Source organism: Chiloscyllium plagiosum, unplaced genomic scaffold (genome assembly GCF_037043375.1).
Source record: "Chiloscyllium plagiosum isolate Xiang-an unplaced genomic scaffold, Cpla_swu_hap1 HiC_scaffold_3, whole genome shotgun sequence".
In the NCBI taxonomy this organism is placed as follows: domain Eukaryota; kingdom Metazoa; phylum Chordata; class Chondrichthyes; order Orectolobiformes; family Hemiscylliidae; genus Chiloscyllium; species Chiloscyllium plagiosum.
Window position 1 is genome coordinate 11,183,792 of NW_028270141.1, and position 288,358 is coordinate 11,472,149.

The 288,358-nt window shown below is 39.9% G+C and overlaps 2 protein-coding genes across 10 annotated transcripts in view; one reads left to right on the forward strand and one right to left on the reverse strand.

The window, feature by feature from the left end:
- The window catches only part of klhl29 (kelch-like family member 29), a 399,100-nt gene extending 304,039 nt beyond the window's left edge, over nt 1-95,061 (forward strand). For all 8 annotated transcript variants that reach the window (XM_043676918.2, XM_087977403.1, XM_087977393.1 and 5 more), the window contains 8 exons: nt 77-273; nt 5,467-5,726; nt 18,533-18,731; nt 23,816-23,998; nt 28,205-28,385; nt 47,589-47,782; nt 51,351-51,495; nt 85,323-95,061. In XM_043676918.2, coding sequence (XP_043532853.1) covers nt 77-273; nt 5,467-5,726; nt 18,533-18,731; nt 23,816-23,998; nt 28,205-28,385; nt 47,589-47,782; nt 51,351-51,495; nt 85,323-85,506 — 1,543 coding nt within the window. In that variant the 3' untranslated portion in view covers nt 85,507-95,061. The remainder of the gene's footprint in view (nt 1-76; nt 274-5,466; nt 5,727-18,532; nt 18,732-23,815; nt 23,999-28,204; nt 28,386-47,588; nt 47,783-51,350; nt 51,496-85,322) is intronic.
- Nucleotides 95,062-110,095: 15,034 nt separating this feature from the next.
- atad2b (ATPase family AAA domain containing 2B) lies at nt 110,096-242,454 on the reverse strand. Of its 2 annotated transcripts, none has more exons than XM_087977413.1 (28): nt 242,270-242,454; nt 207,537-207,703; nt 206,037-206,086; nt 202,518-202,671; nt 200,856-200,964; nt 191,827-191,956; nt 190,181-190,294; nt 189,335-189,410; nt 188,965-189,066; nt 186,976-187,087; nt 184,226-184,341; nt 177,411-177,585; nt 177,220-177,308; nt 172,349-172,508; nt 168,940-169,030; nt 161,660-161,971; nt 160,128-160,269; nt 152,977-153,163; nt 152,661-152,846; nt 151,011-151,146; nt 141,869-142,065; nt 136,529-136,688; nt 132,059-132,181; nt 128,264-128,380; nt 123,403-124,173; nt 119,201-119,328; nt 114,118-114,246; nt 110,096-112,062 (listed from the first exon to the last, which is right to left on the reverse strand). In XM_087977413.1, the coding sequence occupies exons 1-28, from the start codon at nt 242,378-242,380 to the stop codon at nt 112,021-112,023; spliced, it is 4,386 nt and encodes a 1,461-aa protein (XP_087833539.1). In that variant the 5' UTR covers nt 242,381-242,454; the 3' UTR covers nt 110,096-112,020. The 2 variants fall into 2 exon arrangements, with proteins under 2 accessions (XP_087833539.1, XP_087833536.1); XM_087977410.1 differs by having other exon boundaries at nt 190,181-190,297.
- Nucleotides 242,455-288,358: the final 45,904 nt, after the last annotated feature.

Consider the following 288,358-nt stretch of genomic DNA (forward strand, 5'->3'; position numbering starts at 1 on the left):
GACCCACCTTTTACTTTGAAGTATGTAAATAACTGAATTTGGATCTAACTTCTCGTCTATTGCCTGCTGTTATTAGGGCTTCAAAGGACAACAAGAATGGAGAGAAGCTGGAGTTGACAATTTCAAACATAAATGCAGATGTTCTGGAAATGCTGCTGGAGTTTGTTTATACTGGCTCACTCATCATTAATTCTGGAAATGCAAAAACACTCCTGGAAGCTGCCAGTAAATTCCAGTTCCGAACTTTCTGCAAAGTTTGTGTTTCGTTTTTAGGTGAGTAAATTAAGCATACACACATAGATAACTGCATGCGGTAATAATTCATGTTAGTGCAATGCAGAAAATATTAATGTGGTTGCTGTGGCTCAACAAATTTGAGCAATCACTGAACCACACTGACCAAGAATGTTTTCATTTTCTGTCAGGTGTTGAAGTTAACTAATATTTATTTGCCTCTGGTGGGGTCACTCCACATATTACAAGCAGGGAAGGGGGTCTGATTGGCTCCCCTCTTTTTAAATCCTAATCAGTTGGTCACTTTTTAAAAAATATGTTTTAAGCATGCAGCTTAAAATAAAATGTAGTTAATTAGGTCAAAATGAAGCAGCTAATACCAAAATGTTTGATTGAAAGAATGAGAAATTTCATTACCTACCGACAGAGGAAGAATAGTAAAACATGACATCAAACAGTTACACAAAAATGGATAGTAACTTCATCATGAATTGGGTATCTAGTACAAACAGGAAAATAACAGCAGATATAATTTAGCATTCATAAAGTCATGGATGTTTACCCAATGTCTTGTTTCCTCAGTACCAGTATAATTTATAGAATCCCAAAGTTTTTGAGGAATAGTTGTTTTCCAAAACTTCTTTTCCATGTCTTTTGAGAAATGCTAAGGCATGAGAGAGACAGAGAGAGAGAGAGCACTTCTTCCAAGCTCTGTTATGACTTTCATTTATTCCCTCCCTCTTCTCTGACAAACAAGCTCCTGAAATATGGTTAGTTTGTTTTTCCCTTTTGCTAGTCTTTCCAAGCTGAGGACTCCGCAGGCAACATTTCAACTCCCAGTATTTGAACTTATCATGCAAGTGTGAATTAAAGAGATGCAGACTTCTTGACAAAGACTTTGTTGTCCAAGTTCACTCTGGCGAGATGAAATGGAAACTGATTCCCTGGACATACCATAGTATGTGGTGATGTGACCAGAGCAGCCAATTTTCATCATTATTTGTTCTAATTTTGAAAACCCTTTCAGTCTGTTGAAAGTCTCAGGTACTGAAATCAGATAATTGAAGTTGAAAATCAAAAGCCCGTGTTCATCATTAAGGTAACACATAGCATATTGATTTTGTTATGCTTCTGGGAGAAAGCGAGGACTGCAGATGCTGGAGATCAGAGCTGAAAATGTGTTGCTGGAAAAGTGCAGCAGGTCAGGCAGCATCCAAGGAACAGGAGAATCGACGTTTCGGGCATAAGCCCTTCCTCAGGAATCTTTTTCTGAGGAAGGGCTTATGCCCGAAACGTCGATTCTCCTGTTCCTTGGATGCTGCCTGACCTGCTGCGCTTTTCCAGCAACACATTTTCAGCTTTGTTATGCTTCTATCAAGCTTGTTCCAATATTCAGGTAGATAATAACTGCTTTGTATCTGGAATCTATCCACTTATCTTTATTCTGTAATTCCTCACATCCATGCCCAAGAAGAATCTATCATTGGGAATTTGGAAATTTCAATTGTTTGAGCTTCAATCCTTTAGTTTTTGGTGAGGAGAGTTTTCCAGTTTCCAAGTGCTATAATGAGCCTCTGCCCAGGGGGCAGGAATATTGCTCTAGGTTCCTATTTGCTGAAAGTACATGCATATCAGGCAAACAGAATCCTCCACTTGCACATTATGTCTTCAGTATTTAAATATTTGCTGAAACCATTGAAGGTTATTACGTGAGGAATGGTCAGTTGGGAGAAATACTTAGGAGTTCCCCCAAAGTGAGGTGCCAAAATCTTCAAGAAGGCTCCATCTTTACCTCACATCTAATCCTCTAGACCCAACCAGCTCACCTTCAGCACATATACCAACCTTTTCCTAGCCAATAGCAGTTCAGGAGAAGGGTCAATGGATCCAAAACATTAATTCTGCTTTCTTTTCACAAAATGCTGCCTGACCTGCTGCATTCTAACAGCAATTTCTCTCTTTGTTTCTGATTTCCAGCATTTGCAGTCCTTTGGGGTTTTTTTTGTTTCCAGAGACGTATAGGTCAGGCAGAGCCCCAGTTAAGCATTAGTGAGCAGCATATTAGTGAGAAACTGATGCTTAATAAACCTGTCATTGACACCTTCCATCACTTTAGTTGAAATTTGGTAGTAATTGAGCTAATTGAATTTTTCCACTGAGGTAGTTGTACTGCAACAACATGGCTGGAAGTATAGCTAATTGTACAGCACACGCTTTCAGCATTATATATTTTCAGTGTTACAGCTGGGATGCTGCCAGGGCGATACCCACTGCACTCCACCATTTCTTGACATCATTAAGTTGGTTAAAGATTGCCATCTGTGATGTTGGGGATATCAAGGAAGCTGAAATGGGTCAGCCAGCCTACTATTCTGCTTGAAGGTGACAGAGGTTAATTCATCACCTCCATTCGCAACTGGATGTTGCAGGGCTGCAGAGTTTGACTGAATCCATTGGTTCTAGAATTGTTTAATTTAGTATAATCCCTACAGTGTGGAAGCTGGCCACGAGGCCCATCGAGTCCATACTGACCTTCCGAAGATCATCCCACCCAGACACATGCCCCTATCCTATTCCTGTTTTCCTGCATTTCCCATAGCTAATCCATCTAACCTGCACGTCCCTGAACACTGTGGGCAATTTAGCATGCCCAATCCATCTAACCTGCACATCCCTGAACACTGTGGGCAATTTAGCTTGGCCAATCCAACTAACCTGCACATCCCTGAATACTATGGGGCAATTTAGCGTGGCCAATCCACCTAACCTTCACATCTTTGGACTGATGGAGGAAACTGAAGCACCTGGAGGAAGCCCACACAGACACGGGGAGAAGGTGCAAACTCTGCACAGATAGTCGCCCGAGAGTTTGATCTGTAGAAATCAGCTTGAAATGTTTTGTGTAATCCTAGCCCTAAGTTGTAGCTTAACCAGGTTTGCACTTCATTTTTAGATTTGCTTGGTTCTATTTCTGACACGAGATCTTCGTGTCTTTGGGCTCTTTGCTGTCTGTTTTGCATTGCTCATTTAAATAATGACTTCTATTCCAGTTATTTCTCAAGATTAACTATAGTTGTTCGAAAAGTTTGTAGAAAGCAAGCATTGAACCTAAATATGATTGATAAAGTATGTAACTAGTGCCGAGACACAGAGTAAACTGTTCCTGCTTATAATACTTTCGTTAATATAAAACAATAAGCAAGACTTGAGCTAACTTTGGAGACTCCACCTATTAAAAAGTCATGTTTTGCTGAGCATATCTGATGCAACAGCTTTTCTGAAACAGTGGAGTTGACACTGATCTTGTCCGCATCAGCTGCACGTCAACTGCAGTAATATTCTAATAGCCTGTCTTCGGCTGAAAATGTTATTTTCTCTACAAAGCAGCTGCACTGAATACCACAATGGATTTTGCCATTATGTTTCAAATTGTGTTCCCAAATAATGAGCTGCATTACTGTCATTTTTAAAATGGAGATGATCTAATCCTTTATCACTACCCAGTGCATGCTTATTAACATTGAGGAATAGTTAGCAAAGTGCAATTAATTTCCTATAAAATTGATGTCTAACGATTGATTCACCCTTATTAACAACTTGATTGAGTTGTTACATTAGTTTTCAGCTGTGTAATTGAGATTTGCTTCTGTTTCAAACAAAATGAATTCATATTTTTAAATCTTTACAAGTTATAAGTTACTACTATTAATTTATAAATAGTGACATGAAAATTCCATGAGGAACCCAGTGTTCTACCTTAGCTGCAGGAGAATTGAGAACTTAACATCCAGTTTAAGGATATCTTGATGATCCACATTAAATTGTCACAAAGGGCCACAACCCCAAACTGTCAATCAAGAGCAACTCTTGAGACCACAACAAAATACAGCACAAATTAAGTAATTATGTTACCTGAGAGATAGCCCTTTGATTTCAAGCATGTTCAGCTTGATAGTTTATTGAGCAAAAGCCTGCATTTCCCCACAGGAAGAGAAAAGCAACAAATTCATAACAGAATGAAAAAGTCCATCGAAAGCTTAGTTTGCGCGAGTTCTTTCGATTGACCTGTACATGTTCAGATAGCCGTGTGCTCCAATAACATTATTACAATATACTGCGGATGTTCCAAAGCTGAGGGATGCTGAAAATCCTCAGCAGGTCTGGCAGCATCTGTGGAGTGAGAAAGAGTTAACTTTCATGTCAGCAGCTTTTTGTTTGAAAAGGTTTTGAAGAAAGGCCAGCAATCTGTAATATCAACATCATTTTCCCCTCCCAGCTACCTGAACTGCTAAGCAATTCCAGTATTTTTAAATTTTTTTTGTAATAATATTTGCCTGCTTTCACTCAGCAGTGGGACAGTGAGGGAAGCGTAAGTCACCTTTGGCAGTATTCCTTTATCTGAGTAAACTATGTGAGAAGGGTCATTGATACTTCAGGCAGCAGTGAGACTACAGGGGAGATGTGTAAATATTAACCCACAGGCCAGGAAACATGTGTTATTGATATGTGTAAAACCAGATTTATTGTTTTCAGCTGGAAAAGCATTGCTCCTAAATATGTAATTTCAGAGTTGAATCCCATCTATTATATTACAGATTATAATCATTCAGCTTTGAGAGTGATGGCCTGTGAGATAAAATTGATAATACTTAATAATTAATCACAATAAAATGCAAGACTGACAGGAGTTATGGTTTACTAATAATATTCAATCACTTCTATATAACTTGAAATAGTAGTGAACACTGATAGCAATGTACAGGTGCAACAGTGTGCAATGCAACAGGAGCCAATGTCACCAGATTGCACATTTCTGCAGAAAGAGTTCAGCTTCAAAGAAAAGGACCTTCTATTTTCCTTCATATAATGAGATTCCAAAACAAAATTCATACAAAACTTTGGAGTTTGTTCTTGTAGATAATTACTCCATTAACAGTGACGAGAACTTTATTCAGAAAGTTTTTCTCATCAGCCACAGAAAGCAGCGCATCACTAAAGGTATACACACTGCCCTTATCATAATCTGATAAGCAGGAACTGGCAATGTATGTTTTATGGTACATGTATGCAGTATAGGGAATTCCTCAATCTGGAAGGTTTATAAGCCTTAGAACTGAAAGCTTTATGATTACTGTGAGTAAAATGTTTAATATGTGATGTGTAAGGCAAGTAAAGAAACCTTTTACAGCTGCTTCTAACATCCTTTCATGTGTGTTTTATTTTTTCTTTCAGAGAAACAGCTAACAGCTAACAACTGCTTAGGAATACTAGCCATGGCAGAAGCTATGCAGTGTAATGAATTACACAACATGGCAAAAGCCTATGCACTGCAGAACTTTCCAGAGGTAACAACCCAAGACGAAGTTCTGAACGTTTCAAAGGACGATCTCATTGCATTTCTCTCCAATGATAACTTGAACACAAAGGCTGAAGAACTTGTTTATGAGGCTGTAATTAAATGGATTAAGAAGGATCCAATAAACAGAACACAGGTATGTCTCTTGAATTAGAAAATTGAATCAGAACCACAAGCAGTATTGCCCAACACAGAGAGCTGTTTCAGGAGAAGCAGACCCTGAGGTCATGAGAATCCACTCCAAGGGGTTTGTCTGTCATTGGCATAGCTTTCTTCCCTCAGCCAGCCTGAATTTTAATTTGAGTTTACCTCTACACAGGTGTCTCCACATTGATTGCTGCTGAGTTCAGATTTTTTAAAATTCATTCATGAGATGTGGGCATCACTGGTTAGGCCAGCACTTATTGCACATCCATTATTGCCCAGAGGGCAGTTAAAAGTCAACCACATTTCTGTGGGTCTGGAGACACATGTAGGCCAGACCAGGTGAGGATGGCAGTTTCCTTCCCTAAGTGGACATGAGTGAACAAATAGGTTTTTCTGACAATCAACTCATGGTTATCAATTCCAGATATTTATTGAGTTCAAATTCCACCTTCTGCCATGGAGGGATTCGAACGCATGTCCCCAGAACATTATCTGGGTCTCTGAATTAACAGTTCAGCGATGATAACACTCAGCCATTGCCTCCCTTTACAACCACATGGTTGGCTCCTGTTTTCACAGGACCAATCTGCCATGCTTAGTTGGATAGTGGTCCCGTAGCTGACCAAGTTAAAGATCCTACAGTTGGCAAGCTTGGACTCAAAACCTATATTTCATCCCAATATCAGAGTTGCAGAGCTCATGATAACATCCAGACCAGCTTTTGAATTTAATTTAACTTATTGTCACGTGTACCGAGACATAGTGGAATGGATCTTTGAGAATGCTGGTAGCCTTTCCTTGACACTGGCCTGTCCTCTGAGGAGATGCAGTTTTATGTTGATTTGGAACTTTGCTTGCGATTACAAATCTCAGTCAAATTACCCCGGAAAAGCAAAAAAAAAGTCTCACACTGCTTAAGTCTTCATGACAATTAATCCCTCATATTGGAAATCTCCGAATACATTGGTTCTCTGCCATTTTTATTACTTTTTGTCCTTCCTATATTAGCATGCCATAAATTGTGCATCAGTTGTTGATGTTGATTTATTTATTGTCACATGTATCTTGTTACAAAATGCAGTGAAAAGTGTTGTATAGAGACACACAGCAGGGAACAGATCCTTTGGTCTAACCAGTCCATGCCGAACAAAATACCAAACTAAACTAGTTCCACCTGTCTGCACTTGTCCCATATCCCTCCAAATGTTTCCTATTCATGTATCTATTCAAATGTCTTTTAAACATTGTAATTGTACCCCCATCCATCACGTCCCCAGGAAGTTCATTCGACACACGAACCATCCTCAGCGTAAAAATTTGTCCCCCATGTCTTTTTTAAATCTTCTCCTCTCACCTTAAAAACATGCCCCCTAGTCCTGAAATCCCCCATCCTCAGAAAAAGACAACTACCATTAACCCTATCTATACCCCTCATGAGGTCGCCACTCTCTGATGAAATCTTGAAACTCAGAAAAATAAAGCAAAACGTAGAATATAAAGAGAGAAAAATGAAGAACTAATGAAAGTGTCCAACTTTACAGTCTTCCTTATTATGTGTTCCGTCATGGGTCATGGACCTGGTGACCAGGCACGAGTCCCCTTGCCAATGCTGGAATGAAAGTCACCATTATTTGGTGCCATCTCGCACTCATCAATGTAACCGCCACCATCTCGGTTACACATTTGATTACAAAACTGTAATACAAAAAAACATTATCTTCAATTATGCACCAGAGACAGAATTTTACAGCCCTCGTTGATTGGTTACCAGGCAGGAGGGACTTTTCAAATTATCAAGGTCCTTCACATGCCAGTGCTCTTACAGGGGTGGTGTGAACTTAATGCAAAGAAATTGGGGTATACAAGTAACCATTCCTTCAATGGTTTTGTTGAGACATGCCTGGAATACTGTGTGCAGTTCTGGTCTCCAAATTTGAGGAATGATATAGCAGCATTGGAGGCAGAACAGTGAAGGCCCACTAGACTGGCAGCATGTGGGTTGTCCTCTGATAGGTTGAGTACATTGGGCTTTTTTCTCTTGAGTTTCCAAAATGCGAGGTGATGATCTCAGTGAAACATGAGATTCTGAAACAACTTGACAGGATCAAGTTTGAGAAGCCATTTCCCCTGGCTAAAGAAATTAAAATACTGGGCACTGTCGCAGGATAGGGAGTTGATCATTTAGTGGCAGGGATAAGGAGAATTTCCATCACTCAAGGGATTGTAAATCTTTGGAATTCTATACCCCAGATGGTTGTGGTTGCTTTATCAGCGAATACATTTCAGTTTGAGAGAGATATATTTTTAGTCCCCTGCAGACAGAAACTGGACAGAAACTTTATTGTGATTAATTGGAGTTCATCAGAGTTATATCTGAGACCCAATCTTCTTCAACTGCTTCAACAATTACCTTCCCTTCATCATTTGTTCAGGCGTGAGAATGCTCACTCATGATTGTACAGTGTTGAGCAGCTTTAAGATCATAGAATCATAGAACTGTACAGTACAGAAGGAGGCCGTTTGACCCATCATACCTGTACTGACTCCTAAAAGAACTACCTACGAATCCTAGTATCTGCTCAGATACTGACACATTCCATATCCACAGACCCCGACCATACCTAGACTTAAACTGATAACTTTCAGATGACATAAGTGCTAGGCACCGACCATCTTCAAGTAACAAGACACTAACTGCCTCCCCATGATATTCAACAGCATTGCCATTGCTGAAGAACATACTACCAGCATCCTGGAGAGTTTCTGTTGGTCAGATCCTTAGTTGGATTAATAATAAGAATACTCTAGCAACAAGAGGCTTTGGTGGCAAGTCAGGAGTGTGATGAAATGCTCTCCACTTGTTTGGATACTACATCTCCAACAACACTCAGAAAGCTAAAACCATTCAGAAGGACCCAGCCCTATCAATCAGCACCTCATCCACTACCTTAAACGTTCAATCCCTTCACCAGTACCATCTAGAAGAGCAAGAATAATACATACCACTCACCATCCTAACTTGGAATTCTGTAATTGTTCCTTCACCGTTGCTGGGTTGAATTCCTAGAACTTCCTTCTGAACAGCACTGTGCATCTACCTACAACAGGTGGACTATTGCATTTTAAGAAAGAATCTTGTTCGTGATATTAATATCATTAATATTGAAAATGCTATATTTTTGCAGATTTTTCCTGTTTGAGTATGAAGTACCATTTTATTGATCCATGCAATGAGTTAGAAAGTGTTCATTAAAAATTCATCACATGGGTTAAATTATACATATAAAATGCTCTTCACAACTGAACTAGGGATTGACATTCATTGCACACAGTTACTCATTTTAAACTTGGATACCATTAGTAAAATGGAATGGCCTCTTAGCTGTCAATAAACCTGAAGATCTGTTTATTTTGTCAGTCTGTGGTGTATTTGCTTCCAGATGGCAATCTTATAGGGTTTTCCACATTGAGAGTATTCAGCCTTTAGTTTGAAGCTTGTAATGTGCCAATCAATCACATGATAAATTTCTTTACCCTGACAACAGATTTTGTTTCAAGTAACATGTATTTGGAAAGGCAAGGACTGATTCGGAATAGTCAACATGGCTTTGTGCATGGGGAATCATGTCTCGCAAACTTGATTGAGTTTATTGAAGAAGTAACAAAGAAGATTAATGAGGGCAGAGCAGTAGATGTGATCTATATGGACTTCAGTAAGGCGTTCGACAAGGTTCCCCATGGGAGACTGATTAGCAAGGTTAGATCTCATGGAATACAGGGAGAACTAGCCATTTGGATACAGAATTGGCTCAAAGGTAGGAGACAGAGGATGGTGGTGGAGGGTCGTTTTTCAGACTGGAGGCCTGTGACCAGTGGAGTGCCACAAGGATCGGCGCTGGGCCTTCTACTTTTTGTCATTTACATAAATGATTTGGATGCGAGCATAAAAGGTACAGTTAGTAAGTTTGCAGATGACGCCAAAATTGGAGGTGTAGTGGACAGCGAAGAGGGTTACCTCAGATTACAACAGGATCTTGACCAGATGTGCCAATGGGCTGAGAAGTGGCAAATGGAGTTTAATTCAGATAAATGCGAGGTGCTGCATTTTGGGAAAGCAAATCTTAGCAGGACTTATACACTTAATGGTAAGGTCCTAGGGAGTGTTGCTGAACAAAGAGACCTTGGAGTGCAGGTTCATAGCTCCTTGAAAGTGGAGACGCAGGTAGATAGGATAGTGAAGAAGGTGTTTGGTATGCTTTCCTTTATTGGTCAGAGTATTGAGTACAGGAGTTGGGAGGTCATGTTGCAGCTGTACAGGACATTGGTTAGGCCACTGTTGGAATATTGCATGCAATTCTGGTCACCTTCCTATCAGAAAGATGTTGTGAAACTTGAAAGGGTTCAGAAAAGATTTACAAGGATGTTGCCAGGGTTGGAGGATCTGAGCTACAGGGAGAGGCTGAACAGGCTGGGGCTGTTTGCCCTGGAATGTCGGAGGCTGAGGGGTGACCTTATAGAGGTTTACAAAATTATGAGGGGCATGGATAGGATAAATAGGCAAAGTCTTTTCCCTGGGGTCAGGGAGTCCAGAACTAGAGGGCATAGGTTTAGGGTGAGAGGGGAAAGATATAAAAGAGACCTAAGGGGCAACCTTTTCACGCAGAGGGTGGTATGTGTGTGGAATGAGCTGCCAGAGGATGTGGTGGAGGCTGGTACAATTGCAACATTTAAGAGGCATTTGGATGGGTATATGAATAGGAAGGGTTTGGAGGGATATGGGTTGGGTGCTGGCAGGTGGGACTAGATTGGGTTGGGATATCTGGTCGGCATGGACGAGTTGGACCGAAGGGTCTGTTTCCATGCTGTACATCTCTATGACTCTATGACTCTATAACAAAGATGAACAGCAGGTATGTTTTATTCTTCTGACAAAATTGACCTTTGCAAAGTTTCTTTCAATTATTATGATTTAACTTATACAACAGTATACATTCTCCCCAGTCACCACCAAAACCTAACTAATTTCCTCAGACCATAGAAATTGTTTGCGGTTCTTCCCCATTCCCTGTCCACAGTTTTCACTCACGGCAGGGAGCACTGCCTTCTCCACTCTACCTTCATCCTTCCTCTTTCCCTCCTTTTCCTTTTCAATTCCTTTTCCCCCTGCCTTCTGAAATAACTCCACAGAGGCCGGTATCTTACAGAGTCCCTGACACTGATCCATCTTCCTCAGAGGCAGAACCTCTGACACTTTTTATTTTAGTAACCAGTGCAAATTACTAATAAAGTTACCAATGAGCAGCAGTTTACAAGATGCAGCAATTTAGACTAGATTCCCTACAGTGTGGAAACAGGCCCTTCGGCCCAACTAGTCCACACCGACCCTCCGAAGAGTAATTCACCCAGACCCATTCCCGCTAACTAATGCACCTAACTCTTTGGGCAATTTTAGCATGACCAATGCACCTCTTTGGACTGTGGGAGGAAACCGGAGCACCCAGAAGGAACCCACGCAGACCCAGGGAGAATGTGCAAACTCCACACAGACTGTTGCCCGAGGCTGGAATCGAACCCAGGCCCCTGGCGCTGTGAGGCAGCAGTGCTAACCACTGAGCCACCGTGCCGCCCTACAGAAGAAAGGGGAAACAAAACCAAATCCCCAAACCCCCCCGCACTACCAGTTCACAGGGAAAAGAGGACAAACCTCAAATCCTGGCATTCTTTTATTTTTCTCTCAGTAGTAACATACAGACTGTGGCCTAGCCAGCTCAGAGCCAGTCCCCTAAACTGAGGAGACTCTGAATCTCCTGGTTATACTTGGTTTTTTCTTGGTTATATATTTTTTTCTGGTTATATTTTCTTCCTTACCCCACACTACTACCTAACTGCGGTAGTGCTTATATTTTCCCCAGCAGCCATGATGTGTGTGTGCAGGTGTAAGACACAGTGAAAAATGCAAGGTGTACAAATCTTTATTCAATTCCCACCACCAGGAAGAAAGAAAACACACGAGTTGCCAGTGGCAAGCAATACCCTTCACATCAAAGGGCAATGCTGTGTGATCAAACAGTGAAGGGGAGGGCAGGGATTAAATCAAAATAGATTTGGAGGAGGAAATAATGCACTCCACTCCCTGCGGCGCCCACCTCTCCCTGAACAACTCCAGGGTGTTGGTGGACACCGCGTGCTCCTTCTCCAAGGACACCCGGGCCCTAACGTAACCGCGGAAGAGGGGCAGGCAGTCGGCCCTAACGACCCCCTCCACAGACCGCTGCCTGGACCTGTTTATGACCAGTTTGGCCAGGCCCAGGAGCAGATCCAGGAGGCGATCCTCTGACCTATCCTTCCCCCTCCAAACCGGGTACCCAAAGATCAGGAGCGTGGGACTGAAGTGCAACCAAAAACAGAGGAGAAGGTTTTTGAGAAATCAAAAAGGGAAGGCATTCCATTTTTAAAAATTTTATTAAACAATTCAGTTTACTAGACAGTTAAGATTAACAGCTGTATACAGAGAAACAGCAATTTTAAAAGGGACAGGAGCAGTAAAGCTAGGCCCTGAACCTTACCATTCAACCAATTTTCAGGGAAGTGAGGACAAACCTCAAATCCCAAGTATTCCATTATTTTTTCTTGATTTTTTTTCCTGGTTATATATATTTTATTAAACAATTCACAATTTACAAAGCAATTAACATTTACAGCTGTATACAGAGAAACAGCAATTTTACAAGGGAGAGGAATGGCAAAGCCAAGCCCCAAACCCTAGGCATTCCATTATTCTTTTTTTTTCAGTGCTGTGTGATCAAAACAGTGAAGGGGACACTGCTATTTTTTTTTCTTTTTTCTTTTTTCTTTTTTTTTCTTTTTTTTTAATTTAAATTTAACCCCCACACTACCACCTAAGTGCAGTAGTGCTTATTATTTTTTTTCCCCAGCACCCATGGTGTGTGTGTGCAGGTGTGAGACACAGTGAAAGACACAATGTGCACGAATCTTTATTCAATTTCCATCACCAGGCAGATAGGAAAACACCCGGGTGGCCAGTGACAAGCACTGCCCTTCACATCAAAGGGCAGTGCTGTGTGATCAAAACAGTGAAGGGGAGGGTAGGGACTAAATCAAAGTAGATTTGGAGGAGGAAATAATGCACTCCACTCCCTGCGGCGCCCACCTCTCCCTGAACAACTCCAGGGTGTTGGTGGACACCGCGTGCTCCTTCTCCAAGGACACCCGGGCCCTAACGTAACCGCGGAAGAGGGGCAGGCAGTCGGCCCTAACGACCCCCTCCACAGACCGCTGCCTGGACCTGTTTATGACCAGTTTGGCCAGGCCCAGGAGCAGATCCAGGAGGCGATCCTCTGACCTATCCTTCCCCCTCCAAACCGGGTACCCAAAGACCAGGAGCGTGGGACTGAAGTGCAACCAAAAACAGAGGAGAAGGTTTTTGAGAAATCAAAAAGGAAAGGCATTCCATTTTTAAAAATTTTATTAAACAATTCAGTTTACTAGACAGTTAAGATTAACAGCTGTATACAGAGAAACAGCAATTTTAAAAGGGACAGGAGCAGTAAAGCTAAGCCCTGAACCCTGCCGTTCAACCAGTTTTCAGGGAAGTGAGGACAAACCTCAAATCCCAGGTATTCCATTATTTTTTCTTGATTTTTTTCCTGGTTATATATATTTTATTAAACAATTCACAATTTACAAAGCAATTAACATTTACAGCTGTATACAGAGAAACAGCAATTTTACAAGGGAGAGGAATGGCAAAGCCAAGCCCCTAACCCTAGGCATTCCATTATTTTTCTTTTTTTACTTTTTTTTCTTTTTTTTTCTTTTTTCTATTTTTTTTTCTCTCTTTTTTTTCTTCAGGTGTGAGACACAGTGAGAGACACAAGGTGCACGAATCTTTATTCAATTTCCACCACCAGGAAGAACCTTCTGTTTATTTTTTTTTATTTTCTTCTTTTTTTTTCTTAACCCCCACACTACCACCTAAGTGCGGCAGTGCTTATTTTTTCCCCAGCACCCATGGTGTGTGTGTGCGCAGGTGTGAGACACAGTGAAAGACACAAAGTGCATAAATCTTTATTCAATTTCCACCACCAGGAAGATAGGAAAACACCCAGGTGGCCAGTGACAAGCAGGCATTCCATTATTTTATTTTTTTTTCCAAGGACACCCGGGCTCTCCTGTTTATATTTTTTTTTCTTTTTTTTTTCTTTTTTTTTCCCCCTTTCTTTTTTAGCCCCCACACTACCACCTAAGTGTGGTAGTGCTTATTTTATCCCCAGCACCCATGGTGTGTGTGTGCAGGTGTGAGACACAGTGAAAGACACAAAGTGCACCAATCTTTATTCAATTTCCACCACCAGGAAGATAGGAAAACACCCGGGTGGCCAGTGACAAACACTGCCCTTCACATCAAAGGGCAGTGCTGTGTGATCAAAACAGTGAAGGGGAGGGTAGGGACGGCATTCCATTATTTTTTTTTCTTTTTTTTTTAATACTCTTTTTTTTTCCTTTTTTTTCCCCTTTAACCCCCACACTACCACCTAAGTGTGGTAGTGCTTATTTTTTTCCCCAGCACCCATGGTGTGTGTGTGCAGGTGTGAGACACAGTGAAAGACACAAAGTGCACGAATCTTTATTCAATTTCCACCACCAGGAAGATAGGAAAACACCCGGGTGGCCAGTGACAAGCACTGCCCTTCACATCAAAGGGCAGTGCTGTGTGATCAAAACAGTGAAGGGGAGGGTAGGGACGGCATTCCATTATTTTTTTTTTATTTTTTTTTTGTGTACATAATATTTAGCAGCAGTAAAGATTCCCTTTACGAAAAAATATGGATTCTGGATTTTCAAACAATGTTTTATGGATTAATGCATTACTTTTATTAGGAAGCTTTTTATCTTTTTTTTTGTAGTGTGATGCTGTGTGAATCTCCTGGTTATTATTTTTTTTTTTTATTTCTTCCCCCACACTACCACCTAAGTGTGGTAGTGCTTATTTTATCCCCAGCACCCATGGTGTGTGTGTGCAAGTGTGAGACACAGTGAAAGACACAAAGTGCACGAATCTTTATTCAATTTCCACCACCAGGAAGATAGGAAAACACCCGGGTGGCCAGTGACAAGCACTGCCCTTCACATCAAAGGGCAGTGCTGTGTGATCAAAACAGTGAAGGGGAGGGTAGGGACGGCATTCCATTATTATCTGTCAGTCAGCGCTCCCTGATTGGACAGATTAACAGCCCCAATCAAGGAACTCATATATTCGACAAGGTCCACCTGGGTAACTTCATTATAATCACTAACCTTCCTTTTCTCTGACCCTTTCTTTTCCCTGATTTTCCGTTCCCCCCTCCTTTTCCGTCTTCTTTTCTTCCCTCCTCTCTCTCATCTCCCCTCTTCTCACCTGCTCTCCATACCTGATACATTTCCCCTGTCCCTCTCCTCCTTCCTACCCTCCACCTCACCCCTCTCTGGCCTCCTCTCCACCCTGCTGTCCACTCCATCCCGTACCCTTGTCTATATCATCTCCCCTCTGACATTCTTTTTCATCCTTCCTCTCCATCCCTCCCATTCTTCCCCTCCCTTCCCATTCCTGCCTTCTCTTCTTCACCCCCTCCTTCTCCTCTTCACCCCCTCCTTCTCCTCTCCAACAACTTCTCACCTCCTTTGATCCATCTTCTCCTCATCTCCCTTTTATTCATATAAGTTTGTATTCATTGTACTTTCCCATTCCCCTCACTTCACCTTCCCTTTCACTCTTCTACGTTTTGCCCTGATCTCACTGCTCTCCACTTCCCCTTTCCCAGCTCCTTTCACATCCTCAAGCCCTTCTTGTTCTGTATTCTTTAAATCATTTGCACTTGACTCCAATTATTTTCTGCCTATTGACCCTGCTTGACCTGATTCACATTCAGCCTCCCATTTGGACTAGTCCAATTGCATTAAATTTTCTTACTGCTTATTTAACAACTGTTTATTTACCAAGTTATTCCAAGTGTATACCAAATACACTTTCAATTATTTTGTAGGTTAATGTCTAATTGAATATTCAGCCATAATCAGAGCAAATGCAGTTTTATATTACTTTTCAAAAGATACTTATTCATCCATGTGTAAGGATATGAAATGAAATATGTCCACAAATAAGGCTTGCCTGAGAATCAAGCTGTTGAGTCAACAGCAATAAGTAACTTCGACAGTTATGGCACTATTCTATTTTCTTGTCAAATAAACTATTATGTAATTGTGGGAGGGATATGAAAGTGTGACATCATTGCACCAACACATTCAGTAGTTCCTTATGCAATCATGATGAATGGAGTTCTACCCTGTCCATCTTGTGTAAACTCCAATTGATTTTTGTTTCTGATTAACATTCAAGTACAGATGGTCTTTCACACATTGCCAGAAGTATACTGCCCACTGAGGCTGACCTTTAATATCCAACTATTCCGGATTCAAGTCAATAACTGATTAACATTAGTGGGTGCCACACAGGAATTTACAAGTAAACAGAGTGAAGTGTTGTGATTTAAATTGTTTTCAAAGTGAAAATAAAGCTAAAGAAAATGACTCTTTAATTCCTTATTGGGTCAAAGAACTAAAGGTGTTATAAAGGCCATTCAGCCCATACTAATTCCATACCCCATTTTCACTTCATAACTTCTTACCTTTCTCCCTTTAAAATACTTAGGATATTTCTGTTTTTAAAAAGAATGTCATGTACTCTGCCTCAGCCCTCCACCATTGGCAAAGTGCTTCATGCTCCTGCAATAGTCTGAGTGTTGAAATGCATTTGACCTATCTTCGAAATTCATCTTAAAAGAAATCCGAAAGAACTGCAGTTGCTGTGGATCAGAAACAAAAACAGAAGTTGCTGGAAAAGCTCAGCAGGTCTGGCAGCACCTGTGAAGAGCAGTCAGAGTCAGTCGAACTGAGGAAAGGTCACCGGACCTGAAACGTTAACTTTGACCTGCTAAGCTTTTCGAAATTCATCTCTGTGTGTCATTGACCCTGCACCCTCCCCGTACCCCCCTACCGCCCCAGACAAATGAAACATTAGAACTGCTCATAATTTATAAACCTGTGTTAAATCTTTTCTGAAATAGTCCTGATATCTCAAATCTCCCTTTTTAAAGTGTATCTGTGCTGCATGAGTAATGTAGGATAACAAATCTAGAGTTGCACTCGAGATGGTGGTGAACTGCTTCAATGATTGCAGCCTTTGTTATGACACTCCGATGGTAGTGCCTGCTGAAGAATTAGGACCTGATTTTGTGCTGCTCTCCCCCTCTCTCCCATTGCAAAAGAGGAGGAGCACCATTTGAGACCTCCTGCTGCGTTCAGTCTGTATCAGTGGCGGTGGCAGTGCCAAGTGTCCAGGTTGAGTACCTGGCAAATATAAGTGCCTCATTCTAGGCTCCCTGATTGACAGTTTTCAAAGACAGGACTTCCTCACCAAGAAGAGGTTGTGCCTCAAGCAAGCTAAAAGCTAAATAAATTGATATTAACTGATGGTGGGATGAGCCAGCCTGAATGGGGGCTGGGTCATCCTTAGTCTTTATACTGTGAGGGAGGAAGGAACTCTGGCAAAAAGCCACAATCAATTAGATCCAGCTACCTGTCTCGACCTGCAACCCTTAGTACCCAGACCTAACCATCCACCAGTTTCAGTTTTGACATTTTCAATCAATCCTTCCTCCATGTCTTTTTGGGGAAGAGAGCCTGGATTTCCACTACCCTATGTGTGGAGAGTTGGATCCTGATTACTGAATTGTCATTTTAAGGTTGCGCCATCTTGTCTTGGACTCCTCCAACAGAGAAGATTGTTTCTCCCTATCATATTAAATCATTTAATCATATTAAATGCCTGAATAACATTATAACTTATTCTTCTATATATACTTCAATACAAGCCTAGACTGTGCAACAGTCCCTTATAATTTAACCCTTTGTATCCCGGTATGAGTCTGGTGAATCTGCACCAACTCCAATAGCAATGACAAATCTTTGACAATGTTTGAATGGATGTATGTATCATCACTGTAGTTGAACAGGCAGGCCAGGAAATCTGCTGGCTTTGATATACATCAGCATTCTCCTTACCACTGTAGTTTTCCCAGTTTGAAATTACATTGAAAAATCTATACGTTAAATGCGCTGCATTGACCTGCTGTCTTAATGTCCTTTGTAATCTGATTTATTATTGTCACATGTACCAAGATACAGTGAAAAGTATTGTTTTGCATGCTAACCAGACAAATCATACCTTAGGTAAGCAATAGAACAGAATGCAGAATATAGTGTTACAGCTACAGAGAAGGTGCAGAGGAACATCAGCTCTACTATATGAGAGGTGCATATATATAAGTCTGATAACAGCAGGAAAGAAGCTGTTCTTAATTCTGTTGATACGTGTTTTCAAATGTTTGTAACTTTTGCCTGATGGAAGAGGGTGGAAGAGCGTGTAACTGGGGTGGGAGGAGTCTTTGATTATGTTCCTAAAATGGGTCAGTTATTTAATATGAAGAGAGTCACAAATCAATTGAACACATACTTAATCATTTGTAAGCCCTTGTGTTTGCAGTGTTCAATTGAGTATAACACATTGTTTCCACACAACCAATATGATCGAAGCTGGGTGGTAATTTAAGTCTATACATAGTTGTGATTAATCTCCTTCCCAGTGTATATTTTCCCCACAATATCAAGACTTGTGGTTACATGCTTTTATTTCCTTCACTGGTTTCTTCTTGACAACAGAATGCATTTTCTTTTCAGCATCTGTCTGAGCTGCTGGCAGTGGTGCGTTTGCCTTTTATTCATCCCAGCTATCTGTTAAATGTCGTTGACAATGAGGAATTGATCAAGTCCTCAGAGGCTTGCCGAGACCTGGTAAATGAAGCAAAACGTTATCACATGCTGCCGCATGCTCGGCAGGAAATGCAGACTCCCCGGACACGGCCAAGGCTATCTGCAGGTAGGACTTTATCCAACAAGGATTTTTGCTGACCCTATAGAACGTGCAGAGGTTTTTTTTAATGTGGCCAAGTATTGCACAAGGCTCAAAGGATAACCTTTAGAATGACGGATAATTGAGAGCACATTAAAATGTCTCCTCTTGCACATCTGTGGAACTGTATACTTATGTTTTCAGTCTGACCCAGTTCTCAGTGTGCTACTGACTGGGCTTCACAGTGGTTGCCAATTGACAAGCAAGTCCATGTCGGGAAATTTCCACCCCCGATATACCTGAGGTAGGATAAAGTCAATGAATTCATTAGTGTGATTCTGAGGTTCCAGAGTCCGTTTTCACTTCAGTGAACAAACACAAAACTACATATGGCTTGAACTAAATATAATTTAGCGAGTGAACATTTTTTAAGGAAAAGCACTCACATCAGACCTTTTGCAATAGTTTGGGTGTATGATACAGGAGAGATTAATAGCATTGGAGGCTGACCTATAATTGGCATCTGATGTTTAAAAGATTTTTTTAAGACCACATTGTGACGTACAGCAGAGTACTGTGCAGCTATGAATAGTGTTATGGACCAGACCAGACCACCTCTAGACCTTAACTTTTTCTTAATTTCAAGGAAAATGTCCGGTGCTGTGTTTCAGATGCAATTCAATTGGTCAAACTACTTGACTTTAAGCAAAACACAATTTTAACGATAGTTAAAATACAACCAAAGAAAGAAGAACTTGGAATAACTTTATTGGAAAACTTAATGGAATAATAAATAAGAAATTTTAATTAATTGTTACAATATAGTAATATCCCATAAATGTACCCCTTGTCAAAAAGGCAAATTCAGAAAAACGTATTTTGTTTGACATGCAATCAACAGCCTAGGAAGAGAACCTCCAGTTTTTGGCTGTAATCATGAGAAGGAAACATAGCTTCCACCGCTTCTAGACCTCAACAGCAACTGCCAAAACTAGAAATCCTAGTCAGTGACAGTTGGCCACACCCATCCAGGCTGCTTCTATTGTTCCAACATTTTTTTAAAAACTCCCCAAGGCCTCACAAGCTTTTAACGTTACAAATTCAGCTCTTGTTCAATATCCCTCTAAAAGAAACCAGGACAAAATATACCTCTTACAGCCCCAGCATCATCACAACAGAAAGTTAGTTCAACCTGGTCTTGAGGAATTCTGCGAGATAGATGTCCATTCGTCAAAATAGGATGCACTCTTCAAAGTTGCTTACCTGGAGTTGTGTAGTATTTATGTATAAGTGTCTGGTAAGCAGCTAAAATGAGCAGTTACTTAGCCTCTTGGAGCTCAGTCCTTTCCCGGTGTCTCTGGTTTTTACCAGTAAGCAGATAAGATGTTAGTCTGAAGTAAAGACAAACCTCAAAAATGAATAGAAACTGGGTTGCTGTTAGATTAGTAGCATTTTGACCAGCACTGAAGCAGCAAGATGAAGGTGGTCAACAGTTGTGTGTGGAACAAAGGAATTCTCTAAGTGCATCAAAAGATGAGTTGCATCTTCTGCTCCTTCAGAAAGTTTTCCCCACTATTCTACCCCTTCCCTCCCCTCATGTCCCCACCCACCAAATCTCTTAGAGATCCTCCTGAAACACACTCTCTGCCCGGAAGCCACTGGCAATCCAAGGGCTACCTGATCCTCCCAGCCAGCAAGCTCTAAACCTTTTCTCAACTACTCCAATTGAAAGTGGTCCACTAGCATTTCAATGAGACCCAGCAGCTAAAGGCTCGATAGTTTCATGGTGCCACTACGCGAAGCGAAATTAACTTACTTAAACATTCTCTCACTGGAAAGCTGTTTTGAGTTACAATCAACAAAGTAGCCGATGCAGTAAAGCATGTAACTTCTTGGAAATCAAGCATGCCTTTAGTTTTTTTTTAACTACCATAATGCCATGTTGGCTTCCCCTCCTATTCTCTTTTTTGTAAAGCTTTTTCATCTGGGATGGAGTTAACCCTAACCCTTCCCCTGTTACAAATCATACCCAATCCACATTGAATTTACTCTCAGGTCTCTGCTGTTCTGATCTGGATCCATCAACCAGAAGTTTTTGGAAAAGACTTGATTTGATTTGCCTCCAGAGTTGTTGGTTTGAGTCCAAATCTTTTGTAAATCATTGTAACTCCAGTGAAAACTGTGGTAATTATGGCAGAGAAAATGCTAAGAATTCATCTGTGTGAACGATGTATAATGTAGTTGCCCCCACCTCAATCTCCTTAGATTGGGGATGGTTAAACCTAGTTATTGTGCCTTACAGTCAAAATAGCTTAGATTAACGAGTCGAGTGTCTAATGTGATTCTGCTGCCTACCCACTGGATATCCCTGCCAAGAAATTGAGGGAAATTCATCTTGTTTTTTTTCCTGTTCTGGTTCATGTCAGTATCTTTCAGAAGTGCTAAATCACAACCATCTTAGTACCAATTTAAGTAACAAATTACTGTGACTCTTCTTCAATTTCTATTTATATCCCTCTCAACGAAAAGGTCCATTTTCACTTAATGATCCTGCCTCAATCACCATAGCATTTGTTTTGCTGCAGACCACAATTGTTAAATGAACTGAGTGTACACTTTCATATCCCTGTAAAGGCTGCAGTTTCACTGTTTAAATGAGAACCATATAACAGAAGGGAATGAGATGTTTTTAAGCTCAATCAATAGCTCAAAGTTGATTTGAAAAGAAAAACGTGCAGAATAGTTCAGCCAACGGAACCAAATGGAAGATCCTAAGTCTAATTTCTAGTCGACACCAACCTGATTCTCACAAGGTAATACTATTGCAGTTGTATTCAGTGCCTCTGGGAAAGAGAAGAAGAATTGTACAAAATTCTCAGTTGAATGAAAATGTGTTGGAGTTCAGCTATGAGCTGTTGTATTTAAGAACAGCCATTGGAATATCACGATACCACATTCTGTTGATAACTGGTTCAGGAGAAGGGGAAGGGCAAAGATTGAACTGGTTTGTGGGAAGATTGGAAAATGAGAGTCTGTAGGGAGCACATTTAATTTCACAGTAACAAATTGAAAGGTAGGATAAATTACGCATAAAGTAAGATGCTGTGTTCAAAGGAAGAAGCAATAATGAGAAAATTGCATCTTTAATAGTGAAACAAGAAGTGTAATGACAGGTGTTAAGTCACCGTAGAGGTTTCATTCCTTTGTCTAAATTGCTGTCATTAGCAGTTTGTCATCAATTAAGTTACAAAGCTTTAAGGCCTAGCATCTCTAAAATCCTTTGATTTGGTAAGAGATCTAGAGGGCTTCTTTTCCCAGTTGTGACACTCACCTACAAGTACTTGTGTTCTTCTCCTGACTTTAAACAAAATATTAAACAGTTTAATTGAACTGGCTTAACACCTATTTAAATAATGTACATGGATGTAAATTTCTTGAGCATTCATTCTTGAGCATTGATCTTTGGTGATCTGAAAACAATTGTGATCCATATAGAAACCAATAACTTTTATAAAAAGATCGCATAAGATTTCGAGGCCTATGACTTTTACTCTAACAAATAAACAAAAGCAATGTTGTCTGATCCACAACTTATAGTCAAAGTTATAGTCAAGAAATTGTCCATTTAGTTTTTAACACAACTAAAATACGCCTTCAGCTTTGATGAGGAGTCATGTAGGCTCAATACGTTAGCTTGCTCTCCCTCCATGGATGCTGCCTGACCTGCTTTGATTTCCAGCATTTTTTGTTTTCAGTTCAGATTCCAGCATCTGTAATAATTTGCTCCTAAAAGCCCCTTCTACTGGTTATGCTTACATATCCACTAAGTCAATACGTCATTCTCCAGGACCCAGTCCAAAGTTACTATCAGCTCCTGAGGGCTTAAATACTTTCTTCCTTTCCCAGCCAGGTAACTTCTGATCCCAGAACGTACTTGTACTAAAAGGGTTACATTACTTGCTTACTAGCATTATAAGGAGATGTCTCTTCCTAACTCAAGTTGGCAAATGTTCTAGCATTCTTTAAATCTTCCAGAACTTTGGCTCAACAATCTGAGTATAAGTTCCTACTAGTACATTGTGTGGTGATCAACAGAGTCAGAATGTCCTCTATAAGACCATGAGACCATAAGAAATAGGAGTGGAAGTAAGGCCATTTGGCCCATCGAATCCACTCAGCCATTCAATCATGGCTGATGGGCATTTCAACACCACTTACCTGCACTCTCCCCGTAGCCCTTAATTCCTTGCTTTGGGATAGGCCTGGCTGCCTCTGTCTTTCTCCTCTCTCTCAGATTCTTATGAAGTTATTCAGTGTTACAGCTAGAGGAGTGTAACCCAATACCAGAATATGGACTTTTCCCTATCCAAAACCCTTTTCCATGGTAAAATGAATCACATAGGGATACATCCAGATAGGAATGCTACTTAGCCATTTTCTAGACCACCCAACCTTGGAATCAAACAGGCAGTTTAAAGTATACCCATTTATAAAGCGTGATATTCCCAACACCTCCCTGTGAAACTTGGAGATTATCCACCTGTCCAATCTATGCAATTCCTTTTGTAAATGTCTATAGGTGTCAATATTTAGCACTTTCTCTGACTAAGTTGAGAGTGTAGTGCTGGAAAAGCACAGCAGGTGAGACAGCATCCGAGAAGCACGAGAGTCAGCATTTCAGGCATCCCTGGTGAACCGAAACGTCAATTGTCCTGCTCCTCGGATACTGCCTGACTGGCTGTGCTTTTCCAGTGCCATGCTCTCGACTGTGATCCTGCAGTCCTCACTTTCTCCTTTCTCTAAGTCAGTTTGAAGCCCCTTGACCCTCTGACCAACAAGACTTACTGCCTGGCTGCATTTGGAACAGGTCACATGACCCAGATCACTCTACAACTTTGCCTTAAGTTCGGTAAACAATGCCAAAGCATAACTATCTCAGTCACATTGCTTTTGTAACAAAAAATACCCCATGATTTTTTTCTTAATCTGCCTGGAAATATCGAACAATTGATTCACAATGTGATCGTGAACTCAAGGAACTCTGAACCTTCATGCAAGAATGCTTTGTTTTGAATCCATCTTATTTTTGTGTTTGGAAACTTGTTTTTAAGGTGTGGCTGAAGTAATCGTCCTGGTTGGTGGTCGTCAAATGATTGGAATGAGCCAACGTGATCTCACTGCCGTCAGCTGCTTTAACCCCCAGAACAACAAATGGTACCCATTAGCCAGTCTACCATTCTATGACAGGGAATTTTTCAGTGTCATCAGTGCTGGTGACAACATCTATTTATCAGGTGAATTTTTGTTTAATATTTCATGGCCTATTTCTGTTCCTAGTTCTTGTATGAGTATCTTTGTCGTACATAGAATCAATTACCTCCAAGTTTGCAGACAAAATTATCGAGCAGGACAATAGAATTCAGCTCATGAGCCTCCAAGTGTAACTTCTAAGTAAGGAACAGCAGAAGAGTGATGCTTTGGAACTATTTGCAAGAGGAGTTCACATAAACCTAACATTAAATGGTCAAGTAATTTTTAAGTTGCTTCGAGAAAAAAACAAATCGATGCCAAAATGTCAGTGAAATAGAGCATAGACTGTGGTTGAACTGTGAATATGGCATCTTCTGAAGTTCATTCGACCTAAAGATTTTCCAGTTTTTTATTTAAAATGAAAGCCTGTGTGTAAAGAGCAGGGAAGTGGAAGTAATTGAATAGATCTTTAAACCGCTGGCACAAACATGATGGGTCAAATGGCTACCATTGTGCTACACGTTTCTACAAAAAAGCTTCTCAGCAGAAGTCGCTCTTTGTTGAAAGGTGAGCAACACACTGGATGAGTCAACTGCAGGTAGGTGAACCGCGCAACTTCTTTCTTAGATTCTAATTCCCAAGTCAAACATTAACCTATCCAGGCGCTGTTGTCTCGTTTGGTCCTTTGAGGATCAGTGATGTTTAGTGGTGCTCCATCTGGTGGACAGGTAACCGATAAGGTCTTTCTGTGCCCAGAAGGTTCCATTGCAAATAGGATGATTGCCTTTCGGACAAATTGTTGACTGAAGATTTTCTCTCCAGGTACCCTCCGTCTGCATCCGAAACGTGCCCATTTGTAGAATGCTTGACTATGTTTTACTTGGTTACAGTAGATGTAGTACTTTAGCATTGATATTAGATGATATTAGATTCATTTAAATGCTTGCCTTCATTACTCAGACTTTTCAGTACAGGAGTTGGTATGTTATATTGAGGTTGGCGAGGCCTTTTCAGGGCAATTTGTTTACACAGACAGTGGTTCATGTCTGGAATGAACTTTCAGAGGATGTGATGGATGTGGGTACAGTTACAGCTTTCAAAAGACATTTAGGTAAGTACATCTGTCAGAAATATTTGGAGGGATGTGGGCCATGCGCAGGCAGATGGGATTATGATTGGCATGGACTGTTTGAAAGAAAGGGTTTGTTTCTGTGCTGTATGACTCCATAAGTCTTCTGATTGCTGTTAACTTAATAGAAAATCAGTATTCTTTTAACTATTTATTGGAGCACAAACAATGTATCAACAATTCTCTTCTCTTTCATTTCAGTCAATACACACAGACAGTATTCCCTTTAATTCTCCTTGGTTTCGAACACAGCTTTACCAAACATTACTCTGAGGTGTATTCCCCCCCCCCCCCCCCCCCCCCCGCCATGTGGATGAACATATCTGCCCGCTGTTACCTTGCAGAAGCCAGAGTCTGCTTCGAAATGCCTCTTTCTTATATTACAAAGATCACACACTAGACAATGATTGACACACATCTCCCCTTTTGATGATTTTTTTCTGCAAGTCTGTAGAGTGCTTGATTTGAGTGGTACCACATCCTGAGTCAGTGAATAATTCATTATAAGACATACAAAACAGTAATTGCGTTTAGTGTTTTAACCAGTTATCACTGGTCTTTTGATGGGGACAATCTCTGGATTTATCAGTATTAAGTAGATAAAATTGTTACACTAAAGTGACAGTTTTGGTGTTTATCATTTGCCAAGGACAATGGTTTTGTACAACATAATGGTTCTGAAAGAGTTAATGTTGGAGATTGCATTAGGCTCCACCCAGTCTGATGAGGTCGTGCAGTCACTAGTGGTTCATCCTATGTCACTGTTCACAACACAGATTCTTTGACTCTGTATAAGGGGAGGAATAGAAGCAACCTGTGTCTCCATCTACTCCACCCCCCCAAACATGCCCCCTGACCAGTCAGTTCAGGAGCATATACAATGAGGGGCATTGTACTGCACTCTGGACCTATGGCTGTGACTTGCTTCATTGGTTTGTAAATCCTGTTATTGTCGTAACTACAGCGGTTTAATGATTAAGAGTCAGATAAATTTAAACAAACATATGCCATTATTTGTCTGATTATTTGAGCTATTTCTTGGTTAGTACATGGATGAAGTTAATCCATTATCTGTATTTCTATATGAATAATTTCCTTTCACCCCACAGCTTGCTTGAAAAGTATGAGAAGTCTATTAGATATCCATTCTTGGATACAAACATTGACCACATTCGTAGAATCGGTCAATTTATAAAATGTCCGTCCAGACCAGCCAGCTTTAGTGTTGGTTTACTTTTAAATATGTTCTTTGTACAGGAGTGTTACACATGTGAAATGTTATAATCATAGCTTGGCATCCGACTTTAAAGCAGCTTGAGCTGCTCTTTCAGCTTTTGGATCTAAATGAGATAATATAGTCTTCAAGGCACTGAAACCTGTCTTTCTATTTATAGGTGTTAACACAACTCACATAATCTCCGGTACCCTCTTGATGCTGTTTCACTCCAAACTATTTGGAAGATTTATAAATATACCATACTTGAGCAAAACTCAGATTCCAAACTGACTCACTAGATTTATTTTCAGAAATTAAACAAGAATGGTGCAAACTAAACATGAATTAATATGTGACAATAAAAATAACCTTTTAAAACTACACTTTACTGTTCATTGAACTGGACTGTGGTATCTACAAATTAGTTGTATTTGTGTGTTTATCATCAAGGAGACTTCAAAAGGTAATTGTTCACCTTGGACCATGCGGCAAAAGTGAAAAGGGCTAGATGAGTGTAAATTTATTATTTCTGAAAAGGGAAGCACATGGTTGAAACCTTTAGCTTTGCACTCATTATGACAAGTATAACAATACCAAATTTCAAACCGCCTCAGTTATTAATGCTAGTGTGCTGGATGTGGATCTGTCAGAGGGATTTGACAAAGTGCGAATGTAAAGGATGCCACATTGTGAACAATAGAGTAGATTGAAAGAAATACAAGTAAAATGCTGCTTCACCTGGAAGGTGTGTTTGGAGCCTTGGACAATGAGGAGGGGGGAGGTGATTAAGCAAGTGTGACACCTCGTGCGATTGCCGTGAGGGATTGAGGAAGTGATAGAGGAGCATGCTGATTAGTTGGCCAGTTGACTTTGATTTAATTAGCATCGGTTGACTCTGCTGTCTCTATGGCAATCAGCACCCTTTTCTCCTGCAGTAAAAATTATTAAGGTCACTTGAAATTTGGTATTTTTACTTTTATCCTGATGAATGCATGACAAAGCTTCAGCAACACACAGCAGAAATTCTATACCACCAAGTGACTGTTCGTAATTTATGATTTTATATTCAAGTTGTCAGCACGGAAATAGAATATTGTAAATGCATTTTCCAGGTTGAGATGTTTGCATTTTCCAGCGTAATCAATACAAAAATACTGTCCAGAAACTGAAGTCAGAAAACATCTAAAATCCAAGCATGACACTGCTGCACAGCTTTCTTCATTCATCTCTAGCCTTAGCATATATTTACTGTGCACATTACTACCAGATGACTCTTAAAAAACCCAATTTGTGCATTAATGTCCTTCAGAGAAGGAAACCTGCAATCCTTACACAGTCTGGCATAAACTTGATTTCAGTCGTATGTTAAATGATTGACTTGTAATGTTCTCAGGACAAGTGATACACACACACACACACACACACACACACACACACACACGGCGCACACACACACACACACACACACACACCCGGCACACACACCTTAGAATCTGTACCTATCTCAGGAAGTATCTATCATCTTCTTAAAACTTCCCTTTCACAATTCAGCTAAAATTGCAAAGTTGCTGAATAGATTAAAGTCAATTGTCAGTGTCTTAACGAGCTGTAATTCTGAGTACATCAATGCCTGTGACTGTTGAGATGCTGATATCTTTCTGAGAGTTTATGAAATAATCTGTTCTGAAATAAATGAGGTATTACGAAAGGTTCTATTCAAACAGATGTACAATGCCTTCTAAAGAACTGAAAGCTAATTTGTATCACATTTAGTTTTTAATGGAGCAGAACTGAAAATTATGGTAATAAAGTCTCTATCATTAGAATTTGCAATTTGTTTCCCAGGCAATCAAGTCACGTAGATTGCCATCATTCTGACACTGACTTCATCTCTCATTGTCCTAGGTGGCATGGAATCTGGTGTCACACTTGCTGATGTCTGGTGTTACATGTCCCTTTTGGACAATTGGAACCTGGTTTCACGGATGACTGTCCCTCGGTGTCGACACAATAGCCTCGTGTATGATGGGAAAATTTACACACTGGGTGGTATTGGTGTCTCTGGGAATCTCAATCATGTTGAAAGGTAAAATCAAGATTCACAGAATTGTTGAGTGAAATTTACTGGAATGTAATCGGACAATAATTAATGCTGGACAAAATAATTTCTTTTTGACAGTGTACTGTACTTTTAAAATATGTAGCTATTTTAGAATACCTTGCTTCCTTTATTATTTCAATACAATATTAAAATGTATCTGAAGTCAATTGTCAACGTTTTGAATTGTTTAATTCTTATCATTTGAGGCAGTGCTATTATGGGAAGTTATATAAGTACATTAAAAGTGCTTATTTATCAATTAAGAGTTCATGTTACAGAACAATAGAGTCGTACAGCATGGAAGCAGACCCTTCGATCCAACTAGTCCATGCTGACCGTATTCCCAACTAAACTAGACCCACTGCCTGTGCTTGGCCCATATCCCTCCAAACATTTCTTATTCGTGAACTTACCCAAATGTCTTTTAAATGTTGGAACTGTACCCGAACCCATCACTTCCTCTGGAAATTCATTCCACACACAAACCATACTCTATGTAATAGAAAACTTGCCCTTCATGTCTTTTTAAAATCTTTCTCCTCTCACTTTAAAAGTATGCCCCTTCATCTTGAAAAGCCCCAGCATAAATTGAAATTTAAATCCCCGGCGCAGCAGGCTCTCTGAGTCATAAGGGAGAAAGTGAGGACTGCAGATGCTGGCAATCAGAGTCAAACAGTGCAGCACTGGAAAAGCACAGCAGGTCAGGCAGCATCCGAGGAGCAGGAGAGTCGATGTTTCGAGCATTAGGTTTTCATCAGGAATAACAGCAAAATCAAATCAATGCAACGTTAAAATGTATCTGAAGTTAATTGTCAACATCTTTGAATTGTTTAATTCTAGCATTTGAAGTAATGCATGTCTAGGAGAGTGTTAATAGCAGAGGTCCTTTGCATGTACTGCCCAAAACGTCACTCTCCTGTTCTTCAGATATTGCCTGACCCCGTGTGCTTCTCCAACACCGCGCTTTCTGAGTCATATGGTCTACTTCTGTATTTATGTCTTGAGTTTCACAGACTAGGAAAATACAGGTTCAATTATTTATTCTGTATGGTTCCTAATGACTTGTAATGAATGATAGAAATTAATTAAGAGGTCAGAGTTAATTCACATTCGAATTGTACTCGCCATATCCATTGGTTCAACAACTATCATCACTCTGAATCAAATTTATTTTTTCATTCAGTAACTAAAGATTCACGTGGGATAGTGTGGTTAATGTTTATATAAACTTGCAGGAAACATTGGTTTTCGCAGGAAAATTGTTGTGATATGGATCACTGCTTGAAAGGGAGTTGTAAGTAAATTCAAAAGCAGCATTCAAAAGAGAATTGAGGGAGGGGTTATGTAAATTAGGGCCCTGATGTCCCATTTGAAGTTATGCACTGACACCTAGAAGGATAATTTAACATTGTCATTCATAGTCACTGTCACTGCAACAACTCTATTTATTTTATCAGGAGTCATTACAAAGTTATGCTGATAAATTATGTTATTGAATAGGGGTTACACCATTCATTTTGACTTGAAGCTGACCATTGAAGTGAAGCAAGGGAAACAGTCATCAGGTCTGTACAGGAAACAGACAAGTTGACATCTCTTGCTTAGGTAGGCCCTGTAAACATTTAACGCTGTGTGACGTACAGGGGTTTGGAATGCAGGACACCTTTGCAGTGGGTGCAGTGGACTGTGCCTGCCACTCAGCTTGCTTGCTTTCTACATCCTGGCTACTGAACCGATACTGATAACTGCACCCAATGCTGCAGATGCTGTAGTTGTTGTTGTTGTTGTGCTACAATGGCTTGATATTTTTTGCAATCTTTTAGCAGTGTTTCAATATCATGATTTTTCTTTCCTTTGGAAAGTTTTAGTTACTATTTGAAGCTATAGCCAGCTCCATTATCTGCTCTGATAGCTCAGCCTCTGAAAAGTCACAGCCACTGCCCTTGTCACAGTACATACTGATGAACTGATCAATTCACTCTTGTGGCTATTGCTTGGTGGACATCAGCTGTAAACAGTGAATTTACTTGTACAAAAAGTTGATTCTCCAGCATTTGCATAGGTTAACAGGACCTCTTAGGTCCTCTTAAGACAGGTTAAAGTGTTAACTCAGTATGTCTGTTTATTTCTGAAGATCACCTTTATTTTCAAACCCTTACATATCCTGTTCTGCAATGGCTAAACCTGAAAAGCATTGATCCGTCCTTTATTTACAAATCCAAAACTCAGATAGGACATTGTTTGCCTTTTAATTTGTGCAAAGAAATCTGGCTGTTCCCAGTCAATTGCAAATGTTATTGGGAGATATTTTAGGAGCAGGACTGGAACGCCACTCCATTTGGAGGTTCAGCAAGTAGTTGCCGAACGTCTTTTCCTTGTTTGAAAATTATTCCCTCTGATGATTTCAGCTGTGTTTCAAACTGTTTTTGGATCGAGTATTTGTTTGTTGTGTGGGAATGCTGTCCAAAGTTGCCTTGGGCAACACTACAGTTGTGACTCCATGCAGTGTTTTCTTCAGCACCATGGTGGGTCCAGCCCGGGATTCCAACAGGGCGTCGGGGTCAGGCCCTCGAGCCTAGAACCATGAAATGGACTACGTGGACTTTGTCTTAAATTCTCTTTATTTAAAAAAATTCTTTATGGTACAGGAGAGTTATTCTGAACTTTGATTTCTTTACTTTTCTAATTTCTTACTATGATTTTGTACTTTTTGAAGGTCTGTAATGCTGGACTTTTCATTTTTTTCATGTGACTTGTAAACCTTTCACTGTACTCATGTGAGTACATGCGACAACAAAGCTAATTCTAATTCAATAAAGCTTCTTCATCCCCATGTAACCAAGGGGCAGCTTGTAGATGAGAATGTCCCTGGGAGGATGAATAAGCATGTTTCTGGGGAAAGAACTGAGTTTGGGATTTATGACTGGCACAATGACTTCCTTCTGTCCTGTCAGATTCTATGGTGTTATGAGGTAGGCTGTCAACTTGGGGATGTATCTGGTGTGAAAAAGATCTACTAAGGCATTATATACTCAGGTCTATGGAAAGTAAAGACTCTATGAATGAAGCTACTCTTCCTGAGATTGGTAGCGACTGCTTTATATAATCCTCTCTATGCCCTCTGTTAACTTTTCCATTAACCCAGTTACTTAAATTTGTTTAATAAACACACTAAAATAGTGCATAGTGGAATTGTGTACAAATGTAGGAAATATAGTTTCTCCTAGTGGGAGAAGTTGTCTGGAAATCAAATCCCCACTATTCGATAAAGCTGTCACGAAAGTGTGAATGTCTCATTCAATCACCAACAGTCAGAAACAAAATCTGACATTGTCGGAAAAACACAGCAGGACTGGCACATCTGTGAAGAGAAAGCAGCGTTAACATTTAGAATCCAGTGACTCTTCTTCAGACCAATAATTGTCAACTATTTCTCTTTATTAAAAAAAACCCTTATTACAGGTGAACATGTTTTCCATATACATGATAAACTGGTTGTCAACTAAGATCCTATCTGAATTAGACTGTGTCCCATTTTGTCCCAAATATACACACATTCATGTGAGGATAGGACAGACATACGCAATGCTGCAGAGCTATTATGGACAGGGGAAAGGATAGATAAAAAGTACAGAAAATAAATAACCCCTCTGTAGGTCAAGGGGGGCATTCAGTCCAGCTGATTTCTCACAATGCCTCTGAATTCCTGTTAATGAAATTCTGATTGCTGACAGTCATGGGATAATAGAACGTTGTCAGACTAGATTTCAGATTCAGTTGAGAAACAATTGCGAGTCCTGACATTTGAAACTTGATCAGTTTTTTTTTAATGAACTTCTTCACTGAGAGAAATATAACGAGTGCTGCTTTCAGCTCTAAGCTTTGACTGTTACCGGCTGAGAGACCGGGAGCACTTGTTGGCTTTACAAATGTTGAACAGCAACAGCCAAGAGATTGTAGTTGTACAGTATGCTGAAAAAAAACACCCAACATTTCAGTCCAAAGACTGTTGCTAGGCGATAGCAGCATAGATTGCTTTGGGTATTCAGGTCGGTTTGCTCAACAGTTAAAACATTAAAAGTCCATCTTTGTCTGTCTCTATAATCTTTGTTGGACATAGCTTTCTAAAGTCACTTGTTTTTTTTAAACAGCATTTAATCTTTTGACTTTCCAGTTATAAACAATTACGCGATAAATCCTTTGCAACCCAATAATGTTCATATTCCAATTCATTCAAAAAGCTATACATTCTCAACAATATTACCCAAATTCATTGCATGCATTCATAGCTGTACAATAAGGATTGTTGCTAATTGGTATACCCTGCTTGCTTTCCAGCAGATATTCTTCGTTGAAATCTAATAAAACAGCAAAAGCTCTGATCATTAAAAATGTTGAATTTGTAATAATAGGGTGCTTTATTCAACCAGTATTGACTAAGACTAGTTCTGAATAAACAGCTAGACTCCGTATCCATGGAATTGTTTTCCGCGGTTTCAGTTACCAGCGGTTTACCATGACTCAAACATATTATAGGGAACCTTCCAGAACCAGGAACAAGGAGGCTGCCAGGGAGGTAAATTTCCCATCGAAATGAATGGGTTCACTCCTAAACTTGGTTTCGGGCTTCTGTGTTAGTTCTTGGTACTCATCCCCCGCGGGTACGTGGGGGACTACTGTAGTTTATTATTTCAGATGACCATGCTACATGATACATTAACACTTAAAATCATTGGGCGTACTCTTATCTTTGACTTAACTGCTCTTAAAAAGTACGCCAGCTTTTAAACCTGCATTGTAACATATATACCTGCATAAATATTGCTCATAATTGCTCTTAATCCCAGGACTTGAGTGGAATTTCCACCTTGGCATAGGCAAGAATCGGGATGCAAATTGTCTTGGAAATTGCACTCTTTGTTTAGTATGCATTGAGTTTCTGATACTTAATCAACTGCCCTTGGATTTGAGGATGACATCATGTGACTGAACAGGTTATTTCTCTGCTGATTGATTTTGTATTCATTCATGGGATGTGAGTGCGGTTGGCTAGGCCAGCATTCATTGCCCAGAGGGTAATTAAGAGTTAACCAGGAGTTACATGTAGGCCAGACCAGGAAAGGATAGCAGTTTCCTTCCCAAAAGGATATTAGTGAACCAGATGAGCTTTTCTGAAAATTGACATTTTTTATCCAAAAATGGTCATCATTAATCTTTTAAATCTGGATTTTTATTGAATCTGGTGTGATTTAAGCCTATTTCCTGAGAACATTACATTGGTCTCTGGATTTATCGTCTACTGATAATACCGCGAGGCCATTGTGCCCTCCTTTGGGTCGGTGGCCCATGAGATGCTTGCATTTGAATAGCAGGAATTGCTGGCATTCCTTTCCCTGCTGCTACACTCTGTCATTATTAAGATGTTGTGGTTCAAAGTCAAAAGTGTGGTGCTGGAAAAGCACAGCAGGGCAGGTAGCACCCGAGGAGCAGGAGAATCGACATTTCAGGCATATGCCCAAAACATCGATTCTCAAGCTCCTCGGATGCAGCCTGACCTGCTGTGGTTTCCCAGCACCACACTTGTGACTCTGATCTGCAGTCCTCACTTTCTACCTGTTGCGGTTCAAAGTATAATACGGTTTGGTGGACAAGTTGTCACCATTGTTGTTCAAATAGTGACAACCCGTGACCTGCTGAATCACAATCACAAACATAAAATCGTCCATGTACCAGCCCATACAGGCAGTGTAGTAGAACAATGTTCCTCTATTCACAGTATTAGAAGTAGAAACTTTTAGTTTTATTATTACAGTAAAAATATGTTTATTACAGAAAAATAATTTTTAATAAATGTCTGGACCACAACGTGTGGGTATTCTGATTTTAAGGCACTAAAATTAATTTTATGAAACTATGCAGAACTTTCATTAGTTCCTTTAGTTTCTTACCTAATTGAATCATTTTTAATATTTAAAAATTTCAAAACCAGGCTATATCAAAGCATTCATTTGAAGAGTTGCTGCAAAGAAATCATGAATGAGCTCAAATGACAGAAACATAGTGTGGTGATCAATTTCATCTGGGCTATTAGTCAGTTTGTGGATACTGGGAGGTGGATTCCTAGCATGGTAATTTTAAGTCAGTATTAAGGATTTCAGGGACTTGGCTTAGTTCATAGAATCCCTACAGCATGGAAATGGGCCATTTGGCCCATCGAGTCATCAGATTCCTGTTCTTGTGATTGTCATCAGGTTTCTGCGTTTGCACAAAGTCTACTAAACTCATCAGATGGAGTTAATTTTATTAATTGACAATCTAATTCCCCTTTGAACTATGTGATTTTGACAGAGAAACACATGTTAGAGAAATGTACTGGACCAAAATGTAACAAATCTCTATGACTTGATGGCCTGTAACCTTGCGTTTTAAAAGACCTAACTGCAGAGACAGTGATTATGAGTTTCTAAGATTTCCCAGTTTGTAGAAAATTACAGCCGATTGGAAGTTCATAGATTCCCTGCAGTGTGAAAGCAGGCCATTCAACCCACACCACCATTCTGAAAAGCACCCCGCACAGATCCATCCCCCTTCCCTCTTCCTGTAACCCTACATTCCCCATGGCCAATCCACCTAGCATGCACATTTTTGGACTGTGGGAGAAAACTGGAGCACCCGGAGGAAACCCACAACAACAGGGAGAACATGCAAACTCCGCGCAGTCACCCAAGATTGTAGCTAGTCAGCTAGATAAAGGGGAAGGTAATGGGGGGAGTGGGGAGGTGTAATGCAGTGGGTGTAATTTACTTGGATTTCCAAAAGGCTTTCAGTAAGATGCCACAGAAAAGGTTAACACACAAGATAAGGGTTCATGGATATGGCGGTAATGTACTAGCACAGAAAGCGGATTAGTTACGGGAAATGAAGCAGAGAATAAGGGTAAGTGGGGCAGTTTTATGTTGACGGGCTGTACCTAAGAGTGCTTCAAGAATTTGTGTTAGTGCTTCAGCTATTTACAGTCTATATCAAGATTAATATATCAAGTTTGTTCATGATACAAAACTGGATAAGAACACAAGCTGTGAGGAGGACACAAAGAACCTGCAGAGAACTCGAGACCAGTTAAATGAATGGGCAACAGAGTGACAAGTATTGTATAATGCGGGAAGCATGAGTTTATTTACTCATGCAAATTGAAAGGCAAAATTTTTGAAGGGTCTGCAGCTTGTAAATGTTGATGTTCAGAGTGACTTGGATATAAGAACAAATGTTTTGCAGATAAAGCAAACAATTAGAAAGGCAAATGAGCTGTTTGCCTTTGTTGCAATAAGACTTGGAGTAAAGAATAAGGAAATCATAGCTGAAGTTTACTGGGCTTTGGTGAGGAATGCTTTGTGCAGTTTTAGTCCCCTAATTTACAGAAGGACAGACTTGCATTGGAGGTAATTACAGCAAAGGTTCTATAGATTGGCACTGGGGTGACAGCATTGTCTTATGATCAGAGGTGAGTAAATTGATCTATATTCCCTGGAGTTTAGAAAAATGAGAGTTGATTTCATTGAAGCAGACACATTCTGAAAGGGTTTGATTTCATTGAAGCAGACACAGAATTCATTTCCCGAACTGGGGAATCTAGAATACGGCACAAGGGTATGTTCATTTAAGACTGAAATGGGGATTGAATGTCTTTCAAAATGTTTATCCCAGAAGACTGTGAATCTTCTATTGCTATCAGTATTTTAGGTGAGAGAAAACTCTTTGATGTCTGAGGGAATCAAAGGATATGGGGAGTGGTCAGGTGAGCAGCCATGACCATGTTGGATGGAGTAACAATTGCGAGTTGTATGATCTGCTTCTGCTATCTCACAAAATCCAACCTTTTCTTCCTTCCTTCTGTGGCTGGCTTGACATTGAATTCATTCCCTTTCATTCAGCTCCCTTGCCAGGCCTGCCACTGTTTATTTCTTAATCCTTTCATATCTTTGGTGAGAGAGTCTGCTTGTGTGCGATTGGTTATTAAGGTGATAGTTACCCTCCCTGTACCACGATCACCTCTATATTCCAACAACTTTAGGGGCACGTAATGTTTCCTATTCTAAATGTATACTGTATGATGAATTTTCAGATGACTTTTTTAGATTGATTAGATTAGAATAGATTCCCTACAGTGTGGAAACAGGCTCTTTGGCCCAACAAGTCCACACCGACCCTCTGAAGAGCAACCCACCCAGACCCATTCCCCTACATTTACCCCTAACACTACGGGCAATTTAGCATCCACCTAACCTGCACATCTTTGGACGGTGGGAGGAAACCGGAGCACCTGAAGGAAATCCACGCAGACACTGGGAGAATGTACAAACTCCACACAGACAGTTGCCCAAGGCAGGAATTGAACCCAGGTCCCTGGCACATGAGGCAGCAGTGCTAACCACTGAGCCACCGTGTCCCCCTGCTTTATTAATGATCATTCATTGTTTCATTATAATTTGTCCACCACAGTGCCTATTATCTTGTCTTGTCAGGAATTACTGTGCTGTCTTGCGTGTTTTGAAATTCTCTATGCACTTTATGCTGCCCAAGTATGACTGTACTCTCGTGTAGTCTGTATGTTCATACAGTACCTTGGTCCTGGAGGAACACTGTGTTGTTTTCATTGTGCCAGTTGTATATGGTGTAAAGGACAAATACAATTACTCTACTCTAGTCTATTATTTCTGGCCCACAGAAAATACCACAAAGATGTATCGAAATTTGAGCTAAATTGTTTTTCGGCTGTATAAATGAATTGTGTACAGTATGTTCACTGAAAAGGCATTATACCCTTGAATCTTTGACCCCAGTGACAGACAGGTGCACAGGACTTACTGTCAGATATCTCTTTGCAAGTAGACGCTTCTTAAGAAAGTTATTTATTATTCCAAATTAGTTCAGTTTGCTGATATTAAAAGCACAGGGTCATTGGTCTTGTCAGATCCGAGTGGTCTAGTACCTAATGGACGGTTTCCAGACACAAGAAGCACATTAGTGTTTTTTCAAGGGCCTCTCCCAACATCAAAGATTTCGCTGTGAGCATTTAGTAGAAGATCAGAGGAGTTGTCTCCTAGTCATTATTTATCTCGTAATTGGCATTAATATTTTGGAACAAAAACAATCCCATTGCTGTTTGTGGGACCTTGACATGTATAATTGGCTGTTGTAGCTTTATGCATTCCAAACATATCATTTCAAGGATATTTCTTTAACTGTATAACAATTTGGATTGTCCAATGCTTATGAAAGATGCTGTGTAGATCTAAGTTTCTTTTTCAAAAATGTCTCCTTTCTTTCCTGCAATCTAAACAAATGCAAGGAAAAATGCAAGAGTGCTTCAAAGCATATCTACACATCTAATGAGTGCGCAGTCCCCAGCTTTTAACCTAGAGTCATAGAGATGTACAGCATGGAAACAGACCCTTCAGTCCAACCTGTCCATGCCAACCAGATATCCCAACCCAATCTAGTTCCACCTGCCAGCACCCGGCCCATATCCCTCCAAACCCTTCCTATTCATATACCTATCCAAATGCCTCTTAAATGTTGCAATTGTACCAGCCTCCACCACTTCTTCTGGCAGCTCATTCCATACATGTACCACCCTCTGCGTGAAAAGGTTACCCCTTAGGTCTCTTTTATATCTTTTCCCTCTCACCCTAAACCTATGCCCTCTAGTTCTGGACTCCCCCACCCCAGGGAAAAGACTTTGTCTATTTATCCTATCCATGCCCCTCATAATTTTGTAAACCTCTATAAGGTCACCCCTCAGTCTCTGACGCTCCAGGGAAAACAGGCCCAGCCTGTTCAGCCTCTCCCTATAGCTCAAATCCTCCAACCCTGGCAACATCCTTGTAAATCTTTTCTGAATCCTTTCAAGTTTCACAACATCTTTCCAATAGGAAGGAGACCAGAATTGCATGCAATATTCCAACACTGGCCTAACCAATGTCCTGTACAGTCGCAACATGACCTCCCAACTCCTGTACTCAATACTCTGACCAATGAAAGAAAGCATACCAAACACCTTCTTCACTATCCTATCTACCTGCAACTCCACTTTCAAGGAGCTATGAACCTGCACTCCAAGGTCTCTTTGTTCAGCAACACTCCCTAGGACCTTACCATTAAGTGTCTGAGTCCTGCTAAGATTTGCTTTCCCAAAATGCAGCACCTCGCACTTATCTGAATTAAACTCGATCTGCCACTTCTCAGCCCATTGGCCCATCTGGTCAAGATCCTGTTGTAATCTGAAGTAACCCTCTTCGCTGTTCACTACACCTCCAATTTTAGTGTCATCTGCAAACTTACTAACTGTACCTCTTATGCTCACATCCAAATCATTTATGTAAATGACAAAAAGTAGAGGGCCCAGCACCGATCCTTGTGGCACTCCACTGGTCACAGGCCTCCAGTCTGAAAAACAACCCTCCACCACCACCCTCTGTCTTCTATCTTTGAGCCAGTTCTGTATCCAAATGGCTAGTTCTCCCTGTATTCCATGAGATCTAACCTTGCTAATCAATCTCCCATGGGGAACCTTGTTGAATGCCTTACTGAAGTCCATATAGATCACATCTACTGCTCTGCCCTCATCAGTCTTCTTTGTTACTTCTTCAAAAAACTCAGTCAAGTTTGTGAGACATGATTTCCCATGCACAAAGCCATGTTGACTATCCCTAATCAGTCCTTGCCTTTCCAAATACATGTACATCCTGTCCCTCAGGATTCCCTCCAACAACTTGCCCACCACTGAGGTCAGGCTCACAGGTCTATAGTTCCCTGGCTTGTCTTTACCGCCCTTCTTAAACAGTGGCACCACATTTGCCAACCTTCAGTCTTCCGGCACCTCACCTGTGACTATCGATGATACAAATATCTCAGCAAGAGGCCCAGCAATCACTTCTCTAGCTTCCCACAGAGTTCTCGGGTACACCTGATCAGGTCCTGGGGATTTATCCACCTTTAACCATTTCAAGGCATCCAGCATTTCCTCCTCTGTAATCTGGACATTTTGCAAGATGTCACCATCTATTTCCCTGCAGTCTATATCTTCCATATCCTTTTCCACAGTAAATACTGATGCAAAATATTCATTTGGTATCTCCCCCATTTTCTGTGGCTCCACACAAAGGCCACCTTGCTGATTTTTGAGGGGCCCTATTCTCTCCCTAGTTACTCTTAATATATTTGTAAAAACCCTTTGGATTCTCCTTAATTCTATTTTCCAAAGCTATCTCATGTCCCCGTTTTGCCCTCCTGATTCCCCTCTTAAGTGTACACCTACTTCCTTTATACTCTTCTAAGGATTCACTCGATCTATCCTGTCTATACCTGACATATGCTTCCTTCTCTTTCTTAACCAAACCCTCAATTTTTTTAGTCATCCAGCATTCCCTATGGCTACCAGCCTTCCCTTTCACCCTGACAGGAATATACTTTCTCTGGATTCTTGTTCTCTCATTTCTGAAGGCTTCCCATTTTCCAGCCGTCCCTTTACCTGCGAACATCTGCCTCCAATCAGCTTTCGAAAGTTCTTGCCTAATACTGTCAAAATTGGCCTTTCTCCAATTTAAAACTTCAACTTTTAGATCTGGTCTATCCTTTTCCATTCTATTTTAAAACTAATAGAATTATGGTCGCTGGCACCAAAGTGCTCCCCCACTGACACCTCAGTCACCTGCCCTGCCTTATTTCCCAAGAGTAAGTCAAGTTTTGCACCTTCTCTCGTTGGTACATCCACAGACTGAATCAGAAAATTGTCTTGTACACACTTAAGAAATTCCTCTCCATCTAAACCTTTAACACTATGGCAGTCCCAGTCGATGTTTGGAAAGTTAAAATCCCCGACCATAACCACCCTATTATTCCTACAGATAGCTGAGATCTCCTTACAAGTTTGTTTCTCAATTTCCCTCTGACTATTGGGGGGGTCTATAATACAATCCCAATAAGGTTATCATCCCTTTCTTATTTCTCAGTTCCACCCAAATATCCTCCCTGGATGTATTTCTGGAAATATCCTCCCATAGCACAGCTGTAATGCTATCCCTTATCAAGAACGCCACTTCCCTCCTCTCTTGCCTCCCTTTCTATCCTTCCTGTAGCATTTGTATCCTGGAACATTAAGCTGTCAGTCCTGCCCATGCTTGAGCCATGTTTCTGTAATTGCTATAATATCCCAGTCCTATGTTCCTAACCATGCCCGGAGTTCATCTGCCTTCCCTGTTAGGCCCCTTGCATTGAAATAAATGCAGTTTAATTTATTAGTCCTACCTTGTCCCTGCCTGCCCTGACTGTTTGACTCACTTCTGTTCTCAGCTGTACCCGTCTCAGATCGATCTCTTTCCTCACTATCTCCCTGGGTCCCACCCCCCCCCCCCACCTTACTAGTTTAAATCCTCCCGAGCAGTTCTAGCAAATTTCCCTGCCAGTATATTAGTCCCCTTCCAATTTAGGTGCAATCTGTCCTTCTTGAACAGGTCACTTCTACCCCAAAAGAGATTATAATGATCCAAAAATGAGAATCCCTCTCCCATACACCAGCTCCTCAGCCATGCGTTCATCTGCTCTACCCTCCTATTCCTGCCCTCACCAGCTCGTAGCACTGGGAGTAATCCAGATATTACTACCCTTAAGGACCTCCTTTTTAAATTTCTGCCGTCGGTTATGAATGCTATGTGGAGTACAGTCTAACGTCATTTAAGCAGATTCATCTTTCATGCCTGAGTAGATTCCTATCTTGGAATTGCAGTGCTGTTAATTTGTTGAAGAGAATGAATAAGCTCTGTGCCCTGGCAGAATAGGCAATTTCCCAACAATAATAAGTCTCTGTGCCCTATCCTGTAGCCAAATTTCCCTCTAAAACATTTGTCCACACGTTACTGCCTAGCAGCCTGTGAAGACAGGCGTGCAGTTTGTTGGTGGTTATGAATGCTATGTGGAGTACAGTCTACATTTGCAGAATGTTATGGCAACTAAGGATATATATTTTCAAGGATTACAGCAGCTTGCACTGCTGAATGATATTACAAATTCTTCAATTTGTCACGAATAGTGAAGTCTTAGAAAGCTTTTCTTTGCTTTTATTTTTAAAATGTTGACATTGAATTCATAGAACCCAATGAAGGGTCATTGACCGCCTCAACAGCCCACTGAGCATTATCCAACATATTAACTTCATTTCAGAATTCCAGGATTGGCAGTATTTTGCTGTTGATCCACATTTCCAAGTTATGTATTGTCATTGTGGGAATGAATTGTTTATTTAAGATGACAATTTCAGATGGATTATTTTGTTGTCTCGGCGATTGTTAGCATATGAAGGTGTCAGGAATCCAATTATACGTGAGCAATGAACTGCAGAACAGCTTTCTGATGGATCCTTTTTAAAGACTTGGTCACGGAACAGAATGATGGTTGCAGCTGCACCATTATTTTTCCATCTACCACATTAGCCAGTTTAAAACATGCATCATTGTAGCTAAATTAGTTTAAGGTCATCATTGTGAGATTTAATTAAAGAATTGACCACGGGGGTGTGCAATGAATAAATCATTGATGAAGTTTTATTTTGTTTTATGTTGCAAATTCAGCAACTCACATAACAGAATAAATCTGGCCGCATTCCAAATTGCTTTTGAGAACACATGACTGAGCTAATAGATAGTGAAAATATAATGTTTCCAATATTTTCAAAAGAATAAACATTGGCTATATCCATCAATCCTTCAAACATTGACGACATGCCATGTTTCATTTCTTTGCGATATTGAAGTACACTGCACGCAATAAAAGTAATCTATTAATGACATATCACTTTCTCATCTATTTTAATCTATCCATCTAATGTCTTTCTTGCATCAGTGATTTCAAATATTTAGCTATATTTAGACACCAGTTCATTCAACCAAACTCAAGCCTCAAAAGAGTCACATGGTTGCAAATATCTAATTCATGCATTTTAAAATATGACTTTTGGTTTTAGGCGTAAAGCTTTTAACTTGGATATTGAAGTGCTAAATGTTAGATAAGTGGACAAAAGCAGACGTAAGAAACTGATAAGCAACTCTAATGTTGCAATCCAACTCTGGGCCACATAAGGAAATAATGGGACTGGTGATCCATAGCTTTGTCAAAGAATTACATTTTTAGGGGTGCATTACAGGAGGAGAGAGATTTAGAGAGCACTTTCCAGTGCTTAGCATTGAGAGGACACTCCTTCCACAGAGAAGGTTCACTACACTAACACCTGGAAAACTTGGGGAAACAACCATAGCTAACAGGAAGATGTAATGATGGTATCAAAGTTTTATGTGGAATTGCACAGGGCTGTTCAGGCCTATTATACCCCTGTTGACTCTTTTAAAATCGTGATTCAATTAATCCCACTCTCATGATCTTTTCCCATAGCCCATAGTTGTCTTTATTTTCAGATGTATACCTATCGCCTTTAGTGCATTCCAGATCATAAACTGGTAAAAGAAATTCTCCCACTCTTCCTGCATGTTCTTTAGCCAACTATCTTAAACTGGTTTCCTTGAGTTAAAAAGCCTCCTGCCAGTAGGAACAGTTTCTCCTTATCTACTCAAAATCCCTCATAATTTTGAATACATCTATTAAATCTCCCCTTAATCTTCTCTGCTGAGTACAAACTCAGTTTCTCTAGTCTCTTTGCAAAGATAGTTTCCATTTTAAGAGTGGACAGGAAAAACCTGGAAAAGGACCGGCAAACCTTTCACGGAAAACGTTCTTGGAAGTGAAATTTTCAAGTACAGTAAAGAATGGCTTTTGGATAAATTAATGAATTGGAAAGGTTTGAAGGGATATGGACAAAGCACAGGCAAGTGGGACTAGTTTATTCTGGGGACATGGTTGGTGTGGATTGGTTTCCATGCTGTATTAATCTGTGACTATGACTTTAATGTGAAAAATAATAGCCATATTACTGATGTAAAAGTAGTAAAAATGTTCATTCATGATTTTCTTTCAATGCATATTTGGGAAAGTTCTCTTTGATTGCATATTTTAACAAGACAAATATGAAAATATTCACAATGTAGGATTAATTAGACAACAGTAAGTAAACAAAGAACGACAATGTCACTGAAGTTAGTCTGGTGCATTGTATTATCTGATCTTGGTTGTGATAAACTTGTACTCTAATAGCACTTGTGCTGCTAGGCTGTCACCTTTGAAAGTGCTGTTTCAATTCAGTTCTGGTTAAGAACATAAGAAATAGGAACAGGAGTTGACCATATCTCCCCTCAACACTGCATTGCCATTCAGTAAACAAAGTTTTGGTGTTTACCCCATCAAGCTTCTTGATAAAACATCATGCAGAGGAAAAGAATTTGCACTTGTGACTTCAAGCTTTTTTATGTCTGCAATTTACCAACTGTAAAGACTCGCTGACAATTTTGGTTAAAATTGATAAATTATATGTCAAATAATTTGTTAGATGTTTGTGTTCAGACCTGTGTAGAAGTGTTATTTTCCCCAGACACTACTGCAGGCACCTTGTGGTATTTTCCGCTTTTACCAACATGTGGTACAAGGTGAGGATTGTTTGAAGCAGTTTGCTGCCTTAAGTCATTCTTGGCTTTGTGATTAGGGGTAGAGTGTCTGCAGAAAAGATATGTACTTAGATAACAAGGTTTATTGCAAGATAACACTAAAGTATAACTACATATGGCCAGGTATAATAACATGGTATTCAGGAGCTAGTACTTATACAATCTGCCTTCTCTAAGAGCAAATGGAGTGACCTTTGTCTTGACCCACAAATTGTGTGTAACACCAATAGAGTGGGTGGAGCCAATGTAACATGAACATTAACCACTTAAGAACCAAACCGAACAGAATGATTTCAGTGATTGAAGTTATTCCACATAGACACTCTATTCCACTGCTTCTCACCAGCCCGTAAAACTGTGCTCTTCCGAAAGGTTTGCAAATGGTGACAGAAGTGCACACAGTTTTCCAGTGTGGTCTAACAAATATTCATAACATGTTTAGCACAACTATCTACTTTTTAACTCTATCCCACTGTGAATACAATCTAGTGTTTGGTTTATTTCTTTCACAACCTTGGTAACCTGTGGCACAACTTTTTGTCATCATTGTATTTGTATTTGAAGAATCCTTTCATTTGTCCACCCATTCAGCTGACCTCCCAGTTCTTTCCAGCAAGATCTTCCCACCACACATTTATCGTTGTTGCACTTTATTAACTTGGTGTTCCCACCATGTTTGCTCCAGTGATCTCAGTGAAGAGTGCCAGATGGCCTAGATCTGTGCTACCCAATGAGCTGTGCAAATACCACAATGAGTTCTCAGCCTTACCCAGTGGTGCTCATCAGTTGGCAGCTACGAGGGTGGAATATAATTTATCCTAATGCATTAATGGAAACTGTCTTTCCCTCCAAACTGCCTGATTGTAATTAGGAGATCCAGGGGCCTTGCCTATTTTGACTTGTGATGGTGGGCAAGATGGGTGCCTCCAGGGGTCCCAACCAGATTTTGCAACAATTGGACAATTAACTGCCTGCCAAAGGGACTCCTGTCTCATTGGGGAAATCATTGGACTAGCGATGACTCCAGTCTCACCAGTGCCATTGGGACCAGGAGTGCCATTGGGCCCGTGTGGGCGGCACGGTGGCACAGTGGTTAGCACTGCTGCCTCACAGCGCCAGAGACCCGGGTTCAATTCCCGCCTCAGGCGACCGACTGTGTGGAGTTTGCACATTCTCCCCGTGTCTGCGTGGGTTTCCTCCGGGTGCTCCGGTTTACTCCCACAGTCCAAAAATGTGCAGGTTAGGTGAATTGGCCATGCTAAATTGCCTGTAGTGTTAGGTGCAGGGGTAAATGTAGGGGAATGGGTCTGGGTGGGTGCGCTTTGGCGGGTCAGTGTGGACTTGTTGGGCCGAAGGGCCTGTTTCCACACTGTAAGTAATCTAATCTAATCTGATCTATATCAGGCACACCCCAGCAAAGATTGGGCATTGTTTTGTAAGGGCAAGTGTTCTATCTGCTGCTAGGGAGACCAATCCATGGGCTTCAGAAGATCTAATCAGGCAGCTTTCCCTCCAGAGCCCAGATAGAGATTGCTTGACAGTCCCGGAAGGGGGGGGTGGGGGGCACTAATTGATCGCTTAAAGGTTCAATGGCCACAGGATGTGGAAATAACTTCACCTTCTCTGCTGCCAGGAGGATTCTGTCGTATTGAAAAGACCCCCCACACTGCCATCTTCATTGCTGATTCTATACCTTCTCACCACACTTCGCAAGTCACTTCTCAATGGCCCCTTGTGAAACTGATTATCATTCAAAAACTAATCTTAGAAATAGAGTAAAGACATAGAATATAGAAATCCAGTAGAGACAAAGAGTCCTCAACCCCTCCACATTTGATGAGGCCTTCATCCCCAGGATCATTCTTGTAAACCTCCTCTGGACCCCCTCGAAGGCCAGCACATCCTTCCTTAGATGCGGGGCTCAAAACAGCTCACAAAATTCCAAATACAGTCTAACCAGAGTCTTATACAGACTCATTAGTGCATAAAGTCATAGAGTCGCTTTGCTCTTATATTCTAACTCTTTTGGAATGAATGTTAATATTGCATTTGCTTTCCTAACTGCCAACTAAACCTGCATATTAACCTTAAGAGAATCCTGAACTAGGACCCCCACATACCTTTTTGATTGAGATTTCTGAAGCCTTTCCTCATTTAGAATATAATCTACATCTCTACCGAATTAGTTTCCCATGTTGTATTCCATCTGCCACTTATTTGGCCAGTTGTCTACATGTCCAAGTCCTTCTGCAGCCTCCCCGCTTCCTCAACACTACTGGACCTGCTACCCATCTTTGTGTCTTCTGCAAACTTAGCAACAATGTCCTCAGTTCCTTCATCCAGATAGATAATATATAACATGAATAGAGATGCCTGGATAGACTGGACATGGAGAAGATGCTTCCACTGGTAGAAGAGACTAGGACCAAAGGGTAAAGTCTCAGATGAAGAGATGACTCTTTAAAACTGAAGTGAGGAGGAATTTCTTCAGTTATCGGGTGGTTAAACTGTGGAACTCTTAGTCACAGGAGGCTGTGGAGGCCAGGTCTTTGAGAATTTAGCATAAAGATAGACAGGTTCTTGATTAATAAGGGAATCAAAGGTTATCAGGAGAATGGGATTGAGAAACATATCAGCCATGATCAAATGGTGGAGCAGATCCGATGGGCTGAATGGCCCAAATCTTCTGCTATATCATATGGTCTTGAAGAAAATGTTGAGTTCAAAACTTGGAACTGAGTGCTGAGCACTGGTGTAAGATGTTAGACTTCAGTCATAGAGTAATGGTGATTTTCTGATGATTTACTCCATTATAGAACAGACAAAACAGAACAGATATAGTCATAGAGTCATAGAGATGTACAGCACGGAAACAGACCCTTTGGTCCGACTCATCCATGCCGACTAGATATCCCAATCCAATCTAGTCCCACCTGCCAGCACCCGGCCCATATCTCTCTAAACACTTCCCATTCATCTACCCATCCAGATGTCTTTTAAATGTTGTAATTGTACCAGCCTCCATCACTTCCTCTGGCAGCCCCTTAGATCTCTTTTATATCTTTCTCCTCTCACCCTAAACTTGCGCCCTCTAGTTTTGGACTCCCCCGCCCCAGGGGAAATATCTCGTCTATTTATCCTATCCATGCCACTCATGATTTTATAAACCTATATAAGGTCACCCCCCCCCCCCACAACCTCCGACGCTCCAGGTAAGACAGCCCCAGCCTATTCAACCTCTCCCAAAAGGTCAAATCCTCTAACCCTGGATTACTCCATGTCCCAGAATAGCTAAAAGTGGTGGCAAGTAGCCATCAAGGACAAAAAAATAAGGTGAAGCAACACAAATCTAAAATCCTTCAGTGTAATGTGTTAATAAGTACTGTATATTAGCATCATACAGACATTCAGGATGTAATTGGCTGTTACAGGCACAGTTGTTCAATTGAATTGCTTTTCTTTGAGTGGCAAAATTGATGTTATTTATTGTGTAATAGCAGCATACACTCAGCATTTATAGAAAAGTAGCTGTCAAATCACTGCAGGTAGTGGTTAATGATGCTTGAAAATTCTACTCTTCCAGGTATGACACAATTACCAACCAGTGGGAAACAGTGTCTCCACTTCCCAAAGCTGTGCACTCTGCGGCCGCAACTGTATGCGGTGGCAAAATCTATGTGTTCGGTGGCGTGAATGAGGCAGGACGGGCAGCTGGAGTTTTACAATCCTATGTCCTTCAAACAAACACATGGACTTTCATTGAATCACCTATGATAGGTAAAGTAAAAATTTCTGCACAAGGGCCTCTGCAAAGGTGCCCAAATATTGCGTCAGTTAAGAGGTGCAAACATTATAGCAGAGAAAAAGCACCAGAATCTACATTTCCCCTATTAGATTTGCAGGTTATAAGCAACTCCTTCACTTGAATGACATGGCTGTGAAATTCTATGTCTGTTCTCACCACCATTTTTAAAAAATCAACGGTACAACTTTATGGGGCTCAGTGTTTTGGAATTTTAGTGCGTTGTATTTCTGCTGGAATTACAACCCTCATGGAATTTCAAGGCCATTTATCTTTCTGTTAAATCAGACCAGAAAACAGATGAAAAGTTGGTGTATCATTATGCTTCTGGTTTGCATAAGAAATCACTCATTCATTCCTACTCTGTCCGATGGCAAACGTCCATGGGCTCATTGTCAATTGATGCATCATCTTGAGCCATTTTCTTTTAGTCGATACAACACAAAGCAAAGCTAAACAGGGAAGAATAACTGTGCCAAAAAAATTTAAAACATTGTGAGTAAGAGGAGGATTTTGTGCAGCCACTAGTTCTTGTTCAGACACCTTGATTTTTTTCCCCACTATGTAAAATATTTAAATATTGTATTCAGAGAGACATTCTCTAGAATCTGTGAGAGCAGAGAATGGAACAAATTCTTACATTTCAGAAATCATTGAACTAGATTAAGGGCAGCCAATAACTTTTATAATAAGTGGTAAGAAAGCAAGGCATAGTATTGCATCAATGTTTCATATGAACCCCAATGAGATTTAGCTGGCTAATTATTATCCCTTATCGTCCTTTTCAATCACAAGTGGCATTTCAGCTTCATGGGTTTTGGTTACCTGCTGAAACAGCAGAATACAGAGATAGAATTATACAAAAGAACTACATTATTATTTAAATAATCCTTGATTATTATGCAAATGACTTATTTACATTCTCTGAATGTTAATCAATGTTAATTTATTGATTGTGTAAATTTGAAAGCAGAACGAGGATGAAAGCAGAAAGACAGAGTGGAAATTGAAGAATGAGTTATTTAGGTCACAATCATGTTCATCTCCAAGTTGCTGCTCTCTGCTCAGCTCCTACCTTCATGGTGTATATGAATCTATGGCTTTCCATGCTAGCTTCCCACTAACAATCATCATTCAGAAACATAGTGATTAGAGCTGCATTATTAGTTTCAGTAATGAATGAATGAATGATTTATTGTCACATGTGTTTTACAGTGAGAAGTACAATAAATAAATAAACCTCCAGGTACAAATATTGTTCTCCATAACTGTACTAACCAGATAAAGATATGGGAACTGTCAGAAAACGCTAGCAGTGTGATTTAATTGCAGGAAAAGATAAGAGATGAAGTTCATTTGGCTTTTTTTGTTTAATCAAGCAAGCTACTTTTTGAGGTGTATGTCACACATCTGAGTGCACTGCTGAAGACTGAGGGGTTTTTAAATCCATCTCATCACCCCTTCTCCAATTTTCTGTCCTTTGCTCATAGGTTAACTGTGAGCCACATTCCCTAGCCGAAGGACTCTTCCGATGTTCCTTTCACCTTGCAGTCTCTAACTGAAAATGTTTCCCTTCAGGAACACCTTTTGGAAATGGAGATAGATGGAATCAAACCACATATGAAATACACATTTATTTCACATTAAGTCAGCGCAGTTTATCGCATAAATATTGTAACACACCTTGCACTCTCTGAATTCTCAGCAATAGAAATGTTTTGTTGTGGCAGGGTGAAATGCGTGTACTGAAATTCTTCCTCAAACACACAAATGTCCACAAGTATTTCTTATTTGAAAGTATCCAAAATTAGATCCCTTAGTTTTGTGTATAACATATGATTAACTACAATTAAAATTACGCATGTACTATCGAAATTATTAACTGACATTAAAATACATGCACAGGCCAGAGCAGACATATGGAATATATAAGAGGATTAAATTAATGATTAGGAGCTAATGATAAGTCTCACTGATTTTATGCATGTATGATCCCAGAGGGCCGAGTTGGGCCAGAAACTGGAGTGTAAGTCGTCTGGACAAGGTGTAGTTGGGTTGTATGAGATAAGGACGCAGTCATTTTAATAGTTGTTAGGAGTTGCACTATGCATTTGATGGTCTAACATTTCACGAGTAATTATTTTACTTAATTGCATAGGAACCATCCAAAGTCTGAGAGTTCCAGGTGTAGTGGAATTCCTTTTTAATTTCAAAAATATACTTTATTCATAAAAAACTCTTTACGGATAGTCACAAATGCATTTTGGTTCTGTACAGTAGCATATCAAGGAGACACACAAGCACTGGATTCTGATTGTAATCCAAACAAATATCTCTCATTTGAACAAGGCTATCCCAGGCTGTCTGTCCCACCACACACTGTCCTTGAAGCAGCTGAGGGAGGGGGTGATTGAGACTGCCACACATCTCCTTCTGGAATGTGCCTTTGCAAAGGAAGTCTAAAGAGAGATGTTTTTCTCAAGGTTTATTCCGAACAGCTCTGTGATGCAGGACTCTCTGCTCTACGGTCTGTTCCCCCAGGACTCACACTGAGACAAACATCAACTGCACCAGGAGGACCATCAACTCGGTGAAAGACGCTGTTTGGTCTGCCCGAAATTTGTTGGTCTTCCAGGTATAGTGGAATTGCCCAATGGAATCTTCAGCTTTTCGGGTGATTACTTTGGAGTGTGCTATGATCTGAATTCTGCAGGATCTTCGTGTGTGATTCCCATTTACAGTGCAGGAATGACTGACTGACTGATCAGCAGAAAATCTGTGCAACTATATTTTTCTTCATTCTTCTGAAGTTACCACATCGATCAATTTCCTGGGAGCATGTCATGCACAGGCAAGCCAACTTGACTTTGTCCTGTTTGACTCACACTAGGAGGTAAAGCATAACCAATAGTGATGCTGCACTTCCTGCTCTGTCTGTGCTTCTCCTGCAGCTGCCACCATTTTTAAAGGGGCTTACCTTCCATTAGGCAGGAAAAGTTCAGCTTCAGACCCAGCTGGTGCCTTTGAATGTGCAGATCTGTTAATTCAGGTCCTGCAACTTGCAAAGAATCCTGCTTAGAATTTTACTCAGAAATGAATTGCTGTCTTTTTTTATGCCACCCGCCCTTTCCACCACCCCTATCGCCTCCCTCCATCAACCTGCAGCAAAATATTCCTCCAATGCAAAACAGAATCGGGTATAAAACAGACCACCACAGATCTGTTGTGCCCATTTTGGTATACACCCAATGATTAATTTTGCCCCATTATCATTTCAGTATTCACTATTTATTTTGTTGATTCTGACATTTTGCAGCATGCTCCCACTGCAATAATAATTGCGGCATATGTGAAAATGTCCAAGGTGGAAGCAGAGCCATGCATCAAAATATCCTGGAAAGAATCTTCCGCTCTCAGATGCTCTGCTCATTATATCAAGATAATATCTCAGAATTAAGTGTATCTGAATTAAAAAGAAATGACGTGACACAATTCCACGTGAAATAAATTTATTTCAAGTGATTTATTTTGTTCAATCAACAGATAACAAGTACGCCCCTGCAGTGACGCTCAATGGTTTTGTCTTTATTCTCGGAGGTGCCTATGCCAGAGCTACGACCATCTATGACCCTGATAAAGGCAATATCAAAGCAGGCTCAAACATGAATCACTCGAGACAATTCTGCAGGTACGAATAATCAGGCAAAGTAGCACTATTTCAACTCCTTAACTGTGCAAAGCTATTCAACTGGAAATTTGAAAGTTCTGTTTTGTTACGTTAAGTATTCTCCTCAATGTTTTAGTTTAAATACTGTATTTGTCGTCAATCCTGAAAAAACGTTTTACTTTGCACCTATTAAAATTCTACACCATAATTAACATTCACTTCAAGCTCAAATTGAAGAGAAATTGCTGGCCGAGTATTCGGGATTTTCGGCTGATTTCAAACAACTTCCAGCACCCGGTCTTGGCTTCTATCTCAAAACTAGCTGCCCTCAAAAACTTCACTTACACTGATCCTCAGGAAGACTGAAGAACTGACACAACTGATTCTTTTTACTGCAAAAAATATGTTTTAACATTTAAAAAAAATCTTTATATACACAGTTGCTGAAGCAGTTCAGTACAGGGTTTGCACGTGAAAAACAAACAAATATTGGAATTTGGCTTTCCTTGCAGTTACAGAAATCACAAGGGATTCCTTACTTATACAGGGCTAAATTTACATATATTGGAGGCACTGGAGGATCTGATAACTAATGGACCACCATTGGACTGACAAAGGCCTTAAATGGTCGTCCACAATTGATTGTTAAAAAATTTCAAAATATACTTTATTCATAAAAAAAGTTTTGTCACAAACACAGTCCTTTCTGTATGTAGCATATGAGGAAACAAGAAAACATTGGAGTTTGACTCTGTCCAATAAACCAACTAAAGGCATCTCTTCCTTGAACGAGACTATGTTTACCTACTTTTGAGGCACTGGGACAGTCCCATTTACCTTCAGCAGAGAGACCTCAGACAGTGGTCTTTCCTCATTGTGCCTTGGCAGCAGCTGCCCCAAGCTTTAGTGCATCTCTCAGCACGTAGTCCTGGACCTTGGAACGTGCCAGTCTGCAACACTGGGTCAGGGTCAGCTGCTTCTTCTAGAAAATCAACACAATTGATAGAACCAAAACCTTCAGCTGGGGGAAATAAAAGGCCAACAGAATCCAGTTGCAACCTTCAGACATCATTCTGCTGCCACATTAAGATGAGGCTGACAGTAGCTAAATGCCTTTCTTAAATGGAATATTGTCAGGGTTTCGTATGCAAATATCACATGCATAGAAAAATGGGTGCTAATACAATGCCAGTATTTAGCATCTGAATTTCTTGCAGAGCTTTTCAGATGACTTTTCTTTATGAGTGAGCACTGAACTAATTTGTATGCGAAGTAGTATCAGACTTGTATACAGTATTGAGCCTTCCTTCTCTAGCATCCAGTGTGGATCAGAGACAGATTGCTCCTCCAAAAAAGGTAATGACACTATGGATTCAAGAGCTTTGTTCAGGGGGGTCTAAGAGTGTGGTGCTGGAAAAAGCACAGCCGGTCAGACAGCATCAGAGGAGCCGAAGAATTGACGTTTGGGGCATAAGCTGTTCATCAGGAATGAGGGGATAGCCCAAGGGGGCTGAGAGATAAATGGGAGGGGGAGGGGGGGTGGAGCTGAGGTGAAGGTAGCTGGGAATGCGAAAGTTAGATAAAGTTGGGGGTGAAGGTGATAGGTCCGAGAGGAGGGTAGAACGGATGGGTGGGAAGGAAGATGGACAGGTCAAGAGGGCAGTGTGGAGATGGAAGATTGGATCTAGGATAAGGTGGGGGATGGGAAATGGAGAAACTGGTGAAATCCACATTGATCCCATGTGATTGAAGGGTCCCATAGCTCTTGGATGCTGCCTGACTGGCTGTGCCTTTCCAGCACCACACTCTTCGACTTTGATCTCCAGCATCTGCAGTGTTCACTTTCTCCTCCTCCATTCAAGGGGTGTCTGTCTTTAACAGACAGATTGTTTTAAATCAAGAAAGGTCTTCAATGTTCTTTGAAAGATCAACAGTAATTTTTAATCAACAGAAATTGTAGAAAGCTCTATCTCTATTTCACTTAGTAAAAGTGAGGTTATCTCCTATCTGTAAAATGGAAAAAACCACAAGCAAAGCCATTTTTATAGTCGCTGAAGATGTTCCATTTGCCTTTCTGCAGAGCTAACATCAACTACATTATTAGCAGAGGGCAGGGTGACTCCTCTCATCTTTTATTACAATTGTTCAATCCCATATCCAATATCTCAGTCAAATTTCAGTCCAAACCTCAGACCACGTTAAAGACAGATCCCTAACAAAAATAGAAACATGATTGAGCTGCAACGTTGATGCATGACTACAGTAAATCTCTCAGATCCACTTTTGATTTTCTCTGATAGTCAAGTCTCATCGACAGGAGACTGGGAAATGGGAGTGGGCCATCCCTTGGGAGCCTCATATTGGAAATGAGGTGTTCATTGAGGCATTGCTCACAAGTAGTTTTGAGTTTGTTTACATGTACGACCTCTGTTTGACTTATGTTGCAGCTGTGTTTCTTAATAAGATTTTGCCACTATTTCTGAGGTACTTTAAGGGTGAGCTCAATGGTATTTGGAAATATGAGATCAAGGGTGCAGCTTCATAATAAATTGCAGTGAATGAAAGGCCCCTTCAGTCAATTGGATGACATCCCTCTGGAATACAAACCTACATTTATCCCATTAGAAAGTTAGCAGCATTCAGCCATTGCACACTCCCTCAGTACTGCAGTGAAGCATGAGACCATGAACCAACAGCATTCGGATCTAGGATAAGGGTGCAAATAATTGAATCAAGCCGATACAAAACATTTGAAAGTCTTGCAAGGCTCCTCTGTCACTCTGACCTCAGTGTCCTTGCATACAAACAGACAAATTTGGATCAGTAGTAGGGCAGCATGGAAACAGACCCATTGGACCAACCAGTCCATGGCAAACATAATCGCAAACTAAACTTGTCCCACCTGTCTGCTCTTGGTCCATTTCCCTCCAAACCTTTCCTATTCACGTACTTCATCCAAATGTCTTTTAAACATTGTAACTGTATGCACTTCGAACCTGCTGCTTAATTTGATAAAATAATGGCTGATCTGACTGTGGCTTCAATTCTATTTCATAGAGAAGCCTGGTTTTTACATTACAACAATCGATTTCAGCATCTTTAATGCTTTTTCTCCCCCATGACCTGCATTGCAGCTGCTCTAACCCTGTGCTTGTTTTTTAAAGCCTCTGAGTGTCACTCTTTCTATTAACCGTTACTCTTCTTCATTTATATTTCTAGCACATACTGTACACCTTCCCCCTCTCTCTGTTTGGGTCTCTTTGACGTTTGCCACAGGTCTGTGTCACATAGTCTGTGCCATCTCCGTTTGCTCAAACAAAATTGCTGCCCTTTCCTCCAACAACCTCTAATGGCTGTAGGCGCCAAGACGACCATTTAGTGCATTGATTCAGAATCTTCGGAATCGAGCAATCACAAGAGAGCAAAGAATAGTCAGTGAAGGGGGCGCAGGATGGGGAGAGGCTAAAAACAGCATCAGTAAGTCTTCAATCCAGAACACCCCCTTGTCTCTTAAATGTTGAGCTTCACTCCCTCAGTATTTCATTGTAGTGGGTTTGGCAGTAAAGCATCATAAGCAAGACAGCACTGTCTCCCAACAAGGTGCAATGTCTCTCTGTTCAAGGCTGTTAATTTTTCATGAGGAAGAGAGAGAGAGATATCAGTGCAGTTGATTGGTTGATTGGCTGAGTAAGGTTGCAATTTTCTTTTGGTTAAGCTCTTCTTTTATTTGTAACCAAGTCACATATTTTACTGATATACAAGGGATTTGTTTTGAGTATCCCTATCTCATGGAAGACCTCACCTATGCCTGTAAGAAAACGGTGATATGCCTCATGTGATTTCCCTACTATTATAACTTACAACGCTGTAATATGCAGCTGTCTGTTGGCTTTTTTACTTGCCATGAGAGGGATTTGCAGAACATTTGGCTGGGGCAAATACAGAAAGAGTGCAATTAGTGTAGAACAAAAGATTTTATTACATAATCATTCAGGGATGAGGGCATCGCTGGCTAGGTCAGTATTCACTGCCCATCCCTAATTACCCTGATAGTAGTTAAGATGATGCTCTGGGTCTGGAGTCACATGTAGGCCAGACCAGGTAAAGATGGCAGTTTCCTTCCTTAAAGGACATTACTGAGACAGATGGATTTTTCTGACAGTCAGCAATAGTTTCATGATCATCATTCGACTCTTAATTCCCAGATTTCTTTTTTTTAATTGAATTCAAATTCCACCATTTGCCGTGATGGGATTCGAACCTGAGACATTCCTGGGTCTCTGGATTAGCAGTCCAGTAATAACACCAATAGACCGTCGGCTTCCCTGAGCCTAACTATACAGAAAGGAAGAAAAAAAACTGAGCTGATCTTTCGAGCTTCCTGCCTAGCGAAAAGAGAACAATAGCATCTTGGAAATGATAAGCGAAGATCTTTTGGCCTCCACACCTCTATGGTGGTGGCAGTATTCATGAAAGCTTACCACTGAGCAAACCCCCTTCTACCCACATTAGCATTTTAAATAACAGCCAGGTTCTGTAACATAGTTTGAATGCTAGTTTGTGCTTTTAGGCTGAACTGGGCAGAGCTATTACCATCACCACCCAGACCATTATCAGCTCACCCTAACCAAAAGCCATTAATACAAAGGACCTAATGTTCTTTGTATTTTTTCTGTGTGGGGTGGGATAGTGGTTCTGCGGAACAAGATTGCTCCTCTGGGCTGTCAAAAAGCACTGGTTCTGCAGCCACCATTGAAGCACCCCCTCCCTCCAGAGTCTGGGGCTACTCTTGGCCCGACCTCACAACTGAGTGGCGACCCAGGGTACCCTGGGAAAATTGGTCTCCAATTTTTAGCTGTGGGGCCCAATTCGAATGAGGCTAATCATTCAAAATGGTCCTGTTGCTGAAGCAAAGGGATTATAATTACAAACCACAACAAGCACTGTCAGATTTAATTCTCCTGGCAAACCCAAGACATTTGCAGTCTATTTATACATAAGTAGGATCTTCCACGTTTTGTTCAACATGATTTCATGGTATAAACTCTTGTCCAATTTATTTATCCACTCATCTCACCCTTATCCCAAAATCTAACACTCATGTGCAAACTTCAGATTAAAATGTTTTGCGTTGGTAACATCAGTCTTGCAACATGTAATCTGGCTGGCAACTCTTCAGAGATTCAGTGTATTTAGAAATAATTGTAAGATTATTGACGCATGTAAAAATAAAGCACTAAAGTTAAATATTTTCACATACCATTATTCAACACTGCGCCGTTTAAAAATACTGGCTTTGTGAAAGATGTTAGAGAACGTTTTGGAGAAATAGCACAGAGGGTTGTATGCAAACACAGTCTATCAAGATTCTATTCAAGTGTTCACTTAATTGCGTCATTCTGTTATTTTTCAAATTACCTAGTTAGCCTTGAAAATAAAATCAAATATCTGAGGAATCAATAATGAATTGAGACCAAGTACCTATTTTTAAATAAGCAAATGAAATGTGATACTTCCTTTGCAATGTAACCATTCCAATCATATCTGGAGGAAATATTACTATTTTCTAGCAATGACCAGCTCAGTGATTTCATTACTCTACTCCGTTGCACAGTCCTCCTTAACAACAGCAATCTTAATGCAAACTCAACGTATTAATCGCTTCTGACTTTTCCCCAATTGTAGTCATACTTTTATAAATGATCTTCTAAGGTTCAAATAGATCATGCTGACATTTCTGGATTGTTCTATAATAGGGTATTATTTAAACTCCTTCAATAAGAATTGCAATCGCAAATTTTCAAAATTATTTGTACAACTCATTCTCGGCCAATGTTTTAACGTTTGGTTTTGTTAAACCCCAAGCCAGCACTGCTAACTTAACACTAATCTGTCAAGATTTGATTAAATCCAGTTCCCCTCTTAATTGCAATCAAGAAATCCCTTATACAAGGTTTTGAAGGTCCATTTACTTCTGCAATCAAATCAGGAATACCAATGTATTCCAACAGTTATTTTGATTTCTCCTCAGTCTTCTAGTTATTCCTCCAAGATATGAGATTTCGTAAGAATCCTTCCATTAGCTTTTGGCTATAGGATCCTCCAACCTGCCTTCAAAGCCCAACAATTGTATAATTCACAGCTCTCTGCATTTGTGATTGTAAAAAGGAGATAAACCCTTGTGAACTCTATGCTCCATATCCTGCCTTTTGATAGAAACAATCTGCTCTTGCTCAGTCTGTCCCGGGCTAAATACCCTTCATTAATGGGACGAACATAGTAAAGTTCCTCTGGCTCCAGGTTATCCAAATCTTCAATTATGTTTGCCCCCTCATGAACTCTGCCTCCAAATTGAGTGCAAGCATCCACCCACATTCCACACAATGAAGGATACAATTAGCAGTTTTGCTGCTTAAAGAACAGGCCTCATTAACATTTGTTTCCTTTGCTTCCTCAACTCTCAGTCCCAGCTCAACTGCTTTTTTTTATATATGAGCATAGAAAAAATGATATAACTCTCCCAGAATTCAGCGTTGAAGAAAGACAAGACAAGGCTGAGGTTATTTGACTCAAAACAGAGAAGAATGAGAGGGAATCTGATGGAAGTGTACAGAGTTTTGAGGGGTACGCACAGGGTAGATGGAATAAATCTTCACCCCTTTGTAAAGAGATCACAAACCAGGATGCAGAGGTTTAAGGCAAGTAGGAGGTTTAGAGGGAATTTCAGGGGGAAAAAAAAGATTGGTGGAATGTAAAGAGAAAAGGCTCCGTGGGTATCTAGAATTCAAGGCCTGAAGGTATGGTAGAGGCAAAAATCCTCAAGACCTCACTGAATTATTTAGATAAGCACTTGAAACATCAGAGCAGACAAGAGTACAGGCCAACTGCTTGAAAATGGGATGGAGTAGATGAATATTTAATGGGCAGTACAGACATGATAGGTTAAAACACTTCTTTCCATTTTGTAAAATCTCTAGAACTCCAATTGTGATTAAAAACTTCATCTTGAATTACTTTGTTCTATGGTAATAAACACTAATTGGAATATCCACTACTTATTTATATTAATTAACATTTTACTTCAAAACTTTTGATCCTGATTCTAGATGAATGTTTTTTTTTCATTCATGAAATGACGGTGCCACTGGCTAGACCAGCATTTATTGCCCGTCCCTAATTGCTCAGAGGGCAGTTAAAATTCAACCACATTGCTGTTGGTCTGAAGTCACATGTAGGCCCAGACCAGGTAAGGACAGCAGTTCCCTTCCCTAAAGGACATTCGTGAACCAGGTGGGTTTTTCTGACAATCGACAATGGATTCATGGTCATCAGGTGTTTTCTTATTTGAATTCAAATTCCACCATTTGCCATGGTGGGATTTAAACTTAGGTTCCCAGAACATTACCTAGAGCTCTGGATTAACAGTCTGGTGATAATATCACTCGGCCATCACAGCACAATGGCATCACTCATTCTCCATATTTAATTGGAGGCAGTGAAAAGATCAAGAGATGTGATGTTTCCCAGATTTGGAGGTGCCAGTGTTGGACTGGGGTGTACAAAGTTAAAAATCACATAACACCATGTTATAGTCCAACAAGTTTATTTGGAAGCACTAACTTTCGGAGCACTGCTCCTTCATCAGGTGATTATGTATACTCCATAACCACCTGATGAAGGAGCAGCACTCCAAAAGCTAGTGTTTCCAAATAAACCTGTTGGACTATAACCTGGTGTTGTGTGAGTTTTAACTATGTTTTAACTATGTCAGTTAAAAGGTGCGATGTTGCCCCGAGGTCAGTACTAAGACCTCTGTTCTTTTTGGTAAATAGTCACCCATCCCAGGCTTGGGTTGGAGTAGACCATGCAATGAAGATGCTACCAATTGACTACAGCAGGACAAGAGACTGGGTAGCAGAATGAACCAAAAAAAATGGTGGCGCAGTGTTTAGCACTGCTGCCTCACAGCACCAGGGTCCCAGGTTCAATTCCAGCCTCGGATGACTGTCTGTGTGGAGTTTGCACATCCTCCCCGTGTCTGGGTTTCCTCTGGGTGCTCCAGTTTCCTCCCACAGCCCAAAGATGTGCAGGTTAGGTGAATTGGCCATGCTAAATTGTGCACAGTGATAGGTAGGAAATGGGTCTGGGTGGTTACTTTTCGGAGGGTCGGTGTGGACTTGTTGGGCCGAAGGACCTGTTTCCACACTGTAGGGAATCTAATCTATTACAAGAAAGAGTAATGCATTGTCCAGAAGGGATTGGAAGACAATACTGTTGGTTCCGCTATAAAATGCGTTTCTTCAACGTGTACTGGCTTTATGAAGAATGTAGACCACTATTTGTAGAATGCAAACTTTCCTTACCTGTATTAGCTATAACACAATTCCAGAGCCCTTATTTCAAATGGAGCGGCTATTGTGCAATTTTCTTATAATGCGAGATCACACAAGAACGGAACTATCGCGTTATGTCAGAACCAACTGTATGGATTTAATGGTACATTTACAAAGAACATGCAGGACAAATTCAGATTTGGGTTTTATTGTTATGTATCTCAAATAGAGGGTAGAAGAGTACAGCGAAAAGTGTACAACGGCACCATCTTAGATACAAAGTACAAAGTCTTAGTTACAAAATAGGAAAATAAAAAAAAGTTTAAAAGTTCAGCACTACAGTCTTCTTAGCATAAAAGGAGGAGGATAAAGAAATACAAGTTAAGAAAGGACTATAATGTCTGACATTTAAGCCATAAGCCCCCAGATACTCCAAGCTCAGCTTCCTCAAAAAATCTTCCCACCTCCCCATGTTGGGCTAAGACCTACCTGGGCACACCCAGGCTTCACCATCGCTCGCAAGGCCTCAGTCCTGACCACCGCTGCTGACTGCCATCCGGGATCCTGCTGGGCCACAGCCACCGTTACACTCCATACCCCCACGAGGTCCATGCTAGGCTCCCTCGCCACCGCTGGTATCGTCCAGGCTCAGGACAAGCTGTAAGTGAAGGAAAAGAGAAGAAAAAGGAGCAAGAGAATAAGAGAAGAACGAAAAGCCGTCAGAGTGGGCGGGCCCTGGCTCAGGAGTCCTATCCACTGCCATCTTCATGACATGGAGTTTCATGAAGGGGCAGTGCCCCAGTGCGAAACATTATCTATCCTTTCCCTGGAGCCCTTTGATCAAACTGGAAGCTAAACATGAGGATTCATATGCACTGATCTTTGAAAGTGGCAGGAGATATTGAGAGAGTAGCTAGAACAGTAAAGGGGATGTTGACCTTCATGAAAAACTGCATTTAATACAAAAGTTATGGTGAACCTCTATATATCTTGGTCATGTCACAAGCAGAATATTCTGTCGCATTCTGGTCATCATGCTTTAGGAAGGCGGATGCCCAAACATTTACCAGAATGCTACCAGGGACAATGGTATTTAGCTACAGGAAAAGGTCGAGTTGCTCTGTTTGGAGGGGATTGGAGTGGTGTTCTGATCAAGGTGTCCATAACTCTGACCAGTTTGGATAAGATGAACAAAGTAAAGATGTTCTCCTTAGCTGATCATAAGAACGCAGGGATATTCTAAAAATGTAGTTTCTTTTCAGCAAGATTTGTAAATTTATGAAAGTTCCCGAAGGCTGCTGCTTCCATATTTTTTGCTGTGCATTTTGTGGCTACTGTGTATGTTCACAGTAAAAAAGAAACGATGGCTTTGCCTTGATTCTGTTCAGACCTTGCTGCTTGCTGATCCTCTTTCTCATTGCTTCCCTGCCTCAACTTTGCCATTCCCTCTCTCGAACCTCTTGCTTGTTGAACCCCCACCACACTCTGCTTCCTTCCCTCTGCCCTTCTACTTCCCACTTCCCATCTTCCTTTAGAAATGAGCCAGGCTAGATTCAAGGTGGAAAAAAAAACCCAAATTGAGTTTTGGTAGATTATCAAGGCCTCTCTTCCTGCCTTGCCCCATGCTTGATGGTGCCTCTCAAACTATAGAACCACTTGACTCTCCTCTAACAGGAGATGCTTATGGTCCATTATGAATTTTGGCCAGCTTCCTTTTAACAATGGACTGAATTTTACTCTTGGCAGAAAATGAATGCCATCAATCATCCATTACACCTGCACTTAGCCAAAGACTTTCCAGGGGATAGCTTCATTGAAACTTGGGAATTAGACATCCCATCTGATCAGCTACAGATTCCTGCATGAACAGAACAAATGACTGATTAGCTCTTAAAGGATTGTTAAATATTATTGGCTAATGAACTGAAGCAAGAAAGCTAAGCTACTGTATTATTTTGCAAAGTCAAATCAGGCACAGAAAGTAAAGGTAAGGAAGAAAGGTTAGATTAAGATGAGACATTAAAAAACAAATTCCAGCTGTCTTTTCAGTATACCTTTTTTAAAAATCCATTAATAATTAAATTCTGAAAGAATGAGACTCCATGTTTATAAAAGTTCATCTTCGGTGCCAGTGAGTGTGTTTTGCAGCAATTAAGACATGTTATGTCTTTGAAAGAATGACAGAACATAGCTTTCTCTAGTGAGCAGATACCCAAGTGGGAGCTATCGTGCTGAAAACAACAATTTCATCATTTTCTGTGTGTATCAATGACAAGAATCTCAGCAGGATATCAGTTGCTGGAGGAGTAGGTTAGCTTATAAAGTAGCCTTGTAATTTCTGTGTTCAAACATGTACAAGCAGTCAGTGGATATCGCTGTTTAATTTTCACATGTTATGAGACAGACCAGATACCCTCAAAATATTTTAATAAGGTAGCTTTAGACCCCAACTTTTCCTTATTTTAAAGTAGACGTGAAGTGCATGTTCCAGATGTGAATTGGCTAGTCAAACTACACCATATTAAGTTTAACACAATATATTTAAATACAAAACAAACAGTCAGTTCTTCAAGAATGCAATGGTTATGTTCTTGTGCAACTCCGCGTTATAGAAAACTTGCACTTTAGAAACAGCACTTAAAGTGTTGGCAATGTAATCGTGTTACAGCAAACACATGGTTTAAAAGTTTGCACTTTAGAAACAGTGCCCCCACTTCATCAATTGCATTACAGGAAATTCACATTAATGAAATATAGTACAACAACCTGTAGTTAAAATACCAAGAAAAGAAAGAGGAATCAGAATGACATAACTATTGGAAAATTTAAACAAACAATAGACACAGCACCAAATACTAATTAACTGTACAGCAACTGTACTGATTCCTGATGAAGGGCTTTTGCCCGAAACGTCAATTTTACTGCTCCTCGGATGCTGCCTGAACTGCTGTGCTCTTCCAGCACCACTAATCCAGAATCTGGTTTCCAGCATCTGCAGTCATTGTTTTTACCCAGTAACTGTACAGTAACATCCCATAAACACACTCCTTGGCAAAAGAGCAAATTCAGACAGATTCTTACATGCAGTTCTCCAGGAGGAATAAAAATATCAAGAGAAGGTTCAGGGAGAATAACAGCTGAAGCTTCCAACTGTTTTGAGACCCCAAATTGTTTCTAATGCTAAAGCTTAAAAAAAATCTAGAAAGTCTGATCTGTGAGGGCTGGCCACACCCAGGCTGCTTCCATTGTTCCAACTTCAAAAGTAAACACCCCAAAGCCTCACAAGTTGTTTACTTAAGATGTCTTCAATAGCTAGTTGGGTCACCTCTGCCTTACAAAGTGTCTTCGAGGGGAAAAAAACAGGACAAAATAACCTTTTAAAGTGACAACATCATCACAGACTTCACAGTCAGCCTGGTTAGCACCACCATTGTAATCTCAGCCAACTTGCACCATTGTCATGTGATGAAAGTCTTTATGAATTTGAATATTTCAAGAATCTAATGGAAGTCATGAATATTCGTATCTGTTGCAAATAAATGCCTCAAACCACATCCCAGCTAATAGTAATATATTAAGCTCAATACATAGTAGGCGCATCAGACAGAAATTATTTACTAAAAGACAATATTGCATTTTTCAGTCATTGGTACAAGGTCACACTGTGCTACACAGCTAAATAGCACGTTTGGCATATATTTGTTCAGCTAAGATGGAAAAGGTAAATGGCACAGAGAGAGAGGGGGTGTTTTGTATAATTATTCAAAGAACCATTTAGCATTTCATGTTTTTTCTGGAGGGCTGGCACATTTTGATAGTGTTGTAGGCAGGGTTGCCATATACTTCTGAAAGATGAATGCTCTGGTAATTATTCCACTGAAACCACACATTGCCGAATGCAAAAGACAGCACCATTTTTAGCACAGTAAATTATGCATCACAATTCATCTCTCCCAAAGTCAATAATTATGGATGCTATGAAAAGACATCACAAAAAAAATAGGGTTACATAGCAGCTTTCTTCCAAACCAGCTGGTTGTCAAAGATAGGGAGACTCAAGTGTTCTGAGCTCAAGTTGTTTAAAGCGAATATACTGCTTGCATTTAACAAGGTTATGACTGAATCAAAGCACAATATTTTTCAAATTGAGGTTAAACAATATAAAAAAGTTACTGAAAAATATAAAATTTACAAAACGTAACATTCTTTTATAAAATACATAGTCATTAAAAATTATATTGTGCAAATTTCTTTCTTGATTAAAGTGATCAAGAGGCAGAAGTTGAATCTGAAGGGTTGTGCAGAATTGCCTTATAAGAATATTTAAAATATTTTTTTAAAATGTCTATATCACTTGTGATGTGCTTTACAAGGTCATGGCTCAGGAAAGTTTTTTTATTTGATATTTTTAGCACCAGATTTATTCACCAGAATAAGATGTAATGTTAAGATGCTGTTTGAATAATGAAACATATTAGCAGAACAAATATTTGTCAAATGTGCTATTCACCAACATATACGCTAAGTTTGACCTTGGATTGCATGTCCTTTCCTTCCTCTGACCAAATGTCTCCATTCCAACATTGAAAGAACAGGGTTGTCAGTTATGTTGAAACACATCAAAAGAATCACATTGAATAAATAATGCCATTAGAAAAATAATGAGTTTATAATGAGGTGTGAAATATTAACCCTATCTCTACCATCATGATTTTATAAACCTCTAGAAGGTCACTTCTCAACTTCCTACATCCCAATGAAAAATGACCCAGCCTTTCTTTATAACTCAAACCTTCTATAGCACGCAACATCCTGGTAAATCTCGTCTGAACTCCCTCTAACTCAATAACAGGGTTACCAGATTTGCACACAGTCCTCCAGAAGAGGCCTCACCAATGTCCTGTACAATCCTTTCTGCTGTTATTAAAAAAGCTGAATAGGATCTGTCACTATAATTTGATTTTCCCACACAATTCAAATAAGATTACCGTTTGCCTTGTTTTACCATTTTTGATTCTGCTGAGAAAGCAACAAAGGCTTTGAAAATCCATCATTGCAAAATCAAGTGTAAAGCCTTTAATTAATATTTGTAAGCAATGTAGCTCACCTGCTTTCAGTTTCAGTCCTAATTTTATTACTGTCATAATCACGGCATGGTATTTATATCAAAAGCAAAATTATGCGGATGCTGGGAAACAAAAAGAAATGGGAATACTTAGCAGGTCAGGCAGTATCTGTGAAGTGTGGAAAAATATATTAATAAATATAGGACATTTTATCAGAGTTCTTGCAATGTCACTTTATATTCAGATTGCATACTTAATATCTTATCCATGAATTTCCTTTCAAAACTTAACCTAGCCATTTTGTGTTCCTGTAATTTCTACAAATCTTTATACTAACAGATAATAGTCTTTCCTTTTTTTACAAAGCTAAAGGTCACACAATGCCAGGTTATAGTCCAATAGGTTTATTTGGAAGCACTAGCTTTCAGAGCGCTGCACCTTCATCAGGTGGTTGTGGAACAAGACCATAAGGCACAAAAATGTATAGCAAAAGTTTGCAAACAGTCTGATCTAGTTTTCTTGTACATAAAACTAATTTTGTCATCTAAAGCTGTACTGAATCATTCTCTTTCAGTTTTGACTAAATGAGGCCTTGGAAGGTAATAACATCTGTTGATGAATTTTCCTGAAACATTATCTATTTTGATCTTTAAGGAACCTCCTAAGGAATATCTATTTTGCCCTTTTTGTTTTCTCTTGTATTGAGATCAATGACAGGTCCTGTATTTAATAGATTGACTGCTCTGTTATTAGCATTTCTATAAATCAACATGTTACACAAGTCCAGAATGCATAAATACATACAAGTTAGAATATGGAAACAGTCTGTTATACCATAGAGCTGCTCAGTGTTACCTTATTGTGGTTATTTTCCAAAGTAGAAGGGATTAGTGATGGTAGCCACATTCCTCATCCAAGAGCTATTGTGGGTGTCAGCACTGACCATGTTTACAATGATTTGTGAAGACAGTGAATCATAAATAGGCCGCATCTCTTCCAGCTTTTTCTCCATTCAATAATGTCTCACTTTCATACAGCCAACTTTGCCTCTTGGATTTCTGTTTAATATATATTGAGCTATCAAATTTAGATCTAAAACAATTTACGCATCATCAATAGCCTTTTCTGCATGCAAGTTCGAAGCTTCTGTTGTGTGTGTGTGCAGAGGTCTTCTCTTGGTTTCCTCCTGAATGTCTAGACTCCTCTAACCAGGTAGTAATAGTTCTTCTCCAGTTAGCTTATCAGTTCCCCTTTACATAGAACATAGAACATAGAACATAGAAGAATACAGCGCAGTACAGGCCCTTTGGCCCTCGATGTTGCGCCGATCCAAGCCCACCTAACCTATACTAACCCACTATCCTCCATATACCTATCCAATGCCCGCTTAAATGCCCATAAAGAGGGAGAGTCCACCACTGCTACTGGCAGAGCATTCCATGAACTTACGACTCGCTGAGTGAAGAACCTACCCCTAACTTCAGTCCTATATCTACCCCCCCTTAATTTAAAGCTATCTTGAACAGTTTAATAAAATCACCTTTTAACCTTCCAAAAATAAGGAAAGCCAATACTTAAGTTCCCCTTTTTAATTTAGTGGTTTTACAGGTCATTATAACATGCATCCTTTCCAAAACTATTATATCCCCCAACGGCATGGTGCCTACAAATGCTCACTGTATTCCAAGTGTGGTCTCTGTAGGACTGTATGTTGTTTGACTTTATATGACTGTTACACTCTTGTGCTTCAGTTTTCAAGATATAAAAGCCAACATTCCATCAGACTGTTATGATTATTTTCTGTACTGTTCATGTCTTACGTACCTGGTCCCCTCAGTCTCTATGGATCATCAATGTTTCCAGCTTTTTAATGAGAAAGTCCATTGATGCCTTCACATCTGTCTTCAATAAAATGCACTTTCCACAATTCTGCTCATTTTCATTTAGTTAATACCTCTTACAATTTTATACTTCCATCCACAATATTTATGATGCCACCCCTCTTTTTGGCAAATTTGGATATGTTGTTTGTATCCCCTCTGTCAAATTTCTTAATAAATACGATGGATATTTGAAGTTTGAAAGCAAATCCTGCAGATCACCTCTAGTCACATTGAAACAATCCTTATGTTTACAGTTTGTTATCTGTCTCTGGATCAGTTGCCCTAAAAGTTAACAATTTGACTCCAATTCCATAGCCTTCAACCATAGCTACCATTCTATGATGAGGAACTTTACCAAATGCCTTCTGGAGGGCCAGATAAATATTTCCATGGTATATTCAAACAGTTTAATCAGCTTCATTAGGCATGACCTACTTATTTCCTGATGAAGGGCTTTTGCCCGAAACGTCAATTTTTCTGCGCCTCGGATGCTGCCTGACCTACTGTGCTTTTCCAGCACCACTCTAATCTAGACTCTGGTTTCCAGCATCTGCAGTCCTTGTTTTTACCTACTTATTACCTACTTATTACCCATGTTGGTTTTCTCTGATAATTTGAAAATCTTCACAATTATTAGTTACCATTTCTTTAAACAAAGACTCAAATAATTTTTTGACAAGTGAAGACATGCTAACTAATCTATAACTCCCTGGTTTCCCTCAGACACCTTATTTAAAACAGCAAAATTATGTATGCAATTTTTTAATTGCATCAATTGAAGTCTGTCTTACCTGAATCCAGAATCTTAGTAACCGTTCTGCATTTCTGGGCAGCATTTCTGGGCAGCATGGTGGCACAGTGGCTAGCACTGTTGCCTCACAGCGCCAGAGACCTGGGTTCAATTCCCACCTCAGGCGACTGACTGTGTGGAGTTTGCACGTTCTCCCCGTGTCTGCGTGGGTTTCCTCCGGGTGCTCCGGTTTCCTCCCACAGTCCAAAGATGTGCAGGTCAGGTGAATTGGTCATGCTAAATTGCCCGTAGTGTTAGGTATAGGGGTAAATGTAGGGGTCTGGGTGGGTTGCGCTTCAGTGGGTTGGTGTGGACTTGTTGGGCCGAAGGGCCTGTTTCCATACTGTAATGTAATCTAATCTAATTTCTCTTTTTCAAACACAACTTAGTCAAACTCAATTGGAATATGTTCACTATTGTGTAAATGTTTATGCTCTGTTAGCTAAATCTGACTCATGACTGATTGTTGAAAGTAATATGGTGTTCCTCTTTGATTATTTAGTGACATGTTGATGCAGACATAATAATATGGATGTGCTTTAGAGATTCACTACCTTTCTAATACCTTGTGTTCATTTTTTTTAAATCCCAATCTGTATGAAAATTAAAATACCCAAAGATTTCAGCCGTGGCTCAGTTGGTAGCCCTGCTGCTTCTATGCCAGAGCATTTATCCTCTTCTCCTGCTTCTCCCTTTGGGCACTTGCTGTTATTCCAGTATTGCTGTCCTAATTCTTCTAGATAGCAGGTGCATTGTGCCTGTTGACTAGGATCAGCTTCCCTGAATTCCAGGATCTAAGTAATTAGGATACCTTTAACTAATGGTTAGCACCCTCTCCCCTGTCCTGCCCCCCCAAAAAAAACTGTCTCCACTTGTGAAGATGTAATGTTACAAGGCATTGCATTGAATATGTTAGCTTGACTGTGACAGCTGTTATTGACATTGAAGTATGGGCATGTGTGAGATGTAATAAAAGAGCTGTAAGGTTGTAGGAGGTCTTGGCAAGAGTAATACATATGGGACAGATTGAAGGAGCATATTTTGTGGTGTTTGAGTTTGCACCATCAACTTTCTATGTATTATTAGTCATGTCCTCCAAGTTCATCCACTTTATGTGAAAAAACTTTGTCGTGTTCCATTTTTCACAGCGAGTAATCCTGCTACTTTCAACTGAGGGTTTGGAGGGATTTTGGATGAAGAATGGAGATATGTTTCTTAATACGTTGGGTTTATTCCAGATATCCTAGTCTCTCGAAAAATCTTGATATTCTTCCAGAATGTTTGGCTTATCCCACATATCACTGGTGTTCATCGTGCAGTTGTATCATTGAGATATTGCAGTTATTAAAGAGGCAAAAACACTCAAAAAGAACACACTGATTGGTAATTAGTTGGGAGGTAGAAGACAGATAAGGAAAAAGGGTAGTACAGTCATTAGCAGGATGTTAGAAGTAGTGCTCCCCAGGGATCTGAATCTCAATCTTTCTTCAGCTGGATGAAGCAATGAGAGATCATGCAGGTTTGCAGTTGCTTCTTGAGTTAGAAGGCACAATAAATTGTATAGATGGCAACAGGGAGTTACCAAGGGACATAGGCAGATTATGTGAGTGAGCAAACCTTGGCAGATGGAGCTGAATGTCTCAGGTAATCTACTGTGGATCCAAGCAAGACATTAAAATGTTGTCTTCACACTGGTAGACTTGGAGGAGCAAAGGAATGCTGTTGTTGTAGTGAATTTACTTACAGCAAGTGAACACTTTTGAAATATAATCAAAAAGGTCAACGGGGCTTCAGCTTTGGATAGTATTGGTCAGACCTTAGAGTCTCACATTCAGTCATGAAGACCAATTCTCTGGATAGATGGGAGGGAGTAACAGTGGAAATTTATTAGATGATGCAGTATATTAAAGGGTTTTATATATGAGGAGATTCAGAACTTGGTTGTAATCCCTTGTGTGTTTAGATAAATTGAAGCATTTAAATGATAAAAGGATTCCGAATGTTAAGGACAGGTCATTCTGCTGTAATGCGTGTTTTGTCAATGTGAATTTACTGTAAAGCAATTGACGAATTGGGGACACTGTTTCTAAAGCGCAAACTTTTAAAATGTGTGTTGGCTATAGCACAATTGCATCGCTCACACTTTACGTGTTATTTGTATTGTGTGAATCTTGTATAGCATAGGGTCACACAGGAACACGATTATCGCGTCATAGAAGAAACGACTACAGAAAATCTATTTCCACTCATGTATGAGTTCAAAACAAGAAGCGTTAATCTTCATACCACTGAATGCCAACTTTAATTGTGGAAGGAAGCATTTCTCTACACACAGACTGAAACATTGGAAATCTGAAATGCTGTCCCACAAAAAGATTCTGGGTCAATTAAAACATTTAAGACTGATTTGATAGATTTTTATAATGAAGGGGCAACCAGGAATATGGAAGAACAGCAAGTAAACAGAGTGACATTTGTAAACAGGACAGGATTGAGAGCTGAATAGCCTATCCCCTTCTTCTCTTTCCTAAGAGAAAAGCCAAATGAATTGTATTAAAAGGCATTATTGGGAGGACCAGCAGAAAATAAGATAAAGACAGTTCTCTCCCTCTGTTTTCTCACTGAGATACTGTTTGGTGAACTTATGTTATTTTGCAATCATAGAGTTATACAGCACAGAAACAGACCCTTTGGTCCAACTCGATCATGTTCTTTTAAGTTTTGATAATTTTTAAGTATATCAATTCATATTTAATATTATAAACCAATTAATTATAGTTTTTATTTCAGACTTATACTTTTTAATAAACAGGTAATGTCAGTGTTGCCCAGCCAATGTGATGTCTGGTGGTCTCCCCAATTTTTTCTGTAGTTATTCCCACAGGATTGTCTCTGCCATGGCTACAGTCCAAGCAGGAAGTTCATGTCCCTAACCTTTTGACTAGTAGGTTAACTATCATGGAGGAAGATATATTACAACCAGGAGGGGTTTCAGTAAACAGCATCACACTTGTGATTAGCTGCAGACCAGACATGTGTTAAGAATGGAAGTTGGATTCTTACATGTCTGGAAACAAGGTTTTGAATCTCTGATGGCTGCAAGTTTTAAATTAACTGTGTTTAAACACTTGGAGTTTAATGGTGCTCCTGCTATAAATCTACCCAAAAATATCACAGAAATTGGGAGTTTGTTAGAAGAACTGAGAAGAGGTAGACTGCTGTGGAATTGAAAATGTTGTATAATATTGTAGCCAGTACTCTCTTGAGATTAAGGTCAAACACAACCAGTATTGAGGCACAACCAGTATTCTTCAAATACTGCAGACATATAACCCTTACCGTTCTAGTAGAAGAAACTACAAATCTCTTTCTTCCACACAAGACGTATGTGGAAAATGGCAAAATATGTATAAGGAAAGGTCTTTACAAAGGCTGTCTCTAACCCTCCAACCACCCCCACTCACATTCTGTATTTATTGTCATCTAAATAATGTATTGTGTTTAATGCTTGTTATGAAGCAGACCAAATCCCCTCAAAATATATTAAGATAGCCTAGTTCCTAACTTTTTCTTATTTTAAAGGTAAGTATAAGGTGTTGTATTCCAGATGCAATTCAATTGCTCAATCTACTCAACTTTAAGCACTAAACTTTAACTTTACACTACAGTTAAAATACAGACAGAATAAAAAATAAAATAAATGACTTGGCTGAATTGTAACTGTATCAAAATGCTTAACTATATATTATATAAACTACTACAAATTAACTATTCCGCTATTGTAACATCCCATAAACACACCCTTGGCAAAGGCAAATTCAGTAAAATAGATTGTTTCACATGCAATCCTAACAGCAGGAAGAGAGCCCAGCTTTTAGCTGTAACAGGGAGAGGAATAACAGTTTCCACATCCAGCTTCAAGACCCCAGCAACGGCAGAAAGTTAAAACTAAAAATACAAATCCTGGCTCTGTGAGCTTGACCCCACCCATTAATGCTGCCTCTGATTTTCTAACTTAAAAAAACCCAAGGCCTCACAAGCTGTTTATTGGCTTTGTGCAGACTGCTCTCTCCACCTCTGTCTCAACCTTTCATCATAAAAACAACCAGGACAAAATACTTATCTTAAAACCATAATATCGTCTCATGCTGAACATCAAGATTAATTACCACAGGGCTGGTGTAAAAGCATAAAGAACAAAAACAAAAATTGCTAGGAAAGCTCAGCAGGTCTGGTAACATCTGTGCAGGGAAATCAGAGTTATTATTTTGGGTCCAGTGACCCTTCCTCAGAACGGAATTTCTGAGTAAGGGTCAGCAGACCTGGAACGTTAGCGCTGATTTCTCTTCACAGATGCTGCCAGACCTGCTGTGCTTTTCCAGCAACTTCTGTTTCTGTTCCTGATTTACAGCATTTGCAGTTCTTTCGGTTTATATAAGAATTAGAATAGAATTTAAAATTACAGTACAATATTCTCAAATAGATGCTGCAATTTCAGATTTCAAACCTTATGCTTTTGAATTAAAGTTCTATAAATTTAATATTATTTAAGTAAATTATTTTACATATTAATCCACAAAATGCAATTAGAATACTGAGGTATATACAGCTATCTCAGATTTTAAGTATCTGTACTAATGCTGATTGTAGGTACATTGATACAAAAAGACTCAAAGGCCCCCATTTTTTGCCTTAAAGCATCAACATCGTAGGCAGCATATTTTATTGATGAAAACAAGCATAATGCATATGGTTATAGAAAAGAAGTGATCTTTACATAATGCTCATCACAGATTATTTTATTCTAATGCCTGCAATTATAGATCCTTTCCATTGTCCTGCTGAACAGGAGTATAGAATGCAACAGTGACATCTAGTTGTGTAGCTTGAAAAGGACTGTGCTTTAAAGAAGTGAATGAGCCCTGCTTTAATGGTGCACTCCAAAAAGTATTCAGCCAATTACTTTTATTAAAGGATAAAGAAGAAGTGAAAGCTTTTATCGTGACAGGTGAGATTAATTAAAATAAAAGTAAAGTTGCCATAGTCCCAGAGGACTGCTCTTTCCTTCACGAGAGATGGCTGGCTGTGGTGTATAGCCAGAGGGTCACCATGCCTCAGGCAATGAGTGAAGATTTAAAGGCAGGGTCTTCATGGTAACTTCAGTCAATGTAGAAATGAACCTATGCTGTTGGCATCACTCTGCATGGCAAGTTAGATGACTAAGCTAACCAACCCTCCCCAGGTGAGACTAACGCATGGTTATAGAAAAGAGGTGACCTTAACATAATGCTCATCACACACTATTTTATTCTAATGCCTGCAATTATAGGGTTGGTTAAAGGACATAAACTAAACCTTAACTAAATCATTCACGTCATTACATTAAGTTATTAAACACATTTTAAAAAGTTGTAAATTATATCAGGATTAGCTGCAAAGGTCAGGAAGACCTCTGGAATACCTAACCAAGGTACCTCCTTTTAATGTGTTAGGCAATGCATTTGTATAAACATTAAATATTGAACCACCTTTTCCACATCTGACTGCGCTCATTCAACTTTTACGACAGTAAAGAGCAGCAACACTTGGTTTTTCTCTCCCTTTTGTCTGCAGAGGCATTTCACTGAGATCAGATCACTTGAAAGAAACTTGTATGGACGCAACATTTATCTGTCTGTAAAAATGACCCCGACTTCCAATTGCCCATTACTCAAATGCACCACTGTGTTCCGTCGCCAACATTTCTGTCTCAGCTTTGTTGCAGTTTTCCAGTGAAGCTCAGCATAAGCTGGAAGAACAGCATCTCATTTTCCACTTGACCCTACAGCCTTAAGGACTCAATCTCAGGTTCTATCATTTTATAGCCTGAACACCTTCTTCCATCTCGTTTCCCCATCCCCACACCCCAAGTCCTGTCATGACATAGGTTCCTTTTCACCCACTCATGGTCCCAATTATCACCTAACATTCCTGCTTAAATAAAACAAAGAACCACCAGTGCTGTAAATCTGAAACGAAAATAGAAATTCCAGGGGAAGCTCAGCATGTCTGGCAGCATTGGTGAAGAAAAAACAGAGTTACTGTTTTGGATTCAGTGACCTTTCTTCAGAATCATCACAGGAGAGATTACATACTGTTTGGTGGACAGTAAAGTCGGGCTGAGTTAGCATGGCTTTGTCAAGAGGAGGACATGCCTGACAAAACTGTTAGAATTGTTTCAGGAGATAATGTGCAAGTTAGACAAAGGAAAGCCAGTGGACTGTTTGGAGAAGGCCTTTGACAAGGTGTCACACAGGAGCATGCTAAATAAGATAAGATGCCATGGTTTTAGGAGCAAGGTACTGATTTCATTTGATTTATTGTAGTCAGATGTACCGAAGTGAAAAGCTTTGTTCTGTGAGTTGTACAGGCAGATCATAGCAAACAAGGACATACAGATCATAGGGTGCTCAGACAGAACGAGGCCAAGAGGTCATGGCTGCTCAAAGCAAGAGCAACATTATTTGAAGTTAGAGAGGACCATTCAACAGTCTGATAACAGCAGGGAAGAAGCTGTTCCTGAACCTGTTAGTGCATGTGCGCAAGCTTCTGTACCTTCTACAGAGATTGTAGGAGAGGTCTTTGATTATGTTGGCAGCCTTTCCACAGCAATGAGACACGTAAATGGAGTCTACTGATAGAAGGTTGGCTTCTGTGATGGTCTGGGCTGTGCACACAACTTTCTGCAGCTTCTTACAGTCCTGGGCAGAGCAATTGCTTTACCAGGCCGTTATGCATTCATAATGCATCTGCAAAAGTTGGTGAGGGTCCTTATGGACATGCCAAATATCGTAAGCCTCCTGAGGAAGAGGTGTTGTTCTGACTTCTTGACCATTACATCTACATGGGAACTCTAGGACAAGTTGTTGGTGATCATCACACCGACAAACTTGATGCTCTTCACCCTCATCTCAGGGGCTGTGTTCTCCTCCTTTCTTCCTGAAGTCAGTGATCAATTCTTTTGGTTTTGCCAATGTGGCAATAGAAATTGTTATCATTGCACCACAACACTAAGCCCTCTATCTCCTTCTGTATTCTGACTCATTGTTATTTGATATTTGTCCTATCAGGGTGGTGTGATCAGCAAACATATAGAATTCGGAATCCATTCGGAATTTTGCAACACAGTCGTGGCTGGACAGGGAGTACAGTAGGGGCTTAGAACGCATCCTTGGGGGGGCTGCAGTGTTGAAGGCTATCATGGAGAAGGTTCAGTTACCTGTCTTCACTGATTGCAGTCTGTGGTTCAGGAAGCTGAGGATCCAGTGGCAGAAGGCAGAGCCAAGACCTAGGTCCGGGAGTTTTGAGATCAGGGGATAATGGTGTTGAAGGCAGAGCAGGAGTCTGGTGTAGGTGACCTTGTTGTCCAGATGTTCCAGGGATGAGTGTGGTGCTTGGGAAATGGCATCTGCTGTGGACCTGTTATGTTGATAGGCAAATTGAAGGCCATTGAGGCAGGCTATGGACCTTGACCAATCTCAAAGCACTTCATGATTACTGAGGTCAGAGCCTCTGGGTGGTAGTGCCATCATTAAGGCACATTGCACATGTTTTTTTTTATTTTGGTACTGGGATGATGGTGGTCTTCTTAGAGCGGCTTGTAGGAGGGACAGGTTGAAGATGTCAGTGAATACCTCCACCAGTTAGTCCAGACACGATCGAAGTGTTCGGCCGGGGACACCATCCAGGCGCATCACTTTCCTTGGGTTGACTCTCAGGAAGATCAGTCTGACATCTGCAGCAGTGACAGCGGGAACAGGTGTGTCCAGGCCTGTCAGGGCAGGTGGCACCATGCCGTGGGCTTCTGCTCAAACCGAGCATAGCGAGTGTTGAGCGTGTCAGAGAGGGATGTGTTTTTGTTCACTATCTTGCTCTGCTTCAATTTGTATCCTGTAATGTCATGTAGGCCTTGTCACCAGTGGCAGGTGTCCGTAAGGGACTCTAAGCCTCTAACCTGGTCCAGTACTGCCTTCGTGACAGCACCAATGGCTATCTTGATTTCCTGTTTAGGTCTGTCCTGTATATACGGTCATGGATAGAGGATTGGCTGACTGTCAGAAGGCAGAGAGTGGGGATAGAGATGTCGTTTTTCAGGATGGCAGCCAGTACAATCCTTAAGGGGTCAGTGTTGGGACCACAACTAGTCACATTTTACATTAATGATCTGCACAAAGGAACTGAGGGCATTGTTGCTATGTTTGCAGATGAAACAAAGGTAGGTGGAGGGGACGGTAGTGTTGAGGAGGTGAGCAAAGTGAATGGAATAGTAGATGGAATACAATATGAGAATTTGAGCGATTATGCAGTTAGTAGGAAAAATAGAGGAGTAGACTATTTTCTAAATGGGGAAAGGTTTCAGAAATCTGAAGCACATTGGTCTTGCGAAACCTAGTTCAGGAATCTCATAAGGTTAACATGCAAGTTCAGTTGGCAGTTAGGAAGGCAAATGCATTGTTACCATTTATTTCAGGAGAGCTAGGATAAAAAAGCAGAGATGTACTGCAGAGGCTGTATAAGACTCTGGTCAGACTGCATTTGGAATATTTTGAGCAGTTTTGGTGCCCGTATCTATCAAAGGATGTGCCTGCATTGGAAGGGGTCCTGAGGAAATTTCCAGAATGATCGCAGGGATGAAAGATTTGCCATATGAAGAGCAGTTCACGACTCCTGGTCCTTACTTGATGGAGTTTGGAAAGATGAGGTGGGACCTCATTGAATCTTACAGAATACTGAGAGGTCTGGATAGAGTGGACATGGAGAAGATGTTTCCATTTGTAAGAGAAACTAAAAACCCAAGGGCACAGCCTTAGAACCCTTTAGAATGGAGGAGGAGGAGAAGGAAGAATTTCTTCACCAGAGAGTGGTTAATCTGTGGAACCCATTGCTGCAGAGGGCTGTGGAGGTCAAGTCATTGAGGGTAGTTAAGACAGACTCTTGATTGGTAAGGGGATCAAGGGTTATGGAGAAGGCAGGAGAATGAGGTTAAGAAACATATCAACCAGTGGACTTGATGGGCTTAATGGCCTTCTTCTGTTCCTATATCCTATAGTCTCTCAATAAGTGATGTTAGACCTTCCGAATTTCTTCAGCAATTTCTGATTTTGTAACTTTTCTTCCTCCCTGGCTTACTGTTAACAATCTCTTTTTCTGCCTAGTTTTTTCATTCTCTTTCGCTCTGATCTCCAAGTCTACCTCTTTAAATCACTCCTTTGCCCCTCAGCCTCTGTCATCAAGATAAGTACCATTTCCCTAGATCCTATCCGTCCCGAAGAACTGTCAGCGGACTCAAAATGTTAACTCTGTTTCACTCTCCACAAATGAGTCCCTCCAGCAATTTCTGTTTTTGGGTTGAATGTACCACTTTTTGTTTTTCATTAATATTTCACTACATCTTGCATGAAATTATTTAATTTGAAGTGCTGTCACACTGAGAAAATAGCATCAATTGACTTAAAACACTTTTCTTCATAAAAATCGTATCCATTAATTGGACAGTAATTTCTTATGTTTGCCTTAAAGTCAACCATGTTTGATTCCGTAGAGTACAAATGATTACAAATCAATAAAAAACCCTGAAACAAAAGTGACCTTGAAAGGCAAATTATCGTATCTTGTTCTCTACTTATGGGAAATTGTACTTGTGTTCATGAATAATATATACTGTTTATTTGGAAGGGTTATTTAGAACAAGTGAACCTCCATGTGACACATGCTTCCCTCAGCAGGTTTTTCAGTGTACTCATGTCTATTAAAGTAAATAATGCAAGTCATTCCACAACTGAAGGAATTAAAAAAGAACAGGGAAAGAAATTGCATTTATCTCGTGAGCTTCGTGACGTCAGAAATCCGAATTGTTTTACACTAATTAAATGCATTTACTGTTATGTGAGTAAAAATGGTAGCCAGCGAATATACAACCAGATCCCACCACCACTTGATGAAATAAATACCTCAATTATTTATTTTTAGTGTTTCTAAAGGGCTAATTGTTGATGATGAAAGCAGAAGAACACTACTCTTTGAGTCATTCCACGGAGTATTTTACATCCACTTGTCTGAACAAACAATCTTCAACTTAAGGTCTTCTCCTGCCATCCTCTCAATATTTATTGAATTGTTAACCTAAATAAATGTGATCCAATCTCTAGAGCACAGGTGAAGTCAAAGTCATGTGACTCAAAGATGTAATTCACATTCAGTTAGTAATCAGGGACATCAGAGTGTGACTGTAAGTGAGGCAGGTAGGGGGAACCTGAGTTCAGGAGTGCAGGAGCCTCAGCCCTTGACCTTGTCCAACAGGTATAAGATTCTAGCTCCCTATACAGATGAGGAAAAGGGCTCTGGACAGGATGAGCCAGCTGACCACGGCACCATGGTGCAGAAGGCCATTCAAGAGGGGGGAGCAAAAAGACAAGTAGTTGTTATAGGGGATTCTATAATTAAGGGGACAGATAGTATCCTTTGCAAACCGGAATAGGAGTCTCGCATGGTGTGTTTCCTGCCCGGTGCCACGGTTCAGGACATCTCCGACCAGCTTGAAAGGATATTGGAGCGGGAGGGGGAGGATCCAGTTGTTGTGGTCCACGTTGGGACTAACAACATCGGCAAAGCTAGGGTGGAGGACCTGTTTGGGGATTACCAAGCACTAGGAAGGAAATTGAAGTACAGGTCCTCAAGGGTCATAATCTCCGGATTACTGCCCGAGCCACGTGCCAATTGGCATAGGGATAAGAAAATTAGGGAAGTAAGCACCTGGCTAAGGGATTGGTGTGGGAAAGAGGGATTCCACTTCATGGGGCATTGGCATCACTTTTGGAACTGGGGGGATCTGTACCATTGGGACGGTCTCCACCTGAACCGATCAGGTACCAATGTTCTAGCGAAGAGGATAAATAGGGTGGTCAGTATGACTTTAAACTTCTGAGTTGGGGGGGGAAAGGGAAAGGGAAAGTGAAAGCGACAGGGAGTATGGAGTTAAATGGAAAGATAAGCAGCAGGATAGCATGTGTGCAGGCAGATTTAAACTTGAGGCAGACTGGGAATGCAGCAAAAAGGAAGGATAACTTAGGACATCTTATGACTTCCAATATCTCTAATGATAAGAAAGTTAGCATTAAGGCACTTTACCTGAATGCTCGTAGCATTCGTAACAAAGCAGATGAACTAATGGCACAGATCATCGTGAATGATTATGATGTGGTAGGCATCACAGAGATGTGGTTGCAGGGGGTTCAGGACTGGCAGTTAAACATTCCAAGGATTTATGACTTATCGAAAAGACAGGGAGGTGGGCAGAGGGGGCGGGGCTGCCTTGTTAGTTAAGAACAAAATTAAATCTATGACACTGAATGACATAGCTTCGGATGATGTGGAGTCTGTGTGGGTGGAATTGAGGAACCACAAAAGCAAAAAAACCATAATGGGAGTTATGTACAGACCTCCTAACAGTGGTCAGGACCGGGAAATAGAGAAGGCATGGTGATCATGGGAGACTTCAATATGCAGGTGGACTGGGTAAATAATGTTGCCAGTGGATCCAAAGAAAGGGAATTCATGGAATGCTTACAGGGTGGCTTTTTGGAACAGCTTGTCATGGAGCCCACAAGGGAGCAGGCTATTCTGGACCTAGTGCTATGTAATGAACCAGACATTATAAAAGAGCTCAAAGTAAGGGAACACTTAGGAAGCAGCGATCATAATATGGTAGAGTTCAGTCTGCAGTTTGAAAGAGAGAAGGCAAAATCGGATGTAATGGTGTTACAGTTAAATAAAGGTAATTATGAGGGCATGAGAGAGGAACTGACGAAAATAGACTGGAAGCAGAGCCCAGTGGGGAAGACAGTAGAGCAAAAATGGCAGGAGTTTGTGGGTAAAATTGAGGACACTGTACAGAGGTTCATCCCCAAGAAAAGGAAGATTATCCGGGGAGGGATTAGACAGCCGTGGCTGACAAAGGAAGTCAAGAAATGTATTAAAGAAAAAGAGAGATCCTATAAAGTGGCCAAAAGCACTGGGAAATCAGAAGATTGGGAAGGCTACAAAAACAAACAAAGAGAGAAATAAGGAAGGAGAGGATCAAATAAGAAGGTAGGCTAGCCAGTAATATTAGAAATGATAGTAAAAGTTTCTTTCAATACATAAGAAACAAACGACAGGCAAAAGTAGACATTGGGCCACTTCAAACTAATGCTGGAAGCCTAGTGATGGGAGATAAGGAAATAGCTGGAGAACTTAATAAGTACTTTGCGTCAGTCTTCACAGTGGAAGACATGAGTAATATCCCAACAATTAAAGGGAGTCAGGGGGTTGAGTTAAGTATGGTTGCCATTACAAAAGAGAAAGTGCTAGAAAAGCTAAAAGGTCTTAAAATTGATAAATCTCCTGGCCCCGATGGGCTACATCCTAGAGTTCTGAGGGAGGTGGCTGAGGAAATAGCAGAGGCGTTGGTTGAGATCTTTCAAAAGTCACTGTAGTCAGGGAAAGTCCCGGATGATTGGAAGATCGCTGTTGTAACCCCCTTGTGCAAGAAAGGATCAAGACAAAAGATGGAAAATTATAGGCCAATGAGCCTAACCTCGGTTGTTGGTAAAATTCTAGAATCCATCATTAAGGATGAGGTTTCTAAATTCTTGGAAGAGCAGGGTCGGATTAGAACAAGTCAACATGGATTTAGTAAGGGGAGGTCGTGCCTGACAAACCTGTTGGAATTCTTTGAAGAGGTGACAAGTAGTTTAGACCAGGGAAACCCAGTGGATGTGGTCTATCTAGACTTCCAAAAGGCCTTTGATAAGGTGCCACACGGGAGGCTGCTGTGTAAGGTGAGGGCCCATGGTGTTCAAGGAGAGCTACTGGTATGGATTGAGGATTGGCTGTCTGACAGAAGGCAGAGAGTTGGGATAAAAGGTTCTTTTTCAGAATGGCAGCTAGTGACAAGCGGTGTCCTGCAGGGTTCAGTGTTGGGGCTGCAGCTGTACACGTTATATATTAATGATCTGGATGAAGGGACTGAGGGCATTCTAGCGAAGTTTGCCGATGATACGAAGTTAGGTGGACAGGCAGGCAGTACTGAGGAAGTGGGGAGGCTGCAGAACGATCTAGACAGTTTAGGAGAGTGGTCCAGGAAATGGCTGATGGAATTCAATGTGAGCAAATGCGAGGTCTTGCACTTTCGAAAAAAGAATACAAGCATGGACTACTTTCTAAACTGTGAGAAAATTCATAAAGCCAGAGTACAAAGGGATCTGGGAGTGCTAGTCGAGGATTCTCTAAAGGTAAACATGCAGGTTGAGTCCGTGATTAAGAAAGCGAATGCAATGTTGTCAATTATCTCAAGAGGGTTGGAATATAAAAGCACCGTTGTGCTACTGAGACTTTATAAAGCTCTGGTTAGGCCCCATTTGGAGTACTGTGTCCAGTTTTGGTCCCCAAACCTCAGGAAGAACATGCTGGCACTGGAGCGTGTCCAGCGGAGATTCACACGGATGATCCCTGGAATGGTAGGTCTAACATACGAGGAACAGCTGAGGATCCTGGGATTGTATTCATTGGAGTTTAGAAGATTAAGGGGAGACCTAATAGAAACTTACAAGATAATACATGGCTTGGAAACGGTGGATGCTAGGAAATTGTTTCCGTTAGGCAAGGAGACTAGGACCCATGGACACAGCCTTAGAATTAGAGGGGGTAAATTCAGAACAGAAATGCGGAGACATTTCTTCAGCCAGAGAGTGGTGGGCCTGTGGAATTCATTGCCGCGGAGTGCAGTGGAGGCCGGGACACTAAATGTCTTCAAGACAGAGTTTGATAAATTCTTGATGTCACCAGGAATTAAGGGCTACGGGGAGAATGCGGGTAAATGGAGTTGAAATGCCCATCAGCCATGATTGAATGGCGGAGTGGACTCGATGGGCCGAATGGCCTTACTTCCACTCCTATGTCTTATGAAAGTGCTACTAATAAGTTAAATGTATTGCATTGAGAGAGGAAGTCATTAGAACCAGTCTAGAACCTATTAGTTGTACCCAGTCTACTTTATACATCAAACATTTGAAAACATTGAACACTCAATAATGTTGGAGAATCCTTTCACTCCAACATCAGCTCAGTGACAGTAATAAAGACGAGCAATGTTTTAATTGCTTCAGATCATTAAGCAGCAACCCGCGCTCAGAGTGCAAAGTTGAAGACAGCAGCAGATTTAATTACAGTATCTTTGAATACTAACATAACATATTGTCACTCACCAACAAAGCTTATAACTTGTTTAAAAAAATGCAAAAAATGTAACGTTTTGTGGCAATGAAACCATATCCCAGCAACTTTCAAGAGAAAAGCAAAGCAACATTGCTTTGTGAGAGAAACTTTAAAGAACTATTTTCAAGAATTGGTTTCGTATAAATAATACATTTAAATCAATAAGGTTTACTCATTAACTGTGCAAATTGTGGTTTACATTCATGATAGTTACAATCACTGAAATTGAAAAACTTGGATATAGTTCTGGTAGCATTGCATAAGTAGGATTGGTATTATGTTCTCCTGTGAAGAGCTAAATCAAGAACAAAGGTTCTGTCATATTACTTGCTGGACACTAAGGTCGGTAAGAGATCTGGGCAATATATTTTATTGGGCTCAGTTCATGTATGTTTTGTTTATTTTTGAATAATAATTTAGGCAAGTTCACCTCTGGTGAATCACAAATCGTGATCAGTAATCAACAAAAAATAATACATGCTTACTGTAAGTACTTGCCTTTGACACGACGTTCCGTATGTCATGAGTAGCTAAAAGGACTTAGGACGAGGCAAAAGTAACAAGCTGCAAGAAAGGACTGAAAATGTTGCCCAAACTTTTCTTTCGATACTTTGTCAGAGTTTTGAAGAAAGCTTAATATCAACAACATATATTCCGAATACAAACAGCAATTTAAAAATGGCATACATGCAAGTGAAATTAACTTGCACAATCTATTATATTTTCAAAGACAAGGTGCATCACAATGAAAGAGAAACCACTCCATCTAACGCTGATGAGGAACGATCTATCTGTAAACTAAAATCTCTGTGGAATGCTCCCCTCCAAAACTTGCTGATTTTAGACATGTACAAATGTTCTCTCAGGAGTTTAGATTACTAAGATGAGTAGTCATGATTTGGAGGTTCAGGTCTTGGACTGGGGTGGACAAAGTTAAAAAGCACACAACACCAGGTTACAGTCCAACAGGTTTAATTGGAAGGAAGTGAGGACTGCAGATGCTGAGATCAGAGCTGAAAAATGCGTTGCTGGAAAAGTGCAGCAGGTCAGGCAGCATCCAAGGAGCAGGAGAATCGACGTTTCGGGCATAAACCCTTCTTCAGGAATGAGGAAGATGTGCCAAGCAGGCTAAGATAAAAGGTAGGGAGGAGGGACTTGGGGGAGGGGCGTTGGGAATGCGATAGATGGAAGGAGGTTAAGATGAGGGTGATAGGCCGGAGAGGGGGTGGGGGTGGAGAGGTCGGGAAGAAGATTGCAGTCGAGAAGGCGGTGCTGAGTACGAGGGTTCTCATCCCCATGTTCAAAATTCTCCATCCCTTTAGCAGTATCCCTGTAATTTCCTCTAGCTCTCTAGCATTAGGGTGTTCATCTGACTCTGATCCCTTACTCAAACCCATTCCATTTGACACAGACACACTTGCAACCATAAAGCTGATGTTGAGGAATTCCTTCTTTGACGCGCAGCACCTCACACTTCTCTTTTAATACCAAACTCAATACCTAGCTCTTTAAGAATTTGATCAACCATCCAAATTTTCTATTGTTTCAATTTTTGTCTGATTACAAGTCTTTGAAGCAATTTGGGTGTTTGTCTGCAAATGTAAGTTATTGTTATTGCCAATTACTGACATGTAAATATGCCACTTTAATCACGTGACAGGATAAACCCCCTTAGTTTGCAGTACAAGTATCTAAATTGGTACTAATTGTCTAAAGTGGTCCTAAATATACTGAAGCACCAATTCTATGAAAGCATTCTTACAGAGTATTTATGATCAGTGATTAGGATCTTCCTGTTACAGTGGAAACCATCTATTATTTACATTCTTAAATAGCATTGGAATTGCCTCGCAAGATCAATATAAAATAATGATTGTAATCACTGAATATCTGGTTATGTTTTCATAGATTCTACATTGCAGCATTGGTATTGCTTATAAAGTGACAATAGAGTTAACACATAAGAATTTGTACAGATACATCCCGAAGTTAGGAGGAACAGGTTGGAAAGTAATGTTTAATATAGTTGTTTACATGAAAAAAAAACAAAAGATTCACATCTACTTCAGTTTTGCAATAACCCACTCCAAGGTGAAGACATATTAACACCAGTACAGAGGAACTGGGTGTTTTATTGCAATTTTAACCCTGACACAAGAAAGCATTTGATTCCAAATGTGACCACAGACTCATTACACTTAAACTGAATGTTTTCAAAGAAAGAACTCTGTTTTAAGGAATCAGTCTGATGATTGAATACCAAACAGACTGGCATCTGTTTCTGGTCCTATTCACAATCAGGAAGTGTTTAGTGCACTCCACTTCATTTGATTAGAAAATTGTTAATTTAGATAAATGTGAGGTGCTGGATTTTGGTAAGGCAAATTAGGGCAGAACTTATACATTTAATGGTAAGGCTCTGGGGAGTGTTGTTGACCAAAGAGACCTTGAAGTGCAGGTTCCTTGGTCCTTGAAAGTGGAGTTGCAAGTAGATAGAATAGTGAAGAAGGTGTTTGGTATGTTTGCCTTTATTGGTCAGTACATTGAGTATAGAAGTTGGGAGTTATGTTGCAGCTGTACAGGGCATTGGTTAGGCCACTATTGGAATACTGTATGCAGTTCTGGTCTTCCTGTTATGGGAAGGATGTTTTGAAGCTTGGAAGGGTTCAGAAAAGATCTACAAGGATGTTGCCATAATTGGAGGGTTTGAGCTATTGGGAGAGGCTGAATAGGCTGGGGCTGCTTTCCCTGGAGCGTCAGAGGCTGACAGGTGACCTTAAGGGTTTATAAAATAATGAGGGGCAGGGATAGGGTAAACAGACAAGATCTTTTTCCTGGGGTGAGGAAGTTCAAAACTAGAGGGCATAGGTTTAGGGTGAAAGGGGAAAGATATAAAAGGGACCTAAGGGATATTGCGTGTATGGAATGAGCTGCCAGAGAAAGTGGTGTAGGCTCATGCAAGTACAACATTTAGAAGGAATTTGGATGGGTATAAGAATAGCAAGGGTTTAGAGGGGTATGGACCAAATGCTTGCAAATGGGGCTAGATTCATTTAGGATATCTGGTCGGCGTGGACAAGCTGGACCAAAGGATGTGTTTCCATGCTGTACATCTCAATGACTCTAGCATAATCAATGCTACAAATTCCGCCTGAAATTTATTTACACTTTGTATTTTCATCAAACCATAGTTACCGTTCACTCAGATGCTACTCAGTTTACTGTCCATGGGCTATCAATATATTGAACAGTCAAGAAACCAAGAACCTTTCTCCCATGATAAAATATTTCATTCTTATAATTGTGTTTACAATAACTGTCAACACCAAGTCTTATGAGGTTAATTATTCTAAAAATATTAATATTCAGTGAAATGTATATGCTGCATGGAATTTGCTTTATGCTTGGTGATTGAAAATTTATGCTTATGTTTTGTAAATGACGTGATTGTGATTACTTGAATAATAAAGATTATCTGTTACAGTGCCGTGGTACTCGATGGGAAAATCTATGCTACAGGAGGAATTGTCAGTAGTGAAGGACCTGCATTGGGAAACATGGAAACATACGATCCTCACACTAATACTTGGACAATCCTACAAAACATGCCTTGCCCGGTGTTCAGGCATGGGTGTGTAGTCATCAAAAAGTACATTCAAAGTGGTTGACATGATATGATATCAGTTCCTGAATTGTTTTATTCTGCTGCAGCAGTGCTTTAAAACAATGAATATGTTCTCTCTACTGTCTACATTGAATGTAGATTCCATATTCGCCATTAGGTGAAATAGGGCAAAAATCCCTATGGATGTATTATACTATAACTTATAATGTTTCTAGTAGTGTCACAAGACCTGGCACTTGGTTTAGATATTGGGCAATTCGGGTATGAATGCCTGCTTTATAACAATCATCAGTTTTGCTTTCAGTTACCTATATGTTGTTAAAGGCCATTTAGAAGGACAATTGGTTTTGTAGAGTGTAATATCTACAGTACCAGAGTGTAGCAGCATGTACTCTATTCAGTCAAAGTACGAACAGTCCCAAGAGCACAAGAAAACCTCGAGAACATGGTAGAAGTTGCAAAGCAAATCAGTTGTACACTGGGACAAAACCGACGAGAAGCTTGGATAGTCCATGTGTTGCACATTTTAGTCATGCACAATCGTAGAAAACAGGACTGAAAATTATACAATTAGAATACTTTAAAAAATGTAATTCATGTCAGGAGGCAATTTTCTCTGATTATATAAAGTAAGACCACTCAAACAAAGAAATGAAAATGTAAATAATATTGGGAGATGACCATATCTGGAAGTGGAATTTTAAATTTACTTTGTTTTGTAATCAGTTCCCCTATCGATAGTGATTTGTAACACCACCAAGCAGTGTATGATGCTGTTTTTGTAAATTGCTGTTGAGAAGCAGGAGCAGGGAGATTAATGCCAGGAATATTCAGAGGCTGTAGCTGTAATGTCCTGCACTGCCATCTAGATTAATTCTTTCCAGGTTTATATCATGGATTATACATGACAAACATACGCTGCATCAACAGTAAATATACATAGGCTCAGAATTTGTTCCTTTAATACCTTTTGCACAATAACTAACATGAAAGTATCATTCAGCCGCAGGATTTTTAAAACTTATTTGGCATATTTCATTTTATATTATCACATAAAAGTACCTAGCCATTCTTAACCCATTTTATTCATAAATGCTAAACTGAAACAAGGCACAAGTCTTTAAATCCACGGCTTTTCTTTTTTAATAAAAGTAGTATTTGTTTCTCCCTGGTAAAGTAACTTTCCTTACAATTGTACACTTAAGTACCACCATGTGATGAACTCGCTTCTTATCACAAGTATACCAGGGACGGTAAGGTATATTAATCGACAAGTAATCATGATGATTTGGTTAATGGTCCGGAGATATGAGTTCAGATTCCACTACAGTATCAAGGGAATTTAAATTCAATTGGTTAAGCAAACTTGGGGAAAAAAGAAAATCAGTCATGGTGACCACGTAACTATTGGAGTGTACAATCCCACTTAATTCATTAAAGCCTTTTAGAGAAGAAAATTCTCTCTCAGTCTGGATTATGTGACTCCAGAAACAGAACAATGTGGCTCCTAAATTTCCTCTGCAACAGCCTACCCTGCTAGGTTGTTATGTTCTCAGAGGCAATTAGCAAGGGACAATAAATATTGGTTTTAACCACATGTGTACCAATTACATCCGTGAATACATAAGGCAGTGGGGTGGGGGAAGAGATAGGGAAGAAAACAAGCTGCTGAAGCATTTACTTCTGGTATTCATGGCTCAAAACAACTCATGTATAATATATAATCTATACTAGCTCCTATGGCAGAGGAGATAGTAAATATGATTACTAAGATACATGTTCTGTACTGATAGTTTAGGTTTCCTGTAAACAAAATATCATATGCTCATACCAGTTTCAGCTTTTCAGTATGTACTGTATGAATATGATTTATATATTCATATAATAGGTAGAATTCTGAGTTTCATCTCTGAATATTGAATATAACATGTACAGTAGTTCAAAGTATAGACAATTTTTCATTAGCAATGAGTTTTTTGTAAACTTCCAATATCAAAATTATATATATATATGTAAGGTAGAAGTACAGCAATTTATGGACCAAAATACTTCTGTACAGTATTTTCTGATAAAATTGTAATCTTATTTAATAAATTATTAGGGCATTTACACCCACATGTTGCATTGGGCCCATGTCTAAAGTGGCTTTTCAAGGTCACTTGATATGCAAGAAAAGCACATACTCAAACTGTAATTAAAATCACAATGAAAATAGACCCAATCAGATAAAGGCATGAAAACTAAAATAAAAAGCAGCTAACACTACTCAAATCCAACTAATATCTTCTGACAGATTCCCTCATCACTACATTATTAGTCTCCTTCCTCATATATCTACCACACATTGCTAGAGTATATCCCAAGGCTTCATTGATTTTGAGTAAACCAAAGTCTCAACATGTTGTTACAAATAGCTGATACATGTCACAAAGCTAAAGGTAAATTCAGACAAGATCCTTGTACCTCATTCAACAATCTAGCCAAGGGAGCTTAGATAGGAGTCAATGCCAGTTGTTCTAACCTCAACACACATCTCTGTCTCTCTTTCTGTATACTAGTTTTGGTGTTTTTAGGCACCACTTATAATCCAATAACAATGTGACATGAGAGGAAGCCACTTCACACTCAAGATTGGAACTTCATGACGTTTACTCAGCAAGTATTTGATACATCTTAGAAATTTGAGTTAGAATTAAAATATCCAGTTGATATAATTCATTGCACTTAATTTTTAGAAAATTGTTTCAATTTCAACCATTCATTTTTATTTATATTGCTTCTTTTTCAGTCTGTTTTCTCTTTTTATCCATTTAGTCACATTTCTTTTCATGTGGTATTTCCTTTCCCTCTCAACCTGCATTATTCCTCAATCAGAACTATCACATAAATAGGCAGCATCCGAGGAGCAGTAAAATCGACGTTTCGGGCAAAAATCCTTTATTCCTGATGAAGGGCTTTTGCCCGAAACGTCAATCTTACTGCTCCTCGGATGCTGCCTGAACTGCTGTGCTCTTCCAGCATACTAATCAAGAATCTGGTTTCCAGCATCTGCAGTCATTGTTTTTACCTATCACATAAACAGTCAGATACACAGAATAATTCTTTAACCAGTATAATCGAGCCAACAAGCGATACACAATAACTCTTTGGGACATGAGGATGTCCCAAATTACAATATGCATTTGTAATGTTGCTTCTCTGGTTCTCAAGTAATAACCTGTGGCCACTTTACCTTTGAATCTTCACCAGCCTCCAAGTCTCGTGCTTTGAGAAAGCAGCATTTAGTCAAGTATAAATATTTTTAAGATTTATTAGAAATCAATTTTGATCCCAGCAACATCTATCCATCTCTCTTCCACATAAATTTGCAGAGTGCTAATATCTGTGTGTTCCTGGCTCAGTCCACACAACTTCAGACCTGACCTTCATTCATTATAGACCAGTGCAGTTCAACTAAAATGGTTTCGCTTTGGTTTCTGGAATTTGGTTATGTAGTTGAAAAGCCCAACCACAGAGCAGCAGTGTGGAGGTAATATGTTTTCTGACCCAATGAGATAGTTTTCTTTTTGGTCAAATACTTAAGCTCTCAACAGTTGTGGGCTCAATTAAAAAGACAGAGCATCAAATATTATATTAATTAAATCAGTTGTTTTTAACTTTTAATTGCTTTGTCAGAGTTTCCAATGTGTAGATCATGTAGAAGTGGGCATCAACATTTGTAGAAAATATTGTGCTGAAACTGTCCTTTCATGCACAAAAACAAGTGTTTTTTGCACGAAAGTACAGTTTAAAGCACAATACATTCTAGAAATTTTGGGGCCCACTCCCACATTATCTGCACACTGGGAAATCTGACAAAGCAATTAAAAGTTATAAGCACCTTTTTTTCTCCCCCTCCCCCCCCCCCCTTTGTCGTCATAAGGATGGTAACTTAGTCTTAGGCTCTCTAGAATTTGGAACAGTAAATGTTGCAGGCAGGAACACATTGAACAAAAGGGGGGGCTAAGACACCAAATGCAATTTTACATTCATTGAGCTGGGTGATGATGATCGTTCCTGACAATACAAACCTTCTACACATAGAAATCTATCAAAGTTGGAAATGCTGTCAAACAGAATCAAAATAGGTGACAACTGGAAAGAGACCTGAAGCAAAGCATCGGAAGCAGAAACTAGATTCCTAATTATGAATTAGATTTCAAGATTCTTGGAGAGATTTGTTTGAGTGAAAATTGAAACTCAATGTATTTATAGAAAAAAATCAAAATGCTACAGATGCTAGAAATCTGAAACTAAAAGATAAAAATGTATTGAAAACATATTGCAAAGCTGCTTTCGTACAAAGAAGAGAAAAGAGACAGAGAAGGCTCTGCATCCAAAATATAACCATAATGGGTAGAAGCAAATCCAGTCTGCAACTGTGTCTGTTTACTCTTATGCTCCGAATGTTCAGTCAGTATCTATATCAGCAATCTCTGGGAGGCACGGTGGCTCAGTGGTTAGCACTGCTGCCTCACAGCAACAGGGTCCCAGGTTTGATTCCCGCCTCGGACAACTCTCTGTGTGGAGTTTGCACATTCTCCCCGTGTCTGCGTGGGTTTCCTCCGGGTGCTCCGGTTTCCTACCACAATCCAAAGATGTGCAGGTCAGGTGAATTGGCCATACTAAATTGCCCGTAGTGTTAGGTGCATTAGTTAGAGGGAAATGGGTCCGGTGGGTACTCTTTGGAGGGTGAGTGTGGACTGGTTGGGCAGAAGGGCCTGTTTCCACACTGTAGGTAATTTAATCTAATCTAATCTTGTTCTACACGAGAGGGCATATAATGTTTCCTCAGTAACCAGAATAGAGGACAGCTTTCATGTAAATACTGAACAAATGAATGAACCTCGAATTAAGATTGTTGGATGTATCAGATGCCTTAAAGTTTGGATACTTGGTGCAGTACAGGTCCTTCAGCCCACACTTGTGCATGGTTGCCACTCCAGCTCCGTTCTTGACCTGAACCACTTTAGAAGAAGGCAATAAAAGGAGGGTACTGGACAGGCTAAGCAATTCCAGCTGCCAATATTGCTTTCCATAGCACAATGGGATGGAGATCATGTAATTGATGAGAACTTTGATGACAACACTAGGGCCACAACTGGAAGTCATGAAAGTAAAGTATGCTGTTCATTTTGAACCTAGAACTTTAGTGTATTGTGGAATATTACAGGGATAGGGTAGGGGGTTGGATCTGAGTGGGCTGCTCTTTGGAGGGTCATTATGGACTCGATGGGCCAAATGGTCTGCTTCCGCAGTATAGGGATTTGATGATTCTAAAGTTATATGGGTCACTGGAAGTTTATGCAATTGACCACTGAGCTGAATAATTTAAACTTTTCAGTCATTAATACACATCGAACCATGTGGAGATCGCTGAATGAATTCAGTTACTTACAGAAAGAATGCTTCAATCTGGATAACTGATCAGCCTTACTGGCTATTTGCTCTATAGTTAGACAGCTCAAACCATCCACAGAACACATAAAGTTTCAACTGAAATCCGAAGAATCACAGAATCCCTCAGTGCAGATAAAGGCTATTCAACCCATGAAGTCTGCACCAACTCTCCAAACAGCATCCCAACCTACACCCATAAGCCTGGATTTCCCATGGCAAATTTACCTAGCCTGCATATCTGTGGACTGTGGGAGGAAACCAGAGCACGCAGAGGAAACCCACACAGACACAGGGAAAACATGCAAACTCCACATAGACAGTCACCCAAGGGTGGAATCATACCCAGCTCCATGGCACGGGGAGGCAGCGGTGCTAACCACTGAGCCACCCAGAAAGGGGACAATTTCCAGAACACACTAAACCTGTGGGCAGCTTTTTGCAAGATCAGTGATGAGTGACATTCTGTCACAACCAAGAACAACATCTGGCTCAATAATTTGTGCATTTTTGGTTTGGACCATAATTTGGTCCACACCAGTTGGATTTATTGCTTTTACAGATTGAGACTTCATTTAGAATTGTAGCACAACCAATAAATTTAATTCGTAATTTAGTATTAACTGAATTGAAGTTACCTGCCTAATAAACACTAAATAACATTTGAGAGAGATACAGGTCATTCTGCTATAACACGTGTTTTGTTAATGTGAATTTGCTGTAACGCAATTGACAAATTGGGGACACTGTTTCTAAAGCATGAACACTTAAAGTGTGTATTGGTTAATATGGCGCTGCTATTATGTAATTTTCTATAATGTAGGATCGTACAAGAACGGAACTGCCGTGTTATGGCAGAACTGACTACACAAATTATTTCTCCTGAGCCTGCTCATGCCCACTTCAAGGATTTGTGCAATAATTTGAGTGCCTCACAGTGGACATTGGAAAAACTTGGCTGCTTGTACAAAATACAAGCAATTAGTAAATAACTGCTTCCATAATTAGATTAATATATCAGCTCCAATTTAAGTATTGAGCAAAATGCATTGATCAATTTATATTTCTTGATGGTCCTAATGCCTTGATGACAAAATCTGCCAATTCTACTTGAAGTCCACAAGCAACATCCATAATAAATGGCCATCATGGGTTCACAACACAGGGCATCAGTTAGCCCAGTTAGCTGGCTTGCTAGTTTGTGATGCCGAGTGATGCTAATAGCATGGGGTCAATTCCCACACCAGCTGAAATCACCATGTTATGGTTGAGGACTCACATTAAAGACAATGTCCAGCTAGCTGCAAAGATGTTATTATCCTGAAAGTCATTGATGCCAAAATATTGTCACAACCAGTGAAAATATTTATACAAGTCAGTCACATTATCCCTGATGACTTGGGTAGCACATTTCAATTCAGACACAGTTACTTCAACTAAATATACTCATTTGCACACATCCTACGAAAAGACATCAGTGCCAGTTAAAGTACACATCATTCAGATCAAATTACATCAATTATCCAATTCCTGTCCACGTAAGAGGTCTGCTGCATCTTCCTAAGTAAAACTTTGAAAAACACCTTTAAACAATTAAACTTGGAGATAATTGTAAAGGTATATGTTCGTAAGCAGGGACCAAGTGCAACAAGGTATTGGTCTAGATTTTGCTATCTCTGGGAAACAATCATTGGCTTCCATTAATGCCACCTACAAAAGATTTAGTGGGCTGCAGAATACAGACTTCCTCTTATCAAACATTAATTTGAATTTTACACCATCAACAGGAAATCTCTTCCGTCTACAAATGGGAAGAAACGGGCAGGTTGGTCAGCTAATTGGATTGAATAATTCTCACAGATAGTAAAATTGGAATTTAAAAAATCAAGGCGTGTGTATCATACTTAAATGATCATTTAAGAAACTGAATAAAGATTAAGACATAATGTGGTTCAGTAAAACTGTAAATATAATTACAGATATTTGAAATAAATTGGCAATTTTTATGGTGCTTCTATGGGAATAGGACTCCATACTTGTAAGGTTGAGCTTTTCAAGACCATGAGAGGTTGATCAACATTAATAATGACTTTGTACATGAATAAAATCTCAGCAATTTCTGACTGAACAAGATCTAACAATGCTCCTTAAAAAGAGAAAACACTGTTTAAATAATTGAAATTCATAACAGATCTGTAACTTCTTAATGATTCCATTTGCAAAGATTACAACAGCATACCCTATGGGCACCCACTTTCGGATTTAATTTTAAACTGGGCATGTGCAGATGCCCAAAACTGGTATCAGTTTTACGCAGCAATCAATTGATAATTTTGACATTACAACAAAACATTCAGGGCTGTCATATCGCATTGTGACCAATTTAATAAGATATTCACACACCGGGTGCATAAGTTAAGGAAAACAACTAATTATGTTTACATGGATCTTTGCCATCATTTTGTTTTTATGAGATGTTAGGGTTCATTCAAAATTGGTGTTATTTTGGCACGTTCCCATAGAGTGCAGAGAATGAAAGAATCTACTTTATCCTTTTGTACTACATGCAACCTTACCTCACACACATTCAATCCACCAGTCTTGACAGAAGCACAAATTTGAGGAGCTTTGTTAGAGGATTCGATTAAACTTAACTGCAGATGGAAACAAACTGGTGAACAGATATACACAACAGAATGGACCATTTGCAGGACTGACTATTTGTAATATCACAATATTTTCAATAGTGTAGTTTCCCACAGTCAACACACTTTAAAGTGAATGAAGGTTCATTTCATTCAAAATAATTAAGATGATGCTACTGGGAAGTGAATGTTTCCAAAAGTAAAAATTTCTTCTGGTTCTTCCAGAATACTACTCGTAACATAGAAAACAAAATGCATCCCTAACATCTTATTTGAGATTAAGTTAGCATTACCATTCAAAGAGACCACAGGGGGGCAGCAGAGAATTAGAAATCTATTCACACTAGTACAATAAAGACTCATCTGAGATGGGAAAATTTACTTGTTAATATAAAAGGTGGTTTTAATTGCTATCTGGATATTTTGATTTTATTTAAAATATGCAAGTCAAAAATTAAAATGATTTCATTCTCTGGGAATACTATCTTTGATAAGAGTGGAAAGAAATTCAAAGATCAAATATAAAACTTCATGAGAATCAACTGCCATTTAATTTGCCATAGCACACTGTATCAATTTTAATAACTTGTTTCATAGGAAACATACCTTGCTTTTCTCTCCCATATTTGATCTGCAATATGGGTCAGAGATAGCACTACCTTAGAGAGCATTGAAATAAATTCAAACGAATGACTAACGGGTCACTTCGAAGAAACAAATGTATCTGTTTGCTTAGTCATTGACACAGAAAAAAACAAAAATCCTTCTGAAAGCCAATATTTCATTTACATCTCAGTCCACCTATGGCTAAGATCTATTTTAAGTATTAAAACTGAATTTCAGGATTGGTTTCTAATGAAGACATGCTAACCATGCACATTTGACAAATTAATTTACAGTATTCTCATAGAGCTTATACAACCATAAAATGCCCAGCATTTGTTTTCAATTGCATGGTTCTTGCATCTATATTCGGAATAGCAAAGTTTAATTTTGGTACTTCAATCACAAAGACATAAAGCTGAATGTTATACCAATCAAGCAATTCTCTCAACAGATTAATCTTCAAGTCCAGGTCTTTACAAACCATGTACATCTCCCCTCCCACCCCACCCCCATCACCCCCACTCACACCATATTCCCAGAAATTTCACAGTCAACATCACAACTATTTGGTGGCTTATTAGAAACAACTGACAATGTTCCCTATTCTGAGGGAAACCAAGCAGAAGTGGGCAGAGTTGTGTACTATAAAGAAATGTCACTGCTTTGACCACGGTATGTAATATCATTTACTGAGAAAAAAGGGACAATAATATAAAGTGATAGGACAGTGATACAAATATATCTGAAATGCTTTTCTCTCTCTCAATTGCAGCAGTAACACAAATAGAAGAATGTTTTAGAAAATAATGTCTGTAGAATACAACTTCTTTGCATTTATGTAGAGATAACTATTAAATTATACCATATGATACATCATTTTTGTATGCAATAAAGTGAAATATTCATTTAGACATTGTTTTTAAGTTTTCTGCTCTATTCCTCAGATTGACTGCACTTTGCACAGTTGTACTATTTAAATAAGAATTTTAAGTTTTTTTTCCCGAAAGAAAAAGACATTGAAGGCAGAACGTGGGTATTATCAGACAAAAATGCATGCTGTTCAACAAAGATTTTATAAATGATCAAAAGATTGTTCAAAGAGCCATATTTTAATAAGGATCTTAAGTGACAAGAGTGAGGCAGAAGAATCTAAGGAAGAAATTCCAGACTGGATAAAGTTACAATGGAAAGATTCCTAACCCTAGATGAACAATAAAGTTGCCACAGGATAGAAATAGTGTGCATTTGGGTGAATATATATACATAGTTACTACTAATTGTTCTAAACAGCACATGAAACTACTTTATTGCTACAATCTTGCAGATATCACATACATAATTACATCTGCAAGGCTATTTTGTACTCTGTATCCAGTGTCCATTGTACTGCTGCCTGAATCACAAGTCCCTAAAAAACAAACCTACAGTCAAATCTATGCTTAGCTCTTCCCCTGAGTCCAGATAAGCATTAACTATAATCTTCGACATTGGCGCAATTATGGAACTGGCAGCCCATTACATTGAATGTGCCCAAAAAAAGGTTCCTTACCTTTATAATTCATTGTCATCATTTTTCAAATGAAGATAGTTTTAACATTCTGCATTTAATCTTTTGAGATAATACTTTATGAGGTCACCAGCTGCCAAGTCTTCCCTCATAAAAGTACAGGTATGTCTAGCACACATCCTGCATCCAGTTCTTTATTAATGCTGTCAAGTGCATGGAAAGGTGGCTCTGAGTGACTGATTTATTTCTCCCCCACACCACCAAGAGAAAATACTTGGTCTACACTCTGCATTACACTCTTGTGTCCAATACTTTGCCATCTATCTTCAAGCACCTCATCTTCCGCCTAGGAACCCTCCAACCACAAGGGATAAACTCAGATTTCTCCAGTTTCCTCATTTCCCCTCCCCCCACCTCGTCTCAGTCCCAACCCTCAAACTCAGCACCACCTTCCTAACCTGCAATCTTCTTCTTGACCTCTCCGCCCCCACCTCCACTCCGGCCAATCACCCTCACCTTATCACCCTCACCTTAACCTCCTTCCACCTATCGCATTTCCAACGTCCCTCCCCCAAGTCCCTCCTCCCTACTTTTTATCTTAGCCTGCTGGACACACTTTCCTCATTCCTGAAGGGCTCATGCCCGAAACGTCGGTTCTCCTGCTCCTTGGATGCTGCCTGACCTGCTGCACTTTTCCAGCAACACATTTTCAGCTCTGATCTCCAGCATCTGCAGTCCTCACTTTCTCCTACATCTATCTTCAAGGCCAAATAGCTGGAAAGATTTTCAGGCAGTACCTTCCCTATACATTCCTGAAACAACAAGCATTAGAACACAACATAGTCTCTGTTCTGAGGTTACTTAAAGATGCATTCAACAAACTGCACTGATGATGAACAAACAGTGGGATTAGCATACTATAGACAAGGTGAAACAGCCCCACATTGAACATATAAACATACAAATCAGCAGGGAGTAGACCATTTAGACCCTCAAACCTGCTCCACCATTCAGTAACATCATGGCTGATCTGATTGTAACTTCAACATTCTTGCCTACCCCCAATAACCTTTCAACCTCTCGTTAACAAGAATCTATCCAGCTGGTGCCTTTAAAATATTCAAGGGCCTTGCTTCCGACACATTTTTAGGAAAAATGTTCCAACGACTGAAAACCCTGTGGAAAAGTTTGATTAATTTCTGTTTTAGATGAACCACCCTGATTTTTAAACAGTGATTGTAGTTCCAGATTCTCACATAAGGGGAAACATCCTTACCACTTCAACTCTTATTAAAATCCTTAGGGTTTAAATCAAGTTGCCTCTTACTCTTCTAAATTCAAGTCTTTCCAGTCCAACCTTGCCTCATAAAATGGTTGCATTCCAACTTTTATTCTGGAACGGAAGAAATCAAAGCTTTGCTTTCATAGCAAATCAATAATAATGGATAATAAGAATTATTATCTCCTCAGCAATTTCTGTTTGTTTCTAATTTACAGCATCCTCAGTTTTTATTATCTCCTCCACTCTATCAAAAATCTCTAATTTTTGAACGGTGTTCCCTACTTCTAAAATCATCCATTCAACATTCACCTTGTCAAGGCGTTTCAGGATTGTATGCACTTGAACATAATAAACATTCTCTGAAACTTCTCCAAGTATTTACATCCTTCCTTAAAGTAGAAAACCAAAACTACATATCGTATTTGAGATATGGTTTAATCAAAGTCCTGAATAACTGAACCATAAAACTCTTATCTTTATTTTCAATTCCTCTAGTAATACAGGATAACATTCCCATTACCCTCAACTACATGTTGTACCTGCATACTAAGCTTTGTGGTTCATGCACTACAAGAACTGGATCTGTCTGAACCTCACAAGTACATAGTTGTTCTCCAATTAATTCAAACCTATTTTGTAAATTCCTCATGCCAAAGTGAACATTTTTACATTTTCTCACTTGTACTCCAACCTCGCCTGCTGTACCTGCTCAACCTATCTGTTTCCATATGCATCCTCCTGGTATCCTCTTCACAGTATACTTTCCTGTTTTGTCATCTGCACATCGAGCAATCATTCCTTTGCTCCCCTCAAAATCGATACAAATTGCTTTAATAAAAAGGTTCCTGCAGGATTCCACTTACTGTGTCCTGCCAACGATCTATTACTGCTTTCTGCCAGTGAGCCAATTTTTTAATGCATGCTAATATGTTACTCCTACACCATGAGCTGCTACTTTGCTTTATTGCATCCAACGTTCCTTCTAACTTTTCTTGCTGTGACAACCACATTCAGAAGTGGAAGCCATGTGTCAACACCAACCAACATATGCAGAGCACCCTAGCTCAGAATAAAAGTTTAGTACCTTATGATAAGGCAACTCTCATTCCGATCTTGTGAAATGTAGCTATGCAGCCTACAAGGCAACAGTATTCCTCCCATAATATGGGGGGATCAAATTCAGCACATATTATCTTATTAAAACCCTGGACAACTGTGGCAAAACTTTATTATTCTTTTACTCTATTCCTGTCATAATAATATGAAACACCATTTGCCTTTACGCTGTTTGATATGCTTGCATGCTAATTTTGATTTATAATTAGACCCACATTTCCCCATACATCAACATTGAAAAGTTGGCCTTCTACAAATATTGTTTTGTTATTTTTATGAGCAAAGCGAAAATCCTCACTTTCTCACATTATACCCAGCTGCCACCTTGTTACCTGCTCACTTGTCTACATTGCTGTGCAGACTAAGTTCATGTCACTGTTTACATTCCCACCTGGATTTATATGTCAGCAAACTTAAATACATTACCATCTATCGCATCATCCAAGGCACTAGCATAGATTGGAAATAGCTAATGCCTCAGTATTAATCTTTCCAGCATTCTAATAATCAGAGCCTGCCAACTTCAAAATGTCCTGTTTGTCCTTACTCATTTTCTGGTCATTAACTAATCGTCTATACATGCTAAATATTACCTCCAATTCCATGAACGTTTATCTTGAATACTAAACTTTTAGGTAGCACCTCATTGAATATCATTTGGAAATCCATGCATACTGTACATATACTGGTCTCTTCTCCCTACCCTACTTCTTAAATCCTCAAAGAAACTGAAATTTGTCAAGCAAAATTTTCCTTTCAAAAAAATTATGTTGATTCTGACTGATCCTGCTATGACTTTCTAAGTGCATTATGAAGACTTCCTTCATATATCCCAGCATTATGAGACAATCTGGTTGGCAGATCAGTTTTCTCAATCTCTTATGAATGTTGCATTTGATAACTTCTAAACAGCTGGGGCTGTTTCAGAAAAAAAGGGAATTTGGAAAGATCATGCGAGCAAATAGATTACCTACAGTGTGGAAACAGGCCCTTCGGCCCAACAAGTCCACACCGACCCTCCGTCAAGAAGCCCACCCCCCTCTATTTACCCCTGACTAATCCACCTAACTCTACGGGCAATTTAGTATGGCCAATTCACCTGACCTGCACATCTTTGGACTGTGGGAGGAAACCAGAGCACCCGGAGGAAACCCACGCAGACACGGGGAGAATGTGCAAACTCCACACAGACAGTTGCCTGAGGCGGGAATTGAACCCGGGTCCCTGGCACTGTGAGGCAGCAGTGCGATCCACAGAGCCACCGTTCCGCTCCAGTCATGTCATTGTTGGATTTTTGCCAACATTATTCCCCTCATATTAATTATCTTAAATTCAAGATTTTTTAGAACCTTGCTCACCCTTTACTTCTAGTGTGTAATTTGGAATTTGCTGTGAAGATGCACACAAAACATTATTTCACTGACGTCGCCATTGTTCCATAATGTATGAATTTCCATCATTGTTGAGTTGACACAGTGCTCCATCAATCAATCTGTAGAGGAGGAGATAAAGAAGGGACAGATGGGAGAAAAGAATATCTTATGATCACCTCACAATGTCTTTATGCACTTCACAGGCAATTAAGTACTTTAAGAAAAGTGTGCCTAGTAATATAGGGAATATACTAACTGTAGATCTAAGTCGGACAAATAAATTTCAACTGTCAGCCTCTACCAAGTATTCAATGTCACCTGGCAGTAATTTTGCCCAACCTTCCTAGAGTTTGGAAAAGTAAAACCGGCCAGGATTCCAGCTCCCAAACTCTGTCCAATGCAAGCTGGAAGAACAGCACCTTATTTTCCGCTTGGATACCCCGCAGCCTTCCAGACTCCAAATCAAGTTCAATAACTTTAGGGCTTAAGCTCGCCCATGTCCTTATTCCAAACCCCACACACCAGGCCTTATTATCGCATAGTCTGCCATTCTACACAACCCATTGTTAGTCACTAACAGTCACCCATTAATAACTGTTCACCCTCCTAGCCAAATCCTTACCACTCCTTTTTCTGTCCAACTCTTCTTTTCTCTCTCTCTGTCTTTAGGCTCTATTATTTACTTCTTACGCCCTCTCACTGCACACTGCCACCCCACCCGCCACCCCCCCAACCCAATCTTCTGCATATCAACCAACATTTTCCTAGTTACCATCAGTTCTGTGGAAGGATTACTAAACCCAAAACATTAACTGATTTTTCTTCACAATGCTGGCCAAACCTGCTGAGCTTTTCCAGCAATTTCTGGTTTTCTGTTCTGACGTGTACATATCCTTCCACAGTGAAGCTTTTTTTAAACATAGCTCAAGCTCACCTCTGAATAATTTATGCAAAGACTGTCAGATGCCCATAGAATCAGAATCCACAAGCTTTCAATGTCTTCAAGAGGGGAAGTGAAGTACAATTGTCACAATAGAAGGGATTGCCATGAACTAAAAAGAAAGGATGGTCACTACTTCAACTACAAATCTGCAATCACAGACCTAATTTTAGAAGTTTCAGGACCTTTAACATGAAAAACATTCCAAGGCATTTTACTGGAAAGAATAACCGAAACAAGGAAGGAAAAGTCATGATTGAAAGCAAAGTTGAAGAGTGGAACAGAGAATGCTAGAGAAATTCAGCAGGTCTGGCAGCATCTGTGGAGAAATAGAGTTTAACATCTCAGAGTTCTAAAGAAGTTATACCGCGCTCAAAACTGTTTTTCTCTCTGCAGATGCTGCCAGAGCTGCTGAGTTTTTCCAGTATTGTTTGTGATTATTTCACATTTCTAGCATCCACAGTATTTTGCTTCTATTTTGAAAGATGAAAAGATGGATTATTAGCAACATTTCTAATGGTACGGGTGAGATATGGATGGGTTTAGGCAGAGAATTTAAGGGAGTAGAAAGAAATCCCTCCTCACATTATATATGGACTTTTTTTCTGAACTGCATGTAAAGTCTGCTTAGTCACAGGTAAAAACTTTGATTAACTCCAACAATAAGAGCAATAATAATAAAGCTTGCACACAAAAATAAATCCCACAATGTAACAGGTTTTATTTGGATAAAGAGAATGTCTGCTGTCAACACAAAAATGGCCCCCTTGGTCAATATAGGAATGCTTACTTGTGCTATGACGCCACCTGCATATGGAGTTACGCAGTCAAGTGAAAAGTGTTGGAGATGCATAACATCAGCACTCACCTGTTTCCTGCTCTCTCCTCCCAGGCAATCAATGACAATCCTTACTTTAATTCACTTGAAATTTCGTGTTTCCAGCTAAGGTTGAGATTGGAAATGCTACATTATTTTTTTTTAAATTTGCGAATGATATTTTAGCCCCACGTAATTGTTGACATAGCTGCCTTATGCTCTACTGGCAATCCAAACTGGATTTTAAGTATTGATTTCAGAACACTTCCTTTCAACACTCCATTGTGGACAGTGAGAGATGTGACCAAGTTCCCTTATACTTTGCAACAAGCACTGTATATTAATTGAATTGCTACTTGGTCTGCTACACTCCAGCTGCCAATGGCATTATCCATTAAAAACGATAAAACTATAAAGGTCATTAAAATTGTGAACATAAGGAACAGAAGGTGTGTCCATTTAGCCCTCGTACCTTCCCGAGTACTGAACTCATCTTGTCAGTCCTTATCTCTTTTACTTTACAGGAAAGGATGCAGGAGAGAAAAGGGTAATAGGCAGGGTATGGAAAGTAGGGGTTGAAGCTCACTTGACTTGAAATAGAACATAGAAACTAGGACATGCAAACAAAAATTAACAAACTTCAAAAAAGATTCAAACAATTACACTCCCCTTCCCTTCATGAAGTCATTGAAACTCCTCTATCCCACTCTTTAATTCCTCAGGGTTCGGATATATGGAACGTAACCTCTGTTAGACACATATACAGTGCTAATGAACTAGTGTAAAAGGGTATTTGTGTTTGCATTGAACCCATGCTGGCACTGCTCAGTTCATTTACTTCAGTTTTCACACAGTCAGCTTCTGCAGTGATCTATACTTTATGTATAAAGGCTTGAGATCCAGCAGTCAGACCACCTTGAAAGATTTTGTTTTGACAGCTCATAAATAATATTTTTATGCACAAACAAGCAGGAGACTTGCAGGTGGTAGACAATCATCAGTCAAAGACCCAACATTGAGCTCATGTGGCCATAGTTTTATTAGAGTGGTTTGAACACATGCTGTTCTCACTCAGCAAGCGAATGCTACAACTGAGGCGTGACTGGCATAAACACAGTGATTTCAATGCCCCATGACAGATATGCATGATATCCTGGGATTCAGGAGCTCTGATTTTTATTGATAACAGCTCTTAACACTATCAAATCCTGTATTATTCAGTGTTTCATTGACATGGACTCAGGATGGTTGGCTCATTATTTTCAAAGTCATGAAATCGAACAGTGTGCGGGGACCGAAAGGTAGAGTACAGATCTCCAGGTTACACATTAGATATTCTTCTGAATACACGGTTTATGATTTTATGGCCTGCTGACCAGTAATAAAACATGACTGAAGATACACGTGGAAGAACCAGAAAACTGATTAACTTCCGTTAGTGTGCCAAATTTGTCCCGACAACATTGAAAAGAGACAGCTGATACAAGCTCTCTTTTAAATTGATTTTTTTGCACTGTCCTACTATCCCAAGTACTATTAATTATTACAATTTAAGTCGCCTGTTCACTGGATTCAATTTATCATTGTGAGCTAAAAATTCTTTTCAGTGTTCATCTGTCATCTTTCACTACGTTCAGATTAATGCAAACAATATATTAACAGTTTGAAGGAAAAATGAAGTGTAGAGAATTTGGTGAAATTATTCAAAAACATAAAAAATAAATGAACTATGTCCTAATGAGCAATTACCCTTTAGAAAACATTTTGAGTCATTAAGTTAATTGGTGACCAAATTCTGACTTCTTTGCGGGCTTTCTGTCAGTAGGAGTTGAATCACATAAATAGTAACTTCCTCTCTATTCATTATTCAGAAAATTTGTCACAATGTTTAGATTTGCAAATATGATGCGATATTACAAATACAAGTACATTAAAGCAAACGTGGAGTGAATAACTGCATATTTCATAGAATGGAAATTGTGCATGTGTGCATTCCTTATATCTGCTGTCCATTCCCAGACATATACTAGCACAGGGCTTGATCTACCCTAGAAACTCAGCCCAATTCCATGATGGAATTATCTGCCAGCCTGCAAGAATTATTCCAGTGCATAGAAACAAATAGAAACAGAAGTAGGATATTTTGTCCTCCAAGTGTGCTCTGTCATATGGTCATGGCGGATCATCCATCTCAATACTCTGGTCCCACTTTCATTCCTGGCCTTTTGATCCCTTTAGCCCTAAGAACTGTATCTAACTCCTTCCTGAAAGCATTCAATGTCTTGGTCTCAAGCACTAGCTTTCGGAGCGCTGCTCCTTCATCAGGTGGTTGAAAGAGCAGCGCTCCAAAAGCTAGTGCTCCCAAATAAACCTGTAAGACTCTAACCTGGTGTTGTGTGATTTTTAACTTTGTCCATGCCAGTCCAACACCGCCACCTCCAAATCTTGGTCTCAAGCATATTCTCTGGCTCCCCCTCATCAACTCCATTTGCAACATTCTGAAGACAAAACTATATCACTTGTGTTAAACATTAATTTCCCCTCAGATATCCATGTTACCCCAAGTTAATCAGACAATTCTTTTCTACATATCTAGTAATCGTGTCCTTTATAACGTGCTAGTAATATCCCTACTGCTGATGACAAGTTAACAAGTCCTTGTTTTTTAACTTCCTCTTAAACAGTGGGGTTACATTTTTAATCTTATTTTCTGCAAACACGTTTGCAGAATTAATAAAATTTTGGCTTAAAGTAAAAGATGACCCCTAATGCATCCACTATCTTTGTATCTTCATCACACTACAGGTGAAGGTAATCAGGATTTGTCAACTTGCAGTCACATTAATTTTTCCAACTTGTTTGTTACTAATTTCTTTCAGTTCCTCACTCTCACTAGACCCACTTCAATTATTTCGGGGAGACTTCTAGTGTATTCTTCTGTCGTGGCACTTACTTCGCTTCTCTACCATTTCCCTATTAGGGAATCTCTTACGTCTGCCTGTAACAGCTGGCACACCACCCCCCTCACCTTCATTCAAGGCCCCAAAAAGTCCTTCCATTTAAGACAGAGGTTCACCTGACTCCTCTCACTTAGGTAAAAACAATGACTGCAGATGCTGGAAACCAGATTCTGAATTAGTGGTGCTGGAAGAGCACAGCAGTTCAGGCAGCATCCAAGGACCTTCGAAATCGACGTTTCGGGCAAAAGCCCTTCATCAGGAATGAAGGCAGTGAGCCTGAAGCGTGGAGAGATAAACTAGAGGAGGGTGGGCGTAGGGAGAAAGTAGCATAGAGTACAATGGATAAGTGGGGGAGGGGATGAAGGTGACAGGTCAGGGAGGAAAGGGTGGAGTGGATAGGTGGAAAAGGAGATAGGCAGGTAGGACAAGTCCGGACAAGTCATGGGGACAGTGCTGAGCTGGAAGTTTGGAACTAGGGTGAGGTGGGGGAAGGGGAAATGAGGAAACTGTTGAAGTCCACATTGATGCCCTGGGGTTGAAGTGTTCCAAGGCGGAAGATGAGGCGTTCTTCCTCCAGGCGTCTGGTGGTGAGGGAGCGGCAGTGAAGGAGGCCCAGGACCTCCATGTCCTCGGCAGAGTGGGAGGGGGGGATGAAATGTTGGGCCACGGGGCGGTGTGGGTGATTGGTGCGGGTGTCTCGGAGATGTTCCCTAAAGCGCTCTGCTAGGAGGCGCCCACTCTCCCCAATGTAGAGGAGACCGCATCGGGAGCAATGGATACAATAAATGATATTAGTGGATGTGCAAGTAAAACTTTGATGGATGTGGAAGGCTCCTTTAGGGCCTTGGATAGAGGTGAGGGAGGAGGTGTGGGCGCAGGTTTTACAGTTCCTGCGGTGGCAGGGGAAAGTGCCAGGATGGGAGGGTGGGTTGTAGGGGGACGTGGACCTGACCAAGTAGTCATGGAGGGAAAGGTCTTTGCAGAAGGCGGAGAGGGGTGGGGAGGGAAATATATCCCTGGTGGTGGGGTCTGTTTGGAGGTGGCGGAAATGTCGGCGGATGATTTGGTTTATGAGAAGGTTGGTAGGTGGAATGTGAGCACCAGGGGCGTTCTGTCCTTGTTACGGTTGGAGGTGTGGGGTCTGAGGGCGGAGGTGCGAGATATGGACGAAATGCATTGGAGGGCATCTTTAACCACGTGGGAAGGGAAATTGCGGTCTCCTTACCACCAGGGATATATTTCCCTCCCCACCCCCTTCCGCAAAGACCGTTCCCTCCGTGACTATCTGGTCAGGTCCACGCCCCCCTACAACCCACCCTACCATCCTGGCACTTTCCCCTGCCACCACAGGAACTGTAAAACCTGCGCTTACACCTGCTCCCTCACCTCTATCCAAGGCCCTAAAGGAGCCTTCCACATCCAAAGTTTTACTTCCACATCCACTAATATCATTTATTGTATCCGTTGCTCCCGATGCAGTCTCCTCTACATTGGGGAGACTGGGCACCTCCTAGCAGAGCACTTTAGGGAACATCTCTGGGACACCCGCACCAATCAACCACACCGCCCCATGGCCCAACATTTCAACTCCCCCTCCCACTCTGCCGAGGACATGGAGGTCCTGGGCCTCCTTCACCGCCGCTCCCTCACCACAAGACGTCTGGAGGAAGAACGCCTCATCTTCCGCCTCGGAACACTTCAACCCCAGGGCATCAATGTGGACTTCACCAGCTTCCTCATTTCCCCTTCCCCCACCTCACCCGAGTTCCAAACTTCCAGCTCAGCACTATCCCCATGACTTGTCTGGACTTGTCCTACCTGCCTATCTCCTTTTCCACCTATCCACTCCACCCTCTCCTCCCTGACCTATCACCTTCATCCCCTCCCCCACTCACCCATTGTACTCTATGCCACTTTCTCCCCAACCCCACCCTCCTCTAGTTTATCTCTCCACGCTTCAGGCTCACTGCCTTCATTCCTGATGAAGGGCTTTTGCCCGAAACGTCGATTTCGAAGCTCTTTGGATGCTGCCTGAACTGCTGTGCTCTTCCAGCACCACTAATCCAGAATCTCCTCCAACCTAGTTTACTGTAACAGGTGCTCCCAATGTGGTCTTCTCTACATCAGTGAGATTAAACATAAACTCAAGTCACATTTCGCTGAGCATCTCAGTCAGGCCTGCAGGGGCAAACCTGACCTCCCAGAGGGGGAGGTGGGCAGATGGAGTGGGGTTGCCTTGTTAGTTAAGAATGAAATTAAATCTATGGCTCGGAATGGCATCGGGTCAGACGATGTGGAGTCTGTGTGGGAGAGTTCAGGAACGACATAGGCAAAAACCCATAATGGGAGTTATGTACAGACTTCCCAGCTGTGGTCAGGATCAGGGGCTCATGATGTACCAGGAAACAGATAGGGAATGTCAGAAAGGTACGATCACAGTGATCATGGGGGACTTCAATATGCAAATGGACTGGATAAATAATGTTGCCGATGGATCCAAATAAAGGAAATTCATGGAATGCTTACAGGATGGCTTTTTGGAACAGCTTGGAATGGAGCCCACAAGGGAGCAAGCTATTCTGGACTGAGTGCTATGTAATGAGCCAGACTTTATAAAAGATGTTAAAGTCAGGGAACACTTAGGAGGCAGCGATCATAATATGGTTGAGTTCAGTCTGCAGTAATTACAGGGGCATGAGCAAGGAACTGATAAAAATCGACTGGAAGCACAGCCTAGTGGGGAAGTCAGTAGAGCAACAATGGCAGGAGTTTCTGGGTGTAAGTGAGGTCACAGTACAGAGGTTCATTGCAAAGAAAAGAAAGACTACCTGGGGGGGAAAACGGGTGGAAATTAGACAGCCATGGCTGACAATGGAAGTCAGGAAATGTATCTTAAGAAAGAGAGAGAGCCTATAAAGTGGCCACGAGCACTGGGAAATCATAAGATTGGGAAGACTACAGAAACAAACAGGGGATAACAAAGAGAGAAATAAGGATGGAGAGGATCAAATATGAAGGTAAGCTAGCCAGTAATATTAGAAATGTTAGTAAAAGTTTCTTTCAATACATAAGAAACAAACGAGAGGCAAAACTAGAGATTGGACCACTCCAAATTGATGCAGGAAGGCTAGTGATGGGAGATAAGGAAAAGCTGAAGAACTTAATAAATATTTTTGTCAGTCTTCACAGTGGAAGACATGAGTAATATCCCAACAATTAAGGACAGTCAAGAGGCAGAGTTGAGTATCGTAGCCATTACAAAAGAGAAAGTACTTGAAAAGCTAAAAGGTCTAAAAATTGATAAATCCCCCTGGCCCGGATGGGCTACATCCTAGAGTTCTGAGGGAGATGACTTAAGAAATAGCGGAGGCGTTGGCTTTCAAAAATCACTGGAGTCAGGTAAAGTCCCACATGATTTGAAAATCGTTGTTGTGACCCCCTTGTGCAAGAAAGGATCAAGACAAAAGATGGAAAATTATAGGCCGATGAGCCTAACCTCGGTTGTAGATAAAATTCTAGAATCCATCATTAAGGATGAGATTTCTAAATTCTTGGAAGTGCAGGGTCAGATTAGAACAAGTCAGCATGGATTTAGTAAGGGGAGGTCGCGCCTGACAAACCTGTTAGAATTCTTTGAACAGGTAACAAGTAGGTTAGACCAGGGAAACCAAGTGGATGTTATCTACCTTGACTTCCAAAAGGCCTTTGATAAGGTGCCTCATGGGAGGCTGCTGAGTAAGGTGAGGGCCCATGATGTTCGAGGTGAGCTACTGGCATGGATTGAGGATTGGCTATCTTACAGAAGGCAGAGAGCTGGGATAAAAGGTTCCTTTTCAGAATGGCAGCTAGTGACAAGTGGTGTCCCGCAGGGTTCAGTGTTGGGGCCACAGCTGTTCACTTTATGTATTAATGATCTGGACAAAGGGACTGAGGGCATTCTGGTGAAGTTTGCCTATGATACGAAATTAGGTGGACAGACAGGTAGTACACTGAGGAGGTGGGGAGGCTGCAGAAAGATTTAGACAGTTTAGGAGAGTGGGTCCAAGAAATGGCTGATGAAATTCAACGCGAGCAAATGCAAGGTCTTGCACTTTGGAAAAAAAGAATACAGACATGGACTATTTTCGAAACGGTAAGAAAATTCATAAAGACAAAAGGATCTCAGAGTGCTAGTACAGGATTCTCTAAAGGTTGACTTGCAGGTTGAGTCAGTGGTTAAGAAAGCAAATGTAATGTTGTCATTTATCTCAGGAGGGTTGGAATGTAAAAGCAGCAATGTGTTTCTGAGACTTGATAAAGCTCTAGTTGAGCCCCATTTGGAATACTGTGTCCAGTTTTGGACCCCACACCTCAGGAAGGGCATACTGGCACTGGTGCGTGTCCAACGGAGATTCACATGGATGATCCCTGGAATGGTAGGCCTAACATACGATGAACAGTTGAGGATCCTGGGATTGTATTCATTAGAGTTTAGAAGATTGAGGGGAGAACTAATAGAAATTTACAAGATAATGCATGGCTTAGTAAGGGTGTACACTGGGAAATTGTTTGCAAAAGGCGGGGATACCAATACCCATGGGCACAGCCTTAGAATTAGAGGGGTTCAATTTAGAATGGAAATGAGGAGACATTTCTTCAGCCAGAGAGTGGTGGGCCTCTGGAATTCATTGCCACAGAGGCGAGGTCGTTAAATGCCTCCAAAGAAGAGATTGATAAATACGTAATCTTGCAAGGAATTAAGGGATACAGGGAGAGTGCCGCAAAGTGGTGTTGAATTGCTCATCAGCCATGATTGAATGGCGGAATGGATTCGATGGGCCAAATGGCCTTACTTCTACTCCTATTTCTTATGGTCAGTCACTGCCCATTTTAATTCCCCTTCCCAGTTCCTTTCCCACAAAACTATCCTCAGCCTCCTCCATTGCCACAGTGAATCATGGAGAAACAACACCTCATCTTCCCCTTGGGCAGCCTACAGTCCGGAGGACTCAGCATTGAGTTCTCCAATTTCAAATAGCCTCCCTTCCCATTCCCTGACTCCATTTCCAGCCCCGCCTCCTCCATTCCATTCTTCTGACCGAATCTTACTTCCAGGTATCAACCAGATTCATTCCTCCCATCAATCAACCACGCCATACCGTCTACCTGTGTTTACCTATCTCCACCTCACCATTCTGCTGCTCTCCCTACCCAAAACCTTCACCCACATTTTCCCCAGACCTGAAGAAGGGTTATACCCGAAACATTGACTTCTCCACCTCCTGAGGCAGCCTGGCTTGCTGTATTCTTCCAGCCCCCTGCTTGGCTACCTTGGTTTGACTACGTAGCTACTTGCACATGTTGGTTATTTTTTGCCACAGGCATCTCTTTAAAATACAGATAGCAGTTAAATTTTAGGTAAGTTTCACATTTTGTGAAAGTCTTGAATGGCATTCTCTAGTTGATCAGATATACTTTAATAAGAATGCCAGCCATAAATTAAGGCTGAATTGGAACACATACCTTTTTGCCTTATTACTAAACGTTATCATAGAAATTTATGTACACATGATTCTTCAGATAGTCAAAATAAAACATCTCAGCAATCAATCTACTCAAATTGTGTAAATATAAGGAGCTATCGTAACAATTTAAAAGTTATGAAATTTAACAAGGTACATTACGGCATGTTTTAGAAGTGCAAAATTAACGACCAACGTGCAGCAAGGAAACAAAACCATGTCTTATGAACTGCCTCAATTTCCAGCTGATTTGTGCGGCTCCAACACTTGATTCATTAGAATCGGACATTCTGCTTAAATTTCATCACTTCTGTGATGTTCCTATACTTTCACATAAACTCACTGTGGAGAGTCAAGTCTAATAATCATGAGAGTAACCAGCCTTTAAACCATTGCTTTAGATTGTAATGCTTTCATACATTGACTCATTCAAATATAACCATAACAAATTTCTTGCTTCTCACCTTTATTCAAGTATTTCACAGCAGTTGGCTTACAAATTACAGTAAAGGTATTCCAAATTCCAAAGTTTAAAAACAAAACATTTAAATAACTTATTATCTCACACTAAAGCGAAATTCAAAAAATGGGAAGTCATTTTAATACAATGCTCAGTAACTATAGAATTCAATATATAGCATAGTTAATGTTGCAAAGCTAAGCATTCAAACAAAAATAGACACACCTTTATAAGAACCAAAACGAGACACCAATGACTAGGAAAATAAATGTACAAATACAACAGCCAATGCTGCTTTTCAAAGGAACTCAAGCTTATATTATGATGAATCCCGCGTTCATCTTCATGACCTGGCATTCCAATTTTCAGTGGAGGCGGGATTATGAAACATATGACATAAACCAAACGTGAAAGACAAAATACAGCTGTTGTTGAAAGGAATCTAGATAAAATGTGTTGGCAACGGGAGGAAATCAGATAAGGGAGGAAATTTAAAAGATTACTAAATTTGGTACAACACACATAAAATCATTATAGGTTTTTGTTGATGCTACCAATGCTGCTACTGGCACAGGACATTAAATTGCAAATGGAATAGAGAACAAACAACTCATTTCAAAAACAGTAAGGATGCAGCAGTTCCTGAGACCTATTTAACCCTTTTTAAATCAGAAACATGCTACAAAATTCAGCTATGTTTTTCAACAAATGTACAGTTTGTAATAACAATTTCCCAAATTTGCTCCATATAAAATGCTGTTAGTTTAGTGTAGTTTAGATTGTAAAATACCCTCTTGCAGTTATACTTCTTCAATAAATAGGTAAGGAAAACATCACTGTGAAAACGTATGTCAATGAAATTTTTGTGAGTTCCTATTAGTCTTATTAAATTTCTATAAACTTTTATTTCTCAACATTTTAAATAGATAGTCCCAAGCAGTCATTTACTGAAATTTATTCAAGTTGGGAGTTCAAAGTTCACATGGGAATTCTGAAGCGCACTTTGGATTACTGCAGTTTCTTGAAGCCAAAATTTTGCAAGTTGTATGAGGAATTGCAAAAATGTTTTATAATCAAGTACCTTAGCTTTAGAAAGTAAACTGTAGTACGCACACACTACTTACAGTATTCAGTAAACACTGATGGTAACTGGTAAACTGTGTGACTGAGAAAGCTGAGGTAGCTCAACATATAGCTGCAGTAGTCCAAGATCACTGTTCTTTCATGAGTGAGTATATTTTGCATATTTTGTTATAATGCACCTTACAGTTTAAAGAGGCTGTAGTGGATATTTGGATAGTGGGTTTTGTAACACTGGACCTGCAATTGTATTAATTCTCACATTCTGTGCTTAGAAAAAAAAATAAAATGCCATCTTCAGTTCAGGAATAAAGCCTACACTATAACAGCGGTCAGTGGCTTTAAAATTACTCCAAAATTGCATCCAGTTACTCCAGCTATTTATCATGACGCAAGCATCAACAGGGTTTAATCCACTACAAAATGAACATTTAAAACTCCAAAATCCATCAATATAAAAGCGAATCTTAAGCTAAATGCTGTCAAAAATTAATAAAATAGGCTGAATCACTCTATCCAGTTTCTTAAATTATGAAGTTCTGCTCCATTGAATTCAATGATGGCAAGTTTGTATTGGGGAGAATAACCAATGAGAACCACCTTTTTTATATCATAGCACCAGACTGTGCAACAGTGATGGCAAGTGGTTTTGAGTGTGTAATCTCAATCATGTCCAGTTTGGTTCTGTAGGCTGGTCTGTTCCAGGTACCTGAGACAATAGCACCAATTCACAAAGAGAGAGATTAAGACCAAGGCTCTGAATGTTGCTGAATGGCTCAGAAGGCTGCTTCCCTGCAAGCAGTTTATGTGTTGAACCTGTTCCTCTTCAAAGGTTCACGGGAATGTATGAAAGGTCTTTAATAGATTTTCCATTTCCTATATCAATCAAAATCACAATGGTGTCAATAAACAGCTTGTAATCTTAATAGTTTTGCAAGAATGCTATTTAATCTGGCAGCAAAGAGATTTGTTGAGAAGTAAGTGAAATAAATGATAAAGGATATGAGCATCCTTTTCAAATGAAAACCATTTCCAGTGTGTAACCTTTAAAACAAAATAGCAATTTGTATACATTGCACAATGAGTCCAGCTGTAAAAACAGATTCAAAAATAAAATTAACTGATAGCTTTGAAAGAAATATTTATGTAACTAATTTCATGAAATAGTAAATTTGATGAATGCTTTGTTTCAATACAACCTCTAATCTTGCACATTATAAAACAGTTGAATGTTGTCAAAGATATTTTGAGATTCACACATTGACTAGGCTGAAGACAGGGTAAAAGCCAGGGGTTAGCAGAGTCAGTGATATCTGGCTACAGCTAGCACCAAGATTAAATTATCATTCTTAGAGCTTTGTTTATTAAAAGAAAACTTATATTACTCTACAGTATTTTTAACAGTTACATAAATTCATGGCTAGAATGTAATCAATTTACTTACTTTTCAGTAGCTATTCTCTCAACATCAATAATTAGTGTTCAAACTTTTTAAACAAATAATTATCTGCACATCAAGTAATGAAGCTCATGTTATTAACTATCTAAATGATTAAGATATTCAGCGGTCTTTTTTTTTAAATAAGATAATCTAATCTGTTCATATTCTCACTATAATCCGCCTTCATGCTGAACAGGTAGAACATTGACTACACTTTCAGTTACAATTTCAGCTATATATTAACCGAACTGAAATGTATTTTATAAGATGGAATGGTTCGAGTGTTGATTCATATAATTTGCACGACACCTGTTGCCTTAACATAAAGTGGGTACATTTTACACCGACAATCCAAAGAAGTCTGAATTCAAGTCTAGGGACCTTACAAACACCCTTTAGCCTCCTCAAATTTATCACCTGCAAATGTGAGATTTTATTTTTGAAACCAAGGAGCAATTTGTTCGTTTTGAAATCTTCCCATTTACAGCTATTTGATGTCTAGCTTTAACATTAACTATTTTCAGTCATGCTTCAGCTACTATTCTCCAATGCCACACCATGGAATTTAAATCCATACATTGGAACCTTCTTAAGGGCTTTCTACATATTCAAGTAAATAAATACATTACTCTCATCTATCCCTTAACCACTAAAGTGCTATCTTTGCCTGAATGATAACTGTCATTTTTATTCATTCTACTTAAAGTACAATGACTATTACCAGAAATCGAGTGCCATTATCAAAATATTCCTGAACAATTGCCAGACAAAGGTGATCACCAGATTCAATTTAGTTTCTCAAAAAAAAAAGCAACATGGTACAATTCCTGATAATAATTGTAAAAAATATAATAAAACTAATAATTTGTAGAAAGTAATACTTGGCATTCATCATTTTCAAGCGAATAATAGGCAATTTATTTTGTTAGAAGCGAGTTAAGTCAATTCAGACTAAGCATGAGATGGGATCACTGCATTGTAACTTTAGAGAATATTACCTTCACCATCAGTCACTAAAATGACCGCCAATGTTCTAACCGGAACAAAAGCCAAATCTGGATTTTCTACCATCCTGTGCTGAACACAACCCAGAATTAAATAAGGGCTCTGATGGCTACACAGGGCGTTGTGTATTAAATATAAGCAGCACGACTTGTAAGCAAATTTTTTTAAAACCCAAAATTGACTTTTTTTCATGTATTAAATATAAGCAGCACGACTTGTAAGCAAATTTTTTAACACATGAAAAAAAGTCAATTTTGGGTTTTAAAAAAAAAGAAAAACAAAATCCTTTTTGAAGGAATTAAAGAACTGCTGCACCATTCACACAGTTGAATGACCTAATTAATTGCAGTATCCCACAAGGTGGCTGAAGCACGCATATAAGATGCACAGAACCCCTCATTTTCAAGGCATAATTTTTTCTGTTAATCCAAGTGCACATAGGTCCTATGGGGTCATCATCAAGATGAATTTGTAATACTGCTTACCTCAAGTAATTGGGTTTTGTCATATTCCTTGCGATGACGATAGATGCATTGACTAAGCAAAGAATAAAGCTTTTCGAGTTGATCAACTGTAAAATTATTGCTCGTCTTAGTGGCCAACTGGAGGATATGCTACAAAACAATATGGAAGTTCTCATTAGGTAACCTTGACTTCTTGTAAACCAAATAACTTCAACACAGGAGTTATGATCATCTAGACTATTAGATCATCATGGATACATCTTTGACTTCAAAATCTTTCCGATAGGAATTCATCACATCCATTTTTAAAAAACAATTCACACTCCCAACAGAATTTAAATTCCAGAAGGTATTGGAAATCTGATGTTTAGCCTGAAATAAACCATATAACCTGGAACCTGAGAAGATAAGCAATTCCCAAGGATATCAGCAACCAGAAACGACAAAGAGAGACTCTGGTTGTTGAAACAAGAAGTTAAATAATCTGAAGAGAGCTAAAGTCCAAAAATGTCTTTTGCTCAACTTAGCAAGCCACTCACTTCAAATGGATGACAAATGCTGATCTTGCTTATGATACTCACATCCCATGAAAGAACAAAAAAAATGTTGTTAATGCTCAGAAAAAAAACTGTGCTTCTAAAACATATGGTCCCTTAAACATGGTAGAAAGAGATAAGCATGATCATATGGCCCTGACACTTAGTCAGTTTGCAGATGACACCGAAATTGGAGGTGTAGTGGACAGCGAAGAAGGTTACCTCAGATTACAACAGGAACTTGACCAGATGGGTCGATGGGCTGAGAAGTGGCAGATGGAGTTTAATTCAGATAAATGCGAGGTGCTGCATTTTGGGAAAGCAAATCTTAGCAGGACTTATACACTTAATGGTAAGGTCCTAGAGACTGTTGCTGAACAAAGAGAACTACAAGTGCAGGTTCACAGCTCCTTGAAAGTGGAGTCACAGGTAGACAGAATAGTGAAGGCGGCGTTTGGTATGCTTTCTTTCATTGGTCAGGGTACTGAGTACAGGAGTTGGGACGTCATGTTGCAGCTGTACAGGACATTGGTTAGGCAACTGTTGGAATATTGCTTGCAATTCTGGTTTCCTTCCTATCAGAAAGATGCTGTAAAACTTGAAAGGGTTCAGAAAAGATTTACCAGGATGTTGCCAGGGTTGGAGGATTTGAGCTGTGGGGAGAGGCTGAACAGGCTGGGGCTGTTTTCCCTGGAACATCAGAGGCTGAGGGGTGACCTTATAGAGGCTTACAAAATTATGAGGGGCTTGGATAGGATAAATAGGCAAAGTCTTTTCCCTGGGGTGGGGGAGTCCAGAACTAGAGGGCATAGGGTTAGGGTAGGGGGGGCAGATATAAAAGAGACCTGAGGGGCAACTTTTTCACACAGAGGGTGATACATGTATGGAATGAGCTGGCAGAGGGAGTGGTGGAGGCTGGTACAATTGCAACATTTAAAAGGCATTTGGATGGGTATATGAATAAGAAGGGTTTGGAGGGATATGGGCCAGGTGCTGGCAGGTGGGACTAGATTGGGTTGGGATATCTGGTCGGCATGGACGGGTTGGACCGAAGGATCTGTTTCCATGCTGCACATCGCTATGACTCTATGACATGAGAATATTCTGAAAAGCAAAACTATCTTAGCTAACCTTGGTCTATCCCCAAAAGAGCTAATTGATCATTCATCTGACTGAAAGTGCTTGCTATATGCAAAAATGACTGGTGCTTTCACATTGCAAGAATTGTACTTCACTATAGATGAAGCATTCAGTACACTGAATTGGCGATGTTAAATTGTCAATAGCGTTAGGTGCATTAGTCAGAGGGAAATGGGTCTGGGTGGATTACTCTTCAGAGGGTCAGTGTGGACTGGTTGGGCTGAAGGGACTGTTCGCACACGGTAGGGAATCTAATCTAATCTAATCTAAAATTTTTCTGACAAATATAATGCAGCATTGAATGAGTGAGTTCTTTTATGTCCAACGATTCACTTACATTTGGATGAAAACTCACTCAATTCTGAATTGATCAAATGTAAAAAGAACTATACCATACACAATTCCACTACTGAAGCTATTAAGATCATAACAAATATGCACAGCATTTGTACTCAGTGAAGTTTGAAGGTAGATTCAGATTGCATTTTTGGCACTTGCCCAAAGACAAACTGGGTCTGTGAAATGTATTAACTTGACCATAGTGTGAATAGAAACCTGGGTTTCTCCTTGGGGAACCACTTTCCTCAGAGAAGTCCAGAAGCAACTGAACAGTAAAACCTTCAAACACTGAATTACAAATATTCTTTAAACAGGAAAAAAAATCCAAAGAACTGTGGATGCTGGAAATCAGAAACAAAAACAGAAATTGCTGGAAAAACTCAGGGTCTTTCTTTTCTCTGCTGATTGATGAATTGACCTGCTCAGAGTTGATAGTGTAGATGCCGAGAGGTATTTTCTGCAGAAAAGAGAACCTAAAAACAAGGGAATGGATTGAAGGATAAAGGACTGATCATTTAGAACCAAGGTCAGGAGAAATTACTTCGTACAAAGGGTATGAATATATGGAATTCTCTATCTGCAGGATTGTGGCTGCTCCATTGTTTCATACAGTGAAGGGTGGGATAGATAGATCTTTGGTCTCTCTTTAGATATGAGAAGTGGGCCTGAAAGTACAGTTCAAGCGCTCCATTAGCCATGATCACATGAAATGGAGGAACAGGCTCACAGGCCACATGATCTATTCATGCTTCTTGAATTCTTGTAAGTACATAAATGGCATTGGATAAATTAGTGGTATGAAGTGGCAACAAAATCCCCTGGATCAAGTGGCCTACATTGTATGAGGTAGCTTCAGAAATGGCGAATAAAGTATTTCAAAATGCTTTAGGTTCTAAAACAGTTTCCAAGGATTAGAAGGTAGTAAATACAATCCTTTTATTTACAAAAAGAGGGAAAGAGATCAAGAACTACAGACTAGTTAGCCTAATATCAGTAATTGATAAAATGCTAGAATCTATTTAGAGGCATAAGACTACAAGATATAGAAGGAGAGATAAGCCTATCGAGTCTGTTCCACCATTCAATCATGGCTGTTATGTTTCTCAACCCCATTTCCTGCCGTCTCCCCATAACCTTTGATCCTCTGACTAATCAAAATCCTTTTTACCTCTGCCTTAAAGACACTCAATGACTTGGCTTCTACAGCCTTCTGCAGCAATAAGTTCCACAGATTCACCTCCCTCTGACTGAAGAAATTCCTCTTCCTCTCAGTTCTAAAGGGTTGTCCCTTCACTCGGAGACTGTGACCTCAGAACCCAGTCTCTCCTACTAGTGGAAACATCTTCTCCATGTTCGCTCATTATCCATGTCTCTCCATGGCAAGAGACTTCAAAAATCAAAAACTAGTGGATGTAATTAATACCCTTGGACTTTTCAAACACATTTGATAGGGTGCCACATAAGAGGTCATTATATCAAATAAGTTTCTTGAAAATGCAGAGAATATTAGCAGGGACCAAGAATTGGTAAATACAGAAAACAGAAGTCAAGAATAAATGGTATGTTTTCAGGCTGGAAGGCTACAACAGCTGGAACACTACTTACAGCTCAGGTATTTACAATCTATGTTAATGAATTATGTTCAAGAACCAAATGCAAATCATGCAAGTTAGTGGAGAATACAAAATTAGTTGAGAAAGTTAACGGCAAGATGGATACAGAGGAATAGTTCACATTATCAACCAAAACTACAGCTGTAACACAGTACAGCAAAGTATAAAGTTAATAGTCATAGGTCAGAGTCATACAGCACAAAAACAGGCTGTTCAGTCCAAGTCTTCCATGCTAAGTTTCCAAAACAGTCACATCTGTCTGCGTTTGGCCCATATCCCTCTAAATCTTTCCTATTCATGTACCTGTCAAAATGTCTTAAATGTTGTAACTGTACTTGCATCTACCACTTCCTCTGACAATTCATTCACACATGAACCACACGGTGTTAAGTTGCCGCCCTCAGTTTCACTTTGGTGGAACAAAATTGTGAAAGATGGGGAAAATGTTTGCTTTCAGAGTAAGCTGGATGTCCTTGTACAGTAACCAGAAAGTTAACAAGAAGGTACTATAATTAAGAGGCAAATGGTTGTTAACTTTCATTAGAGTATTTAAAACATAATAATAAAGAAGTCTTTCTAAAATCATAGAGGACATTGGGTTAAGCCAACCTGGAGTACCATATACAGTTTTGCCTTCCTTCCCCAGAGAAGGACATACTTGCCCACAAGAGAGAGAAATTAAAGTTAAGACTAGTCCCTGGGGAGTGTCTCAGGAGATGAGATTGATATAAAATCTGCCTATATTCCCTGGGGTGCAGAGTAATGAGAGATAATCCAGTTTAAACACTTAAAATTCTCATGAGATGAGAAAAGATAGATGCTACAAAATGTTTTCCTTGCAGGGGATGCTAGAACAAAGTTTTGGAATAAGGAATTAGCTGGTTAGAATTGAGACGAAGAATCATTTCTTGACTCAAAAAGGTTGTCAATGTTTGGCTCTACTCTAAAGAGCTGTGAATACATAGTAGGCTAACAGGTTTCTGACAGGGACCAATTTGTTTTTTTTAAAAAGTGTTAAGGGAATTAAGGGGTATAAAAATAGCCTAGTAAGTTGAGCTGAAGTCAAAAATCAGTCAAAACTTCTTGGATGGTATAGCAGGTTTAAAGGGCTAAATAGCATACCCTAGTTCTTATTCTATATGTTCTTACATAAGCCTCTTAATTTATCATCATATTTATTTGCTGTGATGTGGATAGGGGGAGGAAGCACCCAAAAGGAGAAAAGATAGGCATAGAAACATGATAGATAACTCCATAAATAAATGCAATTGAAAATAAGCAGGTATTATTCCAATGATTCTAATTTTTTGACATTTTGGCTGTCTCCATAATACTTGGGTAATAAAAATGTTTATTAATGTTCCAAATGGCTGTTGTATTCTCAAGAATTCATGAAACAATAACACAACATAAATCCGCGAATTTTTTTGCAAACTGGGAACAACTCTGGAGATGTTCAATTATTCATCAACTTACCTTTAGTCGCGCATGGTCCAAAATTACTGGGGGGACGGGTTCTGAAGAGTCTTCCAATACCTGCTCCATGTGCACAACTGTCTTTTGTTCTACATGTACTGAATGACTTGTTTTCATCCTGCCCAAAACTAAGGTACATTTTTAGATAATTGTTAGTCCCAGCAGCCAGAGATAGTACTTTAAACAATTTAGTTTCATTCAAGGACAACCCCTATCTTTTAAGGAAAGCTTCAGCAACAAACAAAGCCATGTAACTTTTCAATAAATCCAGCAGAAGCCACAGTGAAATTTTGTACACTTAAATCTCTGGCCAAACTCAGTGTACTTGTCTCAGCCTACAGATTCGAAATCCCACAGAGATACCCCAATCTGTTACGAACCCACAGAGATTATTACCTTTAAAAAGAAATTTGAACTTTCGGTTAATGGTTGTACAGATTAAAATACAAGATATTTTAAGATGTTCACTGTAATAATAAAATACTAAAAGCGTTAACTAAATATTACTTTTGCAGGGAACTTATACTTTAAATGACAGAACAAACTTTCAACACAATATAAAAAGCTATACCGTACACTGTGCTTTAAGCAAACATTAGAATCTCAAAAGCTCAGTCCAAAGTGATTCTTAGCTACACAGGGTTTACACCTACTCTTTTCCTTTCTCAGTTTAATATTTTCTAATGCTAGAATGGTCCTTTGTGAATACCAGTATTATTGGCAATCCTTGCTCTAGGTTAGGAATATGTCAGTTTTGACTTTTCACAAAATTAATCTTGATAATCAGAACATGAGTTTCCCACCCACATTCAACATTCAAGCATATTTTTGGTCTCTAGCCCCTCTCCCTCTTCTTTCCACACCCCCACCACCATAGACCAATGGCATTCCAACCAGTATATGATATTCAGTGATGTTTATCCCAAAAGCCTGTAACCAGATAAAATAATGACTTTCTTCTGTACCCTTCCCGTCTTAAAGGCCATTAACATGATACTGTGAATCTCACAGATCTTCGATCCTAATAAGAGATGTTGATTTAGTTTTCTTTGACAGACCAAGTATCTTCCACATTGGAACTAAATGGATAATTTAAACCAGAACTGTTTACCACCCAAGCATTTTCAACACCTTTCTGGGATATCAGTTACTTGTAGTCTAATCACTGTCAGCACACATGTTGTTGCCATTTTCTCTTTGCACGTTCTTCTGAGCAAAACAAACAGTCTGGGTCTCCTTTAATCTCAAACAAAGAAAACAGCCTTACTGCCAGGCAGACTTTACAACAGGTCACATGACTTCCTCAAATAAAAGATAAAGTCCTAAAACAATCTCAAACTTTATAACACATTGATGAGAATTATGATATTTTTTTCTTAAATGCCTGCCCAATGGCTTATTTCCCATCATTATAGTCAACTCTGTCTTCAGACCATTGAAACTCTGTAACTTTGAGGGGAGGCAGTAATGTAGTGGTAATGTCATTGGACTACTAATCCAGAAGCCCAGGCTGATGTTCTAGGGAAATACATTGGAATCCGGCTACGGTAGTTGATGAAATTTGATTTCAGTAGAAATCAGCAATAAAAGATGGTCTAAAAGCAATGATGGAACCACTACTGTCATTAAAATCTAATTGACCATCCTTACCTGATTTGGCCTGCATGCGACTCCAGACCTATAATAATATGGCTGACTCTTCACTGCCTTCAAGGTAACTAGGAATGGGCAAAATTTGCTGGCCTAGCTGGGGAGGCCACCAGTGCATTTAAACCATGGCCTTTATTTAAGTTTAAGGCACTAGTTTTGGATCCAAGTGTCTCACTATCCAGTTTAACATGAAATTCTATTATTTTATGATTCAAGAAAATCATTTATCTTGAGAATGGTAATTAATCCTATCACATTACATATTACCATATCCAAAATAGCCTGTTTCCCATTTACACATTGCCTTTACATACTGTCCAAGGATACTGTCCAAATAATTTATGAATTTGCTGTCAAGATTACTTTGCCAATTTGACTTGTCCAAACTCTCATTATATTAAATTCACAATTATTTCAACATCTTTCACATAAGCCCTCAATAGTTCTTTATTAATGCTCTGTCCTACACAGTAATTACTATTATAATTCCAACTGTCTTCATTCACTTGTTATTACTCATGGTCACTCAAACTTATTCTGCATCTTGATCTTCTGAAGCAAGATCATTTCTCACTATCATATTGCACACATTCTTTATTAGTGGAGTTGAATAAGGGTTAGATGTGCACAAGTTGTTGGAGGTGGCAGGTTAAGTTGAAAAAATGGTTGGTTAGCAGACACACAGATTGCAAAGCTTATCGAAAGAGGCAAAGAATACAAACCAAGGAAGATATAGCAGACCTTTTAAAGATACTGGTTAGGCATCAACTAGAGTACTCTGTCCAATTGTGGAACCACACCTTTTAAATTAGGGATGTGAGGGTAGGAGGGAGCACAGTAAAAAATTAACAAAAATGATTCTGGAGATGAGAAATATAAATCATGTAAGACTAATGAAGCTAAGGCTGCGTTTCTTATGGAAGAGCAGTTTGAGATTACTTAGAGGGGTTCCAAATTAGGAGCTGCCCAGACTGAAGAAACAGGGAGAAACTTTTCCCATCAGTGAGCGGGTCAAGAATCAAAGGACAAAAATTTAAGTTTGGAAAAGCAACAGAGGTGACATAGAAGAAAACTTTACTTCACAAAGTGGCTACAGTAAGAAACACTGCCCAAGAGTGTGGTGGTAGATTTAATCATGGGTTGAACAAGGGGGTTAGCTAATTCTTTGAAGATAAAATAATTGCACTGATACAGGTACACAGGCTAGCTAAATTGCTTCAGTGGGAACCCAAATAACGCTCACCCGTGTTGTAACTTTGTCTCTACCATTTTTCTGTATTCCAATCCAACTCCCTGTTGCACACTGTGTGCTTCGTCCTTTCCTCTCATCATTCACCCTATCATGACACTGCATAACCACCCTGTCCTTTCTCTTTAAATTTTTAGAATTCTCCTCTCCAACAGCTAATTCATTTAAAGCAGAGACTAACTCCAAACTCTGCTTTGGATAAGGCAGATTATATATCAGGATCACCAATGTCTACTTGTTGCAAAGACAAAGTAATCAAATTTCAGTCTCAGTTCTCAGCAAGCATGGGTTCACGGAAAATAAAACACTAGAAATGTTAACGTTCATGGATAAATATGCATAAGAAGTTTCAAAGTAGAAAATTTAAACAATTACAGCTGCAGTTGAAGCAAATTACAAAGCAAACTATAAGAAGCATTCCCCTATACATACTGACACAACATACAAATAATGAAAAATGTTGATATCCCTAGAATCCAAGTCTTCAATTTTACAAATTAAATTTTAAAAGTGGCTAGAATGACACTGACTTTAATAATGCTCAGCAGTGAACAATAAAGCTTTTTGCCATGATTAATTAACCCAATGTGAACCAACAACAAATCAGAAATTTGTTTCCTTGTCACCATAATTTTTAGGGTAGGCACCTTTTTTTAAACCTTTATTGTAAGTATAAAAAGTGAATCCAAACAAAAAAGTGTATTATTCTATATCTAGTTAGCATGACCCAGTCAGGTTTATAGTGGATGATATGCAGCATAAAGTTTCTCTACTGCATGCCAATGACTCAAATATCCTCTACACCGCCTCAATTCCAACTCAAAACATTGACAGTACCTGCGTGGTACTCGGCTTTTCTCACCAGTAACAGGTAATATCTAGGGATGTAGCCTCATTTATTAGGAACTTGCTGATTATTTTCTAAAATCTCCACAAATAATTGTTGCAGTTCTCATCATGAAATGACTCATCTTTACTGGTGTGGGTTGAATTTGAATTCTAGTCTCAAAAATAAAACAGCAGTTTCAAGTCAGTCACTTTGTCATCAATAAACTCATTTTACATTATTAACATGAATGACTTAGTCTTGTGTACCACAATATGTTAAAAGTTAACTCAACTCTGTTTTGAGTCATATTAGGAAAAAAGATATCCAATGCAAATTTCTTTTACCACTGTGTTGACTATAGATGGAATTAATTTACACCTGACAAAAGCACATACATTAGGCATTACAGCAATTTCAGAAATTCAGACCTGTGTGTTACACAGACAATGCCTATAAGTAAATAAAGAGGATTACCATCTTTTTCAGGTCCTAGTGATTTTAGATCAACATCTTCATTTTGTGAACACTTTGTTGCATTGGCTGCTTGTGCTGCACCAGTGACAGCATGAGAGCTATCTTCAACCAGCTGCTTTTTGTCTTTTTCTGTTATAGGTAACTTTGAATTTGGCACAAGCTGAGTCATGGACTCCTTGGTAGGTTCACATTCCTTTCCAGGTTCATGTTTTGAAGCAGACAAATCATTGCCAGGTGCAGGATTACCAGATGTGCACGTCCTGCCAGCCAAACATTCTTGAACAGATTCACTTTCAGCACTTGCCAAAGATTCATCACTCCATGTACACTCATTAGGTACCAACCTCTTGCCAGGAGTGCATGCATCATTAGGTACACACTGTTCTCCTGGAGCAGTATTTGATTTTCTTTTGGAAAACTCATTATTTCCATCTAATTGATAGCCTGCACGGTCCTCTTTTCCTGTGGATTTAAGATCACCACTCCCTTTTTCCATTGTACCATTTTCAAGTTTATTTCCCACCTGGGCAACATCCATGATGTCACACGATGACTCATCATTGGTCAGGGAGAGTTCGCCATTCTCGTGATAATCTGTACTCACTTCCAATTCTCCATTCTCTGCTAGTTCACTTTCTTCACCTTGGTCAGCATCATGCTCGTCATTTTTAAGATCACCATCTTCTTTCTTGAGGTGGATCACTTTCCTGGCTTTTCTAATAATACCTCTACCCCATTTTGAGCGTCGACGTGGTTTCCTTTTAATGTGAACTGTTGAGTAACATGAAGCTGAGGTTACAATAAAATACTAGTGAAACTATTCATGTAGCATTACTACCAGCTTGCTATAAAAGCAAATTCTTCATCACATTAACTGCCTTCAGTGTTTATCACCGGGAAACCCCATAGTGCAGTAGTATCAGTAGAAACTCTCTCAACATTAATAAATCATAACTTTGAATGAAACAATTCCTTCTAAGCATGACCATTTTGTTTATTTCAAATTGGATCCATGTCAAGTAACCTGTTCTAAGCATTGTTCTATGAAATGCACAGACTTTTTAAGAGCAAAGGTTCTCCATAGAACAGTGCATGCACAGAACTGGTTAAATTTTATTTAGTTTAAGGTTTGACTTTGCCCTTAAAACAGAAAGCTAGTTGCTAAAATAGTAAGCTAGTCAGTTATTAAAATATTTACTAGAGATCCAAAAATTTCATTCTAAGCAGCAAAAAAAAGTGTAAAACTTAAGATCAAGAACAACTGCGTTTATATAGTGCTTTCAAGAGAAAGTGACCAATGTGGCATGATGAAAAATATTATCGCATCTAGCCACATAAGGAGATTTCAGATAAATGGTTAAAAACCTGGCCAAAGAGATTATAAGTTGCACGAGAAAGGAAGAAAGGTAAAAATATAGAGAAATGAATGAAGGTATTCTAGAGCCAAAGGCACAGCCACAAATAGTGGCACAATTAAAATCAGGGAAGCTCAAAAAGCCATAATTAAATGAATACAGATATCTCAGAAGGCTGTAGGTCTGGAGGAGAGCACCGAGATAAAGATTGAGTCATGTTGTCAACACAGAATTTGAAAGCGAGAATACAAATTTTTAAAATCAAAGTCTGTTTGACCATGATCAATGTAGACCAGCGCACAGGTGATGGATCTAGATAATGTGATGGATCTAGATAATGTGATGGATCTAGATAATGTGATGGATCTAGATAATGTGATGGATCTAGCTAAGCTGACAGTGCGCAAAAGTCCAATAGATGGAGATTAATATGGGAAAATACTAAGTTATTCATTTTGGCAGGAAGACTAACAAAGCAGAGAATTATTTAGAAGGAGAACAAGAACTGAATTCCAAGATGCAAAGGAATGGAATGTTGTCTTTTATTACGAAAGGAATTGTACATTAAAGTAAGCATGCTATGTCTCCGTTATACAGAACTTTGGAAAGACTACATCTCAATGTAGTTTTGATCTTATTATTTAAAGGAAAGACTCAAATGCAATGGAGATGGTTCAGAGGACATTTACTACATTGATACCTGAAATTAGCAAGTTGTCTAACAAGGATAGGTAGGACAGGTTAGGATGGACTCTGCTGGAGTTTTGAAAAGTGAGGCATGACTTAATTGAAGTATTTGGTTGTGGACGTGGAAAGAACTCTTCCCGTTGCAAGTCAGTCCAGAACTAGTAACACGTTTTTAAAATTAGTGGTCACCCTGTTAAGTGAGAGATGTGGGGTTCGGACAGTTGTACAGTTTTTGAATTCTATCTCAAAAGGTGCGATTATTAAATACTTTGAAGGCAGAGGTGGACAGATTCATGCTCGACCAGGGAATTAAAGGCTATTGGGGATAGAGAAGAATGATGCTTTTGAAATAAAAAGATCAGCTATGATCTTATGGAATGGCAGAAAGGTTTGAGAAGCCTAATGGTCCACTTCTCCTCCTATTTTGTATATTCATACATGGCCACAAGATGACAAAGACTGAGACTTGAATATGCAAGGGTATTTGACAATTCGGAAGAGCTGGAAACTACAAAAACGTCAGAGAGATAGCGCTGTTAATTAAGGCTGGCATTGATATAATGGAGAGGTATGATCTGAGTTCTGGGGATCAGCATGTAGAATCATTTTGAGTATAGATGAAAAATAGTAGTGGTACAAAAAAAACCTTAAGGAAGTGGGTTATAGGCCTGTTAACAGTAGCCACACAGTAGGACGGGGCACACAGGAACAAAGATTAGGGGCTGGAGACTAAATTATAGCAGCAGCCATGGCCGATATTAATCTATATACAGAATGGACAAATCCGATTGGCAAAGATAGCCTGGATGACAAGCTCATAGTGTGTTCTGAGGAGGCTACATTTGATCTCGTACTGTGTATTGAGAAATGATTAATTAATGACCAAAATAAGCAGCAATTATTACGTGATTTAATATCACTCTCTGTTTGAGGGAGTAAACAATGGATTTAAACCCAATGTTGTACACTTGAATACGTGATGAGTTTGAAGACAGAGCTGGCTAAAATGAACTGGGACACTAGGTTAGAGCATTGGCCAGCAGAGATACAGCAGCAGACTTTTAAGGAGATATTTCAGAATACTCTGAAAATTTCAGTGAGAAAGATCCTAAAATGAAAGATGCACCATCTATGGCTAAGTAAGGAATTTAAAGATAACATCAAACTGAAGGAAAAAGCATGTAACTGCAGGGGGAATAATGGTAGATCAGAAGATTAGACAGAATATAAACAAGCAAAAAAAAAGCAAGAAATTAAAAAGAGAAAACTTTTAGTGAAGAGAAATAAAAATAGAATAAGTGGGTGATATCCGAGAGAGACAGGGAGAGAGACAGGGAGAGAGACAGGGAGAGAGACAGGGAGAGAGACAGGGAGAGAGACAGGGAGAGAGACAGGGAGAGAGAGAGACACACAGAGAGAGAGAGACACAGAGAGAGAGAGAGACACACAGAGAGAGAGAGACACACAGAGAGAGAGACACACAGAGAGAGAGAGACACAGGGAGAGAGAGAGACACACAGAGAGAGAGAGACACACAGAGAGAGAGAGACACACAGAGAGAGAGAGACACAGAGAGAGAGAGAGAGACAGAGATTGGCAGATGAACTGACCAAATAAGTCACATTAGTCTTCACCGCAGAGGATATAAATAACATTCCAGAATTAACTGAGACACAGAATATGAAATGGCATGAGAAAGTTAAAACAATTACAGTCACCAGGAAAAGGCACTGAAAAAAATGATTAGAAACAAAAGGTGACAAATAACCAGATCTTCATGACTTAATCCTATGTCTTAAAAGAAATGGCTGCTGAGACAATACGTGCCCATATTTTAATTATCCATAGTTCTCTATAATCTGGAAAGGTCCTTACAGATTGGAGAGTAGTAAATGTAAGTCCTCTAATCAAAAAGGAGAGAAAAAGCAGGAAACTGAAAAAAGTGAGAGACAGCTTACTGGATGATCTCTGACAAAAAAACTAGGTACTCCACAGGCTTGTTGTTAGCAGTGATGCTGTAGGAAATGGAAAGCAGGGCTTAAGTTGATGATTTAAAGAACAGGAAAAAGCAAGGGTTACATGTACATTCCAAAACCATCATAAACAGCAACTTTTATTTGCTCAAAGCTGCACTTCTGGAAAACACCACTAAATGCAATTTACTACAGTATACAGACTAATACAGATGTCTGTGTCATAATTGTTATTCAGTTATTTTACAGTTAGCTATAGTGATTTCTGTTGCAAATCACCTATTATTCACACTAAGCCAAATTAGCAGATCAAAGATTATGTTCAACATTTCACCCATTATTGAAGATCTTTCTTAATTAGCATATTCAAACAGTCAAGAAAAAAATACTAAAATCTATTTTAATTACATTTAATCATTAATATCAAAGTACCACAGCTTATGCCTGCTTTGTGTTAGATAATTTATTTACAGGTGCATGAAGTACACTGGAGCAGTTGATGTTTATTGCCATTAAAGGAGCTACACACAGAGTGCCAAACTATAAACTTATTATTCATAAACTGAACAAAGCTCAACACTCATACAATTCTGACATAAAGATCAGTTATTAATGCAGGCAGTAAGAGTAAATTCTACATAACTGTCAGCATAAGGAGATATTTTATAGATAGATTGGAACATTTATACGCATAGTATATAAATCATTGTACAATTCTCAAAACGTGAAATATTTGGTCATGGAACAAAGTACTTCCAAAATTACATCTCCAAAAAGCTGGTTTAATTTAAAATAAAAACTGAACACAATTCTTTCGTAACTGTTATGCTTAGTCTCATCACTTACTTGTATGCTTACATTCCCCATTTGTGGCACTTGTGTCTAAATTCCGAGAGGAGTCTTGGGCCACATCCCTTTTTGTTTCTACATTGTGACTGGTTTGTTCTGCTGCTGATTGCAAGTCTGTAAGATAATAAACAAGCATAATCTTACAAACAGCATTCAGTGGAGCAGCTTACCTTGTGCACAAAAACATTAAACAGAATTTAAATGATTGTAATTTATTCAGCAACTTTTGCTTTTCACGATTCATTCATAGGTTGTGAGCACTGTTGACAAGGGCAGCATTTACTACTCATTCACAATTACTCTTGAATGTGGCAATGATCATGCATCATGGCTGACTTGGACTACTTCACAGGATAATTAAGAAACATCCATAGTGAAGTATATCTGAAAATATATCTTGGATAGACAAGGCAATGACAGTGAATTTCCTTCCTAAAAGGAAATTAATGAATCAGTTGGCTCTTTATGGAAGCCCATTAGTTTCCTGATCTTTATTACTAACACATTTCATTCTAGATTTATTCAATAAATTGAATTCAACTCACAAACTGCCATGGTGGGATCTGAATTCACATTTCCAAATTATTTCCAGGAATTTCCATAGATCTAAATGACCATTTATTTATAACATAACTTTGAGCCCAACTCAGAACTTTAAAAAGGTGTGTTTTGCGGAGCAATCTGCAGAGTACCGAACCTAAATAGGTGATAAAATGGATGCATCATCAAGAAGGATATGCAGATATGGAAACTTTAGAGAGATGGGGTAGAGCTAGGGACTTGTGAAATTAGCAACACATGATTATGAAAAAATTTAAATGATGAATAAATAAATTATGAATAAATTTAAATTTAATCTGAGGTGCTGTCGGATCAGAAGAACAGGAAGACTTGGCTATGTTCACCGTTGATGACAACTGCCTAATAATTACCTCATTACCTGTCCTTGCTATATGTGAATTATTTGCAGCATTTTTGTATTACAGCAGTGATTACACTTCAAACTAGCTGTAAAGTGTTTTAAGACATTCTGAGGATGTGCAAGATGCTATGTAAATCTTTTATTTCCACTTTTGTATGTTGAACAACAATTCAGTCAACATTGACTGGAATACAGCAAAAGCTAGTAGCTATAACAACCCAGCAACCCAAAACCTGCCCTCCAGGATGAACTGCAGCCAGAGACAAACTATTGGGTAGTTACCAGTGTTGTAGCTGTACTGGAACAAAGTGCCGTATAAAGTGCCGTTCAAAACAGACAGGACAAATCCAACCCAGCAATTACTAGCCTGTCAGTCCACTATTAGTCATAGAATAAGTAATGGAAGCAGTCATCAACTGCACTATTACGTTGCATTTGTTCAGCAAAAACTTGCACACAGTTTTCAGTTTGGGTTCTGCCATGTCAACTTAGATCTTTAACTCATTATGTCCTTGGTCCAGACATGGGAGAGAAAAACAGCTCATTGCCAGAGGTGAGGGAGAGTCACTGCATTTGACATAAAGGACTTACCTGATTGGCTTGGCATCAAGGAGTGCCAGCAAAACTGGAGTCAATGGAAATCAAGGGTAATTTCTCCAAAGGGTGGAGTCATACCTAACATAGATGAAGATGGATCTAGTTGTTGGTGTTAAGAGTGTGGTGCTGGAAAAGCACAGCAGTTCAGGCAGCCTCTGACCTGCTGCACTTTTCCAGCACCACACTCTCGACTCTGATCTCCAGCATTTGCCATCCTCACTTTTCTAGTTGTTGATGGTCAATTACCTCATACATTGTTGCAGACATAGCTCAGGGTAGTATTCTAAATGCAGCAATCTTTAGTAACTTCATCAATAACCTATCTTCCATCTTAAAATCAAAGGTGGGTATGTTCACAGATGACTGCAGAATGTTCAGGACCATTTTCGACTCCTGAGATACTGAAGCAGTCCATGTTCACTAGCACTAAGACATAGACGACATTGGTTTTGGTGAATTTGTGACAAGTAACAGTCATATCACATATGCACCAAGAAATGACCATTTGCTCTTGAAATTCAATGGCATTATCATCACTGAATCTCCCAATATCCATCTAGGGGTTTACCACTGACTGCAGCTGAACTGCACCAAACAGAAAAGTTCTGGGCGAAAGCACAGGTCAGCAGAGGCCAAGAATTCTGTGGAGAATAACTCACCTCCTGTCTCCCCAAGGCATAGCCACTATCTTTCTAGCACAGTCAGGAGTGGGATGGAATAATCTCTACCTGTCTGGATGAGTGCAGCTCCAATGACAGGAGAAAGTGAGGTCTGCAGATGCTGGAGATCAAAGTTGAAACTTTATTGCTGGAACAGCACAGCAGGTCAGGCAGCATCCAGGGAACAGGAGATTCGACGTTTCGGGCACAGGCCCTTCTTCAGGAATCCTGAAGAAGGGCCTGTGCCCGAAACGTCGAATCTCCTGTTCCCTGGATGCTGCCTGACCTGCTGTGCTGTTCCAGCAATAAAGTTTCAACAGCTCCAATGACAGTCAAGAAGCTGAACACCCAATCTTAACTTCAAATTATATTGACATTCACTCACTGTGATAAGGTCAAAATCCTGGAATTCCCTTCATCAAGCACTGAGAATGGCGCTACAACACATAGGCTGCCGTGGTCAAGGTGAACTTCTCAAGGGTATTTAAGAATGAGCAATAAATGCTGGCTGAGTTGGTGATGCCTGTATCCCACGAAAAAGTAAATAACTTAAAATAACATGAGTTACCCAGTAAGTAGAATTAAGAGATAGGTTCTGAGGTAAAACTGTCTCTAAAAGCAGTCAGCATTGGCACTTGTACTTTTAAATCAACCAGTTCAAAGATGTTTTTGCGCATCTATGAAACAGGAAGGGCTTGAACCAACCTGTGCCTTCTGATTTACAGACAGGAACACTACAGTTGTACCACAAGAGTCCTTACAATTTACATAACTTCAGAAGCAAATTAAATGGTCCTAGAAGCAAAAGGACTAAATCTTAAAACTGAAATGTGATGAAAGGAAGGGACCATCCCAGAAAGATTCACGAATGACGTGATCCAGATCAGCAATTCCATGAGGTAATATTCAAGCACACAAACCATTCCAGTTCAGAAATCTGTTGCTTAGAAGTATCAATTGTTCCGAACTCTTTTTTTTTAAAGTAAACCTAATTATTTCCTAGATGTCATCAATGTTATTTTTGCACAGCACTTTGAGAGTGGAAAAATGGAACACATTTTACTCACATGAGTAAAACAATCTTTGCGACAGCTTAATAATGTTTTATCATTGTTTTGTGTTTCAGGTAAATACTTATATGTATGGTGATTCACGATTCATACATTTGCACTGGGCATTCTAACATCATTCTGGATTAGTCTAGAAATACTTGGTCCTAAGACTCCAGATTTGGGAGGCTAAAGGAAAATGACGTAAATACCATCAGTTAACATTTACCATTTAAAATAAACCAAATTCACTACGTAAAGAACACAAAAGTTTGATTATGAGATTTTGGTATAAAACAACATGTCCTGTGCTCTAGTTGATCCAAAGGTATAAAGATTTAAACAGAAAAGATACGAGCAATTTGAAGAAGTTCAAAAATTAAAGGAAACTTAGATCAGTTAAGGGGAGAAGAAAAGTAGTCTACATTATTTCATAAATGCACAAATTAATGCAGAAAATAGGATGTGCTACATATTCAAGCAGCACAACATGGCGATGGCATGTTCCAATTTCTTCTTTAAAGAAGTTTGGCCTATTAGAGCTATTACTTCAGTAATTACTCACTTCGCTTTCTCCTGGATTCTTTGATATCTTCACAGAGTTTGTTAAATTCAGGATCTAACTCAGCAGCAACAATTGCATGTGCGGTATCCTTAAGTGTACAGGCTCTGTGTCGAATTATGCGATCTGCAAAAAGAAATACCAAGCAATTGCCTTTGCAACAAACAAGCTCATTTGGAATATTTGTCTCAAATTAAAAATATACTATACTGGACAGTAAATGATTTGCATAAATTGAGGTTATCAAAAAAGATCTTCTGAATTTATCTCAATCTGAATCTTCTCAATTTATACAAGATGCTGCTTCAGATTATAATTGAACTAGCAAAACATGCAATTCACACATTCTTTACGCTTAAAGAGCATAATCAAGACACCAAGATATGCATATCACATATGACGACTCCCACTATTCGGTCAATTTTTCAAGGTCAACTCATGTCACCTTTGGCCAATTTAAAACAAACACACGATTTTTGTGACAGTCAAACATGTAGGGTAAATATAATTGCAGGGTAGTGCAATTGAACAGTAGCTTGTTGTTTCAACGAAAGGCACTGTTGAATTGTTGTCTAATGCTATTGAGAGAAAACAGTGGCAATGGAAGGGTGCAGGAAAAGAGGAAGTGGCTCAGATTCTTTAATGCCGAGTTAGATGTTTTGAGGTTAAGAGAGAGAGAGAGAGAGAGAGAGAGACCATGTACAAGAGACAGAGTACGTATAAGTAAGTGTAAGAATAGAGTGTGAAAATCATCTTAGATATTGATAACAACTTGACTCTTAACAGTGCAAATAATTAAATTCATCCACTCAAAATTAAATATCCAGATAACATTTTGAATGATTTAATTAATCCATATAAAACCAAAACAGCACTTTTCAAAACATATGTAGAAACTATTTCTCTGTCAGGAACAAAGAAATATTAGTGGAAAGACACAACTATTATGTCAAGATGGAATAAGTTGCATGCACTACTTCACTCTAAATTACTTTCCAGGTGATGATCTCGCCTTTCACCATGATGGAAGGTGCTATATGAATTTATCATTAAATTTTATTTACAATACATCACTTGCAAAATCAACTGAATTGGAAGGGGACTAATATACCGGCAGGGAGATTTGCTGGAGCTGATTGGGAGGATTTAAATTAGTAAGGAGGGGTGGGACCCAGGGAGATAGTGAGGAAAAAGATCAATCTGAGACAGGTACAGTTGAAAACAGAAGCAAGTCAAACTGTCAGGGCAGGCAGGGACAAGGTAGGACTAATAAATTACAACTGCATTTATTTCAATGCAAGAGGCTTAACATGGAAGGCAGATGAACCCAGGGCATGGTTAGGAACATGGGACTGGGATATCATAGCAATTATAGAAATGTGGCTCAGGGATGCATAGGACTGGCAGCTTAATGTTCTGGGATACAAATGCTACAGGAAGGATAGAAAGGGAGGCAAGAGAGGAGGGAGTGGCGTTTTTGATAAGGAATAGAATTACAGCTGTATTAAGGGAGGGTATTCCCGGAAATACATCCAGGGAAGTTATTTGGGTTGAACTGAGAAATAAGGGAGGGATGATCACCTTGTTGGATTGTATTATAGACCCCCTAATTGAGCGGGAAATTGAGAAACAAATTTGTAAGGAGATTTCGGTTATCTCTAAGAATAATATGGTGGTTATGGTCAGGGATTTTAACTTTCCAAACACAGACTAGGACTGCCAAGTGTTAAGGGCTTGGATGGAGAGGAATTTGTTAAGTGTGTACAAGAAAATTTTCTGATTCAGTATGGGAACGTACCTACTAGAGAAGGTGCAAAACTTTACTTACTCTTGGGAAATAAGTCAGGGCAGGTGACTGAGGTGTCAGTGGGGGAGCACTTTGGAGTCAGCAACCATAATTCTATCAGTTTTAAAATAGTGATGGAAAAGGATAGACCAGATCTAAAAGTTGAAGTTCTAAATTGGAGGAAGGCTAATTTTGATGGTATTAGGCAAGAACTTTCGAAAGCTGACTGGGTCAGATGTTTGCAGGTAAAGGGATGGCTGGAAAATGGCAAGACTTCAAGAATTAATTCCTAGAGGCATGGCACTCATCCACAGACTCTATCAACAAACACATCGACCTGGACCCAATATACCGGCCACTACAGCGGACAGCTGGAACTGACAACCGGAAGCGGCAGAGACAGGCCACTATAAATGCCGGAGGAAACATCACAGAAGCGCTTCACAGGAGGCTCCCAAGCACTGAGGGTGTCACCAAGACAGGGGACGAAACGTTTGCAAGACAAATTCCCAGCTCGGCAAACAGAACCACAACAATAATTGTGATCTATATGGATTTCAGTAAGGCTTTCGACAAGGTTCCTCATAGGAGACTGGTTAGCAAGGTTAGATTGCATGGAATACAGGGAGAACTAGCCATTTGGATACAGAACTGGCTCAAAGGTAGAAGACAGAGGGTGGTGGTGGTGGAGGGTTGTTCTTCAGATTGGAGGGCTGTGACCAGTGGAGTGCCACAAGGATCAGTGCTGGGTCCACTACTTTTTGTCATTTATATAAATGGTTTGGACGTGAACATAGGAGGTATAGTTAGTAAGTTTGCAGATGACACCAAAATGGGAGGTGTAGTGGACAGCAAAGAAGGTTACCTCAGATTACAACAAAGAATGAATGACATTAGTTTTGCTTGTTGTCGGAATAGGGTCTTCCAACATCTCAGAAATGACTGCCAGACTACTCAGACCCCTTAGCATCTTGGGAGCCCACAAACCCACCAAAACACTAAAACAGCAGCTAATGAACTTGAAAGACCCTATACAGACAACAAGCAAAACTAATGTCATTTACAAAATACCATGCAAGAACTGTAACAAACACTACATTGGACAAACAGGCAGAAAACTAGCCACCAGGATACATGAACATCAACTAGTCACAAAACGACATGGCCCTCTCTCACTAGTATCCTTACAAACAGATAAGGAAGGACACTACTTCGACTAGGACAACACATCCATCCTAGGACATGCCAAACAGAGACACACAAAGACACACATGAGAATTCCCAGAAGCATGGCATTCCAATCGGAAGACTGACAAACAAACACATTGACTTGAACCCCATTTACCACCCCCTGATAAAAAGAACAGGAAATGACATCACCATAGGAAATGACATCACCAACCCAAGGAAACCCAAACATATAAACAGAAAACAGGAAAGATGAGCAGTGCTTCATCATCCAGAGGCTCACTGAAGATGTTACTAGTATGGTGATGAAACGTCTGAAAATGAACATTTCAGCTTAGCGAGCAAACGTACATCCAGGATATATCAGAGCTAAGCTGTGGGAGAATGGCTTTCCTGATCAAATATCTGCTCGCAGTGTATCACACAAATTCATGCAACTTTCAGTCCTAAGAACTAGTCTACCACAGGCTACCTTGGAGGAATAAGGTGACCAGTAATTAAAGCAACAAGTCAAATTTTCCATTAACAGGACACTGCTGTCAAGTCAAAAAAAGGTCCTGCATGCTATACAGACGTACCATGCATTCTATGAATTTCAGTGCCTGTACGATGGAAGGCATAGATAACACCAAGTGGGGGACTATATCAAATAATGCATTTTTTTTTTAGCAGTTTGCAGCCAGCAGACTTGTATTCAATCAACTCATGCTTGCAAAAATCAGAACAGAGAATACAATATTATAGGAGATTTCACAATCAATTTACGATGATCAGTCGGGCTCACAAACTGACTCATTTTTGCCTGCTATAAATTACATATATGCATATGCAGGACCATGTTCTCTTCAAAAAGAAAGAACGTGCCATTCATTGTGTCTTTTCCAACTATGCACACACACACACAACTATCTCCCCTAGACAGTGCCTTGACTAATTAGAATCAACTTGCCTAGTTTAGACACATATTCTGTCACAACATCTCATCCAATTAGTGCCCACTTGCCACCCAATCAAATACCCTTTTCTCAGGCAATGTAGATTGTTCTCTTTGAAATTTCCACTTCTTATGATGTTGTCCCAATAATGCAAAAAGGAAAGCTTTGACATCAAGTCTCATTTTCTGTAAAACTGATAATTTATGAGCAATGTTTTGATTATATCTTCAAAAGGACTTTAGGCTATTGAAAATTAATTTAATGCAACAACTTTACTGTCAGAAGAGAAATAAACATATCTCCCGTCAGTGAGAATGATATAAACCTAGATCACAAAGAGTAAATTTACTGTGATACTGTTGCTTTCCATACTTTTATGGCTACTCAATACTTTTATCAACAAATTCACAAAAGCACAAGACTAGCATCTGTGCCCTTATACCTGGGCTCAACACATTTTCAGACATGATCCAAGAAAGAATTTAATTTTAAGGCAAGCAAAATTTGATTTGCTAGTTTGTTTGTGACCCATCACTGAAGTGCTCATTTTAACTTTCATCTCACCTCCAGGAACCTTATCAGGATTATACTCAAGAGCGTTGCTGCAGATAAGGTTAATATCTACCAGGAAGTCCTTCACGGTTTCATATTTGTGGTTGTCAATTTTCATCATCATGGTTGATAAATCCATTGGTTGTATGATGACTTCCAAATAGTCAGAAACCTATAAATATTTTTAAAGATAAAGTGTGATCACAGAGATTTTATTAATTAAAGGAGAAAATACATAAGTTTCTAACTAGCTCGAGTAATTGCAATTTTTTGCATTTGCGTGGCTCATGGTTGCTGAAGTTCAGAAGAACAAGAAGTAACTCTATAGAAAACTCTTAGGGGGCTTGACAAGGTAGATGCTAAAAGGTTGTTTCCTGGTGTGAGAGAATCTAGGACCTGAAGGCATAATCGCTCAATAAGAGGTTGCATATTTAATATACTGAGGAGAAGGAATTTCTCCTCTCTCAGAGGGTAGTGAATCTGTGGCATTCACTACTGCAGAGGGTGGCAGAGGTTATCAAATACATTCAAGGCTGAAATAGACAGATTTTTAAACAGTAAGGAAACAAGGATTTTGGGGAAAAGTGGCATTGCAGATCATCAGGAGAATGGGCTGAATGGTTTCGCATGGTCAGGAAGGAGAAGATCACATCCGGAGTGAGACACAACATGAGTATACAGTTCAGGGATTTTGTGGGCAGCGTGGGAATTTGGTGCAGAGAGGAAGAATTGCTTTTTGCTCGTTTTATTTGGGCTTGTAGTCTATAAGTTTTTTCTATTTACAAGATAACCTGAAGCCCAGGATTGGGGTCCAGCTCAAAACAGAGTTATAGTACAGGAAAAACATAAGCTCGTGAGTTGGTAATAGCTGCTAAATTGACTATTACAGGTTACTTTCAGATTGATGGCAAATAGGAGATTTTTTTTTAAAGATTATAAACTGAAAAATTAATAGGAATTTTTTAATGAAATAAATTAAAAACTAAGTAAACAAAATGGAGATGCATAGCCAGACGATGTGTTGTACCTGCATGATATGGGAGCTAGTGGACCCCATTGTGGTCCATAGTGACCACATTAGTAGCAAGTGTTGGTTGCTTGACGAACTCAAGCTTAGTTGATGAGCTGGAGTCTGAGCTTTGAACACTGCGACATCATGGAGTGGGAAGAGTTACCTGGATGCTGCATTTCGTGAGGCAGTCACACTCCTTAGATTAACTAGCTTGAATTCAGTAAGCGGTCAGGAATAGGAAGGTGTAACTACCAAGGAGGCAAGTAGAGGCATTCAGCCCTTGAGCTTGCCCAACAGGTTGGAGATTCTTGCTCTGTGTGGATGATAAGCAAATTGACGATAGCATCATGAGCAAAGAGTGGAGGGAGGGGGGGGGAAGGTTTGAGGAGAGAGAAATGTACTTGTGATCAGGGATAACATAGGCAGAGGAATATACACTGATCTTTGTGGCCAGATTGAGCGTTCCAAAAACCATAGTGCCTGCCAGGTGCCCGGGTTCAAGGTATCTCATTTAGGCTGCAGGGGAACTTGGAGCGGGAGTGGAAAAGAACTCAGTGCATTTTGGTACCATGACATAGGTAGAAAGACATTGAGGGATTTGAGCAGCTAGGGGCTAAATTAAAAAGCAGAACTAAAAAAGTAATGATAATCTCTAGATTACAAACTGAGCCATGAGCTAATTGACACACGGTTAACAAAATTAAAGAGGTAAAGATTGTTGTAGGAGAATTTATGGGACATTTGAACCAGTACTGAGGAAGGAAGAGCTGTTCTGATGGGACCGGCTCAATGTGAATCATACTGGATCAGAATCCTGGTGAATTGCTTAAGTAGGATTGAATAAAGCATTTTAGAGACGGGGTGTTCGTTTGCATGAAACATTTGAAAATTAAAAGCAATGCATAACTTTGGATTGGAAGTTAGTGATGGATTTGATTGTTATATGGACATAAGAGGAAGGTTCAGAATGTGTGAATATCATTTTGTACCTAGGAACCAGACAAGTGTCGGGAAACTCAACAGACCAAACCTAAAGGTTTTGTATCTTAATGCACAAAGCATTTGGAATAAAATAGACAACTGATGCTGCAATTTGAGGTAAATTGAGGTCATGAAGACTGTAAACCAGATAAAGGTGGGGGGGGAGACCGGGCTCAGGAGAGGTTATTAAAGTTTCCAGAACAATTAATAGAACAGAGAATGGAAAAGGTCAGAAATCTAACTTCAAGCACAGCAGATGACAACTTTGAGAAGGAATGACAGTCAACACAGAACTGAGGTTGTTGTACTTAAATATGCACAATCTATTAAACAAGATAAATGAATTTGTAGCACAGATTGAAATTGGCAGGTGGGATGCTGTGGGTATCATACAGATGTGGATGCAAAAGGACCAGGGCTGGAAACTAAACATCCAAGCATACACGTCCTAATGAAATGACTGGCGGGGACTGGGTTGCCTTGTTCGTAAGAAATGAAATTAAATCGAAAGCAAGAAATAATATCAGAACTAAAATCTGTGTAGGTAGAGCAAGGGAAAAAAGACCTTGATGGGAGTTACATATAAGCCTCTTAGCAGTAGTCAGGGTGTAGGGAAGAAAATAAATCAGCGAGATAGAAAAGAGACTATTACAATAATCACGGGGGACTTCAATATACAAGTGTACTAGGAAAATCTTTGGCAGCAAATCCCAAGTAAAAGCATTTGTGGAATGGCTACAAAATGGTTTTTTTTGGAGCAGTGTGTGGTTTTGGTGATATGAAATGAAGCTTCCACAGCCCTCTGTGGCAAAGTTTTAAAGCGTATTTAAGATAGGTTCTTGATTAGTAGGGGGATCAAAGGTTATGGAAAGGAGGCAGGAAAATAGGGTGAAGAAACATACCAGCCATGGGCTGAATGGCCTAACTCAGCTCCTATGGGCTTATGGAAATTAGGAATTCAAATATCTCTTCTGTTCTCACTTATTGTCTCAATATATTCTTGGAAAAAAGTTCTTCCTTCTTGTGTTGATAAGTTGCCCTCAAGATACTCCTCCAGTTATCTTCATTCTCCTCTTCATTACATATGTTTCCCCAGAAAATTTCATTATGTCACCAGCCAACTCTCTCAGGATCATCACAGGTGTAACCCCATGTAAATTTTCTAAACACACTTTCTGCCTCAAGCAAACATATATTCATTATCTTCAATTTTCTATAAACACATGTATAAATAGCAACTGATAGTTCTAACATCTCCATTTCTAATGGTTTCAGCAATTATTTTTGCATCTTATTATACACTATCCTTCATTAATTATACAATACCTGGTCTCTGGTTCTTCTACGTCTCGAGCTTCCGCATCACCAAACATCAGTGATCTGTTGTCAACAATTCCTTCCCTGTATCTTCAATTCCCAAACCACCAACTAGTTTAAATAACTGCAATACCCATCCAATTTGTCAAGCTGTCACTATTCCTAACGGATTCAGGCACAGCACATCACTCCTGTATCAGCACTTGTTTCCAAAACAAGTTCTAGTCATTGATTAACCGCTTAATAACTATGCATTAGGTTAATAGAAATTCATTCAGAATGTTCTACTGAACACTCTTGCATACCTAAATGTCAGGCGTGGAATTTAACGCAACGTTTGTTGTTGGTGATGGTAGTGGTTGGAATGGGGTGGTTATCAGACAGAATGTGACAGCTAGTTACCTTTCTGCCTCTGTCCTGGGCCAGAAGACTAACAGGCAGTTTTCCCACCCTGTTACCACAGAGGGCCTTGAGTACAGACTTAATGCAACTTGGGATCTATTGCTATACACTTTTATTTTTACTTTGAAAATCTCTGTTTGGATTATACATCACATTGTGTCAGCTTTTACAATATTCACATGTTCACTTCTAATTTAGTGTAAAGCCACTTGCATTTTGCATTTTTAGTTATGGAAATAGTAAAAGGACTGTTTTAAAAACAAAGGATTGTGGAAAGGATTACTACATACTGGGACTCATTACAAGTCTTGTTTACACAGCTGATCGTTAAAAGCCGTGGAGAGGATGTGTATGAAATAAGATTCAACTGGCAACAAGTAGATAATGTGTCTGTGCAGCAGTGACCAGGACCAAATAATAAAAAAGATGTAGAAGCAGAACAGGTCATTCGGTCCATCGAGACTGCTCCATGAGTCAATGGCAAAATCGCTTCTGCCGGCGAACAACTATCAGATTGGCACACTCAAACTGCTCAGCTACCTGGGAGCCAATGTTTGGTCAGAAGCTATCAGACTTCCAAAAAGGAAGCAAGTGTCCTTTCCTCTGCCATAAAAGCACCTCAAGCTTGAAGAAAATTATTTTCCCTCATCAATTACGTAAGCTTTTGGTCGTAACGAGTAAGTCAGAGACATTATTAAATGTGAAGCAGTTGTCCTATGCAAGTCAATTTACTTGAAGGAGAATCAATGAGCAGCAGAGCCTGACAAACCAAACGGACCATTCCATCAAGTCCTGTGAACAGAGACCACTGATCTGCCTTCTCAGTCTTTCTGGCCATCCAGGGCATCCATGTCTTTTTGTCTGTACGTGTATGTGTGTAGGGAAAGTTTTATAAGGGGTTTAGAGTTTTAACTAGCAGAATTATATGTTGATGGTTTGTAACAGTTTATCTATAGCTACAGTCCATTTATTTGTAATAAATAGTAACATCTGTTAAGTGCAAAAACATGGCCATGTGTTTTCTGTCAGCCATGTTTTAAAACACAGGAATATTGGGATATTTTGCCTAACTTTATGAAATCGATAACTTTTGTGACAACTGTGGGAAAAGCAGGGCTTGATTTCAAGTCAGATGTAATATTAGAAGTCAGATGTAATATTAGAAGTTTCATTTAGCAGACTCTTTTTAAAATTGTATTCGATTAGTTGCACCTTTATCACTAGCTGAACTCAAGATGTTTTCTCTCAATGTGCAATCTGTCAATTGTACTCCTAAGTTATTCAAGATGGATATGCAAACAATTTCATTTCTGTCTGTACCTGACATTCACACAAGTGTCGTTAGCCATAAGGAATTATGCTCGTGATTAGGAGCAGGAATCCTGATGATCTTCTTCATCCGGTACCTTTTTGTTACCCAATAGCCTATCATTCCTGAGCTACAATCACCTTGAGATTAGGAATCAAATATGGAATGACCATGTTTCACATGGTACTTCACTGCATCACACTACATTCAGACTTTGGGATACTGGAAAGTCATAGTGTAGCCCACTATCATTAGCCCTTCAGCTGAAACTTTTGACATTAGCTGGAAATGAAATTAATGTGAACGAATTTTAAAAGGTACCGTAACTTACCTCTTCAATATCCACAGGCTTACTAAAGATGCTAAAACGTTTGTCAGTGGCAAGTCTTTTAGTAACATCCCTGAGAAACAGTCGAAGTTCTCGAAAGGTATTTTCCTCTTGTTCTTCTATCCGTTTTATTTCTTCCTCTGATAATTGTCGCGGTGCAGGAGGCAATGCTGGTGGAAGGACTTCCAAGGCAAGTAAAGCTAAAAGAAAAAGAGCAAAATGGCACAACATAATTAATTTGTATAAAATTTCTTCCAAATATCAGTTTGAAGACTTATCATCTCGCCTCTTGAAAATTTATATACTTAAATGATTGTTTTCAAAATAAATACTTGTACAATAAATGCCACATTTAGAAATATAAGTTGTAGTATTTTGATGAAATGACTAATTTTTGAGGTACTATCTTGGTTTGAAGTAACATTTGATGACTTTGCCTTACCTACCTTTTTAAACAATTTTGCTCAAATCTTTTCTTATGGGACAAGTAACAATTAGGGCAGCTGCTTGTAAGACTGGACATAAGTGACCCAAAGATGCTGAAGGTTATGCAACTGTGTCTGTTTTAATCATCTAGATGCTAAGGGATCAGGGCTGGGAAGAAATAAAGCTTCAAAAAAAAAACTGAACTCAGTAGTTTGAACAGAGTATGATACCTACCTTTAACAAAAACTGTATTTTGAAAAGGGTTTTGTTTGCGAACTGACTTCGTTCATTAGCTGTGCATAACAAAATAACTTTTTTTAAACGAAAAGACATTGGTGATATTCTATTGGAAACTTTTTCTACTTAACTGCTTCGCATTTCTGGAGAATTAGGTGATTGGTTTTGAGCAACAGTCGGTCTGATTGATAACAGGAGGTAACATTATACAAATTCAAAAGGAAACTTAATTGTGACACAGAATTCAATTATAACTTCTGACGGACAGGGAATATTTGTTTAGTCTAGCTACAGAGGTGGATTAACACCTGATAACCCTCATCTTAAACAAATGGAAAAAGTTAATTTAAACTATTTCCTAATAAGCTACAGGACACTCAGAATTAGCAATAAGTGTTGGAAACACAATGCCTTTTGTGGAGTAGTATTGCCATGGCCTCTGTGGCATAAATCTTCTGATACAGTTCAATGTAACATCACTGCAAGAACACAAAAAGGGTTGCCTGAGTTGGCAATATGGGCCTTAAAAACGTTGCTAAATTTCTGTGTTTTCTGTATTGTCTTCACTGTCTATTTTCCCATCATCTTAATAAATTTGACTCAATACATAAATACTGGTTAATTGTACCTTGTTAGGTCAAGCACAAGCTCATTATCATAAAAATCCAAGTTCGTAAAAAACTTCCCACCTTTCAAAGTAGTATGTGAATAATGTGTGTTCCTCCAAGCAAGATTGTAGCATTTTTTTTAACTGGATTCAGCAATACTAGGAACCAGAGGTAAAATGAATCAGAAATTCATACAGACACAGAGAAAAGCTCCGGGCTTTACCAAGTAATGCCCTTATCAAGTAAGCCATTATGTTAAAATCCACAAAAATCCAGCCTTTAACAGACCACACTGCAAATGTTAGAATGTATGGAAATAACAAATCAAAATTATCATGCATTCTAAGATGGTTAAAAAGGTTGACTACTTGCTGGGACACCTTTATTTTTCCAGATACGTAGGGTTCTATTTTGATCAGTAGTTACCAAGCCACGTATAGCTGACATATCTGCCAGACTAGACCTGCAGGAAGTGATGAGAGGATGAAGATTAAAAACCTACTTAACTTCATTCTCACCAACCTGTCTTGCTGCATCTGCGCAAGACTGTATTAGTCAGACTGACCACTATGCAATCTGTGTGCTTACTCTATATCTTGTTATGTGACACTGCCACTTTGCTAAACAGAATAGATTCAGAACTGATCTAGCAGCCCTAAACTGGTTATCAGCAGCAGTAAGACCATCTTCAACCATAATCTGCACCATGTGATCTGACATATTCTCACTGTAACACGATCATCAAGCTTCAGAAACAACCCTATTTCCAAGAGAAGAGCAGGAGAAAAGTTGGCAGCAGCATGAGGTATGCCTGAAAATGAAGCAGTCACCTAGTGAAGCTGCGAAACAGGATTATATGCATACCAAACAGCAGGATGCAGTATGATGCGGACAGATAAGCCATCCCACAAGCAACACATCAGATTAAAGCTCTGAAATCTTGCTACATTCAATCGTGAACAGTGGTAAATAATTCAATGGCAAACCAGAAGAGATGGCTCCACCATATATTTCACTCCTCAAAAATGAGGGAGCCAAGTACAGTCACACAAAAGAAAAGACTGAAGAGTTCAGACCCACCTGCAGCCAAAAATGCCAAGTGAATAAGCCCTCTCAGCCTTCTCTTAACGTCAGAATATCACAGACGGAAATCTTATGCCAATTCATTCCATGCCACTTGATTTCACGAAATAGCTGAAGACACTGTATCCTGCAAGAGCTATGGATCTTGGCTACAGTACTGATGCATCATGCTCCAGAAGTATTCATTTTCTTAGCCATTCCATTCCAGTACAACCACATACTGGAATCTACCAGATAATGCGGAAATGTGCCCTTTTACACAGAAAAAACCTAACCCAGCCAATTGACTGCAAGACAACATTTCACAGAACGTGACAACAAGGAGCCCTAACAAAAGTTAAGTCAATGGCAATCGGAGGAAAATTTCTCTACTGATCAGATTAAAATTGGAAGATGGTTGCAGACGAAATATCTCACCTGCAGGACAAGATTATAAAAGTTCTTTAGAATAGCATCTCAAGCCCAACTATCTTCAATTTCTTCATCAATGATCTTCCCTCCATCACAACATTACAAGATATTTCTTGGCATTTGGGGCATTCAGTACCATATGCAACACATTTGATACTGAAGTAGCAAGCTGCGAGATAAGGACAAGATTCAGGTTTGAGATGATAAGTAGTGAGTAATATTTGCACTATACAAGTGGCAAGGAATGACCATTGTTGACCTTTTTAACAAAATTATCATTGCCAAGTCTTTCACCATCAATTTCCTAGGAATTACTGTTACCGAGAAAGTTGACTAGGCTTAACTGTAGTTACAAGAACAAGTTTAGAGGTTAGGAATCTTGCAGTGAGCAATGGCCCAAAGCCTGTCCACCATTTGGCACAACTCAGGAATGTTATGGAATACTTTCCACTTGACTGGATAAGTTCAGATCCAACAACACTCAAGAAGTTGGATACTAAGACAAAGCCGCCCAGTTCATTGTAACTTTATCTGCCAAAATAAAACATTCACTCCCTCCACCATCAGCATATAATGATGACTGGGTAAACAATCACTTGAGCGCCTCACCACACCACCACTGACAGCACCTTTCAAACCCACGTCCTTGCTTATCTAGAAGGATAAGAGTCAGGGACACATGAGAATATGGTGATCTGCAAATTCCCCCTCTTAGCCAAACACAAACCTGATACTGAATTATACTGTCATTTTGTCAGTATCACTGGATTAAAAGCTGGAAACCTCTTCCTAATAATTACTATGGGTATACCTACATCAGAGGTACTGTAGGAGCAAATGAAGACAGCTCACCACCATCAATTTAAGGGGCAATTAGAGATAAACGACAAACTGTGGTCTTTAAAATAACTGGTACATCACAAAAATGTAACTTTTAATATGAATTTCTAATTTTTAATTGCCACAAGAAGATGGCCTTCTTTCTGGACTGTCACAATCTGTACTTACGAAAATACAAAATTAGAGAAGTAAGCCATTCAACTCAAGGCTGCGCCACCATTTAATAAAGTCATAGCTGATCTGTGTGTGTTTGGGATTCCACATTCCCATCTAGAGTCATAGAGATGTACAGCATGGAAACAGATCCTTCGGTCCAACCCGTCCATGTCGACCAGATATCCCAACCCAATCTAGTCCCACCTGCCAGCACCCAGCCCATATCCCTCCAAACCATTCCTATTCATATACCCGTCCAAATGCCTCTTAAATGTTGCAATTGTACCAGCCTCTACCACTTCCTCTGGCAGCTCATTCCATACACGTACCACCCTGTGTGGAAAAAGTTGCCCCGTAGGTCTCTTTTATACCTTTCCCCTCTTACCCTAAACCTATGCCCTCTAGTTCTGGACTCCCTGACCTCAGGGAAAAGACTTTGCCTATATACCCCTATCCATGCCCCTCATAATTTTGTAAACCTCTATATGGTCACTCCTCAGCCTCCGACACTCCAGGGAAAACAGCCCCAGCCTGTTCAGCCTCTCCCTATAGCCCAAATTCTCCAACCCTGGCAACATCCTTGTAAATCTTTTCTGAACCCTTTCAAGTTTCACAACATCCTTCCGATAGGAAGGAGACCAGAACTGCACGCAATATTCTAACAATGGCCTAACCAATGTCCTGTACAGCCGCAACATGACCTCCCAACTCCTGTACTCAATACTCTGACCAACAAAATAAGGCATACCAAACAACTTCTTCACTATCCTATTTACTTGCGACTCCACCTTCAAGGAGCTATGAACTTGCACTCCAAGGTCTCTTTGTTCAGCAACACTCTCTAGGACCTTACCATAAAGTGTATAAGTCTTGCTAAGATTTGCTTTCCCAAAATGCAGCACCTCGCATTTATCTGAATTAAACTCCATCTGCCACTTCTCAGCCCATCGACCCATCTGGTCAAGATCCTGTTGTAATCTGAGGTAACCCTCTTCGCTGTCCACTACACCTCCTATTTTGGTGTCATCTGCAAACTTACTAACTGTACCTCTTATGCTCGCATCCAAATCATTTATGTAAATGACAAAGTAGAGGACCCAGCACCAATCCTTGTGGCACTCCACTGGTCACAGGCCTCCAGTCTGAAAAACAACCCTCCACCACCACCACCGTTTGAGCCAGTTCTGTATACAAATGGCTAGTTCTCCCTGTATTCCATGTGCCCTTGATAATCCTAGAGTTCACTGCCTAACAACAATCTATGCATGTCAGTGTAAAAAATACTCAATGATCCTGCCTCTTTTGCCTTCCAAGGCAGAGCTTTCCAAAGTCACATTACCCTCAGAAAAAAATCTCTATACTTTAAGGAAGACCCCTAATTTTAAAACAGTGCCCCTAGTTCTACACTGACACACAAGAGAAAACATCCTTGCCACATCCACATCAAGGCCATTCAAGATGTTATACACTTAAATCAAATTATCCTTCAAACGTCTAAACTCCAGTGAAAATAAACTCAGTCTGTCCAAACTTACCTGATCGAGAACACCCACTCATTCCAGGTAACAACCCAGTAAATTTCTTCTGAAGCATCTTCAGTGCACTGAACATACTTCCTTAAATAAGGACACCAAACCTGCACACAGTATTTGAGATGTGATCTCATCAGTTTCCTGTATTATTGAAGAATAACAACCTTCCCTTTTTGTTCAATTCCTCTCAGAGTAATGGATATTATCCCATTAGCAAACGAACTCCACAATTCTCATATTATTCTCTACCAGCCACATTTTATACATTTATCTCATCTATCTCCATCTGCAATGTCCTTACATCATCTTCACAACATACTTTCCAACCAAAGGGACCTAAGGGGCAACGTTTTTACGCAGAGGGTGTTGCGTGTATGGAATGAGCTGCCAGAGGAAGTGATGGAGGCTGGTACAATTACAACATTTTAATAGGCATCTAGATGGGTATACGAATAGGAAGGGTTCACAGGGAAATGTGCCATTAGATTAGGTTAGGACGCCTGGTCGGCATTGTCAAGTTGGACAGAAGAGTCTGTTTCCATGCTGTACATCTCCATGACTCTGACTGTCTCTTAATGCTGTCTGCAAGTTTAGTTATTATTCCTTCATTGCCCTTAACTAGGTCAATAATGTAAATTGTAAAAGGTTAAGGCCCCAACACAGATGGGTGTGGAACCTTACTCATCACATCCTGTCAATCAGATAGTGACTCATTTATTCATACACTGATTTCTGTCAGCACTTTAAATGCTGTTGTTGCTTCATTTACCCTGAAAAGTGCATATTATTCAACCATCGTCTTAACTTCTATTGAGAAGGGCTTTTGGTGTCCAGTGATGTGCAACTTATCACAAAATACCCAACTACTGACCTACTCAAGTAGTCACTTTTTGTGGCTAGTCCAGTTGAGTCTCTGGCCAATGATAATTCCCAACACCTTTATAGTGGGAAGAATCAATAATAATAAACCCATTGATTTTCTCAGAAGACTGTTTGGTTCTTTTCTTTGGAAACAAACAGTCACTGCCGAACACCACATGACATCTAATAAAAGAATTCTGAACCACATCAAACCTAAACAGACCACCCTAAATTTCAAATGTAATACACACTTGCAATCCCAGATAGACACATGCAATTGACAACCTGTTTTGATCTGTTCATCCTTTAACTGAACAATCTTATGTGTATCAAAATTCTCTGAAGGACTGGTACAGTTGTACTGAAAATGGACTATCAAATTCAACAATCATTTGACTTTAATAGTTTGAGATTTTCATGCACCAAAATTGACCTTAAGAAAAACAAATATGGACATAAAATGTTTGCCATGGTCATGTGACTAGGGTTGAGCCAGACTCATGAAGCGATCAATGAACATCAGTCTGAGCCAAAATCAGCATGCTTATAAGAGGTCACGAAAAGTCATATCTGTATCTCCAGTGCTTTCACATCTTTCTGCAAGTTACACTTCTTATAAGATGCAAGATGGCCCACAGAATATTCAGCTTGGAAAAAAGACAATAAACAGACTCAGTCATATACAAATTGATCCTTATCGATTGTTGCTTCTATGCAGCAGAGCAAAAACAATGAAAAATTGATTTGTGAACACAACGTGGAAGACACACTCCACCCATCTCTCTCTCTCTCTCATGCTCAAAAACACCTGGTGAAAAGCAATTTGAAACAATAATTCACAGAAGACTCCAGGACATGTGCAGTCCCACTGTTATTGTACAAAACAGATACTCGGCAAACAGTTGGGCAAAGATCTTTTCATTCTTGTAACTCAAAGACTCAAAAACTGTATATTTCAACTGCCTTTCCATCCCTGTTGTACCAGATAACATTCCTACCCTTTCTTTGTAAGGTCATTACCTGTTTCTGTGTGCACATTTGTTCCTTTTTTGGGGGGGGGGGGGGGGGGGGTAAACAGTCTCTTACTCCAGAGAACCATGGAATTGGTTTGCCTTCATTTCTGATTGGGTTAAAAAAGTTTAATTGAAGTGTGGTAACAAAATTTAAAAAAATGTTTGTTTCAATTAACTGAATGGGGAGTCAAAGGTCATACATAAAGACCAAGGGCCAGTAACTCACATCTAGAACCAAGGAGTAATATATTTAAACGAGTGGGCATAAAGATTGTCAGTAGAAGACCAAACATGCTGTGCTTTCAACTGTGAACAGTTAGCAATCAGTTCAGCATTTGGAATGAAGATAACAGTTGTAACACAGAAAACGTATTCCATATGTGATTTGTGAACACTTATGAAAAAGAGAATCCATTATAACTAGCTATAAAGTGACATGGTTGCTTGGAGCTAAACATCTATTTGTTTGATGTCCTAATTTAGCCAAACGCACAAAAAACATAGACCGCTGACTACACAGCATTGCCAAACTGAGGATTACCTGATGGATGGAACTAGAGCTGTCTTTCAACAGCAATATCTTAGGAGTCAACTCATAGTTGAAGACACCATTGCACAAAATACATGGCATTGACTGATGGACATTTTGTGAAAGGCCCGAGGTATGAAGACTAACCAAATGGGAAAACACTGTATTTTAATGGTTGTATCCCTAAACAGATCAGCCTGTGATAACTATTCAGGAAATGAAACTTAGCATTTTGCAATTCAACACAACCAATCCAGGGCATGCTGCCTTGTACTCTGCTCTAGTGTTATCATGACCTGAACAACTTGTTCAGAGCTGGCATTTCAAGAAGCGAATGGAAGGTTTTCCACCTTTGAAACTATGTAGAATATTTAATGGAAATAACCCAGTTTTGATCTGAATTGATCCATCCAAATTTTGTGATAAAACTACATGGCTACCAATGCAGTCATAATCCATGCTGCTCGGTGAATCAATCAATCAGTCACCAATGCAAAGTCCAAAGATTCCACAAAGAGTAGTATAGAATGCACATAAATTTGTGGCTTCAAAGATACTGCTATATTTCTATCATACACAGGTTGTATCATATTTGATGAAGGCACGTGAAACATCAATCATGACTACTTGCCAACCTAAAGGTCCAATAACAATTGACACTGGCTGAAACTGATACTAGCTGTGATCATATTGAAATATTTTAACAAGTCACCTGAAAAACACTGGAAATCAGTGTCAGTGATCATAGAAATGGCATAATGCCTTCTCAAACTCAAAGTGATTTGGTATGATCAATTGTTGCAGTGATTTATATAACTGGATACAAAATCATTTTCTGCACAGCAAAATTCCAAAAATAGCAATGAGATAAATTACTGTTGCTGGTGATGACATGAGCAAGTTAATGAGTAAATGGTCTGGATTTGCCAATAAAGCTGAACTTGCAGTGTAGCTCAAGCCACTGAGGATGACGCACACATGTGCACAGTAATTGAACAGCTCATTTACACTTCCAACTGTCTGTTTTCCCTGCTCAGATTATTGCACGATTCCCACCAAAGTGATTTCAAATAGCCATCTCCAACTAGACGTGGACATTTGACCAAATTTGTTTCGAGTTTTTGCCCACCTGGTATTAACCTGTTGAGGAACACAGTTCTAGATAAGTCAGTTTTACTGGCAAAGAAATCAGTGTCCACAGCACCTTCAGCAATAGGATCAGAGGGAGAGGTGGAGAGGAGCTTGTGATCTCCATCTAAGTAAAATGCTGTTTGTTAAGAACTATCAACTGATGTGTGAAGAAGTCAGTAAGAATTATAGGTAACATCTTGGTCCTACCTCTGTACAAGTTACCTGGTATAAAATTGCACTATATTTAGTTGGATCATATGTAATTTGAAAATCTTGATAAGCATAGAATTGTTTTTTCTTTCTACCATTAGCTCTTACCAGCTTTTTTCTTCCTTGGTGGTGGCTTTGCTGCTTGGTTTAATATCAAATCTTCAAAGAACTTTGTTCTTTCCTGTTCATTAGGTTTCGGTACATCTATAACTTCCCCATAACTGATTTCGAAAATGCATTTAACCTTAATGTTAAGAAAAACAGAAAACCCATTAAATTCAATATTTGTCTTTGAAGAAAAGAAATTAGGATATGAAATGACAAAAGATAACCAGGTTAATATCTTGAACCTTGCAAATGAAATGCAAGTATTATTATTCAGAAAAACATTGTATAATCACACACATCCATTGCATGTTACATAATATATGCACACATCACTGTGATGGTGCAGATTTTTGCTCCAACATTCAAAACTACTGCTGCTGAGTACATAAATTCATAATCAATGTGCACATACACAGTCCCCAGGATGCAAACGGGTTTCGTTCTTAAATCTATTCCTAAGTCGATTTGTATTCAAGTCGTAAACTGGGGACCCCTCTTTATAGTAAAATATTAGCGTTGTCATTTTGTTCATTAAAAACTTGCCTTAGTATTGTAAAATATTTACACATTTGTGTAAGAAATCAATAGTAATGACTTCATTAGGTGTAAAACTAGAACACACTGCTTTTTTATGTCCATCCAACAAAAGCCCCCTTCATGCTATGTTTATATTTAAAGCAATATTTGAATGAAAGCATTGCCATTACTTTCAGATTGCAGAAGGAAACCATTAAACCCATTAGGGGGTGGCACGGTGGCTCAGTGGTTAGCACTGCTGCCTCACAGCGCCAAGGTCCCAGTTTCAATTCCAGCCTTAGGCAACTGTCTGTGTGGAGTTTGCACGATCTCCCAATGTCTGCGTGGGTTTCCTACAGCTGCTCCGGTCTCCTCCCACAGCCCAAAGATGTGCAGGTGAGGTGAATTGGCCATGCTAAATTCCCCATAGTGTTAGGTGCATTAGTCAGAGGGAAATGGGTCTGAGTAGGTTACTCTTCGGAGGGTCGAAGGGCCTGTTTCCACACTGTAGGGAATCTAATCTAATCTATAGAAACAAATAGTATTGCTGAAGAGAACACCTAAGCACTGACAGTTTATGTCTCTGTGAAACTGTACAAACCCCACACAGGTGTGCATAAATTTAGACACAAAAAAAATTCTAATGGAAAACTTCTCAATGATATTTCAGTTCAAATTGAGCACATTAGTTAAAAAAATTATGAACTGTGACCATCATCAATATAGAGGCAGTCTCCAATTTACGAATGTCCGTCCAACAAACGCATGTACTTACATACAAGATTTCATATTAATTTAAAAGATTCGACACGCAAACATTTGCTTGTACTTACATGTGGTTATTTTATGCTGTACCATAGCGTATTCTGGCTTGCATACAAATCAACTTATGAATTCACTCATGAAGAGAACCTATTCATAACCTGGGAAATGCTAATACTTCAAATTCTGTATTACCAATTTCTACAAGATGTTAAATGCATATTTATAATAAAACACAACCCATTCCAATTGCTCTCAAGTATTGCAACTTTTAGAAGAAACCCAATATGGACATAACTGTCCAAACAGCTTTGCTCTACTCTGTAACCGTTCTATGAATTTATATGCACTTTAGTGAAATTGACAACCTACCTCATCAGGCAACTCTATATATATTGCTTCAGAGGTAGCCACTATTAAAATTGGGGAAAAGGGTGGTATGTCCTGAAGTAGAGTCAAGAAAGTAGCTCGCACTGTGTCACTGACTGCATCCCACCACTCTTTAATGTGAGGCACATAAATTACACTTGGTACCGTCCGACGTGCCTCGCGGAAAACCTAAGGGAGGAATAGGAAGTAGGGAGAAAAAGAGAAAAAAGAAAATCATGGCTTTAGATTTTCAGTGCTAGTTGAAAAGTTACCCACAAGAATCATATGTACTAGGTTTTCTCACTTCCTCTAGCCTCACCTGTGCACACGACTCCTCTGGTGTTTTTGCACTGACAGAGTACACTGCTGGCAGATCTAACCTATGCACAGAGAACTTCTCAAGTGAATGCAGCAAAGCAGGAGCAAGATGTGAACTCTGACCAGATCCTTTGCTCCCACAAAGAAGTAACCGAGGACGATGGGATGTTGGCTGGTGATGTGCTGACCTACAGAAAGAAATCTTGCACTGAGTAATTTTCCAGGTTAACATATACGTATCATTGTGTTTTGTATTCTTAAAATTATATATCTAAATTTCTGATGACTCAGACAATACTGCACTGTCAGAGTTGCTATCCTTCAGATAAGAGGTTACATTGAGGCTCTGCCTGCCCACGAGGGAATCAAAAAGATCCCACAGCAATATTTTGGAAAACAACAGAGCTGTTATAACTATACCTTTGCAAATACTTATCCTTTAATCAACAACATAACAGAGATTATCTGGTCCTATCACATTGCTGTATTGGATGGGAGCTGCACAAATTCTGCAATTCCTACACTCCGATAGTGATTATAGTTCAAAAAGTGTAAAGTGCTTTGGAACATGCTGTCGCTGTGAAGTGCATTGTATAAGTAAGTATTATTTTTGAAATCGGTTGGAAAAACTCTATACTTTTAGACTAACAAAATTACTAAGTAAACCCGTAAATAATCAAGATGTATTTCTCTATAATAACCAAGATCTGGCATTTCAACTGAAACTAACTTTATTTTCCAGACTGCAAGTAGAATGCCTATTATTTTTGTCTTAAAATATTGTGCTCCTGCAATTACCCACTCCCAGTAAATTACTGACCTCAGTCACATCACTGGGATAGATACCAGACTGCTTAATAAATATGCCAAAAAAGCAACAGCCGTGTCATCCTTTCTCAGAAGAATGAAAATAGTTTGGTACTGACACATAGACATGTGTGTGTGGGGGTGCTTCTTCAGTAAAATATTAAGTCACTTTGTCTGTGGTTACAAATTAATCATTCAGACTTTGGTTTTTAAAAGTTACAGAAGTTATTTCATGCAAAGTCCTTAAAGACAACAAACATCAAAGAAAAGCATGATGCAAAATAAAAACCAATATGAAGTGCGCAACACTGAAGACCTCGTGAACGACAATAGTTCAAGAAGACAACTTACTGCCACCTTCTCTAGGGCAACTGGGAACAGGCAATAAATGCTGGCAGCCAGCAGTGCCCACATCCCAGGAATAATAAAAGAAACTGAAGAATACATATTTAGAAATACAGTATAAAAGATTTTTGTGGATGTTTTAACTAATTTCCTAATAGTTGTGGCCATACTGACAGTCCTTTGAGAAAAAAAGATGTTTAGAGGAACAGAATCTTTACAACAAACTTAAAATTTCAAAATAGAAAGTAGTTGTACCAAGTGCCACATTTCATTTGCAATTTGAATATTATGTGCAAAATTGAAACCTTCCTGAAGATGGCAACATACTGCAATACTTCTTTGGAGAATCAGTTTCAAATAATTATGTGTTTCTTCTGATCAGTTAAATAATCCAACAGCTCAATTCATTTTGCACAATTACAAGTTCTGAAAAGCTCTAACATTTATTGCTAATTCACTGCAAAACATGATAGCAAATAATAATTTAGATTTTGGATTTAAAGTGAGAGTTGCTATCAAGTTTTTAAAGAGTAAATGCATCAAATTTGAATTCAGTACAACATTTTCACATTTTGTCCCAATACATTCCTATTGTAACAAATTGTATATCTGTTTACACGAACTATGAAGATGTTTATAATGATTCCGATTCAAACTTAAAAATTTCAACTCTAAACTCATACAAATAAATAATCAATTCTGAATTGCCACATTTTTCTCAATTACATTAAGTAAGGCACAGTAATTTCCAAGTCACTCAAATATCAAAAGATACTAAAGTTCTGATTTTATTAAAATTATAACTTTCATTTTAGAATTATTGAGGTTAAAATACAAAATGTCATATCCCCAGCATTTTTTTAAAAAAAGATACCAAGAAAATTGTTGAAGATCATAATTAAGTAAAAACTAATTTGCATTTATGCAGCATTATTAATAATCCCAACTCTTCATCACCAAAAAGAATACTTCTGATAAGTAGGTAATGTTGCAAGGAAATCCCACAAACATTAATTGGATAAATAACTAGATAATCTGTTTTTGAAATGAAGTTAAATGTAGGTTAAATGCTGACCCAGAAACCAGAAGTACTGTCTCTCTTTGAATTATAGTGCTTTTTTTTAAAATCCAGCCGAAGGGGCAGATTAAAGAAAAGAGCCATGGGTTTGTCTATAAACGACAAAAGGGTGTTTTGATCAAATGTTTCACAGAAATTAGAAGATACTATCTCATCCTTCCACGAGAAATGATGGCATCCCTACAGCATCTAACAACTTAATGAATAATTCTACTGTTGCTTATATGTTTCCAAGAAGACTATTTTAGCTATTACTTCCTGAACTTTTTGAACTTACTTTGCATCCGTCTACCCCTATGTTCCCTTCCTGTGTGATTTTGGCTTATATTTTATTCGTAAGATAGTAAAGCAACTGAACTAGGCAGAATTTTCAAAGGAAAGGCAGCTAGTGACATTTCAAATCCTGGTAAAGCTTGATACAGTCACTAATTTATAAAAGATTTCTACATTTCTACAGCCTGATAAATTTGCTTCAGGAAAGCAAGACTCTGATCACTTAAATACTGCCTTAACATGCCTTTGACACGAATACATACAAACTGAGCAGTATATTCAAGTGCACTAATAACTTACAGTTATGTGACAGTTTTAGCAGACAAAAATATACCATGTTACATTAAAGAGGCAAAATGAGAATTAAAAATGGAAAGACAAAGTGGAAGATATGGAAAGTGACCAAAAGCTTGGTGAAAGTCAAAAATGGTCTTGAAGATGGTAAAGACAGGAAGGACTTTTGGTCGGAAAATTGAAACTAAAGCTTACATTATTTACGACTACTTAGCAAATACACCTCCCTAAAGCCAAGTGACAGTCTTCTCATTTGCTGAATTTGAGGCAGTTAGTCCAGCGCTTAATCTCGACTGGGAATACTCATCAACAATGTGTAGCATAACTTGGCGAGTCACCACAAATGCATACAGAGTTTGTACTGAGCTGGCAATGATGGTAGTTGACTGCACAGGGATCCTGGCTTGTCATGAACCTGTTAATCAAGAATTACTCCTGCCATGTTAGTTCAAAGAATGTTGTTCAACAGTTAATGTTAGCCACAGGAAACTTCTTAGCGGCTTCCTGTATAATCCATTTCTTCATCGAAAGGGCATTTGATAAGCTTCTCCAGGAATGTTGATCCATAAATGGATAGAAGACAGACAGCTGGTGGATTGAACACATCACCACAAGTGGAAAGTTAGGTGCATGCGATTTCAACCAGCTTCTGTTTTTGTTTTGTCAGTTACCAGATGTGTGGGGGATTGATGTTTGACTTTCAGGTTATGTTGCCCATTATTGCTTTTGCTGGCGTATCAACTAGGCATGCAAGTAATGCCCTTTGCCAGACAATGCAGAGTGCTCTTCTGAGAACTGCAATCAGGGAAGCACCGAATACTATAGTAGTAGCATCCCACATAGATCCAGCAAGTCTAGTTGGTATGTCATTTCGGGTTTCAGCCTTTGCTGCTCTTTCTTAGCTGAGCATAACTATGTAATTCTATTTTGGCATTGGTATTGTGGAGATGGAATACACACGATATAGTTTTTTAAGGGATTCAAAATCAATTATTCACATATTGCATTGCTTTCACAATGGTTATAATCACTTTTTCAAAACTAGGAACTTTCCAAAACACTAAAATGTAGAAAGTTAAAAATCACACAACACCAGGTTATAGTCCAACAGGTTTAATTGGAAGCACACTAGCTTTCAGAGCGACGCTCCTTCATCAGGTGATTGTCCTGATGAAGGAGCATCGCTCCGAAAGCTAGTGTGCTTCCAATTAAACCTGTTGGACTATAACCTGGTGTTGTGTGATTTTTAACTTTGTACACCCCAGTCCAACACCGGCATCTCCGAATCATGACTAAAATGTAGAGTTAGTTTATTAGCTGCTTAGTTAAATTTAATTAGCAGGAACACTTTTTCAATGCAAAGTCAATACTGGTTACATGATCCAGTTAGTAAACACATTGAAACAGCTCAATGCATTTTACAGGCAATTGATAAACATTATTCCAGTGACATGAGGGACTGTCACAAGTGTGTATCCAGTGTCATTGATTACTGAAGGTTAATTTGCTCATACTTGAGAATGTTGTTAGGTGTACACAACTACATTATTTAGATGAGATGACAGTGACTGGAGTTGACAGCAAGTCAACATTTGACTGAATTTGGCACCTGAAAATCCTAATAAAATCCTAGGAGGGAGCTCTTCACTGGTTGGAGGGTTGCCTACATAAAAGGTGGCAGCTGCAGCAATTCCTCAGGGTAGTAACCAAGGCCAATCCACCTTTAACTGCTTTACCAATAATCCGTACTTCCAATATGTTCACAAATGGAGATGTGAACAAATGACAACACAGTGTTCAGTATTATTTGTTATTCCTAGATAAAGGATCAACATGTACCCATCTACAGCAAGGCCTGAACAACATTCAGACCTGGCTGATAAGCTAACACATATACTTCTCAAATAGAAGACAATAACAATATCCAACCAAAGAGAATCTGACCATCAACCTTTGACAATCAGAGAATAATCACTGCTGTATAATTTACTCTGAGCATTCAGGGGATGATTAGAAACTTCATTTAGAGTCATAGTCATAGAGATGTACAACATGGAAACAGACCCTTCGGTCCAACTCGTCCATGTCGACCAGATATCCCAACCCAATCTAGTCCCACCTGCCAGCACCCGGCCCATATCCCTCCAAACCATTCCCATTCATATACCCATCCAAATGCCTCTTAAATGTTGCAATTGTACCAGCCCCCACTTCCTCTGGCAGCTCATTCCATACACGTACCACCCTCTGTGTGAAGAAGTTGCCCCGTAGGTCTCTTTTATATCTTTCCCCTCTCACCCTAAACCTATGCCCTCTAATTCTGAACTCCCTGACCCCAGGGAAAATACTTTGCCTATTTACCCCTATCCATGCCCCTCATAATTTTGTAAACCTCTATAAGGTCACTCCTCAGCCTCCAACGCTCCATGGAAAACAGCCCCAGCCTGTTCAGCCTCTCCCTATAGCTCAAATCCTCCAACCCTGGCAACATCCTTGTAAATCTTTTCTGAACCCTTTCAAGTTTCACAACATCCTTCTGATTGGAAGGAGAACAGAAGTGCATGAAATATTCCAACAGTGGCCTAACCAATGTCCTGAACAGCTGCAACATGACCTCCCAACTCCTGTACTCAATACTCTGACCAATAAAGGAAAGCATACCAAATGCCTTCTTCACTGTCCTATCAACCTGCAACTCCACTTTCAAGGAGCTATGAACCTGCACTCCAAGGTCTCTTTGTTCAGCAACACTCCCTAGGAGCTTACCATTAAGTGTACAAGTCCTGCTAAGATTTGCTTTCCCAAAATGCAGCACCTCGCATTTATCGGAATTAAACTCTTCTGTCATTTCTTAGCCCATTGGCCCGTCTGGTCAAGATCCTATAGTAATTTGTAACTCTCTTCACTGTCCACTACACCTCTAATTTTAGTGTCATCTGCAAACTTACTAACTGTAGCTCTTATGCTCGCATCCAAATCATTTATGTAAATTACAAAAAGTAGAGGACCCAGCACTGATCCTTGTGGCACTCCACTGGTCACAGGCCTCCAATCTGAAAAACAACCCTCCACCACCACCCTCTGCCTTCTACCTTTGAGCCAGTTCTGTATCCAAATGGCTAGTTCTCCCTGTATTTTGTGAGATCTAACTTTGCTAATCAGTCTCCCATGGGGAACCTTGTCGAACGCCTCACTGAGGTCCATATAGATCACATCTACCTTTCTGCCCTCATTAATTCTCTTTGTTACGTCTTCAAAAAAACTCAATCGAGTTTGTGAAACATGATTTTCCATGCACAAAGCCATGTTGACTATCCCTAATCAGTCCTTGCCTTTCCAAATACATGTACATCCTGTCATAAAAAAACCTGCAGATGCTGGAATCTGCAGATGCTGAAAGCAGGAGGCGAGAAAAACACAGCAAGCCAGAATTCCTGAAGAAGGGTTACACCCGAAATGGTGACTTCTCCAGCTCCTGATGCTGCCTGGCTTGTTGTGTTCTTCCAACTTCCTGCTTGTTTACCCTTCGAAACTTAATTTACCTAGCCATGTAAATACTGTGAGAACAGTTTGTCAGAAATGAGGAATCTGCAATGAGTAACTCACTTCCAATCCACAAAGCATACCCACCATCTACAAGTCAGGATTGTGATGGAATACATAACCCTTGTCTGGATGAATGTAGTCTAACAACACTCAAGAAACTTGGCACTCCTCTTGACACTACCCACGACAAAGGCAGCTCACTTTACTGGCAACCTGTCAATCATGTTAGACATTCATTCCCTCTACATGGCCCACAATAACAGCTGTGTGTACCATCCACAAGACATGGCAGCCAAATGCAACTATTATTTCACACCTCCTATGGAAAAGGCAGCAAAATACCTGATAATGCCACTATCTGCAAATTCCCTTCCCAAGATGTATCTTATTCTGTTTCAAACTTAAAAGTCCCTTCATTACAGCTGTGTACATGCACTTATACACAAACTGCAGCTATCCAAGGTATCTTCTGATCATCACCTTCTTAAACGCCATTAGAGATGGGAAAAATGCTGGCCTTAGTGGCATTCACATCCCATGAAAAAATGTGAAAAAGTAGCACAAATATTTTCGGGCAAAGTTAGCTAACATTAGAACATTTTTAGAAAATAAAAACACTCGCTAAACTGAACAAGAGTGTCATAAAAAACAATTTTTGTCTCAGATTTATTTTTCATCTATGCCAAAAATAAAGCAGAAACCAAGCAAAATTTTAATGAGAATTTTAAATTATGTTGGACTTGCTTTTCATGTAACAAATATCCAATCAACAATCCAAAATACTGAAGTTATTAAATGCAATTACTCACATGGAGAAGTGCATAAAGGGCTTATGTTTAGCAGCTGGTGGTTGTTTCTTTGGTGATCCCAATGTAGAGTTATTCTCAAAAATTGCTGGCTCAACCTCATCGTCACTGGGGATGTAATCTTCCAAAATGTGGTTCATAGCATCTGACATAGCAATCAAATACAATATGATTCTAAATTACTGAACTTTTAAATTCTTTAACACTAAAAATGGTCATTAATTGTTAACTTCAAGTCTTAATCATTCTCCTTCTTACTTGCTTCAGTATTGTTTGCAATATTTATTTATAACCAATTACATTTCTGAGTAACAACCTAAATACTTTAACTTGGTTAAATTATCATTAAGTCAGTTAAATATAGCTCGATTTATTTTAAGCAAATTGCTAAAGGAGTTTTAAATGTTTAGAACTAATATGTCAAACAAGTTTTCAAATGAAAGAGCAAAACATTAAAATAATCTGTAAATGACAAATAAAATCACAATACAAAAATCATTTAGAAATTCAAAACTTTCTTTGGAACTGCTATTTTTGTCTTTACACAAATTTTGTCATATTAAAAAGCTCAAAAAAATCACTCGCAGCAGGATTGCAGTAAATATCTCAGCAGCAACATAAATGACTACCAATCTTTCAGGTTTATTCAGGCTTAAATGGTCTCTTCTTTGAATTCCAGTTTGCTGTACAATACAGATTGAGATCTGTGATTCTACAAGTAGTGAACTCCTAACTTAAAATTCATCATTGTGAGCAGCTGTCAAATGGTATCCAGGTATTCTTCTCAGGAAGCAATGAAACTAAAGGACCAACAAATCCAACAGGTTTATGGATAATATAATGTTAGCACATCTTTCAATTGTATGGAAGCTAAGGTGGAGGGTTGGCATTGGTCTTGATATATTGTACATCATTTCATTCATAAGAATATATATATTAAAAATGTATATTCTATTGAATAAAATGAATAGATCAAAACTACAGAAGTATTTTACTTGTTTACACCAAGAATTTTTTAAAACTTTGTTTTAAAGCCCAACTGTTTCAAACTGGAGATATTATTTCCACACTGATTTAAAGAAAAGATCCACATACAACATAACTATTGAAATAACTATTGGGTTCCACCAACACTGAGCTTTTCATTTAAAATTTGGAGATCACAAGTGTCAGAGTTACCTTAACTGCTCTAAAATATTTAAAGATGAAAATATCCTAGAATAAATTGATGTTAGGTATATTTAGATGAATTAATTGCTTCATTAACCTTACAGTGGTGGACTTAAACCGATATGATATGGAAGTATGTTCTGCTACAATATGGTCCACGTGAACCTAATTATTTTCCGACAAATGAAGAGGAACCTGTAGCATCTTTCTCTATATTCCAAATCATTGATGTTTTGTACAGGTGTGAACAGATTGAATTAATAAAGTAATTACTTTATGCCCCTCATCACATAACAAAATACTAGTAATTCAATTTATCCAGCAAATATACAATAACAAAAAAACATTCTATAATATATACCGACCATCTCTGTTGTCATTCTGTGTCTGTTCAGCATGAGGAAAAACCTTGTGCAAAGCAGTTAGAATTCTCCTAAAGACATTTTCCAGCAAAGGCCTGATAATGTGTGATAGTGCTTCTCCTGAAGAGGTCACAGCTCGTTGTGAAGCAGGCACAATGTTCTGCATGGCAAGATAGAAGTCCTGTGCACTTATAACAATAGATGAAACATCCAGCTGCAGCTTCTGACTGGTTGCATAAATCTGAGGGTAGCGTCGGCGTAGGGCAAACAGGGCTGCCTCAGTGCAAAGTGATTTTATATCAGCCCCACAGTAGCCTTAAGACAAATCAGAAAATTCAGTTTTAAATAAACACAAAGTAAGTCATCTGTTTTGCAATAATTCAAAACTAAAGTAGCATCCCTGGCATTAAAATGCTAAGTATTTATTCACTCACAAATTGTGAATTAAAACTGTGGTATCGCTGAATTATACAATGGTTACAGCACAGAAGATAGCCATTTAACCCATTGTCACTACGTCAGGACTCTGCAAGAGCAATTCATCTAACACTTTCCACATTGTGAAAATTCTCTGTTCTGTTACATGTCCGATTTCTTTTAAAAGCTATGACTAAATTTCCTTCCTCGACACTTTCAGGTAGTGTAGTCCAAATCCTAAACATATTGCATGAAAATCCTTCCTTCGGTCAACTATGGTTCTTTTAACATCCACCCTGAATCAGTACACACTGGTTCATAATCCTTCTGACGATGGGAACAATTTCTGTCTATTACTAATTGGATTCAAAGTCTGTGAGAAGATTTGTAGCTCGGGTGATCGTTGTTGTGGTTCTGTTCGCCAAGCTGGGAATGTGTGTTGCAGACGTTTCGTCCCCTGTCTAGGTGACATCCTCAGTGCTTGGGAGCCTCCTGTGAAGCACTTCTGTGATCTTTCCTCCGGCATTTGTAGTGGTTTGAATCTGCTGCTTCCGGTTGTCAGTTCCAGCTGTCCGCTGTAGTGGTCGGTATATTGGGTCCAGGTCAATGTGCTTATTGATTGAATCTGTGGATGAGTGCCATGACCCTAGGAATTCCCTGGCTGTTCTCTGTTTGGCTTGTCCTATAATAGTAGTGTCCCAGTCGAATTCATGTTGCTTGTCATCTGCGTGTGTGGCTACTAAGGGTAGCTGGTCGTGTCGTTTCGTGGCTAGTTGGTGTTCATGGATGCGGATCGTTAGCTGTCTTCCTGTTTGTCCTATGTAGTGTTTTGTGCAGTCCTTGCATGGGATTTTGTACACTACATTGGTTTTGGGTCTTTCATTCTGGTGAGTTGTTGTCTGAGAGTGGCTGTTGGTTTGTGTGCTGTTATGAGTCCTAGTGGTCGTAGTAGTCTGGCTGTCAGTTCGGAAATGGTCTTGATGTATGGTAGTGTGGCTAGTTCTTTGGGTTGCGGCAAGTCCTCGTTCCGTTGTCTTTCCCTTAAGCATCTGTTGATGAAATTGTGTGGGTATCCGTTTTTGGCGAATACATTGTATAGGTGTCCTCCTTCCTCTTTTTGCAGTTCTGGTGTACTGCAGTGTGTTGTGGCCCTTTTGAGTAGAGTCTTGATGCAACTTCTTTTGTGTATGTTGGGGTGGTTGCTTTCGTAGTTTAGGACTTGGTCTGTTTGTGTGGCTTTCCTGTATACCTTTGTGGTGAATTCTCCGTTCGGTGTTTTCTGTACCATCACGTCTAGGAATGGGAGTTGGTTGTCCTTTTCTTCCTCTCTAGTGAATCGGATTCCTGTGAGTGTGGCGTTGATGATCCGGTGTGTGTTCTCTATTTCTGCGTTTTTAATGATTACAAAGGTATCATCTACTTATCTGACTCAGAATTTGGGTTGAATTTGCGGTAAGACTGTTTGTTCTAATCTTTGCATTACCGCTTCTGCTATGAGTCCAGAGATGGGTGAGCCCAAGGGTGTGCCGTTGATTTGTTCATATATTTGGTTGTTGAATGTGAAGTGTGTTGTGAGGCACAGGTCCAGTAGTTTGAGTATGTAGTCTTTGTTGATAGGTTCACCGTCCTGTTGTCTGTTCTGTATGGCGTGTTGGCTATTGTTTCTCTGGCTAGGGTTTTGTCGATAGAGGTGAACAGTGCCGTTACATCGAATGAGACCATGGTTTCTTCCTTGTCTATGTGTATATTTCTGATGATGTCCAAGAATTCCTGTGTTGATTGTACAGAGTGTCTGGATCCGCTGATCAGGTGTTTCAGTTTCTGTAGTTCTTTAGCCAGTTTGTGTGATGGTGTCCCTGGTAGTGATACTATGGGTCTGAGTGAGATGTCTGGTTTGTGCACTTTAGGTAGTCCATAGAATCTGGGGGTGTTGTTGCTTTCAGGTTTCATTCTTTGTAGGTCAAACCTGGTTATCTGTCCATTTTTTTGTAGGTTCCTCAGTGTGTTCAAAGGCACTATTCAAAAGGGCCACAACACACTGCAGTACACCAGAACTGCAAAAAGAGGAAGAAGGACACCTATACAATGTATTCGCCAAAAACGGATACCCGCGCAATTTCATCAACAGATGCCTAAGGGAAAGACAACAAAACAAGGACATGCCGCAACCCAAAGGACTAGCCACACTACCATACATCAAGACCATTTCCGAACTGACAGCCAATATACTGCGACCACTAGGACTCATAACAGCACACAAACCAACAACCACTCTCAGACAACAACTCACCAGAACGAAGGACCCAATACCCAGCATGAGCAAAACCAATGTAGTGTACAAAATCCCATGCAAGGTCTGCACAAAACACTACATAGGACAAACAGGAAGACAGCTAACGATCCACATCCATGAACACCAACTAGCCACGAAACGACACGACCAGCTATCCTTAGTAGCCACACACGCAGATGACAAGCAACACGAATTCGACTGGGACAACACTACTATTGTAGGACAAGCCAAACAGAGAACAGTCAGGGAATTCCTAGGGTCATGGCACTCATCCACAGATTCATTCAATAAGCACATTGACCTGGACCCAATATACCGACCACTGCAGCGGACAGCTGGAACTGACAACCGGAAGCAGCAGATTCAAACCACTACAAATGCCGGAGGAAAGATCACAGAAGCGCTTCACAGGAGGCTCCCAAGCTCTGAGGATGTCACCTAGACAGGGGACGAAACGTCTGCAACACAAATTCCCAGCTCGGCGAACAGAACCACAACACTGATTGGATTCCTCATAATTTGAGCACCTCTATTAATGCTACTGTCAATCATCTGCGCTGAAGGAAAACAACCATAACTTAACAAATATGCCCATACTTCTTTTTATTTGTTCATGGGATGTCTGTGTCGCTGGCTAGGCTAACATTTATTGACCATCCATGATTGGTCAGGAAAATATAACTGAATTGCCTATAAAGCCTTCACATCCTTCCTAAATTGGGCACAATACTTTAGTTGAGACCAAAGCAATATGTTTTACTAAGGTTTAACATTCCGACATTGCTTTTGTACACTCTGCAACTTTTTACAGAGCCCAGGATCCTGTTTGCTTTTTTAATCACTCTCTCAACCAACTTTGCCCACTGTAATGGCTTTTGCACATATATCCCCAGATCTGTCAGTTAATGCACCCATGCAGCCTTCCAACAAAAATGCTTTCTTTGACTTTGAAACAAACTGAATCAAGGGGGTTGAAATTACAATTTTCAGATTAACTTCAAATTTCAAAAAGAACATCTGATCATGATTGGCAGTATCTGTGAAGAGAAATTAAAGTTAACATTTCGGATTCAGTGACCCTTCCTCACAAGTGTTCTGAGAAAGGGTCACCAGATCCAAAATGTTATCTGATTTCTCTTCACAGATGCTGCCAGACCTGCTGAGCTTTTCCAGCAACTTCTGTTTTTGTTCCTAATTTACAACGTCCGCAGTTCTTTCAATTTTTATTTCTGATCATGACTCATTTGTGTAGAATTCAGCAGCTAATTCAAAATGCAACACTGGCAGGAACTTTGGATTCAATCTCTGAGTTAAGAAACAGTACATTATAAGCAAAGATAAACGAATTCAAACCTATAGTTTAAATAGAGTGGATGTTGAAAATTTAATAAGAATTTGAAATTTGGGAGATTTGTAGCTCGGGTTGTTATGGTTCTGTACGCCAAGCTGGGAATTTGTGTTGCAGACGTTTCGTCCCCTGTCTAGGTGACATCCTCAAGACAGGGGACGAAATGTCTGCAACACAAATTCCCAGCTCGGCGAACAGAACCACAACAAGAATTTGAAATACACAGTTGATTTGGTCAATTGTTCAAATAAATAACCAGTTACATTTTGTACATACTGATCATTTTGTTTTGATTCCTGAATTATCTCCTGTCAAACTATTAAACTTAGTTGTTCTCTTGTGATATGTTCAAGGTCTTCCAGCAAATGCCCTATATTTTCTGACCTTTTCTCACATATATTAATTAAAATATATTAACATTAAGGGTTTTGAAAGGACTATTATCTTCTAAATTACAAAATCCAAAATATATACACAGATCATTCAATGTAGCAACATTGGCCGAGGCTACATTTTTAAAAATTCAATCAAAACCCTCTAGGGGTTTATTAATCAATATGTATTCCAGTATTAAAAAGATTTTGACACTTTATAATATTTGCCTCAAAACTGTTGTTGCAGAACAAGTAAATGGACCAAATTGTTTGGAGTTTAAAAGATTGGTCGGTGATCTTATTCAATCAAAGATTCGGAGGGGATTAGCTGAGCGGATACTGAAAAGATACTTCCTCTTTGGGTAAACCTAGAACTAGGAGGCACTGTTTAAAACTAAAAGGGTCTCCAATGGAGCTGTGGCGAAGAAGAAGACTGTTTACTTTCCCAGAAGATCTACTAGTCTTTGGTATTCTCTTATATACTCAAGGCTGAATTAGATAGATTTTAAAATCTATCGCATAGTCCAGGGTTATAGGGAGCAAGCAAGAAAGAGTTAAGGCATCAGTTATGATCTTGCTGATTTGTCAAGCTGGCTCAGGGGCCCAAATAGCCAAACGCCTGTTCCTAATTCTCTGTATTCTGCTGCAAGTTTCCATAACCTGATCTCTTGTAGCCAGTTTATAGTAAGTTAATGGCCACAAAGATTAGCTTTTCCAATGAGCCATGGCACCTGTCATGTGTCTAACTCTGGTCACCAAAAATGCACCAACAACTGCAGAACTCCATGAAGCCTACTTATAATAACAAGTCATAGCAGGACATCACTGACAGGATTGCGATAATTCTTCAGAGTCAGAATCTGGTGCTTTATGGCGTCATCAACAGGTAACGCACCTAAATATCTCACATGGGCAATTCACAGTTGCAAGCTGAGTGGCACGCACGCAAAGCAAGTGCAGTGTAAATACACAACAATAGCGTTCTAGATTTCTAAACCAGAATCTACTTAGCAGAATTAATGTGCCTTTGGTGCCAGGAAATTGCAATTTCTTCAATTATGGGTCAAGACTCTGAAATGAAAAATAAAGACTCAGAACTGGGGAAGGTTGGCTTTAATGTGATAAGACTGGATCTGGCCAAAGTGGAGGGAAGCAACTACTTGCAGGAAAATTTACATTAGAGCAGTGGAGTTATTCAAAAGGATAACATTGACAGTGCTGAGTCAACATGTTCCCGGAGAAGTGCAGGGCGGGATGAACAAGTCCAGAGTAACCCGAATGTCAAGTAAAGCTCGTTGCAGATACCCAGGTCTCAAAACAGTGGATGACCTAGAAAGTGTGAGGGTGGTTATTTAAATAAAGTAGGAGAACAAAGAAGGGACATGAAAAAACACTGGGAGGTAACATTAGAGGAAAAACCAACAATGTTTCATAAGTATATTGGGGCAAGAGAACAACTAGGGCAAGATTTAGGGTCCATTAGGGACAAATATGACAATTTTATGGATGGAGCTGGACGACACAGCTGAGGTTTTCAACAGGTACTTTTCATCTGCATTCACTATAGGGAAAGACAGTGTAAGCATTGTAATTACAGAGGGTGACTGCATTTATTTGAACAATTAATATTAAGATGGAGAGGTATCAGCAGTTTTAGCAGGCTTGAAATTGGATAAATCCCTTGGTTCAGGTCAGAAGTATCCAGACTCCTGTAGGAACCAAGGGAGGAGATTACAGGGGCTTTGACATTAAATTTCTATTTCTCTCTAGATACGGGAGGGATGCCAGAGGACTGCAAGACAACTAATGTTGTAGCATTATTGTTTTAAGAAGGGTAGTTGGGATAAACCAAGAAACTATGAGCAAATGAGTTTAACATCAGTTGTACAGAAACTACTGAAAAAGATTCTGAGCAACTAAATCAATGTACACTTGCAGAGGTATAGTTTAATCAAAGGTAGTCAACATAGTTTTATCACTGGGATATCATGTCCAACAAATTTGAATTTTGAGGAATGACTAGGTGTGTAGATGAAGCTAGTACAGTTGATTTAAAGCTTTAGACAAGGTCATGTGAGGCAGAATCATTAAGAAGCGAAGAGTCCACAAGACGCAAGGCAGTTTGCTAAACTGAATCTAAAATTGGCTTTGTGGCAGGAAGCAAAGGGTGATGATCAAAGGACAATGATCAAAGGGCACTGGGTCCCTTGTTCTTTGTTATGTACATCAATGAACTGGACATGAACATAGGACGTATGATCAGTTTGTTTGCAAATGACACTAAAATTGGTGGTGACAAAAACAGCAGGGATGTCATCTTAGACTGTAGGACGATATAGACCGGCTGATCAATGGCAAGTGGAATTTCATTCTGAAAATTGACAGATGATGCATTTTAATTGACCTTGTTGAGGTGTACAGACCGCATGGTTCAAGAAGGTTGCTAACACAACTTCAGGTAAACTAGACATAGGCAATAAATGCCAACCTTGCCAGCAATCATGTTCAGAGGAAGAATTTGTAGAAGTTATATTTTATCAATACCAATTTATGAAAAACAAAAAAAAGTCCTTTTAAATTTTTAAAAAGACATGAACAATGTTTATCAAATACATGTTAACCTACTGACGTGTGAAGAACTCAAAAATTGGTTGACCACTGATCTAGCAGTTCCACATGTAGAATAAGCTAAATACCCATTCATTGAACTCAGACCTAACATACATCAGCTCACCCCACTTCAGTGTATTTAATACCATAATGCAATTGCTCAAGCTGATATTACCCAAAGAGATCATAAAATACAATATAGAATAAGTATACTTCCAAGGATTTTAAGTTCAATACTCACCTACACATTTTTCAGCTAATTCATCAAGGAAACCCTGCAACAGTTTTGGATTCCAGTCTCTGGTATGTATTTGAAATATGTGCTTTCGTGCCTAAATGGTCAACAAAAAGAACCAAATACAGTGTTCGTACTTTATGACTTCAAAACATTAACTATGGTCCATTTTGAATTCCTAAATAATAATGTTTTCAGTCTCCATCTTGCAGGGTCAGAGCAATACTCTAATAAAACAAAATTCTCAAAGTAGATCTTTAATAATTTAAAAGATAAATTAAGATAAATTGTGCCACATGCACAAAATTGGCTATTAAGTATTAGAAATTAGAAATGTAAGATAACTGCCCCTTTCTCCTGTTCTCAGGGATTGAGTTCTGTCTTGGTCCCCATGTTGCTAATTTCACATGAACAATAGCTGTTAGAACTTAGAGTTTCTGTGAGAGATGACATTGCTGAAGCTACTTAGTTGTTTCCGAGGGCAGGAATGAACAAAGAAAGAGCGCACCATCATAACCCAGGTCACATCACAACAGGCAAAGTTTCAGAATACCAGTGCTGAAGCAGGTGCTGGAGTTATACTATTTTTATTATTCATCCCCCTCACATCACAATATATCATGCAATTGTGGTGAAAGATGTCCTATATATAATTTTGAGATTTGGATTTGAGATTTGAGATAGATGGTTGTATGCCAATTCTGCGGGGTTTTTTTTAACAATGTCAGAGAATCAATTTGGAACACTGACCTAACTGTATAAATTCTGAGAAAACATCTGAGAAGACAGCATTAGAGAACTTGTGATGTTAACAAATAAAATATTTGTACTGTTGAGTTCAAGGTAGGCAAAATAAACATATGAGAGCAATCTGTTTAGTGGTGATTTCAGAAGAGAAGATTCAAAGTTTTAGTTCAGAGATTAACAGTTTTCCTCATAAAAGGAGGATACAATTTTTCAATTCAAGTCCAGTAATCAGTCACTTCAGTTCATGCCAGCATATTGGGGAAGGAATGAAAATAACATGTCAACAATCCAAAGAAAAGAAATCGGAAAGGATCAATTAATTAACATTTCTAAATACCGATAGGAATGCTATGTTTCTGATATTGACTCAGTGTAATAGATGGTGTTGGAAAACACCAAAGTCACCATAATTTGGCAAAATTAAATTTGAGTTTCATGGTGGGTTCCCTTGCGACATTTTTTCATATTATTGTCCCAGTCAAGCCTCAGGAACTTCCTCACTTATGGCAACCCTCTCACCCAATGCTAACCCGATTCTCCCACGTGCCTTAGCCAGAAGTACTTGCCACTGCTCAAATATCCAGGTACATATTAGCATCCCTGGTATCAGTGCCATGTTTAAAATGCCACTGCACATCTGCTCAACAGGTCCCCTGCATGTTTGCAGACATTCACCTAGGCATTACTGAGAAGGGTAAATTGCCCACAAAGTGGAGTGCCAAGGGTCTGAAGGTCCTGCTGGACAAGATGGTCCAGATAAGGACTATCCTCTTTTCCCAAACATCGACAGAGCAGGCCACACCACAAGATCTTGCCAGCACGGCCAGAGGTTATGAACAAGACAGTACCTGTCTCTAGTACCCCGAGCAACACTGAGAAGAGCAAGAAGGTAAATGACCTTCTTCGTTCTGCCAGGGTAAGTGCCACCATCTGCTCTCGCTACTTTACACACCTCCCACCTAGTTAACAGTAAGTGAAGAAGATGTTACATTTTCTACCACTCTCATTATCACAGGCATATTCCCTCACTTACTGTTACCCACACAATTCAGCCCCACCACCAACCCTGTAATGCCACTGTGCTGGATCACTTACTTGGATCACTTCATCACCTTTTCCACACTTGTACCAGCATCAACAGCTCTGCATTCAATTTCTTGTGTGTGAATATATTTCAGCTACCTAATTCAACAATGACTCAACAAACTCAACAGTGCTTCAGTGCTGTAAAAGCTATGACTTTCTGGAAATGCAAGTTCAAATCAGAAAGAGGAGCAAAGGAATGTAGGGCTACTGTTTCACAAATTTTAAGAATGATCAGCAATTAGAAGGCTTTAAAAATGCATCAAAGGCACTGGGGTTCATTGTTAGAAAATACTGAAAGACAGAAGGGTTGACTTAAATAAGCACAGCATCTCAATTCAACCACACTCAAGAAAGCTACGCCAAGTTTGATCTGCCTATTATGGAGAAAATAAACAGAAACTGAAGAAGATGAAAAAAAAGGGTTTCAAAGTGATCTGAAGTGCGCATTTATAACCATTAGGACAGACCGTGAGGTCAGAGCTCTTTTCCCTGGAAAAGGTGAAAAGTGACTAGATGACCTTTAAAATTACAAAGGGATTTGATCGGGTAAACAAAGAAAAAGATTCCTCTTCTAGACAGAACTGAACTATGGTTCATAAATATTAGATAGTCACCGATAACTTTAACACAACAATAACTTCTTTTTGTACAGTCCCTTCAATATAGAGAAACTTATTTACCAGAAGAAGTTAATGAAATGAGCATTAAAGATGCATTTAAGCAAAAGATAAATAAGTACACAAAGTAAAAAGGAATAAAGGATTTGCTAGCAGAGTTAGATGAAGGAGGCTCAAGAGGTACACAAACACAAGAATAAACTAGCCTTCAAGTCCACAATACTGATACAGTCATAGAGATGTACAGCATGGAAACAGACCCTTCGGTCCAACCCATCCATGCCGACCAGATATCCCATCCCAATCTAGTCCCACCTGCCAGCACCCAGCCCATATCCCTCCACACCCTTCCTATTCATATACCCATCCAAATGCCTCCCTCTGTACCACCCTCTGTGTGAAAAAGTTGCCTCGTCGGTCTCTTTTATATCTTTCCCCTCTCACCCTAAACCTATGCCCTCTAGTTCTGGACTCCTCAACCCCAGGGAAAAGACTTAGTCTATTTACCCTATCCATGCCCCTCATAATTTTGTAAACCTCTATAAGGTCACCCCTCAGCATCCGACACTCCAAAGACAATTTGAGTTGTGGCAATAGATTTTTAAGAAATACAGTTTAGAGAACTGAAAGAACAAAACTAGATTCCTTCTATTAACCTTGCGTCTTTGTGCACCTCTTGCCTATATTTACCACTGTAAAATCCAGTAGAGATGCACAGAAAATAAAGGAGCATTAAAAATGAGACACCAATATTTCATTACCAGTAACACCTATTGATACTTTAGCACATATCCATCATGCAACGGTTCAGTAAACGTGTTGCTTTATAGCAACAGTATTACTGTTTTACTGAAACTGCTGAGGGAACACAGGAAACACCAAAAAACACCATTTCCCATAAGCTACAGTAAGATGACAACATAAAGCTCCACTTAAGAAATAATACCTCAAAAATTTTCCAATACCTTTTTATCAGGCAGGTTAAAGAGGAATTCTCTGTCAAAACGACCTGGTCTCCTGAGCGCGGGGTCAATGGAATCAAGTCTATTTGTAGCACCGATTATAACTACTTCGCCTCTATTATCCAGTCCATCCATCAGTGCCAGTAATGTGGATACTATAGAGCTGATAAAGAAATAGGAGTAACCTTACACAAGAATAAATAAGCAAAACACATTATAATTAACTCTAACATCACATAGATGTACAATATTGGAAGAAAACATTCAATGAAAATGTACAATTTCTTAAAATTGTTCTTGTCTACGTCACTAGTTTTGCCTTAAATTCTCATCCAGAGTACACATGATGGCTACATTATGGGACCACAAGAGCACACAACAATCAAGTTGCCTATAATAAGAAAAATAACCTGATCAGAAATAGTTCCTCATCAGGCTATTCCAATGATGTTGGCAACAAAGCACTGTTCAAGTCAAATATTGGAAGAAACTATAGATTTCTAACAGATCAACTTTCAAAATGAATCCAAAAAAGGAAATTCAACCATAAAATCTGATTAAGTATTGAAGAGTTTTGATTCAAGAATTTTCTTTAAAAAAGATTTCACATAGCAATACTTAATAAACTACCTTAACTTTATCATCTGTACTCATATAATCAAATGGAAATAAAAATTATTTGTGGTACTGTGAACAATTTTGTAAAACAGCAAATAATGCTGTCAACTTATTTTAATAAAATTAGTTAAATGAGTAAGTTTACAAGCAAAACAAAATGTATTGACCATGGTATATTTGGACTTTCCAAAAGAGTTTGCGAATTTTACAAAAGACCTGGTTCAAAAACCAAAATATGTTGGCAAAAGTCATATGACACCAGGTTATAGTCCAATAGGTTTGTATGAAATCACAAGCTTTCGTAATGCTGCTCCCTCCTCATCTGATAAATAAACCTGTTGGGCTATAATCTGGTATCATGTGACTTCTGAGATTGGACCGGGGTGGACAATCATTGTCCCAACATTGCCAATGACTGCATAAGTAAAACAGTCGATAGACTGAAAGAAACAGAAAAACAAAATGTGCGTTTTTCACATTGACAGCTATCAAGAGACATACAGCAAATAAATTCACAAATACATTCCTACACAATGTCATCCTCTTCAATTTTCATAACGTTATTCACCACTAATTAGCAATGTATCCAAACCTCTCAAATAAAACAATGTGGAATAATCTTCCTTACCATTAACTTGAATAGTCTAGACACACTGTCATTAAAATGTTGCAAGTGGAATGACATATGAAATTAGGGGAGTTTTACTGCAGCTGTAGTGAAAATACATCTAGAATATGTGTGCAGTTTTGGCCTTCTCATTTGGAGAAGAATTAATTTTATTAGAAGCAGTTCAGAGATAGTTCACAGAACTCAATCCTGGGGTCAGGGAAGGATTGAAGTATTTTATGAGAAAAGGTTGGACAGGTTGGGTGGTGATCTGTCCGCTGGAGTTTAGAATGAGTGGTATCTTATTGAAACACAAGATCTTGAGTAGAATTAACAAACTGGAGACAGGAACGATGTCTTCATTTGTGGGGGAGACGAAAACTAAAAGATACAATTAAGCTGAAGAGGTCTCCCCTTTTAAGTCAGACAAGAATCAGACTGGTTTCTTTCAAACAGTCATCAGTCTGTAGTTTTTTTTCCCCCAAAGAAAGCAAAGGAGATTGGAGAATTGAATGTATTTATATCTGAATTAGACAGATAATGACAGACATGGATTCAAAATTAAGGGGAGAGTACAGATGGAAGGTTGAATTGAGACCACAACCAGATCAGACAGGATCTTGTTGAATGACAGAACAGTCTCAAATGACTGAATGCCTAATCTTGCTCCCAAGTCCTCTGGGCCCAACACAATAATATTAAATATTCTAGTATTAGGTAATTATGTTAAAAAAGCTGCACCTACCCTACAACAGCTGGACCAGATGGCTCAAAATTCCCCATCAACATGATGCTAAGTTTAACATTTAATATGAATTGTGTGACACAAGTGGCATGAGTTACATATAGCTTATTTTTGAGTTCAAATTTCTGAATTTGTACTAGTGGTATTTGGGTTGTGTGGGTCTCTGAAGGGGTTTATGATTAACCTTTAATTATTTTTGTAACTATGGCGATGGCTTTTTAAAACAGTCCCAAGAGAAGTAGTTTTGGAAGAGAGTGGGAATTTATTTATATTGGGACAGTTTACATGTAAAAAAGAACTAAACAGCATTCATCTTTTATTCAGAGAATTCTGGAATTTTATTTTTGGGCACAGGGTATACACCCATAGCTGGGAAAATAAAGTTTTATTTTGTTCCAGTTGGGACAATTCTGCAACAGTCTTTAGTGGAGCTGGATGTGCAAAGCAGTTGCTCCCCAGAAAGACAGATGCTAGTTTAAAATTGTTAAAATATGTTACCTCAGGGTAAGGTACAAGTTCCACAACAGAAGTGCTTGAAGGGGTTATCAAAGTGTAAGCTCAAAAAACATGATAAATCAAGGAAGAGGCCAAAAGATTCTCAAAACAGGGAACTGAGGACACATCTAAGACAAACCATATGTGGGCTAGAGAAGGATATTCTCTAATGTTTGAGTACTCTAGTGGTACGTTTTTGGGATTAATGGGATTGTGCTTTTACTGAGTGTTTTAACATCATTACGTATGTGCTACATGCAATTGGTTTGGTTTATTAGTTTGGTCTATCTTCACTGCTTTTGCAAAATACTCTGTGTGATTGTGAAACCCATTTGTGTTGCAGGAAAGACTACCTCATGGAAAAGCAAAAGATTTCATGTATCAGGCCAGTTTTCAGTCTGCTATCTGATCTGTCCAGTAATAACATCAGTTGGAATCAGAACAATTAAACTTTCTAGTGAAAGCAATGTTCCAACTTTGCATGTGTGAAGTGATCAGTGAACTACTCAAGTCAAATCATAAATTTAATGAGGACCAAACAGTAAGTTGTTGGTAAATTCTATTATATATTGTAAATATTAGAGGGTAACAGACATTGGGAAAAATAGACACTAACTGAGATATGTTTAACAATTAGGTATAGAGACAAACAATATAAAATCAGACTCTTTGGTCCAACTCATCCATGCCAACCGTGTTTCCAAACTAAACTAGTCCTATCTGCTTGTAAGTGGCAGATAGCCTTCCAAACCTTATCTAAATGTCTTTTAAATGCTGTAAAACCCGCATCTATCATTTCCTCCGGCAGTTCATTTAACACATGAACCACTGTGTGTAAGAAAGGTGCCCCTCATGTCCTTTTTAAAGCTTTCTCCTCTCATCTTAAAAATATGTCCCCTAGTTTTGAGCTCGCCCACCCCCGGGCAAAGATCCTTGCCATTCACCTTATCTATGCTTCTCATGACATCATAAATCTCAATAAGGTCACCCCTCAACCTCCTGTGCTCCAGGACAAAAAGGTCCAGCCTATGTTTATAATTCTAAACCTCCATTCACTGTAAGCCAGTAAACCTTTTCTGAACCCTCTACAATTTAATAATATCCTTCCTCTTGCAGGGAAACCAGAACTGCACCAGTATTCCTAAGAAACCTCAACATGACACACCAATTCCTCTACAAAGATCTGAGCAATGAAAGCAAGAATAGTCTTCTTTATCACCCTCTCTGCCTGTGATGCAAATTTCAAAGAATTATGTACCTGAACACTTGTCTCTGCTCTACAACAGTACCCAAGTCCTACCAGTAATAAGTCCTATCCTTGTTTCTTTTACCAAAATGCAATACCTTGTATTTATCCAAATTAAACTCCATCCAACACCCCTCAGTCCACTGATCCAAATGACCAAGATCTCTTTGTAATCTGAGATAATCTTTTTCACTGTCCACTATACCACCAATCTGGTGTCATCTACAAACTTACTAACCACACCATATTCTCTTCTAAATGGTTTACAAAGCGAAGCCAGTACTAATCCTTATGGAAGGCTGCTGGTCACAGGCCTCCAGTCCGATAAACAATCCTCCACAACCATCCTCTGTCTGCTACGTCAAGACCAATTGGCAGATCATCCTGAATCACATGTGATCTAGCTTTATTATTTAGTCTACCACATGGAAGGTTTGCTAATGGCCATGTAAACAACGTACACTGCACTGCCCTCAATCTTTTTGATTACTTCCTCAAAAAACTCAATCAAGTTTGTGAGACATGACTTCCCCTGGACAAATGCATACTAACTATCCCTAATCATACCTTGCCTCTCCAAATGCATGTGAATCCTATCTTTCAGAATCACCTCCAACAATTTAACCATCACCAACATTAGGTTCACAAGTCTCTAGTTCCCAGAGACCTTACAGCTTTTCTTAAATAAAGGCACAACATTAGTCACTCTCCAGTCTTCTGGCACCTCATCCGTGGTTATAGACAATACAAATATCTCTGCTGGGACGCACAATTTTTTCCCTAACTTCGCACAACATCCTGGGATACACTTGATCAGGTCTCAGAGATTTATCTACCTTCATGTTGTCGAAGACATCAAGCACTTCTTCTGTAATGTGAACTGTTTTCAAAACATCAATATTTGTGACTCTGAGTTCTCTCGATTCCGTTTCTTTGTCCACAGTAAATTGTTCTGGACATTTTTATCAACACGAGACAAGGAATTATTTTGGATGCTATGAAGCAACATTGCAAATGCATTTGATAAGAAGTATAGTAGTATCTTGCTAGCTGTATGAACCACAATTATCCTCTCTCATAATTACAGCATTTCTTTTCACTCTGATGCAAGTCTAAATGTTAAGACTCCAAAAAATATTATCACAGAATTCATAAAACAATACCTATGAATTTGATCTTGTCTGCTTGAACGAACTGGTGCCAGACCATCAATTTCATCAAAAAATATAATTGAGGGACGCATTAAGTAAGCCTGCCAGAAGAAAGCAAAGATTGTGAATTATGTCTGTATGTTAAGATTTACAATAGTGCATATAAAAAAATTAGAAAACATGTTGCCACTTGCTTTGTTTACCTGGTCAAAGAGGAGCCTAAGTTGTCGTTCAGACTCCCCTACCCATTTGCTGAGACAATCTGCGCCTTTCCGCATGAAGAATGAAACCTTCTTGTCTCCTAGGCTGCATTCATTAGCCAGTGCTCTAGCTACCAAAGTTTTGCCAGTTCCAGGTGGTCCATAGAATAAACATCCCCTACACCATCCAACAAAATAATTCATAAATGCACATCAGTATCTAGATATAGTTTAACATTAACTTCGGATATTGAAATTCACAATTCTTCGGATGGTCTAATCCAAAACATTTTCCTTCCCTTCTCTCCATCTGGTTTACTACATCCCATAAAAAGACAAACAGGGATGTGATTTAATGATTCATACCAAGTGTTTGCTTTTAAAATAGATAAGTATGAGAACAAGACTTCACTTTTTATGAATAAACATAAAATAAATATTGCTAAAGTAATAACACTGCAAAAGTATTTAAATTTAGTTTTGACTAAAACTACTGAACCATACTTTTACATTTTAATCATGCACCTCATGATTTGTTTTAATATCCACAGTACCTATCAACGTTAAAGAGGGTGCAAGTGCAGTGTGACCTGCATGTATACTCATACAAATCACTGAATGTGATAGAACAGGTGGAGAGAGCAGTTAATAAAGCATAAAGTATCTTGAGCTTTATTAATAGGGCATAGAGTAAAAGAACAAAGAGGTGATGTTGAACTTGTACAAGATGCTAGTTAGATCTCAGCCGCAGTATTGTGTGCAGTTCTGGGAACTACAGTACAGGAAGGATGTGAATGGAGGAAGTGCAGAAGTGTTTTACAAGAATGGTTCCAGGAAAGAGAATATAGTTTTGAAGACAAGTTGGAGGGCTTCAGACTGTTCTCCTTGGAGAGAAGTCCAAAAGGAGATCTGACAGAAGTTTCCAACATCATGAGGGGGTCTGGACAAATTAGGTAGGGAGAAACTCATAAAAGGATTAAGACCAAGAGTTTGCAGATTTGAAGTGATTTGCAAAGAAAAAGCAAATATTATGTGGCAAAATACTTCAAATAACAAGTTGCTCTAGTCTGGAATGCAATACCTACAAGCAAGGCGAAGGCAGATTCAATTGAGGTATTCAAGAGGGCATTAGTTGATTTGAATAAATGTGAAATGTTATGGGAAAATAGGAAAGCAAATGGCCCAAAGTCATGACGCTCATTTAGAGAAATGATGTAAACACAATGGGCCAAATGACCTCCCTCTGTGCAGTAATACATCTGTGATGTCACAAAACAGCTGAAGACACTGGATATTGCAAAGACTCTGGGCTCTGACAACATTCTGATAACTGTACTGAGAGTTGTGCTCCAAAACTCTCCATACCCCTAGTTAAGCTGTTCCAGTACAGCTACAAAACGCATCTACCCAAAAGTGTGAAACATTGTCCAGTTAATGCTGTCCACAAAAGGAACAAATCTAACCTGGCCAATTACCATCATACCAGTCTATTTTTTGATTATCAGCAAAGCAATGAAAGATTTGCTGACAATATTATTAAGTGACACCTGCTCAGCAATAACCTGCTCACTGTGTTCAGTTTGGGTTCTGTCATGGCGACTCAGCTTCTGACTTCATTACAGCCTTAGTTCAAACATAGAGAAAGAGCTAAAATGCAGAGGCGCAGTGAGAGAGGCTGCCTTTGTTGGATTATGGTTTCAAGGAGCCCTAGTAAAACTAGAGGCAATAGGAATCTGGTTCAGGGTTACAGACTCTCTGCTGGTTGAAGTCATACTTACCACAGAGGAAGAAGTTGTTGTTGTTGAACAATCATCTCAGTCATGAGTTCCTCAGCATTGTTTCCAAGGCCCAACCATCTTCATATTCTTCATGAATAATTCTCCCACCATCATAACAACAGAAGTGGGGATGACTGTACACTGTTCAGCACCAACCACAATTCCTCAGATACTGAAGCAGCCTTTACCATAGGCAGAAAGACCTGGACAGGCTTTGGCCAGTAAGTGGCAAGAAACATGGATAACCAGCAAAAGTCAGGCAAACATCACCAACTAAAGGGGATATAACCATCATCCATGACATTTAGCAGCATTATATTCAAGAATTCTATTCTCACAACACCCTGGGGGCTACCATTGACCAGACAATGAACTGGATTTGCCATATGAATCAAGTGGCTACAAGAACAATCAGAGGTTAGGGATTCTGTAGTGGGTAACTTATCTCTTGTCTCCCAAATGCCTGTTCACTATCTATAAGAAACAAGTGATAATATACTACCTGCCTGGATGACTGCAGCCCCGACACTCATAGGACAAAGAAGTTTAAACTGAAGGTGGTCAATAAGATAGAGTCAGGTGATGACTACACCTTATTGACCCCCTTCAACATTCATCTTGTTCACCACCAACACAATGGCAACAGCATCTACCATTTACAAAATGCACTGCAGCAACTAAACAAGCTTCCTTCAATAGCACTGACTAAACTTGAAAATTCTGCCACTTTGAAGGACAAGAGCAGCAAATGTATGCAACACTGCTAAAGGGGAGTGAAAAGAGTGGAATGATGTGTTTTAATTTTTCAATTGTCACCAGACATGAGATATGTGCCAGAAGACTGGGAAATGGAATATCCCCTTGCTCAAGAAACGATTCAAATCAGTTTAACATCAGTGATTGGTTACCTTGCAGTAAACACAAGACCAGAATGCTATTGTCAAGCATTTGCTTACCACACAAATAAGGAATGTAATAGGTGTTTCAGTGCCAGTGTATGCCAGGTGAGCAGGTAGTTAAGTGAAGCTGAACCCACGAGATGGTCAGCCGTGATCTCAACGACTGGCAGAGCAGGTTCAATGGGGCAGATGGCCTACTCCTGTTCCTATTTCTTATGTTTTTATGTATGTAGGCTGATAACTGGCAGACAATACATCTCTTTGACCATTTGCAATGTGCAGCAGGCTAATCATGCACAACTAGCTCATGTTTGCCGACCTCAGAACACGATATCATACAGTAAATGTGATTTTGGTATTGTCATTATTGCCAATAAATAACTCTGACTGTGTTAAGAATTAAACTAGAAGCCAGTTTAAGATTATTAGGCTTGCAGTGAGATACATCTACATGTGCTGGAGGTTACATATATAATACAAAGGGACCTGTTCTTCACAAGCAAGAAATAATTTGTCAATATACTGTACATTTTTTCATGTGGAAATGGTTAGAGAGACTGTCAAATGCTCTTGCATTTCTCAGTAGAGACAAAAAAAACTGCAGATGCTGGAATCCAAAGTAGACAGTCAGGAGGCTGGAAGAACACAGCAAGCCAGGCAGCATCAGGTGGTGGAAAAGTCGACGTTTTGGGTGTAACCCTTCTTCAGGACTGGGGATGGGTGTAGGGGGTGCTGCAGATAAAAGGGGGAGGCAGGGCAAGGTGAAGACAAGTAGAGGGTACGACCTGGTTGGTCAATGGGAGGAATAAATTAGGTTTGTGGCAGGGAGGAATGGAAGGGAGTCGGGGATGGGAAGGGAGGTTATTTGAAATTGGAGAACTCAACGTTGAGTCCTCCAGGCTGTACGCTGCCCAGCAGATGATAAGGTGTTGTTCCTCCAATTTGCAGTGTGGTTCGTGGTGGCATTGGAGGAGGCCAAGTATGGAAAGGGAGTGGGAAGGGGAATTGAAATGGGCAGTGACTGGGAGGTACGGTTGGCCCCTGCGGGCCCGGCTGCAGTGCTCGACGAACCTTAAGTTTACGTTCAGTCTCCACGATGTAGAGAAGACCACATCGGGAGTACCTGATTCAAACAACGTGCTTTTCCTCCTTCTGTCATCCAGACAGCCCTTCATCGCACCACCTCCATTCCCAGCTTCACTGCTCTAAACCCCACCCCCCCACCTCCCAATGCAATAAAGACAGAGTCCCCTTGTCCTCACCTACCACCCCACCAGTCTCTGCATCCAACTCATCATTCTTAAACACTTCCACCAACTCCAATTAGACTAAACCACCAAGAACATCTTCCCTTCCCCACCCATCTCTGCCTTCCGCAAGGACTGCTCCCTTCGACAGTCCTTGGTTTGCGCCAATCTCCCCACCAACCCCCCTGAACTCCCAGGTACCTTGCCCTGCATCCAGAAAAGATGCAAAACCTGCTGGTACACCAACACCTTCACCTCCATCCAGGGCCTCAAAATGTCTTCCCAGGTGAGACAGAGGTTCACCTGCCTCTCCTCCAACCTAGTTCACTGCATCAGGTGCTCCCAATGTGGTCTTCTCTCCATCGGGGAGACCGAATGTAAATTCAGGAAACAGTTCATCGAGCATCACAGCTGGGCCTGCAGGGGCCAACCAGATCTCCCAGTCACTGCCCATTTCAACTCCCCTTCCTACTCCCTTTCCAACATGACCATCCTTGGCCTCCTCCATCGTCATAACAAACCACACCGCAAATTAAAGGAACAAAACACCTCATCTTCTGCCTGGACAGCCAATAACCCGGAGGACTAAACATTGAGTTCTCCAATTTCAAATAACCTCTCTTCCCATCCCCTGACTCCTTTCCTAGCCCCTTCCACTCCTCTCTGCCACAAACCGGATTCACTTCTCCCATTGACCAACCAGGTTGTACCCTCTACCTGTCTTCACCTATCCCCACTTCACCACACTGCCCCCTCCCCCACCCCCACCCCCCCACCCCCACCCCCACAACACCCATCCCCAGTCCTGAAGAAGGGTTACACCTGAAATGTCGACTTCTCAACTTCCTGATGCTGCCTGACGTGCTATGTTCTTCCAGCCTCCTGCCTGTCGACGCTGCATTTCTCATAGACAATAGGTGCAGGAGTAGGCCATTCAGCCCTTCGAGCCTGCACCGCCATTCAATATAATCATGGCTGATCATTCCTAATCAGTATCCTGTTCCTGCCTTATCTCCATAACCCTTGATTCCACTATCTTTGAGAGCTCTATCCAACTCTTTCTTAAATGAATCCAGAGAGTGGGCCTCCACTGCCCTCTGGGGAAGAGCATTCCACACAGCCACCACTCTCTGGGTGAAGAAGTTTCTCCTGAGCTCTGTCCTAAATGGTCTACCCCGTATTTTTAAGCTGTGTCCTCTGGTTCGGCACTCACCCATCAGTGGAAATATGTTTCCTACTGCCAGAGTGTCCAATCCTTTCATAATCTTATACGTCTCAATCAGATCCCCTCTCAATCTTCGAAACTCATGGGTATACAAGCCCAGTCGCTTCAGTCTTTCAGTGTAAGGTAATCCTGCCATTCCAGGAATTGACCTCGTGAACCTACGCTGCACTCCCTCAATAGCCAGAATGTCTTTTCTCAAATTTGGAGACCAGAACTGCACACAGTACTCCAGGTGTGGTCTCACCAGGGCCCTGTACAGCTGCAGAAGCACCTCTTTGCTTCTATACTCAATTCCTCTTGTTATGAAGGCCAGCATGCTATTAGCCTTCTTCACTACCTGCTGTACCTGCATGCTTGCCTTCATTGACTGGTGTACAAGAACACCCAGATCTCTCTGTACTGCCCCTTTACATAAATTGATTCCATTGAGGTAGTAATCTGCCTTCCTGTTCTTGCTACCAAAGTGGATAACCATTCATTTATCCACATTAAACTGCATCTGCCAACTCACCTAACTTGTCCAGGTCACCCTGTAATCTCCTAGCATCCTCATCACATTTCACCCTGCCACCCAGCTTTGTATCATCAGCAAATTTGCTAATGTTATTGCTGATACCATCTTCTATATCATTAACATATATTGTAAAAGCTGCGGTCCCAGCACGGATCCCTGCGGTACCCCACTGGTCACTGCCTGCCATTCCGAAATGGAGCCGTTTATCACTACCCTTTGTTTCCTATTAGCCAACCAATTTTCAATCCAATCTAGTACTTTGCTCCCAATACCATGCGCTCTAATTTTACTCACTAACCTCCTGTGTGGGACTTTATCAAAAGCTTTCTGAAAGTCCAGGTACACTACATCTACTGGATTTCCCTCGTCCAACTTCATAGTTAAATCCTCAAAAAATTCAAGAAGGTTAGTCAAGCATGATTTCCCCTTCATAAATCCATGCTGACTCTGTCCTATCCTGTTACTACTCATGACAACATCCTAAATCAGAATCTATCTTCTTTGTCTGCATTTTTTCCAACTATCGTCAACAGCAAACAGTTCTTGTTGCATCTCCATGTCAATCACGGTCAAGCAATCAGTACCCCTTTTGAAGCTATATAAACTGATACTACAAGTTGTTTGGTTTCATTGGGTGTCAGTTCTGTTGAGAGCACAATAAAAAACTTTATAGCAGTATTTATGTTCTGCATTACAAAGTAATTCAGTTAACCATGATGGATGAATAGCCACAAAGACTTGCACTTGCAAACAGAAGCACTAGAAATTAAGAAGTACTGCAAGTGGACACTAAAGGAAAAGAATAAATGTGAAACAGTAGAAACTGCAGACTGCATGGCAGAAGAGAGCAGCAAAATATTAACTATATTAACATGTCTATCCTGAAGCCTCAATGTCAGGAGTCTGCTTGAAAAATTAGAATTTAGCTTCAAACATTTCCATAACCATTGTGTGCGCAACAAGGCACAATGTCTTACTCTGTAACAAAACGTCTTTGGTTACAGTGAGAAAATAGTAGATCAACTTGGGTTTCTATCGCCTCTTAGTTGTAGAAAAGTTGTCCAAAGAAAAGTTCTTAGGAGGTATAATCAAATAAAATGTGACAGTGAATCAAAAATGGAGTGGACTTTACAAAAAATCTTTGGGAATATGTACCTTGGTGGCTGAATCTTGAATCGCTCAAATACTTCAGGATACAACAGAGGAAAAACGACCATTTCTTTCAGAGCTTGAATATGATGGCTAAGCCCTCCCACACTATCAAACCGCACCTAATAAAAGACAGACCATAGAAATTAAATGAGCGATCAAGCAGATCAATAGCTTTGATTTGAACAGCTTCACTGAAAAGTAAACCACAATAAATGAATAAAAATGATGCAAAGTCAGCTATGACATGACTATTGACTACATCACATATTAAGAGATTTAGCAAATGCAAAATTGGCAACTTAAAAATAAAGAGTTCTGAGATTAAACTGCATGGTTAATCAAACAAATAAAACTTCGTACTCAGATTATTTATATAGAAATACTTTGCCACAATCAGAGCTGTGATCAGAGTTCACTAAACAGTGCTAAAATATAGATTCTACCCATATAATTTAACTGCTACAGAGAAAAGAAATTGCACTGAAGCACAGTCTGGTCAGTGACACCATAGATAGAAGATACAGAAGGCTATGAGCAATACGGATGTTTTGCCTTGCTTGGGGTTTCAAGATGACTTAATATCCTGTTAAAAGAAAGACTGGTGACTTGGTGAAATTTCACTTCTCACAATCTTGGAGTTTGTGCTACTGAGATTTGTTCTTATTATTGATGTGTAACTTAAGAACTAAGACCAGAAGTAGTCAATTCGCTCCTTTAGCCTTCACTATTCAATTAAAACGCTACTGATGTGATCTTGGCCTTAACCCCACTTTGCTGTCTGTTCCTCACTACGGTTAAAACCGAGACCATTCTGAATATCCTAAATAACAACATCTACAAGTCTCTAATGAAGAAGGTGAAACATGCAAAATCTTCAAAGGAGATCCTTCTTAGATACACTTTAAATGGGTTACCCTTCTTCTGAAATTGTGCCCAGAGTTCTGAGTTCCCCTATAAGCAGAAGTGGCTCAGCATCTCCATGTCAAATCCACTCAATCTTATGTTCCGGTAATATCAGCTCTATTTCTAAGTGCCAATGAATGTTTACCTATCTTCCTCAAGGTTTCTTCATAAGGTTGTCCTCCTTATCTCGGAATTCTGCAGTTTGTCCCCATTTATGTAATAATTAGCTTGTCTATAATCTGATTTCCTCACATGCGTCATCTGTCAAATTTATGCAAATTTATGTAATTCACTTATATCTTTTTGCAGAGTCCTTGCAGCCTCCTCACATCTTATTTTCTTCTTAGCTTTGTATCATCAGCAAACTTCACCACACTATATTTGATCCCTTCATCAATTCATGAACATAGATTATAAATCGTTAAAGCCATAACACTGATCCCTAGGATCGAGGAAGCAGGCTGTTAGGTCCAGCATATCGGCCAGCCTCTTCTCCTGTAATGATGGTGATTATTTATAATTTCAAATTCTATGCTATTTTCTGGTTTCAAATGAATCCCCCAATTTCATCATTTAAAGAGAATATTTTTAAGCTACTCTCTACGGTTTCATACACAGGTAAGATGCTCTGATATCACATTGCTTGAAAAGTTGCTCTTCTATTTTTCTCCTTTCTTAAATGACACATTGTTATTTTCTAATACTTGCTCAAAAGTCAGCAGCTGTGAATCTGCATGTGAGATTCCCAATCTGTATACGCTTCTATTAGATTCTTAAGAATTCATGGTAATTTACAATACTGAACTCAATTGTAATTTTCTTGGCAATATTATCTGTAATGTCACCAATCAGTAGCATTCTCTCAAGCAAACCAACTCTCATCAGCATAGTAGCAGACATTTTTGCAGCCTACATGAAGAATCTTGAGAGCACTTATTAACAGTGTGTCACTAGGACTGGTCTGGGCCATTGCTGTTAACACACATATATATAAATAATTTATTGATATGTACAGATACTAAGCTATCGACACCAAACTTAACAGGAATGAAGAATTTAAACAACAAAATCCACTAATAAACACATAAATCAGGAAAATTTGGGAAAGCCTACTAATAGAGGAGAACTGGCATTTAATGTGAACAACTCTAATTCCAGAAAGGAACAAATAGCAAAAAATATAAATTGTTCAAATCAGTTATAGACACAACCAAGGAGAGGAATCTGGAGGTAATGACTAATAGTTCACCACATGTTCAGCAACATCAAGCAAGGCAGACTGACTTCAAAATAAAGCTGCCAGAGGGAACGGGTACAACAACATATTTATATATCACCTCTAATATTGCAAAATACAACACTTCACATAATGATAACGAAACTGTAGCACAGTAATACCACCGAAATATAGAGGCAGTGCAAAACACAGCAGCTAAATTGACACCTAGCTGAATGCATCCAAGAAGCTAAAAACATGGGATGTTTTAGTCTGATAAGTGATATAGATAACGCATTAGAATTTGTCACAAACATCAGGACTGGGAGGTACAAACAAGCTTAAAATGTTGTTTTATATAAAGTGGGTAATGACTCAATCCAGGAGTGTAGCAAAGATAATGCACAAAATAAAAAGGAAATTGGAAGGAAATTCAAGATTGGACAACTGAGCAGAGTCAGATTTTAGGACTGGCCTGTGGCATTTTCTGGTATTGAACTTTTTGCTGGCCATACCAATCACATGTCATTGGGCTATGCTGCAAAACACTGTCTGAATTTCTGAATTCACATTAAAACAAAGTATTATGCAACAAATTTTATACAAGAGTGTTTTAAAAAAAAACAATACTTACTGATGCATCCAAGTGCATTGGATCTACATCAGCCAAACTGGCACCAACTTTGACCCGCTCCCTAAGGATTTCACTCGTTAAATCTTCTGTTCTAATGTTCATCGGAAGACACCTGTTTAGTAAATACACTGCTTACAACCTTTCTGAAAACTTCCAAACCTACCAACTTTTTTTTGTTAAAAAAGGTTTCTTTTTAATTTTTAATGCATACTGCTTGTGGAGCAAGATGAGAGACACGCTGCTGGAAAATGTGTTTCTCTTTGTTCACAGAACATGAGCATCAGTGGCAAGGACAGCATGTACGGCTTATTCCCAACTGCCCTTAAGTATTAGTGAGCAGCCATTCATGAAGCAATGTAGTCCACATGGTGTCAATACACTCATAGTGCTATTAGGTTGCCAGAAGGCCCAGGCAGCTATTGTGGAATAGTAATATATTTCCATGCCAGAATAGTGAATTTTGTTTGGGGGAGGGGGGGGGGAATATCTTGCAAGGGATGTAACTTTCATGCACTTGCTACTCTTGTCCTTTTAGGTAGTTTGCAAGTTTGCAAAGTGCTGCTCAACAGCCTTGGTTACTTTAGTGCATCTTATGGATGGAATACTATGCCATCCAAAGGTGAATGAGATGTCAGGAACATGGGCAGTTTTGACCTGGGTGGCATCAAGCTAAAAGAGTGTTGTTGGAACTGCATTTGTCCAGGAAACTGGAGAGTATTCCGTCCCACTCCTGCTTGTGCCTTATGGATGACAGAAAGGCTTCGGAGAATAAAACAGCAAGTTAACTCACTACAAAATACCTAGTCAAAGACCTGTTCTCACACCACAATATTTATTCTCATTAATTTTCTGGTTCAATAATCGCCGAGCTTTTCAGCAGTTGGCGAATTCAATAGTGACAATCTTTTTTTACTGTCATTGAAAAATGGCTAGATTCTATTACAAATGGTCTTTTTCCTGAGAACCTGGATGGTGCAAATTGGTACTTGCAACATGTTAATCCAAACTCAAACATTTTCTAATTGCGGTAAATGGAAACAAACACTGTGCAACCAATGAAAGCATTCATTGCAAACCTTGATGGAACAGCTGAAAATAGTTGGGCCTTAACACTGGCTGAAGGAATTTCTTCAGCAATGTTCTAGAACTGGGATGATCAGCCTGCAACAAACAGAACCATCTTCCTTTAGGTATGACTTCAGCAAACTGCTTCTCATTAACTTGACCTTCACCAGTACTCTTTGATGCCACAGTCAGCCAAATGCTGCCTTGATGTCATAAGCATGCAATCTTATCTCAGCTCCACAATTCAGCTTTTTGTCGTGTTTGTCCAAGGCTGTGACGTTGTCTGGAGCAAGTGGTCCTGGTGAATCCAAACAGAGCCTCTCCGAGCAGGTTATTGATGTGCCACTTGGTAGCACAGTCAACAACTCTTATCTAGTACAGCAGTTAGTTCCAAATTAAAAGTTCTCTATTATGGCCAAACCTAGGAGGAGAAATTCCTACGCTATCAGTATATCATATTCCACTTAGTATACCAGCGCTTCTGAGGTCTGAGAGAACAGAAATGTCGTTAATTGTGAACAAGGAGAAATAAACCAATCTGCTAAGAATTAAATTGAGACTGCTCAACAGATAAAAGAAATCACATCCTTTGATCTAATTCAACTCTAGGGACTTTAAACACTATACCCCATTTTATTTGTCTGAAAAATTGACTAATTATTTATATCACAGTACAATAGATTCTAGGTTCAAAAGCTTAATTATTTTGAACATTTAATACACACCATAGAGGAAATGTGTTACACTAGTTTATTATTTGCAGTGCACAAATTCATCAGCTACCTTCTAATAAATTTCTAAATTACTGATGCAATTCTAAATTTTTAAATCACTTTTAATTTTGTTTTGGCAGTTCTTTAAAACATGAAAATCAATTCAGTCAGATCTTAAAAGCAAACAAGGATCTCTACTGATATACTTCACCTGTTTCTGGCTCTTGCCATGCTTTTAGATTTTCTTCTTTCAAAACGTTCTTCATCAGATGACGATGTGGTGTCACTGCTGTGGATGGCATGTTTCTTTCTCCTTTTTAAAACAAAGAAAAGTAAACAATGGAGATAACCAATCAAAAAACAAGTCTATGGAGCAAGCTTAATGGGCCAGACTGCCTAAAACTTTGTCAATTTATGCTTATATGTTCCCTGAAAATGCTGCTACCCATCTGCTGCCTAGGCTGCTAAACATAAGAAGCTAGAAAAAAAGAGTATTATTTCCTCTTCTTCCACAAGTTAACTTGACTCAAGTTTCAATTTTGAAAAGTACACTTTGTTAAGTTTATTTTAAATTATTTTACCTGATATGACTCCTTCTTGCAGGAGATCTGAGTGTATCAAATAGTGTGCTTTGCCTTTGTCTCCGATGAACAGGCTCTAAAATCACAAATTAATTCCTACAATTAAAAGAACTGTCAGCCTGAGGACACTGTCTTGTGACACTGAAAATAGGCACACACATATGAAGCAATTTATGTGGTTGTAAGTAAGATGAATACATTATTTTTCCAACTGAACATTTTATTCACCATTCTATAAAATTATAGCTATTTTCAGGAAGTTAATTTTCATGGATGCCATTTTAACTACAATAGAACCTTTCACAACTAGAAATAAAACCATGCTCTGAAAAAAATGCTTAGTTTAGATGATTAAAATCTAGACGAGTGTACATCCCTGAAGTTAGACAAGTCAAAGAAGCTATGTAATTCATTGCAAATCAACAATTTGAGCCAGGAGCCAGGAGCCATGCCCATGACAGGCCAGGGCTACTACTGTCTCTCTTGTGCCTTTTCCTCCTCTTCTCTCATTCCGTAACCCACTGTTGCCTCTCGCCACTCCCTCATCCAAGATGGTCACTGGAACAATGCTGCAGCTTGGGCTTCACTGCTGCTGCTACCCTTCACATGGCCTCACAATCTTACCCTGCTCACTCACTGTCACTGTGGGTGATGTTTCAGGCCACCAAGTGGATCATACAGAACTTCCAGCAAATTTCCAACAGTGCCATCACTAAGATTGGCTGTTGCTGTCCTTCCCTGATGTTGGGGGCCTCTTTGTACATACATGCTCCTGTTGCAACCTGGAGATGCCACTTGCAGTCTTCACAGCCTTCCACTAAAATCATACTATTTTACCACTTTTACCTATTGGAGGGGCTTGGTATCTTTGCACAGCCTTCCGTTGCCTCAGGTTATATGGTCTGTCATTTTCTTCAGCCTCTTCAACTTCATCACCATCTTCCTCCTCTTCTTGAGATTCTACTGAAAACATATTTTGATCTTGATTAATTCTATAATTGCAATCAACAAATACAACAGGAAAGGATATACAATCAATTCAATCAAAGCTATAGTTTTAAGATTTGGTGATTTATTTTTCAAATCCTTGTCAGATATTGGCCTGGATTCTTTGATGTCCAAACAGGCATGATGACATGAGAGTTACACACAAGAAGTTGCATATGGGGACCCTGCTGAATTCCTATCATAGCAGACTCCAAAGAAGTTGTCCAGGAAATTAAAGATTATGCTGAGCAATTTGTCTATGGTTGGAACCATCCAAAAGTATCCATTTAAAAATTGGAGAATTTGGAGGTTTACAATGAAATGAAGTAAATAATTACTTGGTAAGAGTTGTAGCATGAAACACAGTCAGTAATTATGCAACTGATCCCATATGTACCTCACACACCCTCAACTAGACCTTGATCAACCAGTTACATATACATCAGACCCTGAGGTGAAACTCTCCTCCCTCCCACTGGGACCCAACACCCTGCCTAGCTCGAGATCATATATCTCCTTCCCCTCCTTCAGATCAGAGCCACTTCTATCCTCCCAGGACACAAACCCCCTTCCCTCCCTCCAGACCCAATCTGACCCACCCCACCGCCATCTGTTTCCTCGCTGCAGATCCAATAGGTCTCCCACCATGCAACGTAGTTCCCTAAGACCATAGTACCTACCGAATTGGAACTCTAACCACATGATGTGTTATCTTACCTAAGTGCTGCTCAGTTGGTATCATAACCTGCTACCTATCTAGCACCCTAAACTCAGACTTACCTTATATACTTAATGTTCAACAGCAACTGCCAAAATGGCACATTGTGATCAATTACACTGGCCAAACACTTCCAAACATTAACCGAAGATGAAATAAATACACTAAACTATTCACAGCATCATGATTAAATAAAAGACACCACATAATACAAGTATTCCGAATACTGTACCACAAACAAGCGGATAAGAGATGATGATATATTTTCGTGCCCAACATTCTGATGTCCCAATGTGGTTAAAACAAGGTTGAATGTCCACACTCAACTCTGGATCTCAGTTAAATCATTGTAGGGAAAATTTGAACAGAGGCAAGCAACTACATTTTTCCAACAGTCCCACAGAAGGAACAAAAATCAGTGTTATCCTGTCCTCTAGCTACTCTTAGAAAAATATCAACTAAAAAGGACTAAAAAAAATAGGAATTAGCAGCATAACGATGCTAACAATAAAAATGATTTGATGGGGCCGGCATTGAATTGGGGTGTACTAAGTTAAAAATCACACAAACATGTCTTACGATCTTATACTCCACAACCACCCGATGAAGGAGCAGCTCTCCAAAAGCTAGTGTTTCCAAATAAACCTGGTGGACTACAACCTAGTGTTGTGAGATTTTTAACGAAGAGTAAAAATATACTTCTTTGTTCATCATTAAGGATCAAGGCAAGAGATGGCAAATGCAATAAATTAAATCAAAAAACTTTATTCATAGATATATACTGTACCTTCACTTCCTTCTTCTTCCTCTTCCTCTTCTCCTTCACTAGCTTCCTCAACATGGATAGGCATTCCATACATGTTTCTTCTTAAAGGTTTCCTTTTCCTCTTCACACGGGAATACATATCCATATTTTCCTACAATTAAGTTATAGGTATCTTACCAAATGACAGATTGTTCCAGAAAAACACAGAAATTGCATACAAATTAATATTTTCAACGTATTATTAAACAACCCTCAAGTCTTTTAGTTGGGTGATGTGCTCTTCCTGTCAGATGTGGGAGCTCAGGGGGAATTTAAATGTTTCTAGAGGTGATGTCTGCAAGAAGTGTGTTTGGTTGCGAAGCCTAGCAAACCACATGGATCTGTTGGAGTGGCAGTTGTAGAGTCATAGAGATGTACAGCACGGAAACTGACCCTTCGGTCCAACTCGATCATGTCAAACAGATATCCTAACCTAATCTAGCCCCATTTGCAAGCACTTGGCCCATCTCTCTCTCAACCCTTCCTATTCATATACCCATCCAAATGCCTTTTAAATGCTGTAATTGTACCAGCCTCCACACTTCCTCTGGCAGCTCATTCCATAAACGCACCACCCTCTGTGTGAAAACGTTGTCCCTTAGGTCCCTTTTATATCTTTCCCTTCTCACCCTAAACCTATGACCTCTAGTTCTGGACTCCCCTACCCCAGGGAAAAGACCTTGCCTATTTACCCTATCCATGCCCCTCATGATTTTATAAACCTTGATAAAGGTCACCCCTCAGCCTTCAACATACAAGGGAAAACAGCCCCAATCTATCAGCCTCTCCCTATAGCTCAAATCCTTCAGTCCTGGCAACATCCTTGTAAATCTTTTCTGAACCCTTTCAAGTTTCACAATATTTTTCCGATAGGAAGGAGACCAGACTGCATGCAATGTTTCAAATGTGGACTAATATGCCCCCCCCCCCCCCCACCCCAACTCCTATAAATCAGTGTTCTGACCAATAGAGGAAAGCATTCTAAATGCCTTCTTCACTATCCTATCTACCGGTGACTCCATTTTCAAGGAACTATGAACCTTCACTCCAAGGTCTCTTGGTTCAGCAACACTCCCCAGGAACTTAACATTAAGTGTAAAAGTCGTGCTCTGATCTGCTTTTCCAAAATGCAATTCGAAGCAACAAGGAGTTTATAAGAGCAAGAGGTTCTGCTGGATAGCAGTTTCAGGAGGGTAGAGACACTGCAGATACAGTCAGGTAGATGGTTGACCCATATGAGTGGTAGGAGATGTGGGAAGAAAACGAGGACTGCAGATGCTGAAGATTAGAGTCGAGAATGTGGTGCTGGAAAAGACAGCTGGTCAGGCAGCAGCTAAGAAGAAGGAAAATTAACGTTTCGGGCAAAAGCCCTTCATCAGGAGTGAAGCTGGGAGCCTCGTAGGTAAAGAGGTAAATGGGTGGTGGGGCTGGGGTGTAGGCAGCTGAGAGTGCAATAGGTGGAAGGATGTGGGGGTATTGGTGATAAGGGAAAGGTGAAGCGGATAGGTGGGAAGTAAAATGGACAGGTAAGGACAGGTCATGAGGGCGGTGCTGAGTTGGAAGGTTGGAACGGGGAATGGCGGGGGGCGGGCGGGGGAGGAGATGAGGAAACTGCTGAAATCCACCTTGATGGGGTTGGAGAGTCCCGACACAGAAATTGAGGTGTTCTTCCTCCAGGATTCAGGTGGTGAGGGTGTGGCAATGGAGGAAGCCCAAGACCTGCATGTCCTTGGCGGAGCGGGAAGGGGAGTTGAAGTGTTCGGCCATGGGGCGGTGGGGTTAGTTGGTGTCTGGGAGATGTCCTCTGAAGCGCTCTGCAGGTATCCATTCTGTCTCCCCAATGTACAGGAGACCACATTGGGCGTTACAGAGACAGTGAATGACGTGTGGAAGTGCAGGTGAAACTTTTGTGGATGTGGAAGGTTCCTCTGGGGCCTTGGATGGAGGTGAGTCAGTCACCCTTAATGGAGATGGAGAGGTCCAGGAAGGGGAGGGAGGTGTCTGGGGTGGTCCAGGTGAATTTAAGGTTGGGGTGCAATGTGTTGGTGAAGTTGACGAACTGTTCAACCTTCTCATGGGAGCACAAGGTGGCATCAATGTAGCGGGGGAAAGGTGGGGAGTGGTGCCGGTGTAACTGCGGAAGGTAAACTGTTCCACATAGCCGACAAAGAGACAGGCATAGCTGGGACCCAGGTGAGTGCTCATGGCTACCCTTTTTTGTTTGGAGGGAGAGGGAGATGTAGCTAGGTAATGCAGGAGACTCTTGCAACTATCCTCATCTCAAGGTGTATGCCAGTTTGGATACTGCTGGGATGGAGGCGGTGTTGGCCTCTCAGGAAGCTATAACACTACCAGTCAGGTACAGTGACTTGCTCCACTGTAATGAGAGGTATGTCAGATTACAAATGATCAATTGTGATAGGGGACTCATGAGGGCACAGACAGACGTTTCTGGGACAGTCAGCAAGACATTAAGATGGTGTGTTATCTCCTTGGTGTTAGGGATATCCCAGAGAAGGTGCAGAATATTCTCAAAGGGAGAGTGACCAGCAGGAGGTCATTGTGTATGTTGGTACTCACCACATAGATAGGGAAAAGGGATGACATTCTGCAGAGAGAATATAGCAAACCAGGCAGGAGGTTAAAAAGTAGGTCCTCAAGGGTAGTAATATCTGGACTACTTTCAGTGCCATATTCTGGTGAGAGTAGGACTAAGAAGAAGCATGGCTAAGGATTTGGTGTAGGGAGCAAGGATTCACAGTTTTAGGCCATTGGGATCAGTTCCAGGGTACAAATGACCTGTTTGAGAGGGACAGATTCCACCAGAAGGAGACCAACATCCTTGCAGAGATTTGCTAGTGTAACTCGGGAGTCTTTAAAGTAGTTTTGGGGGGAGGAAAACGACCAAAGTGATAGTGAGAAAAGAGAAAAGGCTGCAGCTGGTACAGTAGATAAGGGGAGCAAGAGCTCCCCAACAGACAAGAGCTTGGCAGAGAATGAGATAAAGCTATTAATAAAACTGCATTTACTTCAAAGCAAGAGGCCTGACAGGTAAGGCAGATGACTTTAGGCCATGGGACCGAGATATTATAGGTATTACAGAAATATGGCTCAGGGATGGACAGGACTGGTAGCTCAGTGTTCCGGTATATAGATGCTATCGGAAGAATGGAGGGGAGAAGAGAGAGACAAGAGGAGGGGAAAGTGACATTTTTGGTTAGGGATAACATTATGGCTGCACTTAGGGAACGACAAACTTCAGGAAGATCATCGACTGAAGTTATATGGGTGGAACTGAGAAATAAAGAGATGATCACCTTGTTGGGATTCTATTATAGGCCCCCCCAACAGTCATGAGGAAATTGAGAAGCAAATAAGGGGTTCTCGGTTTCTATAAGAAGAATAGTAATGTAGTGGTAGGGGTTTTAAACTTTCCAAACATAGTCATAGTGCTAAGGGTTTGGATGAGGAGGAATTTGCGAAGTGTGAATAAGAAAGTTCTCTTGTACAATATGTAGATGTCCCTAATAGAGAAGAAGGCGCAATACTTGACCTTCTGTTGAGAAATAAGGCAGGGTAAGTGACTGAGGAATCAGTGGTTCTATTAGTTTTAAAATAGTTATGGAAAAGGCAAGACCTGATCTAAAAGTTAAAGTTCTAAATATGAGGTCAGTTTTGATAGTATTAGACAGAAATTTTTGTAAGTTGATTGGAGGAGGCTATTCACAAGTAAAGGGTTGGCTGAAAAGTGGGAGGCCTTTAAAAAATGAGATAATGAGAGTTCAGAGACAAGATGTTCCTGTTAACATGAAGAACAAGGCTGGGAGGTATAGGGAATGCTAGATGGCTAGAAGAATCAAAGTTCTGGTCAAGAAAATGAAGGCATATGTCAGGTATAGACAGCTGGGATCGAGTGAATCCCTAGAGGATTATAAAGGCAGGGAAATCAGGAGGGTAAAAAAGGGGACATGAGATAGCTTTGAAAAATAAGAGTTAAGGAGAATCCAAAGAGGTTCTATAAATACATTAAGGGCAAAAGATTAATTAGGGAGAGAATAGGGCCCCTTAAAGATCAATATGGCCATCTATGTGTGGAACTACAGGAAATGGGTGAGAGACTAAACAAATATCTCACCTCAGTATTTACTGTGGATAAGGTCGAAGAAGCCACGAAAATTGGAGAAATAAATAGTGATGTCTTGAAAAAAAATGTAATTTTAGAGAAGGAGGTGCTAGAAGCCTTAAATGTATAAAAGTACATAAATCCCCAGCACCTGATCAGGTATTCCCCAAAACTTTATGGAAGGCTAGAGAAGAGATTGCTGAGATAGTTGCATCATCAACAGCCACAGGTGAGGCACTGGGGACAGAAGGCTGGCTAATGTGGTGCCATTATTTTAAAAATGCTGTAAGGAAAAGTCAGGGAACCATATACCGGTAAGCCTTATGCCAATGGTGGGCAAGTTGTTGGAGAGGATTCTGAACAACAGAGTTTATATGCATTTGGAAAGGCAAATACTGATTAGGATAGTCAACATGACTTTGTGCATGCAAAATCATGTCTCAATGACTTGAGTTTTTTGAAGAGGTGACAAAGAAAATTGATGAATGCAGAATGGTAGATGTTGTCTATATGGGCTTCAGCAAAACATTCAACAAGGTTTCTCATAGTAGACTGGCTTATACGGTTCAATCACAAGGAATCCAGGGGGAGCTAGCCAACAGGATACAAAATAGGCTTGAAGATAGGAGACAGAGGGTGGTGATAAAGGATTGTGTTCAGACTGGAGGCCTGTGACCAGCAGTACTGATTCTTACCAAGCCAAACCAGGGCTGGACATGTACAGTTAATAGTAGGGCCCTGGGAGTGTTGTGAATAAATTGCTCTTGGTGTGCAGGTGCACAGTTCCTTACAGACTGACAGGGTAGTGAAGGCGGCATTTGGAATGCTTGCTTTCATTGGTCAGTGCATTGACAGTAGGAGTTGGGACATCATGTTGCAGCTGTACAGGACACTAGCCTGGCCAGTTTTAAAATACTGCATACAATTCTGGTCGCTCTTTCGTAGGAAGGCAGGATGAAAGGATGTTGTTATATTTGAGAGGATGCAGAAAAGATTTACAAGGATGTTGCCAGGACATGAGGGTTTGAGTTAGAGGCAGAGGCAAATAAACTGAGTCTCTTTTCCCCTGGAGCATTGGAGACCTTATAGATGTTTACAAAATCATGAGGGACATGGATAAACTGAACAGCCAAAGGTTTTTTTTCCCCCTAGAGTTGGGGGGGGGGAGGGGTCCAAAAGTAGAGGGCATAGGTTTAAGTGAGGAAAGACTTAAAGGATCTGAGGGGTAACTTTTCCACGCAGAGGGTGGTGCATGTACAGAACGAGCAGCCAGAGAAAGTGGTGAATATAGCTACAATTACAACATTTAAAAGACATCTGGATGGGTATATGAATAGGAAGGGTTTAGAGGGATATATGCTGGTAAATGGGACACGGTCAGATTAGGAGGTCTGGTCAGCACGGACCAGTTGGACTGAAGGGTCTGTTTCCATCCTGTATGACTCGATGACTTTGAGTCTTCCGGTTATCAAGGTCAAATTGTAATACATCACTGTTGGAACAAACAATTAACATTAATACATCAATTTAATCTAAACAAAGACAATTGAGGGAAATCTATTATGAGTTCTCATCAAAACTCCCAGGTGAACCCCAAAAGAACTGGTGTGATGCAAAACTCACACTCATTTAAAAACTGCCGCATTGTAGAAAAGATCCCGATCAACCTGCTTGATAAGTCTATTAATTGGCAAATTTTAAGACAAAAAATTAAGATTCTAGTACATATCCATTGTCTAAGAATACAAATAAATGATTAACTTAAGAAAAAGCTATGTTAAATCGATACATGGAACTCAAGGTAAACCAAAGAAACTAGTGGAATCCAAAATTCAACGAATAATTCTGAAGTTGATAACTAGTCTCAGTCATGGTGACCATGAGCTATCACACATTTCTGTAAAGACCCATCTGATTCATTATGTTCCTTCGGAAAGTAAACTTGCCCTTCTTCCCCAGTCAAGGCAAAATGCAACTTCACCAATACGACATGTGTGACTTTAAGCTGCCTTGCGAAATAGCCAAGCAGCCAAAATAGCATAAGATAGCCAAGCAGAATTAGGATATTCATGTTTTCTCTGCCAATCGATCATTGCTGACATGTTTCTTAACCTCATCATTCTGCTGCCTTCTCTCCATAACTCCTGATCCCCTTATTAGTTAAGGCATATCTACCTGACCCAATGACTTGGCCTCCATAACCTTGGGTGGCAGAGTTCCACAGATTAACTATCCTCTGGCTGAAGAAATTCCTCCTCACTTCAGTTCTAAAGGATCATCCCTTCACTCTGAGGATCCACATTCAGCTTCTAGTCTCTCCTACCTTTGGCAACATCTTCTCCACGTCCACTCAATCCAGGCCTCTCTATATTTTGAGTGTTTCAATAAGATCTCCCCTCATCCTTCTAAACTCCATTAAGTACAGACCCAGAGTCCTCAACTACTCCTCATATGACAAGCCCTTCATCCCGGGATGTCTTTTTTGTAAATCTTCTCTGAACACCCTCCAATGCCAGCACATCTTTCTTTCGATAGCGGGGCCCAAAATTGCTTTCAAAATTCTAAATGTGGTCTGACCAGAGCCTTACACAGCCTCAGTAGGAAACCTCTGCTCTTGTATTCTAGCCTTGTTGAAACTGTACTTGACTTAACTGCCAACTGCACCTGCATGTTAACCATAAGAGAATCCTAAACTATGTCTACAAAGTCCCTTTACACATCAAATTTTTGAAGTTTTTCCCAATTTAGAAAAGTCTGCACCTGTATTCTTCCAAGCAAAGTGCATAACCTCACACTTTCCCACATTGTATTCCATCTGCCACTCCTTTGCCCACTCTTTTAGATTGTCCTAAATCCTTCTACAGTGTTCCTGTCTTTTCAACACTATCTGTCCCTTTGAATTTAATTTCGTTTCCTACTAACAAGGTAATCCCACCTCCTCTGCCCATCCGCCTATCCCTTTGATAGGATGTGTATCCTTGGCTATTTATTCCCAGCCCTGATCCGCTTGCAGCCTCTTTTCTGTGGTTATGACCACAACTTACCTGCCAATTTTAATCTGTGCTACAAGCTGATTTAACTTATTTCACATAGTGCATGCACTTAAGTACAACACCCTCAGCACTTAAATAATAAAAAATGTTTTTTTAAATTTCAATAGACATGTCAATGAACTAAAGGTTTACAGTTAATGACAAGTATTTCCTTTTCATGTAGTATCACAGCTTTTCAGTAAAAGTGTGACCAAATATCACAGCATCATAATTTAAATGTTAGCAAGCAAAGATAAAACAAATCAACAACTAAATAATTCAGCAATGTTAATTTTACTTAATTTGGAATTGTCAAGTCTTCAACCCCTCTTGAAAACCGCTACGCCTAGAAAATCCAAATCAGAAAGCTGGAAACACTCAGATACTTCTCTAAACTATTTCTAAATCTTGTCACTGAAAAAAAATTAACTTCTGACTTAACTACTGATTACTAGTCAGGATGAGAAGGAAAAGAGCCCATGAGGAAGATAACAAGGGTTTTCATCTCTTCCCATTAATACCAAAGATAAATGTGAAGGAAGAGAATTCTCCTGCCTGAATATACTGGCACTTTTAAGTATCATCAAAATAATTTGAAGTTCCGAAGTAACTTCTTTTTTCCCCCTCACATGTATATGCAAATATCAAATGCAATAGTCATTGTGCTTCATTCTGATAAATTTTGGCTAATACTTGAGATTTTGCCAGTGTTAAGCTGTGTAAATAGCAAAAACCTCTCAAAACAAAAAATATTAATTAATATTATCACAATCATTTGCATGCTATAGTTTTCATCTAACATTGATTATATTAGCCAATGGGGTTAAAATATTATCAAGCAGAACTTAGTATGAAAAAGTAAGTCACTACTGATTTTTGAAAAAGATTTAGAAGTCAATATAAGCTATCAAAATTATATTTTCAAGTATGTTCTTCAGGAAATCGTGTTTTTTGCAATTAGTTTCCTACAGGTTATTTAAGAAACAGAGGAATCATGCCCTGTATTATCCTGATAAAACCTAAAAAGATGTTTAGAAATAAATCTTAGTTACGCAAATCAATTAGACAACATGATCATACATTTAAAAAAACCTGCACAGACCGAACAAAAAGCACCGATTCTAGTTCATGCAGGACTGAACCATGTAAAATGGCATGCCTCCAGGTTTGAACCCTGATCTGTGCTCAGTGTCAATAAACTACTGGGCTACAAATCATCACATTTGAATTCAATAATGTCATCGAGCCTCATGTTTTTTCAGCAGGTATTTTCAATTTTCTTTCTCTCACCTACCCCTCCACTCCCTCACTAGCCCACAAATGTGGAAGTCAATTGTGATCCATACTGTGTGCTAATTCAGCTTTAACTAAGGATCAAACCTCACATTTCTGCCATGCACAGCTTGATATCCCTTTAGCCTATGCACTAAACTATCAGGAGAGATATATAATAAAAAAAACTTTAAACATATTCAGCAGTATTTTTGTAATTTGCCATCCATCCTGTACTGCAATCCTCACAATCTGAGTTGCATTAAAAAATCGTACTGAAAACCCATGAGAAAGCAACACTGTAAACAAATAGAATGCAGACATAACAAAAGCTGGTGAAAAATTGTCACTTATTTTAACAGGTATTATGTGATCCATTTGCAATTTACAACATGCTTTTCAAAAGAAAATTCCCATTTTCCATGCACTAATTTTTCTCCATTCAGTGCTCACCACCTACTTTAAGGATTTAAAACTTACATTAATCTGGCAATCTTAAAATCATAATTGTCGGGTTTTTTAAGCAAAAAGCTACATCTTCAGAATTCTCCTCCCCACTCCTTAACAAAAGAACAGATACTCACGAATTCTGTATCTGTCCACATCCTGAGACGCTCCACTTCGCCCGGTCTTCTGTTCTGTCTAATGTTACTGGTGATATTATCCATTTCTTGCAGTACAGCTTCTGCAGTACTGGATTCACATAGTACAAATAAACTTTTAAAGTTAATGATTTCAAAATGTGTCCCTGTCTATTATGCACAAAATAAAACAAGATTAAGGAAATGATTAAGCCAAGTGTGAGGAATAGCAGTTTGGTGATGACAAGTTCTGGTCACAATTCTGGTCTCCTTGCTATAGGAAGGATGTTGTAAAACTTGAAAGGATTCAGAAAAGATTTACAAGGATGTTACCAGGGTTTGAGGTATAGGGAGGTGCTTAACAGGCTGGGGCTCTTTTCCCTGGAACATCAGAGGCTGTGGGATAACCTTACAGAGGTTTATAAAACTATGGTGGCATGAACAGGCTAAATAGGTCTTTTTCTGGGATGGGAAAGTCCAAAACTGAAGGGCATACATTTAAGGAGAGAGGAGAAAGAATTAAAAGGGACCTAAGGACCAATCTTTTCACGCAGAGGATGATATGCGTTTGGAACAAGCTGCCAGAGGAAATGGAGGAGGGCTGGTACAATTACAACATTTAAAATGCATCTGTATGGCTATATGAATAGGAAGGGTTTAGAGGGATATGGGTGAAATGCTGACAACTGAGACTAGATTAATTGAGAATTTCTGGTCAGCATGGATGCGTTGAACCGAAGGGTCTGTTCATTCTGTACACCTGTATGACTCTAAGTACCCAATGTTAAGGCTGTGCGGGTATTTGACTTAGGCTTGGGACTTATGTAACAACGCTGGAGAGCTGAATTACAAATTGATTCATGAACTAAACTACTTTAAAAGGTAGATGATTTCAAAGCCTGGAAGCCTGAACACCTTCACACTGACATACTATAACTGGAATTGTGGAATTAAAAGTTATGCCGTAACCTCTCACGTTTGTGCCTGTATGTATACAAGTTGTGTGGTTATGGTGGTCAGCGAGAAATCTGAAGTTCAAGAAATGAAATCATGCCTCACCAAACTGTGAATGTGAATTCAATAAAATCTAGCCATCTGTCAACTGATTCTAGAAAAAAAAGCATTGGAAGCCAAAAACTAACTGGCTAATGAATGTCCTCCAACAAAGGAAATGATAAACCTGTATCATTTGACTCCAGTCTCAAGTACATATCATTCCTTAATACCCCTTAAAGTAGCCAAACTCTGCTCATAATCTAATATGAAACCAGAGATTAAGCATTCACCATATAGAAAATTGTTATAATTATTTGTACACTATATGGAAGTACTACATACAGTGTGCCAAGATATGGAAACCAAATCAAATTTATTTAAGGTATTTCACTCCAAATTTTTTCAAAGCCAAATGTGCAGCTAGGTGATCTACCAGTGTCATCTTTTAACTGCATGAAAGCACAAAAGTGCAGCGCTGGCTACCTTTCCTTCTAATCTTTACCTTCTTGTGACAAAAAAGCAATTAACTGATTTATTAAATAAAGTGAAATCTCTGATTTTATATATTAATCAGGGTTGAACCCGCTGCACACTGTAAGAGCTAAAGAAGAGAGGAAGATACCTTAAATGGTACTTCATTGTAATGGAACTACAGTACAAATACAATACCTGTTTACGAGCTGATCAAACAAGAGGCTTTGGTTGAGAGTTTCAAATTTATTCCTCCTTGCTCGACCACTTCTTCTAACTTCTGAGTCACCATTCATGTGAGAATGATCCCCATCCTCTTGGCTTTCACGTCGGCTTCCAGGATTTCTGAGAACTTTTTAGCAAAGGATCTCCATCAGTTATTGGTTGATTTACATGTTTTGAAGTAGCTGTGCTTAATATATAGATATGTGATGCTGTTAAAAGGCAGCTTGCAGTTTGTTGCAAATATATGTTTTAAATGAAATTGCAAGTTGCATGGCATTCCTTCTGCACTTTTTTCCTAAAAGCATACAAGTTTTGTGACTGTGGTGCTAGACATGCAATTCAGAGCTCAGGAGCTGAAATCATAGCATGATAAGTTGTGAAAGTAATTTCAGTAAAAACTGATAATTTGTCAGAGTTGGCACCAGCTAAAGTTATCAAGGAAGCCACAGGATCATCATTTTTTAAAAAACTAGCTGGTTTACTAATGTCATTTGGCAAAGGAAACTAGACACTTGTACCACTCAACTCCAGTCCTACGGTGCACAGCTGACTCTTATTGCCCCTTGACATGAATGATAGGACTAGGTTAAGACCAGACATTCCATATTAGGAAATGGTCTAAATAAGTCAAAAGGACGATTATAGATCAATAAGTTTCTATGTATATTCTGCTACTTGATCGAGCTATTTGTAAACTCAACAACAGAATGTAGCTGGGTTTGCTTCTCTTAAAAATAAGTTACAAATATGAACAGGAATAGTCTACTCAACACATTAAGCCTGCACCGCCTTTCAATACAATTGCAGCTGATCAAAGTCATTTACCCATAACTCTGTACCGTCCTCTCAGCAATCAGAAAACTGTCAATCTCTACCTTAGATATTCTCAAAACGGAGCTTTCACAGCCCTCTGTTACAGAGAATTCCAGAGGTTCACAACTCTGAATAAATAAAACTTCTCCTCCTCTCAGACGTTGGGGCATCCCTGGTTCTAGGCTCGCCAGTCTACTTAAACTCGTTGCCTGCATCTATACTATCTAGCTCTTTTAGTAATTTGTAAGTTTCAATGAGATCACTTCTGATTCTTCAAAACTCTAGCAAATGCAGGCCCAATGTTTCGTTATCAGACAGTCCTGCAATCCCGGAAACAAGTCTGGTGAATCTGTGTCACACAACCTCTACAGCAATATTTTACCAGAGATAAGGAGGTCAAAACTGCACACAATAGGCCAAATGCTATCTAACCAACCTCTAATACAATTGAGTAAGACTTCATTATTCAAATCTTCTTGCAATAAAGGCCAATAATCCATTAGTCTCCCTAATAGATAGCTGTAGCTACATTTTAGCCTTCTGTGACTTGTCAACACAGACAACCCGGTCTTTTAGTGTGCAGATCCAACAGGCATTAAGGAAGGTAAATGGAATTTTGGCAATTATTGCTCAAATGAACAGAGTATAAAAGTAGAGAACTGTTGCTACAACTGAGACCATACCTGGAATACTGTATACAATTTTAGTCCCCTTGAGTAGGGATGTAGTTGCACTGGAGGCAGCTCAGAGAAGATTCATTAGATTGATTCCAGAGATAAGGGATGAAGATGGAGAGAGATTGAATAGTTTAGACTTATACTCTCTGGAATCTGGAAGAATGAGAAGAGATCTAACTGAGGTACTTAATATGCTAAAGGGGATTGACAAAGTAGACATGGAAATGTTCCCTCATGTGGGGCAATCTAGAACAAGAGGTTGTAGTTCTTGAAAAAGTGACAGTAGATTAAAAACAGAGGTGAAGAGAAAATACTTCTCTCAAAGGGTTGTGATTCTATGGAATTCACTACTCCAGACCGTTGTGGATGCTGCGACAATGAGTAAATTTAAGGATGAGATAGATAGATTTTTAATTAGTAATGAATTGAAGGCTTTTTGTCAAACATCACCTTGTTATATATTTATGGTACCTTTTACAGTCCATTCTTAAGTTTTTCCGAGATCATACTTATATTCTATTCACGCTTACAATATCAATTTATTGGTCATCCTTTTGCACATTCTATCAACCTCCAAATCCTCAGAATTGCTATTATTTATAGCCATTTTATTGGGTTTTGTTTAAACCTTTTTTTAAAATCCTGAACTTCCTTTGATACCTGCATTTTACTGACTTTTGTGTTTTTGCACCTTGAAGGAATGCACAGTTGCTGGAAGTCATGCAAAATTCTTCAAAGACTGTTCATTACCCACATATCTTTTAATGCATTGTCCCAAACCATTTCAATCAATTTGTGCCTCACACCTCCTGTAATTTCTGTTCTTCAAATTTAACACCCTTGCTTCAGAATGAATGACCTCATTTTCAAACATAACATAAAATTCTATCAGACTGTAACCATTCAAACTGGAAGATTCTTCTACAAAATTATTAATCAGCCCTTGATCCATAATACTAGATTTAAAATAGCATTTTTTTTCTGGTTGGCCCCTCAACAAGCTACTCTGGAAAACCAGCCTTAACAGTCATCACAGTGTTCTTGACAAGATTTGTAGCTCAGATTGTGGATGAAGCTTTTGTGCTCAATTAGTTTACCTAATCCAAATGCAGATTAAAGTCACCCAAGAGAACGGTGCTGCTCACACTACATACTTCTCTCATTTCATGATTAATACCAATGCCTGCTCAATCACCACTATATGGTGGCCTATAAATAATACCCACAATTCTGCTGCCTCTTGCTATTTCTTCCTTTCACCTAAATAAATTCAACACTATTCTTAGGATCCAAGGTCCTCTCTTGTTGATGTACTGATCCAATCCTGTACAATCAGTGCAACTGCACCTCCTTTTCCTTCACGCCTGTCCTTTCTAAATGTCAGATATTGTTGAATATTCAACTGTACATCCTGGTCACCATGTGGCCATGACTGTGAAATGATAATTAAATCATACCCATATGTCTCTATTTTTGCCTTTAGATCATCTATCTTGTCGTGAATGTGATAAAACTAAAAATGCTGGAAATACTCAGTAGATCAGGCAGCATCTCTGCAGAGAGAAATAGACTTTCAGGGAGACACAAGTCACTCAGTTCATATTTCTTGCAATCTGATGTACAATGTGACACCAGAGAGAAGTGATGATGTTCAAAAATAGATCAGCACATCAATACAAAAGTAAACAGCAGCAGCAGCACAGGAAAAGGTGAGGAAGAAAATTTCACTATAATCAAACACATCATTTCAAACCCCGTGCGTTTTGCCTGTTGCCAGAGCAATACAATTCAACTCCGTGTGTTAGGGAGAGGAGTTTATATTCTGCGGTTATGATTGTTACTTGCATAACTCATGATTACACTTGATTCTTATAGAAAGCACTTCTTTCTTGTCTGGTTTTCCTTCAGCTCAAGCAGCCAAGTTTAAATTGGAAATATATCCATTTAAAACAGTGGTCTACCTTTTTTAATACAGCCTTTCATTATAAAATAAGCAACTTACCCAAACTATTGTGACCATTTTGCATTGAAGCACCAGTGCGAGTAGTTAACCTGAGAAAATTAAAAAATAAGAATCTTATTATGGTATGGAAGGAAGATTTATTCTGAATTGGCAATAGTACACTAAGGGGAATATCACTACATATCTTGAAATATTCATGAAAGCTGCATACAGTTTAAGCCAGTTTCTAGTAAAATATGAAAAGTAATAATAATTTTGATAAATTGCTCTGGAGATTGAAAGCACCTCTTCCACCCTTTAATGGTTTCAGTATTCATTTTACTTACAAACAACAAGTCCAGCAATATTTCAGTCTCTGAACCACTTCTGAGCTGGTTTATATTTCTGCATCCTTCTCCTGAATACTTTTGAACCTGTTCAAAGATGTTATTACACACCTCTTTCTGGAGTCGGTGGGACTTGAACCAGGGTCTCCTGGCTCAGAAGTAGGAACATGACCGCTGCACCACAAGAACCCTCGTGCATGTGTCTCCACCACTTGCCAATTGGTAGCAGACCTGCTGTGTTTTTAATTCTCTCGTGATGGGGTTAACGAGAGCTTATTAGTATGGCAATTGAATTCACATTCGGGCTCCAAGAAAAAGCGAGAGGTTTTATAGAAAGAAATCATGTCAACTATTAGTGCAAGTACAATTTGCTTGTGATGCTAACAATACAGAAGATTCAGCTGCAGTTGCTATGGTTATCACTGGTACTCATCAGTGCTGACAGTGCGTACAGCTGTGTTTCCTTTTACCCGACAGCCACTTGCATGGAAGTTAGATGAGTGGCTGAAATGTATTAAACAAATTCCACATACGTACCTGAAGCAGTAATTATTTATTATTACTGGCACCTTAAAGAATGTACATTCATTAAGAAATGTGTATACTGCAATTTGTATATTTCAAGGAGTTGGAAGAATTGGATATAATTTGATCATAACAAAGATATAAAAGTCATGAAAGAGATAAAACATAGACTTATTTAAATAATAAGTGAAGAAAGGATTTGGTTATCATGAAAAACAAACAATAAAGGCAGACCTCTAAATAGCACAGGAGAGAAATTTTGAAGGCATCTAATCTCATTTAAATCATTAAAACTATTCAAGTTTTTAAAAGGAGGCAAATAGTGAATCAGTATTTCTACTGGCGAACAAACAATTTAGAATGAGTACTAGAACCATAAAAGAATAAGCCAAGAGAAATATAAGGCAAAGGTTGTCAATCCCAGTTAGTTATTAAAGCTGAGAAGCAAAAAAAGCTTTGAGGCATGGAAGGGAAATATAATGAAGGAACTGGAGTTTAGTTCTGAATTATGAACCAAATTATTATCACCTGTGTCCAAATTTGAACTTCAAGGTTAAAAAGAATCTTCCTCTTTAAACTATACAATTAGCAAGGAAATCTCAAAGGAAATATAGCATACTGATATTATGATGGTCTCTCAGGTTTTCTGATAATCATGAGGATAGAGAGCGTTAGGAATGCCTCTCACCTGGACTGCCTTGTTGAGCTACACCATTCTTCTGCTGGACCACTGTTATGTGGACTGCGCTCAGTTGAAAGATCACTCGAAACTGGGTCAGCATTCCTTCGCCTCAGTTTTGCCGGGGGTTCCGTCTGGCTGTCACTTAAACTTGCTTCATCATTACCAGCATCCTGCTGTAAAAAGATAATATTTTGCTTTCAGAAAGTTTAGAGAATGTTTGCCAAACTTTAATGGGTGAGGAGAATAAAAGTCGATTTCTAGTTATTAAATTCACATATTCATGCTTGCAACCAACAAATTTATAGGAATAATTGAAAATTCCATCCCAATCCCATCCTTTTCAGCATTTGCCAGTAAAGGGCAAATGCAATTTACAAGCATGAAGTTATATGACAGCAAAAAAACCAAAATGAGAAATCTGTGCAAAAAGATTAGTTAAAAAAAGTAATTGGAAGTACAGAAGCAATATGCATTCTATCACTAATATGTTTCTCTTTGTTTAAGAGGTAAAATCTTGTCCAAAGTTGCACCCCAGACAGAAAGCTGTGTTGACACATGGAATAAATGGAACTCTCATTATCTGTTGTGCTTTAATTTTACACATTAATCTCTTATGTGGGACTTTGTCAAGAGCCCTCTCAAAGTGTCTGAGGAGTCACAAATGGTGCTGAACACTGCACAATTGTCAGAGAACATCCCCTCTTCTGATCTAATGATGGAGGGAAAGTCATTGAACTGCTCTAAAAGGTGTGTTGTAACATCCCTGAACAGAATGATTAAAATTATATTGAGGAACAAGGGCTCTTGTGGTGTAGTGGTTGTTTCCCTACCTCTGGATTAAAAAGCTCGGTTCAAGTCCAACCTACTGCACAGCTTTATAAATAATAACCATGAGCAGGTTGATTAGAAAATATCTACCCTGAGGATCTAGGGCTCTTGTGGTGCAGTGGCCGTGTCCCTATCTCTGAGCCAAATAGTCTGGGTTCAAGTACCACCTGCTCCAGAGGTTTATCACAATATATTTGAATAGATTAATTGAAAATTTCTACAAGGGAAACTCCTACATGGTGATATCCTGGAACTGAGCAAACTGACCTCGATGGCCACATCCTTTGTGCCATGGATGACTCCAACCATCAGAGTTTTCCCCCCAATTCCCACTGACTAGTTTTGCTAGAGCTCCTTGATGCCCCATTAGATCAAATGTTGCCTCAATGTCAAGTCTCACCTCACCTCTTGAATTCAATTCTTTTGTCCATATTTGAAAAGGCTATAATGAGGACAGGAGATGATATTTGTCCAAGTCAACCTTTATCCTTCAACCAGCCTCACAAAAGCAAATCATCAAGTTGTTTCTTTCAATGCTGTTTGAAGAACCTTGTTTTCAGTAAATCACTTGCAAGCTGTAGGCAAATTATTTCCACCAGTGACTTCAAGCCTCCAATTTCTTTCTTCAGTCTCATGTAAGATTTTTTCCTAATTCAATATGACTCTACCTATGAAGCTGGTGTAAAGGCAGATTTTACGAAAACCACAAAGTCAGAAATCCATTTGATCCAAACAGATGATCTGAATGTGGAGCCTCAAACAGAAATACAAGAGTAACCCGATTTTCTTTATCATTATTAAACCAAGACAAATACCAAAGTTTAAACCTAAATATACATAGAATTATGCAACCCCAAGACATGATAATTCAGTAAGGTCTAAATTGGATTTTAAAAGTCGAAGACAAGTACCTTCACTGGTTAAACCACATGTGAGGCACTGTGTACTGTACTGATCTTCAAGGAAGGTTACAAATGGGTTGGAAGCAGCTTGAAGGAAGTTACTGGACCAATATGTGGAATGAATGGGTCACCTTATGAGGAAAGGTTGGACAGGCAAGGGTCGTTCAGAAGAGTACGAGGGCTACTTGAGTGAAATGTGTTAATAACATATGCCAAGGACCAAGGTAGGGCAGACATGAAAAGAATGTTTCCTCTTGTGGGAAAATCTCAACCTCGTGGCTCAATGTTTAAAAATAAGGTGCAGCCCAGTTAAAACAACAAACAGATGAAATTTCCTCTGAGGAGAGTGTTTGGAATTATCTGCCTGAAGCGGTGTTGGAGACAAATCTTCGAACAGTTTTGAGGCAGAGGTGAATAGATTACTGTTAAGCCAACGAATGAAAGGTTATCAGGGCTATGTGGAATTTGAAATTACAATCAGATCACCCACGATCTTATTCAATAGTGAAGAAGGCTTGAGGGGCCAAATGGCCGACATACACTTCTTGTGTGTGTTTGAAGTATTGCTAATTCATTATCATTACTAGAAGACCATGTGTAAGTAGTTAATATTTTTACCCTAACCTGTTCAATTTTACTCCCTTTCATATGCTACACTTTATTCTGCATTTTGTGTTTAAATTGCCAATTTCCGGTATCAAAGTCTATCAATTTGGTCATAAGAAAAGAAGCAATATAGCTTTTTGATTATACTGTGGTATGTTGAGTACAAAACACCATTTACTAGTTCTTTCTTCACAACCATAACGCCAAACCATGCTAGATCCAGAATTACTTTAAGGAAAATGCACCACAGAGCAATGAAAGAGCAATAATTACCAAATCCCAGAAGAATCACTGTCCTAGAGTTGAACAGGCTACAAACAAAGACCTGAAGTCATATGAGACAAAGTAATACTGAATGCCAGGAGTAAAAAAAAATCTACCAATATTGTGAGTGCTACTCTAAAATGTACTGACAATCAACATTAATGCCTTATTCTGGAAAGGAGAAAAAAGAAAAAATGATACAAAACCTGTATTCATAAGTAAAAACTTTCCAAAATACATCATTAGAATCCAGAAAAACCCTGAACTTGTATCGTGCTCTACAATTATGTTGGCTCTAAAAAATAAACTAGATGAATGAATAAATAATTTCAACTGTAAGAAAGTATCAGTGTTATAAAAGACTAAAGACTTTACAGGTTAAAGGTCACTGCAAATGCTTATGAGTGCATATTCCATATGTTTTACAAAGAACCGTATTTTCTCTTATACTCACAAGAGAACAATTGTAATATTAAATATATAATTGCCTAGCTAACAGATTGCAGGTACATGAATTTTGTATTAACATTATTTTTGTATAAAGGAAGTAACATAAAAGACTTTCCTGGAATGTCTGGAATAGATTGGACAACGTCTTTTGAGAGTGAAACAGACTTAACAAAACAATTGAAGGTGGAGGCGGGTACAATTACAACATTTAAAAAGGATGGGTATCTGAATAGGAAGGGATATAGGCAAAATACTGACCAATCTGATCAGGTCAGATTGGGATGTCGGATCAGCGTGGATGATTTGGACCAAAGGGTTTGTTTCAGTGCTATGTGACTATAAGTTGATTCCTTTCAATGTTAAGAAGGAGGCTGACATTTTTTCTACTCATCCCTACTATGAATGTGACTCAAAGTTACATATCCATACATTCCCACACAGGCTGAGCACAAGACCATCACAAAAGTTAAGTAGTCATGCAAAGAAAAGAGATTCAGTGGGATATTACCTATTAAAATAAATAGGCTGAGCACAACAAAACAAACTGGAGGGGACACTGCTCATCACTATCCAAGATCGTTGGACCGAAGGGCCTGTTTCCACACTGTAAGTAATCTAATCTAATCTAATCTAATCAACAATTGCAAGTTCACACTGCAGAATGAAATGAAGTTGCAGTTATTCTATCATGGGATGTGAACATTATTGGCACAGCTAGCATTTATTGCACATCCTTAACTGAAAGTGAAAAAAGGGACAGTGAACCTGGTACATTTACATCAACAGTGCTGTTAGAAATGAAAGAAGCTCCAGGATCTTAATCCAGCACAGTGCAAGAACAGCGATTCTAGTTTCATATCAGGATGGTGCCTCACTTTGAGGAGAAGTTATAGGCTTTTCCAATGCAACTGCTGCCCTCATTCAAGGTGACCGAACTCATGGGTTTGCAAGGTGCTGTAGAAGAAGCCTTAATGATTTGCTGCATTGCCACTGAGCATCAGTGATGGAAGTTGTTTCTGGTGATTGATGGGCTGCTATGTCCTAGATTGTGTCAAGCTTAAGTGCTTTTGAGCCACAATCGCCAGGTAAGTGGAGAATATTCCATCATAACAGTATGGTTGTGCCTTTTAGATGCCAGATAGTCTATGAGAAGCTGTGGGGATACTGGAATGGACTTGCTACAGAATACATAGCCTCTGATGTACTCAAATGACCACAATATGTATATGACTTCGAGTTTAGTTTCTGGCCACCCTAGGATATTGTTTGAGGTGATTCAATGATGGAAATAGCACCAAAGACAAGGGGAGATGGTTAGATTCTCTCGTGTAAGGGATGGCCATTGCATGGCACTCATGTGGCACAAATATTACTTACCACTTAACAGCACAGGCCGTGATGTCATCCAGGTCTAATTGCATACAGATGTAGACTACTTCAGTATCTGAGAAATCGAGAATGGTATACTGAACACGAGTAAGTGAACATCCAACAAAAGGAGACAAGGTCCCTGGTGAAGCAGCTGAAGATGACGGGGTCATGCGCATGACCTGAAGGGGGTCCTGCAGTGATGTCCTGGGCTGAGAGGATTGGCCTCCAGATGACCATCTTCTTCTATGGCAGTTATGACTCCAACTAGTTCCTCTAATTCCCACTGACTTCAATTTCGCTCAGGTGCTTTCAATGTCAAGGCCAGGTAATCTCAACTGACTGAGTTCAGCTCTTTTGTCAATTATTTGACTAAAAGCCATAATGAAATCAGCAACTAAGTGATCCAAGTGAATTTAAACCTAAACCATATCTACCAAGCATCCTAAGCTCAACACATTACTTCATAATGTATGACTATTCCGACACAGGAAACTATAGCAATTACTTTGCTTACGAAAATATTTCACAACAAGGAATGAGGTGAATAACCAATTACATGAGAACCAGTGTAAAAGTATCAGTTTAGCAGAACAAGTAGCTGTGTGTGACGAAAATCAGTTAAATCACACTTCCTCCAAATAGCAGAGCACCAGTGTGCCCTGACATTGAGTATGCCAAAAAAGAGAAGAAAGGGAAAATCCGATTTCTGTAAAATGAGGAACTTCCTCATCGCTGAGACCTCAACCACGATCCCTACAAAGTCCCATCCTAAAACTACATTGTTTCCTCCTTTTTCAAGTGAAAGCAGCAAGAGATTCAATGACATTCTAGGACTTTACTCAAGTAACTACTATTTTTCATCCAAGTTTACAAATGAAGGGAGCAGAATTTTAACCAATTCGTTATTTCTAAGTCTGATACAATATTTATCAAACACTTTCATCTTTGATTTAATATCACCACACGGCCAGCTAATTGCAGCTGAAACCCCTCAAATAATGGCTCACTCATTTTGTAATTTCTAGTTAGCAGCATTATTGAGAAAACTTCATAGAACACCTAAGTGTGGAAACAGGCCATTTCATTTTCCATTTGGTAATTATTACCAAGAATTATTAGAATAAAGTTAAAAGTTAAAAATCTACAGGATTTCAGTATCAAGAAGGTTTTTAATATTATACACAAATATCCACAAGTCACCATTGCACCCAATACCAAATAAAACATGCTATCTAAACCAGGAATTAAACCAACATTAGATCTGTTTATATGCTGAACTCTATCAGTCACTTTTGCCAATAAAAGGTCATATTCCCTTGTAAAACTGGATGAAGTTATAATCTGCGAACTACATATGAAAATGGGGAACACCCAATGACATTGTCGATTGCTCAATACCCATATACCACCACTGGCTCAAGAGGAGGAAATGGACAGCTGACTTCTTGAACTGCTAGCGTCAGAGGAGGGGCAGTTTATGATTTTCTGTGACAGTGAAGAAATGGTTTTATAGTTTCATCTCATAATATCCTGCAGCTTAGAGGAGAACAGGCTTGTGGTCTTGCATTGCTCTGCTACTACTAGGTGATAGAGATCACATATTTGGAAGGTCCTGCTGAAGCAGCCTTGGCAAATCTTCAGTACTATTGCCAAAATGCTGTCTGGGCCCTTAGCTTTTGCAGATTCTCGTGCCTTCAGTCATTTCGTGATGTCATGGGGATGAATTAAATCCAATAAAGAGTAACATCTGTGACACTGGGAGCCTCGACATGCCCTAACGATAGATTATCCACGTGACACTTTTGGGTGAAATTGGTTGTAAACACTTCAGCTTTATCTTTGCACAGATGTGCTGCACTCTAATCATACAGAATGGAACATTTGTGTTGCCTCCTCCTTTTATTAGTTGTTTAATTGTCCACCACCATTTACAGCTGGATACAGCAGTACTGCAGAGCTCAGATCAAATCCACCAGTTCTTGAATCAGTCAAACCTGTTTATCACATGCTGCTTCCATTGCTCAGCATGCCACCATTCCAGTTTTGTACCTTCACCTTGACACTTGCTGTGACCATGGATAATAAACTCTGATCATCTGCAGACTCAATAAACCTTTTAAATCCACCATGTGTCTTTTAAAAGATTTATCCAGCCAAACAATGGTGAAAGTAAATTCAGTGGCTGTGTTTTGTTTTGAGACAGAGACAGACACTGAGGCCACGTAATGTCAGGCACAGAGCGATGAATTTAACAAAAAATTGAACTGTAATCTCCTGAGAGTCATCTCAGACTGTGAACGTGACTGGAAAAAGCAGATACCAGAGACATATTTTGTCTTCCTCTTTCAAGAATACAAATTATAGGTAAATTAACCCTGATCTGTGCTTGCTAATGGAAGATGAGTGAGCTGAGGTGCTCATGGTGCATTGCGCTGGGGTACTTGCATACACTAGTCTGGGTTTGAGCACTGACAGTCACAGGTGTAAATTCACCCAATAAGTACTCCTGCTTCATAGCTTAAAGGACTCTCACACTGAGTGCTAGAAGTTAGCCAGCCAACTTGCCAGTGGAAGAGAAACAGGACTAAAAAGGATTTTCTCACTCAAAATGCTAGAAGCCAGGTAGTCAGTCAAAAGGAAACAGCATAAATAATTTGAAGTAACCTTCCAGTCCAGGAATCTTGAAATTGGCTGCTCAACTACTAACATGTCAGTCTTTACTCTTCATGAACAACTCAGATTTAACCATATCACTTTAACTTTCCTTTTACTCTTTTTATTTCTAATCTGTTATGTTATTTCTTGTCGAACTTAGTAACTAATAAATTCTCACTTTGTTAACTCAAGAAAACTTGGTTAAATTAGTTCCTTTTAAAACAATTTCATTTGGTCAAGGAAAAAGCTATCTACAAAGGAAGCAGGATCCTTTGTAAATTAGCCATGAGCTGAAAATGTGTTGCTGGAAAAGCGCAGCAGGTCAGGCAGCATCTAAGGAACAGGAGAATCGACGTTTCGGTCATAAGCTCTTCTTCAGGATTCAGTAAATTAGCCATGATACAACCAACTGATGGGTCCAGTGAATGAGGAAGGAAGGCCAATTCATCCCTCCCCAGCTAAGAGCTTGACAATGGAACTGTAGTAACTTACAAAACCTTATCTTAGGATTTGGTCATATCACACCTCGTTTTCATCCATGTTTGGTGTGGATTTTTGGCATTCCGCCCTGGATACCTCATTAGCCCTAGCTCAATCTCCAGGCTTGGTGGGGATGGTAGACTGGTGAACATGCCAGACCATGTTGTTACAGACAGTGGTTGAAAACAATTGTACCATCAGTACCTCACGATGCTCTATTTTGAATTGCTTCAAAATCTGTCCCACTTAGTACAGTGTTCTGTGGCATTACCACCATGGAGGGCATCCTCAAATATCATGAAGGGACTTCATCTCCACAAGGAATATGCAATATTCATTCTGTGATGTTCAATACTGTCATAGACAGAAGTTTCTGTAATATGTAGACTGGTTTTTCCCTCTTATTGATTCCCTTCCCATCGACTTAGTTTCGCAGCCATGTCACGTTGTCTAACTCAGTAGTGATGCTACTGAGCAACTTGTGACAGACATTGATATTTTCCACTAGAATACATTGCATGCCCTTGTCACAGCAGTGCTTACTCAAACTGGCATTCAACATGAAGGAATACTGTTTCATCAGTTGATGGACAGACAGTAGGTGATAACCATGAGGTTTGCTTACACCATGTATGACTTGAAAACATGAGAATGGGGTGCAGAATCAATATTTAGGACTGATAGGGCAAACCATTCCTGGCTGCATTACAATGTGCCGTACCTAGTGGGTCCAACCTACCAAGAACGGTACTGTTGACGTCTGGGGCACTGGTTGTACACTATGACACAGTACCGCAGCGCTTCACAGGAGGCTACACAGCAGTGAGGATATCACCTAGAAAGGGTACAAAATGTCTGCAAACTAATTTCCCAGCTCGGCGAACATACCCACAACAACTGCAACAGGAAAAGATTTACTCAGTATATTGGGTGTTATGTCTGGCAACTTTCTGACAGCTTTCAGATGGTTCCAAACGTTAGTCTTTGATTTTAAATTTCAGATGAATGAAGAGCATTCTAATCAACTAGACGGTCCAAGTTTTACTCTTCTCTTCTAATCTCCTGTTGCATTTTTGTTTAAAAATTGGAAGTACCTGGAAGTCTTTTTAACAATTCTAAAATACAAGTTTAACAGACAGTGCCCAGGTTGCAAACAGATTCCATTCTGGAGTCCATTCACAAGTTAATTTGCATGCAACTCAGAATACAATGCACCACAGTATAAAATAACCATTCGTAAGAGGAAATATTTGCATGTCGGATCTTTAAAATTACATCCATGTTTGGGATCACATTCGTATCAGCATTTGTAAGTTAGACATTCATAAACTGGGAACTCCCTCTACTTCTATGTGGCTATTTACCCATTTGTTCTTTATTTTTTCATCCTGCACATCTTTCCTCATATTTTGCATGTTTCATTGTAACACTCTACTGTTATTCAATCCCTTACTGCATGCAACATATATGTAACTCGTGAATCCTGGCTCCCTGTCAGATCTTTTGTTTTAACTCAAACCACCAATTGTGGGAAGACCGGATAGCAGAAGAGATATTGTTACTTATTGTCAATAGTTGCCTTTTGGGGCACTGCAAATGTAACAAAAACAAAAATCACTAAACTGTGACATTACACAACAATAGCAAACAGGAATTTGAAAAAAAATTACTCAAAGACAAACGAACGACTTGGGTTTATGATGATATGTCACCTTAATACTAAGTATTGAGAGGAATGGACAAAATATAGAACATTACAGCGCAGTACAGGCCCTTCGGCCCTCGATATTGCGCTGATCTGTGGCTCATCTAACCCACACTATTCCATTATCATCCATATGTTTATCTAATGACCAATGAAATGCCCTTAAATTTGGCAAATCTACTACTTTAGGCCGGGCATTCCATGCCCTTACTAGTGTCTGAGTAAGGGACCGACCTCTGTGATCTGTCCTATATCTATCACCCCTCAATTTAAAGCTATGTCCCCTCATGTTAGCCATCACTAACCGAGAAAAAGGCTCTCACTATCCACCCTATCTAATCCTGATCATCTTGTATGTCTATTAAATCACTTCTCAACCTCCTTCGCTCTGACAAAAACAGCCTCAAGTCTCTCAGCCTTTCCTCATTAGACCTTCCCTCCCTACCAGACAACATCCTGGTATATTTCCTCTGCACCCTTTACAATGCTTTCTCATCCTTCCTTTCATGCTGTGAACAGAACTGTATGCAATACTTCAAGTGTGGCCACATCAGAGTTTTGTACAGCTGCAACATGACCTCATGGCTCCAAAACTCAATCCTTCTAATAATAAAAGCTAACATATGCCATCTTAACAACCCTATCAACGTGGATGGCAACCTTCAGGAATCTATGCACATGGACACAGAGATATCTCTGCTCATCCACACTATCAAGAATCTTACCATCAGCCCAGAACTCTGTATTCCTGATATTCCTTCCAAGGTGAATCATCTCACACTTTTCCACATTAAACTCCATTTGCCACCTCTCAGCCCATCTCTGCAGCTTATCTATGTCCCTCTGTAACCTGCAACATCCTTCCACACTGTCCACAACCCCACCGACCTTAGTGTCATCTGCAAATTTATTAACCCGTCCTTCTATGCCCTCATCCGGATCATTTATATAAATTGTAAACAACACAGTGGACCCAGAACAAATCCTTGCAGTACATCACTCATAACTGAACTCCAGGATTAACACCTGCCATCAACCATCACTCTCTATCTTCTTTCAGCTAGCCAATTTCTGATCCAAACCACTAAATCACCTTCAATCCCCGAAACTCTCTATTTTGTGCAATAGCCTACCATGTGGAACCTTATCAAACACCTTACTGAAGTCCATAATCACATCAACTGCTTTACCCTCATCCACCTGCTTTGTCACCTTCTCGAAGAACTCAATAAGGCTAGAGAAGCATGACCTACCCTTCACAAAACCTTGTTGACTTTCCCTAACCAAATTATTCCTTTCCAGATGATTATAACTCCTATCTCTTATAATCTTTTCCAAAACCTTACCCACAACCGAAGTAAGGCTCACTAGTTAATGATTCCCAGGGTTGTCTCTACTCCCTCTTCTTGAACAAGGGAACAATATTTGCTACCCTCTAGTCTTCTGGCACTATTCCTGTAGACAATGACAACATAAAGATCAGAGCCAAAGACTCTGCAATCTCCTGCTTAGCTTCCCAGAGAATCACTGGATAAATCCCATCCGGCCCAGGGGACTTATCTATTTCACACTTTCCAGAATTGCTAATACCTCCTCCTTGTGAAACTCAATCCCATCTAGTCTAATTAACATAACATTTTATTTTCCAGAGAGCAAACCTGAAAACAGGTCAAGCAGCTTCTTCCAGTAAATGTAACTATAAGTGTAACAAAGTTGTCAATGACAAATGTATAGTATTAAAAGGGACATTATATGCAAGCAAAATATTAAAATTTTATAGACATGTCAACCTAGTGCTGTGACATGACCAAGTATCAAGAGCTTTGCAATGTGTGATAATTCTGATATGGCAAGCAAATCTTAAGAATTTAGAAATATTAGTAGATTTGCCATTGCTGAGCAAGCTGAATGTTTACCAAGAGCAAGAATGTTAAATCAGTACCCCTAGAAATGCTGAAGCCAAATAGTGCAGGCACTGAAAATCTGAAATCAAAGAAGAAACCGGAGAAATACTCAGCAATCAGGTTGCACATTTGGAAGGCGAAACACAGTCAACATTAGTTGATTTGAAATGCCATCTGCCTCATGCACTGGAAGCAATCATGGGAATTGTGTGTACTCAAAAAGCATTCCTACCTATGACATCCAGAAAGGTCGGAAGACAAGTGGTGAGGGTGACTCAGAGTCTGCACAGGGACATAGGCATGCTAAGCAAGTGGGTAAAACCTTAGTAAAGCAACATATCATGGGTAAGTGTGCAATTTGGCAGGGACAATAGAGGAGCTAAATAGTACTTAAAAGGAGGAAGACATCAGAAAGCAACAGCACAGAGATCTGGGAGTCATCATGCATAAATCACAAAGCTAGTATGCAGGTTTAGCAGGGAATAGAGAAGACAAATGGAATCTGGGGCTTTATTTAAAGGGAATAGAGTATAAAAATAGAGAAGTCTTGCTAACACTACTGAGCTTGAGTTGGTTGGGCAAGTACTTATTGGAGTTTACAACAATGAGAGGTCACCTTGTTGAAACATACAAGATTCTTACAGGACTTCAGGCCAGATGCAGAAATACTGTTTCAATTTGGGGGAAAGAAATAACCATAACATGAATTGGTGTTCACATGTATTACATCGGAACACTGTTGTTAGTACATAAGGGCTTCATTCTTATATGGCACCCTACTACAGACCACTGCCTCTTGTTAATTTCCTGTCAACTTCCCTGTCTCACACTCAGTATCCCCTGTACACCCGACAAACGTTTTCCCTGAGCTCTGTACTTAATTTAAAAATCCATTTCTATTTTCCTACAGTTTTGCTGAAAGAATTTTTTAAAACATTAACTTTGTTTCTCTCATCTCCAACAACAGGTGCTGCCTGATCCACTAAGTATTTTAGTCTGGATTTATAACAGGTAGTAAGAGAAGCCATGTTTGATTGTAAGCTTGCCAGATGAATATTTCCTGAGTATTTCAAAAAACATTTCTGTTGACTGAAACCATATTTATTTACAAATCTAAGAACACTTTGCCCTTAGTGCGTTGGAACATCAAATGCCACTTATTATTACAAAATTAAATACCCTTAACCACTGCGCACAGCAAAACATGCACTGATTCCAAACCATTTTCTGAAATTTCCCATTACTCAGCAAAAAGTAGAGAGAGCTTGAATTAAAAGGCTTTACTTGAAAAGGTGTAGTCAATCAATCAGCAGTCCAATCTTTTTCAAAAACATTATTCTTGGGAAGTGAATGCCACCAGCAACTTCAATCCTTGTCCATCCCTGATTGCCCTCAAAGGAGGTGATGATGAGCCAACATATACTGAAATTAAGTACACATGCATGGAAGCACAACACCTTTTCAAACAATTGTATTTTGGTATTATGCAAGTATAGGTAACAATGTCCATTCTCTCCAAATGTTAACAGTAGTTAATATGAAATTTCTAAATTTTCAGAAAATCCTGCCTGGACAAACTTTAAAATGTGCCTTTGCATTAATTCCAAGTGATCAGTACTCAGTATGAATTGCTAAAGAAAATAACCTAGTGATGAAAACAGATCATTAATTTCAATAGAAAGGATACTTAGTATTTTCTAACGATAAGAAGTTGAAAATGTTTTGGATCCATTTCTGAACCAGGAGGCCCTGGTTCAAGTCACACCTGCTCCAGAAGGTAGTAGTAACGCCTCTGAACAGGGTGCTCTTATGGTGCAGTGATAGTGCCCCTACTCCTGGATCAGGAGGCCCAGGTTCAAGTCCCACCTGCTCCAGAAGTGTGTAATAACATCTCCAAACAGGCCAACTAGAAATAAAGATTAAATTTTAAAAAAACTTATATATAAAAAAAGTGTTTAAAAAATCAGTAAATCTTCTTGATTTAAAAATTGAAGCTTTTACAAACAATATGCACTGTATTTAACTTTATACGATCTAGAAAGTGCCATGATCTATCCATTATCAGTCCAAAGTGGACAGTCTGACACTTGTTTATTTTGAAAAATGTGTGGCAGATGGATTCCAATTAGAAGCATTGGGCTTCATGAACTCAAATACTGTGGAGGCTCAGTCATTCAATATTTTCAAGAAAAGAGGCTGACAGATTTCTTGATGTTAAAAACAGCAAAGAAATGGGGAACATGCAGAAAAAAAATTGCATTATGGCAGAAGATGAGTTATGATCCAGTTTAATTATGGAGCAGACTCAAACAGATGATTGGAACATAGCAAATAGGAACAAGGGTAGGCCAATGTTAAAGTAGATTACTCCTATGACTGTGCTGTCGGTCATGACAAACAAGTTTTGCAAGAAAGGGCTATTAAATGAATACCAGAGAGCAGACACTAGCAAAATACTGAACTATCAGCAAAAACATTTCCATATCAAAGTAAATTCAAAGCTACTTAACTTCAACCAAAATAAACAACTGCAAATGTGAAAAAAAAATCAATTGTACCAAAAATAATAAAATTATGGAAAGCATTTGTAAATGGATGGAAGTATATTGTAGATAAAAAGCAAACTACAAAATAGATACTGAATTTTTTTTTAAAACATGAAAACAGTTAAGTCAATGAATCCTAATTTGCTCCAGAGAATTATTAATTACATTTACCTATTTAATCACTAGGAGGAAGTAAGGACTGCAGACGGTGGATATTAGAATCGAAAAGTATGACGCTGGAAAAGCACAGCAGATCAAGCAGCATCCAAGGAGCAGAAGAGTCAATGTTTCAGGCATAAGCCCTTCATCAGGAACGCCCAAATTGTCGACTCTCCTGCTCCTCGGATGCTTCCTGAGCTGCTGTGCTTTTCCAGTGCCACACTTTTCGACTAATTAATCACTACAAAAACGTGCAGCACAAGTTTTCGAATGTGTGCAATTAAATCAGAAGGAGGAAACCTGGGCATTTGCAATGTAAATGAAGATGGCAAATTATTATAAAATTAACAGTACAATGACAGTGAGAGAGAGAGAGAGAGAGAGAGAGAGAGAGAGAGAAAAAGAGAAAGAGAGAGAGAGTGAGAGGAGAGAAAAGACCCAACCATCTTCAGCTGCTTCATCAATGACCTGCCCTCCAATATAAAGGCCAGAAGTGAGCGTGTTCAACAATGTTTACACAATGTTGCACACTGTTCAGCACCATTCCTGACTCCTCAGGTACTAAATACTTTAATGCTCAAATGTAACAAGATCTAGACAATATCCAGGCTTGGGCTGACAAATGCCAAGTAACATTCATGCCTCACAAATGTCAGACATTGTCCGTGTCTCTTATTGGGGATAGTCAATCTAACCACTGCCCCTTGACATTCAATGGTATTACCATCAGAGTTCACCACTATCAACACCCTTGGGGCTATCAATGCCCAGAAACTCAACTGGACTCATCGCATAAATACAGTGGCTACAAGAGCAGGTCAAAAAGCTAGGCACACTGCAGCAAGAACTCACCTCCTGACTCCCCAAAGCTTGTCCACCATTTACAAGACACAAATAAGAAGCGCAATGGAACACCCTACATTTGCTATGGGACTTTTTGAGTGTCCCAACGACACTCAAGAAGCGTGACATCACCCAGAGCAAAGCAGCCAGCTTGACTGGCACCACATTCACAAGCACTGTCTCCCCCCATATCGAAACTCAGTTACAGCAGTTTACACGATCTACGAAATGCACTGCAGAAATTTGCCAACGATCTTTGGAAAGCGCCTTCTCAACCCACAGCCACTTCCGTCTAGAAGGACGAAAGCAACAGATACATAGGAACATGACCACCTTCAAGTTTCCCTCCAAAACACCATCCTGACTTGGAAATATATCACCATTCATTCACTATCACTGGGTTAAAATCCTAGAATTCCCTTCTTAAGTGCATTGTAGATCAACCTACAGCACATGGACTGCAGTTGTTCAAGATGACACCTTACCACCATCTCTCAAGAATAACTAGGCACAGGCAATAAATGCTGGCCTGCCAGCAATGCCCATGTCCAGTAAGTGAATAAGAAACAAACATTTTCCTTGTAAAGAGAGAAAGAAACAGATACACAACAACTTCCACATACTTTTAGTTTTAAAATAGAAAATGTCGCACACCACAGTGAAAATTAACAGTGAGCCAGCATTGGTACACAAGGTAGGTCTGGAAAAAGCTGTTAGTAAGTTATTGGGGGCTGCAAAAAATTTCAGAAGAGTTTCAGAGCATAGAATCAGCTTGAATAGGTATTGAAAATGGTGCAATGGAAGAGGAGTTCACAGAATAAAGGCAGATGTTGCCACACAATTCATAGATGGGTGGGTTAGCTGATCTCAGAAGAGTTGATCTGATGGTGGGATGGGGCTTGGTTAGGGAGGAGAAATGAAGTAGAACTGATCCTGCTTAAAATATGGGTAAGAAAAATTTAAAACTGGAAGAAATGGGTTCTCCATCTGCAGTCTGTTAATTACTCTTTGATGCTGAAAACATATGAACTCTGAGTAAGGAGGAATCAGTCTTCCTGCGAAGTCCTCACATGGTCAACTGTTAACTACCAGAAATACACAATCTGGACAGCAGAAGGTCGAATTTCTGAAATTAATATATTAAGCAGATGCTGCAAGCATCAGAGAAGTTGATAGGTAGACACTTGATTACCAACGGTATCAAAGATTATCAGACAACACCAGGGTTATAGGCCAACAGGTTTAATTGGAAGCACTAGCTTTCGGAGCACTGCTCCTTCATCAAGTGGTTGGGCCCGAAAGCTAGTGCTTCCAATTAAACCTGTTGGACTATAACCTGGTGTTGTGTGATTTTTAACTTTGTACACCCCAGTCCAACACTGGCATCTCCAAATAAAGATTATCAGGGTCATGCAGGAACGCAGAGTTAAGTTGAAAATAAAATCAGCCTTGGTCCTATTGAATGGCAAAGCATGCTCAAAGGGCCAAGTGGCCAACTGTTGTTCCTTGTTCATATGTTTGTATGTTTTATGACAAAAGGCTCGAAAATAATAAATTACTTTAAAGTGAAACAACGTTAAGCAATGCAATTTCCATCAAGGACTTGCTGTGTTGAGTATGTTCACGATATAAAAATAAATACTGTGGTTGTAGATCAAAGGTAACTGGAGACTGGCAATAAATACTGGTTTGCCAGTGATACCTACACCCCACGAATGAATAAAAAACATCAACTAATTAAGGTGATGTGTCTTTTTAGGGCTTGCACAGTAATCCTTGAATATTGTCAGCACACACAAATAGTTCCAACAAAAAAAATACAATGAAAAACCATTTACAAATTATGAGTGAAGTGCACACTTGAACTAAAATTAATATATCTTTCATTAAGCAAATAGATACATCTGGAGCAACTCCAAAGTAACTAAACTGCTGAGAACATTTGGGTTGCATTGTGAGGACAGGTTACAGTAACTTCGAGCTGAGAAAGTAGAGTAATCTAATTGGAACAATTTGATAGAGTGATCCAGAAAAGAAGTTTAGTGAAGGAATCCAAAACAAGGTGCACAATTGTAAGATTACAGCAAAGTCAGCAGAACAGTTGGCATATTTCACATGACAGCAGCAGAGATGTGTTTTTTTTCCATTAAAGGTTAGGGATGCTTAATTATTTAAAAACTTCAAAATGGAACAATGCATTTCTAATTTTAAAGAGTAGTCATGGAATTTGGGTTAGGTAATGGAGCCATGCTCCAACGGAATTAGAATTAGAAGCCCTACTGCGCGGAAACAGGCCCTTCGGCCCAACAAGTCCACACCGACTCTCCGAAGAGTATCCAATCCTGACCCATTCCCCTACATTTACCCCTGACTCATGCACCTAACCTATACATCCCTGAACACTATGAGAAATTTAGCACGGCAATTCACCTCACCTGCACATCTTTAGATTGTGGGAGGAAACTGGAGCACCCAGAGAAAACCCACGCAAATAAGGGGAGAATGTGCAAACTCCACACAGACAGACAGTAGCCTGAGGCTGGAATCAAACCCAGGTCTCTGGTGCTGTGAGGCAGCAGTGCTAACCACTGTGCCACCGTGTCACCCCTTGAGAATTGAAACTACTCATCTCTATGTTCCTTTGGCAGGAGGTTACTTTATTATCTGGATTGTGTCAAGAACTGAACACAATTGTTAGTTTGGCAAACACCTGAAAATAAATTACATCGGTTTCAACAAGAAAATACTAAGTTTCAATAATATAAAATGTTTATTAATTTGTTCATGGGATATGCCTTCACCAAAGTCCCATAAGACAAAGTGTTGATCTCTTAATACAGAGAGACAACTACTCGTGTGTTTAACCTAAAGTTCACCACTCCTCCGGCAAGGGTCCAGGTGGGGCTTTTCATGGTAACCTCAACTGTCACTTTGCATTGCAAATCATTAGTCCAGCCTAACATGGGAACTGAGCTAACCCACCACCATCACTGGTTAGGCCAACATTTATTCCTGGTTGCAAACTGGCCTCGAGAAAGTGGTGATGATCTGTCTACTGTGCATTTGCAGGTTTTGGGGTAAAGGCATTCCCAGAATTACAAGGGAGAACCAGCATTCTGACCCAGTGGAAAATAGCAACATAGGTCCAAGTCAGGATGGTGTGTGACTTGGAAGGAAACTTACAAATGGTCATGTTCCAATGCATTCATCATTCTAGGTGGTTGAAATTGTGGGTTTGGAAGATGCTGTCAAAAGGAGTCTGAATGAGTTGCTGTAGTGCATTTACTCTCTTCATCACCACCTCTCACTGCTGCCACTGAGAGGTGGTGGTGAAGGGTGTAAATGCTAAAAGCAGTGAATGGGATCCCAAATAAATGGGCTTTGTCTTGGATTGCACTGAGCTTCTTTACTGATGTTGGAACTGCAATTATCTCGGCAAGCCTATCACATCTGATTTATGTCTTGATGATGGATAGGCTTTAAGGAATCAGAAGGTGAGCTACTCACCATAGAATTCCTAAATTCAATAATGCTTTGGTCACCACAGCATTTATATAGTTAGTGCAGTCCAGCTTCTAATCAATGGTAAATCCATGAATGTTACTAGTGGGAGATTCGAGTGTGATTAGTGATGGACTCAGGAGACCAATGTGGTCGTTATTGGCCAGATTGGATGTGTTCAGCCTTTTGCGTATAAGATGTACATTTTCTAAATTACCTGATAGATGCCAATGTCATAGCTGCGCTGGAGTTGCTCAGCTCGGGGCACAGTTAATTCTGGTACACATTTTCAGTACTACTGCTGAAATGTTTTCAGGGCCCACAGCCTCCCAAACTGTGATACACAAACCTCCAGAAATTGTCAAATGCAATGTTAATTAATTATTGCATTTTCAAAATAGATTACTCAAAGTTTTTAAAATTCTGGATATTTGTTATATAAAATAATAAAAATAGACTTGATGGAATGCATCTTAGGATATTAAAAAAGTATTAAAGAGGGGATCCAAGATGGCGGCGATCTGAGAAGATCGCACTGCAGGGCTTCGCATCACAGGACAAGCAGACGATCCTTTAACCCACCCAACCCAGGCCACCGTGATATCTTGGGATTCCAGAAAGTGGAGTCCCAAGAATCTTCTAAAAATTAACTTACCTGTGCTTCCAGCCATCCAGAGATGCCAAAAAAGGGAGGAAGAGTATTCAAGGCCACAGCAGCCTCAGAGCCGATTACTCTCCAGGCCCTGGTGAACGAACTCTCGAAATCTCAGGAGATGCTGGGGAAATAGATTGAAGAGAAGCTGGCTCCAATCTCTCTCATGCTGCAGAAGCATGAGCAGCAGTTGGGAGACCTGGAAAAGAAGATTGATGAGGTGGAGCAAACTGGTGGAAGCTGATGCCAGTTCATCCAAGGATAGGATCCAAGCCCCGGAGACACAGGTCCATAATTTGCGTGGCCACGTGGATGATCTTGAGAACAGGGCCAGGAGAAACAACATTCAGATCATCGGTCTGTCTGAGGGTAAGGAAGGTGAGTGGCCTTTGGAACTTATTGAGGACTGGCTGCTGAAATTCCTTGACTTGGCGGCTGGCATGAGAGGATTGAAGATAGAGAGCGCTCACCGGGTCGCAGCGCAGAGATCGGATCTGGGTCAACGTCCTCATCCTCTCCTGGTGCGGTTCCATCATTACCAGGATAAGGAGAGTGTCATGGAGGTTTCCAGAGTCCCGGGGAAGGATCTGAAGGCCCTAATTTATGAGGGCTCTAAGATCGTGTTCTTTCAGGACTTCTCAGCGGCGATGATCCAGAAACAAAAATCTTACAACGGTGTCAAGAGAAGATGGAGAGATATCCAGCAGTGCTTCAGATCACCTTGACGGATCCATACATCTCTTTGACACATCGGAGAAGGCAAGAGACTTTGTGGACAAACTAACCTAATTTGAACAATTTTAGTATGTATAAATAATGTTGTTTGGGTATGTTTATCATTCTGTAAAAGAAACAGAGGAAGTCCGGTTGGAACTTTATCTTTATTTTACTCTATTGATAATAATTTGGTTTAAACTATGTCTGGTGGTGGTGGAGATGTACAGTTTCAATTTCTAAGTTAGGTTATACCAAAGGATGAGTGGGGTATTAATTCCCCTTTTTTTTGAAGAAAATGTTTTTTTTTTATTCATATTGGTATTCTATGGCATGTTTATTCTTTTCTGCTTGTGTTTGTGGTGTGGCTCTCGCTGGGAGAAGTGAAGGTGGTTGGGATGGTTAGATGCCTGCTCATGGGCAGTTTGGGATGGGTAGTTGCCCCTCTGGGCAGGAGGTGAGTTCCCCTATTCACGTTGTTGGCGCTTTATATTTTGGTTTGTTTTTTGGCTTCTGTTGTATTTTATTCTCAATAGTTTTGTAGGTTTGTTAAATGTAGTGGTTTTAGTTTATGTAGTTTTTATATTTGGTGGATCATGTGACAATAAGGCTCAGCAGTTTGTAGTTCGGGTTCCGCTTCTCTGGAATTTAAATGTTATTGCAGAAGATCATGGCTAATTAAATGGTGTACCTGGAATATCAAGGGAAGTCAATCACCAATTAAAAAGAAGGCACTCTTGAATCTTAGAGGTGAATATTGCTTTGTTACAGGAAACACATTTGGATGACAAGGAGCATCTGAAATTACAGCAAAATGGCTTTGACCGAGTTTATTTTTCATCATATAATACCAGAAGTAGGGGAGTGGCTATATTGGTTAGGAAGAATCTCCCATTTAAGTTGTTAGAGTGTGTTTTAAAGACACACATGGGAGGTTTGTAATTCTTAAAGCCTTGAAAAATGGGGAAGAATATGGTGTTTTAAATGTTTATTGCCCTCCAGCTCATTCCCTTAAATTTTTGGTAGATGCTTTTTCTAAACTGATAAGTCTTGAGTCCCGGCACATCATCCTAGGGGGAGATTTTAACTGTCTCATGGATCCCACAGTAGACAGGTTGCCCAAAGGTCCCTCGATACCCTCTGTACAAACTAACAGTTAGTGGGTCTGTGTGGGGAGTTAGGGTTGGCGGATGTCTGGAGACGTCTCCACCCTACAGGTAGGGATTTTACATTTTTCTCCAATCCACATCAATGTCACATGAGGATTGATTTTTTTTGTGACCCCTGCGGTAACCCTGGATCTGGTGGCATCTTGGACGATTGCCTTCTCTGATCACGCTCTGGAGTACCTTATGGTTAAGATTAAGGACGTTACAGTGGGTTCGAGGTACTGGTGAATGGTTCCATTTATCCTCAAGGATAATAAGTTTGTGGAGTATTTCTCTGGGGAGATTTGGGCATTCCTAGACACCAACATAGGCTCAGTTGGTAGCTTATCCGTTCTCTGGGAAATTGCCAAACCTTATGCTGGGGATTAGTTATTTCATATTCCGCCAGTAAGAAGCGGCAGAAGGGTGAACAGCAATGTCTCCTTGAAGCACGGTTGAAGGCAACAGAGAAGGCCTACTTTGACAGACCCTCGTTGGTCAAACTACAGAGGATTACGGTGCTGCGGTCTGCATTAAATTCCGTGCTCACGCAGATGGCAAAGGAGGAGCTGGCTTTTGCAAAGCAAAGATTATACAAGCATGGTGACAAGCCAGGCAAATACTTAGTGTATCTTGCCAGAAAGAAGAGTGCTCCACAAACCATTACAGCAATTAGGGAAGGGTCTGGGAACCTAACATGTGATTCTAAAAAGATTAATGTGGCGTTCCAGAGATTTTACTCTAAATTATACCAATCTGAGGATTGTGAGGAGGAGCAGGCCAAAATGGAATCCTTTTTTTAGAGATCTGAAGCTCCCGGGTGTGACTCCCAAACAGTCCTTTCTCAATGCCCCATTATCAGAGAAAGTGCAGGAAGCTGTGAGGCAGCTTCTGAGTGAAAAGGTGCCAGGTCCTGATGGACTTCCCAGTCAATTCTATAAGGAATTTATAAGTACACTGTCAGGCCTGATGCTCAATATATTTAATGATTCATACAGTCATGATTGTCTCCCATCATCTCTGAGAGAGGCCAAATTTCACTTATCCTTAAAAAAAAGGACCTGCAAGACTGTGCTTCGTACAAGCCCATCTCGCTCTTAAATGTGGACTTTAAAATCCACTGTAAGATTCTTGTGTCAAGGCTGGAGACTGTTACCTTCTATTATTAAAGAGGATCAGACGGGTTTTATAAAGGTCGCAGATCCTCCAATAATGTTAGGAGGGTGCTTAATGTAATTCAAGCATGCCAACAGCAGTCAATACAGCGATTGTTGATTTCTTTAGATGCAGAGAAGGCATTTGACCGAGTTAAGTGGCTGTACCTTTTCTATACTCTAGAGCGGTTTGGTTTGGGCGAAGTCTTTATAAGATGGGTAAAGGTTCTCTACAGTGGCCCTCTTGTAGCGATCATCACCAACAGGGAATGATCAAACAATTTTAATACTTTTAGGAGTAGCCAGCAGGCCTGTCCACTTTCACCATTGCTCTTTACGTTGATGATTGAACCATTGGCAAAGGTCATTCGTGGGGATCCCAATATATCAGCTCCAGAAGTGGGGTCAAAAGTTACATAAAATTTTGTTGTATGCAGACGATGTCCTAATTTTTTTGACAAATCCAGCAGTTTCAGTGCCTCGCCTGATACAATGCCTTCGTGCGTTTGGCGCTTGTTCGGGGCTAAGATTAATTTTGCTAAATCAGAGGCTATGCCTATGGATGGTCTTACGAAGGAGCTAGCTCTTGAGGGCGACTATAGATTCCCATTTGGATGGTCAGAGCAGGGTTTTGTGTATTTGGGCATATTCATTACTCCAGTTCTGGATTGGCTGTTCAAAGCCAGTTTTTATTCAATTATTTGGAAAAATTAAACAAGATCTTCAAAGATGGGAGGGCCTTCCAGTCTCGTAGTTGGGTCAGATAGCGCTTATTAAGATTAATATTCTCCCTCGTTTGATATACCCTATATGGATGCTCCCCCTGATTTTCATTAAGCAATCACTCAGGAGACCGAACGGCTGGTTCAGCTCCTTCATTTGGCATTGTAAGCGGCCCCTCATTACCTTAGCCAAACCCAGTTGCTTCACAGATTTGGGGGGGGGGGGGGGGGGGGAGTGTAACTTCCAGACATTAAAATTATTAATTAAGCCCACTTTTATCCTACATGAGTGATTGGGTTTGTGGAGATCCTCTTTCAATATGGTTAGATATCGAAACCTCCCAGGCAAGGTGCCCCCATACCAGTTTGCTGTTTTTGGACAAGATGAGGACAGTTAGGGAATATTGCCATAACCCAATAGTCATCAATACTGTTAAAGCATGGAGGGCAATTCAGCAGAGGGAAGGCAATATTGGCAAAACATCTTTGCTTACCCCTTTAGTGGGTCTGCCGGGTTTTCAACTGGGGATGATATATTCAGGATTTAAACGTTGGGCAGTTAGGGGTGTGTCTTGCATGGGCGATTTATTTGAGGGAGACGGAATTACATCCTTCGATCAGTTAGTAGGGAAGTACTAGTTATATAATAGAGACCTCGTTGTTTTTGTCAAGTTAGGGATTTTATTCAAAAAATGACCACACTTTTGACTGATCCCTGCAAATCTGACATAGAGAGGGGGGCACTAAGTGCTAAGAATACACTGTCTATCAGTACTTTATATCATCAGTTCGGGGATGCCACCTCAGATGAGTTTGTTCGACTCTGCAGGATATGGGAAAGAGAGCTGGGCATTGAAGTCCCCTCAGAGGCATGGGAGGATATTTGGGAGAATGCAAGGAAGATATCAATTTGCAATAGGACCCATGCTTTACAGTTGAAGATTCTCCAAAGGGTCCACTTGACTCCGCACCATTTGTCAAAATTTAAACCAGGGGTATCTTCAGCATGTACCAAGTGCAAGGTCTACTTGGGCACTCTTACCCATTGTCTTTGGTCTTGTGATAGGCTTCAAACACGTTGGAGTGCTGTGGCAGTTGCAATGGAGAGGATTTTGGGTGTAAGGGTGGAGAAGGACTCTATCTCTCTCCTTTTGGGCTGGCCCACTGTATTTCTTGCAGACGTGCATAAGAAAAATACATTTTCAATATTCTCACGTTCTGTGCAAGAAAGAATATCTTGCTAGGTTGGATATACGAAAAAACCCCAGGCCTGTCAGCTTGGCAGAAGATTGTTATGGAGCCCTGGATTTTCTCACAAATATGGTGCACCACAAAACTGAGATTTATTTTTACAAGACATGGCAGTCCTTTTTGGAATATCTTGACACAGATTTATCTGCCACTCTAACAAGGGCTTTTACATATCCATTACGATTATGTTTTACAAGTCCAATATTAGCGTTTTGTTTGGCTGAGTTACTAATATTTATTAGTTTGTTGTTGGTTATTTATTTAGTTAAATAGCCAGTTTGGTTTTTTTTTTAATTCTATATTTTTCTATATACATTTATAAATTTGTACATGAAGGTGGGTTGGGGATTGATTTTACTTTTTGGGTTTTTGTACTGTTTTGAATTGTATTGTTTTGGACTTTTGTGTTTTTGTAAAAAAAAGTCTTTTTTCAATAAAAATACATATTTTAAAAAATATTATAGAGATAATGGATATACTGGTAGTAATCTTCCAAGAATCTTTACATTTTTGAAAAATTTCAAAGGATTGGAAAACTGCGAATTAGTATGTTTATTGAAAAACAACAGGGAACAAAAAAGCAGGTAACTATAAGTCAAATAGTTTAACATCAGTGCCTCAGGAAGATGAATGATTTGCTGCACACTGTTAAGGGAAGCACCACTCACTACTCAATTGGACAAATGTTAGTGTCCACTAGAAAGGATGTAATGATAGATCATTTAGAAACAGAATATGATAAAGCAGGATCAGCATGGCTCCACAAAATGAAATCATACCTAGCAAATTTAGTATAATTCTCTGGCGAGGTAATAAGAAGGATAGGTAAACAGGAAACAGTGGATGTAATACACTTGGAATTTCAGAAGGCTTTTGAAAAGATACCACACATTAAGCTACGTAGGTAAGAGCCCATGATGTTGGAAGTAGTAAATTAGCATTGTTAGAGAGAATCTTGTGGCACAGTGATAGTATCCCTATCTTTAAGCCAGAAGGTCTGGGTTCACATCCCACCTGCCCTGGAAGTGAGTCAACAGGTTGGTTAGTATTCACACTAGGACTCTTGTGGCACATTGGTAGTATGCCTATCTCTCAGCCACAAGACCGGGGTTCAAGTCCAAACTGCTCCAAAGGTTTGTCATAACATATCCAAACAGGGTGAATTAAAATATATATTAGCACGGATAGAGGACTGATTAATTAACAGAATTAGAATTACAATCCCTAGTGTGGAAACAGACCCTTCAGCCCAACAGGTCCACACCAACCCTCCGAAGAGTAACTCACCTAGACCAATTCCCCTACCCTGTATTACCCCTAGGCAAAAGTGAGGGCTGCCGATGTTGAAGATCAGAGTCAAGATTAGAGTGGTACTGGAAAAGCACAGCAGACCAGGCAGCATCTGAGGTTCTGATGAAGGGCTTTTGCCCAAAACGTCGATCTTCCTGCTCCTTGGATGCTGCCTGACCTTCTATGCTTTTCCAGTACCACTCCAATCTTGACTATATTTACCCCTGACTAATGCACTGAGCCTACACATCCCTGACCACTATGGGCAATTTAGCATGTCAATTCATCTAACCTACACAAGTTTGTGATTGTGGGAGAAAACCAGAGCACCCGGAGAAAACCCACGCAGAGACGGGTAGAATGTGCAAACTCCACACAGACAGTCGCCCGAGGCTGAAATTGAACGTGGGTCCCTGGCGCTGTGAGGCAACAGTGCTAACCACTGAGCCACCGTGCCATCTAAGAAGACAGAGTTGGAATAAAGAGGGTATTTTCAGGATGGCAACTAGCAGTATGCCACAATTATTTACAATATATTCATGACTTGGAAAGATAAATTACAATAGCCTAGCTTGTGGCTGACACAACAGATGTGAAAGCAAGTGAGGACAGTGAATCAAAGAGTCTGCAGTGGGAGTTAATCAGGTTAAAACTTGGCAGACGAACTATAATGTGGGAAAATGTGAGATTATTTACTTTGGCAGGAATAATCAAGGAAATTAATATTATTTGAATAGAGAAAGACTGCAGGAAGCTACAGAGATATTTGACAGTCCTACACAAATCACCAAAAAACTAGCATGCACATTCATCAGGTAATAGGGAAGGCAAATAGACTATTGGCTTTTACTTCAAAAGGGAACGGAGGATGAAAATAGGGAGGTCTTGCTAAAAATTTTAAAAAGGCACTAGTCAGACCACACCTAAAATACTGTGCAAAGTTTTAGGGCTCCTTATCTAAGAACAGATATACTGACATTGAAGGCTGTCAGGGAAGATTAACTCAGCTAATCCTGGGTATGGAGGGAGTGGCTAATGAGGAAAGGTTGAGCAGGTTGGGTTATTACTCAATGGTGTTTCAAAGATCACCTAATTGAAACATAAAAGCTTCTTATGGTGGCTTGACAAAGTAGATGCACAGAGTTGGTTTCCTTCATGGGAATGTTTACGACATAGCCTCAGAAAAGACGTGATCCATTTACGATAGAGACGAGGAGGAATTTCTTTTCTCAGACCATAGTGAATTATAGAATTCTTCACCAGAGAAGGCTATCGTGGCTTGGTCATTAAGTATATTCAAGGCTAAGGTAGGCAGCCTTTTAAAATCAGTAAGTGAATCAAGGGTTGTGGGGAAAGCCACAAAGTGGAGTTATGGATTATCAGATTGCCTATGCACTTACTGAATGGTGGAGCAGACTCAGTGGTTTATTTCTACGCCTAAATCTAATGGTCTTATGGCAACAGGAGGCCATGTGATGGAACAAAGTCACCCCAGACCAAGATAGTTCTGAAGGTCATTGCCCATGGGAACCAATCGAGTCACTAGATCCAGTGCCTCAGGAAGATGAATGATTTGCTGCACACTGTTAAGCGAAGCACCACTCACTACTCAATGTTTCATGATCCAATGAGTGCAAGTTTGCATTGCAAGTTTTCCACTGCACAGACTGTCAGACACAAAATTGGGTGCCAGGCATCTCCTTGAGATGCCTCACTGAAGACATTGATTGCAGAATGCACTTTCCAAATTTGCACTACTTGAACCATCGTGCTTATGCCTCCCACATATCTGCTAGGGTTCACAACTATAATTAAAGAAAAAGCAATGACATAAACCTCACACACCACCAGCTCATTGACATTTTGCAGCTAAGAGAATCTACACCTCTGTTTGCTTCTCACCAAAGGCTTAAAATGGTACAATCACAAAAAGACGCCTTCAGGTTGAACTCTTCATGGGAATATATGTCTCAGACATCATGTACAACTTTGTTGATTTGCATCAAGTCTGTTTTTTAAAATCATACTGAAACACCTTTTATTCACAGTCTCTGAACCTAAAACATCCCCCCCCCGCCCAATACCACATTCTTCTTACAAGTATTGCAAAGGAACAACCGTAGCTCTTAAGTTTTCACATTAACAAGCAGAGCAGACTTGATGGGCTGAGTGACCTGCTTCGACTTCCACTTATTTTAAAATAGTTAGTCTATTTCAAGATTTACCCATGAGAACACAGATACAGATAATGCCACACAGAACACCCTCCCAATTTCGGTGCAGGAATGACATTTGACAGCAGGTGGCCCCAAAGTGATATTGGTGCATATATGGAAAGCACTTGCCGCCAAAAGCATCACTACCAACTTGAAGGTGGTCCTGGACAATACTGCTAAGATTGAAAATTCGATAAAAGCAAGACCTTTAAATAGCAAAATATTTTCCATTCTGTGTACTGAGGTGGAAGCAAGCAATTAAATCTGTTATTCCACTTTTAGAATCATTGGCCATCACATGTCAAGGTTCTACTATATTTCTTTGAAATTTGCTGTGAAATCAAACTATTATTTATATGCCACATACGTTCACATTTATTGTTTGCATAAGAACTGGCAATTCTGGACACTTTCACAGATCTAATCCCATGCTTATTCTAGGGGAATACTGGGTAATTCTAGGAAGCTGGGTTAGGAATAGCAATATTTTTAAACTCATAAAGGAGATTCTGAAAATATAAAGAACAACCAATTTTTAATCAACCTTACTGAGTTTTTTGAAGTAAAAAACAGTAGAAAAACTGTAAACAAGGCTATGCACTACACATAAAGTTCTTTTTGAACAGGTCTTGAGAACGTGTCACCACGGTGATCTCATAGTTAAACCCAGAGCATGTGGGGACAAAGGACAATTAGCAGACTAATAGAGTCATAGAGTTGTACAGCATAGAAACAGACCCCCTTTTGTTTAACCAGTCCAGGCCAACCATAATCCCAAACTAAACTAGTCCCACCTGCCTGCTCTGGCCCACATCCCTCCAAATCTTTCCTATTCACCGACTTATCCAAATGTATTTTAAACAAGCTTACAACAAAACAGAAATGGAGAATAACAGTAAAGTCAAGTTATTTAGACTGGTTAAAATTGGGAATGGATATTTTGCAAAAATCTGTACTTGAACCACAGTTGTTCTCAATTTAGACAAACAATTTGGACTCAGGAGTACAATTTTAATTTTGGTGCATTATTAAGAAATGGTAACTGCCATAAATTACAGGAGGGTATGAAATAAATTGGCAGAGCAGTTGTGTAGTTGAAAACTTAGATTCAACCTAACCAATTTTAAGGTGGTACATTGGGTAGGAATGATAAGGTGGCTACTTGACCAGTATAACATACTTGCTCCTAAGAAACATTACAAGCAAGAGTAGGCAATTCAGCCCTTCAAGCCCACTCCACCATTTAACATAATCATGGCTGATCTTATCCTGGTCTCAGCTCCACTTTCTGCCTGCTCCCCACAGCCCTTTATCCTGTGCTTTCAACGGAAGCAAAACCATTTCTTTCTTGAATCTGTTAATCGATTCTGCGACCGCTGCATTCTGTGGCAGAGTCCCACAGATTCACAACCTTCCAAGAGATGCTCATCTCAGTTTTAAATCTATCTTCGCTGACTGTACAACTATGCCCTCTTGTGCAAAATTGTCCCACAAGAAAGAACATCTGCTCAACACCACCTTAATAATTCCATTTAGCATTATATATACCTCAATCTCATTCTTCACCCCCCCCCCAAACAAAAAACTCATTCTACTGAACTCCAGTTGCTATAAGGTCAGTGGGGTGGGAAGAGTCCATCTTCCTTCCCACTTATCTGCTCCACCCTCCCCACTGACCTATCACAATTACCTGGTGAACACCTCAAGACCCTCCAATCCCATGGCATCAATGTGGATTTCACCAGTTTCCTCATTTCCCCTCCCCCCCCTCACCTTATCCAGAACCAACCTTCCAACTAGGCACCACCCTATTGACCAGTACATCTTCCTTTCCATCTGAGCTATCACCATTACCCCCATTTCCACCCACCTATCACACTCACAACTACCTTCCCCCCCAGCCCCACAGCCTTATTCCTGATGAAGGACTTTTGCCTGAAGCGTCGACTCTCCTACTCCTCGGATGCTGCCTGACCTGCTGTGCTTTTCCAGCACCACATTCTTGACTCTAATCTCCAGTCCTCACTTTCGCCTATCACAATTATCCCCCACCTACATCCACCTTCCCACATACCTTTCCTACCAAGCCCCACCGCCACCTCCCTCCATATTGCTGTTGAAGGCCTGAAGCGTCGACTCTCTTGCTCCTTGATGCTGCCTGACCTACTTTGCTTTTCCAGCACCACTCTTTTCGACTCTATATTGAAGAGGAAGCTTGATAAAAATGAAGGAGTTGGGGAAAACAAGATACATTGATGCAATTAAATGAAGAAGTTGAAGCATAAGCACTGGCATGGACAAGTTGAGGCAAAGACCTGTTTCTATGTCGTAAACACTTTGTAGTCATGTCCAAAAATCCACTTCACGTTTTTGATGTCTACATACATCAGGTATTGATTTGAGTTGTTTGCATCATGAACACATAGCACGCAGATGGAGTAGACAATGCATTACAGATTACATGCTGATGTTCCACACACCATGAGGTTACACAACTGTTCGCTGACGAACAACTAGATTAGTTGTTTCTTCTAACAACTCTGTCTCCACAACTTCGCCAATCAAATCTTAAAATTTTCAATTGCAGCACAATGTAATTGTGTCTTAAATTAAGTGTTAGTAAAAAAAAAACTGAAAAACTAACTTGTTGGCAACTATGTTTTAATCGATACAATGTGTCAACAGTCACTTAATTATACAAAAGTCTTATTAGACTCAGGCAACTTAAAAATTGTTCAAACTATTTATACAAATGTCAAATTATCATTTGTAATATCTAGTAATAGTCTCCAGATTGAAAGAATGGCAGGAAGAGAAATACACTATTTCAAGTTGTCTTTACTATAACTTGTACAAAATATTAACCAAAATTAAAAATATAGAAATCACTTTCAATAATATCCTTTTTAAAAAGACCAACTCTTTTGTGATCAGGTTTCAAATTAATCAAGCCATGTTAGAAAAAGCACTTATTGAAGTAATGTCCCCCAAGAGTCAGTGCTTGGTCCATTTGTGTTCTCTGTATATTTAGATACTTGCACTTGGGTATAGAAACATGGTAAAGTTTGCCAACATCACAAAATTAAGAGGTTACATAAACATTGAGCAAGACTATAACAATATTTTGAGACAACATACAATGGTTGGGCAAGCAGATGGCACATGCAATAAACTTAATCTGCAATGTGTAATATATTTTGGAAAAATGATAAGAAATGAGAGTACACATTCAACAAAAAAGAGAGAAATGAATATATGTAAACAGCCACTGGTTGAAGTAGATTATTCCTACAAATAAATACTGATTGCGAGATTAAGCAATAAAGAAGTAAAAAGAATGGACTTTTATAAACAATTAGTCTAAATAGATAAAGATGAAGCTGTGCAAAACACGATTAAGCTGCAATCAGACTTCTGACTGCAGGCCATCAGAACCAAATTGTGGCCACAGAAAACACACTATGGATGCATCAGGATGATGCTAAGAATGAGACAAATGCCACATATCTGGGAAAAGGGATACTGGGACTAAAGCAAGTTTCAAAAGGGACTCTTGTGGCACAGTGATGGTATCCCCAACCCTAAACCAGCAGGCCTGGGTACAAGCCCACCTGCTCCAGGTGTTATAAAATCTCTGAACGGGTTGATTAAAAATATTTTTGAAGTTTCAAGGCACTAAAGCAGAAACTCAAGAAATGTATCCCATTTGAGTAAAAAAAAACTAGGACTCAATTTTCAATTATTACTAAAATGAAGAGAAATGGATTCCATAAATTATTGTTGGAACTGACAGCTAAGATTATTTAAACTACTTTCAGGAATACGGAGTTGGTATATTTCAGAAGGACTCGAGATAGGTGCAAAGAATTGACAAGGGATAATATCAGAACTGAAAAGTTATACCTAGTACAGCACTCCACCACCTTCTCAATGGCAGTTGGGGAATGGGTAACAAATGCAGAGTTAGGCAGCAACACTAACATTCCATGCATTGTTTTTTTTTGAGGGAACAAAACGAAAGTGGCTAAGGAGTGATCAAAAAGCTCCTTAAAATAATATATATTCAGTGTGCACGCGCACACACAGTTTCTACTTGTGAGAAAAGCAAAACTAAGGCCATCAACATACAAAAGCCACCACAAACCCAAATGCTGAATTAATAACATCTTTACCAAGAGAGGGGTGAAAATAGCATAGAATTGTAGGAGCAGACTATTCGGTCCATTGAGTCCACATCAATTCACCAAAGAACATCCCACCCAGACCTACCTATCCCTGCATATCCCATGACGAATCCACCTAACCTATACATTCCTGCACAACATGAGACAATTTAGCAGGGCCAACCACCTAAACTGCACATCTGTGGACTGGAGGAGGAAACCAGAGCACCCAGAGGAAACCCACACAGACACAGGGAGAATGTGCGAACTCCGCACAGACAAGTCACCTGAGGGTAGAATCAAACTTGGGTCTCTGGCACTGTGAGGCAGCAGTGCTAACCACTGAGCCACCATGCCAAGATATGGAAAATACTAAAACAGGGGATAGTTGTATAGTGGTAATTGTAGTGTAAATATATTTAAAAGGAAATTAGATAAGCATGGAGGACTTGGGAATAGAGTGATGGTGCTAAACGTCAGATGGGGACGAGTCTCAAGTAGAACATAAATATCAGCATGGGCTGAATGGTCTGTTTGTGTGCTACATATTGCATCTAATTCTATGCCACATGCAATATTTTGCCACAGGGAGTGGTTGAGACACAAGATAGACAAGGACTAAAAGGAGCTGAAAATGTGTTGCTGGAAAAGCGCAGCAGGTCAAGCAGCATCCAAGGAGCAGGAAAATCGACATTTCGGGCATGAGCCCTTCTTCAGGAATGAGGAAAGTGTGCCAAGCAGGCTAAGATAAAAGGTAGGGAGGAGGGACTTGGGGGAGGGGCGTTGGCAATGCGATAGGTGGAAGGAGGTTAAGGTGAGGGTGATAAGGTGAGGGTGATAGGCTGGAATGGGGGTGGGGGCGGAGAGGTCAGGAAGAAGATTGCAAGTTAGGAAGGTGGTGTTGAGTTCGAGGGTTGGGACTGAGACAAGGTGGGGGGAGGGGAATGAGGAAACTGGAGAAATCTGAGTTCATCCCTTGTGGTTGGATGGTTCCTAGGCAGAAGATGAGGCTATCTTCCTCCAGTCGTCGTGTTGCTATGGTCTGGCGATGGAGAAGTCCAAGGACCTGCATGTCCTTGGTGGACTGGGAGGGGGAGTTGAAGTGTTGAGCCACGGGGTGGTTGGGTTGGTTGGTCCAGGTGTCCCAGAGGTGTTCTCTGAAACGTTCCGCAAGTAGGCGGCCTGTCTCCACAATGTAGAGGAGGCCACATCGGGTGCAGCGGAAGCAGTAAATGATGTGTGTGGAGGTGCAGGTGAATTTGTGGCAGATATGGAAGGATCCCTTGAGGTCTTGGAGGGGAGTAAGGGGGGAGGTGTGGGCGCAAGTTTTGCATTTCTTGCAGTTGGTCCGGTGGGTAGTGTCCCGAACGTAGGTGGGGAACGTAGGTGTGAAAAGACCACTCCCTCCGTGACTCCCTCGTCAGGTCCACACCCCCCACCAACCCAACCTCCACTCCCGGCACCTTCCCCTGCAACCGCAAGAAATGCAAAGACATGCAGGTCCTTGGACTCCTCCATCGCCAAACCATAGCAACACGAGGCTGGAGGAAGATCGCCTCATCTTCCGCCTAGGAACCATCCAACCACAAGGGATGAACTCAGATTTCTCCAGTTTCCTCATTTCCCCTCCCCCACCTTGTCTCAGTCCCAACCCAGCACCACTTTCCTAACCTGCAATCTTCTTCCTGACCTCTCCGTGCCCACCCCCACTCCGGCCTATCACCCTCACCTTAACCTCCTTCCACCTATTGCATTGCCAACGCCCCTCCCCCAAGTCCCTCCTCCCTACCTTTTATCTTTGCCTGCTGGACACACTTTCCTCATTCCTAAAACGTCGATTCTCCTGCTCCTCAGATGCTGCCTGACCAGCAACACATTTTCAGCTCTGATCTCCAGCATCTGCAGTCCTCACTTTCTCCTAAAGGACTAAAAGGAAGATAGGAGAGCAAAAGAAAAAGTTCCACAAACATCATAAAAAGATTAATTGTTCTATATTTTGCTTACATTTTCACTACTGTACTTTGGAACCCATTTCACAACATTTACAAATATTTCAGTGTATGTTAATAAGATGCACATTTAAGACCTTTGGGTTTGGCATTCATTGTCTGTCATTGAGTTGGCTTTTATAGCCAAATCCAAATATTAAACTTAAATTGCACATTCACGTCTAAAACATTTTTCACACTAAAGCATATTAAGAAATACAAGCTTGCCAGCTTTTGAATGAACCAGTTGAGTTACAATGGCACAAGTTGTCTTTCCAAAAGTAACTTGATGTAAATCAGATCAGAATTCAAAAGCCTTTATCAACTTAGGGCTTTAAATAAACTGTACAAGTCCATGGCGACATTATGAACAGACCTTCAGATATAAAATCGAGAGATTATTCTGAAATGCATTTACCAAGTGTCGAGTTGACAAAGGCTTGGAACAAAAGCCTGCACAGCTTGACAAAATATCTGTCATCTTCTTGCCAACTGAGAAGTTTCAAAGTCTTCACGAGCACTTAGGCTACCTGAGCTTTCTTTCCTGCAGCTCACATCTAAATCGCTACAAGGGAGCACTTTAAAAAGGCAACAAAAAAAAAATAAACCTCTGTAGGCGCGAGCAGCATATACGATCAGAGGACTTTTCTTTTAAAAACCGAGACGGTCTACTTCCATCTTGCAAACATCTAAGAGCCAGTGAAACCACATAATTTCGAAGCGCTCGCCGCATAACACGGGGTTGGCAGGAAATAAGAAAGACATGTATGTTTACATTCTGAGCGCGCTGTGTAATTAATAAAAAGTTAGAGGAGATTCGGCTGGAAAGCTGAGCTGAAGTTTGATTATGAGTTGTCATTCTGCAGCTGGCCGCTGACGGCGCCTGCCTTGTCCCTTCCCCCCGCAGAGAGAGACTCTTTACTGGAAAACACACAAAGACTTTCACCCCCCCCCCCCCCCCGGCCGCAACAGGAGACAGAAAAACCCCTCCGGTTAACAGCTGCCAGACAGGCCGGCGCTTGGCACCCTAACTCCGGAGGCCCGCGCTGCCGACACCCCCCCCCGCCCCGCTCCCGTCCCGGCGGAGAAACCCAAAGCCCAAACAAAAGAGCGGTCCGCACCGGGTTCCGGGCCCAACCTCAGATCCCCGGACTTTCCTAAACCACGGACCGGTCAAGGGGCCGCCTGACAAGGGGATCGGGATTGGCGAGCCAGGCCCTCGCTTACCCGCTTACTGTCGTCGTGTTTGACGGAGGAGCGGGACGAGCGGGTCCGTGACGAGATGCGGCTGCTGATCAGCTCCGAATCCAGCACCGAGTTCCGCCGAGTGCGCACCATTTTCCTCTGTCAGACCCTTAGTTCCCGGCCGATCCAGCTCTACGGATCGTTGGGCGCCATTTCTCCTCTTGTGTCACTCAACACAACGGCAATCGGGGATCCTCGGCTCGGGCAGGCGGAGGCTCGGCTCGCGTCGGGGACCCTCGGCTCGGGCTGGCGGAGGCTCGGCTCGCGTCGGGGACCCTCGGCTCGGGCTGGCGGAGGCTCGGCTCGCGTCGGGGAGGCTCGGCTCGCGTCGGGGATCCTCGGCTCGGGCTGGCGGAGGCTCGGCTCGCGTCGGGGACCCTCGGCTCCGCTGGTTGGAGAGTCGGCCACGGTCGGAGATTCTCGGCTCGGGCTGGGGAGGTTCGGTTCTGATCGGGGATACTCGGCTCCGGAGGGCAGGGTCTCGGCCGCGGTCGGATATCCTCGGGTCGGCCGGTGGGAGACCCAGCGAGGATCGGGGAGTCCTCGGATTGGGCTCGGGTAGTCCCGGCTCGGGCTGGCGGGAGCTTCGGTCAGGATCGGGAATCCTCGGCTCGTGCTCGAGGTGACTCGGCTCGGGTCGGACGTTGCCGTCTCGGCCGTGGGATGCCCGTCTGAGACTCGGCTCGAATCGGGGATCCTCGGGCGGGGTCGGATATCCTCGCTGTTTGCAACACGCAGGGGCTGAGTGTTGAGTGAGTGACAGGGAGAGGAGTCAATGTGAAATGTCAATTGAAAGCAGGATCGTGAACCTGGGTCACCTGTCTCAGAGGCAGGGGCATTATCACTACATCACAAAGCCCCAACAACCCACGCTGCCTTAAATTGACATCTAATATTGCTTCCACTCACCTGTTCCAGAGGGGTGTAGTAACATCTCTGAGTCATTTAAAACAAAACATGGGATTGGCATCACCCACTTGACAAAATTAGACAGACCTGTTTTAAGACAGACAGATATCTGAGTTGACCTCATTTATTTAGTCTTTTGCCAAATAAATAATTCCATTAAAAGGGCCAGTTGGCTGCACACCTCGCCTCTTTAGATTAGATTACAGTGTGGAAACAGGCCCTTCGGCCCAACAAGTCCACACCGACCCGCCGAAGCGAAACCCACCCATACCCCTACATTTGCCCCTTACCTAACACTACGGGCAATTTAGCATGGCCAATTCGCCTGACCCTGCACATCTTTGGACTGTGGGAGGAAACCGGAGCACCCAGAGGAAACCCACGCAGACACGGGGAGAATGTGCAAACTCCACACAATCAGTCACCTGAGGTGGGAATTGAACCCGGATCTCTGGCGCTGTGAGGTAGCAGTGCTAACCACTGTGCCACCGTGCCTGTGATGCAACATAGGTTCAATTCCTGCACCAGCTGAGGTGACCGTGACTCCCCTCACCTGAGGCACAGTGACCCTCAGGTCAAACCACTGCCTCCAATGACAGAGCAGTCTGTGGCAACCTTACCTTATTTTTAATTCCAATAATTCATCTTCAAAACTTAAAATGTTTTTCAAGCTCAACAATAAGTTGCATTGATGTAGTGGTTTATGATAGGAAGTACCACAGTGTTAGGGTTTGTTTTGTATTAGAGGGTAGGTTAATAGTTAGGAGACAGCAGTTGTTTTTGTGTTTATTTTCTTTTTAATTATGCTGATATTTGTTATTAATTGTATTTTTCAATAATTTTATATGTTTGTAAAGTTAAAAAAAATTGCTAATAAATATATTTATAAAAAAAGATAGGAAGATTCTTGGTATAACAGTGTGCAGTTGGCACTTTCTCCCTTTGTCTGCATGGGTTTCCTCTGGGTGCTTCAGTTTATTCCCACAGTCCAAAGATGTGCAGGTTATGTGGATTGGTGATGCTAAATTGCCCATTATGTCCAGAGATGTGCACGCTCAGTGAATTAGCCAAGGGAAATGCAAGGTTACAAAGATTGGGTAGGGGGCACTGTGACTGAGTGGGATGTTTTTCGGAGGGAAGGTGTGGATTTGATGGGCTGAAACGCCTGCTTCTACACTGTAGGGATTCTATGCTTCTATGAACAGAATTATCAGACAAACCAAATAAAGAAATGTAATATCACCATCGTTCCAAAGGACCAGAGGGCTGCTCTGTCATTAGAGAGAGATGATTGGTGGTGATTTAACCTGAGGGACACAACACCTTTGGCACAGGTAGTATTTTTCATGGTAACCTGAGCAGGAATTAAATCCACACTGTTAGTATCACTCTGCATCGCAAACCACTCATCCAGCCGAATGAGGTAACCAACTGTAATATAAGACATAGGAGCGGAAGTAAGGCCATTCGGCCCATCGAGTCCACTCCGCCATTCAATCATGGCTGATGGGCATTTCAACTCCACTAACCCGCATTCTCCCCGTAGCCCTTAATTCCTTGTGACATCAAGAATTTATCAATTTCTGCCTTGAAGACATTTAGCGTCCCAGCCTCCACCACACTCTGTGGCAATGAATTCCACAAGCCCACCACTCTCTGGCTGAAGAAATATGAAGAGTATAAAACAAAGAACTGCAGATGCTGGTGATCTGAAAAAAAAAGAAATTGCTGCAGAAACCCAGCAGTTCTGGGGCCCGAAACGTCGATTTTCCTGATCCTTGAATGCTGCCTGACCTGCTGTGCTTTTCCAGCAATGCACTCTCAATTCTGATCTCCAGTATCTGCAGACCTCACTGTCTCCTATCCTGTTTTTGAATGACTTCCAAGACCCAACAATCTAACTTAAGATTCCACTTTCCAGAGGTACTGTCGCGCACCCCTCACCCCCCCAAAAAAAACAGTGAATGTGAGCTTGGCATCTTTGCATTGTTGCTGCACATGATGTGCCTATGAGCATCTGGGGTAATAATTGCTTCTGAAGACAGTTTACAAGGAAAACATCAATAGTTAAATGTTTCAGTGGATTGAAACAGCGCACAGGAATATAGTGCAAAGTGCTGTATTTGATTCAAATTTAGTGTATAATGAAGCTTAACGCCCATGCAACCAAGTGGCTTTACAGTTTTTAATGTACAGCTGGGAGTAGCAGATTGGAGGCTTTCTCAATAGATGGCTGGAGATATCCAATTTCCTGCTCATCACCAACACTTTCCCCTAGCTCACTTGCGTTCTTTGCAGTCTCTTCCTCAAAGTGGGTGAGAATCTGTATACCCCATCCCCATACCCCACCCGTCTGTGCACACTGTGCTGGTTGTACACATTTTTCTACTGCAAAGGATAAAAATAACACAAGACTTTAGCATGCACCATATTTGCATTCATATACACAGACAAGGATGTGAATCCTTAGATTGTTCATATGCAATGCTTATGAGAAGAGTGTGGGATAGGGGATATTATGAGTTAACAGGCTCAGAATGAAAGATCCTTCAGTACAATCAAAGAATTTGAGTAGATGCAAATCAATAAAATTTTACATGATGCCTGCGACTGATATTCCTGTGAAAGGTTCATCCTGAAGTCACTTTTTGTTCTATGTAAGCCTTTGGTGAGAAACAATCAGATGTGTAGGTTCTCCTAGCTGTGATACGTTAGAGAACTGGCATGAGCTTTATGTCAGTCCTTATTATAAGTGTGAACCCTGGCAGATTTGTACAAGGCAGTAGTACGGTGGTGCAGGTAGTGCAACTTTGAAAAGTGCAATAAAGACATTAATTGTACGTGAGTCATCCTAAGGAGAGGCCTGGTATCCAGTTTTGTGTACGTCAGTCTGTGCAGTGGTAAACTTACAATACAAACATGCACTTATAGCATCATGAAGCATAAGTAGACAGTGATGAATCCTTTGACAGTGTGTAGTCTTGAGGGACTGGATCCAGTCTCTGCACTGGTTCCTATAAGCAATAACATGCACAGCCATCTTGAAGACATAGAATCTGAAGGAGGCCTTCATTTCTGCATCACCATTCTAAGGCCACCTTCCTGTCTTTTCCCTCAACCCTCAATTCACTTACTGATTAAAAGACTGTCTACCTTAGCCTTGAATATACTTAATGGCCCAGCCTTCTTTGGTAAGAATTCTGCAATTCACTACCCTTTGAGAAAATAAATTCCTCCTCATCTCTGTCTTAAATGGATGACCCCTCTTCTGAGACTATACCCTCCGGTCCTAGACTTTTCCACGAGGGGAAACAAACTTTCCGCATTTACCTGTCAAATTCCCTAAGAATCCTATATATTTCAATAAAGTGACCTCTCATTCTTCAGACTCCAGTGAGTAAAGGCCCAACCTACTCAACCTCTCCTCATAGGAAAATCCCTTCATATCTGGAATCAACCTAGTGAATCTTCTTTGGACTGGCTCCAATGGTAGTAAATTGTTCTTTGTGTAAGGGGATCAAAGTTTTACACAGTATTTTAGTTGTGGTCCAACAAATGCTTTGTATATAGTGAACAAGCACTCTCTATTTTTAAACTCCATTGCCCTTGAAATGGAGGCCAACAGTTGCTTTCCCTATTACCTGCTGAACTTGGCCACTGGCTTTTTGTGATCTTGCACAAGGATCTGCAAATCCCTCTGTACCGTTGCTTTCTACAATCTTTCTCCATTTAAATCATATTCATCTCCTCTGTTCTTCCTTCCAAACATTATATTCGTTCTGTCAATTTTTTTGCTCATTCACTTAACCTGACTATATTCCTCTTTAGACTTTGTGCAACCTGCAAACTTGGTAATAGTCCATTCTCTTCCATTGTCCAAGTTATTAAAATGTCATTACTGGTAATCTCACATTCCCTCTCGTGTAGATGCCCTGCAGGAGCACCTGTCGGGAGGCAACATTTCTAGTGGTGACTGAATGTGATGAATCACTGTCCTTGAAAAAGAAAAAGCTTCAAAGGAGTTTTGAACATCATGAGGGACATGGACTGAGTGCATGAAAAGAAACTGTTCCCACTCCCTAATGAATTGTGAATCAGATGGCATAGTTTTAAAGTACTTTGCAAAAGAAGCAAATTCCTGAAGCATTAACTGATTATTTAAATGGAAATAATGTGCAGGGTTACAGGGAAAAGGCAGGAGATTGGCACTAAGTCAAAATGTGCAGAGAGCCGTGCATCTTGATGGACCAAATGACCATCATCTGCACCATGCTAATTCTATGATTCTGTAATGTTACCAGGTTGTAGAGAGTGAAGTATTGAGGAGAAAGTGAGGTCTGCAGATGCTGGAGATCAGAGATGGAAATGTGTTGCTGGAAAAGTATTGAAGTATTGTCTGGTTGCCTTTTAAATATGGTGCTGGAAAATCCCAATGATGGTTGGGAGACTGGGAGGGAGTGGAGACTGAACTTCTTGCCTGCTTGCCCTTAACATTGAGCATTTTACCCACATACGAATGTGTAATAGGCTTTAGTCTTCCAAATTTTTAACTGCAGCACGTTGAGGCTCATCCAGGAAACTGAGGCAGTGGACAGAACAGATCAGTCATTCAGCTCCTTGAGCTCTTTTCGTTCACCATTCAAAGAGATCCTGGCTGATCTGTATCATAACTTCACCATCTGCATTGGCTCCATATTCTTCTGTATCTAGGAAAATAAGCTGTCAATCTCAGATTTCAATTTATGAAAAAATTCTAGCATCTGCTGCTTTTTGTGCTTCTACTACCTTTTGCACAAAGAACTTTACCAAGAATCTTAGAGTCATACAACACAGAAACAGGCCCTTCAGTCTAATCAGTTCATGCTGACCATAAACGCAAATTAATTATTATAAACTAAACCTGTCTTATCTTCTAAAAGACCTTTTATGATTTTAAGCTCATGTTATCTTTCACAACTTTCTCACCAGCAAAGTAATCTTCTCCCTATCTATTTAATATTTTTTTCAATATCTATAAGCTCTTCAAGTAATCCTCTAACACTGAATGAATACACAAATCTAGTTCTTCTAATCTCGCCTCATAAAAAACCTGTGGGCCCTAGTAACATTGTGATGAACCTGCACTGCATTCCCTTCAACACCAATGTATACTTTCAAGGTGTGGTCCTCAGAATTTGGACAATACTGTAGCAATTTGTCAAGGTTTGTTTAACTTCACCCTCCAAAGTCCCAACCTCAATTGCTTAGAAGCACAAGGCCAGAAAGTGAATGGAAATACTGCCTTCTCCAAAGAAGAAAGGCTTACAATTATGAAGCATATAATCTCAAACTGCTTGCAAAGCATTTGCAAAGTTTAGGCACTGTTTGTAAGAAGTGGGATAGCCATTTCAGACACAGCAAACTCTCTCAAATAACAGTTTGATAATGATCAGTAATCTTGATTGAAGGATTAATACCACCCAGTATACCAGTTGACTATCCAGTTCTTCTTCAAAGTATTTCTTTCACATCGAACAAATGGACTTGTAGTTTAAAATTCTCATCCTAAAAAAAAGATGGTCCCTCCAACTGTACAGCACTCCTTATATATTGTACCAGAGTCTCAGTCTTTTAGATTAGGTTTCTTACAGTGTGGAAACAGACCCTTTGGACCAACAATTCCACACCAACGCACAACCCACCCAGACCCATTCCCCTACATTTACCCCTGCCCCTAACACTACAGGCAATTTAGCCTGGCCAATTCACCTAACCTGCACATTTTTGGACTGTGGGAGGAAACCGGAGCACCTGTAGGAAACCAATGCAGGCACAGGGAGAATGTGCAAACTTCACACAGTTAGTCGCCTGAGGTGGGAATTGAACCCGGGTCTCTGGTGCTGTGAGGCAGCAGTGCTAACCACTGTGATACCGTGTCCCCCACAAGTCTTGATAGGAGACAAGCTAGAAAAAGTTGCAAGTTTATGAATGGGACAAGGGAGATCTTCAAAGAAGCTTATATTATTGGACAAGGAGAATGAAGGAATACAGCACTGAGACCTGAACAGATAGTCGAAATCTGAATGACAAAATGTCTGTCAACTTCTTGTAATGTATATTGTTGGAGATGAGAATGAAGAGGCCAGAGGAGAGGAACTTAAGAAGAAAGTTAGTGTTTGAGAAAAAAAGAACACCGATGAAGCTGCACTACCAAGCTTTTATAAATCACCAGACTGTCAAAATTAAAAGAGGATCATTAGCAAATAATGTATATGAAGACAAATATAATTGAGTTGCTTGTTTCTTTAAGAATGCACCAGTGGGTCTTAGGAGTCATTGTTTGGAAATCCAGATTTACAGGAACTGCTATGTGTCATACCACAGAACCGCAGGTGCAAAAGGAGACCATTTGGCCCATCCTATCTGAACTAGCTCTTCAAATTAGCATAATTACTCACTACTAATCTCCTGCTTTTTCCCTATACTCTTGTACATTATTTTTATCCAGATATATTTATCCAGTACTGAAAATGTGTTGCTGGAAAAGCGCAGCAGGTCAGGCAGCATCCAGGGAACAGGAGAATCGACGTTTCGGGCATAAGCCCTTCTTCAGGAATATTTATCCAGTACCCTTGTGGATGCCTCAATAGAACCTGACTCCACCACATTTCCAGGTCGTGCATTCCATACTCTAACTACTCACTGTCTAAAACAGTTTTTCTCACTTTGCATTTGCTTGTTCTGTAAATCAGTTCAAATTTGTGCCACCTTGTTCTTAATTCCTTTTACAAACAGGAATAGTTTCTCCTCATCTACTCTGTGTAGCCCCTCCTCATGATTTTGAAAACTTTTGTGAGGTCTCCTATTAGCCTTCTATTCTCTGAGGAAAACAATCCCAACTTCTTCAATCTATCTATCCTCTTAACTGGCACCATTCTTCTTAATTACTTCTGCACACTCTCCAACGTTCTCCATGTTTTTCTACAACCTCTACCATCGGGGAGAAGGTACTGAAGCCTGAACACACGCACCAGCCAGTTTCGTTACAGTTTCTACCCTATTGTTGTCAGAATACTGAATGGACTCACAAACTCTTAACATTCGCCTGTACCTCTATTTTTGTCTTTGCCACTGTTTAACTATTATTTATTACCTATGCTATTTAACTCTGTGATCTGCCTGTATTGCTTGCAAGACAAAGCTTTTCACTGTGCCTTGGTACACGTGACAATAAATCCAATTCAATGTGTCCACATCTTTCTGTAACATTTGCCCAAACGTGTACATAATACTCCAGTTGAGGTCTAAAAAGTATGTTATACAAATTCAACATTACCTCTTGCTCTTGATGTCTCTACCCTTATTTACTGAGCTGAAGACATAGCAATCGTATTAATTGCTCTCTCAATCTCCTGTGCCAAGTGATCTGCGCACATATATACTGACACTCCAATGTTTAGACACACCTTTTAGAATTGTAGCCAATTTTATATTTTGTTTCAAATTATTCCTACTAAAATATGTTCACCTCACATTTCTCTGAATCGATCCCCATCTGCCATCTATCTGCCCACTCCCCCAACTTGTCTATGTCATTTTGGAGTTCTAAACTGTCTTCTTCACAGTTTATAATTCTTCCAAATTTTGTGTAATCTGCCAGCATTTACATTGTTCTCTGCATACTAGAATCCAGACAATTGATAAATACCAAGAAAAGTAGAAGTTCCAGTACTGACCCCTGAGGAACTGCAGATAAAACATCCTCCAGCCCAAAAAATACCCACTGACCACTACTGTCTGTTTCTAACCCTCAGCTAATTTTGTATCTATTTGCTACTGTCCCTTTTATTCTCAGAGCTATAACTTTCCTAACATGTCTGTTGAGCAAAACTGTATCAAATGCTTTCTGGACGCCCATGTACATTTCATCAATACTGTTACCTCCATTTAGCCTTTCTGTCACCTCTTCAAAAAAGCCCAGGAAGGTAGGTAAATGCAATTTCCCCTTTAGAAATCCATTGTGGCTCTTCTAATCAACTTTTTTCTACATGGCTGCTAATTCTATCCCAAATAATTTGTTGTAGGAGCTTCTCCACCAGTGAATATGCCTGTCATAGAGGAGGATCTTAAGAATCTGGGCAATTTTACCAAACTTATGATTTTTTAAAATGTTCCACTTGGTCATTGGCAGAATGCAGAAACCCAATTATGCTTGAGGGGGGAAAGTGACTCGATACTCCAAATGCTGACACAATGTTTTCCTAGCTAGAGCCAAGAATTATATCCTAACATTTTCAGGCAATAGTGTTCTGGTTGTTCAGACCATCTGTTTGACTTGGTGTATCTCCACAATCCGCAGTGTGCCTGTATTATGTTCAATCATATTGTTTAATTAAGCATTTTCAGGCTTGGGCAAAATATCACGCCCACAGGAACAGATGCCAGAGATGACAGATGTACCACACTGAAGAATGCAGCATTAATAGCAAATTCTAAAACAATAGCAGCAGTATCGCTTAGATGTTGTATCTCAGTCATAACATGGATCTCTTTAACTGAAATAATAACAAAAAATGCTGGAAATACTCAACAGTTTATGACCTGAAACACAGAGCTGAATTTCATAGGTGCCCCAGGACTAGGATTGGAAGAGGAACCGGAACAAAACTAAAAAATATCAAGTTGGGGCAGCTCCTTGACACATTTGAGTCTTTGAAAGATCTTGCCAATGGTTAGTTTCAGCCATTCACATGGCATTGTTGGAAGCTGGTTAAGCTAAATTAAGTGATAAATTAAGAGCAGAAGAGTTGACCTTGAAACCAAAAACACCACTAATTTGCTATTTAGGAGATTTTACAAACAAGTGGTAGGACTTCAGTAAACGTTATTTGGCTATAAAGTAAATGTCCTGAGAATATGAAGGATGCTACATAAGTAGACAGGCAATGGCCTAGTGGTGTTATCATTGGATTATTCATCCAGTGACCCAGGTAACGTTCTGGGGACCCAGATTTAAATCCTGCCATGGCAGATGTTGGAATTTGAATTCAATAAATATCTGGATTAAAGAGTCTAATAATGACCGTGAATCCATTGTGGATTGTCAGGAAAAGTCCATCTGGTTCACTATTGTCCATTGGAGGAGGAAACTGCCATCCTTACCCGATCTGGTCTATACATGACCCCTGATGATATGGTTGACTCTTAACTGCCCTCTGGGTGTTTAAGAATGAGCAATAAATGCTGGCCTGGCTAGCAACGCCATCATCCCTGTGAACTAATTTTTTAAAAATTTAAGTTATTTCATGAGTGCCATGACTAATATAATCTGAGAACTGAAGCCAATCTAATTATTAAATTCATAAAGTTGAAAGTGAACCAACAGGGTTGGTTTTCCAAACATACTTTCTGGGCATGGATCCTCCCTTGTCTTAAGCCTGAAATTTTTCAATATACACTTAAGCCAAGAAATGTCTCTTTAAAGTATGTCTTGTGAGTAAACTTAGTATTTGATAAACCAGACTAACCCAAGAGTCCATTGATCTCATGGTCGGAGACATTGGAGCCATGCTGAGTCAGAAGAACAATATTAGAATCTCTTACCTCAGTGCTGTCCAACAAGAATCAAATTGGAGGGACAATTAGAAGGAGTGAGAAAAGACAGAGAGGAGAAAGAGGGCGGATGATGGAGTACTGAGTGAAAGGAGGTAAGTAACAAAGTGAAGCAATATGTGGGGTGGTTCTGCTGATTTAATCTCTTTTTTCAACATTTGTGGCATCAGCACAATCTACGATTAACTTTCCTGTCACAGTGATAGTTATTTCTCATGTTCTAGCTACCCATAAAAAAGGAATATGTTGCCAAAAAACAAACGCACAGAGAATTCTGTTTTCACTGTACTCAAAAGCTAAGTTATAGAAACCTCAGTCACAACAAAAACCTGAAAGCTTTGTTCCTTTCTAAACCCCGAAGGAAAAAAAATTCTCAGAAGTTGCATGAAAATAAGGATTACCAGTGAATTTTCATGATGGAGATTTCCTTTTAAATCCCTATGTACTTATGCAATTTAGGAGATATATCAAGGAGATAGCCCAGACTCTAACTTTTACTTTATTTAAAGGCAAGTGTAAGGCACTGTGTTCCAGATGTGATTTGATTGGTCACCACTAGGCTTTAGGCAAAACACTTTATTCTTACAGTTAAAACACACACAAAAAGAAGAATTGGCATAATTTTAACTCTATTGAAATACTTAATAAATGAATACGTTATTTCATGAAATTATCAAATGTACCAATATAGCAGTATCCCACAAATACACCCTGGGGAAAGGCAAATTCAGCAAAACAGATTTTCCTCATGTGCTATCTTGCTTCCAGACCAGGAGAAAGGAAAGACTGAAAGAAACAATTTTGCAGCAGAGAGAGAGAGAGAGAGAGAGAGCAGTACCTATCAGCTCCAATAGCTACCTCCAAACCCCAACTGAAGGCAAAACTAAAACCCTGGGTCTGTAAGCCTGACTCCGTACGTGTAATTTTAAAAAAAATTCGGGAGTTCAAAGCTATTTGCCTACTGTTTCTGAAGCAGACATTCTGCTATCATTGTGTGAACACCTCTCTGCACGGGACCAGAACAGAACAAATCTCTCTTAAAGGCATAAAATGATGATGAACATATGCTAACGGAGAAGCTTATTTGGTCTCAACATCTATAAGGCAACAACAAAGGAAGAAGAGCACCAATTTGAAAAAACACTGCTCAATGTATTTATAGGCCTCAAAGAGTACTCCTGGATCTTAATGAGGAGAGATGAATGATAAATCCTCCTCTCTTCATGTAATCATCCTCTTTCCTGTAAGAAACTACAGGCTCTATTGCAGGAGAGGAAATCTACCTGACAATCTAACATGAAAAGCCCTATTGCCTTAAACAAGACTTCACTTACTGGACCATAGAAACTAAATGCAAGTTACACTGATGTGATGGACATATTTACAGAGACTGTGAGAAAGAACCAGATGTTAGGTCTTATGCTTTCGAGATACTGAGCTGTTTCCCCACAAAGTTCATATGATTTTTAAAACTATTCAGTGGCTGGGCTAGCATTTATTGGGCATTTATTGCCCACACCTAATTGCGATCAGAGGTTAATGCTGAATTGCCATATGAACTGCTGCCATCCATTTGCTGTAGGTACACTCATAATGCTGTTAGGGTGGGAGTTCAAGGATTTTGACATAACGATGCTGAAGAAGTGATGATGTATTTACAAATCAGGACGGTCTGGGAGGGGAACTTGTAGATGGTGATGTTCCCACATATCTACTGGCCTTGTCCTTCTAGATTGAAGTGGTCATGGGTTTGGAAAATGCTGTCTCAAGAGCTTTGGTGAATTTCTGCAGTGCATCTTGGAGATGATACACACTACTGTCACGCAGCATCGAAGGTGGAGAATGTGAATGTTTGTGGATATGATGCCAGTCAAATGGGCTGCTTTGTTCTGGGTATTGTTGAGCTTTTGGAGTGTTGTCAGAGCTGCACTCATCCAGGAAATAAGGAATATTCCATAATACTCCTGACTTGTGCCTTGTAGATGGTGGACAGGCTTTGGAGGCGTCAGGAGATGAATTAATCACTGCAGACTTTCTAGCCTCTGAACTGCTCATGTAGCATCCATGGAGAAAAAACAGTGTTAGTGTTTTGAGTGATCCTTCTTCAGAATTTCAGAACTTCTGCAGTTCTAACGAAGGGCCATTGGACTTGAAATGTTAACTCTGCTTCTCTGTGCCGGTGCTGCCAGACCTGCTGAGTTTCTCCTGCAATTTCTGTTTTTCTTTCAGATCTTCAGCATCTGTAGTTCTTTGTTTAATTTGTATAGCTAGTCCAGTTCAGTTTCTTGTCAAGGGTAATCCCCATGTTATTGATATTGGGGGCTTTAGTGATGGTAGTGCCATTAAATATCAAGTGTGAATGGTTAGAATTTCTTTAGTTTGAGCTAGTCATTGCCTGGCACATGTGTAGCACAAATGCTACTTGAAAGTTTTGGCCTAAACTTAGATTAGATTAGATTAGATTAGATTAGATTACTTACAGTGTGGAAACAGGCCCTTCGGCCCAACAAGTCCACACCGACCCGCCGAAGCGCAACCCACCCATACCCCGACATTTACCCCTTTAACCTAACACTACGGGCAATTTAGCATGGCCAATTCACCTGACCTGCACATCTTTGTGACTGTGGGAGGAAACCGGAGCACCCGGAGGAAACCCACGCAGACACGGGGAGAATGTGCAAACTCCACACAGTCAGTCGCCTGAGTCGGGAATTGAACCCGGGTCTCTGGCGCTGTGAGGCAGCAGTGCTAACCACTGTGCCACCGTGCCGCCCACCTACCTTTGGAGATGGATTGCTTCAGTATGTGAAGGGTTATGATTGGTGCTGAACATTGTGCAATCAACAGGAAACATCCCTGCTTCTGACCTTATGAGGGAGGGAAGGTCATTGATGAAGCAGAATATTGGTACAACATCGAACACTACCCTATAGACATATCCTGGGGTTGACATTATTGACTTTGAACAACCATGGCCAAGCTCCTTTCTGCCAGGTATGACTCCAGCCAGCAGATAGTTTCTCCTCAATTCCTCTGACTCTAGTTTTGCTAGGGCTGTGTGATGTCACACTTCATCAAACATAGGCTTGATGTCAAGGTTAGGTTAGAGAGGTGCTGGAAAAGCACAGCAGGTCAGGCAGCATCCGAGAAGCAGGAAAATCGGCGTTTCGGGCAAAAGCCCTTCATCAGGAATGAAGGCAGGGAGCCTCCGGGGTGGAGAGACAAATGGCTTTAAAAAAGGTTTGGGTCCAAACTGTGCTGGTTTGAATGTAGTCCGGAGTCCACGTGGGATCAGTTGGTTACGGAGGCAAGCACTGAGGAAGCAGATGTGGCTGTGTTAGCAAGTCTGTTTCTAGCACATGGTTGAAAAGCTTCAGGGCAGAGGAGGTGACCTGGAGGTTGCAGTGAGAGAGAGACGCACTGAGATTCTTGTGGAGAGAGGAGGAGAACTTCTTCAAGGTAGGCATCCTTGCAAGAGGATTCACAGTAAGGTTAAAATCAGCTAGGCAAAAGTGAGGACTGCCGATGCTGGAAATCAGAGTGTAGATTTGAGTGGTGCTGGAAAAGCACAGCAGGTCAGGTAGCATCCAAGGTTAGTCACTTTTACTTCACCTCTGGACTGGCACTATTCTTTCCGTGTTTGAACCAAGATTGTAATGAGATCAGAAACAATGGTAGAAACTAAACTATGCTTTAGTGAGCAGGCATAGTGAATTGTGATTAAGCTTTTCTTCAGTATTAACCCTTTTAAACCCTTATACAATCACAAGTATGCCTCAGATTTAGTAAAACAATTGTCAGGGAAGTATATAGAAAGGACATAACCTTCCAATAAATTGTCTTCTTCCATGAAAAATTATTCATGCGATGACAATTAACTGATAATGCCTCCACTTTTGGAATAATAATAATAATCCAAATATTCATCCATGCCTCTTCACATTTCCTTCAAGCATTTTCAGTTTTTATTTCAAATTTCAAGCGATTGCTTTTGCAACTCTTTTGTGATTTTGTCAGATTGAGCTTCCATAGTGCAAGTTAAGGCCAACATAAAGGCACATTTAAAAGGTGAAAATGTATTTGCACACTTTGTAATTATTCCCAATCACACAAGAATTTCTAGGAAGTTGACATTTCAAATGCATTAACTAGAATTTGGTGGAAAAGAGAACATTAACCCTTAACAAAAAGATGGCAATCTCCTTCACCTTCTCCTGATACTTCTATATTTCTCTTTCCTCAATGAGTTCTCTGCTCCAGCAAAAAGTCCTCTTCCAGCTGACCTGCTTTCTCCTCTTGCAGAGACATACAAGACATCCATGATTACTGAGATTTCCTCTTGTCTTTAGAGGACGATAGAAGCCAATAGAGTTCTCAACACTATAACTTAATCTTTTGCTGAATAAATCACGAGCCTTGTACCTTAATGAGTGTCTGAACTACAAACCCATGCCACACATAAGACTTTGAAAACCTGAACAGTTTTTGTCAGAAATATATTGGATTCAAAGTAAAACTATGCTACAATCCTCCTGAGTGTTATTTAAACCTATTAAACATACTAATACATTTTGTGCAGAAAATTACACAATTACACTGAAGCCTTATATTGAGAAGTGTCTTCCCAAACTGACATCATGGAAATTGTTACATATTAAGGATTTGTAGCATTTAATATCAGTGAGCACTGTTAACTTCAGTTGTAAAGAAATCTATGGTATCTATTCATTTTGAAGCTGCTTTTGTAGTTTGCATTGTTACAGAATGTTCTAGTCATTTTGCTATGTTGTGATAATCCAGATGAATAAATTTGGGATTTCCTGCACATATGTATCTTGACTACTGATTGTATCGTACACTGTCCATGTTTATCCATGCGGCTAAACACTGCAGTGAAACTTGTGGGGTGTCCATGAGAAGAATATGCTGCATTGGACCCTTCTCTTTTTTTTATTCATTCATGAGCTGAGGGCATCATTGGCTAGGTCAGCATTTATTGCCCACTTTTAATTGCCCAGATGGCAGTTAAGAGTCAACCACATTACTAGGTCCGGAGTCACATGTAGGCCAGACCAGGTAAGGTTGGCAGTTTTTCTTCCCTAAAGGGGCATGGGTGAAGCAGTTGGGTTTTTCTCGCCTCAACATTTGACAATGATTTTATTAGACTCTTAAATCCAAAGTTTTTTTACTGAATTCAAATTCCACCATCTGCCATGGCGGGATTTGAACCCAGACCTCAGAACATTACCTGGCTCTCTGGATTAACAGTCCAGTGATAAAACCATCAGGCCGTTGCCTCTCTCAAGCAGGGAGAACTGCACACTTATCTGGAGCCACTTAATACCCAATGATCTGCATGTGGCCCTATTGTATACCAAAAGACAATTAGAAAACTGTGGTGAGAAACTCTTCTATCACTTTCCAGAATTCTTTCAACAGCCTGAGATCTACGTTAGTAGGATCCAGCAACCATTCCATTTCCATTTATTGTTTTCATCCTTTGTTACAGGTATCTCTGCTTTCAACTGGGAGGAGGGACGGTAAATAGTAGAGTGATTTGAATGAATTGAAATTTTCACTGGATTGTTCTTTGTTAAGAATATTGAGGGTCATGGAACAGAGGTGGTGAATGGAGTTGAGGTACAAATTGGCTGTGATCTCATTGAATGATGGAACAGTGTTAAGCAATTTTATTACCTATTTTCACTTGCAGATATCAGATACATATCAATGAGTATTTCAGGAAGAATGATTAATAATGTCTTATTGTCCATATTGCATGAACAAATTAACATGACAAGGCTAAGAGCAAAAGGCCCATTTACACTTTTTAAATATCATTAATGCTGTTACGGCATATGCTTATAAGTAAGACTTGGGTCTAAAAAGGAGGTGGAGCAGTGGCTCAGTGGTTAGGACTGCTGCCTCACAGTGCCAAAAACATGGGTTTGATTCCAGCCTTGGGTGACCGTCTGTGTGAAGTATGCACATTCTCCCTGTGTCTGCGTGGGTTTCCTCCCACAATCCAAAGAGGTGTGGGTCAGGTGAATTGGCCATGCTAAATTGCCCATAGTGTTAGGTGCATTAGTCAGGGGTACATATGGGGAATGGGTCTGGGTAGATTACTGTTCAGAGGGTCGGTATGGACTTGTTGGGCTGAAGGGCCTGTTTCCATACTGTAGGTAATTTATTCTAAATGAAAGAAGTATGCATCAAACATTTTTCTGAAACACATGTTCCTGGTTATCATAGATAAAAATAAAATAACAAGAAGAAGTCTTCGACATCTGCTATAGATCAAGCCAGCAAACCAGAGGCAAGCAAAAATAGGAAGTAAATTAAAGGATGGAAATAGTTAACCAATGTAAGCCCTTATATCGTGAAAGACAAAGAAATTGCTGCATTTGTTAGCAAACAGCACATAACTACACACAAAAGAAAAGTAAAAGTCATGCAACTGCGGTAGATATTAGATTATTAGATATATGTTCAGGGAAACTGCAGACTTTGTTTTCAAATGACCAAATTGAACACTATTGTAGAGATGATAAACTGCAGCTTAAAGTAAATTGGTCTGTAACTAGTGTTTGCATATAGCTAATTACTCATCCTCAGGATGTCCAAAAATGCTTCACAGTTTTACTTTTCTCAAATCTAGTCACTTGATATGTTTAAAAAGGCACTCGGCAAAGTTCTCCCAACTTCATTGAGATAAATAACTTGTGTATGTATTTTAGTGGTGGTTAAGTGATACATGTCTTCTAGCACTGAATTCTAGAAAACTCCCCACTCTGCCGTGTGTGCGTGGGTTTCCTCTGGGTCCTCCGGTTTCTCCCCACATTCCAAAGATGTGCAGGTTTGGTGAATTGGCTACCCCAAATTGCCCAGAGTGTTCAGGGATGTGTAGGTTAGCTGCATTAGTCAGAGGAAATGTAGAGTAATGGGGTTGGGGGAATGGGTCTGCATGAGATACTCTTCGGAGGGTTTGTGGGGACTTGTCGGACCAAAAGGCCTGTTTCAACGCTGTAGGCATTCTATGACTTCTATGACTTCTTCTCTGAGAAAGTGCAAGTAGGTCTTTAACATCCACATGTGAATGAGGCAGACATGGCCTTGGTTTCATGTCTAAAAGATAATGTTCTGGAAATTCTATCTTTGTTACCCCAAACTCTTGTCATCACTGCTCTGGAATGTTGATACTTGCAAAATTCCAGGAACTACAACTCCAAAAATGCAGCCCTCTTAGGAGTAAGCCTAAGTAGCAGTCCAGGTAATGATGTCAGATCTAGAAAAGGTGCTTGAATTCACAAGTTCAGACTGAAACTGCAAAAATAAGTACCAATTGCACTAAGCAAATTTAATAATTAACAAGTGAATGGATTACTTCTACTGCTTTTGAATGTAATGAAAACTAAACCCTGGGTCAGACAAATAGCTGTAACATCTATTATCGGTTGTGAAAACCAGTGTGGTGGCCTTTTCCAATCCACCCATTACTTCGTAAGTCAACTCTCAATAATTTGAAATTATTTTGAGCAGACAAGTGCATCGTTCACATATGAAGACAGATTTTCAAAATCAGAGAATCACTTCAGTGTGGAAGCAGGCCATTCAACCCATCCAGTCTGCACCGACCATCTGAAGAGGATCCCACCCAGGCCCATTCCCCTATCCTAGCCCCCTGCATTTCCCATGGCTAATCCACCTAACCTACATATTCCTGGAGGCTATGGGCAATTTTGCCAAACCTGCACATCTTTGGACCATGAGAAGAAACTGGAGCACCTGGAGGAAACCCAGCAGACACAGGGAGAATATGCAAACTCCACACAGTCAGTCACCTGAGGATGGAATCAAACTCAGGTCCTTAGTGCTATGAGGCAGCAGTGCTAACCTCTATGACACCGTGACAACCAAATATAATGTTGAATGCTTATGCTTGCTTCTGTGTTATCAACTTAGGGAATCACAGAATTGCTATAGCAAAGAAACCTGCTCAAAATTTTGTTTGCAACAGGTGATGTTTTGCTTTAAAAGATAGAAAATGTTACAATGGAGCTAGGAGAAGCTTCTCAAATGCAACAGGGTCATAATTAGTCCTCTGCCACTGCTGTGCTGCCCCACTACCCCTCCTCACTGAGATCTACCTTGGGAATCCCGTATTCAGAAATGGTTGAGCTAGCTGTGAAGCCATGATTGGCATTGCTAATTCATTCAGCAATTGCACAATTGGCTTTGGACTCCATGGTTAAGGCACACTCCATGTGTCTGTGGTTATCCACCCAGATAGTGAACTACCTGAGTCCTTTTGTCATTATGATTTCAGTACAAGTCACATTAGAAGTTATATGACAAACACTGCTTCTTTCAAAAATACAACATACTTTTCTAAAGTGAACTAAAGAAAAGTAACCAAGATTATATATGTATTTGCCAAATGCTCATTGAATGATTTGGAATGTTGTATTAAGTATGGAGTGGAACAGATTAGTAAAAGTGCAGTTTTCTGTTTTGGAAGATGCGTGCTAAATTTGGCTACTTTGTTGATTTACTGTAGGGTGCTTATTAAAATGTACTGGCAAACCTTTAGAGGAAGGGAATTAAGCAGAAAAATTCCTCTGATATTCCAACAAAAAAGGTTGGAAGCAGAGTCATTCGGGACATTTAAGCAACTGCTGTACATGTACATGGATAGCAGTGAGTTTGAGGGGTGCATAGATTAAATTATTTTATTTTACATTAGGATTAACCCTCAGCACAACATTGTGGGCCAACGGGCCTGTTCTGTGCTGTACTTTTCTATGTTCTATGTTCTATGTTTTCTAATCCTTGCCAAGATATAGAATGTCACTTTTTTGTTCCTGAGTAGTAGTTTCTGCACAACTTTGGAAGTGGGTTACATGTACAACATGAACAGGAGTTTCTTTTGTTTTTAATAGGTTTGTGTTTTGTTTAAATAGAAAATATTTATTTTGAAACTTTATTTTATACATTTTCTAACACACCCAGCATACACCCTTTTTAATCACTTAACCATACCAAAAGACTCACCGGATCTTCTCAAAATATATGCTTGTCCTGAATAAGTCTGCCTATCTCGCACCTCCTTGCACTCATCCATCTCTCCACGACTATCACAATAATTAAACATCTTGACACAAGTGTCAATCCAGTTGCCCTTCTCTGAACTTTTCTCAGCCTGCAATATTATGAGGAGCAAGTGAGGACTGCAAATGCTGGAGATCAGAATCGAGATGAAGGGCTTATGCCAAAAGTTGATTCTCTTGCTTCTGGATGCTGCCTGACCTGCTGTGCTTTTCCAGCATTACACTCTCGACTGCAATATTATCAGCCATGTCAGGGGAGAAAAAATAGAGCCAGCATTCTAGATAACCTGGGTAAGGCCTTGAATGACAACAGAATCATCTCCCCAATGTAAATAAAGGCTATTTGGCCCAACAAGTTTGCATCCCACCCTATCCCAGTAACTTTGCATTTCTCATAGGTCATGCACCTAGCCTGCATATCACGGGAAGATTCAGCATGACCAATCCACTGAACTTACATATCTTTGAACTGTAGGGGGAAATCGGAGCACCCAAAAAGAACATGCAAACTCCACAGAGATGGTCACCCAAGGCTGGGATTGAACCCAGGTCCCTGGTGCTATGAGGCAGTAGTGCTAGCCATTTACACACAGTTCTAACAACATTCAATGAGTCATGAATGCTGGTGTACTGAATTAAGTTACATAACACTCATAGAACATAGAACATAGAACAGTACAGCACTGGACAGGCCCTTCGGCCCTCGATGTTACGCCAGTTTGTTACAATTCCTGAAGGAGGGCTTATGCCCGAAACGTCGATTCTCCTGCTCCTTTGATGCTGCCTGACCTGCTGCGCTTTTCCAGTAACACATTTTTCAGCTCTAAGATCAAACTAACCTACATACTCTACATTCTGCTATCATCCATGTGCCTCTCCAAGAGTTACTTAAATGTCCCTAATGTATTTGATTCTACTACCAGTGCTGACAGTGCATTCCACACACCCACCACTCTCTGTGTAAAGAATCTACCTCTGGCATCTCCCCAAAACCTTCCTCCAATCACCTTAAAATTATGCCCCCTCCATCCCGGGAAATAGTCTCTGGCTATCTACTCTATCTATGCCTCTCATCATGTTTACCTATTATTTACTTATCTATGCGGTCTGCCTGTATTGCTCACAAGACAAAGCTTTTCTCTGTGCCTCGGTACACGTGACAATAAATTCAATTCAATTCATCTTGTACACCTCATCCTTCTTCACTCCAATGAGAAATGCCCTAGCTCCCTCAATCTTTGTTCATAAGACATGGCCTCCAGTGTAGTTAGTATCCCAGTAAATCTCTTCTGCACCTTCTCTAAAGTTTCCACATCCTTCCTGTAATGAAGCAACCAGAACTGAACAAAATATTCCAAGTGTGGTCTAACCAGGGCTTTGTAGAGCTGCAGCATAACCTCACAACTCAATCTCCTTGCTAATGAAAGCCAACACACCATATGCCTTCTTGACAACCCTATCAACTTGGGTGGCAACTTTGAGGGATCTATGGACATGGACCCCAAGATCGTTCTGTTCCTCCACATTGCCAAGAATCCTGCCTTTAACCCTACATTCAAATACGACCGTCCAAAGTGAATCACTTCGCACTTTTCCAGGTTGAAGCCTTGTTTCAAATTTGTATTTCCTTTTAAAAAATAAGATTATTATTTCTTCTGGTCCATACACAGTTGAGCTTAAACCTAACTGCAATGCTAAATAAAATAAGGGAAAAAAAACTGGTCACTCCATATAAAAAATAATGAATACTGGAACAGTCCTTTTCCTCAGTTGAACATTGAGTGTACGGACTGTACCTCTGTGGTTTGTCTTGCTTGCGGAATGTTCCTGGCTTTGCAGCTACAGCCTAACTATTGTCTCATTCTAATGCTTTACTTGCATTTTGTACAAAATAACATTCCCTTAGAGCTTGCACAACATCACTTCAGTCATGTGACCTATGAATTGTCAGCTGTTAGATGATGAGGAAGTGATCTTCTTTCATAAAGATTCAGTCAAGCTTTATTTGCTGTGAAGTGTCAAAATGCAGCTTTAATATTTGTTGTAAAATGCCAGAAATTTGGCTACCTTTAGGTTCACTCCGTAATGTATAAAAGTTTCGGCGTACTTATCGGTTTTGCTTTTTACTTGAGGAAGTAATGATGGAAGAGCAATTAACTCTAAACCTGTTTTGGTCACCCTGTTCCTCCTTCCCCACTCTGAGGCTCGTTCTTCATTCACGTAGTTGCCTCCGTGCTTCTTTCTCGCCCCACCTATCAGAATCTCAGCCCCTGATCTCCCTTTTCCTCTTCCCTTCTCCCACACCACTCAAACTCCAATCATTTAACCTCAGCCACATTGCTCTCTCCTATCATCTTGAGCTCCACGCTTTAAATTCTCGTCTCATTACATCTTTTTCTCTCCCACTCTCTCTTCCAGCATCAATTTCCCCTGTAGCCCTCTTCCCCATTTACCATCCCTCAGGTCCTTCTTACCACCTTCTTCAGTCCCCCTTCCTAGCACTCTCTCAACTCCCTATATCTCTGGCTGTCCTTCGAATATGTGATTCCATTTCCAGGACTTCTCTGTTCTTGACAGAAATTATCTCCTTAACCCCTCCCAATATTCATCAAGCTGAGCGAAAACAAGGCAGACGTGGGCTTGTGATGTGGAACAAACCGCCATTGCTGTTTATCACATTTGTATTGATTTATATCAAGGATAGACGACACAAAAAAAAAGTGAAATTGGCTTCCTTCTCACCGACACAGTGGCTATTTTTGTGTGAAATGAATTAAAATGCACAATGGAGTCATGCAGCTCTCTTGCTGTTTCAGTCATGAGAGGAATCTCTGGGAGTGTTCATTGAAGTGAAAGCCAATGTAAAATGATGATTGACAAGTTGGTAAACTCTTCTAAGAGAAAGTGAGGACTGCAGATGCTGGAGATCAGAGCTGAAAATGTGTCGCTGGAAAAGCGCAGCAGGTCAGGCAGCATCCAAGGAGCAGGAGAATCGACGTTTCGGGCATAAGCCCTTCTTCAGGAATCAAGTTGGTAAAGTTGGTAAACTCTGCCCACTCAGAGCTAAGAGGATGAAAGTTAGGCATGTCAGGAAGTCAATTCAACACACTATGAACACTGAAAATAAATTAATGCTGACAGAGGCAATGTACTTGTAATATAAATTGCAACAGTGTCATTCTACAGTACCACTGATTGCAAAAGCACAATAATTCCTGCCACATCCAACCAGCTCATCCAGAACTGGCCAGAAATGGTTCTGCAATAGTTTTGAGGCTTGGCAGCTGCTGTGGTATAATTGTTTGTACGTAAGGGTGGATTTCACAACAAACAACACTGCAGAAAGCTGCACATACAATTGTTGGAAAGCAAAAGCTAGCTTCTTAATTTTTGAAAACGGCACCAATTGCAGGGTGAAAAGCATGTTGAGGTCAACCACGGGAAGCTTCTGTTGCCAGTCTGAATGGACAGATGGAAGATACCGAGGAGCAGGAGAATCGCCATTTCGGGCATAAGCCCTTCATTAGAAATGAGATCTTATTCCCGAAACATCGATTCTCCTGCTCCTCGGACGCCGCCTGACCTGCTGTGCTTTTCCAGCACCACACTCTCGACTCTGATCTCCAGCATCTGCAGTCCTTACTTTCTCCCAGATGGAAGATACAGCCCATTCAGATCCGGACAGCACAGGAAGTGTTCTTACCCAGATATCCTGACCCAATAATCCCTCATGATACCATGGAAAAAAAAACTCTTGTCTTGTAATGTGGTCACCCTAAAAACAGTAGTGCTGCCTCTGCTTCCAAATTTACTGCTACCTCATGATCTCAGTCCGATCAAGCTAAGATATCATAATTTTGTTTCTTATCTGGTGCGCAGCATCCAAAATATTTTTATTTCCTTTGTATGTAGTTGATCTCAAGCTTGTATTATCGAAATGGTGTCAAATAATAGCAGATGATTTGAATTTTGCTGAACAATTACCCAGGTTTTGTGGTTATAAAGATGGTGGACTGTCAACATTTGCCATCTTATGAAATGGCGCTCGCACACGTGCAGTTAAACACAGAAATCCAAAAGTTGCTATCAGGGGGGTATTATGTTCCTCCACAAGGTGCAGACTTTGCACATGCAATTGATCTGTGCGTAGCTTTCCTACAATTGGGTGTGTGCAGTATTCTGTTATAGAGATCAATGATTTGAGGGGAACTTCAACTTCTTACACTCTATTATCACTTTTAAAAATGCATTCAAAATATCCCAGTTTGTTGAATTAGCTGCAGCTGGGTTTTAAGCAGCATATTGTACCATTCCGTAACAGTGAACAACATGTCTGGAAATGAAAAACAGACACTAGAAATATGAATGTTATTCCCTTCATTTTCTGATAACAAAAGTAAATAATATGGTCGTTAATTTGTATTATGTTTGGGTGCTTATGACATTTCAGATTTTACTGAAATCCGTGTATATATCCCAAACTTCATTTCACTCTGTACAAAATTATTAAAATGCGAATAATGGTTGGTGCTTTTTACTTCCTGGTTTGTCATCCTGTTTGACCACTCAGCCTGCTCAATAACTGCAGTTTACTTGGATGCCAGAGATTTCCTCTAGTTGGCACCAGACTGAATCAGATGCCATAATAATCAACAACAGCTTGTGTTCTTATAGTACCTTTCATGTCATAAAATGTCTCAAGTTTTCTCACAGGATTGTTGTAAATAAGTAATTGGCACAGAAATGTTAGCATATATTCGGGCAGGTTATCAAAAAGATGGTTTTGGGGAAGATGTGAAAGGTGAAATTAGGGATTTAGACAGGTTATTCCAGAGCTTTGGATGGTGCCAGTTAAAGGCACAGGATGAATGGTGGAGCAATTAAAATTGGGCATGTGCAAGGAGGCAGAATTAGAGGAGAGGAGATATAGGGCCATAGGTCATAGAGCATGGCAACAGGTCCTTCAGCCCAATTTGTCCATGCCAACCAGGTTTCCTAAACTGAATTAGTCCCATTTGTCTGCGTTTGGCCCATATCCCTGGAAATCTTTCCTCTCCATTTACCTGTCCAAACATCTTTTAAATGTTGTATTTGTGGCTGTATCCTGCATTAATGGTGAAGTGTGATGGGCAAGCTTCTCTCGAGGCAAGTGCATTTCTGGAATTCCAATTGAAAGGAGAAGTGCATAATTGTCACTGAGGAAATAAGCCTTGAACTATGATCTAAAAGAAGTTCCGACATAGCGCTATGTTCTGCAGGGCGGGTGGAAATTTGGTTTACTGCCTGTGCCTTTCTTAGCCTTTTTCAAAAAAATCATCCTTATTCTGGAGGCAATCTCTCTCCTTAACAAGTGCTTGCTTCCCTGAGGTAGTTTTCTGGGAATTTGAAGAAAAGTTTTTTCTAACTCTGTTAAAAATGTCTTTTTTAAACATGAGCTCATTACTCACTAGTTGCAGAAGGAGGTTTTCCTCAGTTAATACTCTATTATTTTCTCCATGTTTTAATTTGGCAGTTGTTTAAACACGGTGTCCTCCCTCAAAGCACCAAGCTCCCTAACTCACCACATTGCTAAGCTTCCAATCTGTGTCTGATTGCATTCACTTATGAGCTGCTGTCTTCCTGTATGTTGAGTATTGACTTGTAAATCCATCCAACAAGTGCCGATGACAGGCGATAACAATGGGGGAGATTTCTGATCAACGACGTGATCAACCACGTGATCAAAACAATTGGAACCTCTACCATCACCACCATAGCTCCAAAACACAGCATGCATGTAAATGAGCCTGTCGCCATGGTAACTCAGATTCCTTATTGGCCAGTGTGGACCAGATTGCTGCCAATAGCTCGGAGTTCAATCGTTGAGGCTGCAGTAGATTCGGTCCCACTTTGTTCCCCTACCCTTGGTGAAAGTTGGGATATTATGGGTTTAATCTGCCTTCAGGCAGAGAACTGAAGAAGTGATGAGGTGGAGCTGGATGCTGTCCATACATACATGGAAACTAATGTTGCGTTTTGGGTGACGTGGTTGAGTAGTGTGTAGTTCAGGAAATTGGAGGGAGCATATAATTCTTGAGCAATACCTGAGGTAATAGCCTAGGAGCAGGAAGAGAAGACAGTGATTATGGATAAACATAGAACAGGAGAGTGTAATGCCATCCAATTCAATTATGCTTATTCACGAGGCAATTGATTGGGCGTTCAAGAGGCAAATGATTGGATAAAGACTTTCATCAAGTTTTTTTTTAATGTTCCTTTTGTTTATACTTGATGCAAGCAAACGTCTTCAGTTGTCAAGTGACTAATCTTGGGAAATTGTATTTGTTATTTTTCAATTCTACCAGAGCCTCTAGCATACAAATTTTAAGTTCTAAATAAATGGTTCCTTTCAACTAATATTCTTAAAAATTATGTAACCTGTATTAAGTAAGCAGATGTGGTAACGCTTTTGCCTGAGTCAGTAGATTAGCATTCCAAGCCACACTATAAGAGTTGAGTGTGCAAGTGAGACCAGCCCTTTAAGTAGTTATGAAGGTGACCTCCCAGTTGTGTAAAAGAATTCTAAGCTCTTTATCTCAAAGAGCATTGCAGTTCAATGTTTTATCTCTCAATCCACGCCAAAAATATAATCATTCCTCTTTTGCTTTTTACAGTATGTGACTGAATCCTGAATTTCCTCAGTTACAATAAAGAACAATTTCAAGATATTACATTGCCTGTGAAGTGGTTTTGGATATTGTGAAAGGTATTATTTAAATGCAAAGAGCACTTTCTTTTATAATTCATACTTTTATTATCTGATAAATGCTAAGCATAAACATAAATTATAACCTTAAACTTTGCGTAATGCTGTTTGGCATATTAAGATGAATGCAATCATCACAATGTTCATGTATTGATTTTGAGGTGTGTGGGATGATGTATCATGCTAAACTCAGAAGTCCTTTGGATTAACACAGAGCTAAAGTAATCCTGTGACAAAAGGTTTTTGCAAGAGTGTTTGTAACATGATATATATGGAATGACTCTGGCTGAAAACAAATTCCAATGTATGTTTTTAATGCTGAGGAATTTTTTTAAAATAGACAAAGATAGGTTTTTAATTTAAATATTTAATCTTAGAGACATTCAGATATATATGTCATTCAGTTTTACATGTTAAAATAAGCAATTCAACATACAGTAGTATACAACACTTCTTTTTATTCATTTGTGGGATGTGGACATCACTGGCTGGCCAGCATTTATTGCCGTCCTATTGCCCTGAAGAAATAGTCTTAAATCAACTCAAAAACAAATTAGGTCACTGAAAACCCATCTGAATAACATTATAATATTGCAGCTCTTTCAGGAAAAGTTTTTTCCAGTCACTTCTAGTTTTTTTCACAGGAGCAATCTTTTGCTATTGATCTTAAAGATAGATTTTCTTGGGACTTATGGAAGGCTGACTTTACAATGGACAATTGAGTTATGATAAAGGCTTTTGAAGCCTTTTATCTACTGTCCCCATTTATCTCTCCACCCTGGAGGCTCCCTGCCTCCATTCCTGATGAAGGACTTTTGCCCGAAACATCGATTTTCCTGCTCCTCGGATGCTGCCTCACCTGCTGTGCTTTTCCAGCACCATTCTGATCTAAACTCTGGTTTCCAGCATCTGCAGTCCTCACTTTTGCCTAAAGGCTTTTGAAGCAAACAGTTAATTAAAAAAGAACAAAGTTAAAAATCAAACGACACCAGGTTGTAGTCCAACAGGTTTAATTGGAAGCACTAGCTTTCAGAGCGTGTGGTTATGGCAGATCCCAAACTGAGCATCGATGCACGGCTTATTCCTTTACAAGGGTTGCTTAATAGCATTATTGATGACCATTCCATTACTTTGTTGATGATTGAGAGTAGACTAGTGCGTGGCAATTGGCCAGGTTGTATTTATGCTGCTTTGTAGTGGTACAGGACATATCTGGATGATTTTCCACATTGTCTTTTAAATCCTACATTGTCACTGTACTGCAACAGCTTCAGTAGGCATGTAACTCATTCTGGAACAAGACTGCTTTACAATTGCTGAAATGTTGTCAGAGCCTATCGTCTTTGCATTATCCAGTGCCTTCAGGCATTTCTTGATATCATGTGGAGTGAATCAAATTTGTTGACGATTAGCATGTGTGATGCTGGGATCTCTAGAACTAGCTGAGGTGGATCACCCACTCAGCACTTCTGGCTGAAATGGATGCAAACACTTTCGCCTTGTGTTCTTGTTGGACTCAACCATAATTAAAGAGTGATATTTTTTGGGAGCTTCCACATCTGGTTAGTTGATTAACTGTCCACCACTATCATGTCTGGATGTGGCAAGATTGCATAGTTAGATGGGATCCATTGGTTTTGATTTCTGTTGCTATCTGGTATGCAAGTGGTCCTGCCTTGAAGGCGCATCAGGTTAATACCTAATTTTGAGGTATACATGATACTGTTCTTAACATGCCCACTTGCTCTCTGCATTGAACCATGGTTGATTTCCTAGCTTGATGGTAATGGTGTAAGGGATATGCCAGGCCACAATGTTACAGCTTGTGATTGAATACAATTTTGTTGCTACTGATGGTCCACAGTGCGTCATGGATACCCAGTTTTCAGTTGTGAGAATACATTTTAAACTTGTCCTGTTTAGCATAGTGGTAATACCACACAACATGACAGAGAGTATAGTCAAAACATGTGGTGCTGGAAAAGCACAGCCGGTCAGGCAACATCTGAGGAGCAGGAGCATTGATGTTTCAAGCATAAGCTCTTCATCAGGAATGATTCACAATGCTGTCGGTCTGCAGTAACATGGAAGCTAGACCTGGCAAGGATGGCAGATTTCTATCCCTGAAGGGCATCAGTGAATCAGATTGTTTTCTTATGACCATGGACAGTTACATGATGGCCACTAGCCCAGATATAGGACAGATGTCAAAGGTAGTTTCTTTACTCAGAGTAGTAGGGATATGGAATGCACTGCCTGCAACAGTAGTAGACTCGCCAAATTTAAGGGCATTTAAATGGTCATTGGATAAACATATGGATGAAAATGGAATAGTGTAGGTTAGGTGGGCTTCAGATTGATTCACAGGTTGGTGCAACATCAAGAGCTGAAGGGCCTGTAATGTTCCATGTTTTATGTTCTATGTTCTAATCCAGTGACATTGCCATTAAACCCTTTCTCCCCTATGTGTGAGAGGTCAACAATAACTTGCTCTCTCTCTGTGAGGATGCAGCAAGACTCCCTGTCAAAACCAGGAGCTTTCGAAAACCATTCATAAAGCAGTCCACAGCACTTCCATAAACTTTAGAATAAGCGAAGTTAGTCTGAAACATCATATTGGCAAAGTGAGTGTCTGAGTCTTTTTAATATCTCAATTGTGGGGACAGAGGGGAGGTTTCCACATTGTAGCTGAATACATGTTATTTGATGAGAAATGAGCCAATGTACTGAATGGGCCTGTATTGTGCTAGTTTCAAATTTGTGCCACAGGCAGCTGTGATGGGTTCTGTGTCATAATTTGGCTAGCTGGTACTGTTGTCGCACTCAAACATAATGCTCTTGGTATAGTAACACTCCCAAAAGATCATAAGATGTAGGAGTTGAATTAGGCCATTCTATGCATTGAACCTGCTCTGCCAATTGATCACGGCTGATCTATTTCCTATTTTCCTACCTTGTCCAAGTATACTCATGAAAGTTGTGCCAGAAGAGGTTGGAAACACTGCTTTCCCCAAGCGGAGATCCTCTGTCTTTATTAGTGACAGGTCCAACATCATTACAGAGCCACATTTCTTCATCAAAATAACTTGATATTGGTCACATTACAGTTTTATAAAGTATTACCTCTTGGCCCTTTCCTCTTTTCTCATCATTAAGACCAACCATTCCCCACTTGAATTCCCATGGAAGGAAAAGAAAATAGAGTAATTTTCAACTTAGCATTGTGGAAGGCTGGTGACTGAAGCTGCTTATTATGCATTTTGCCTGATTTTCCATTCTATTGAATCGAATGAATTTAATCATACTTCAGGAAAATTAATTTGAAATAAACAAATGAAATGTAATTTTCTGTACCCTATTTTTGGTCTGTCAGTCTGCATTCATCAGCTATAAGCACACATCATGTAATGAACTAATATAATTGCACTCATGAGTGAATACTTGGGGTCCTAATTATCTTGGAGTCTTGTATTCAGCAATTATTTTACATGTCAATGCTGTAATACATGTAATTGTATTTTATATCAGATTCAATTCAGAAAATGTTTAAAGAATTTGGGATCACTTGATGATGTAACTTGGGAAAGTTCTACTCTGCTATTCTATGTAATGAATTATAATGGATCTCCATATGTTTTCTGTTTACTGTTAATGTTGGGGTCAACAAGGATAAGATCAGGATAAGAACATACCCTTAGATGGGTGGTTCTTCACAGAGAAATCAGAGATGAAACCCAAACACTCTGGTTTGGGAATAGCTGTGGCAGGATCCAGATGGTAGCCTGCAGGTATATCATTTTCAGAGACAAAAAATCTGCAAATGCTGGAATTCAAAGTTGGCAAGCAGGAGGCTGGAAGAACACAGCAAGCCAGGCTGCCTCGGGAGGTGGAGAAGTCAACATTTCAGTGTTATGCCAAAAACATTGAGTTCTCCACCTTCTGATGCTGCCTGGCTTGCTGTGTTCTTCCAGTTTCCTGCTTGTCTACTACAGTAAATTGTTTTTGGCCAACTAAGTATTGCATCATGGAGAGGTTACAACAAGAAGCAAGAATGTCAAGAATGGAAAAAGGGGAGATAGTTTTAAACTCTCTGTTTCAGAGTAGAAATTGACCGAATGGAGCTCTATCTTCGGTGTCTTATACTCAAAACCTAATTTGACTTAAATTTCTTCCTCTGCCATTTGGCAGAATTTCTGTTGTTTGGGCTCACATTTCTAGAACATAACATGCCTGAGGTGGTAATAGTTTCTTTGTTGCAACATCTTTTGCTTATGAGGAATTAAAAATTGAGTCACTGCCACTGGAGGAAACAAACTTACACAAAACAAAGTGCAAAGAGCGATAAAACTGACTAAATATTTCACATCCTATTAGCTAAGAATTTTGCTTCTATTATCATGAACTTTTTAAATCAAAACCTACATGCAGCCGCAAGAAAACAATGGAAGTACTAACGTTAAATGGAATCATTATTGGGATGCAATTGAAGTACTTTATATTAAATTTGTGGCAACAAGTAAATATTCTTTCTGTATTAACTATTTCCAGCATTTATTATGGTCAACAAGTCCTCTAAACACAAAGTGCTGAAGGTCTCCTTAAGTTAGGGCTTGAACAGCAATTTAAATTATAACTTGCAGCATGACAGATTCCCTGCAAATATGAACACATTTGCAGAGGATTTTTGTTCAATTTTTCAAAATATAGTGTTTGCTACCCAAAGGAAAACAGCAGGACTTGTAAAAGAAACTGTTTAATTTGCACTTTAAAGCAAATGGACTGTATTGGTTTGGCCCATTAGAGACAGACTCAGATTTTCAGAGAATTTGGATGACTACAGACACTTTTAAAAATGATCGGGAAGAACAGGATGGAGGTGTGCTGCCCTTATTTCTGGCCAACAGTAATCTGTCCGCTAGTTGAAAGGGATGGAGTAAGAATCATAAACGTGAGAAGTCCAAACTCAATGGAGCTATTTGAAATTAATGCTGAGTTGAAACAGACCCCATTTCCATTGTTCCAATGACTTTAATCTGCAGTGTGGGAGTCACGCATTTATGGAGATGTAAATGAAGGGTGGAAATGCCTGGTTTAAATGTCTTTACCTGAACTTATGTAAATCTCCAGCCCAATAAAAATGAAAAACGCATGACTGCAGCTGTCAGTTAAAGTAAAACAAACTTGCTGCTGAAATGCATTGATCGACAGACTGAAAGAACTCCACAGAGGCTGGTATCCTGTCACCAAGTCACCCTTTATTTCCCGTGGAGAGTCCTTGACACTGGTCCAGCTTACTACCCAAGCTCAGTCAGACTGGCGAGGGTGTCCCCTTCCATCAGAATGCAACTCTTATGCTCTGCTTGCTGCATTTTCCAATGACAAAGTAAATTGCAGTGCCTGTTTGAAGTTCAGTCGTGTTTTAGCTAGTAAGTGCTTTGGCATAGTTACATCATTAATCTCACTGTCATCGCCACTGAAAAACTTCAAAGGCTGGTATCCTGTCACCAATTCACCTTTATTTACACATGGAGAGTCCTTAACACTGACCCGGCTTCCTCAGAGCCAGCTCTCAGTGAAGAGATCCCCTGACACTCCTGCTTCTTTTTGTTTCTCTCTTCTCCCACACTACCGCCAACAACAGTAGTGCTTATTTTTCACCCAGCACCCATGTTGTGTGTGTGCTGGTGCAGGACACAGTGAAGAGTATGTAATTCTCTATTTATATTCCACCACCAGGAAGAAAGGAAACACCCGAGTTGCCAGAGACAAGCAGAGCCCTTCTCAACAAGGGCAATGCTGGGTGATCAAAAAAAAGTGAAAGGCAGGGCAGGGATTAAATCAAAATAGAGTTGAAGGGGAACAGTCCTGTTTCTTATTTTTATTTGGAAGCACTAGCTTTCAGAGCACTTCACATGCATAGTACTGACACTGATCCAACTCTCTGAGAGCTAGCTCTCAGAATGAACAGAACCTCTGACTCTCCTGTTTATTTTTTTAAAAATTTTTTTCCCTCTTTTTACCCCCACACTGCGGCCAAACTGCGGTAGTGCTTATTTTTTCCCCAGCACCCATGCTGTGTGTGTGTAGGTGTGAGACACAGTGAAAGACACAAGGGGCACAAATCTTTATTCAAATTTCCACCATCAGGAAGAAAAGAAACACCCAAGTGGCCAGTGACCAGCAGTGCCCTTCACATCAAAAGGGCAATGCTGTGTGATCACACAGTGAAGGGGAGGGCAGGGATTAAATCAAAATAGAGTTGGAGGGGGAAATAAACAGTCCTGTTCCTTTTTTTTTCACCCCCACACTACCACCTAACTGCGGTAGTGCTTATTTTATCCCCAGCACCCATGGTGTGTGTGTGCAGGTGTGAGACACAGTGAAAGACACAAAGTGCACGAATCTTTATTCAATTTCCACCACCAGGAAGATAGAAAAACACCCGAGTGGCCAGTGACAAGCAGTGCCCTTCACATCAAATGGCAATGCTGTGTGATCAAAACAGTGAAGGGGAGGGCAGGGATTAAATCAAAATAGAGTTGGGGGGGAAATAAACAGTCCTGTTTCTTTTTTTTTCCCTCCTTTTTTTTTAAACCTCCACACTATCGCCTAACTGCGGTAGTGCTTATTTTTTCCCTAGCACCCATGCTGTGTGTGTGCAGGTGTGAGACACTGTGAAAGACATAAGGTGCACAAATCTTTATTCAAATTTCCACCACCAGGAAGAAAAGAAACACCCAAGTGGCCGGTGACCAGCAGTGCCCTTCACATCAAAAGGGCAATGCTGTGTGATCACACAGTGAAGGGGAGGGCATGGATTAAATCAAAATAGAGTTGGAGGGGCAAATAAACAGTCCTGTTCCTATCTGTCAGCCAGGGTTCGCTGACTGGATCACATTAATAGCCTCAATCAGGGACATCATATTCTATAAGGTCCACCGGCCTGACTTCATTACAATGACTACACAAACTATCTGGTGTACCTCCTGAAAAGCCATTAATGTCTGTTCCTGCAGCTTGAGTAGAATTCATTGCTGACAGGCCCCTTATCAAATTGGTAAAAGTGCTAAGTTTGCATTTTAATTGACAGTTTCAGATGGATTAAAAGGATTAACAATCCTTATTAAAGGATTAACAGTCTTTGATGAGGTAACAGAATGGAAGTGACAGAAAGACAGAGCAAACAAATCTTTGGGGATGGGTTTCATGAATGACAGTTTTGTTTCTGTCCCATTTGTATGATTGAAAGCTCCATTAGATTGTCAGAAGTTTTTTTTTAAAGTCCCTAGATGTTCCTGAGGTCTGCTTTTAGTAGATACTAAGTGAATGGCTTTGGAAATAACATGGGGGTAAGGGATGGCATGAAAGTATGAGATATCAAGATGTTGTTGTTGGACTGATGTGGTATGAGGGCTAGAGGGCTTCACAGCTTTTAAAACAATGAGGGCAAAGTCCCAGAGAGTTGCTGTGGGCCTTCTAACCAGCTGCCTTGGCAATTAACCCCGTGTCATCTCCAATTTGCTCCCTTAGATTCTGCAAAAGCACCAGAGGTTTGGAAAACTGCCTATGTGATTCCACTATTCAGAAAGAGAGGGAAGAAAAATGCAGATAACTCTGGGATGATTAGTCGAACATCTATTGTTCGGAAGTATTGGATTCAATTAATAAGGAAGAATTTGCAGAACATTTGGACAATCATAATCTAATCAAACAGAGTCATCAAGGTTTCATGAAACGGAAATCATGTCTGACTGCTTAATTCCAGTTTTTTTAGGATGCCTCAACCTGAGTGGATAGAGGGGAAGCAGTAAGTGTGTTGTATTTGGACTTCTAGAAGACATTCGATAAGATACTCACAAAAGGTTAGGTCATAAGATGGAATTGGAGGTAGTACATTGGCATGGATAGAGAATTAGCTAACTGGCAAGAAACATTGAGTGGGGACTTTTCAGTGTGGTGGTTCCTAGGAAGCTAAATTATGAAAACCGCAGTAATCATTCTATAGGAATTACAGTCTGCTAATACTGAATGAACCATCTGTCAGCAACACCACCCCAACTGAAGATTGTTTGGATTCCCATTGGTTATTTGAGTTGATATAATCTCCAAATCCATAAAAATGATAATTGGGAGTTAGAGCCCAATTGCTGATCATCGATCTGGAAGATAACACAAGCCTCCAACTCAATTGATAGACTGTGTCCCTGTAGACATGGGGGATGATGAAGCCCTGTTGAAGGGTTTATGCTCAAAACATCGATTCTCCTGCTCCTCGAATGCTGCCTGACCTGTTGTGCTTTTTCAGCACCACATACTAGACTCTGATCTCCAGCATCTGCAGTCCTCACTTTCTCCCTGTGTCCCTGTAAGAGCCTACTCCTTCAGTGTGTTTTATTTCAGTCAAGTTTTAGAGTAAGATGGTTTCCCTTGAACACTAAAATAATTAGGTGGTCAATGTTTTTCTATATAAGTAGGAGGTAATGCAGGGTGGTCATTTGCTATATGCACATGTTGTCTGCTGTATGACCAAGGGACGAGCATTTGGCTATCTACTCACATTATCTCCCCTCATCAGTGTGTGTACCTTTGTTGAGCTATAGACTAGTGCAGCTCAGCATTGACTCCTACATCTTTTTAGTTTTAAAGTTTTAACACATTTCAGTTAGTTGATAAGATCACAGTAATCCTAATAATGAAAGGCTTTGACTACTCTGTAAAGAAGAACTGCCACATAGGGGTGAAAGGAGGGTTACTTCAAAAGAATTTTGAAATATTTTGAAGGGACCAGTGAAGTCTTTTCATTGTAATAAAATGCCAGAGGATTAATGAGCTCATGAGGAATCCAAGAGTAAAGAAGGACACTTGGTTGAAAATTTTCACCATAAGAGTAACAAAGCTGTTGAACAAGTTCTTGGGAAATATATTTTTTAATCAATCTCTTCAGACATGTTATGACACACCTCTGGCAGGTGAGGGGTTTGAATCCAGGCCTTCTGGCTCAGAGATAGGGAAACTGGTATTTCCAGGCAATCTCCCATTCAGGCATTAAACAGGCTTGAGTCTGCTTAGCTACAAAGATCAGATAAGTTCAAGTGTTTTCAGACAAGTCTCCCAGCGGGCATTAAGCTATCAAATCGGGGAATATGAACAAATTGAATATTCAATTAAATGTACTTTGGAAGGGGAAGACTTTGAAAGATCCGTTAAGAAGGTGGAGTATCAAAAACAGAAGTGTATGAACTCAGTCCTTTATTTGTGCAATTCCTGCAGAATTTTGCACATGATTAGGAATTTCCTAGGAATGTGTCACTGAATCAATTTCTCAGATAGGCAATTATACATACAAGGTTGGAGCCAGAAATAAAAGAAACACTACCAAATGATGGAATAGGAGCAGCTGGGACCTGTTCATGATATGATTTGGATGATAAGTAATAGTAGCATAATAATTAATGTCTGTAAAGTTTGATTTTTCACCGGTTTGGAATATAAGTGTGACCCAAGTTATAACATTTAAATTGAAGTGAAAAATGAATCTATTTTATCACATATATGGCTTTTGTTGTGGAAAATGATTTAAAAAAATTAGTTAAGTTAGCTCACTATCTCTTATATTTCAAATAATACTAGAAATGAACAGTTGGAGGTGCTATTTGATAAGTTTTACCATTTAATTTTCACTACTTGACTTTTTGACTTCTTGGTTTTTATAATAAAATTCTGATGATAATGTTGAAAGGGTTGGGATGCAAATTCCAAAACAGCTGCTCAGTTGGTGTGTCAGCACCCCTTCCAAAGTGCCAGGAGGAAGGTGTGAACACTGTTATGCTGTTTTATTTTGTAGATTTTCAGCTCAACCCATATATTTGCACGTACATTTTCTGCTGTCTAATATTCCCCTGATATGCATTTTAAAAATGTATTTGTACAACACTTTCATGAATTTCATTGGGTTTTCAATATGTACTTAACTGTATGAATTTTGATTATGAAGCATTTAATTACATTTGTTGCATGAATGATGAACACAGAAGATGGCTGATATATATGCACAGTGCAAAGCTTGGTGCATTGATCATAAAAACGTAGGAAGTAGGATTATAAGTAGGTCTCTTGGCCACTTTGGATGCTTCCTCACTCAGTAAGGTAGTGGCTGATCTGATTGCCACCTTAGGTCCATTTTCCTGCCTCCTTTCCCCAGCCCTTAGCTGTCATGTCAATCAAACATCAGCCAGGAACATAGGTATCTAGATGGATATATGCATGGGAAAGGTTTGGAGGGGTATGGGCGAAATGCTGGCAAATAGGATTAGATTAATATGAAATATCTGGTCAGCATTGGACTAGTTGGCCTGAAGGGTCTGTTTTCGTGCTGTACTCTAATCAATGATCAATCTCCAATAATCTCTGGATAAGAGAATTCGAAAGGTTAATAGCATTCTGCGAGGAAAACATTCTCCTGATCTCTGTCAAAAATGGGAGACCCCTGATTTTGAAACTTCCCTAGTTCTTTATGACCCTAGTGTCTATTCAGCATTTACCCTGGCAAATCCCTTCAACATTTTATCTGTTTCAATAAGGTCAGTTCTCACTTCTAAACTGAAATGAGTATTGGTCAAACCTGAGAAGTTTCTTCAGAGGTAAACCCTCCATCTCAGGAATCAACCGAATGACTTTCTTTGAGACTAAAACGAGACACAGTTAAGGTCAATGGTTTATTTGTCTTCCTGACTGCGTGCTAAATATTCCTTCCAATAAATGTCTCTCCACTTAAGTAATATTCTGTGCTTCCATTGTGTGCCAAAATGAAAACTCCTACATTTTCCCACATTTGTGCACCTTTCCCAAATTTTTGCATGCCCCCACTTTATCTATTTCCATATTGCATACATTTTGTATCTTCTTCAAAATGTGATTTTATATCTATCATTGTATTGTCAGCAAATTTGCTCACAATCCAATCATGTCCCTTTATCCAAGCTGTTAGTATAGTTTGTAAATAGTTGAGGCCCAGGCAATGACTTCTGTAGTATTCTACTAGTTACAGTTTACTAACCTGGAAATGACCCATTTATCACAACTGCTTACTTTGCTTAGTCAGTCCTCTATCCATTGTGTTATGACACAGAGACAATCAAACAATCCAAAGCTGCCTTTCTACATCTGAATATATGTCTACACAGTAGAAGTAAACTGTTAAAATCCCCCAAAATAGTCACCCCATTGGATCTTAATCAGACTTTTGCATTACCAATCCTTGACTTTGCAAATAATTAATTTCCAGACATTGATTTTGTATCTTAAACAAAACTCTCTACATGGACTTTAATAAAGTCTTTGACAAAGTTCTGCAATACAGGCTGATCAGTAACTTTAGATCTTATACAATTAATGGTAGGGCCATGAGGGGTTTTGTTGAACAGAGAGACCTAAGGGTTCAGAAACAGTTGTGTGGAAGTTGCGTCACAGGTAGATTGTATTGTTCAGAAAGTTTTTGGCACGCTTGCCTTCATTGCTCAGAACATTGAGCATAGGGATTGGAATGTCATGTTGAGTTTGTACAGAATGTTGGTGAGGCCATTTTTGAAGTACTGTGTACAGTTCTGATTGCCTGCTATAGGAAGGGAGAGAGTTTGAATGATTTACCAGGATGTTGCTTGGATGTACAGTTTGAGTTATAAGTAGAGGCTGGATTGGCTGTGACCTTTTTCACTGGAGTGTAAAACATTGAGGAGTGAATTTATAGAAGTTTGTGAAATCATGAGGGGTATAGATAAGGTGAATAGCCAAGGTCTTTTCCTTAGAGTGGGGGAGTTCAAAACTAGGAGGCATATTTTTAAGGTTAGAGAAGAAAGATTCATAGAGAGGTTGGTTCATATGTGGAATGAACTTCCAGGGGAAGTGGTAGAGGTGGGTACAGTTACAACATTTAAAAGATATTTGGACAGATAAATGAATAGGAAAGGTTTAGAGGGATATGGGCCAAAAGCAGGCAAGTGGAATTAATTTAGTTTGAGAAACTTAGTCGGTGTGGACTGGTTGGACCAAAGGGTCTGTTTCCATGCTGTATGATTCCATGATCCTACAACTTTATGACTCTTAATTATTTATTAGACACCCAATAATTTTAGCAGAGAGAAAATTAAACAGCTGATTAATTTCTGTGCTTTAAACCCAAAACATTTGTTTTCAGCCTCCATTCACACAAAAAGACAGGCAGAGAAACAAACATAGCTAAGGGATAAATGATCATAATGAATGGTGGTGCAGGCTCGAAGGGGAGAATGGCCTACTCCTGCACCTATTGTCTATTGTCTAAATAAAAGATAAAAAAACAAAACTGAACAGATTACTTAAATAGTTTTCATGATGCATTGTTTCATAGGCAAAGATATAACCTCCTTGATCATTTTTCTGAAATATTGATTAGGGTCAAGTTCTCTCTTCATGTTTGCAAAAGTAGCAATGCTTCTAACACAGCTTTATATTCTTTGGACTTCGAGACTCTGGCGTATCAGATTAGGTAGGAAACTTTCAAATCTGTGTGCTGTCTCAGCATCAGCCCAGAACCATCTCACAAAGAACATATATCGGGAAAAAAATTGTTAATTCAGCATTCCAAACTGATAGACTGAAAGGTTCACCCCGAGGTCTCAATTATTATTCAATCATTGCCATCTACTTGAATATAGGGTCTATTCCAGACTTGCCAGAACTAGATCCCAGGAACTGCCCTCATTAACAGCCGACTCCTGCTACTTGTTTTAAACACAATACTCTTCCTGGTGTTGTTGTGTATGGTAGAATGCTTTTAATCAAGACTCAGCCTGCAAAGAGCCTCCAGTCCCAGCTTCACAAACACATAAAGCTTGTTTGGACTGATCTTTTTCTTTTACCACAAGCTGCCACACAGTCCATTAGTAATTTCCAGCTTACAATTCATAATTAATAAAAGAATAAAAATAAAAATAATGGGGCGGCCCTGGGCTCAGTGGTTACCACTGCTGCCTTACAGAGTCAGGGGCTTGTGTTCGATACCAGCCTCAGAAGACTCTGTGTGGAGTTTGTACATTCTCCGTGTGTCTATGCAGGCTTCCCCTGAGTGCTTGGTTTCCTCCCACAGTACAAAGATGGGCAGATTAGGTGAATTGGCTGTGCTAAATTGTCCATTGTGTTCACTGATATGTAGGTGAGGTGCATTAGTCAGGACTAAGTGTAGAGTAATAGGGTAAGGGAATGGGTCTGGGTGGGATACTCTTCATACGGTCGATGTGGACTCATTGGGCTGAAGGGCCTGTTTATACACACTGTGACAATTCTATGATTCTATGAAAGATCGGTAAGGAGTTTGACTATTGCTGATATGTGACTCACAGCATTGTGAATACTTAGTTTGCATAGTAACCTCTCATATGGTGCCTTATCAAATGTCCTTCTGAAATCATCAAAGTAACCAAATAAGTTAGTCAAATGCAGTCTTACTTTCACAAATCCATGCTGACTCTGCTATACTTAATTATGATTTTCTAAACATCCTGCTGCCACATCCTTAATAATGGTTTCTAGCATTTTACCAATGACAGATGTCAGGCTAACTGGCCCACAGTTTTTGCTTCCTATCGGCTTCTTTGTTGAACTAATGTGATACATATGTGGTTTTCTATTACACTGGATCTTGCCAGAATCTAGGGGATTTTTACAGCTCACAACCAGTATTACTACCAGCACTTGCTTTAAGATTCTAAAGTGCATACCATCAGGTCCAGGGACTTGTCAGTTCTGAATCTCATTACCTTCCCCAGCACTTTTCTTTCGGTGATCATGATTATTTAAGTCCTTTCCTGTATTTTCTATTATTCTAGGGAGGCTTTTGTGTCTTCCATTGTGAAAACAAGTACAAAATATGTGTTTCCATTATTAAACCCCCAGCCTCACTCTCAAAGGGATCAACATTCAGTTTAGATGCTCTCTTCCTTTTAGTATACTTAGAGTTGTTTTTACTGTCTGTTTTCATATTTCCTGCTGATTCTCTCTCATCTCTAAGTTCTCCCTCTTTTTTCAAGTCTTCATTGCTAGTTTCTAAAAGTCTCCCAATCTTGGCCTAACTCTTACCTTTGCAGCATTTTCTTTCAGTCTGATACCATCTTAAATTCCTTGGTCAACCAAACAGCGCATCCCTCTAATAGAGGCTTTCTTTCTGAACAGAATCTATTGGCAAGTCCACAATGTGTGATGGAGAGGTGATTGGAAGGTGTCCAGCACTAATTTGGCACAGGGCTTTGCATTGAGAACGAGGCACATCCTTCCAAGGGTGGAAGTAGTGGTCAATAAAATTCATAACCATGATGCAGCATTTGATGACCAATGCTCATTGCAGCAAAATCAAAAACCACCTGACATCTGGATGCTTAGCAGAAGGTCAAACTTCTGCCTTCAAACCTCTGGATATCACCAGTCAAAGGATCAGGGTGTGACAGCAGTCCAGCAATCTCTCCATCAGATTACAAAGCACCATCAGAGATATGGGAGGGTCTCCAGAAAAATAAACTTGGTTGTCTTAACTCACCTTGATGGAATCTGTCCTCCCGAGACTGCCATTCTGACAGTAACTTTGCCCTTGTCCTTGCCAGCCAGTTCTGACTGCTGTCACCCTTAATGACGTGGTACAATCTGAAGCCGGGCCTTTCAGAGCCAAATTTATTGGAGGTTATCTTACAAGATGATTTATAGTCTCCCCTACTGAAATTCAGGAGATTTCCTTCACTGAATCTACTGTGATATCACGACATAAGGTCTGCTTGGCCGGCAAAATCACATAGAAGGCAGCGACTAAGGCAGTGCACCAAGATTTACATTTGCTTGCTGTGTGGTACAATTCCATCGATAAATTTGATTTGTAATATTTAACTTGTTTGATTTGTGCTTTGGTATTGTGGCCAAGTGGACATTGTGAAGGTCTGGAATGCAGAGTAGCTAAATTGTCGGACAGCTGATGAATAGAACTTGTCCAAAACCATGTCCAAGTCTTTGTTTGTGAAGATTAACTGGCTGTTTTTCTATGAGGAAGGGAGTAGACATCACAATGGGAGCCTCACGCCAATACTTCTAATGCTCGTTCAACATCCAGCATTAGATGAGCAGAGATTTCAACCCCAACATAAACTCCATTCCACTGACTCCACGCTCTTCCCAGCAAATGTTTGAGCTAAAGTAAACTGTTCACAATTTTGATGTCATACTTCACCCTAAAATAAGCTGCCAAACACTTATTTGCTTCCCCTCTATAATATTACTAAACTTCAATTCTGTGGAGGGAAGGAGTCGGAGGAGTGGATTTTATTTTTTTCAGGGGGAGCTGGAGGTGCACAAGTTGAGCATGGGTAGACTTGATGAAAAAGCATGTAAAAATGTCCTGAACATAGAGTAATGGAACTATGTATTCATCATTTATTTACCTAATTTATAAAGACTAGGGTCAAGATAATTAATATAGTTGCACTCTGATTAATGTGATATGATCCATATTATTGATGACTGATTGTTGATGGAAAAGTGTATGGATTGTTGACATGTAATTGGATCATTAATGCATGAATAGCAAATTACTTTTGACAGTAATCGAATCCTGATTATTGATGCAAAAGTGGTTTGGTAATGAATTGAAATAAATCTGATTCATTATCAAACTGATTATTGATGTCATAATTTTCTTATTACTGAAGAAACTTTCAGCTGACTATTAATGCAATAGGAACCATGTATTAAGATCCTAATTATTAATGTAAAAGAATCCCAATTGTAATGTAATTAGATATTTATTATTTATGCAAAACTATCTCAATTTTTAGAAGTGATGGTATAGCGGTAATGTCAGTAGATAAATAATCCAAACATTAGTTTGGATTGCAAACATTGGCCTCATTCCTGATGAAGGACTTTTGCCCGAAATGTCGATTTTCCTGCTCCTCGGATGCTGCCTGACCTGCTGTGCTTTTCCAGCACCACTCTAATCTTGACTCTAATTTCTAGCATCTGTTGTAATCACTTCTGCTGAAGTAAACCAAGGCTGAAGTACTGGGAAAACAGATTCATCCATCTTCAAACTTAGTTTAGTGCGTCATGTGCTCCCAATGTGGTCTTCTCTAGATCGGGGAGACCGAACGTAAACTGAGAGAATGGTTCTCCGAGCATCACAGCCGGGTCCACAGGGGCCAACCAGACCTCCCAGTCACCATCCATTTTAATCCCTCCAACCAGTCCCTTTCTGACATGACCATCCTTGGCCTCCTCCATTGCCAAAACAAACCTCAGCTCCTATTAGAGGAACAACATTTTATCTTCCGCCTGGGTGTGCAACAGTGCAGGTGACTCAACATTGAGTTCTCCAATTTCGAATTCCCTCCCCATCCTCTGACTTCTTTCCCAGCCCCTCCCCCTCCCTTCCATTGCTCCCTGCCACAAATAGGATTCATTCCTCCTATTGACCAACCAGGTCATACCCTCTATCTGTCTTCACCTATGCCCACTTCACCACCCTTCCCCCACCTCCTCCTTTATCTGCAGCTTCTCCACACAGACACCCAAAGTCCTGAAGAAGGCTTACACTCGAAACGTTGACTTCCGCACCTCCTGATGCTGATGGGCTTGCTGTGTTCTCCTCCTGTCTACTTTGAATATCACCATGGCAGATGATGAAATTTGAACTCAATAAAAAAATTTGGAATTCAGAGCTAGTCTAACAGCAACTATGTGACTATTGTCATTAGTTTATTAATATCCATTTGGGAGGGAAATCCACCATCCTCACCTGGTGCACCCTACAAATTACTTCAGACCCAGTTTGGTTAACTCTTAATTTACCTTTGAAATGGTCTAGTGCGTCAATCAGTTGAAGACCCCCAAGTAGGAATGGGTAACAAACGCCAGTGACACCAACATTCCAGACAAAGATTTTCAAAAGAGATTGCTCATACAATAGTTAATGTAATAGGTCTCCTATCATTGTTGTCATGGAATCCCCAATACTGATGCAATAGGATTGTGATTATTGATGTAACAGAAGGATAATTATTAATGCATTATGATCCTATTTATTCATGCAAGATCAAAGTGAATATTGAAGTAACTGGTTTGTACAGAAATTTTTAAAAATGACAACTCATTCACAAGGTTTTTCTACAGCAGCCAGGCCTTGGACAACAGTTGATGATGAAATTTGAACTCAATAAAAAAATTTGGAATTCAGAGCTAGTCTAACAGCAACTATGTGACTATTGTCATTAGTTTATTAATATCCATTTGGGAGGGAAATCCACCATCCTCACCTGGTGCACCCTACAAATTACTTCAGACCCAGTTTGGTTAACTCTTAATTTACCTTTGAAATGGTCTAGTGCGTCAATCAGTTGAAGACCCCCAAGTAGGAATGGGTAACAAACGCCAGTGACACCAACATTCCAGACAAAGATTTTCAAAAGAGATTGCTCATACAATAGTTAATGTAATAGGTCTCCTATCATTGTTGTCATGGAATCCCCAATACTGATGCAATAGGATTGTGATTATTGATGTAACAGAAGGATAATTATTAATGCATTATGATCCTATTTATTCATGCAAGATCAAAGTGAATGTTGAAGTAACTGGTTTGTACAGAAATTTTTAAAACTGACAACTCATTCACAAGGTTTTTCTACAGCAGCCAGGCCTTGGACAACAGTTACTTAGACCATGTCCACCAAAAAGAATCTTCACAGCAGTTAGAAATCAGTCTGCGCTTCACGACAGCCATTTCTGCCTCAGAGCTTCCAAGCTCTAAGTTTCATCGCCCAACCCCAACGGGAGTTCCAACAACAGTTTGAGAAGACCTAGTTTACTCCAGTTACTGGACAGTGAGTATTGTAGTGTTCAGTCTGATAGGCAAAAATTAAGGACTGCAGACGCAAAATATTTAAAGTCATAGAAATAGAATGATCAACATAGATGGAAAGCATGTCCATTACTAGGTAGAAAGGGAATGCAATAGATGAACAGGTATTTACTGTAATAAGCAGGTAGTGAGTATGACAGATGGATGGTATTTTAAAGTAATAGGCGGACAAGGAGTAGTAGGCGAAATTGAGGACTGCAGATGCTGGAGCTCAGAGTCAAGATTAGGGTGGTGCTGGAAAAGCACAAGAGGTCAGGCAGCATTCAAGGAGCATTCAAGGAGCAGGAGAATCAATGTTTCGAGCATCAGGACAGAGTATTTATTGTAGTGAGTGGACAGTGGGCATTATAAACAGACAGTGTGGAATATTGGATCAGCCATGATCTCATTGAAAGTTGGAATGGGCTCAGTGGGCCAAAGGGTCTGCTTCTGCTCTTATGTCTCATGGTCTTATAGCATGAGCAAGTGGATAAACTAGGGTTGTTTTCCTTGGAACAGAGGAGACTGAGGGCGGACATAAAATGTTTAATATTATGAAGGGCTTAACTAGGGTCAACAGGAAGGTACATTTCCCTTTGCTGGAGGGAACAATGACAAGGGGACATGACATACACTTGGGATGGAAGATTTAGAGGGTACATGAGGAATTTTTTCACATGGAGAATGGTGGGAAGCTGGGACCCTACTGTCTGTGAGGGTGGTATAGGCAGAAAACCTCATAAGAGTTTAGAAGTGTTCAAATGTACACTTGCAATGCCAAGGCATACAAGGTTATGCGCCACATGCTAGAATATGGAATTAGATTAGCATGCTTGTTTTTGACCAGTGCAGACTCAATGGACAGAAAGGCTTGCCCTGTATAGCTCACAACAAAGACATAATCCAGTGGGAAGGAGATAAGGCAACCAGGAGGAGAGGTTGTGTAGATTGAGCCAGTACCTGTTGTAATACATAAGCATAAGAGGTGACCTTATTGAAACTTACAAGGTTCTTAGGAGACAATAGACAATAAGTGCAGGAGTAGGCCATTCTGCCCTTTGAACATTCATTATGATCATGATTGATCATCCTCAATCAGTATCCTGTTCCTGCCTTATCCCCATAACTCTTGATTCCACTATCCTTAAGAGCTCTATCCAACTCATTCTTGAAAGTATCCAGACACTTGGCCTCCATAGCCCTCTGGGGCAGAGCATTCCATACACCCACCACTCTCTGGGTGAAGAAGTTTCTCCTCAACTCTGTTCTAAATGGCCTACCCATTATTTTTAAACAGTGTCCTCTGATTCGGGACTCACCCATCAGCAGAAACATGCTTCCTGCCTCCAGAGTGTCCAATCCTTTAATAATCTTAAACGTCTCAATCAGATCCTCTCTCAGCCTTCTAAACTCAAGGGTATACAAGCCCAGTCGCTCCAATCTTTCAATGTAAGATTCCCGCCATTCTGGGAATTGACCTCGTAAACCTACGCTGTACTCCCTCAATAGCCAGAATGTCTTTCCTCAAATTTGGAGACCAGAACTGCATACAATATTCCAGGTGCGGTCTCACCAGGGCCCTGCAGAAGAACCTCTTTGCTTCTATACTCAATTCCTCTTGTTATGAAGGCCAGCATGCTATTAGCTTTCTTCACTGCCTGCTGTACCTGCATGCTTGCTTTCATTGACTGATGTACCAGAACACCTAGATCTCATTGTACTGCCCCTTTACCTAATTTGACTCCATTAGATAGTAATCTGCCTTCCTGTTCTTGCCACCAAAGTGGATAACCACACATTTATCCACA

What these genes read in the sequence shown, in the direction of transcription:
- atad2b (XM_087977410.1), bottom strand. Translation starts at nt 242,380, where the DNA reads ATGGTGCGCACTCGGCGGAACTCGGTGCTGGATTCGGAGCTGATCAGC. An exon ending in GCAAGAAGGAGTCATATCAG is followed by an intron (nt 189,067 to 189,334) that starts GTAAAATAATTT and finishes TGTTTTAAAAAG; the next exon opens with GAGAAAGAAACATGCCATCC. An exon ending in TTAACCTGCCTGATAAAAAG is followed by an intron (nt 169,031 to 172,348) that starts GTATTGGAAAAT and finishes TTGACCATTTAG; the next exon opens with GCACGAAAGCACATATTTCA.